Source organism: Saccopteryx leptura, chromosome 1 (assembly GCF_036850995.1).
Source record: "Saccopteryx leptura isolate mSacLep1 chromosome 1, mSacLep1_pri_phased_curated, whole genome shotgun sequence".
Classification (NCBI taxonomy): Eukaryota; Metazoa; Chordata; class Mammalia; order Chiroptera; family Emballonuridae; genus Saccopteryx; species Saccopteryx leptura.
This window is the reverse complement of record NC_089503.1, coordinates 258,880,823-259,158,026: the sequence shown is the minus strand read 5'-3', so window position 1 is coordinate 259,158,026 and position 277,204 is coordinate 258,880,823. Positions and strand designations below refer to the sequence as shown.

General features: G+C 50.1%; 14 protein-coding genes and 1 pseudogene across 55 annotated transcripts in view; 6 read left to right on the top strand and 9 right to left on the bottom strand.

Moving 5' to 3' along the window:
- Positions 1-5,344, top strand: part of PLVAP (plasmalemma vesicle associated protein) — a 15,798-nt gene extending 10,454 nt beyond the window's left edge. Inside the window, exon 6 of the mRNA XM_066349355.1 lies at positions 3,904-5,344. Coding sequence (XP_066205452.1) covers positions 3,904-3,910 — 7 coding nt within the window. The 3' untranslated portion in view covers positions 3,911-5,344. The remainder of the gene's footprint in view (positions 1-3,903) is intronic.
- A 4,541-nt stretch (positions 5,345-9,885) lies between these two features.
- Positions 9,886-14,575, bottom strand: GTPBP3 (GTP binding protein 3, mitochondrial). Of its 2 annotated transcripts, none has more exons than XM_066349381.1 (9): positions 13,758-14,575; positions 13,174-13,421; positions 12,987-13,073; positions 12,696-12,898; positions 12,447-12,519; positions 12,293-12,352; positions 11,894-12,059; positions 11,349-11,627; positions 9,886-11,211 (listed from the first exon to the last, which is right to left on the bottom strand). In XM_066349381.1, exons 1-9 carry the CDS (start codon positions 13,808-13,810, stop codon positions 10,986-10,988), a joined length of 1,395 nt encoding a protein of 464 aa, XP_066205478.1. In that variant the 5' UTR covers positions 13,811-14,575; the 3' UTR covers positions 9,886-10,985. The 2 variants fall into 2 exon arrangements, with proteins under 2 accessions (XP_066205478.1, XP_066205471.1); XM_066349374.1 differs by having other exon boundaries at positions 12,209-12,352; positions 13,758-14,573.
- A 4,602-nt stretch (positions 14,576-19,177) lies between these two features.
- On the top strand, positions 19,178-29,299 carry ANO8 (anoctamin 8). Of its 7 annotated transcripts, none has more exons than XR_010747008.1 (19): positions 19,178-19,467; positions 20,217-20,327; positions 20,439-20,571; positions 20,752-20,890; positions 20,978-21,074; positions 21,724-21,840; positions 21,928-22,055; positions 22,145-22,306; positions 22,619-22,771; positions 22,885-23,011; positions 23,528-23,583; positions 23,665-23,739; positions 24,527-25,330; positions 25,548-25,739; positions 25,860-25,991; positions 26,079-26,189; positions 27,013-27,700; positions 28,226-28,356; positions 28,486-28,620. XR_010747008.1 is itself a non-coding variant. In XM_066349314.1 (19 exons), the coding sequence occupies exons 1-19, from the start codon at positions 19,362-19,364 to the stop codon at positions 28,836-28,838; spliced, it is 3,591 nt and encodes a 1,196-aa protein (XP_066205411.1). In that variant the 5' UTR covers positions 19,178-19,361; the 3' UTR covers positions 28,839-29,299. The 7 variants fall into 7 exon arrangements, 6 of the variants coding, with proteins under 6 accessions (XP_066205411.1, XP_066205408.1, XP_066205402.1 ...); XM_066349314.1 differs by lacking the exon at positions 28,226-28,356 and having other exon boundaries at positions 27,013-27,210; positions 27,304-27,700; positions 28,486-29,299; XM_066349311.1 differs by lacking the exon at positions 28,226-28,356 and having other exon boundaries at positions 25,560-25,739; positions 28,486-29,299.
- Positions 29,300-31,235: 1,936 nt separating this feature from the next.
- Positions 31,236-39,737, bottom strand: DDA1 (DET1 and DDB1 associated 1). Its single transcript, XM_066349343.1, has 5 exons — positions 39,601-39,737; positions 33,735-33,815; positions 33,460-33,511; positions 32,982-33,043; positions 31,236-31,580 (listed from the first exon to the last, which is right to left on the bottom strand). The coding sequence occupies exons 1-5, from the start codon at positions 39,601-39,603 to the stop codon at positions 31,470-31,472; spliced, it is 309 nt and encodes a 102-aa protein (XP_066205440.1). The 5' UTR covers positions 39,604-39,737; the 3' UTR covers positions 31,236-31,469.
- Positions 39,738-44,835: 5,098 nt separating this feature from the next.
- Positions 44,836-45,590, bottom strand: MRPL34 (mitochondrial ribosomal protein L34). Its single transcript, XM_066361065.1, has 2 exons — positions 45,289-45,590; positions 44,836-45,102 (listed from the first exon to the last, which is right to left on the bottom strand). The coding sequence occupies exons 1-2, from the start codon at positions 45,357-45,359 to the stop codon at positions 44,889-44,891; spliced, it is 285 nt and encodes a 94-aa protein (XP_066217162.1). The 5' UTR covers positions 45,360-45,590; the 3' UTR covers positions 44,836-44,888.
- A 1,566-nt stretch (positions 45,591-47,156) lies between these two features.
- On the top strand, positions 47,157-55,118 carry ABHD8 (abhydrolase domain containing 8). 3 transcript variants are annotated; one of them, XM_066349265.1, is made up of 5 exons: positions 47,157-47,357; positions 48,526-49,273; positions 53,204-53,377; positions 53,502-53,718; positions 54,487-55,118. In XM_066349265.1, exons 2-5 carry the CDS (start codon positions 48,534-48,536, stop codon positions 54,643-54,645), a joined length of 1,290 nt encoding a protein of 429 aa, XP_066205362.1. In that variant the 5' UTR covers positions 47,157-47,357; positions 48,526-48,533; the 3' UTR covers positions 54,646-55,118. The 3 variants fall into 3 exon arrangements, with proteins under 3 accessions (XP_066205362.1, XP_066205381.1, XP_066205371.1); XM_066349284.1 differs by having other exon boundaries at positions 47,159-47,357; positions 53,207-53,377; XM_066349274.1 differs by lacking the exon at positions 47,157-47,357 and adding an exon at positions 47,462-47,632.
- A 122-nt stretch (positions 55,119-55,240) lies between these two features.
- ANKLE1 (ankyrin repeat and LEM domain containing 1) lies at positions 55,241-61,968 on the bottom strand. The gene is given in 11 exon segments (XM_066360228.1): positions 55,241-55,316; positions 59,530-59,707; positions 59,783-60,027; positions 60,029-60,431; positions 60,434-60,598; positions 60,853-60,894; positions 60,897-60,993; positions 61,086-61,150; positions 61,153-61,184; positions 61,579-61,749; positions 61,964-61,968. Coding segments are annotated over 11 exon segments (1,479 nt in total).
- A 6,451-nt stretch (positions 61,969-68,419) lies between these two features.
- BABAM1 (BRISC and BRCA1 A complex member 1) lies at positions 68,420-77,735 on the bottom strand. 4 transcript variants are annotated; one of them, XM_066349401.1, is made up of 9 exons: positions 77,669-77,735; positions 76,434-76,731; positions 74,720-74,778; positions 73,879-73,999; positions 73,703-73,781; positions 72,799-72,823; positions 70,396-70,525; positions 70,136-70,222; positions 68,420-69,112 (listed from the first exon to the last, which is right to left on the bottom strand). In XM_066349401.1, exons 2-9 carry the CDS (start codon positions 76,716-76,718, stop codon positions 68,810-68,812), a joined length of 1,089 nt encoding a protein of 362 aa, XP_066205498.1. In that variant the 5' UTR covers positions 76,719-76,731; positions 77,669-77,735; the 3' UTR covers positions 68,420-68,809. The 4 variants fall into 4 exon arrangements, with proteins under 4 accessions (XP_066205498.1, XP_066205491.1, XP_066205502.1 ...); XM_066349394.1 differs by lacking the exon at positions 77,669-77,735 and adding an exon at positions 77,167-77,285; XM_066349405.1 differs by lacking the exon at positions 77,669-77,735 and adding an exon at positions 77,167-77,285 and having other exon boundaries at positions 68,420-69,013.
- Positions 77,736-86,582: 8,847 nt separating this feature from the next.
- USHBP1 (USH1 protein network component harmonin binding protein 1) lies at positions 86,583-99,124 on the top strand. 6 transcript variants are annotated; one of them, XM_066349238.1, is made up of 12 exons: positions 86,583-87,097; positions 87,176-87,324; positions 87,538-87,976; positions 93,045-93,170; positions 93,340-93,476; positions 93,653-93,793; positions 94,444-94,605; positions 95,146-95,395; positions 97,260-97,466; positions 98,170-98,273; positions 98,491-98,613; positions 98,850-99,124. In XM_066349238.1, exons 1-12 carry the CDS (start codon positions 87,044-87,046, stop codon positions 99,037-99,039), a joined length of 2,082 nt encoding a protein of 693 aa, XP_066205335.1. In that variant the 5' UTR covers positions 86,583-87,043; the 3' UTR covers positions 99,040-99,124. The 6 variants fall into 6 exon arrangements, with proteins under 6 accessions (XP_066205335.1, XP_066205327.1, XP_066205342.1 ...); XM_066349230.1 differs by having other exon boundaries at positions 86,583-87,324; positions 93,373-93,476; XM_066349245.1 differs by having other exon boundaries at positions 86,583-87,324; positions 93,705-93,793; positions 94,494-94,605.
- A 3,391-nt stretch (positions 99,125-102,515) lies between these two features.
- Positions 102,516-113,547, top strand: NR2F6 (nuclear receptor subfamily 2 group F member 6). Its single transcript, XM_066349386.1, has 4 exons — positions 102,516-103,474; positions 106,924-107,018; positions 109,894-110,460; positions 112,802-113,547. Exons 1-4 carry the CDS (start codon positions 103,191-103,193, stop codon positions 113,074-113,076), a joined length of 1,221 nt encoding a protein of 406 aa, XP_066205483.1. The 5' UTR covers positions 102,516-103,190; the 3' UTR covers positions 113,077-113,547.
- A 2,493-nt stretch (positions 113,548-116,040) lies between these two features.
- OCEL1 (occludin/ELL domain containing 1) lies at positions 116,041-118,414 on the bottom strand. Of its 4 annotated transcripts, none has more exons than XM_066361061.1 (6): positions 118,296-118,414; positions 117,790-117,966; positions 117,477-117,667; positions 116,861-117,026; positions 116,559-116,612; positions 116,041-116,384 (listed from the first exon to the last, which is right to left on the bottom strand). In XM_066361061.1, exons 2-6 carry the CDS (start codon positions 117,865-117,867, stop codon positions 116,262-116,264), a joined length of 612 nt encoding a protein of 203 aa, XP_066217158.1. In that variant the 5' UTR covers positions 117,868-117,966; positions 118,296-118,414; the 3' UTR covers positions 116,041-116,261. The 4 variants fall into 4 exon arrangements, with proteins under 4 accessions (XP_066217158.1, XP_066217159.1, XP_066217161.1 ...); XM_066361062.1 differs by having other exon boundaries at positions 117,477-117,619; XM_066361064.1 differs by having other exon boundaries at positions 116,384-116,484.
- A 5,182-nt stretch (positions 118,415-123,596) lies between these two features.
- On the bottom strand, positions 123,597-126,434 carry USE1 (unconventional SNARE in the ER 1). Its single transcript, XM_066349202.1, has 8 exons — positions 126,292-126,434; positions 125,949-125,998; positions 125,713-125,791; positions 125,458-125,610; positions 124,917-124,929; positions 124,469-124,496; positions 124,038-124,212; positions 123,597-123,795 (listed from the first exon to the last, which is right to left on the bottom strand). Exons 1-8 carry the CDS (start codon positions 126,430-126,432, stop codon positions 123,613-123,615), a joined length of 822 nt encoding a protein of 273 aa, XP_066205299.1. The 5' UTR covers positions 126,433-126,434; the 3' UTR covers positions 123,597-123,612.
- Positions 126,435-127,860: 1,426 nt separating this feature from the next.
- MYO9B (myosin IXB) lies at positions 127,861-217,106 on the bottom strand. 19 transcript variants are annotated; one of them, XM_066348953.1, is made up of 42 exons: positions 217,006-217,106; positions 203,045-203,938; positions 175,769-175,863; positions 169,665-169,727; positions 169,096-169,195; positions 168,736-168,836; positions 166,880-167,009; positions 165,469-165,558; positions 164,050-164,166; positions 163,264-163,398; positions 161,929-162,050; positions 158,217-158,358; positions 157,767-157,971; positions 157,155-157,245; positions 156,019-156,108; positions 154,342-154,455; positions 153,104-153,143; positions 152,047-152,169; positions 150,454-150,534; positions 148,332-148,442; positions 146,797-146,919; positions 145,621-145,770; positions 145,371-145,537; positions 143,223-144,080; positions 142,224-142,296; positions 141,927-142,051; positions 137,520-137,653; positions 137,085-137,275; positions 135,726-135,824; positions 135,438-135,611; positions 135,291-135,332; positions 135,039-135,150; positions 133,957-134,030; positions 133,364-133,556; positions 133,111-133,239; positions 132,778-132,883; positions 132,481-132,612; positions 131,353-131,476; positions 130,784-130,846; positions 130,331-130,474; positions 129,320-129,443; positions 127,861-129,204 (listed from the first exon to the last, which is right to left on the bottom strand). In XM_066348953.1, the coding sequence occupies exons 2-42, from the start codon at positions 203,882-203,884 to the stop codon at positions 128,789-128,791; spliced, it is 6,543 nt and encodes a 2,180-aa protein (XP_066205050.1). In that variant the 5' UTR covers positions 203,885-203,938; positions 217,006-217,106; the 3' UTR covers positions 127,861-128,788. The 19 variants fall into 19 exon arrangements, with proteins under 19 accessions (XP_066205050.1, XP_066205176.1, XP_066205079.1 ...); XM_066349079.1 differs by having other exon boundaries at positions 127,861-128,899; XM_066348982.1 differs by having other exon boundaries at positions 130,799-130,846.
- A 194-nt stretch (positions 217,107-217,300) lies between these two features.
- HAUS8 (HAUS augmin like complex subunit 8) lies at positions 217,301-249,176 on the top strand. Of its 4 annotated transcripts, none has more exons than XM_066349135.1 (11): positions 217,305-217,511; positions 222,370-222,434; positions 225,741-225,796; positions 237,819-237,900; positions 241,998-242,114; positions 242,208-242,302; positions 242,846-242,911; positions 243,016-243,174; positions 244,410-244,551; positions 246,652-246,793; positions 248,502-249,176. In XM_066349135.1, exons 1-11 carry the CDS (start codon positions 217,483-217,485, stop codon positions 248,698-248,700), a joined length of 1,152 nt encoding a protein of 383 aa, XP_066205232.1. In that variant the 5' UTR covers positions 217,305-217,482; the 3' UTR covers positions 248,701-249,176. The 4 variants fall into 4 exon arrangements, with proteins under 4 accessions (XP_066205240.1, XP_066205222.1, XP_066205232.1 ...); XM_066349152.1 differs by having other exon boundaries at positions 217,306-217,511; positions 242,010-242,114; XM_066349143.1 differs by lacking the exon at positions 225,741-225,796 and having other exon boundaries at positions 217,301-217,511; positions 242,010-242,114.
- A 5,830-nt stretch (positions 249,177-255,006) lies between these two features.
- On the bottom strand, positions 255,007-255,584 carry LOC136389259 (Fanconi anemia core complex-associated protein 24 pseudogene; annotated as a pseudogene).
- Positions 255,585-277,204: the final 21,620 nt, after the last annotated feature.

Below are 277,204 nucleotides of genomic sequence, written 5' to 3'. Positions count from 1 at the left end.
GGAGAGAGAGATGGATTTGTTATTCTATTTATTTATGCATTCATCGGTTGATTCTTGTATATTCCCTGACTGGGGTTTAAACCCGCAACCCTGGAGTATTGGGATGATGCTCTATCCAACTGAGCTACCCAGCCAGGGTCCAAATTTTATTTTATTATTATTTTTTATTATAAAAGTTATTTTATTGCCTGACCAGGCGGTGGCACAGTGGATAGAGTGTCGGACTGGGATGCGGAAGACCCAGGTTCGAGACCCCCGAGGTCGCTGGCTTGAGCAAGGGGTTACTCAGTCTGCGGTCTGCTGATAGTCCCGTGGTCAAGGCACATGTGGGAGGGCTATCAATGAACAACTAAGGTGTTGCAACCGGCAATGAAAAGCTAATGATTGATGCTTCTCATCTCTCCGTTCCTGTCTATCCTCCTCTCTGACTCTCTGTAAAAAAAAAAAAAAAAAAAAAAGTTATTTTATTTTAACAGAGACAGAGAGAGAGTCAGAGAGAGGGATAGATAGGGACAGACAGGAACAGAGAGAGATGAGAAGCATCAATCATCAGTTTTTCATTGCGACACCTTAGTTCAGGGGTCCCCACACTTTTTACACAGGGGGCCAGCTCTGTGAGGGCCACCACATACCGTGCTCCTCTCACTGACCACCAATGAAAGAGGTGCCCCTTCCAGAAGTGCAGCGGGGGGCTAGATAAATGGCCTCGGGGCCGCATGCGGCCTGCGGGGTGTAGTTTGCGGAAGCCTGCTAGTTGTTCATTGATTGCTTTCTCATATGTGCTTTGACCGTGGGGCTACAGCAGACTGAGTGACCCCTTGTTCGAGCCAGCAACCTTGGGCTCAAGCTGATGAGCCTTGCTCAAACCAGATGAGCCTGCACTCAAGCTGGCAACCTCCGGGTCTCGAACCTGGGTCCTCCACATCCCAGTCTGACACTCTATCCACTGAGCCACCACCTGGTCAGGCTATTGATTGATTTTAGAAAGAGAGGAAGGGAGGGAGGGAGAGAGAGAGAGAGAGAGAGGAACATTGATCTGTTCCTGTATGTGCCCTATCCTAGGATCAAACCAGCAATCTCTGTGCTTTGGATCAATGTTCTAACCAATCAAGCTATCTGGCCAGGGCTAATTTTGTTATTTATCAATTTCAGAGAGAGGAAAGGAGAGACAGAAACACAGTAACACTGATCTGTTCTTGTATGTGCCCTGGCCAGGGATCGAACCTGCAACCTTTGTGTTTCTGGACAACACTTTCAGCAGGACTCTTTCTTTTTGATTAAATTTATTGGGGTAACATTGGTTAATAAGCAGGGTCCAAATTTGAGATGCACCTAATCAGGAGCTGGGTCTGAGGTTCTGAATCAAGTCATGTACCCCACAATCTGGGATTTGATTTCCCTTCCATCCATATTCCTCAGCACTTCAAGAAAGTCTCTGCTAGAGCTAACGCACGCTAAGGCCTCCCGCACATGTGCTGTTCTCCTTTGTTCACAAAGCAAGGGCAGACCAGGGCCCAGTATTACCTGGACTTGAGCACAAGGCCTTGCTTCACTGCACATTTTTAGGTCATTTTCTTTTTTTTTTTTTTTAAATGTATTTTTCTGAAGCTGGAAATGGGGAGAGACAGTCAGACAGACTCCCGCATGCGCCCGACCAGGATCCACCCGGCACGCCCACCAGGGGCGACGCTTTGCCCACCAGGGGGCGATGTTCTGCCCCTCCGGGACATCGCTCTGCCACGACCAGAGCCACTCTAGCGCCTGGGGCAGAGGCCAAGGAGCCATCCCCAGCGCCCGGGCCATCCCTGCTCCAATGGAGCTTCGGCTGCGGGAGGGGAAGAGAGAGACAGAGAGGAAGGGGGGGGTGGAGAAGCAAATGGGCGCTTCTCCTATGTGCCCTGGCCGGGAATTGAACCTGGGTCCCCCGCACGCCAGGCCGACGCTCTACCATTGAGCCAACCGGCCAGGGCCTAGGTCATTTTCTATGAGTGAAAAGTGCATGAGCTTTCCTTTACTTGGTAAGACTGGGTGTCCATTAGAGGTCAATTTAATTAATTTAAAAACACAACACATACACTTGAGATGAAGACAAATATTAAGTAAATACTGATTTAGAAGCTATGTGGCTCGAGCTAGAAAAGTCAGAGAGGTGGAAGGTCAAAGACAGGAGCGCAGCCCTGGTTCTGACAGGGTGCCAAGGACACAGGCAGAAATAAGGCACAGAAACTCATATCCTTGTGGGGCTCACAGTCTTGTGGGTAGACAGATAATAAACCAGGTGAATGAGTTGTTTTAAGGCCCCATGGTGATGGGCAAGACAGAAAAGGGATGAGAGAGTGAGAGAAAATTATAATTTTCCACAGGGCAGGGCAGGCTTCCCTGAGGAGGTGACATTTGAGCAGAGAACTAAAGGAAGTGAGAGAGGAGCCATGGTGGGGAGAATGTTCCTGGAAAGTGTGAACCAGGCAGACAGCACAGTTCATTCAAAGGCCCTGAGGCAGAACCATGCCTGGTGAGTTTAAGTGAGAAGGCTGGTATGGCTGGAGCCAAATGATCAATGGGGGAAAGTGAGAGGAGGGGAAATCAAAGAGACGATAACAGGATAAAGGGCTTTGTGGCTGTGGTGAGGACAGTGGGAGCCCCTGGCAGTCTGTCAGCGAAGGAGGATGTGACCAGACCAGGTGTTGGCACCCTCTGGTTATGGTTGGGGATGCAGGTGAGAGCCAGTGATCAGTAGGAAGACGACTGCACCGGTTCAGGTCAACAATGGGGACTTAGGAGCCTCAGTCTGTGAAAAATAGCAAGGAGTGACCCTCCGTTGCAGACTGGTGGGCAGGAGTGAGTGAAGTATGTATGTCAGACAGAGACTGGAGCCAGGGAGGGTGGACCAGAGCCAGCCAAGGAATGTGAGGCTAGGGCCCCAGGGAAGAGACAGGGAAGGAAGGGAGGGGGCCAGCGGAAGCAGGACTTGGCTGTGGCCCCCACTCCCCCACCAGGAAACAGTCGCTGCGCCAACCCCTGACCCCTCACGAGAACTTCTGCCAGGCCAAGGAGGGGGAGGCCATTCCCACAGCGGAGGAAGGCTCCTGCAAAGGGTGGGGGAGGGGTGGTAGTGGAAGCAAGATACTAGTTCTTTTTTATTTATTTTTAGGTTTTATTTATTCATTTTAGAGAGAGGAGACAGAGAGAGAGAGACAGACAGACAGACAGACAGAAAGAGAGAGAGAGAGAGAGAAGCAGAAAGCATCAACTCTCATATGTACCTTGACCAGGGAAGCCCGGGGTTTCGAACCGGCGACCTCAGTATTCCAGGTCAATGCTTTTACCCACTGCGCCACCGCAGGTCAGGCAATATACTAGTTTTTGAAATTTGGGGAAACTGCGGCAGGGTCTGAGTCTCTGAAGAGACAGACTTGCTGGAGAGAAGAGATTGTAGAACCTTGAATTCCTGATCAACAGGATCTGGCTTTGTCCTGAGGGCGCTGAGGGTCCACAGAGAGCATGTGAATAGGGGCCGGCTCATGAGAAAAACTCTCCTGAGAATGAACGTGTGTGTGGGGTGGGGGTGGGGGGTGGGGGGGTATGCAGGAACTTTGGGGCAAACTTCCAGGATCCCAGAGCCTTAAGGAGCAAAGTTGAGTCAGACTGCAGCAGAGGCCTGGAGCACAGGAGGTGGTCTCTATGAACCTCAGACTTCTCTTTTGTATAATGAGGAGGCACACGTCTCACTCCCCCCTTCCCAAAGCAGTTCAATGATTAGGAGTCCATCGAGGAGGATGAACCCTTAGGGAGCCAGAGTCCTTGGTAGCAACAAGGCGCTGGGGTAGGAGGAGGCAGGACCAGGCGAGGTTTGTCCTTCTGTCTATCTGATAAACTTGTATTCCCATCTCCTTTCTGCCCTAGTGGCTGAGAAGGCTCCAGGCCCTGAGGACTGAGAGGTGGCCCTGACTCACAGGTCTGCAGACCTGTTGCAGCGAGATGCCTACACCAACAGCGTGGGACGCAGCAAGGGCCATGGTCAGGCGACCTGTGTAAACACACCATAGTGGGCGCCCTTGGCCTGTGCCCCATGTTTATCCTTCCCACACCCCAGAGCCCCTAATACTCTCACAGGCTCACACCCACCAAAGCCACGATGACATTCCACAGAATGGCAATGTCACATAGACATGGTGACATGTCATGCACACAAACCTTCGCCCAATATCACACCCCTCTACACACACAGACAAGGCACCCAGGGCATCCTCTCACACCCCTGTGACCCCCCCCCACTACTCTTCCGATCGCCTTATCTTCCCCACGCTTCCTCACCCACAGCCCTTCAGGACTAGGGAAGTGAGAACAGGAAGACATTCACTTCCATCTCTGGGACAATTCCCAGGCCCACCTCGCATGCCAGGGAGCATGTGGTCCAAGGGCAAGCGTAGCCCACTGACCCTTCATAGCCGGCATAGGGTGCTGCTCCTTCACTCCCTCTCCCCCCACACCCAGCCCTGCCTATCGTCCTTATAAAATGTTAGTGTCACTAAATAAATGTTATTGATCCCTTTAAAGACACCAAGAGTTGTGATTTATGCTTTGAAACGGCACCACCCTGCCATGAGCAAGACTAGAAAAAAGATGAAAACTGGAGGACTCCCAGCCCCAACGTCCCTGGTCCAGAAGGCTCTTCCACCCAGAACAAACATGGGGGGATAGTAGCTTCACCCAAAGTCTGGGCAACTCCATGTGGGGAGAGACAGCATTGTTGTCAACTTTGTATTTCTTTAAAACAGCAAATATTCATGATGCAGTTTCTTACAAAGCAGATCATCCATTTGTACCTTTCATTTTTCTAGATTTGCAAAGATTCTCCCAAGTCTTGACAACAATCGCTGAGGTTACCACAGCCTGTCATGAATTGCAGGAACTACTCCTTGCCAAAATTATTCCAGGAACAATATCACAAGTCTCAGGCCATTTGTTTTATTTTGTTGTTTGTGACAAGATGGGTTATCAGAAAGGGCCTCAGTCTACTTTGGGGAGCACTTCAACTCCATGATCACTAACCTAGCAGTTAGCCGGGGAAAAGTGCGTTAGAGGAACACAGGGAAATCCTATTGTACCCAGCAGATTAGAAAAAAGTTTAAAAACCATAATACCTACAGCTGGTGAAGATGTAAAGAAAAGAGCATTTTCCTACAGGACTGGTAGAGATGAAAATCTTGCCATAGCCCTTCTAGAAATTAGTTTGGGGATATTGATAAAAGTAAAGATGCACCAACCCTTTGACTCAGTCACTCCATTCTAAGGGGCTTATCCCTGAAACGTGAAAACTGCAGAGGAAAAAAAAAAAAGGAAATGGCCACAAAAGGAAAAACAACCTAAAAATTGTGATCTATACAATCTGTTTGTACCCCCTACCTTTGACCTTGAGTCCCTCTCAGCCCATCCCTTGGGACCCTGGACAGGGAGGAGGATGAGTCACAAGGAGCCAAGAAGCTGGCAACACACGCTCAGGGCAGGCAAGTCTGGAGGGACAAAGGAGCGATACTTCCTGGATACGGAAATATAGATGAGAGACAGCTGCTGCAGGAAACACTCGGCTGGGGCTCCTGCCAAGTCAGGGCAGGGAGGTTGGGCAGGCCAGGCTGCCGAGACAGATCAGTCTGGAGGCCCCAAGGAAGCAGGGACATCCCTGTGACCCTGAGCCTACTGCAGGAGCAGCCTGATGTCCTAGCTGGCTGCCGCTGGCCAGTCCCAGCAGCCATAGATGCCGCAGTTAGGGGTCTGGAGCCACGCATTCCTGATTCAAATCCTGGCTCAGTCCATCTCAGCCTCCACTTTCTCATCTGAGAAATGAATGATACAATCATTCTCTCCTTTTTATAATTGTATTTTTTTTTATTCATTTTAGAGAGGAGATAGAAAGGAGGGGAGACAGGACGCATCAACTCCCACATGTGCCTTGACCAGGCAAGCTCAGGGTTTCAAAACAGTGACCTCAGAGTTCCAGATCGACACTTTATCCACTGCACCACCACAGGCCAGGCCATAGTCATCCTAAACATTGCGGACACATGGGTACAGATCTGTAACTCTTAGTTGGCCCTCCTATCCAGAGCACCCAAGGATGCCATCCCTCTAACCAGCCCCTAGCCCCAGCTCTGGCTCCATCCTCTAACACTGAGACCTCAGACTCTAGCTCCACTGTGGCCCCCAAGCTGGTCCAGAGGGATCTTTCCATCATGGAATCTGACCACATCCCTCTCCTCACACACCCCGCATGGCTCCCCATTACCCCCAGCACAAAGTCCAGTTCCTCAGCTCTCTTGTGCCCCTTTCTTCACGTGCAGTGAACCCTGGCCTCCAGCTATCCTGTACATTTAATTCTGACTAGACTCACTGACTTTTATTCATTTATTTATTTTTGATGAGAAGGAAAGAAGTTTATTCAAGTGCTGGCAACCTGAGAAGATGGGGGAACTCATCCTCAAAAACCTATCTCAACATCTCAGTGCAGGCAGGGGTTTTTATGAGGAAGAGAGGAAGGCCCAGATGAGCCCCCTAGGCTCACTCATTTCTTTTTTCTAATTGACTTTATTGGGGTGACACTGATTAATAACATTACCCAGGTTTCAAGTGTACCATCCCATAATACAGCTGTACACTGCACTGCCTATTCACCACCCGTCACTGCCTCTTATCATTTGTGCTGTGCCCTTAGACTAGAATATCTTTTCTTGCCTTACAAATTCTGTGTCCCCTGAGGCCCACCCCCAGCAATACCACCTTCAGGGAGACCTCCTGGATGTCCCAGATGTAGCCCTCACTTCCTCTGGGGCCTCCGCATCCCCATCCCTTACTCTTTCCAGCCCTGATCCTGTACCTCTGACTCACCCAGGGTTGGTGAAGCTCTGGGGAGCAGCAGAGACGAAGTACTGTTTGGGAGCAATTGGCAGACCCCCTCCCTGACCCTGTGGTCCAGCTGCCGCCTGAGGTTCTGACTCTGGTGATTTCCTGTGACCTCTATAAATAACCCCCATGATTGCTTCCCACAAACTGCCCCACCCTTCTTGGAAAAAAGGGATTGTAGCCAAGGATCTCAGTCCAGTTGTGTGCCAAGGCCCAGGGGGAGGTGAGGCATGGGGGTCCAGGCATCATGCCCCAAGAGCATCTCCTTCCTCACCTGGACCCTGCTCTCCCCTTCTGGGAGTCCTCCAGACCCTCTCCATGCTGTAACATCTGGACACCCACCCCCACTAGACCCACATTATTGCTTTTCTTCTCTGGGCATCAATACCTTTCCTGCAAAAAGGGTATAATAGTAGTACCCATGGACTCAGTTCTCAGAGTAACCCTTTCCATCTAGGAGCCCCCACATTCAGGGGCAATCCCAACTGCTGAATAAGCAAAGAAATCAACAAATAGTGACATATTGCAATGAAGCCTGTGAGGACATAGGGTTGGGGAGCCCTCTGTTGGGGAGCCCCTTTAATTGGAAGCCTCCTGAAGACCCTCTTATACCCTTTGTGGACCCTGGACACCTCCCAACCTCTGCTCACCTGTCCCCTGGATTCTGAGAGCTTGTATCTTCAACCACTGCAGGTGGAGATCTTTTTCTGATTTTGGAAAAGATCCTGGCCCTATTTGAAACTCAGTTTCCACCTCTGGCAAGGGGAGTCAACCCTTCATAAACCTCCGGATGGGTGTGGAAGCCTGGACCCCTAGGACTCAAGGAGGCTCTGATGGAGGACCTCCGGGTACCTCTTGTTAGAGCAAGGCGCCCTCTGCTGGTTTGTCATCACCATTGCAGGCTCCCAGTAAGTCGCAGAATCAAAGGCCTCACTATCAGGCCCTTCCTCTCCTAGAACTCACCTCCCTTCTCTCTCCCCTTTGCTCACTCTGCTCGAGACTGGTCACCTCACTATTCCTTGAATAGATAGTGATGTACTATTTCAGGCCCTCTGCACATGCTGTGCCCTTTTCCTGGGATATTTTCACAAATTTCCTCGAACTGGTTTCCTTCTCCCCCCCCATTCAGACGTCAGCGCATATACCCCCTCTGCTCCGCAGGGCATCCAGCCCAGAGGTCCCTGGCCCAATCATGTTCCTCACTGTAGGACAGGGGTCGGGAACCTATGGCTCGCGAGCCAGATGTGGCTCTTTTGATGGCTGCAAATGGCTTGCAGACAAATCTTTAATAAAAAAAAAAACGTTAAAAATATAAAACATTCTCAGGCCCTGGCCGGTTTGCTCAGTGGTAGAGCGTCGGCCTGGCGTGCAGAAGTCCTGGGTTCGATTCCCAGCCAGGGCACACAGGAGAAATGTCCATCTGCTTCTCCACCCCTTCCCCTCTCCTTCCTCTGTCTCTCTCTTCCCCTCCCGCAGCGAGGCTCCATTGGAGCAAAGATGGCAGGGCGCTGAGGATGGCTCCTTGGCCTCTGCCCCAGGCGCTAGAGTGGCTCTGGTCGCAAGAGCGACGCCCCGAAGGGGCAGAGCGTCGCCCCCTGGTGGGCGTGCCGGGTGGATCCCGGTCGGGCGCATGTGGGAGTCTGTCTGTCTCTCCCGTTTAAATATATATATATATATATATATATATATATAAATAAAACATTCTCATGTATTACAATCCATTCATTTCCTACCGTTCATGTTCATGGTTGCGGGTGGCCAGAGCCAATCACAGCTGTCCTCTGGGACACCACCAAATTTTTATTGGATAATGCGTAAGGTACACGGGTCATTGTATGGCTCTCACGGAATTACATTTTAAAATATGTGGTGCTCATGGCTCTCTCAGCCAAAAAGGTTCCCGACCCCTGCTGTAGGAGCTATGTCTCTAATGAGAGGAGGGGTAATCCTTGCTTGTTTCTGTCCCTGCTCCCAGCACCCTGCACTCAGCCTGTCACACAGAAGGCCCACAGTGAACTCAAATTAGAGTCAAACAGACCTATATGCAAATCCCAAAGCTGAGACCTCTAATAACCAACTACAACTCTATTTCCTCATCTTTAGAACTTCCCACCGCATTGTTATGAAGATCCAATAAAATGATGTATATAAACCATTGAGGATGCTTGATGAATATTAAGTGAGTAAATGAATGAATCAATCAATTAAAAATAAGTTTGAAAAGAGAGTAGGGCCCCTAGGGTTTCGTAAGCTACTTTTATGATACAAAAGACAGGCCTGTTTGCTCAGTGGATAGTGTCAGCCCAGGTTGGCCTGGCATGCAGATGTCTCAGTTTGATCCCTGGTCAGGGCACACATGAGAAGCAACTATCTGCTTCTCTTTCCCTCCCTCTCCCCCTTCTCTCAGTGGCTCAAATGGTTCAAGCTTCGGCCCAGGATGGGGGTTGCCGGATGGATCCTGGTGGGAGCGCATGCAGGAGTCTGTCTCACTATCTCCCCTCTGTTGAGGACCGAAAAATAATCAGGATATTTTGCGGTCTGGATATCTTGGGGACAGAGGTGTTGGGCCCAACCCCCCACCTCACCTGCCTGGTTGAGTTGCAGGAAGCTGAACTTGATTCTTGCTTGTCCCGCCCACATTCTCAGAATGGGCTGAAAGCTACTTTCTTATTGGTAAAGTTAGATTGACTAGTATTGTGGGGGTTGTCTTTGAGTTGCCTTGGAAACAATTGAATTGCTAATTGCTCACGTTTAGGGAGGAATAAAGACGGGTATTTTTCTTGGGGAGCCATTGTTGCAGCAGCCAGAGAACAGTAGTGACTCCTGGCCGAGGCATCCTCCCAAACCCACTGTATGTTATATATGTTTAAGTCTCTGTCTATCTTTAATTCAATTTCATACCTTGCCCACTAGGGACCCCTGAAGTAGACTGGTCGCGGCTGGTTCGTGACACCCCTCCTCTTTCACATAAAATAAAGATACAGGAGAAAAAGTTTCAAGATTAATACTAAAACAGAAATGACAACTTGTAGAGCAATAAACACATAATGTAGAAAGTACAATATTTTACAGGTGCATCACAAGTATGCAAACACTCAGAAAATTCTAGGACACAAATTATGTTGTGACACCAGTGGGGGGATAGAGATTTTCACGTTTAAACATTTCTAGATCACTTGAGTTTTTTTCCTTTGGTATTTACAAAATAAATTAAAAACTATGAAACAAAGACCCCTGAGACCTCCTGCTACCCCCCTCCCAATTCTCCACTACTATTCCCCAAGGTACCCAAAAGGGACCTTTGTGCAGCCCCACTCCAAGGCCTGAGCCCCAGCAAGTGCCTGTGAAGGAATCTGGCCAGTTAGAGCTTGGTCACTGCCAGCAATAGGGAGCTTACTCATTTTTTTTTTTCTTAAGTGAGAAGTGGGGAGGCAGAGACAGACTCCTGCATGTGCCCTGACCAGGATCCACCCAACAAGCCCACTATGGGGCAATGCTCTGCCCATATGGGACTACTGCTCCGTTGCTCAGCAACTGAGCCATTTTATATATTTTAGCACCTGAGGTGAGGCCATGGGGCTATCCTCAGTGTCTGGGGCCATCCTGCTTCAACCGAGCCATGGCTGCAGGAGAAGAGAGAGATAGAGAGCAAGAAGGGGGAGGGGGTGGAGAAGCAGATGGGCGCCTCTCCTGCGTGCCCAACCCAGGAATTGAACCCAGGACATCCACATGCCGAGCTGATGCTCTATCACCAAGCAAAACAGCTACGGCCTCTTCTTTTAATTGATTTTAGAAAGACAGAGAGGGAGAGAGGCAGATTGAGAAAGAAGGAAGCATTCATTTGTTGTTCAACTTAGTTGTGCATTCATTGGTCACTTCCCATATGTGCTCTGATTAGGAATTGAACCCACATCCTTAGCGTTTTAGGACAATGCTCTAACTGACTGAGCTAACTGGCCAGGGCTTTATTCACTCTTTGTGGTCGTCCTTACCCGAGGAAATGAGAACCTCACTTGGCCTAAACTATTCCCAGATGTCTCAAGGATTCTGGGCATTCATCCTGCCTGGTCCAAGCATGAGCAGTCCCTTCACTTGCCCACGCAGAAGTCCTGGAAGATGATGTCCAGGATCTTCTCAGTGCCGCCTCCACTGGTGAGGCAAGCTAGGTGCCCCCGGGCGACCCTCAGTGCCTCAGCCGCCAGGGCTACATCTTTAGCTTGCTTGTAGTGGCCAAGGGCATCCAGGCAGCCCTGGAGGTGATGCTGGTGCCTTGCCCGCGTCAGAAGTGGTAGGCCTGTGGACGGGTCCCCACATCTGCAAGGGACAAAGGACACTGCAACTCAAAGTGTAGAATCACACCCGTTCTGCAGCTATAAACTGAGCCTGCAGGCAGGGATGTGCCCAGAGCCATTGCTCAATCCCCACTTGAACTTGGTGGAGGGGAGGCTTACATTGTAGCCAGCTCCTTCCTCAGTGTCTCCAGGAGACCATCAAGCCCCTCTCCAGTCAGGCAAGACAGCAGCTGGTGGGGGGGCAAATCAAGACTGAGGTCTGGGCTCCCAGAGGGCAGCAGGTCCAACTTGTTCAGTACCAGCAAGAGGCGCTGACTGTTCCCACTGGGCCTCTGAGCTATCGCGCCGGTGACAACCATGTCCAAGAAGTTGCAGCTGGTCGGAGAGGCCAGGTCAGAGGCATCCAGCACGGCCAGAATGAGGTCAGCCTGTTCCAGCCTGGGGCAGGGGCAGGGAGAACCAACTAAGGAATGCCCCAAGGTAGAACAATTATGGGCATCTGGCCTGGCGGTAGGTGGGGGCAGAGCAGAGCATTGGGGGTGGAGCAGAGTATGAGGGGCGGGGCAGAAGCCAAAATCTAGGGTTGCCCTCCCCAAATCACAGAATCCCCAGTTAAATTTTCTGACTCGGGAAGAAAGAAAAATAAATACAAGGAGAGGAGGGGCCCCCGTTTCCCTCTCCCTCCACCCTGTCTGCCCACCCACCTCTCACAGGCTCGTCGTACACCCTCCTGCTCCACCGGCCCCTCGCCCTCCCGCAACCCTGCCGTGTCGCTCAGAAGAGCTGGGAACCCAGCCAGGTCCACGGGAATCTCCAGCACATCACGAGTGGTCCCTGGCTCTGGGGACACTATGGATACAGGCTTCCGGCCTAGGAAGGGGGTCAGAAAAGGGAGGTAGGTCAGTGAAGGTGAGGTAGCCCCTCTCCCAAGCTCTATGTCCTAACTGGACAGAGCTTTCATCCTCCTTGACCCCTTCCCCAATTCTGACCAGCTCAGGCCCTGCCCACTTGCCACGCACTGAGCAGGTTCACTAGGCTACTCTTGCCCACATTGGGGGGTCCCGTGACCACTACATGAGCCCCTGAGCGGAGCCTTTGCCCACGTCTGGCATCTCGAAGATGTGTGTCCAATGCCACCATCAGCTCCCGCACTTGGCTGTCAGCTGTGGATGAAGGAAAGCAGAGAAGAGGGGATAAAAGGGCTTCTTGGGGCTAAGATGCCAGATGTCCTTACTTCTGATCCCCAGGTGGACACACCTCGCTCCAGGATGCCTTCCTCCAGGTTGTCATCCTCCCCAAAGTCGATATAGGCCTCCACATGGGCCAGAGCCTGGGGGAAGGGAGGTATGTGGTATGATCACCCAGTAACTGACCCACAGACTTTCAATTAGCTCAGATCCAGCTAGGCCTAAAGGGCCAGATTGGAGGCTCACAGACCAGAAACTCATGCAGGAGATGGACATGTGGCAGTATCTGAGGCAGAGAATAGGCAAATTGGGGACTTGCCTTAGTGAGAGTCTTGGCCCAGCCACGGCAGAGGTGACCCAGCTCCCCATCCAGCTGCCTCAGGGCTTGCCGCCTCTGTGCTTCGGTTTCCGCATGAATCAGATCCGCCAGCCCCTCCACCTCAGTTAGGCTCAGCTTCCCATGAGCAAAGGCCCTCCTGGTGAACTCACCTGCCTCCGCAGGCCGCAGCCCTGGCACCCTGCCTGAGGGACATTACAGGGTACTGAGCCACTGATCCCCACCCAGGCCCACTAGCAGGGACAAACCTCGAACCCAAGGCCACAGACTCACCCAGTGCCTGCAGGACTCCACTCACCACTGCCGGGCCTCCATGCACATGGAACTCTGCACAGTCCTCACCCGTGAAACTTCTGGGACCTAGAATGGTGAAGAGGGAGGACACGGCCTGGGCAAACGCCTGACGAGGGTCAACTGGGTCATGGGAGCTACAAAAAATTCAGGATCTGGAGACCCTCACCTGGAAACCATAGAACTAAAGCGCGGTCCAACGGCTCCCCAGAGCGGGGGTCGCTGAGCAGGCGCAGGCAGGCGCTGCGGGCCGGGGGCAAGTCCCGGGTCGCGGTTAAGCTCCGGAGGGCATGCCCGCTGGCGGGGCCGCTGGTCCGAATCACGGCGATGCCGCAGCGGCCTTGGCCAGAGCTCAGCGCAAAAATGGTGGCCCCGGGTCCGGGAGCCGGGGAGCCGCTGCCCTGGCGTGTGCACGATCTAGGAGAGGAGAGGAGAGTCAACGCATCTTGGAGGCTCTGCTGCAGAGTAAGTAGGCAGGTGGATCGAGGGTCGAGAAATGTTCCAAGTGGAGGCAGGCTCTGCAACTGGGGGATGGAGATTGGAGAGCCAATGGCCAGAGGGCGAACGGATTGAGGACTCTGAAACCAGATGCCCTAGATAAGGGTTCTGCAGCTGGGGGATGAATAGGTTGGAGTTTGGAAGAACTCGAAGGGTGGCTCGGCTGCAGGAAACTGAGCTGCCAGGCCCCAGGGAGAGGAATTGGGGCCCAAGCAGGGCTCTGCGCGGTCACACCCCTTCCTTCAGTTATCTCACCTGCAAGGCCCACGAGCCGCCCGGGATACCAGAGTAGAGAACCCCCGCCACATGGATTACCAGCCAGCGACCTGTCTGCCTCCACAGACTCAAGGTTTCGACAGAAGGTTCCGCCTACTGCGCGGCATGACGGTACAGTGGTCAAAGATTCTCAACTACTATTGGGCCCCTTAAAACACGTATCTTCCACCCACTGACAATCTTCTTCTCTATTGGCTGTTGTTGCACGCCGGTGCATCAAAACGGCGTTCCCCCAGGCAACACGAGGCCGAATTTTTACGACCTCAGAGCCCCTGGGATTCAAGATACAGGAAATGAGGGGTGGAAGGAATGCGGTAAAGGGCGGTGGGAATTAGAGGGGAGAGTTGAGTCCCTTATTTTCTAGTAGGTTACTCCTTAGTCTTAAGTGAAGCAAGAACATCTTAGTGGTCGAGGGGGATGAGTTCCGGGGAAATCCACACACTTAGCGCTGGAAAAATGTCCAAACTTGTGGGAAGATGCCTACTTGTTTGCGCGGAACTCTCCAGGTTTTCGCCCCTCCCCAGCTTTCCCTTCCGCGGTTCCCCTAGGCCCCGAATACTCTTCCTCATTTGATAAATTTATCCTCTGGGCCTGGCTCCCAGGTCGCCTCCTGGAACCCCCAGCAGAGCCCTCTTTCTCCCCTGGCCCAGGCCTGCTTCTGCAGAGCTGATAGTTATCTGTCCCCGGAAAGCGGTAAACGTTGAGTCAGTCTCGCTATTTCAGGTTAACCCAAAAGAGCATTGGATCCTGGCTGACTAAAAAACAAAAGGTGGAATTCCTGGCACTGGTTGGGCGGGGTCTCAGGACGCTGTCGTATGGCCAATTCTCTGGTTTTTGGATGGAGCGGGCGGGCAGCCATCCTGCGTTTTGGGAATAGGTCAAACAGGCTAAATTCTCGCCCTCCTCGTCCCCCCCCCCCCAGTCAACCTGATCCCTATAGCCCACTAGTGGGCATTCCAGTTTTCATGGTGGGCGGTAGCGGAGCAACCAAAGTATAAATAAAAAGATTTAACTATAGTAAGTTGTTTTATAAAGATTTATTCTGGCCTGACCAGGCGGTGGCGCAGTGGATAGAGCGTGGACTGGGATGCGGAAGGACCCAGGTTCGAGACCCTGAGGTCGCCAGCTTGAGCGCAGGCTCATCTGGTTTGAGCAAAAGCTCACCAGCATGAGCCCAAGGTCGCTGACTTGAGCAAGGGGTTACTCGGTCTGCTGAAGGCCGGTGGTCAAGGCATATATGAGTAAGCAATCAATGAACAACTAAGGTGTTGCAATGTGCAACAAAAAACTGATTGATGCTTCTCATCTCTCCATTCCTGTCTGTCCGTCCCTGTCTATCCCGCTCTCTCTCTGTCTCAGTAAAAAAAATAAATAAATAAACAGCTAAAATAAAATAAAAGATTTATTCTGCCAAACTTAGTGAAAATTTGACATAAAGTACTTGGTAAGTAATTATTATTATTATTATTATTTATTCATTTTTAGAGAGAAGAGAGAGACAGAGAGGGAGAGAGAGGAGAGAGAGAGACAGAGAGAGAGAAGTGGGGAGGAGCTGGAAGCATCAACTCCCATATGTGCCTAGACCAGGCAAGCCCAGGGTTTTGAACCGGTGACCTCAGCATTTCCAGGTCGACACTTTATCCACTGCGCCACCACAGGTCAGGCAGTAATTATTATTATATGCTTTAACTTGTAACTCAGCTTTATAAATTTTATAGTTACTTCCCTACTTTATAAATCACCATTACTGCCTGACCAGGCGGTGGCGCAGTGGACAGAGCATCGGACTGCGATGCAGAGGACCCAGGTTCGAGACTCCGAGGTCGCCACCTTGAGCATGGGCTCATCTGGTTTGAGCAAAACTCACCAGCTTGGACCCAAGGTCGCTGGCTGGAGCAAGGGGTTACTCGGTCTGCTAAAGGCCCGCAGTCAAGGCACATATGAGAAAGCAATCAATGAACAACTAAGGTGTTACAATGTGCAACGAAAACCTAATGACTGGGCCCTGGCCGGTTGGCTCAGTGGTAGAGTGTCGGCCTGGCATGCAGAAGTCCCGGGTTCGATTCCCAGCCAGGGCACACAGGAGAAGCACCCATTTGCTTCTCCATCCCTCCCCCTCTCCTTCCTCTCTGTCTCTCTCTTCCCCTCCTGCAGCGAGGCTCCATTAGAGCAAGGATGGCCCGGGCGCTGGGGATGGCTCCTTGGCCTCTGCCCCAGGCGCTAGAGTGGCTCTGGTCGCAACAGAGCGACGCCCTGGATAGTCAGAGCATCGCCCCCTGGTGGGCAGAGCGTTGCCCCTGGTGGGTGTGCCCGGTGGATCCCGGTCTGGCGCATGCGGGAGTCTGTCTGACTGTCTCTCCCCGTTTCCAGCTTCAGAAAAAAAACACACACACACACACACAAAAACTAATGATTGCCCTGGCCGGTTGGCTCAGCGGTAGAGCGTCGGCCTGGCGTGCGGGGGACCCGGATTCGATTCCCGGCCAGGGCACATAGGAGAAGCGCCCATTTGCTTCTCCACCCGCCCCCCTCCTTCCTCTCTGTCTCTCTCTTCCCCTGCAGCCAAGGCTCCATTGGAGCAAAGATGGCCCGGGCGCTGGGGATGGCTCCTTGGCCTCTGCCCCAGGCGCTAGAGTGGCTCTGGTCGCGGCAGAGCGACGCCCCGGAGGGGCAGAGCATCGCCCCTGGTGGGCTTGCCGGGTGGATCCCGGTCGGCGCATGCGGGAGTCTGTCTGACTGTCTCTCCCCGTTTCCAGCTTCAGAAAAATACAAAAAAAACAATTAAAAAACAAACAAACAAAAAAACTAATGATTGATGCTTCTCATCTCTCCTTTCCTGTCTGTCTGTCCCTCTCTCTGACTCTCTCTCTGTCTCTGAAATAAATAAATAACTATTACTGTGGAACCAGTGGGTGGTTAGAAAATTTTACTAACAGAGATAAAAAAAAGTGGGCGGTAGGTATAAAAAGGTTGACTACCTCTGCCTGACCAGGCGATGGCACAGTGGATAGAGCATTGGACTGGGATGCGGAAGACCCAGGTTCGAGACACCAAGGCCACCAGCCTGAGTGCGGGCTCATCCGGTTTGAGCAAAGCTCACCAGCTTGGACTCAAGGTTGCTGGCTCAAGCAAGGGGTTACTCTCATTCTGCTGAAGGCCCATAGTCAAGGCACATATGAGAAAGCAATCAATGAACAACTAAGGTGTTGCAACGCAATGAAAAACTGATGATTGATGCTTCTCATCTCTCTGTTCCTGTCTGTCTGTCCCTGTCTATCCCTCTCTCTGACTCTCTCTCTCTGTCTCTGTAAAAGAAAAAAAATATAAAAAGGTTGACTACTCCTGGCACAAGTATGTGTCAAGTGTCTACTGTGTGCATTCTGAGAACCAGCCTCGCTGGGCTCAGTCCGGAGAGGAGGCAATTCAGAATGGGCAGGAGTCAGGATGCCACACAAAACACAGAATGCCCAGTTAAATAGTTAAAATATGACTTTCAGGTAAACAATGAATAATTCGGTGTCCCATGTAATATTTGGGATGTATTAAAAATTTATTCAAGCCTGACCAGGCGGTGGTGCAGTGGATACAGCGTCGGACGGGGATGCAGAGGACCCAAGTTCGAGACCCCGAGGTCACCAGCTTGAGCGCTGGCTCATTTGGTTTGAGGGAAAAGAAAAAAAAAAGCTCACCAGCTTCGACCCAAGGGTTACTCGGTCTGCTGTAGCCCCCCCCCCCCCGCCCCGTCAAGGCACATATGAAAAAGCAACCAATGAACAACTAAAGTGCCACAACGAAAAAAGATGATTGATGCTTCTCATCTCTCTCCATTCCTGTCTGTCTGTTTCTATCTATCCCTCTCTCTGACTCTCTCTGTCTCTGTAAAAATAAAAATAAAAATAAATTTATTCAAGCCTGACCTGTGGTGGTGCAGTAGATAAAGCGTCGACCTAGAACACTGAGTTCGCCAGTTCAAATCCCTGGACTTGCCTGGTCAAGGCACATGGGACAAGCAATAAGTAACTAAACTGAAGCAACTATGAGTTGATACTTCTCACCCCCTGTAATGCTGGTGGCCAAGGCCAGGCAGGTCCACATTGGACTCCAGCAGATGGTACAGAAACTGTGGAGCCAGAAAGAGTCGGGCCATTCTCTTTAATAAGTCTCACAATGGCAGAAAAGCACACAGGCAGGGGAAAATACCTCTCAGGCTAACAAACAGCAAAATAGCCTCTCATAGTGGCCGGCAGGCAATTGACAATCCCCCATCTCATCTCATCTCCCCACCTCAAGCACCCATAGCCTTATATGGGCTATGCACATGTGCCTCTGCCACGTGCTCACACACTAATCAAGCAACGTGCTTGCAGCTGATACACCAGCAAGCAAGCTTAACACAGCTGCCCCACACTCCCCATCTCCTCGCTCTGTAAAATCAATAAATAAAATATTTAAAGTAGAGCGGAGGAGGGACACAAATAAAAAAAAAGATTAAAATTTAAAATAAAATGGAGCTGAAGCTACCATCCTAGAGGAACAGCCTTGCATGTCATGTCTCAGAGCTTTAGAATGTTAAATCAGGACAAAACAACCTCTGGACTGGGCCTAAGCAAACTTGTTTTCCAAAGAACTGTTTGCAAAGATAACAAGCAAGATATTAGGAGTACTAGACTGAAATTTAAAACACTGTTAGAGTTAACATCACTATGTTATATTATCTGCACCAACAGAATTGCCTTTCTACTATTGATGTACTTGATCCCCTTCTCTTTTTCATAAATACTCAATTGCCTGTTTAACTGCAACACTATTTGGGCTTCTGTCCTAACCAGTCCATCCTAAATAGCTATTTTTACTGCTCTCAAATAAATGTTTTTTGCTTCTCACTTTGAAAGGTCTTATATTTTCTAGGTTAACATAATCTAACTACCTGTGAGGACTGTATTTTTATTTTCTAAACTGGCAACTGTATTCGGTCCTTTCTGAGATTACATCGGATGGATGCAGAGGTGGACTAGACTAGAGGAAGAGATAGTGAAGGGTGTCTTGGGCTGTGATCAGCCCTGAGACAGGACCTGCTATAATTACCAACATTCTTGCAGTGGTAATTTACGTTATTGTTACCTGGAATCTCCCTAGACCAGGCTTCCTCAGCTCAACGTCTTCTTGCAGTCAGTCAGATTATGCCCATCTCAGATTCCAAACGCGCCTTTCAGATAGGGTAACTCAGACGGAGAATCCCGGGCGGGCGGAGACGAAACCCAGAATCTGATGCGGGCGGGGAGGGGAATGCATTTAGGGTGCGGGCGGGGACGAGCACCAGAGAGCGATGTGGGCGGGCGAGAACGAAACCCAGAAAACAACCAGGGCGGAGTCGAGAACCCAAGAATGACGTGCGCGGGACCGAGCAGGAGAGTGGAGGTTCGGCGTCGGCGGGGACGAGAATCAGCAGTCGCACGCCGGGACGGCGGCCGGCGCGGGCGGGCGCGGCCTTTGTCTCTTCTGGCGCTCCGCGGCTGCACCAGTTCCATGCGCCCGCGGCCCCCCAGCGCTCCAGCCGCCCGCAGACCCTGACCTGCCCTCGCTATGGCCGAAGCTACCTCCGGCGCTGGGGGCACGTCCCTGGAGGGCGAGCGCGGCAAGAGGCCCCCGCCAGAGGGCGAGCCTGCAGCCCCGGCGTCCGGAGTATTGGGTAGGTGTGCGGCAGCTGGGTCAGTCAGGGTTGCAGGTGCCTGGGTTGCTCGCAGAGGCTGGATGGGGAGGGAAATTGGGGTCAGCTATCTCCGGCCTGGCACAGTCCAGGGGCCGCCTTCTGGCACTGCGGCTGCGGCCGGGCGGGCGCGGATAGGACGGTGCAACGGGTTGGGGGGTCCTAGCGCTGAGACATGGACACGCCCCTCGGAGAGCCCAGACTCCAGGTTGAGCCCTGTCACCTCTTGGGCCACTGGATCGCGGCCGGGCATGGACGCGCTTGAGAGTTCCTCTCCGCAAAGGGTACAGAATCATATAGCTGTGGGTTCGAATCCCAACTCCGCTGTGTGACCTTGGGCGCGTGACTTAAAGGATTTAGACCTCAGTTTCCCCACCTGTGAAATGGGGTAAGAACCACACCCAGCTGTAAGGACTCACTGACATAATATGGTGAAGCGCTCAGGGCTGCGAGTGAGCACCCATCCTTTGTGGTTTTGGAGGAGGAGCTGGGCCTCAAGAATGAGTAAGAGTCGTAAGGAAGGGTCTAGGGGAAGGGCTTTCCTGGAGGAGGGCCCTCTGGCGCAAGGACTTGAAGGCAAGGACACAAGCTAAGGCCAGAGTTCGCAGGGCCTTGAAAGCCAAGCTGAGTGCCTAAAAGCCTTGGCAAATGTGTGACCCAGGACAAGGGCTGGAGGCCAGGCTCCAGGTCTGGAAGTGGCCTGACCCGGGCCTGGCCGGCCTGCCCCTCAGATAAGCTTTTTGGGAAGCGGCTCCTGCAAGCAGGTCGATACCTGGTGTCCCACAAGGCATGGATGAAGACTGTGCCCACGGAGAACTGCGACGTGCTGATGACCTTCCCAGGTACCTGTTCTCAATTGCCCAGTGCCCAGACGGTGCTCCCATGAATGGGAGTCTGTAAAAGACCTCAGATCCTTCCTGGAAAGAGCCATCAGTCCCTGCGCCCCTTGGCAGATACCACTGATGACCACACGCTGCTATGGCTGCTGAACCACATCCGCGTGGGCATCCCCGAGCTCATAGTGCAAGTCCGCCACCACCGCCACACACGTGCCTATGCCTTCTTCGTCACCGCCACATATGAGAGGCGAGTCCTTGTCCCTGGCCTCTCACTCACCCTGCCACCCAGCTTCCTGCTCTTCCAAGCACCATCCACCAGGTCCAGCCAGTCTGTGTTTGACTCAGGCGGCCGCCAGGTGCACCATCCCTAGCTCCAGGATGGTGAGCCAGGATCTCCCCGTGATCCACCTCCCCTGCTCCCCCGCAGCCTACTCCGAGGGGCCGACGAGCTGGGTCTGCGTAAAGCAGTGAAAGCCGAGTTTGGCGGTGGTACCCGCGGCTTCTCCTGTGAGGAGGACTTTATCTACGAAAATGTGGAGAGTGAGCTACGTTTCTTCACTTCCCAGGTGCGCTGGCTCGGCCCCCAGCGCACAAACCGCACACCCCTAGTTCGCAGGCGTTTAGTCATTGTGTTCACTCCCTGTCCCCTGTAGGAGCGCCAGAGCATCATCCGTTTCTGGCTTCAGAACCTGCGTGCTAAGCCCGGTGAGGCACTGCACAATGTGCGTTTCCTGGAAGACCAGCCAATCAGTGAGTGAGGCGGGGCCTAGTCTCCACGTGCGGGGAGTTGGGTGGGCCTCTAATAGGACAGCCTATCACGTCAGGAGGGCGGTGCCTAGACACAATAGTGAAGCGTTGGGTGGGACCTGGGGCCAGGTCAATCAAAGAGCTTAAGGGGCGTGGCCTTAGCAAAGGGTGGAGCTTGTCCCCCTCCCAGAGGCAGAGCCACAAGAACCTTTCCTAGGCTTGGGATGAGGAAGGGGCAGGACCATGGACAGCACTCTTGCGTATTGTACTGTGCGGACCTGGGCCTCAGTTTCCCCTCCAGGAAAGCAGCCGCTTCAAGTTCACCTTCGGATGCCAACTTTGCGCCATTCTTCAGATATTCAGAGCAATGAACTGAGTCCGGTGGCTTTATTTAAGATCATGGTTCCCCAGTGGGACCCCGCTCTTCTAGGTTTCCTGCACCCTTCCCTGCCTGTGCCTGTGCCTGCACCTGCACCTCCCACATTCGGAAGCAGAACCAGATATTTCACCTACCCAGAACTCTACCCCTGGGGAGAGCCTCCGCAGACTTAAGAGCAGGCAGAAAATTGTGACTTGGGTTTCAGCCAAGGGAATATGGCCAGGCCAGGCATAGACAGAAGGGCAAGGGTCACCCATTCTTGTCCCCCAACAGTTCCTGAGCTGGTGGCCCGTGGGATCATCCAGCAAGTGTTCCCAGTCCATGAGCAGCGCATCCTGAACCGTCTCATGAAGTCATGGGTGCAGGCTGTGTGTGAAAACCAGCCTCTAGGTGCGGCCCGGACCAGGGGGTGTGCGGGGGTTCCAGACAGATGGCAGAGCTGACCAGGAACCCGTTCCCACCCACTCACCCCTGCAGATGAGATCTGCGACTATTTTGGCGTGAAGATTGCCATGTACTTTGCCTGGCTGGGCTTCTACACATCGGCGATGGTGTACCCAGCTGTCTTTGGCTCTGTCCTATACACATTCACAGAGGCTGACCAGGTGCTGGGCATGGGCCAGGTGTGGACTGGGGCACCTGAGACCTTGGGCCAGGCATGGACAATAGCTGAACCCTCCTCTGCCACTCCCAGGCAAGCCAAGATGTATCCTGTGTGGTCTTTGCCCTGTTCAACGTGGTTTGGTCAACACTATTCTTGGAGGAGTGGAAACGGAGGGGGGCGGAGCTGGCCTACAAGTGGGGGACACTGGACTCACCAGCGGAAGCCGTGGAGGAGCCACGACCCCAGTTCAGGGTCAGTCAGAGGTTGCTGAGTCCAAGGACTCCAAGAATGGGGGTTGGAGGCAGGGAGCACCATAGGAGCAAAGACAGGAGATGTGAAATCGAGCTACAGCATCATAAGGGGTGTGCCAAGTGGGGGTCCCTGTATACTCAGAGAAGGAGGGTGAGAAATAGGATTTGAGAGAATGGGAAGGGTGCACTGGGTGGGGGCACCAGGAAAGCAAAGGCATGATGGAGGGAAATTGACTTTAGAGGATTAGTAAGGGTTTGGGGACAAGGGCAGCCCCTCTACCTCAAGCTGGGCCTGGCCCCTGCCCTCCACCAGGGCGTGCGGCGCATCAGCCCAGTGACACAGGCTGAGGAATTCTACTATCCACCCTGGAAGCGGCTGTTCTTCCAGCTGTTCGTGAGCGTTCCCCTGTGCTTCACCTGCTTGGCCTGCATGTTCCTGCTCATGCTCGGCTGCTTCCAGTTGCAGGTGATCTCCAGCCCCCAGTCCTGCCCCCAGCCTGGACCTGGTGACCACCTGCCCAGTCCAGCCTAAGCCGAGCCCAGCTACCAGGGTGACCTGTGAACCCCCTGCCCCTGCAGGAGCTGGTGCTGAGTGTGAAGGGGCTGCCCCGACTTGCCCAGTTCCTGCCCAAGGTTATGCTGGCCCTGCTGGTCAGTATAAGCGCAGAGGGCTACAAGAAGCTTGCCATATGGCTCAACGACATGGGTATGTCTTTTTTTATTTTTTGTTGTTGTTTTGTTTTGTTTTTGTACTTTTCTGAAGTGAGAAGTGAGAGGCAGAGAGACAGACTCCCGCATGCGCCCTACTGGGATCCACCTGGCGTGCCCACGAGGGGGCGATGCTCTGCCCATCTGGGGTGTAGCTACGTTGCAACTGGAGTGATTCAAGCACCTGAGGTGTAGGCCATGGAGCCATCCTCAGTACCCGGGCCCACTTTGCTCCAATGGAGCCTTGGCTGCAGGAGGGGAGGAGAGAGCTAGAGAGGAAGGAGAGGGGGAGGGGTGAAGAAGCAAATAGGCGCTTTTCCTGTGTGCCCTGTCTGGGAATCAAACCTGGGACTTCCACACACCAGGCTGATGCTCTACCATTGAGCCAACCGGCCAAGGCCTCATGGGTATACCTTTTGAAGGGAGATTCCTGCTACCCAGCCCCTGGGGAGGAAGGTCCCCAAAGCCCACAGGGAGCCCAGGCCACCCCCTCACTCACCCCCTTGGCCCCCAGAGAATTACCGGCTGGAGAGCGCCTATGAGAAGCACCTCATCATCAAGGTGGTTCTGGTGAGTGGCAGCCAGCAGGTGGGGCATGGCAGGACTCCTGGGGATAGAGGTGGCAGAGTGACCATCCTCTGCTTCCCACAGTTCCAATTTGTCAATTCCTACCTGAGCCTCTTCTACATTGGCTTCTACCTCAAGGACATGGAGCGTCTGAAAGAGGTAAGACCCTGGCCCAAAGCAGTACTCTTACCCCCTTGGTCGCCAGTGGGGGGTCGGGCCTGGCCAAAGGGGTCCACCTGCTCTCCAGCCTCTCCCCCTCCATCCTTTTCTCCTCTCTGTCCGTCCATCCGTCCATCCGTGTGTCCTCTCTGCCTGTCATCCTCCCCATCTGTCTGTCCACCTGTCTGTTGGTCCCTTCACAGCTCCTGCTCATCCTGTCCCTGTCCCAGAGCCTCGAGCGGCAGCTTCAGGCAGTACTGGCCCCGCTCGTGGCCCTGCAGTTTCACCTGCTCCTACTCTCCCTCTGGGGCCTCCTGCATCTGGCCTGGGCCAAAGTATGGGCAGGTGGCGAGCCCAAGACGCCTCACTGGGGCGGCAGTGTGGCTGTGCTGTGGGCCTCACGACGAGCTGAGGGTGCATGGTATGAGGGGGTAAGGCTCCACCAGTGGGATGCAGATGGCAGAGACCCCTCAAGTCCCCAGGCACTGGCTGAGCTTCCAGGTGGTGCTGTTAGCAGAATGGCCCTGCAACCGCAGCAAGGTTGGCGAGAAGCAGTGTGGCTGGTTGGGCTGTAGTTGGTGGCAGGTAAACAGTGGTAGAGGCTTCAGAAGCTGGGGACTCTGTGTCCAGGGTCATCCAAAGGGGGTGGAGTTAGGAACTGAGCTCAAAGTGGGTGTCTGGAAATGTGCTCTGAGAGGGCAGGGGCCCTAGCCCAGTATCTTGTTCTAGTGCCCAGGGCCACGCCTGCTCACCATGTGGCCTCTCTTCACTCCCTTTCTGCCCCCAGATGCTGGCCACTCTGCTGATCACCCGTCAGTTTCTCCAGAACTTGCGCGAGATCCTGCAGCCACACTTGTACCGGCGGCTGGGCCAAGGCGAGCTCAGCTTGAGGGCTGCCTGGGAGCTGGCCCGGGCCCTGCTTGGCCTGCTCAGCCTTCGGCGCCCTGCACCCTACCACCCTGAACCCCAGGCTGAAGAGGGTGGTGGCAGTGGTGGTATAGGGGGCCGCAGATGTCTCAGTGGGGGCTGCGGGGCCCCTGAGGAGGAGGAAGAGGCCACAGTGGAACGGCGGCCTGCAGGGGAAGGCGGGGAGGTGGAGAATGGGTCGAGAGGGGGCAAGGAGGAGGAGGAGGAGGAGGAGGAGGAGGAGGAAGATGAGGACGAGGAAGAGGGTGAGGAGGGTGGCCTTCTGGACTGTGGGCTCCGTCTAAAGAAGGTCAGCTTTGCTGAGCGGGGGGTTGCGCGACATCGACCCAGCCCAAGTCCAGAGGCCTTCCTGGAGGAGGGGAGCCCGACAATGGTAGAGAAGGGGCTGGAGCCAGGCGTGTTCACACTAGCCGAGGAGGATGATGAAGCAGAGGGGGCACCTGGCAGCCCTGAGCGGGAGACCCCGGTGGTTCTGCTTCGCCGGGCTGGGGGCGAGGGCCGGGACCAGGGGCCAGATGGGGGCCCAGAGCTGGAGACTGGCTCAGGTGACTTGGCCCGGAGGCAGCGGCGGCAGAATCGGTCCTCTTGGATCGACCCGCCTGAGGAGGAGCACTCGCCCCAACTTACCCAGGCTGAACTTGAGAGCTGTATGAAGAAGTATGAGGTAAGGCAGGCGTCTGAAGTGGAGGCAGGACCCTCAGGGGCGGGCGCACTGTCTGATGGTGGAGGTGAGGGGAAATAATAGGGCCCTTGATGTAGCCAGAAGCCTGCTACAGGGGGAGGTCTGGGCCTATGTGGGATAATCCAAGGGAGGTGGGCTTAACAGAGCAAGGTAGTCTAAGGGAGGAGGTGTCCTGGTCTGAGCAGGCACCTGCCCACAGGACACATTCCAGGACTACCAGGAAATGTTTGTGCAGTTCGGCTACGTCGTCCTCTTCTCATCTGCCTTCCCCCTGGCTGCGCTGTGTGCCCTGGTCAACAACCTCATTGAGATTCGCAGTGATGCCCTCAAGCTGTGCACAGGGCTGCAGCGGCCCTTTGGGCAGCGGGTCGAGAGCATCGGCCAGTGGCAGGTGTGGGAGGGCCAAGGGCTCCAAACTGAGGCACTCAGGGAGACGGGGTGCACTGGGAAAGGGTACAGGGCCCGTAAAGTAGGGCCGAGCTTGCCTGAGCTCCACTGTGTTCTCTTGCAGAAGGTGATGGAGGCCATGGGTGTCCTGGCAATTGTAGTCAACTGCTATCTCATCGGCCAGTGTGGACAGCTGCAGCGCCTCTTCCCCTGGCTTGGTCCTGAGGCCGCCATCATGTCTGTGGTGGTGCTTGAGGTGAGGCTAGTAGACAGGCAAGGAAGCTGGGCAGCTGGCAGGTATGCCCAATCCTGCAGCCTCCAGCTTCCTCTTTTATTGTCTCAGCACTTCGCTCTGCTTCTCAAGTACCTCATCCATGTGGCCATTCCTGACATCCCAGGGTGGGTGGCCGAGGAAATGGCCAAACTCGAGTACCAGCGCCGGGAGGCCTTCAAGGTACTTGGGATGGGACTGGGCTCTGTTTACCCCCTCTGCTTAGTGGGCCATCTCTTCACCTGGCTTGTGGCCACGGCCTTAGCAGGAAGGCAAGTGTGTAGAGCCTGGTGTAGTAATTAGTGCTCCAAATGTACCTGGTCCCTTCCAGAATACTGGAATGCTGGTGCTGGGGGCATCCAGCACCAGGGCAGCACTCTGAAATTCAGTCATCAGTAGTTTGTCCAGCAGCGTCCTATTCAGAGTCACGGACACAGCTGATTTTTCCTAGAAGCTCACCCTCTGCCACATTACTCAGAAAGCTTTGGTGTAGGTCAGAGAGTTCACGGGCACCAACCCTTAGAGCTCTCCATGGTGATGGAAATGTGTCTATTCTGCCCATGTAGTCCCTCACAACACATGGCCAGCACACATTTGAATGGACAGTGACAAAGCCACATATGGCAACTGGACTGGCCAGTGTGGACTCTGGTCTATGCCAATCATGGCTCTGTCTCTTGCTGGTTTTCCAGAAAATGGAGTACCACTGAGGCCCAATATTTATTTAAACTCTCCCAATTTGAAAGATGGTGTCTGGCACATGGTTAGGGATAGTTAGTGGCCAGTAATGTTTGTGCTTATCTCAATTTTTAGAAAGCACTGGTGTAGATCTAGGGATGCATTTGGTGCCCAGTTAAGTGTTTAGATCTCCTCACTGTTGCAGAGCCTGATGGTGGGTCAAGAGATGCAGTGAGCACCCAATAAGTGTTTGGACCTTTCCCCACTTCTACAAAGATCTCACACACTCTCTTTTCCCAGTCCCCCTAATGGCCCACTCTGCCTGCAGAGACACGAGCGCCAGGCCCAGCACCATTACCAGCAGCAGCAGCGGCGGCGGCGGGAGGAGGAGGAACGCCAGCGTCATGCAGAGTACCACGCCCGGCGGGAACGTGACACAAGTGGCCGGGAGGAGACCCGGGCTGAGGGCACTGGGCTGGACCCCGCTGCCCCTGAGAAGGCCTCAGCCAAAGCCAAGAGCATTGGGGTGGGTGGCCATAGTTCGGAGCGGCCCAAGCGCCCAGGATCCCTGTTGGCGCCTAACAATGTCATGAAGCTGAAGCAGATCATCCCGCTGCAGGGCAAGTTCTTGTCATCAGGGTCTGCATCCTCAATGGCAGGCATGGGGCCTGGCTCTGCCACACGGCCAACCCCTGCCCAGTCGCCCACAGGCAGTGATACCCGCCTGCCAGCCTTCCTTAGCTTCAAGTTCCTCAAGTCACCTGAGACCCGGCGGGACTCTGAGCGCAGCCACTCACCACCCAAGGCCTTCCACGCTGGCAAGCTCTTCCCCTTCGGCGGCGGGTCCCGGGCTGAGGCTGGGGCCAATGGGGCGGGCGGGCAGGTCCGGCCGGCCGGGACCCCTGGCGGTTGCAGTGGCAGTGGCAGCAGTGGTGGCCGGTCCCAGCGCAGTGGGCCGGCAGACGAGGCTGCAGCTGAAGAGCCAGACACCCTCCGGCCTGAAGAGGAAGGCTCAGGTCACAAGCTTTAACTCGGGGGTGGGGACTCTGGGCTGGGATATGGGGGTATGGTGAGGTAGTCAGGCCTGGGGAGAGGGGCTAAAGGGGGCAGAGGAGCCCTACTCTCTGATACCAGTTGGGGACCTGGAACTGTGGTACCTGAAGCCTCTCAGTCAAAACCTGCTCTGGGGCCCTTGAGCACCTGGAGCCCTGTGATTGATCCTCCTCAACCCAGGGAGGGATGCCAAAGCCCCTTGTCCAGTGCCCTCTCAGGGCACCAGGGCCGTTAAGCTCCAGTGCCAGTAGAGATGAGGGAGGCCCCTTTGGCACCTGGCTGAGCCTCTCCTGCCCCAGCTCACTCTAGGGGGGGGACTGACCCCCCCCAGACCTCTATGCAAGTCCCCATCCTGAAGCCTAGTGTTCAAGGGAGGCCTTCCTGGAGGTGGGGGCTGGGGCTGCCCAATCAGGGAGCTTGGTCAGCTTGGCCACAGGCTGAGCAAAAACTCACCCTGGCCTCTCCCACTTCACTTGTCCCAACCCCAGCCAGGGGTCCAGCAGCCAATTACCAGGGAGCCCAAGAGGTGCTAGATGCAGGACTGCGGACTTAAGTCTAAAGTCAGAAGGACTTCCTCAAACTGGCCTCTACCCAGAGGGGGAAAGGCACAGTGCTGCAGGTGGGGGGTGTACCCTGAAACTAATCAGAAGCAATAAGGCCCTGATGTGCCTAGAAGCTGGGAGGGAGCGCAGGCAGGGGTCCAGCAGCAGGGCAGCATCCTCCGGAACAGCCCCTCTCACCCCCGCAGGGACAGCACTGGCCCCCATGAGCACCCCAGCCTTTCACCGGAGCCGGAGCCCAGCGTGGTCGACACCAACACCGCTGCCCCGGCCCCCAACTCCGCCTGTTGGTTGCTGGCAGTGGGATGGGCCTTGGGGCTGTGGGGGCGAAGGCACAGTCCCCCGCCAGGACCCCACCACCAACGCAGAGTGCCCACCCTGTGCCCTGGCTGGACCCCCTTCCACCCCCCAGCCCCTGCCAGGGGACGCCAGCTTCTACAGCCTCGTGCCTCCGCCTCTGCCACCATCCTCCGAGTCCCCTGAGTCTCCTACGGCCTCTCCCAGCCCCCAGGCTCTGTGCTGGCCCAGTGGCTGGCACTAGCCTTGCCAGGAGTCCTGCCTTCCTGTTCTCATGCAATAGCAGTCACTGGTGGGCAGCTACCACCCAGAAAATGCGCTTTGGCCCTCAGTATTGGCCTTCCCCCCCCTGAAGCAAGGGCCCGGCCCCCCACCTGCCGTTTCCCTTTTAACTAGGATGGGGGAAATGAAACCCCCAGAAAACACACAGAACAGGCAATTATTTATTTGTTTTTAATTTATTTTGTCATATTTTTGTAAAACGGCAGAAATGCAATAAAAAGTATATTTCAACAGTGCTCGAGATGGAGCAATAGAAACAGTTTGGGGGCCCAGTGACTTGAGGTTGACACTGACAGGCCTGGTGAGATTCCTCCTATCTTGTAATCTTGGTGCCTACTCCTGAGAACTGGGTCTGGAGGCACATGGAAAACTCCAGACTGTACCACCTCTGAGAAGGCCCACACTTGGGAGCCTACTCCAGGCCCAAGACCCCTGGGAGGAAGCTACCAAGCCTCGAGCCTGCTGTGTCTTCAACCTCAACAAATCTTAAAGTGCTGAAAGGACTCAGCAGTTTGGGTGCCAGGCCTGGGTCCTGAGTTAGCTGTGGCCCTGCAGGGTTACAGGGGCAACACTGGCCTCAGCTGCACTTCCTGGCATACTTTCCCAGGCTACCATCTGAACAGCCAGGGGCAGAGGGAAGAACTTGGGGCATGAAAATCAGAAGGCACCTTGAGCCTAAGTTGAAATGTTGAGGGGATGGTGCATTTCGGAGATCCCTGGACAGTGGCATTGGGGAGTGGCTAGGATTCCCACTGAGGGATGGCTGCCAGACCTAAGTTGCTGAGACTTTCCTGTGTGACCAGGGACAGATGTAGTCTCTCTTCACACCTCAAGCATCTCCACATTCAAAATCTTAAGAGTCTGAATGGGTCCCACCCCAGGGATGGGGGAGCCAGTGAGAGGAAGGGGCACTAGAGGACTGTAAAAGAGAAATCGGGGTTCACTGGGGGCAGGACAGCCTGTGCAAAGGCACAGAGTTTGGTGTTTGGGGGAGCAGAGTGGGTGGAGGCAAACTGAGATGCTTGCACTCAAGAGACCATAGAAATGTCTAGGTAGGGTATGACTGGGACCCCCCCATCATAGATGGCATTGGCATGATACAAAAGGGTACCAAGGCCAGGGAGGTGAGGTTGTGGGTGCCACCTGGTTCTGCCAGCTTCTCAGTCATTATCAGCAATGCCATGTGCCTGCCCAGGGTCAGACCAGCCTCTGGGTCCTGGGGTATTCCTAATTGGTCAGAGACCCTCCAGGGACTCAGCTACCTCCATACAACCACTGTCAGGCTTGCATTTCCTGAGCGCCTGCCTTGTGGAAACAGGCACCCAGCACAGCCCATGCTATGGACATCAATCACCCAGAGCCAGGAGGTGAAACCTCTTTGTCCCACAACACTTGCTGGGTAGCCTACTCGGGAACCTTCTACCCAGGGTGGTGGTGGGCAGCCCAAGTCTGATCTGGCTCAGGAAGGACCCTCAACGAGGATAATCTGGGGCAGGCATCCCCTCCAACTCCATCACTCAATCCCTCACCACCCTCCAGTACTACAGCCCTTATATAGGGCTGGTGGGAGGAGAGGCAGCCTTCCCTCAAGCCCTGGGCCCAGTGCTCAGGGCCTCAAAGCTGCCTGGAGCCCGATGCCCTTTGTGTCCCACTGCACTCCGTGTGCCTTCTCTTGGAGCCAGAGCGCACGAAGCCAGGCCACCTGGGCTGTCTCTACAGTGGCTGTTGGGCATGCCACCTGCTTGTCAATGTCCTGGGTGTGGGGTCCACCACAGCTCTGTCCTTGGTTGCATGGACTGTCTCTCAGGTGTCCTAATCCTTGGAGACACTTGACAGGTGAAGCAGAAGGGTGGGTCCAGGCAGGTCTTGGCTTTGAGCAAGATGGCTGCAGCAGGCCCACAAGAGAATCCAACTGGTCCTGGAGCCCCAATGCATGGGGACCCCTCTTGGCTCCTCTTGGTAATGATGGGACAACTCTCAGTGGCTCCGTCCTCTGGGGCTGAGGCACATGGAGCAAAGACGCGAGATCAAGTAGGAAAGATCCTTTTATTGGGGTGGACATGGAGCACGCACCAGTCCATGATAAAATGACTTAAGAGAAAGATCCAGAAGGGCTGACTTCTCCCCATTGTGCATTCTCACAGCAGGGTCCAGGCACAGAATAGGTCCTGGTGGAACTGGAGTCAAGGCCAAGTCTTTAAGGCCAGACCAGGGAGAAAGGCCCCACCCCGTCAACCAGCTGCAACAGGGCGCATCTCTAGACAGCTGTAGACACACTCTGGTTCTCCAGAGGACTGGGGAGCAGAAGGAGGGGATCTGGGATGGGGTGGTGAATAACAATGTTTTTTTAAGAAGCATCTACCAACATCACACTACTGGGTCTGATGTCCCCTTTAACCATCGCTCAGTACATTTTACAGCATAAATAAAGACTCGAGGAAAATAAATACATCGGCTCCTATGAGGTTGGAAGTGGTGTGCATGGCGGGGTGTGGGCAAGCGGGCCGGCAGGGTGGGCGGGCAGGGTGCTTACAACACAGTAGGTGGGTGAGGAGCAGACAAGACAGGAGGCACCTATGGGGGAGCATAAGTCTTAAGTGTCCTCATGCATGTCTGGGCTGTCGGTCCGTGCGACCTTGCGAGGGGGTGCTGAACTCTCGCCTTCGAGGTCCACTTGCTCCTGGTCTCTCTTCTTGGCAGCGTTCTGGGAGATGGGGGAAGGAGGGCCATTGAGAATTCATCTGGGTACTTCCTCAAATCCTGCTGCAGGGGTCACAAAGCTAGGCCTGGAGCAGGGTGGTAAACCCAGGGGCCCTGGCTGGGCAATCCCTCCTACTACCAGACCGGCCCCACTAAGCCACAGTCCCCTGGGGCTGCAGGCCTGCAGTGGGCACTGCAAGGAGTCACCATGGCTCACAACAACCCATGTACAACCCAAAATGCTCAGTGGAGTGACGCACCCTGCTAAGGACAAAGGAATCTCATGGGCCCAGAGGAGCCCAGGGGAGCCCATGCACTGCCACAGAAGAGGAAAGTGGCCCAGTGTGGAGAAACCTTTCCCCACTGGCAGGAATCAATGACTGAGTAAGGGGCCAGCATGGGCAAGGAGCTTGAGTTTCATAAGCAGTCACTTCATCATGTGGTCCCCCTTCAATCCTGACCAGAGCAGATTGCTATCAGATTCAATGTTAGGAGCAAAAACCAAACTGACCTCATTATAAATAATGAGATTTCCAATAAAGAAAGAGAAAAATGTCCTGCATGTTAAAAAAGGCAATCTTGCTTGACCGGGGGTAGCGCAGTAGACAGAGCATCAACCTGGGGTGCTGATGACCTAGGCTTGAAATCCCAAGGTCACCAGCTTGAATGCAGGCTCATCCAGCTTGAGCGCAGGGTTGCTGGCTTGAGCACAGGATTATAGACATGACCCCACAGTCACTGGCTTGAGCCCAAAGGTTGCTGGCTTAAAGCCTAAGGTCGCTGGCTTGAGTAAGGGATCACTGGCTCAGCTGGAGCCCCCCAGTCAAGGCACATATGAGAAAGCAATCAATGAACAACTAAAGTGCCACAACTACATATTAGCTGATACTTCTCATCTCTCTCCCTTCCTGTCTGTCCTCCCCTCCCTCCCTTGCTCCCTGCCTCCCTCTCTCCCTCCCCTCCCTCTAAAAAAATAAAAATAAAAAGGCAGTATCTTGGGGGGAGGGTAGGAAAGGTAACTTTCACAGCAGCCACACCCTCTTGTATTGCCTGAATTTTAATCGTGTGCACGTTTGCCACTGAACAAAGATTCCAGATAATCACACTAGAGTCGATATACCTCCAGGGCTGTGCTGGCTGCAGGCAGCAGAAGCTAAGCCTTGTAGGTGCCTGAGCCTTGGTACAGCTGACAAGCCTTGCCTATCCTGAGCACCAGAGCTCTGTGGCTTTTGCACAGCCATTCCCTCCTCTGGAACACTCCTCTCTCCTGGATTGCCTACCAAACTCCTATTCAGCCCTCAAGACTCCACTTGAACCCCTGGTCTCCCAGACCCCTGTCCTTCTTATCCTCACTTAGAATCCCTGTTATCCCTGAATCCCAGCACTCAAATCTCACATGCCTTACCTTTTTGTCCCATTGCTGATGCAGGTAGCGCAAAAGGATGTTTGTTTTTTCTGTCACAATGACTGAGGAGGAAAGACAAAGTTTTAGGAAGAGGCAGCAGGGAGATGGCCCAACTTCCATGATGGCTAGCACTGCCCCTCCCAGGATAGTGCTCGTCCCTCCTTGGCCTCCAGGACCATTTCTGCCCTGAGTGGCCTTACTGGAACTCAAGTCAGTATCCCAACATGGGAGATTTCAGGAAGCCTAGCATTTTCTCTCCTGAGCCCACAGCCACTGCCTGGGGCTGGAGCCAGCTGCTCCCCAAGGGGCTGGATGTGGATACCAATGTGCAGAGATGAAGAGGGATCATGCAGAAAGCCACGCTTTCCACAGCTTCCAAGGACTGGGAGCTGACTGGCATCCCATAAGTCACCTCCTGCACCACGCTCCAACCTTTCCCCTCAGCAACCTGGATGAGAGAGAGTGACAGGCCACTTACTCTGTTCAGATGGGTACTCCCGCGTGGGCAGGTAGACTGAGGGGCGTCGATTCTGCAGGAGGGTCCAGAAGAGGTGTGTTAGGAGTGTGAGATAACTAGGATCCCCTCACCCCTTGACTCGGCAACCACCCTCCAACGCAGATCAGAAGATGGACAAAGATCTTTAGGTGGGGCTGGGCCTGAAGACTGGCCTCTATTCACAGCGAAATAATCATGGGGTGGCACACATTATCCCCAGCCCCTTTCCCCGCACAGCTCCGTTCACTTGCACTCACCGAGGCTTTACACACAGAGTCGGCATGAAATCGACTAAAATTGCTTTTGTTGTAGACGGGCAATCCTTTCAAAAAATCTGCCTAAAAAATAGGGAAGACGGTAAGTGAGAAACCCTGCAGGGGCCAGCCCTGGAGCATCTGCAGCAGTGGGTGGGACTTCTAGGTGACTTCATTTCCTTCTTTCTGTCCTTTTGTAAGTTTCCCAGAATGCATGCTTCAGCTAGCCACCTGATGTGTAAGCTGTCATGACCAGAAAAAGTAACCAACCCCAAGGGAAGTATACATTCTATCTTGGGGTCTTCGCTAAATGGGAAAACAGGCTCAGAGAGCACAGACCATTATAAAGTCATACCACAAGTGAGCAGCAGGGTAGAGAGTTGGAACAGGCCTGCCTAACTGCAGATCTGTCCTGTGTGCTTGTTGGATATTAAACTCCCAGTCTCGTCTCCATTTAACTACCTTTAATAGACACCCAGATGGAGAATGGTTTATTCACCCTAAGAAATCCTACAGGCTAGCATGACAATAAACACGGGTGGAAACCAGGAGCCGGGGTGAAGGAGACAGGGAAGCCAGGACACAGGCTGCCACGACATAGAACTGGGAGCCCAGGGTTGACTGGCTTCTGAATTTCAAGAAAGCTCAGAAATCCAACTTAAATGTGTCAGGTTTTTAAAGTTGACTTTTTCCTAAAGCACTGTGCGGACCAAGGTCAGCTCAGGGGCTGCTTCTGGGGTCCCCACATCCAAAGGTTGCCCCACAAAGCAGGATGGCCTCCCAGGGTGAGGCCAGAGACCAAGAAGGAACAGACTGCTCCTCCCTGCCACCTGCTGGCTGGGGCAGAGGCTCAGCACCAGAGGTCTCAGGCCCACAAGGTGCTGGAAAGCCAGCAACAGAATTCATTCACAGCTTGACTCTTGAAAAGTTCTTTGTCCCCTGACATCTGGGGTCAGCTGGACAAGCAAGGGTGAGGGCTCTGGAGCAAGAGGGCCCTGACTCTAGGTGCAGGGCAGGGGAGGAAATGAGACTTAGTTACAGATGGACAAATAAAGGCCAATTGGAGCCATGTCCACCTCAGGAAACTGAGGCATGAGAGCATGGTGATGCAAGGGGAAGGATCAAGGCCAAGAACTGTGGGCAAGGGAGTGACTTCCTAGTAGAACAAGAGTACAATATTGTTGCCTGACCAGGCGGTGGTGCAGTGGATAGAGCATCAGACTGGGACGTGGAGGACCCAGGTTCAAAACCCCGAGATCGCTAGCTTGAGCCCAGGGTTGCTGGCTTGAGCAAGGGGTCACTCACTCTGCTGCAGCCCCCCAGTCAAGGAACATATGAGAAAGCAATCAATAGACAACTAAGGTTCACAACTGTCTCCCTTCCCGTCTGTCTGTCCCTACCTGTCCCTCTCTCTGTCAAAAAAAACAAAAACAAAAAAAAAACTTTGTGATGAATAAAGACACAAAACTTATGAACTGAGTTAAAAAAAATTTTTTTTTCAATGTACAACACTGTTATCATGCTTGGAATGGGACAGCCAGGGAGAGAGAGATTTGCCACATGGCCTGGCCCACAGAGGCTTCCCAATCTGGAATCACTCCGTCATAAGAATAAGGAAACTGCCTGGCCAGGCGGTGGCGCAGTGGATAGAGCGTCGGACTGGGATGCGGAGGACCCAGGTTCGAGACCCCGAGGTTGCCAGCTTGAGCGCGGGCTCATCTGATTTGAGCAAAAGCTCACCAGCTTGGACCCAAGGTCACTGGCTCGAGCAAGGGGTTACTCCGTCTGCTGAAGGCTCACGGTCAAGGCACATATGAGAAAGCAATCAATGAACAACTAAGATGTCTCAACGAAAAACTAATGATTGATGCTTCTCATCTCTCACCGTTCCTGTCTGTCTGTCCCTGTCTATCCCTCTCTCTGACTCTCACTCTCTGTATTAAAAAAAAAAAAAGGCCCTGCCGGTTGGCTCAGTGGTAGAGCGTCGGCCTGGCGTGCGGAAGTCCCGGGTTTGATTCCCGGCCAGGGCACACAGGAGAGGCGCCCATCTGCTTCTCTACCCCTCCCCCTCTCCTTCCTCTCTGTCTCTCTCTTCCCCTCCCGCAGCCAAGGCTCCATTGGAGCAAAAAGATGGCCCGGGCGCTGGGGATGGCTCCTTGGCCTCTGCCCCAGGCGCTAGAGTGGCTCTGGTCACGACAGAGCACCGCCCCGGATGGGCAGAGCATCGCCCCCTGGTGGGCGTGCCGGGTGGATCCCGGTCGGGCGCATGCGGGGAGTCTGTCTGACTGCCTCCCAGTTTCCAGCTTCAGAAAAATATAAAAAAAAAATAAATAAATAAAAATAAAGGGTTTAAAAAAAAAAAAGAATAAGAAAACTGAGGCAGAAAGGTCATATGACACTCATTTGAGATCATCCAACCCCAATAAGAAAATGAGGAAGGTGATTTGAATCCAGGTTTGCCCAACCTCAAAGGCCAAGCTCGTATTATGTGACATGCCAATGGCTCAGCTTCCTCATCTAAAACCTAAAGGCTTGCCCAGGCCAGTTAGCTCAGCTGGTTAAGACCACTGATGGAAAGGTTGTAGGTTCAATACTTTGTCAGGGCACACATAGGAGGCAGGCAATAAAACCCATGACTGAGTGGAACAAATGGTTCTCTTCCTCCTCCCCTCCTCTCCCTTCCTCTCTCTGTCTCTCTAAAAAAGTCCTGGCCGGATAGCTCTGGAGCATCAACCCAGAGCACAGAGGTTGCCAGTTAAATTCCCTGATCAGGGCACATACAGAAGCAACTCAATGTTCCTGTCTCTCTCAAAAAAAAGGAAAGAAGGAAGGAAGGAGGGAGGGAAGGAGGGAGGGAGGGAGGGAGGGAGGGAGGGAGGGAGGGAGGGAGGGAGGGAGGGAGGAAGGAAGGAAAAGAAAAGAAAAATCCAAAGGCTCAGAGCTCCTAGAGGCTATGTTAACCATTCCTTCATGGGGTGGGGGGGTAGGGATCCATCCTCATGCCTGAGCCTAGGTGCTAACTCTTGGGGAGCTGCTGTTCAGATGATCTGCCATCACTCTCTGGGCAGGCAGGAGCAGGTGTCCTCACCTCTAGGGGAGCCCCAGGGAGACCTCAGGAGGACAGGCCAGCCAGGGATGCTGGAATGTGGACAGGCCTCTTGCTCCCACTCAGGAGGTGGTTCTTCCATCTGGTTAACCTACTGTCCAAAGTCCCTCAACCCTGCCTCCCCTGACACAGTTCCCCTGCCCAGGTTGGCCTGAGACTATGGGGCCAGCCTCATCCAGCAAGTCAGTCTTTCTCAGGCCCTTAATATATAGCAAGCCCATGCCAGGCACCGGGGCGCTGGGAAGGCACAACAGACCTATCTGCTCTTAGCCTCAGGAGCACCCAATGCAAAGAACACAGATATGGATCCAACAGCTGCACAGTAAATGCAAAATGACCCTGAGGGCAGGGTACCATGAGAAGCTATATGAGGCCCAGACAGTGGGGAGAAGCTTTTCTGGTCTGGGGTGATCAGAGAGGGCTGCTGAGCAACAATGATACAAGCACTGAGACCTGATGCATGAGGAGGGGTCCTTGTCCCAGCTCAAAGCCCTCCATAGCTCTGGCTGGACTTGGTCCTCACTGGCCTCCTGCTACACACACTTTCAGCCCATGCTGTCCCACCCTCCAGGAGTACTCTTTTCTCCATGTGGGAAACACCTGCCAACCTCTCTACCTAGCTCAACAAACCTCCCTGCCCCTTCCCTCTCCTGCTTCCACACCTCAGAGACCTCTGCCAGAGCCACCCTCATACCCTGAGGTCATCCAATTACATGTCTTCCCTGGACTGGCAGCTCCCTAAGGGCAGAGAGAAAGGCAGGGTTAACTCTACCCTGGGTCTGATGGGACTCACATAGGGCTGGCAGAAGAGTGGTGAGAGATTCAGGAGTCTAGACCTCACTCGATCCTCTCTGGCTGTGTCACCTCCCAGCCTGGTGGCCTCTTTGGTGAATCAGGGAGGATCACAACAGGATCCCCTCCCCGGGTTGTTCTGAGTCTCAATAAGAAAACATAGGGAAAGAGTTTTGCACAGAGATCCCTAGAAGGTAGCTGTTAGCATCGATGCTGAATAAATGTATGAAGACAGGATTCTGCCAGTACTTTCTGTTAGCTAAGCAGGAAAACAAGGCTTCAGACATGGGGAGAAATCTTGACCTCAGCCAGACAAATCCTAGCCACAGCTGGGTCCAGAAGCCATCCAATGCCTCAGCAAACACTCACTGAATATCTGTGTGTCAGTCCCCAAGTGTCCCACCCAAAACAAAACAGTCGTATGCTAAGAGAGAGACACTGAGGCCGCAGTCACAAAGGGGGCCCTCTGAGGTGATGCTCACAGGAGGAAGAGCATTCCAAGCAGGAACAGCATGTGCAAAGGCACAGGAGTGGCAGGGACTTGGAGTGTGAGGAGGTGAAAACAAGGCCAGTGTGGCTGGAGTTCAGGGAGGGAGGAGTATAGAGCCTGGAGATGAGGTCATAGAGGTGGGCAGGAACCGTGGGTGCTAGGGCTTCATCTGGGTTACAAAAGGGAGCTCCTAGAATGTTTGTAAGTTAGAAAGTGTTATGATCTGATTTACACCTTCAAAAACTTCCTCTGGTTTCAGGTGAATTATAAACTGCAAGGAGGGCAGGGTGAAGGCAAGAAGAGCAGGGAGGAGCTTGCGGCAGGCCTCCAGACAGGATATGGCAATGCCTGGACCAGGGTGAGGCACACGGATGGATTCATGATGTGTTCTGGAGGCAGAATCAACAGAGCCCTCTTTTTGGATGGGGTTTGGGTGATGAGGCTGCAGTAATGAATCAAGAACAGCACACAAGGGTGGGTCCCCACACTCTAGAAACCCACTTTCCCATCTCCTTGCTGACCAAGTCTTCTTTTGCCTATTCCCAACACATCTCAAAGGCTGTGACTTGTGGGCTGGGGTTTTGACTTGTCCAGACAAAAGCCTCCCTCACCCCTGTCAGCCCTGATAGGATGCCAAATAGCAGGAGGTGGGGGGAAGGAAGAACTCCATCCCAACACTGAGGCTGGGTTACCATCCCACATTACAGGTTGGGGAACCAAACCCCAAGAATCAGAATACCGAGATCCCAGGATGAGAGAATGGCCCAAAGAGAATTTTAAACTCCCAACTACCAGGTGGCATTACCCCCACTTCAACTACCAGGAAACAGGTGGGAGTGGATGTCTCCAGCGGGAGTCACTAAGCTTGTCCTTATCTGTTAACTTCACTACCTTAAACCCTTTACATCAGTTTCCTAAACTGTCACAACCTTTTAAAGTCTGAACAATTACTAATACCCATTTATCAGGTAAGGGGTCTGGGGATTGGAGAGATAAAGTTGCTCCCTTTTAAGGACAGATCGGGCCCTGAATGATGGGTGTGGGGTCAGGGCTCTGGGGGACCGAGACAGTCACGATGTCAAGCACCCTTCCCCTCCCTGACGCCCAAACCGGCCTGCCAAACCCTCCTAAATAGGAGAGGCCCAGGCACGACGCGCCGAGGACGAGGCCAAAGCTGGGGGTCTCAGGGAAACCCCATCCCCACTCTAGGCGATTTCAAGGGGTACGGCGACCCGGAAATGAATGAGGTATCAGGGCCTAAAATCCTAGGTGGGGGTCAAGGATCGGAGAAGCCCAGGCGGGGTCTGCAGAAAGCTCATAGCAAGATCCAGAGATCTAAGGTCATAGGTCAGAGGGAGGGGCGGGGTCGGGCCTGAGGGTCCAGGCTAGGTGGGGTGGTTCCTGTATTACTGGAGAAGGGTGGGTCCGCGGCGCCATCTTGTCGAGCGAATGGGTAGTACGGGCCTTGCGGCTGTCCTTACCATCTTCTGCTTCCTCCGTCGCCGCCTCAGCTGCCGCCTCAGCCGCCGCCGCCGCCACCACAGCCGCCTTCTTAGCCGCCGCCGCACAGTAACTTCCAGCTACGATACAGCGCACCTTGATGGCGCCGTCGCCCTCCCGTCATTGGTCCGTCCTCTAACCCCGCCCCAGGATATGCAGTAACTGCATGCTCCCATTGGCCAAATACAGATAAATCACTCGCCCATTGGCCGCCATAGCTCCTCTCTTCGTAGTCAAGTTCGGTTGAGGGAGCAAAACCCCGCTCGGGACGTAGAAACGATAGGGCAGAAAAATCCGAAAGTGGGCGGAGGCCCCGCCCACAATGCCTCTTGGGATTTGTAGTCCGCAACTCTAGGAGGTTCGGCAGGTTTCCTTTCTAGTTTCTTTGCCACGCTTTTTTTTTTTCTTAATTTTTTATTCATTGATTATTTGAGAGAGAGAGAGAGAGAGAGCGCGAAAGTGAGAGGAGAAACATCGATTTGTTGTTCAACCTATCCCATTCACTGGTTGATTTTCCTGTTTTGTGCTCAACCAGGGGTGGAACCTGCAACCTTGGTGTATTAGAAGGATGCTCTAATGAACGGAGCTATCCCACTAGGGCTTAAACATTTTCATAGGTCTCATCGGGTTCCCACGGCAGACCCTGAAGACAGGAGCCCACCAACACTTCCAGGCCCCCTAGAGTCCCAACCTTAGGTTCCAGCATATCTAAACAGCTCCTGCGGCCCTGGTGGGGTGGCTAAGTGGAGTAAGCCCGTCCTGGTGCTCCGAGGTTGCAAGTTCCATCCCCATTTAGAGTACCTACGAGAAGAAATCAACGAGTGTACAGCTAAATGGATCAACGAGGTGGAACGAATTGATAATTCTCTCCCTTCCTCTTTCTCACAAATCAATGGGGGGAAATTTTTTTTTTTTTTTTTTTTTACAGAGGCAGAGATGGACAGGGACAGACAGACAGGAAGGAGAGAGATGAGAAGCATCAATCGTTGCAACTTCTTAGTTGTTCATTGATTGCTTTCTCACATGTGCCTTGACCCCGGGCCTTCAGCAGACCGAGTAACCCCCTGCTGGAGCCAGCGACCTTGGGTCTAAGCTGGTGAGCTCTTTGCTCAAACCAGATGAGCCCGCGCTCAATCTGGCGACCTTGGGGTCTCGAACCTGTGTTCTTCCGCATCCCAGTCCGACGCTCTATCCACTGCGCCACCACCTGGTCAGGCGGGAAATTTTTTTAATAAAGAAAATTTAAACAAGCTTCAGCACTAGTTCTTTGGATGTTTTTGAACTAACAGATTAGACTTTCTTGTTCCCATGGCTCCTCAATCCAAGGATCCAGTTCCATCTCCCAGGCTCCAAATTGTGGGCCCCTGCATCCTCCTTCACCACCTTTTATCCTGACCCTGGTCCAATCCCCTCTCCCTTTGGGCCCTCCTTAACCCTGGTACCTCCAGGAATCTTTCTAACTGCATGCTTCCTAAAGCCAAGTCAGGTTCCTTCCCTGAGCTCCCAAAACCCTGACTCCACTGTGTCCACACTGCCTGGGTATAGCACATAGGAAGTACGGAATAAGTTACTAAGTGGAAGCTCCTAAGTATTACTACTCCAACAAGAAATAGCAAAGATTTGCTTGACCAGTGGTGGCACAGTAGATAGAATGAAACTCTGAGGTTGCTGGGGTTGCGTCCAGGTTGAGCACAGACTTGCCAGTTTCAGCATAAGGTCCCTGGCTTGGGTGCGGGAATCATTAACATGATCACAAGGTTGCTGGCTTGAAGCCCAACGTTGCTGGTTTGAACAAGAAGTCACTGGCTCGGCTTGAGCCCCCTGGTCAAGGCATGTATGAGAACAATCAGTGAACAACTAAAGTGACTTAACTATGAGTTGATGGTTCTCATATCTCTCTCCCTTCCTATTTTTCTAGGAAAAAAAAAAAAGAAACAGCAAAGATAAAACACCTTATTTTATAGGAGCCAACTGAGCCTCAGAGAGCTAAGATCTTGCTCAAGGTCACAAGCACATCACCAACAGGCAGGTGGAGGATTCAAACTCCTCTTAACTCTCCACAAGCCTTCCCAAACCTGTAAAAGTTATGAAACATATGACAAGTGAGCCTGACCAGGCGGTGGCACAATGGATAGAGTGTAGGCCTGGGGCATGGACCCAGGTTCAAAACCCCAAGGTGACAGGCTTGAGCACAGGCTCATCTAGCTTGAACATGGGCTCAGCAGCTTTGGTGCGAGATCACTGCCTTGGGCGTGGGATCATATAATTTGTCCCTCACCATATCATGGTTCACTTTTCGCAGTCTCATTGTATCACAGATTTTTAAATTGTATGTATCTAATTTTTTTTTAAAGATTTTATTTTTATTCATTTCAGAGAGAGGAGAGAGAAAGAGAGAGAGAGAGAGAGAGAGAAAACGGGGGGGGGGGGGGAGGAGCAGGAAGCATCAACTCCCATATGTGCCTTGACCAGGCAAGCCCAGGGTCTTGAACTGGCAACTTTAGTGTTTCAGGTCAACATTTTATCCACTGTGCCACCACAGGTCAGGCTGTATCTAATTTTGTATCACAGATTTTTCACTATATTGCGGGATTTTGCGGTATATAGGTATATATTATTATTTTAATTATTTTTGTGGTAAAATAAGCATTTCCTAGCCTAAAAAATTGAAAACAATATAAAAATATTAAATCATATTAAAAGAATATTAAATTGAAATAAAATTTCAATATGGTACTACTGGTACCAATTTCAATGGGTACTACTGTTGAGTACCCATATAGACTTTTATGTTGTTAAAATTACATAGGTTTAAGAGTGTAGAAAGTTTTTAAGAGCATAGGAATTGTTTATAAGTGTGGGAAAGGTTAATAAAAGTGTGGGAAAGGTTTATAAGAGTGTGGGGAGGGTTTATAAGGCCTTAAATATATATAAATAATAAATATAAGGTCGCTTCTTCGCGGACATTTGCCTATAACGGGAGGTTCTGGAACCTAATCCCGCTATAGACAAGGGACCACTGTACATGGTCGCTGGCTTGAGGCCAAAGGTTGTTGGCTTGAGCCCAAGGATGCTGGCTTGAGCAAGGGGTCACTGCTCGCCCCCATCAGGGCACATATGGGAAAGCAATCACTGAACAACTAAAGTGCCTCAACGAAGAATTGATGCTTCTCATCTCACTCCCTTCCTGTCTGTCCCTCTCTCTCTTGCTAAAAAAAAAAAAAAAGGACAAGTGAAAAAAAATTTTTTTTATTTATTCATTTTAGAGAGGAGAGGCAGAGAGAGAGAGAGAGAGAGAGAGAAAGGGGGGAGGAACAGGAAGCATCAACTTCCATATATGCCTTGACCAGACAAGTGTAGGGTTTCGAACCAGCGACCTCAGTTTTCCAGGTTGACTCTTTATTTATTTATTTATTTTTTACAGAGACAGAGACAGAGAGTGAGTCAGAGAGAGGGATAGACAGACAGGAACGGAGAGAGATGAGAAGCATCAATCATTAGTTTTTCATTGCGCATTGCAACACCTTAGTTGTTCATTGATTGCTTTCTCAGATGTGCCTTGACCACGGGCCTTCAGCAGACCGAGTAACCCCTTGCTGGAGCCAGCGATCTTGGGTTCAAGCTGGTGGGCTTTTTGCTCAAACTAGATGAGCCCGTGCTCAAGCTGGCGACCTCGGGGTCACGAACCCGGGTACTCTGCATCCCAGTCTGATACTCTATCCACTGTGCCTAGTCAGGCCCAGGTTGACTCTGTATCTACTGTGCCACCACAGGTTAGGCAAGACAAGTGTAAATTTAGATGTTTGATGATATTAAGAAATTATTGACTTTTTCTAGGTGTTAAATGTTTTGTGATTATGTTTTAAAGGCTTTTACTAGGAGAGATGCATTCTTAAATATGTGCAGAAGAAATAACCGCTCTAGCCAGGTAGTTCAGTTGGTTAGAGCAGTGGTCCCCAACCTTTTTGGGCCACGGACCGGTTTAATGTCAGAAAATATTTTCACAGACTGGCCTTTAGGGTGGGATGGATAAATGTATCATGTGACCAAGACAAGCGTCAAGAGTGAGTCTTAGCCTGACCAGGCGGTGGCACAGTGGATAGAGCGTCGAACTGGGATGCGGAAGACCCAGGTTCGAGACCCCGAGGTCGCCAGCTTGAGCGAGGGCTCATCTAGTTGAGTCCAACATCGCTGGCTCAAGCAAGGGGTTACTTGGTCTGCTGAAGGCCCGCGGTCAAAGCACATAAAACAAACAAAAAGCAATAAATAAAAAGAACCACTCTCTCTTTCCTTTCACTCTCTCTCCTCTCACTAGATCAGTAAATAAAATCTTAAGAAAGAATTAAAAAAAAAAAAAAAAAAGAGTGAGTCTTAGACGGATGTAACAGAGTGAATCTGGTCATTTTTAAAAAATAAAACATTGTTCAAACTTAAATATAAATAAAACAGAAATAATGTTAAGTTATTTATTCTTTCTCTGCGGACCGGTACCAAATGACCCACGGACCGATACCGGTCTGGGAGTTGGGGACCACTGGGTTAGAGCATCATCCAGATATGCCAAGGTTTCATGTTCAATCAAGTCAGAGCACATAAGATAACCAATGAATGCGTAAATAAATGGAACAAATCAATGTCTCTCTCTTCCTCCTCCCTACCTCGCTCTTTCTAAAGTCAATAAATATTTTTTTTTTAAAGAAAAAGAACTGGCAGCCTGATACCTGAGATTTGCTTCAAATAAACACAGGAGGAGGTAACTGGTGGTCAGAAACAGGTATGTATCCAGGTTCACTGTACTTATTCTGTGCACTGTTGCCCTATGGTCGAAATTCTTCCTAATTCAAAAGTGTAAAAAGAGACTTGCAAGCCCTAGCCTGGCAGCTCAGTTGGTTAGATTCTAACATACCTAGCATCCAGCCTACATACCAAGGTTGTGGGTTTGATCCCTGATCAGGGCACATACAAGAATCAACCAATGAATACATAAATAAATGGAACAACGAATTGATGTCTCTCTCTCTCTCTCTCTCTGAAGTCAATTTAAAAAAAAAAATTTAAGGGACTTTACAAGGGTTGACTTCCTACTTCCCCTTCCAATATAAGCGCAGAGACTTCTACCCCGCCAAACCACCACTCTGGGCAAACCCTGTAACTGAAGAAGCGCTCAGGTCTTCGTCACCCAATCTCCCCACAAAAACAGCAGCAAGAGAGGTCGATCCAGGGAAATGATTTAATGGGGGGTTAGGGGGTCCCATTGGCAGTGTCGCGCTCAATGGCTCAGCGATTTGCGGCCCTTGAGCATGCGGCGAAGGATGACCTGGACGCCGGCCGGCGTGCTCAAGCGCTTGATCCAGCCGTGCTTGTGCTTTCGTTTAATGTTGCTTGGCTGGTACTCGTTCCCGCGCGCCTTGCCACGGCACGGCTGCGTGGCGGGGAGTCCCAAGGAGCCGGGTAGCCCCAACAAAGCCTGAGGCTGGAGCCACCTGAAGGGGCAGAGAAGACAGTGAGAAAGGTCAGAGGGAGCGCTGTGTGGCTTCGGCTTGGCGCTCAACTACTGAGCCTGGCTGCATAATGAGCTCAGTAAATGCGTTAGGCACTGGCAAGTCGTCTGGTCGGTAAACAGCTGGCTCCAGCTCCCGACACCGGCCTAATCCCCCCTAAGGACTCACCTGACACCCAGTACCGCCGCCGACCTAATGATTGGAGACACCAGGCAACTCCGGGATCTGCGAAGAGCCATATCTAACCGCGAGTCACGCAGTCCCCGGCGCCAGCAACTCCGAAATTTATAGGCTCAGCCGCTGCGGAACGGAGACTTCTGGGAAATGTAGTTTCTCCTCCAGCGTTTCCCTCATTGCTGCGGGGGCCTCCTGGCGTTGTAAGAAGCAGGTGAACAGCACGCCTTCGGCATGCGCATGCATACAAAGTATTATGTCCCGAGATCTTCTGGGAGTTGTAGTTCTTTCTCCAGTCGACTGGCGAAGGATACCCCCAGGGTGGCGGTGGCGCAGCTGGTGGCCGCTGCAGAAAATAGCTAGTTGATTCTCCCACTTCCATTGGGAGCCGGGCACACAGCTGCCTGGCAGCTTTCCTCTGGCCCCAGCCAAGTATCCGCCCCCTGAAGGAGAGCCCAGAAGGTCTGAGTTCGAGTAGACTGGTTGTCCGTGGAGTGATCCCTACTCCTCTCCTGGATCCAGTGTCTCAATCTGTAAGCTTGCAAGCTTGCCCTTGGCGGTGCCCCCATTCGGGCTTTAGAAGAATTTTTCAGATACTCAGATCTGAGCCCCTTCCCTTCTCACACAACCCTCTACGGTTTCCCATTGTCCCAGGGAAACTATCCAGCTCCTCTGGCAGACATGTGAAGCCATCGACACACAAACACGCTGACTTTCAGCTACGCCCTCCCCTGCTTGGTGCTCTCCTATTCATCTTTTTAAAGCCCTTTCCTCAGATATTCTCTCCCTAAGCGCTGCCCCTCTCTCTGGTCCAACTCTACACCCACATGGCTCTCCCCGCACTCTTCCGGAAGCCCGGGGCTCCCTCAAGAGCCAAATTTGGGGCTGAGTCCCTGCAGTCCCAAGCCAGCATCTCCCAGCTTGGTGAGAGGGTTGTGTTCTGCAAGAATAATCTCCAAGGAGATCTCCGAGTGAGCAGGAGTGGGTGGCTGGACCTAATCCAGTTCTGGCAGCAGATTGTAGAGGAGTTGGGAATGGGCAAGAAATGGTTTACCCCTTGTCCTCTGAAGCCCAGACTAACCCCATCGTCATTCAGTAAACCACTACAATACTACACCAGTACAATGCCAATGAAGTATCAAGCGCTTACCCTGCTGTTTCACCTGCATAGAGAACTCATGAGGGGATTACTATCATAGAGATAAATAAATGAGTCTTGCCCAAGGTCACATATCTGCAAAGGTCAGAGGCTGGATTTGAACCATGGGCTCACTGACCTCAGCTGGGTCCACAGAGTGACTAGTTAAATTGGGCGATCTGGAAAATTCCAATTCCCTAATTGCCCATAGCGCCAAGACTTCTGTTTAAAGATTTAACGAATACATTTTCAGAACTTGGAATCATACAACCGTGGTTCCAAATCCCATCTCTACTCACCCTCCTCCACCTGCCAGGTGATACTGTGCCCTTTATGAGCCTCAGTTTCCCCACCTGAAATTGGAAAGATCTTGTAGTCTCTAAACGGAAACGTCAACACAGAGAGAAGGGCTTGGAGGCTTCGTTTAGGGTTCAGGGCAGTTCAGAGGCAGGGGCTGCCGAGGGGAAACTATTTATAGCAAGGGGGCTCCAAGTGCCTACCCCTTGAGCTCCGCAAACCCCAACTTGCGACCCCTTCTCGGCCCTGGGCCAGATCCAATTCCGTCCTTTACAAACGCTGTAAGCCCCTGTAGCGGGCTAGGCAGTTACTTCCAGAGCCCGCCCCCATCCCGAGACGCAGCTTCTGATTGATAGTCTAACTAGGGCAGGTCAGTTCGCAGCTGCGATTGGCCAAACTGCCCGTCAGTTGGCGTGAGGCTCCGCCCTACCGGGTACAGACTTAAAGGGCCGGCTTGCTCAGCAGCAGCGGTGGCATATCCTATCGCTTATCATTCCTGGCCCGCGCAGTCCCGTGTAGACGCGCCGGGCCCGACTCCGCGCCACCATGTAAACGGCGCCCGCAGGCGCACGCTGGCTTCTCAGCCAGGACCCTTCCGCCCCGCCCCGGGCCTGGGGCCCCCGATGAGGTGAGCGGGGATTGGGCCCTGGGAGGGGGAACATCAACGCCTCCGGGGCTTGCACTTCAAAAGAGGTTGTCCACAAAGCCCGCGCTCGGGCTTTTGGGAAGTCGTGGAGCCCCAGTGGCCTTGACCCTGCCACAGTGCTAATAGGCACTCGGGAAAAACAAAGGCCTGGCACTAGGGAGTAGGACTGGCGTGGCGTATCGGTGTGACCCTCTGCAATCCGGGATTGGGACCCCTCTGGAGGTGGGGGGTGCGGCCTGCTCCTCCTCCGTGAGCAAGTATGGGCCATTGGAAGGTCTTAGGTGGCATCCGTTATCCCCGCGGCCCTAAAGATGGAAATGGGGAGAGGTTGGTCCCATCTCCAGGTCCTAGACAATGAAGGTGCGCTGAGCGGGTATCCCCCTTGAGTTATGTAACTGCCTGTGGTTGCTATGGACACAGAAGGGGTGGCCCTGGGAACAGAAGAGAGACCTGGAGGCCCCCAACCAGAGCACTGCCTTCTCCATCCTCATCTCCATTATTAGGGTTTGTGTATCAGATTACCAGAATCCAGTGCTGGGGCCTCGGCTTGTCTGCCTGTGAAACAGACCCAGCGTCCCATGTTCTTGGAAAGATATGGACAAAGCCTCTGGAGCTCAGTCCTGAATCCTGTCCCCTAGGGCCTCACCTTTCAGGAACCAGGTTTAGAGACTTGAGATTGGGGCATTTTTAGATGCCTTTCAGAGGCCCTCAGAACGTGGGTTTAGTGACAGTGAGTTTATGAAATAGTGCATGTGTGAATGGATGGATGAATGAATGGGCTTAGGAAACCATAACTGCTATAAACCTGAGCTGGGGGGGCTTCCTCAGGACTGGGCCACATTTGACACAATGTTCCCCCACCTCAAAAAGAAGCCCCTCTCCCCCACAACACCACCTTCCCTATGGATGCCTCTTGGGGTTAGCCATAGCCAGGTCCTCTCTAGGATTGACCAAGGTGGCCGACCCCCATGCAGGCACTGACCAGACAGAACATCCCCATGGTTAGCTGGCTCTGGTCCTCCATAAACTGGAGCCTAGAAGGGGCCTCCTAGGATAACTCACCTGATTCAAGTGTGGAAGATGGGTGGTGTGCGGGTGGTGGACTCCCTGCTTTGAGAGCCCCTGAGCTGGCTGTTTTCCTCACTTACAGGACACATCATGCTGACCGGGGTGACCGATGGGATCTTCTGCTGCCTGCTGGGCGCACCACCCAATGCAGTGGGGCCACTGGAGAGCGTTGAGTCCAGTGATGGCTACACCTTCGTGGAGGTCAAGCCTGGCCGTGTGCTGCGGGTGAAGCATGCTGGACCGGCTCCAGTCCCCACCCTACCTCCCCCACTGCCTGACACAGCCCAGGGGGACCAGTCTGGCTTGGTCCGCTGCCAGCGCCGAATCACCGTGTACCGCAACGGGCGGTTACTGGTGGAGAACCTGGGCCAGGCGCCTCGAGCTGATCTCCTGCATGGGCAGAATGGCTCCGGGGAGCCGCCGGCCTCTCTAGAGGTGGAGTTGGTGGACCCGGCGGGCAGCGATGGCCGTTCAGGCCCGGTCAGCACTGGAAGCGGCAGTGCTGGGCGACGGCGGCGAGCACGGCGCCCCAAGAGGACCATCCACATTGACTGTGAGAAGCGCATCACCAGTTGCAAAGGCACCCAGGCCGATGTGGTGCTCTTTTTCATCCATGGTGTTGGCGGTTCCCTGGCCATCTGGAAGGAGCAGCTGGACTTCTTTGTGCGCCTGGGCTATGAGGTGGTGGCACCGGATCTGGCTGGTCATGGGGCCAGCTCAGCACCCCAGGTGGCTGCAGCCTATACCTTCTATGCGTTAGCAGAGGACATGCGCGCCATCTTCAAGCGCTATGCCAAGAAGAGAAATGTGCTCATTGGGCATTCCTACGGGTGAGCCAACACTGGAGTGGGGGTGCGGGTAAGAGGTAGGGGCTAACAGAATCTGGACACCCCATCACAAAACACTGATTTCCCAGCCCTGGCCAGGTAGATTGGTTGGTTGGAGCATCCTCCTGATACATCAAGTTTGAGGGTTCCATCCCCAATCAGGACACATACAGGAAGCAACCAATGAGTGCACAATAGATCGATGTCTCTCTCTCTTTTTCCCTTTCTCTCTATCTCGGAAATCAATGAATAAAAAGAACAAAAACAATTTTAAAAACACTGATTTTTCCCATTATAAAATCTCATTCACATCTGCAACAATACAGGGATTCCCACCACCACTGCTATTAACATTGTTTTTGAGCAATGTTTCTCACTATTGACCTTTTTGATCCAAAATTCTTTTCCGGGGGGGGGGGGGGGGGGGGGCTTTCATGTGCCTTGTAGAATGTTTAGCAGCATCTCTGACCTCTAGATGCCACTAGCACAATGGTCTAGTAATGATTGTGACAATAAAAAATGTCTTTAGGCCCTGGCCGGTTGGCTCAGCGGTAGAGCGTCGGCCTGGCGTGCGGGGGACCTGGGTTCGATTCCTGGCCAGGGCACATGGGAGAAGTGCCCATTTGCTTCTCCACCCCCCCCCCTCCTTCCTCTCTGTCTCTCTCTTCCCCTCCCGCAGCCAAGGCTCCATTGGAGCAAAGATGGCCCGGGCACTGGGGATGGCTCCTTGGCCTCTGCCCCAGGTGCTAGAGTGGCTCTGGTCGCAGCAGAGCGACACCCCGGAGGGGCAGAGCATCGCCCCCTGGTGGGCAGAGCGTTGCCCCTGGTGGGCGTGCCGGGTGAATCCCGGTTGGGCGCATGCGGGAGTCTGTTTGACTGTCTCTCCCCGTTTCCAGCTTCAGAAGAAAAAAAAAATGTCTTTAGCCTGACCTGTGGTGACGCAGTGGATAACGCATCGACCTGGAAATGCTGAGGTCGCTGGTTCAAAACCCTGGGTTTGCCTGGTCAAGGCACATATGGGAGTTGATGCTTCCAGCTCCTCCCCCCTTCTCTCTCTCTCCCTTTCCCTCTCTCTCTCCTCTCTAAAAATGAATAAAGAAAAAAAATGTCTTTAGATGCTGCTAAAGTTTTCCTGGTGGGAAGAATTATGCCTAGCTGAAAACCACTGTCTTCAATTAAGTTAAAAAATTACTTGCCCTTGGCCCTGGCCGGTTGGCTCAGCGGTAGAGCCTCAGCCTGGCGTGCGGGGGACCTGGGTTCGATTCCCGGCCAGGGCACATAGGAGAAGCGCCCATTTGCTTTTCCACCCCCCCCTCCTTCCTCTTTGTCTCTCTCTTCCCCTCTCGCAGCCCGGGGCGCTGGGGATGGCTCCTTGGCCTCTGCCCCAGGCGCTAGAGTGGCTCTGGTCGTGGCAGAGCGACGCCCCAGAGGGGCAGAGCATCGCCCCCTGGTGGGCAGAGCTTTGCCCCTGATGGGCGTGTCAGGTGGATCCTGGTCGGGCCCATGCGGGAGTCTGTCTGACTGTCTCTCCCCGTTTCCAGCTTCAGAAAAAAGAAAAAGAAAAAAACAAACAAACAAAAAAAATTACTTGCCCTTAAGATATCAAGGACTCCAAGGAAGAGCTAGTTGGACTCCCATAAATTATATTTATAAGGCTCAGTTTGCTATAACTCACTCTCCCTCAAAAGGGATAATAGGCCTGATCAGGCGGTGATGCAGTGGATAAAGCATCAACCTGGGATGCTGAGGACCCAAGGTTTGAAACACTGAGATTACCAGCTTGAGCATGGGATCATAGACATGACCCTGTGGTCACTGGCTTGAAGCCCAAGGTCGCTGGCTTGGCTGGAGCTCTCTGGTCAAGGCACATATGAGAAAGCAATCAATGAACAACCAAGGTGCCTCAACTATGAGTTGATGCTTCTCATCTCTTTCTCATGTCTGTCTCTCTTTCTTACTTTAAAAAAGGGGAGAGGGATGATAGATAATACCATATGGCATTTAGATGAGAGTCCACTCTATGAAAGGCTCTGGGCCTGGGCGCCTGATCACCATCAAGCAATACCACTCCTGTTTTTTGTTTTTGTTTTTTAGTTGATCTTAGAGAGAGGGAGGAAAGGAGAGAGAAACATTGATTCATTCTTCCACATATTCATGCATTCACTGGCTAATTCCTGTTTGTGCCCTGACTGAGGATTGAACCTACAACCTTGGTGTATTAGGATGATGCACTAACCAACTGAGCTACCAGGCCAATGCTAGTACTCCCGCCGTTACCTAGGAGGAAAGGCAGACTCCAGTCAGCCAACCAGGTTGAGAATCATTGTTGTAGTGCTTGTAGCTCATGCAACAAGACAAGAAAAAGAAGTGTTACATAAACTTCTGAAAGAAAGGAGGCTCTTATTTGTTTATTTGTTAACAACTCCCAAAGTAGATGCTTATACTAAATAATTCCTCCAATTAAATAAGCACCCATCTGTGCTAGTTCCTGTGACCTCTGTAACAATACTATGAGGTCAACACAGTTACTCTTTCACAGATATGGAGATGGAGGCTCAGAGAAGTTATGCTATCTGCCCAAGAGCACTCAGTGAGTCACTGGGTCTACCCAACTCCTACCTGTCCCATCATCCTTTTTTTTTTTTTGTATTTTTTCTGAAGTTGGAAACGGGGAGGCAGTCACAGACTCCTGCATGCGCCTGACCGGGATCCACCCGGCATGCCCACCAGGGGGCGATGCTCTGCCCATCTGGGGTGCTTCTCTGTTGCAACCAGAGCCATTCTAGCACCTGAGGCAGACGCCATAGAGCCATCCTCAGCGCCCGGGCAAACTTTGCTCCAGTGGAGCCTTGGCTGTGGGAGGGGAAGAGAGAGACAGAGAGGAAGGAGAGGAGGAGGGGTCGAGAAGCAGATGGGCACTTCTCCTGTGTGCCCTGGCCGGGAATCGAACCCAGGACTCCTGCACGCCAGGCCGACACTCTACCACTGAGCCAACCGGCCAGGGCCCATCATCCTTCTTAACAGCAGATATTGGCAAACTTTTTCTTAAAGGGCCAGATAGTAAATAGTTTAGGTTTGTAAATCACACAATATCTGTTGGAACTTCACAACTCTAATATCACAGGAAAGCAGCCATAATTATAAACAAGTAGGGTGACTGTGTCCCAATAAAACTTTATTTATAAAATATTTTACACATTTACAAAACTGTAAACTTAGTTTACAGAAACAAGCAGCTAGCTTTAGAGAATGAGGAGCTGGACTGGGGGGCTTCTAGGCTGAACCCTTCCACCTTGTGTTATAGGCAGGCAGATGTGGCACACCAGAGATCAGTGAGCAATTCTTAAAGGGAAGAGATGCACAGGAAACAGTGACCTTCTTGCCTGACTTGTAGTGGCACAGTGGATAAAGTGTTGACCTGGAATACTGAGGTCGCCAGATTGAAACCCTAGGTTTGCCCAGACAAGGCACATACGGGAAGCAACAACTATGAGTTGATGCTTCCCACTTCTCTCCCCTCTTTCTCTAAAAATCAATTTTGAAATATATAATAATAAATAAATAAATCAGCATCTGCTTTAAAAAAAGGAAACAGTGACCTTCGCTGGACAGCCAAAGGGTTTGTTAAATCAGATTGCTTTTCTGACAATTGACAATAAGTAATGCTTACCCCTTTGGAGGTCATAGTGACTTTGAGAATCTGATGAAGGTTCTAGATTTTGATTCTCAGGAAAAAAAATCCATCCTCAACACACATACAATCTCATAATTTCAGAACATTCAAGATACCCACCCACCCCTCACCCCTACCCAATGGACCCAAGGGGAAGAATCTTGGCCTTCAGGATCTGCATCTGGGGTAAGGGGTATACAAACCCATTCACTGCCTGTAATATGCTGACCACCACTCTTCAACCCCACCCACCCACCAAGCAGTGTCTCTTTCTGCACGTTCCTGGCACATGAGTACCCAGACCTGGTGCACAAGGTGATCATGATCAACGGTGGTGGCCCCACGGCACTGGAGCCCAGCTTCTGCTCCATCTTCAACATGCCCACGTGTGTCCTGCACTGCCTGTCGCCCTGTCTGGCATGGAGCTTCCTCAAGTGAGTGACCCCAGCACCTCTCCAGTTGTGTGGGAGGGGAAGCTTTACAGCTGGGGCTGGTATGGGAGACACCCCTAGTTTGCTGGATGGAACAAGGGCTCCATTGGTGCCTCTCTACATCCAGGGCTGGCTTTGCCCACCAAGGGGCCAAAGAGAAACAGCTACTGAAGGAGGGCAATGCATTCAACGTTTCGTCCTTCGTGTTACGGGCCATGATGAGTGGCCAGTACTGGCCCGAGGGAGATGAGGTCTACCATGCTGAGCTTACTGTGCCTGTCCTGCTCGTCCATGGCATGCATGACAAGTTTGTGCCGGTGGAGGAAGACCAGCGCATGGCTGAGGTAGGGGCTCAGCATCCTGGTCACTGTACCCTCAAACCCCCCTCATTCAGACCAGAGGGCCTTGGCCATGTTCTTCAGCCCCAGGGACATAGGAGCTTAGATCAAAGAATCCAGAAAGTAGAGCTGCCCTGGCCAGCTATTAGGACTGTGCACTGTACCCCTGCACATAAAAAGGTGCTTTTCACAGCTGGAATTTGTATAAGTGACCAGTGAGTGGGGTGGGCTAGAGAATTCTGGGATAGAGTGGGCTAGGAGGTCTTTAGATCAGAGATTGCCATAAAGGGGTCTTAGGATCATTAACATTTGGAATAGCTCTGGATCTGCAGTTCTTAACCAGTGATAATTAACCAGTGATGATTCTGCCTGCTAAAGGAAACTTGGGAATGCCTGCAGATTTTTTTGTTTTAACTGGGTGGAGAGAAAAGATGCTACTGGCCTCTGGTGGTGGAGGCCAGGAATGCTGCTCAACAGCCTGCAACCAACAGGATGGCCCCAAGCAAAGAAGGATCTGACCTCAAATATCAGTAGTGATGAGGTTAAGAAATCCTGCTCTGGTCATATTGTAGGAACATAATAAATGTGGAATGGATGAATATTGAGTTGGGCTCCAGCAGGGCGACAGGCCATCCTCCAGCTCCCCCTTGGGTGGAAGTGGAATAATGAAGGGTAGACTGCAGGAGAGGCTTCCCGATGCTGCAAGCCCTGGGAGGCTGGCGGGGAGTCACAGGGCAGCTAACCATGCATACCCTGAGCCTGTGTCCCCTGCAGATTCTGCTTCTGGCCTTCCTGAAGCTCATCGACGAAGGCAGCCACATGGTGATGCTGGAGTGTCCAGAGACGGTCAATACGTTGCTCCACGAATTTCTGCTTTGGGAGCCTGAGCCCCAACCCAACTCCCTGCCCGCGCCCCCGGAAGAGAAAAAGTAGCCGCTGTGCCAGCGGGACATCGCAGGAGAGCCGCAGGATCTGCAGCTAGGACCGCCTGGGAGGGCCTTTTGCTCTGGTGGGCGGGGTCAGGCCGGGGATACGCCCCCAGGCTGCCGGCGCTGGGCCTGGCACTGGAAGGAGACAGGTTGACAGTCACACTCTGCTTGCTTCTTGAGGAGGCCCATCCGGTTGTAGCAGGTATCCCTGCAAGGATGACCTTGTATAGAAGCTTCCTCCTCACCATGGCCATGGCCGAGGTGGTGCCCACCTCACTCTTATATGTCACCCGTCCTTGATCCAGGGACCGTAGGGGCCCAGTCCCATCGCTGGAAACCCTCTTCCCACCCACTCTCACCCCCATTCCCTGGCGCTGGTAGCTTTTGTTGCCCAAGGGGGTAGGGGAGGGATGGAGGAGCTCGCGCCACAGAACCTAAGCATCTTAACTTGTAACTCAATAAAAAGTGACAATCCAAGCCTCCTGTGTTGGGCGGCCACAGGGCACGGCTTCCCCTGAACCAGTTTCTCCATCTGCAGATTGGGCTGATGCGGGTGTCTCCCCTTCAGGGCCTTCCAGGACTGCTTCCTGAATTTCCCCTCACTCCTCAATTACACAGGGGTGCTTGGGCAGTATTCCCAGAGAAGAGGGCAGATAGGAGGTGAGCTCCTTGTCCCTGGAGGGGACGAAGTCCAACTGAGATCCAGACGAAGGTTGAGGTGAGGATCATTGAGGTGAGGGTATCGCGTGTGATTACAGCAGACATAGTTATGTCAATTGCATACAACGCCCCAGTACTGAGTGCTTGCCATCCATGTGTCACTGAATCCCCTTTAGGGCATATAGCAAGTCAGTGCCTCTTGCTATCATCCCATTTTATCTTTCATCTTGGTTTAGAGTGGCTTTTGCCACGATTTTTTTTTTAATTTTTATTTATTTATTTATTTATTTATTTTACAGAGACAGAGAGAGTCAGAGAGAGGGATAGACAGGGACAGACAGACAAGAACGGAGAGAGTGAGAAGCATCAATCATTAGTTTTTCATTGCGCATTGCAACACCTTAGTTCATTGCTCTCTCATACGTGCCTTGACCGCGGGCCTTCAGCAGACCGAGTAACCCCTTGCTGGAGCCAGCAACCTTGGGTTCAAGCTGGTGGGCTTTTCCTCAAACCAGATGAGCCCGCACTCAAGCTGGCGACCTCGGGGTCTCGAACCTGGGTCCTCTGCATCCCAGTCCAACGCTCTATCCACTGCGCCACCGCCTGGTCAGGCATTGCCACGATTTTTATTTTGAAGTCACCAAGTCTATCTTTTCCCATCTTGCAGAAGGATTTCCTTGCCCTGTAGCCATGCCTGGTCCTCTGTACTTTATCCTAATGTATGTATGTATACCTAGATACATGGGTTTGTGAGAACGGTGGGAAACAACTGTCCCCTCTGGTTGCTGCCTCATGGGTCCTTCCCCCCCTAGTTTATGAGCCCACCTTTCGTTTACTATATAGCTGTCCCTTGGGAAATTCTGGAAACAGTTCTGTCTCACCTGGGAGGTGTGATATCTAGTGGGTGGAGTGCAGGGATGTCTCCTGATACCCTGCAATTAATAGAACAGTCCCCACCCCATCCAAATAATTCGGCCTTAAGTATCAGTAGAGCTGAGGCTGGGAATCTGCTAAACCAGTGGTCCCCAACCCCCGGGCTGCGGACCGGTACCGGGGTTGTAAGAATAAATAACTTACACTTTCCATTTTATTTATATTTAAGTCTGAACGATGTTTTATTTTTTAAAAATGACCAGATTCCCTCTGTTACATCCATCTAAGACTCAGTCTTGATGCTTGTCTTGGTCATGTGATACATTTATCTGTCCCACCCTAAAGGCCCAAAAAAGGTTGGGGACCACTGTGCTAGACAAATCCCATCTCCTTGGGGACTTTAAGGGGTCTCTAGATTCTTTCCTAGTGAGTCGTTTGTGAATTACTGGGCAGATGGCACACTGTTTTAATTGCTGTCACTTTATCAGGAGACTTGGTGTTTCGGAAACTGCCAAGCTCAGAGAGAGGTTTCTTCAGTTCCATTAAAATGGGAAAGCCCGGCCTGATCAGTTGGTGGTGCAGTGGATAGAGCATCAGACTGGGATGTGGAGGACCCAGATTTGAAGCCCCAAGGTCACCGGCTGAGCGTGGGATCATAGACATAACCCCATGGTCGCTGGCTTGAGCAAGGGGTCACTTGCTCTGCTGTAGCCCCCAATCAAGGCACATATGAGAAAGCAATCAATGAACAACTAAGGTGCCACAACAAAGAATTGATGCTTCTCATCTCTCCCCTTCCTGTCTGTCCCTATTTCTGTCAAAAAAAAAAAAAAAAAAAAATCCAGAGGCAGGGTCCCTAATTACAAAACCAGTCATTTCCTCAGGGGAGCCAGGGGCTCTGCAGAGAAAACTAAGCAGGTGAAACTCAGCCAAGGTTAGTCCAATCCCTTTGGGACTTGGTTAATTGATCCACAGTGAGGGGCTGTGGGGAACCCAGGGAGGCAGCAGATCTCCCATGTCTCTAAATGCACTTTGGAGAAACAAATTCTGGAAAACTTATTAAATGATCCTGCAAACACCTCACTAGTGCCACAGCCTGGCATTTTACTGAAAGCCTTTGCCTATGTGAATAGTGTGAAATCAGAACATCACCACAAGTTGGGGGTATTGATCAAATTTTTTTTAAGGTAGGTTCAACTCGACTCTTTTATTATTTTTTTAATATTCTTTTATTTTTTTTCCGAGACAGAGAGAGAGTCAGAGAGAGGGATAGACAGGGACAGACAGACAGGAACGGTGAGAGATGAGAAGCATCAATCATTAGTTTTTCGTTGCATGTTGCGACACCTTAGTTGTTCATTGATTGCTTTCTCATATGTGCCCCTCCCGTGGGCCTTCAGTAGACCGAGTAACCCCCTGCTTGGGCCAGCGACCTTGGGTCCAAGCTGATGAGCTTTGCTCAAACCAGATGAGCCCGCGCTCAAGCTGGTGACCTCAGGGTCTTGAACCTGGGTCCTCTGCATCCCAGTCCGACGCTCCATCCACTGCACCATCGCCTGGTCAGGCAGTATTGATCCAATTTTATGGTGAGAGAAAAAGGTTCAAAGAAGCAATGCCAGGGAGCTTGCGTTGCACAGTGACCCCAAGGACTGGTGTCTTACTTGTGGTGCCCACAAGCTCCCTATCCCTGGCCTATCACCATACACAGTCGGCACCTCTAGAGCCTCAGGGCACTTCCCTTCCTGGGGAGACTTTCCACCAGAGCCACTTCTCATTGCAAGGTTCTGAGCCACACCCTCCAATCCTCACAATGACCTGTGACTACAACTGAGGAAACTAAGGCTCAGACAGACAAATTACTGGTCTGAGTTACTACATCTGGCAAGCAACAAACCCAGCTCTTGAACTGGGTAGATTTCCTTCACATGGCTGAGGAAGCCCCCAAACCACAGGGTGGGTGCCCTGTGTCTGGGAGATAAAAGTGGACTTTGTCAATACAGATAGGACCAAACTGCCGAAGCACTGGCAAGGTCCAAAACACCAAATGTTCCAAAGAATCTTCTTGTCCACTTGTTCTTCCCACATGAGAGGGAACTCACTACTTCTCCAGCAGTTCCATCTATAACAAAGTCCTCCTTTAGCTTGAGTGGGAGATCAACCCTGCTACACCTCCTCCCAGCACCAGCTTTCTAGAACTGGAGATGGAGAGCCACATTCAGCACAGGGCAGCTAGAATATTTAAATCCCCTGATCTCTGGATAGCAATTCTCCAGTGCTCAGCCATGGGCCTCAATATCTTGGGGTTGCAACTCTCGCTCTCTCTCAGCCAGGAACACAAAAAGGGCGCAGTGCAGCAGATATGCCCCCAAGTGGCAGCACTGGGCGGGTGACCACCTTGCCACCACTCCATAGCAGTGTCCTTGTTCTTGGTTGGTCAGTGTTTGGATCCCTGGAGAAATTGGGGGTGAGGTGACAGGGGCAGCCCCAGTGAACTTCCAGTAGAAGTATGTGACAGTGAACCCACCGTGTATTCCGCTTAAGCAGATATAAACCCATGGAACAAAATATATGCATGTGTAGGTACTTAGTCAGTACTCAATAATTACTCAACAAACTGCCCTGAAAGGGAAGGGGTAAGGGAATTGGTCAATTAAATGCCCTTCCTGTGCTATTCACCCCATAACCCAGGCACCCACCTAAAGCATCCACAAGACATGCCTCTCAAGTGTAAGCCTCCACAGCAATTACATGCTGAAAGCAATGCAGGGACACAACACCATGACCACTGCTCCAAATGTCCAAGATCTGGTGTACCTTGGGGCAGGCCTGGGAAGCCAGGGCAGGGTCGGGCTCTGACCCCCAACTCCCTCCTTCCTCTACCTCCCCACAGCCTGGCCACCCTGCCCTGACCTTGGTCCATATCCTCACACCTGTTTTTCTGGCTGACCATGGTAGCCAAGGGCCTCTCAGAGGTGGACATTTGGCTAGGCCTGTGTCCTCTTGCCCACATAGAAGATGGCATGGACAAAAGTCCGAAGGCGTTCAGCTGGGGTTAGTGAGAAGGCTTGGGCAGGCAGGTCCTGTGTCTTCTTGGATGAAAGGGTTTAGCTCAGAGAGAAAAACTGGTAAGAGTAGCCCTAGAGAAAAATCTCTAAGGTCATAGGTCATATTGAACCCATATCCAGTGACCCCCATTTTCCAAGGCAGAGTTGTGGCAACTCCCCACACTCAGCAGCTTGAATTAGGTCCAACTGCCTTTTATAGAGTTTATGACCAGAGAGGCCCAATTCCCTTCCCAAGGGCACAGAGCACAAAGAACCAATCCCAGAATTTTCCAGCTCCCAATTCTGCATACCTAGGGTCCAGCAGCAGATACATGAAACTGGACTTCACTACACCCTCCCACCACCTTTTGCTGGGATCCAGCCGCTCAAACTGCAGGGTAAGTGCATCCTCATCTGCCTGCACATCTGGGATTTGGCCTGTCCTCACGGCTTCAATCAGCTCTGGGCTATAACCTGAAAAATCTGGGCCTGGGAGGGGAAACTGAGTCAAGGGAGACAGAGGAAGGGGTAGTGCCCAGAGAAGAGAGAAGTGGGATTGAGAACTGGGAGTCTCCGGAGACTCCTTGAACTCTGGATTCCCAGAAGGGACCAACCAGGAGCAGCTGGGCTTTGTTTCTCATTGTCGGAGGTATTGTAGCTAGGTGAAGAACATGATGAAGCCTGGGCTCTCACCAAGTGCCAAAAGCCCTTGCAGCAGCTCTAGGTAAGACATGGCCAGGACCGGCAGGCACCAGCAAGAGCAGACTGGATCCCTGCCACCTGTAGAGCTCATCTCATCCTCTGTCAGCTAGAGCAGCCTCCTCACTGTCAAGGTATAACTGGTCATCTGTTAGGAAGTGGAAGTTGAGGGGTTCATGCAGTGGTTCCTGAAGTGGGCTGTGGGCTGGGCTCCCATCTGGGAGGGATGTATGGGAAAGGGAGGCATCTGGCAAGGTTAGAGTTAGGGCCTGTAGACAAGCTGTTAAATCGGCCTCCTTGACCCTCGAGACGGCTCCATATGCCAGCTGTGGGATGTCCAGAGACTTTAACACCCTCTGGGATGGTCAGCTAGCAGAGAGGAGTTGCGGCTTGGTTGGGGACAAAGACCCAGTCCAGTTGGAGGCCGGGTCTTTGGCTCCAGAGGTCTCAACTGCTGTGAGAAAGGAGACATCTGAACTGCAGTCCCAGCACTCTCGGGATGACTCTATGCTGCATCCTTGTCAACAACCTCAGGGTAGGCAAGGAGGCTGAGGGGTCCAGGGTCAGCCTCCAGGTCCATGTCCCTGCTGTCACTTCTGCTCAGTGCTGTGGAGGAGTCCAGCATCACATTGGGAGGTCCAAAAGGACTGGTGTTCAGCCCCTTTCCCTTGAGGCCTGTGCCTGGAGCAGAGGATGAGAATAGGGGGTCAAAGAACAGGGAAGGGGGTAGCCAGAGACAGAGATAGGAGTTAGATCAGACAGAAACAGGTGGCTGGAGTCAAAGTGAGGAGAGAGAAAAAGTGAAGGCAGGCAGAGCTAACCATAGACACTGGACATGAAACAGCCAGAACCAGAGGTAGACAGTGGAAATCAGTGAGACACAGTAAGTTGGTCCATAAGCCAAGCCCCTGTGTCCGCACAGGCCCCACACTCACCGTTGGGCTCAGGTTCTAGCTCTTGGGTCTCTGCTCGGTCCGGATAGGGGTCCTGGTCAGCGTCTGGAGCTCCCTTAGGAGGAGGCACACACAATTCTGGTGCTCCTGCTCTTCCGCCAGGTCTATTGGCGGGAGTCCATCCTGCGACGGCGCGATAAACAGAGGGTGCCCTAAGCCCTCTTCCCTCCTACTCTCCTGGTCTGCGCTTCGGCTCTTTGTGGAGGGCCCCTCACCTGGTGGCGCAGCCCTGGCTCAGCAGCTCCAGGCTGCAGCGATAGCCCTAGGCCGTGGCCACATGCGCCACATGCAACGGTGTTAGCTTCTCGGCTGATCTAGGGCAAGAGAGTAGGAAGGAACTCGATCTCCGTTCTCGAGCCCCAGAGCCTTGGCCCTCGTCCCCCCATCTTCATCCTCCAACCTGAGACACCTCAGAATCTAGATTCTGCACCCTCGGGCTTGGACTGAAACTTCTGCTCTCTTACCCTATATAGATTCCACCCCAGTCCCAAACCTTTGATCCCCACTATGGCTCTAGTGCAACCCCCAACCCTCGGTCTGGGACCCTAGCCCCCCGCCCGCATACCCTCAGAATCCCTCCCCTGGTTCCCCAAGCTCCGCCCTGGGGCATCGAATCCCCACCCTTGGAAGGTGGGAGGCCCTCTCGGGACTCCCAGGCCTTGCCCTCGAACTCAGGGGGTCCCGCCCCGGGACCAGGTCTATCCTCACCGAGCATTGGGGTCCTCGCCTTCACGCGGCACGGCAGCGAGGTATCGGAAAGCGTGCGGATGCCGGGCTCTCACTACCAGGAGGACGGCTGCGGGGCCATCCGCGAGCACCAAGTTGGGGTCAGCGCCGCGGCGATCAGGCGGTCTGAGATGACCGCGACCCCTCGCCCCCCTACCCCGTCCTTAGTGCGGCTCCCCACCCGCAGGGCTGTCCGCAGCAGCTGCGCCAGGTCTTCCGCTGCGCTCATGCTCACGCGGTCCCCCAGTCTTGCAACCCAGGCTGCCAGTTTCAAACTTCCTGCGGCTCCCCGCCCCTTGGCTCTGGTCTCAACACTGGTCTCAGCATCTGAGTGAAGCACAGGGTCCGCAACCAGGCCATCCCGCACCACATCCACGCAGCACACGGTGGAGTTTGAAGGCCTTAGTGCCCTCCCAGGCCCGCGACCTCGAGGGGTCCCCAGGCAGGGCCTGGGATCGCTGGTAAGGCCTGGACGATGGAGGCAGCTGGGTCTGTCATTATCTGATCTCAAAATGGGAGGGGGGGGGGGCTACAACCTGGTGACTCAGAGGTGCCCACTGACGAAGAGGCCTCTATTAGCGCGCAAATTCAATTAAGAACTCCCGCCTCCAACTTTGTGTCTCTGGTTTTCAGTCTCACTGAGACAGGAGTCCCTGACTTTGGGGCGCTGGGCCATAGGAGAAGCCCTTCTAGGTTGGTGTAATGTTGAAGGAACATTTCCTGATAGGGGCCTGACACACAGGTACCTACCTAATAAATGTTATGGGAAACCTGACCAGTGGTGGCACAGTGGATTGGGCATTCATAGGGGACGCTGAGGGCCTCAGTTCAAATCCCCCACCTCCCAGGTCTCAGGCTAGAGTAGGGGCTCATCAGCTTGAGCATGGGCTTCCCAGTTTGAGCGGGGGTGGGGTGTGTGTGTGTGTGTGTGTGTGTGTGTGTGTGTGTGGTGAGCCCAGGATCACTGACATGATTCCAAGGTCACTGGCTTGAGCCAGGGATCACTAGCTCAGCTTGAGCCCTGGGTCAAGGCAGGTATGAGAAGCAATCAATAAAAAAAATAACTACCCTGACCTGTGGTGGCACAGTGAATAAAGCATTGACCTGTAATGCTGGGGTCGTAGGTTTGAACCTGCAGGCTTGCTTGGTCAGGGCACAAAGGAGAAACAGCAACTAAGAGTTATGCTTCCTGTTCCTCCCCCCCTTTCGCCTCTTTCTTTTTTTTTTATTTATTTTTTTATTTTTTTTTATTTTTTTTTCTTTCATTTTTCTGAAGCTGGAAACAGGGAGAGACAGTCAGACAGACTCCCGCATGCGCCCGACCGGAATCCACCCGGCACGCCCACCAGGGGCGCCGCTCTGCCCACCAGGGGGCGATGCTCTGCCCATCCTGGGCGTCGCCATGTTGCGACCAGAGCCACTCTAGTGCCTGAGGCAGAGGCCACAGAGCCATCCCCAGCGCCCGGGCCATCTTTGCTCCAATGGAGCCTTGGCTGCGGGAGGGGAAGAGAGAGACAGAGAGGAAAGTGCGGCGGAGGGGTGGAGAAGCAAATGGGCGCTTCTCCTGTGTGCCCCGGCCGGGAATCGAACCCGGGTCCTCCGCACGCTAGGCCGACGCTCTACCGCTGAGCCAACCGGCCAGGGCCTCGCCTCTTTCTAAAAATCAATAAATAAAAATTTTTATGGCCTGACCTGTGGTGGTGCAGTGGATAAAGCGTCGACCTAGAATGCTGAGGCCGGTTCAAAACCCTGGGCTTGCCTGGTCAAGGCACATATGGGAGTTGATGCTTCCTGCTCCTCCCTCCCCTTCTCTCTCTCTCTCTCTCTCTCACACTCTCTCTCCTCTCTAAAAATTAATAAAAGTAAAAAAAAATTTTTTTTGTTATTTTTTTGTGACAGAGACAGAGAGAGGGACAGATAGGGCCAGACATACTGGAAGGGAGAGAGATGAGAAGCATCAATTCTTCATTGAGGCACCTTAGTTGTTCATTGATTGCTTTCACATATGTGCCTTGACCGTGGACCTTCAGCAGGCTGAGTAACCCCTTGCTCGAGCCAGCGACCTTGGGTCCAAGCAGGTGAGCTTTGCTCAAACCAGATGAGCTCGCACTCAAGCCGGCGACAAAGGGGTCTCGAACCTGGGTCCTCCACATCCCAGTCCGACGCTCTATCCACTGCACCACCACTTGGTCAGGCAATATAAATAAAGTCTTAAAAAAAGTGATGCAACTACAACTTGATGCTTCTCATCCCCCTCCCCCACGTTCCTTTTTCTTTCTCTAAAAAAAAAAAATGTTGTGTGAAGGAAAAGCTGTTGCTCAATATAGTTATTTTAATTTTAGCCTGACTAGGCAGTGCACAGTAGATAGAGCGTTGGCATGGGACACAGAGGACCCAGGTTCGAAACCCCGAGGTTGCCTGCTTGAGCATTGGGCTCACCAGCTTGAGCACAGTGTTGCTGGTTTGAGCGTGGGGTCATAGACATGACCCCATGGTCGCTGGCTTGAACCCAAAGATTGCTGGCTTGAAGCCCAAGGTCACTGGCTTGGCTATAGCCCTCCTGGGTCAAAGGACTTATGAGAAAGCAATCAATGAACAATGAAGAACTGATGCTTCTCATCTATCTCCCTTCCTGTCTGTCCCACTGTCTCTCAGTAAAAAAAAAAAAAAAAAAAAAAAAAATTATATGGAACTAAGAATCTATCTGGTAAACTTTTTCCACAATTGTTCATTATCCAGACAGATAGTTGAATGATAGACCTATTGTTCCTGTATTGTCTCCCTTCTAGGGAGCCCCCAAACTACTTCCTGGGAACTCTAATTCTCCCCCTTTTTTGTGTATGACAGAGAGACAGAGGGGCAGATAGGAACAGACAGGAAGGAAGCGAGTGACCCCTTGCTCAAGCCAGAGACTTTGAGCTCAAGCTAGCAACCTTGGGCTTCAAGCCATCGACCTTTGGGCTCAAGCCAAATGAGCCCGTGCTGAAGCTGGTGACCTTGGGATTTCTAACTTGGGTCCTCTGCATCCTAGTCTGATACTCTATACACTGTGCCACCACCTGGTCAGGCTGTAATTCTCCTTTTTTTAGGAGAGGCTTTATCCAGGCCTGAACAATCAGAACATCCCATAACTCTGGCCCATGAGCCAGGCAAGGCCAACCATAAGGGGGGTGCTGACAGCCTTCACTTCACCTTGGCTGGGGTATGGTTAATAGTCACAACTGTCAACCAATGGTCATGATGCCAATTCAATGCCAACAGGAACCCCTAATTTGGGGTGCAGTGAAAGAGGAAACTACTCAAAGCAAGCACCTCAACATAGAACAATAAAGCCCTTTTTAGCAAATTGTTTCAGCTCCAGCAAAGGTATCAGTCTTTTTTAAAATTTAGAGACAAAGGGAGAGACAGAAACATCGCTCAGTTCCTGTATGTACCCTGACTGGAGATCAACTCCACAACCTCCGCTTACTAGGACAACGCTCTAACCAAATGAGCTATCCCACAAGGCCTCGGTCTTTTTTTTACTTGTTTTTTAAGGAATCAGTCTTTGGTGTACTCCAAATCCTGTTTGATTAGCCCAAAAAGCTCTGTCCTGACTGGCCAAAGTGGAGAATTCTTATTCATCAAAAATGCTAATGAGGCCCTGGCCGGTTGGCTCAGTGGTAGAGCGTCGGCCTGGCGTGCAGAAGTCCCAGGTTCAATTCCCAGCCAGGGCACACAGAAGCGCCCATCTGCTTCTCCACCCCTCCCCCTCTCCTTCCTCTCTGTCTCTCTCTTCCCCCTCCCGCAGCCGAGGCTCCATTGGAGCAAAGTTGGCCCAGACGCTGAGGATGGCTCTATGGCCTCTGCCTTGGGCGCTAGAATAGCCCTGGTTGCAACAGAGCAACGCCCCAGATAGGCAGAGCATCGCCCCCTGGTGGGCGTGCCGGGTGGATCCCGGTTGGGCGCATGCGGGAATTTGTCTGACTGTCTCCCTGTTTCCAGCTTCAGAAAAATACAAAAAAAAAAAAAATGCTAATGAGGTACCCTGGCTGAGTAGTTCAGTAGGTTAGAGTATCCTCTTAATAGGCCAGGGTTACAGGTTCAATCCCAGGTGAGGGCACATACAAGAACAAATGGATGTTCCTCTCTCCCAAATCAATAATAATAATAATAAAAGGCCCTGGTCCTGGACTGGATAGTTCAGTTGGTTAGAGCATCATCCCAAAGAACAGAGGTTGCCTGGGTTCAATTCCCGGCCAGGGCACACAGGAGAAGTGCTCATCTGCTTCTCCACCCTTTCCCTTCTCCTGTCTCTCTATCTTCTCCACCCTCCCCCTTCTCCTGTCTCTCTATCTCTCTGTTCCCCTACTGCAGCCAAGGCTCCACTGGAGCAAAGTTGAGCCTCGGCGCTGAGGATGGCTCCATGGCCTCCACCTCAGGCGCTAGAATGGCTCCGGTTGCAATGGAGCAATGCCCTAGATGGGCAGAGCATCACCCCCTGGTGGGTATGCCAGGTGGATCCTGGCCAGGCACATGCGGGAGTCTGTCTCTTTGCCTCCCGCTTCTCACTTCAGAAAAATACAAAAAATATAAAAATAAAAAGGCCCTCACCAAGTGGCTCAGTTGGTTAGAGGTCATCCTGACATGCCAAGGTTGTGGGTTTGATACCCAGTCAGAGCACATACCAGAATCAATCAATGACAGCATGAATGAGTAGCAAAACAAATCAATATGTTTTTTCTCTCCCTCCCTTCTGCTCTTTAAAAATAAATTAAAAATTTTCATATGAAATCAATTTATGGCCCTGGCTGGCTCTCTCAGTCAGAGCATTGTCCCAAAATGATAAGATTGCGAATTTCCTCCGTTAGGGCACACACGGGTAGCAACCAATGAATGTGTGACTGAGTGGAACAACAAATGAACACTTCCTTTCTCCCTCCCCTCTCTCTAAAAATCAATCAATAAAAAATTAAGCCCTGGCCTGACCAGGTGGTGGCACAGTGGATAGAACGTCGAACTGGGATGTGGAGGATCCAGGTTTGAGACCCCAAGGTCACCAGATTGAGGGCTCACCAGCTTGGACCCAAGGTCGCTGGCTCGAGCAAGGGATCACTCAGTCTGCTGTGGCCCCCCTAACCCCCAGTCTAGGCACATATGAGAAATCAATCAATGAACAACTAAGGAGCCACAACGAAGAATTGATATTTCTCATCTCTCCCCCTTCCTGTCTGTCCCTCTCTGTCTGCCACCAAAAAAACAAACAAACAAACAAAAAAACCCCAAAAAACAACAAAAAATTAAGCCCTGGCTGGATAGCTTGGTTAGAGTGTTGTCCCAAAGCACAGAGGTTTTTGGTTCGATCCCCAGTCAGGACACATACAGGAACAGCTTGATGTTCCTGTTTCTCTCTCCCTGCCTCTCTCTAAATTAAAAAAAAAAAGAAAAAAAGATCAATTTAAAAAAATTTAAGTCCCACTAGGCTTTTCCCTCTTTCTTTAAAGAAATCGCTTCTTTTTTTTTTTAGACTTTATTCATTTTAGTTATTTAGGCTTTTTATTTTTTATATTTTATTTTTCCAAAGTCAGAAGCAGGGAGGCAGTCAGACTCCTGCGTGTGCCAATAGGGATCCACCCAGCATACCCACCAGGGGGCGTTGCTCTGTTGCAGTCAGAGCCATTTTAGGGCCTGAGGATGAGGTCATGGAGCCCTCCTCAGCGCCCGGGGCTAACTTTGCTCCAATGGAGCCTTGACTGCAGGAGAAGAAGAGAGAGAGAGGAAGGAGAGGGGGAAGGGTGGAGCAGATGGGTGCTTCTCCTGTGTGCCCTGACTAGGAATCAAACCCGGGACTTCCACACACTGGGCCAATACTCTACTGCTGAGCCAACTGGCCAGGGCTCTATTTTGTTAGGTTTTTTTAATTGTTGATTTTTAGAGAGGGAGAAGTGGGAAGTATCAACTCGTAGTAGTTGCTTTCTGTATGCGCCTTGACCAGGCAAGCCTGGGGTTTTGAACCAGCTACCTCAGCATTCCAGGTCGATGGTTTATCCTCACTGTGTCACCGCAGGCCAGGCACCAGGCACCACTAGGCTTTTCTTTAAAAAAAAAAAAAAAAGGCGCTGCCTGACCTGTGGTGGCGCGGTGGGTAAAAAGCGTCCACCTGGAACGCTGAGGTAGCCAGTTTGAAATCTCAGGCTTGCCTGGTCAAGGCGCATATAGAAAGCAACTACTCCGAGTTGATGCTTCCCTCTCCTCCTCTACCTCTCTTTCTCCTCTCTAAAATAAATGAATAAAATCAAATCTTTTTTAAAATGCTAATGAAACTATAGCTACACAGCTCTGACGGGACAAGGGGGTTTATCTCTGTCCTGCTGGTTGAACTAGGATTCCAGGAACTCCTTTATAAGGGCTGGCTCAGCCAGCAGGAGCACAGTGCAGGCAGGCAGTCATTTCAGTACAAAAGGGAGATGATATTTTCCCCGAAACGCTCGACTCATGTGAAAGGTCTCTGTTCAGCAATGGCTCCTGGGCTTTTTTGTTTTTTAATTTGAGACCAATTAGCCACCAAGAACTCCTCTTGGTAAGTATTTTCTTTGTGGGGGTCAATACAACCATTTCACACCTTTCCAGAGGTCAGAAGGAAAACAGGGAACACTGAACACCAACCATCGAGTATTTCAGCCCACTTCAATAACAATGTCAGAACAGCTGCAAATAGTCAAGTCTGAAGTTGCACCCTGGCTTCTCATCCACAAGAACCAAGCCATTTCCCTGTTCAGTGGGTGGGTTTCTGTCACTTGCAACCAAAAAGATCTCAATTAACACAAAGTGACTGGTACGGATCTGGGTTAGAAATTCCTTAAATTTTTATTCTGATGACAAAAACCACAGGTCAATCAACTGTTCAAATGCTATAGAAATGTTTACCTGAAACCTATGTACTCTTATTGATCAATGCCACCCCATTAAATTTAATTTCTAAATTAAAAACAAAAATCAAACAGGGAAGAACAAATTACAACTGACAAACTGGGGAATGAGATGTGGGCTGGGAAACATGGGGAATGGAGGCCCACAGCACTGAGCCTTCCTGGAACTTCAGGTTTCCTTCCAGGGTTCCCAAGTAACCTGAGTGCAACCTTGAAGTCCCCCAGGAGTCCTGTGGAGCGGCGTCTAAGAACCAACAATCTAGGCAAAAGCTTTCATTGTACAAGGCTGGATGCACAGGGATGGTTCAGACAGTGGCCTCAACCTCAGTGGCTTCATCTTCCTCCTCCAGGAGGCTGTAGGAGGCATGGCTCTGGCAGGGCCGCTGCAGTGGGTGAGCCAGCAGCTTGGCCATACAGTTGTGCAGCTCAAGGGCTGGCCCGGCCAGTGCCACTTCATACTTGTAGCTGGTGCCCTTGGTATCCAGGCTGCCCATGAAGGCAAACATATCCTGTGGGGCCAGGGAGGGGCTCTTCAGGTAAAGGTTCCCCTGACAGGCCTTCCTTGCCCCTGGCGGGTTTTCCAGAGGACTGGGCACCAGGGTTGGGTTCTGAAGGGTGAAGAGGAGTTTGCCAGGCAGAACACATTCCTGCATTCAGCAAACATTCCTTACCACCCACCCAGGGTTAGGGATAACACAAGGTCTGTCCTGGAGGCCCCAGTCTGGATATAGTTAGATGAAGTCTACCCCCCAGCCCCCACGCTGATCTTCCTTGAGGTGCAGGGAGGGCTTCCTACAATAGAGACTTTTGGTTTAAATATTGAGGTATAAGGCCCTGGCTGGGTAGCTCGGTGTTTTTCAACACTCAGTCAACAGACCAATGCAGGTATGCCAGAAATTTCATGCCAGTCCACAAAAGAATTAACCAGCCTAATGTGGATTATAGACCCAGTGATCTTGGTTGAATTTGTTTATGCTCAAGGTGATTTCTGCCTTAGTGGTGTCTGAAATAATTCTCCTATTTTCATTGGTGTGTGAAAGGGTTGAAAACCACAGGGTTAAAGCACTGTCCCGATACACAAGGTTGTGGGTTCAATCCTCAGGGTACATATAAGAATCAACCAATGAATGCATAAATTATAAAACAACAAATTAATGTTTCTCTCTCCCTTACTGTCTTTCTAAAAATCAATAAATAAAATGTTTTAATTTTTAAATATTGAGGTCTGAGTAGGATCTGGTCTCAACTCCTGTTCACAGTTGGGTAAACTGAGACTCAGGGAGGTAAGTGGCCCATTTGAGGTCCCACAACTAGTGCAGGGCTGGGACGTGAAATGACCAGCAGAACCTGGGGAGGCAGGGAGGGAAGGATGCTCCAAGCAGAATGCACAGCCAGGACAAAGACAGGAAGAGAGAAGCAGGAAGTGTTGGGATAAGGTGGGCAAGCCCTATTTGCTCCCACCAGGCCACCGTCCCAAAAGCCTCACTGAGCTCCCAGCAGATGTGTGGAAATGGTTGTTGAATGACTAACTAATCAGGATCCAGGAAGTGGGATCCCCTAGGCTCAGGGTAGGTAGGTTCTGAGAAATCCCATCTCTGCCCATCTGCCACCCACACTTGCCAAGGCCTCACCTTCCAACTCATCTCCTCCTCCTTCTCGTCGGCGCCATTGTGGATGTAAACAACATCGAAGAAAAAATACGGACACTGGAACATTTTCTGCAGGGGAAGAACACCAGCCTTTAGGACTATGGTAACCCTGTGCCCACAATTCCCCAGCTTCTGCCTTAGACTCTGAAAACCTGTCAGGAGGTGCCCCAGCTCTTGTGCTAGTCCTCCTAGTATCTCCCCACCCTCCTGTATCTCACCACCCTATCCCAGGCCTCAGTCACCTTCATGGGCTCTGTCAGGGAGAACTGGGGCTGACAGGGCGAGCGGCTGTAGACAAGGATGGTACGAACCACATATGGGGGTGGGATCGTCTGCACGTTCTCTGTGACTGGCAGCTCGGTCTTCTGCTGGCTGCACATCAAGAGGACAGGTCAGAGCACACTCTGAGGGCCCTCCCATCATCATCTTTGGATAATCAAGCTCCTTGATGCACACACAAGGCCCCACCAGACCCCTCCCCAACTCACTGCTGCCTGTGAGCCTTCCCACATGCTGTTCCCTTTGTCCAGAACACCTCTCCAGCCTCCCTCTCTGCCTGACCTCTCCTGCTCCAACAGAGAGGCTTTGCTAAACCCAAAGCTGAAGCCTGGTCCTGCTGCTGCGTGTCTCCCATCACCTGGCCAGGAGACTCTTAAGCAAGGACCTAACTTTTTGTTGTTTGTTTTTTTGGGACCTAATCTTATATGCTAAATCAAGACACATTTCCCTCCTCAGCCACAACTGGATCGCATGTTGGGCAGAGGCACTAGGCAGAGGGCTAAGGTCCTTATTATGTAAAAAGCAAATCTGATCAGCTACAAGAAAAAAAGCCAACATCCTCAGAAAAATAGGTAAACAGGACAGTAGACAAATCACTGAGGGAATATCAGAGGGCTTAAAAACAAATGAATGGAGGAAGGTGGAGGAGGGTAGAGGGGGAATAGACGGTAACAGAGGGGGACTTGACTTGGGGTGGTGAACACAGTGCAGTGTACACATGATGTGTTATGGAGTTGTACACCTGAAATCTGTATTTCATTAACTGATATCACGCCAATAAATTCAATAAATTTTTTTTAGTGAATTAAAAAAGGCTCAAAGAAAAGTACTATCACAGAGGCAAAGCTTTCAGCAGTATGATCAATCCTGGTGCCAGGGGAGATAATCAGGGTTCCTTTCTGGGACAGTACTTTGGCAATGTCTAGCAAAATAACACTCCATCTTTTGATCCAGCATGTCCTCCATTGTGAATTTACCCCATGGGTTAACTTGCAAAATGTACTGAGGTCTATACCAAGTAAATTATGATGGTAAAGCCAACACAAGGTCTGTGCCCATCATCAAGAACTGGTGAGCCTGGCCTGACCAGGCGGTGGCGCAGTGGATAGAGCATCAGACTGGGATGCAGGGGACCCAGGTTCGAGACCCCAAGGTTGCCAGCTTGAGCGTGGGCTCATCTGGTTTGAGCAAAAAGCTCACCGGCTTGGACCCAAGGTCGCTGGCTCGAGCAAGGGGTTACTCAGTCTGCTGAAGGCCCATGGTCAAGGCACATATGAGAAAGCAATCAATGAACAACTAAGGTGTCGCAATGAAAAACTGATGGTTGATGCTTCTCATCTCTCTTTGTTCCTGTCGGTCTGTCCCTCTCTATCCCTCTCTCTCTGTCCCTGTAAAAAAAAAAAAAAAAAAAAAAGAAAGAAAAAAAAAAGACCCCCCAAGGTTGCCAGCTTGAGTGTGGGCTCATCTGGTTTGAGCAAGGCTCACCAGCTTGAGCCCAAGATCTCAAGCTGGCTCAGTCTGCTGTAGTCCCCTCCCCCCCCCCCCCCCCCCACTGTCAAGGCACATATGAGAAAACAATCAATGAACTAAAGTGCTGCAATGATAAGATGCTTCTCATCTCTCTCCCTTCCTGTCTATCAGTCCCTATCTGTCCCTCTGACTCTGTCACAAAAAAACAAAACAAAACAAAAAATACTGGTTAAAACAGGGGTTGAAATAAAGGTTTTATATTTTTAAATAATTACGGGGGAAAATCAAAAGAATATTTTATGACATGTGGAAATGATATGAAATTCAAATTTCAGTGCTCATCAATAAAGTTTTATTGGCATACAGCCATGCCCACTGTGTCCATATGGTGTGGCTGCTTTTGGATTACAATGGCAGAGTGCAGTTGTTGTGACAGAGACCACAGAGTCTGCAAAACCAAAAGTATGCCACCTTCATGAAGGACCCAGGTTCAAAACCCCAAGGTTTCCAGCTTGAGCATGGGCCCACCACCAGCTTGAGCACAGGGTCACTGGCTTGAGTACAGGATCATAGATATGACCCCATTGTCGCTTCTTGAGCCCAAGGTCACTGGCTTGAGCAAGAGGTCACTAGCTTTGCTAGAGCCCCCTCCCCCGGTGAAGGCACATATGGGAAAGCAATCAATGAACAACTAAGGTGCGGCAACAAAGGATTGATACTTCTCATCTCTCCCTTCCTGTCTGTCTGTCCCTATCAGTCCTTCTCTCTGACTCTCTGTTAAAAAAAAAGAAAAGTAAAATGTATGCGGCCCCATGTATTAAAACAATGGCCTGGAGGACCACAGGGCCACCACATGACTAACACAGAAGGCAAGACGTGGGGAAGGGAGGACTTACATGAGGCTGAAGAGACCTTCCATATCTGGCAGGGATGCTAAGGAGAATGTTGGTAGCAAAGCACAAGTGGATAACTTCCCTCATCCTGATGTCAAGGGACCCCAGGTGCCTCCGAACCTGGTGCCAGGTATCACTGCGTGGGAAATCCTGGCCTCATCGCCTCTCTAAGCCTGTTCCTCCTCAGCACAGATCACAAAATATGGGGGCTGGCATCAGATGTACCTAAGACCGTTGGTGATTCAAAATGTCCCTTTCCCTCAGGGTGGGGCCACTCTCCTTATATGCAAGGAGCCATGGGTGTTATTCTCCTCCTAACACTCACAAGTTTTCTAACTCACAGGAATGACATTCTATTTAAGTTCTGGGCTGCATGTGAACCTTTCATGTTCAAATTAGCATAAAGTGTGATGTAGTGATGACTGATTTTTCAGTCACATACTGCCATTTATTGGTCCTGTATGAAGTGCTCCCCCTGTGAGTGCAGTTCTGACAACCAGAGTCCAAATCAGCTGATTTTGCTTCAGTGTTATGCTTTGACCTCCACAGTGACCCATGGTGTAACATTCATATGGTAGGAGATTCTCTGCCTCCCATTATACAGAAGAAGCTGAGAGCCTGGGAAGCATTTGAGATCTTGCTTCCCAGCAATGTCATCAGTCTGGCTCAAATAAACCTTATAAAAATTTGCAAAAAAAAAAAAAAAGAAAGAAAGAAAAAGAAACTGAGAGCCAGAGAGGTGAGTGAGCTCTGCCCACTGTGGCAGAGCTGGGCTCTGGACCTGAGCCAGTCTGAGCTGGCCCCTTCCACTACTCAAGGTTCCTGGGTTTTGAGGATGACAGGACAAGCCAGGCCCCTACCCCCATTCCCACCCCCACCCTTGGGGAGCCTCTGCCTGGAAGGATATTAAAGGTGGAGCAAGAAGCCGTCTCAAGGTCATAGAGGCAGCTGCAGAGCTCCCGGGGGTCGGAGGTCAGGCCAGACAACTGTGGAGAAGCAAATGCCTCAGTAAGGTGCTCCCTGCCCCCAGGGGACCAAATAGGGCCCAGCCTCATTCCTACCCCCAGGGGATCCCAGCCTCACCCAGGCAGTGTCATCATTCACCACCACTAGAGCAAATTCATGGCTTTTGTCAATCTTGTGTTTAGTCCGCACGAACATCTCAATCATCTTCTGTGAGACATTGAGTGCGTTGGTTTTGGAGCTAGGGCAGGACAGAAAGTGAAGGACATGGTTAAGGAGAGGTCTCCAGGCCTGGAGGCGGGGCATGTCTCTTCACCTGTCCACTGTCCATCCTGGGGAATCTTCCACCAGCCCTACAATGAGGCCCTGGCCCAGATCACATACTAGGGGGTGGCAAAACCCAGATGCAAATCTAACCCAGCTGACCCACCCCTCCAGCTCTCACCCTCTCCAAATGGCCCCTCTGGCTAGCCTGGGTCCCACAGCTGACACTTGTGAGGTCCCCCGAGACCCTTGCGCAGCCATGTGTATAGACAGAGGTGCCAGTGAGGGGAAGGCAGGCTTGTCCTCAGCATCTCCCAGAGCCCCTCAGGCCCTCTACAGGCCCTGTGGCTCTACCCTCAACAAAAGTCCTCTGCTTAAGGCAAAGGGTTTTAGGTTAGCCAAGCCTGAGGCAAAGTCTGGCTTTGCCTATTTGCTGTGAGGTTTTGGGCAAGTCACTTTACTTCTCTGAGTTTCCAAGTCATTGCTTTGACATGAGTGACCGTGATAGCTCTCACATGCTTGGAACAGAGCCTGCTGGGCCATGACAATATCATTACCAGTTACTGTTGCTACACTCTGATACTGCCCCCAAGCCAGACCACGGTGATGTGAGTCTAAGAGAGAGAGAGCGCTGTTTTTCAGGCTGGACCCCTCCCAGCCATGGCTTCACATTTAATCCCTAGGATGTCCCTCTCACCCATTGAACGACTCCAATTTTGGCAATGACATTTCCTCCGACAGGTCCAGGCAGATGATCTGCAATGGAGTTGGAGGGTGGTGAGGGCAGGGTGACTGGTAGCACCTGGGCCTGGATATTAATGCCAGCTCCCACATGGTTGGCCCTCTTTAAGCAGATCTGTTGAAAAGGTGGTAAGATGGACCCCAGGTTCCCAGCCAAGCCATTCACTTTTGAAGGGAAAAGAACACTGGGCTAGGAGCCTAGGTTAATGAGTGAATAAGTAAACAAGAGAATATGTGACACTGAATCAAGGAAAATAAGGATACAGTGGGTTGAATTGTGGCCTCCAAAAGATATATTTGCCTAGTCTCAGATGCAACTTTATTAGGAATTAGGGTCCTTAATGATGTAATTAAAGAAAAAACACTGAGATAAGATAATCTGACCCAGATCCTCTTCTGATAAACAGAAGAGGAGGCATAGAGACAGAGAGGGGAAGGCCATGTGAAGACAGAGACAGAGACTGAAGTGATGCACCCACAACCCAAAGATGCTGGAGCCACCCAAGCTGAAAGAGTAAGGAAGGATTCTCCCCTAGAGCCTCTGGAGGGAATGGGGCCCTGCCAAAACCTTGATTTCAGCCTGACCAGGAGGTGGCGCAGTGGATAGAGCGTCGGACTGGGATGCAGAGGACTCAGGTTCGAGACCCCAAGGTCACCAGCTTGAGCGAGGGCTTATCTGGTCTGAGCTAAAGCTTACCAGCTTGAGCCCAAGGTTGCTGACTTGAGCAAGGGGTTACTCGGTCTGCTGAAGGCCCGTGGTCAAGGCACGTATGAGAAGGCAATCAATGAACAATTAAGGTGTTGCAATGCGCAACAAAAAACTAATGATTGATGCTTCTCATCTCTCCGTTCCTGTCTGTCTGTCCCTGTCTATCCCTCTCTCTGACTCTCTCTCTGTCTCTGAAAAACAAAAAACCAAAAACCTTGATTTCAGACTTCTGGTTTCCAGGACTGTTGAAGAATAAGTTTTATTTTTTTTAAACTTCATTGGTTTTTAGAGAGAGAGAGAGATGGAGAGACAGAGACAGAGAGAGCGAGACAAACATCAATTTGTTGTTTCACTTACTCATGATGTCACTGATTGTTCTTTGTATGTGACCTGACTTGGGATCAAACCCACAACCTCAGGATGTTGGGGCAATGTTCTAACCAACTGAGCTACCCAGCCAGGGCCAAACTGCTGGGGTTTTTTTTGTTGTTGTTTTTTACAGAGACAGAGAAAGAGTCAGAGAGAGGAATAGACAGACAGGAACAGAGAGATGAGAAGCATCAATCATAACTTTCTCGTTGCGACACCTTAGTTGTTCATTGATTGCTTTCTCATATGTGCCTTGACCACAGGCCTTCAGCAGACCGAGTGACCCCTTGCTTAAGCCAGCGACCTTGGGTCTAAGCTGGTGAGCTTTGCTCAAACCAAATGAGCCCGCACTCAATCCGGCGACCTTGGGGTCTCGAACCTGGGTCTTCCGCATCCCAGTCCGACGCTCTATCCTCTGCGCACCGCCTGGTCAGGGCAAACTGCTGTTTTTTTAAGCCATCTAGTTTGCAATAATTTGTGTCAACCCCAGGAAACTCTTACAAAAGTGCTGTTTGCAGAGTGAATCCCAAAAGGGAAGAATGTTAACCCAAGGTTCCCTAAAGTCTGAGCTGATAACTGAATTCCCACTTACCACCTTCTCTGGACAGTTGACCCTTGGTGTCCGCACCTGGACCTCAGGGACTGGCGGGGGCACCTGCCAGGGTTTGGGGGCAGCTCCCAGAGGGTTGGGGGTCCCATCATCAGCACTGGCTGCCTCACCCTCACCCTCACTGCGGTTGCCCACATTGGGTTGGGCCCCTGGTGCCCGGTCCTCGGCCCCCTCAGGGTTGGAGCGTGTGCGGGGCCTTGGCTCCACTGACTGCTCCTCCTCTTCCTCCTCTTCTTCGGTGGGGCTGCTGGGCTCTGCCACCTCCATGGCTCCTGAGTGGCTAGATGAAGCAGGGATGGGGGTAGTCAGAATCGTGCCCTTAGGAGTCTCACAAACATCTGGTTATCTGGCAGGATAAGGCACTAGCCACTTACTATGACTCACTCCTTTCAGGCCTCAGGTTCCTCTCCTGTAGAATAGGTGCCTTTACACTTATCAGCTAAACACCCACTCTGACTTAAGGTAATAGCCTCACATTTTTTTCTGTAGAACTACCCCCACCCCCAACCACTAAACACAACTGGCCACTGTGAACGGCTCAGAGATGGGGACATGGCTCAATATAGGCCAGTGAGAATCACCTCCGGGACTTCCAATAGCACCATTAAGGGAGAGGGGCTCCTTAGAGTTGCAGAGCTGGGAACATACAAGTCGAATGTTGCTAGAAGCCTCTTTAGCCTCCAAAGAGGAAAGAGCCTACCTGGGTGATGCTCACCCAGAGAACAGCACAGAGACTTCTGAGCGCCTGGATCCAGTTACGCCTGAATTTGTCTATAAGCCACTAACTCCTCTTTGCTTAAGACAGGTTGAGTTGGGTTTTCTGTTACCTGAAACTGAAAATGTTTTAATGAATAAAGAAATAATAACGCTGGGGTTTTCCCTAATGGGCGCTGAGCTGCCTATGAGGTGTCTGTTCATGGGTATGTCTGAACAAAGGAGGGGCGCGGATCTCGGTGTTACAGGTCTCCCTGAGGGAAGACAGGACGACAATGGAACAGCCTATTTGGGGAGTGGATGCGGGCTGCCCAGGATGGTCTCTGAGCGCCTTGCAGTCCCCACAACCTCTAAGGAAAACAAAGCTGTTAGCTGTAGCAATAGGGATGAAGGCTAGACTGCAGGAGAAACCAGAGATGGAAGCTTCAAGAATGGCAAGGGGCTGGATCCCTGGGGCTACCAAAGCTAGGCCTAAAGGGACGTAATACCCAACTTCTGCTCACCATAGCCTAATCCTTCTTCTGACTCGGACGCCGAACCGCTATAAAGCCGCCATCTTCACAGCCCGACGTGGCGTGCGGCGCGGTTGCGACGCCTCCTGGGAAATGTAGTTCAGCAGGCCGCAAGGTGAGCGGAACGAAAAACAGGACGAGGCTGAAGAGCATTGAAAGCTAATAGGCTGGGACTCTGCTAGGAGTCGGGGTTTGGAGGTGATGGACCGGAGTGGGGGCGGAGTGGGGCGGGATCTGGAGTGTGATTGGCTAAAAGCAAAATGAGGCGGAGTTTTTGTTTCTTTTTTTTTTTTTTTTTTTTGGAGTGTTTGTTTCTAATGGAGTCAAACCACGCTGGTCAACTCTGTCCTGGTAGGCTGGAATTAGACAGAGTGGAGTGGGGCTCTCCTTGGACGAGGCCCAGGAGGTTGGAGAAGGCCTGATTTGCAATGTGAAAGGCTGAGTGAGACAGGATTGGGCAGGATTTAGAAGAGGCGTAGCTGATTGGTGGATGAGGGATGGGATTTTGGGACTAAGGTGGGTACGGCCTCCCAGTTAGGCAATTCTGCTTATTTTACATATATTTGCAACAATCAAAAATTCTAAGCCTTGACCAGGCGGTGGCGCAGTGAATAGAACGTGGGCCTGAGACGCCGAGGACCCACGTGGGTTGGATACCTAGAGGTCACCAGCTTGAGCGCGGGCTCACCAGCTTGAGCTGGGGTTGCGGGCTTGGGATCATCGACATGACCCGTGATCGCAGGCTTGACCCCAAAGGTCGCTCGCTTGAGCCTGGGGTCACTGGCTTGAGCAAGGGGTCACTGGCTGAGCTGGAGCCCACCGTGCTCCTGTCAAGGCACGTATAAGAAAGCAATCGATGAACAGCTAAGATGTTGCAACTATGAGTTTATGCTTATCATCTCTCTCTTCCTTCGTCTGTCCCTGTCTGTCCTCTCTGTCTCTCTCTTTCTCGCTAAAAAAAAAAAAGAAAAATACTAAGCCAGAAGACTTGCCATGGTGAACATACATTACAATATATAGATGTATTATAGGTTGTACACCTGAAACCTATGTAATTTTATTTAATTTCAATAAATTCAATAATTTTTTTCTTTTTTTTATAAAATTTTATTTACTGATTTTTAGATAGAGGAGAGAGAGAAAGAGAGAGAAAGGAAGAGAAGCAGGAAGCATCAACTTGTAGTAGTTGCTTCCCGATGTGCCTTGACCAGGCAAGCCCAGGGTTTTGAACCGGCAACCTCAGCGTTCCCAGGTGAAGCTTTATCCGCTGCACCACCACAGGTTAGGCACAATAATTTTTTTGTTAAAACACTCTATGGCCAGAAGCCACAGCCACCATCACAACTGCCTGGTCCATGCAGGTTCGCATTAGATTTGGACAGACGGTAATGAAACAACGGAGCCAAGAACTGGTGGGCCATTACCTTTAATCCTAGTTTATACCCGGCGGGCAAGTAAAAACACACACTGGTGCCTGACCAGGCGGTGGCGCAGTGGATAGAGCGTCGGACTGGGATGCCAAGGACCCAGGTTCGAGACCCTGAGGTCACCAGCTTGAGCGCGAGCTCATCTGGTTTGAGCAAAAGCTCACCAGCTTGGACCCAAGGTCACTGGCTCAAGCAAGGGGTTACTCGGTCTGCTGAAGGCCCACGGTCAAGGCACATATGAGAAAGCAATCAATGAATAACTAAGGTGTCGCAATGAAAAACTAATGATTGATGCTTCTCATCTCTCTCCGTTCCTGTCTGTCTGTCCCTGTCTATTCCTCTCTCTGACTCTCTCTCTGTCTCTGCAAAACAAAAAAACAAAAACAAACAAACAAAAAAACCCACACACACTCTGGGCTCCAAAATCAACTCATTCAGCGCTCACAAAGCTACTGACTTATCTGAGTTTCCTAGAATCAAAGGTTTCTAGCTCACTAGCCTTATTCACCTCTGTTCCCCATCTCCTTCTTTCTGCACAAACTCTGCACAAACTGGCTTCTCTCTCAGCACCCTGCCATCTTGGCTGTCTCTCCTCTCCTCCATGTGGCCTTTCTCTGCTCTCTCCTCTAATGCTAATCTCGAACCGAGAGAGAGCAAGCTCCTGGTCTGCCCCATTTTATAGTGTAGAAATCAAAACCTTTAATCCAATATACAAACAAGGAAGTCTCTGATACAAAGTCACTTATCTGAGGTATATGGGAGTCCTCATGAGTGCACCACCCCAAATTATGTAACCAGTCAAGGGTTTGGGGAAAAGCTCAGTCTTAAAACTAAGCCTTAGGCTATAACGACCGGGCCTGCTTACAGCCTGTCCCCCACACTCAGTACAAACTATGAGCGAGCAAACATATATATCATATTTACAAACTTATTTGACCAACAGTTACCAATGTGCCAAGGTTGTGGGTTCTATCCCTGGTCAAGGCACAGTCAAGAAGCAACCAATGGGCCCTGGTGGGTGGTTCAAGGTGCATGGAGGTTGCGGGTTCAATCCCCTGGCACTAAGAAGAAGCAATCAATGAGTGCACAACTAAGTGGAACAAGGAGTTGATGCTTCTCTCTCTCTGCCTTCCTCTCTCTCTCTTTCCCAAATCAATGGAAAAATTTTAAAAAAGAATCAACCAATGTATGCATAAACAAGTGGAACAACAGATTGATGTTTCTCTCTCTTTCTCTCTCTCACTAAAGTCAATAAATTAAAAAACACTTCTTTGGCCCTGGCCAGTTGGCTCCGTGGTAGAGTGTCCACCTGGCATGTGGCTGTCCTGGGTTTGATTCCCGGTCGGGGTACACAGAAGAAGCAATCATCTGCTTCTCCATCCCCTCCTTTTTCTCCTCCCCCTTCTTTCTCTCTCTCTCTTCCTCTCCCACAGCCATGGCCGAATTGGTTCGAGCCCATTGGCCCTGGGCACTGAGGATGGGTCCATGGAGCCTCCATCTCAGGTGCTAAAAATAGCTCAGTTGCAAGCATGGCTACAGATGGGAAGAGCATTGGCCCCAGACATGTATTGCCAGGTGGATCTCAGTCAGGGCACATGTAGGAGTCTATTTCCCCTCCTCTCACTTGGAAAAGAAGAAAAAAAAACCCACTTTTTTAATCTCTACAATTTTAAAATATTGAGAAGGCTACTGAGATAGAAAAGGGCTCCTTCATGTATGACTGGGTCTTGGATAAATAAACTGAAAGCTGAACATGAGAGTGGTATCACCATTGATACTTCTCTGTGGAAATTTAAGACCAGCAAGCATTATGTGACCATCACTGATGTCCTAGGACACATGGACTTTTATCTCAAACATGATTACAGGCAAATATCAGGCTGACTGTGCTGTCCTGATTGTTGTTGCTAATGTTCGTGAATTTAAAGTAGATATCTTCACAAATGGACAAACCTGTGAGCATACCTTTCTGAGTCACACACCGGGTGTGAAACAAGTAGTTGTTGGTGTTAATAAAGTGGATTCCGCCTGACCTGTGGTGGCGCAGTGGATAAAGCGTCGACCTGGAAATGCTGAGGTCACCGGTTCGAAACCCTGGGCTTGCCTGGTCAAGGAACATATGGGAATTGATGCTTCCAGCTCCTCCCCCCTTCTCTGTTTCTGTCTCTCCTCTATAAAATGAATAAATAAAAATAAATAAATAAAGTGGATTCCACTGAACCGTCCTACAACCAGAAGAGATATGAGGAAATCCTAAATAGAGTCAGCATTAAGAAAATTGGCTACAACCCTGATACAGTAGTATTTGTGCCATTTTCTGGTTGTAACGGTGACAAAATGCTGGAGCCAAGTGCTAACATGCCCTGCTTCAAGGGATAGAAAGTCACCAGTAAAAATGGCAGTGCCAGTGGAATCATGCTTGAAGCTCTGGATTGCATCCTGCCACCAACTCATTTAACTGACAAGCCCCTGCATCTGCCCTTTCAGGATATCTACAAAATTGGGGGTATTGATACTGTCCCTATAAATCGAGTAGGAGTAGAGACCAGTGTTCTCAAATCTGGCCTGCCTTATGGTCACCTTTGCTCCAGTCAATGTTACAACCGAAGTAGTCTGTTGTAATGCACCATGAAGCATTGCATGAAACTCTTTCTGGCAACAATGTGGACTTCAGTGTCAAGAAAGTATCTGCCTGACCAGGCGATGGCACAGTGGATAGAGCGTCGGACTAGGATGCAGAGGACCTAGGTTCGAGATCGCGAGGTTGCCAGCTTGAGCCCAAGGTCACTGGCTCGAGCAAGGGGTCACTCAGTCTGCTGAAGGCCCATGGTCAAGGCACATATGAGAAAGCAATCAATGAACAACTAAGACTAAGGTGTTGAAAAAAAAAACTGATGATTGATGCTTCTCATCTCTCCGTTCCTGTCTGTCTGTCCCTGTCTATCCCTCTCTCTGACTCTCTCTCTGTCTCTGTAAAAAAAAAAAAAAAAAAAGACTTTTAATGATTACAATGCACTGTAAGACCTTCAAAAGGAAAGGAAAATGCTTTGTGGATCATATGAGTTCTTTTGAGTGGCAATTACTAAGTTAGTAATTTTTATTTTATTCTATTCATTATATATATTTTTTAAAGTTTTACTGATTTAAGAGAAAGAAACACTGATTTGTTGTTCCACTTATTTATGCATTATTGGTTGATTCTTTTTCTTTTTTTTTTCTTTCTTTTTTTGACAGAGACAGAATCAGAAAGAGGGACAGACAGGAAGGGAGAGAAATGAGAAATATCAATTCTTCGTTGCACCACCTTAGTTATTCATTGATTGCTTTCTCATATGTGCCTTGACCAGGGGCAACAGCAGAGCGAGTAACCTCTTACTCAAGCCAGCAACCCTGGGCTCAAGCCAGCGACCTTGGGCTTCAAGCCAGCGACCATGGGGTCATGTCTATGATCCCACACTCAAGCCAGAGACCCCATGCTTAAGCTAGTGATCCCACGCTCAAGCCAGCAACCTCAGGGCCTCAAACCTGGGTCCTCCATGTCCCAGTCCAATGCTCTATCTACTGTGCAACTGCCTGGTCAGGCTGGTTGGTTCTTGTATGTGCCCTGACCAGCAGTTGAACCCACAACCTTGGCATATTGAGACAATGTTCTAACCAACTGAGCTAATCGGCCAGAGCTAAGTTATTAGATTTTAATTCGTGCTTTTTAATGGAAAGGACTTGACCAAAAATCTGTCACAGAATTTTTAGGACCATTAAAACAAAGTTTAATGGTCCAAAACTCCACTGTATAACTCAGTTTCTCGTGTATGTGTGTGTGTGTGTGTGTGTGTGTGTGTGTGTGTGTGTTCTTTTAATTTTTGTTTACTGATTTCAGTAAGAGAGGAAGGGAGAGAGACAGGAACATCAAGCTTTTCCTGCATGTGTCCTGATCAGGGATCGAACTAGCAACTTCTGCGCTTTGGGACAACACTCCACCCAACCAAGCTATCTGGCCAGAGCAGATTTGGTTAAACCTGCCCGCATCAGCCAGGCTCTGGTTTAATGACAGCCAGGAGGAGCTGTGTAGGCTGAGCCTGGAAAGATGGAGAATATGCTGGAAAAACAGAGTGGGAAAGGCACTTCCGGCAGAAGAAACTACCTTAACAAAAGTCTGTAGGCTTGAGAGAGCCTTGGTGTGGAGAGCCTCTTCCAGGTTACCATGGCTGGAGCAATGCTTAGGAGTTAGGGTTTCAGTGCTCCTGCGTACCTCCAAGTCAAAGAAGTACAATTTCTCTCTATAAGCAGGAAGAGTCAGCCTCCTAGGGTCTGTCAGTGGGACCCGGAAGATTCAGGCTACTCCAGTCTTTGCACAGTTAATCCCAGTGCAGAAGAAAGGACAGGTACTTCAGGCAGAGGTTACAGCCTGGCCAAAGGCCTTAGCATGTAAGAGAATTGAGACCCCTCAGCTGTTCATGGAGGGGAACGTGATGGCTATAGTATGGAGTATAATTTTTTTTTTTTAGATTTTTAAAATTCATATTAGACAGGCAAGAGAGAGAGAGAGAAGGGGGGGAGGACCAGGAAACATCAGGGAGCATCAACTCCCATATGTGCCTTGACCAGGCAAGCCCAGGGTTTTGGATTAGTGACCTCAGCATTCCAGGTTGACACTTTATGCACTGCGCCATCACAGATCAGGCAACTGTATAATATATATATTTTTAAAGCCAATCAATGCTGACCTTTATCTTTTTTTTGAAGACTTTATTTATTCATTTTAGAGAGGAGAGAGAGAGAGAGAGGAAGGGGGGGGTACAGGAAGCATCAATTCCCATATGTGCCTTCACTAGACAAGCCCACGTTTTTGAACAGGTGACTTCTGTGTTCCAGGTTGACGCTGTATCCACTGTGCCACCACAGATCAGGCCACAAGTAGTATAATTTTTTAGAGAGATTGAGAGAGAACAGGAAGGGAGAGAGAGGGTGAGGAGCATTAACTCATAGTTGCTTTCACTTTAGTTGTACATTGAGCTTCTCGTATGTGCCTTGACCAGGGCTATGCCAGTGTCTTCTTGCTTAGGCAGTGACTTTGGCCAGCGACCTTTGAGCTCAAGCTGGAGAGCATTAGGATTGTATGGACAATTCCCCACTCAAGCTAGTGACACCACACTTATGAGCCCATGCTCACAGCCAGCAACCCCGGGGCTTCAAACTGTGACCTCAGCATTCTGGGCAGCATGTTATCCACTGCCTCACCACAGTCAAGCAACAAGTATAATTTTTATTTTATAAAGATTTTATTTATTCATTATAGAGAGGGGAGAGAGAGAGAGAGAGAAGGGGGGAGGAGCAGAAAGCATCAACTCCCATATGTGCCTTGACCAGGCAAGCCCAGGGTTTTGAACCGGCAACCTCAGTGTTTCCAGGTTGACACTTTATCCACTGTGCCTCCACAGGTCAGGCAACACGTATAATTTTTAATGGCTTTGGATGCCAGGTTGAAGAGTTTGAAATGTTTCCCAAGGGCAATGGGGAGCCACGGAGGGTGTGTAAGCAAGGGAAGCAAATAATCAGATTTCTGTCTCTGGGGCTTGTGGGGAAGGGAGTGAATGGTGGAGCGGGGGTTAGAGGGGTCTGGGCTAATACCCAGGAAGGACAAGAGAGGATTGGGCTGCGACTATGGGTGAAGACAAGAAAGTCCATTAGAGGTGGATGCAGGAAAAATGGGCAGGGTGTAAGGACCATGTAGGCTCTTAGGAATTAAGCATTTATGTAGGAGAAACAGCAGCTGGCAGAGGAAGCAGAGATAGGACTGATAATAGAGAAGAAGGAGTGCGTGTTGTGATTCATTTCCCGGATGGTGCCTGGCCATGTGTAAATTGCTTGTGGAAACTCCATGTGCCCTAGCAGGGTAGCTCAGTTGGTTAGAGCATCATCCCGATATGCCAAGGTTGTGTGGATTTAATTCCGTCAGGATACATACAAGAATCAACCAATGGCCTGTCCTGTGGTGGTGCAGTGGATAAAGTGTCAACCTGGAAATGCTGAGATCGCCGGTTCGAAACCCTGGGCTTGCCTGGTCAAGGCACATAAGGAGTTGATGCTTCCTGCTCCTCCCCCTTCTCTCTCTCTGTCTCTCTCTCTCTTCTCTCTCTCTTTCTCCTTCTCTCTCTCCTTTCTAAATGAATAAATAAAATTAAAAAAAAAAAGAATCAACCAATGAATGCATAAATAAGTGGAACAACAAATCAATATTTCTTTCTCTCTCTCAAATCAATAAATAAAAAATTTAGCCTTGCCTGACCAGACGGTAGTGCAGTGGATAGTGTGTCAAACTGGGATGTGGAGGACCCAGGTTCGAAACCCCGAGGTTTGAGCCCTGGCCAGTTAGCTCAGTGGTAGAGCGTCGGCCTGGTGTGCAGGAGTCCTGGGTTCGATTCCTGGCCAGGGCACACAGGAGAAGCGCCCATCTGCTTCTCCACCCTTCCCCCTCTCCTTCCTCTCTGTCTCTCTCTTCCCCTCCCGCAGCCAAGGCTCCATTGGAGCAAAGTTTGCCCGGGCGCTGAGGATGGCTCTGTGGCCTCTGCCTCAGGCGCTAGAATGGCTCTGATTGTGGCAGAGCGACGCCCCAAGATGGGCAGAGCATCGCCCCCTGGTGGGCATGCCGGGTAGATCCCGGTCGGGTGCATGCGGGAGTCTGTCTGACTGCCTCCCGTTTCCAGCTTCGGAAAAATACAAAAAAATAAAAAATTAAAAATAAATAAATAAATAAAAGAAACCCCGAGGTCGCCAGCTTGAGCGTGGGCTAATCTGATTTGAGCAAGGTTCATCAGCTTGAGCCCAAGGTCACTGGCTTGAGCAAGGGGTCACTCGGTCTGCTGTAGCCCCCCACCCCATATGAGAAAGCAATCAATGAACAACTAAGGTGCCACAACAAAAAATGGATGCTTCTCATCTCTCTCCCTTCCTGTCTGTCTGCCCCTGTCTGTCTCTGTCTCAATCAATCAATCAATTTAGCCTGACCTGTGGTGGCGCAGTGGATAAAGCATTGACCTGGAATGCTAAGGTCGCTGGTTTAAAACCCCAAGCTTACCCAGTCAAAGCACATATGGGAAACAACTAGAAGTTGATGCTTCCTACTCCCCCCCCGCCATCCTTTCTCTCTCTCTTTCCTCTCTCTAAAATGAGTAAATACAAATCTTAAAAACAAAACAAAAAAAACCTTCCATGACATTGTAGGAAAATGTTATATTTACAGATAAGGAAATTAAAGCTTAGAGGTAAAAGAGCCATGGCCTTGGAGGCTGAGGTGAGGAAGGACAGACATCTCGAAAGTTGGTTGGACACATGTCCTCTGCTGGGACTGGAGGAAGGCGCTGTCCTTGAGAAGGAAACTACACAATAACAAATCATGTGACTGGTGGGGGTGCTTCCTGTTTCCGGGCCTCTCCCAGGCCAGCCTGGGCCAGCCCAGGACTGAGCAGGCAGTAGGCAGAGTGACCCCCAAGAGTGTCCAGGGACTCAAGCTTCTGAGGAAGGTGCTTGCAGAGGAACAGAGAAGTAGAGTGGACTGAGGGGACCCAACCCCAGGATTGGGTCCTCTGGTTAAGGATGGCACTGGGGAAGAGAGAGGACTCTTGAAGTCCTCGTCCGTGGCCCAGATAGCGGAGGAAAAGGAGTACTAAGGCAGTGAAAGATAAAGGAGGCAGAAGAGAAGGGGGAGATCAGGGAAACCTCGGTAGGTAGCGAGCTCTCTGTCAACAGAAGAATTTAAATGTGCCAAATCAACATTAATGATTTAAGACCCCTTTTGGAGTGGAGAAAATCAATGCCCATCCCACTAAAGAAGAAATTGAAGCTGTCATTTGCCAGGACAACAAAGGCAAGAGCTCACAGCAGGCTGTAGTTTTAGGGGCAACAAAGAGGGCGATTCAGAGACACTGGTTTCTGGACAGCAATGAGTGCCCGGGCCACACAGCCTCGAAGCCGGCGAGGGAGGCATGCTCCACCTGTAAGTGTCCCCCTCCCTTCCAGAGCCAGCTCGGAGGGACTGCCTTGCTCAGAGTTCAGCTCTGGTGGTCATTTGCAGGGTGAGCTGGACCCTGTGGCAGAGAGTTCAGAGGAGGCTGAGGCAGCCAGCAGAAGCTCGGAGCTGGGCCCTGTGCCATCTCCGGAAGGCTGCAAGCCTGAGATGCTGGGCCCCGAGGCGGAGGAGAGTGGGCACGGCCTGGGCAGCAGGTAAGGCCGCTTGATCTGTGTCTCCCACTCCAGCTCTTTCCCACCCGTAGCTCTGCCTGGCTCCCCTACCACCAGCCCTGCTCGCATACACACTATGGCTCCCTATTGCCTGCTTCAGCCTAATTGTTAAGGCCCTGCATGATGCAGCCCCAGTGTGCCAGCCACCCCAGATGTCCCCATTTACAGAACATTGCATCGCTCACTTCTTCACAGAACCAACAAAGAGGCCGAGGGGCACTCTAGCAGGGGACTGGCCCCAGCTCTCAGTGGGCCCCATGAGCCTTCTGAAGAAGCCCACCAGGCCCCAGAGGCAGCCCCTTGGGAAGAGGAGATTGCCCCCTCTGGACCTGGGGCCCCCGATGTGTTTCAGACTCTCAAGCATGCTCTGAGCTCACTGGAGGCTGCAGTGGCTGCCTGGCGCTGCCAGCCCCTGAGCACTCCTGGATCAACAGAGACAGAGGGCAAAATCAAGGGGAAACCAAGGCCCTGCCTGGGACAGGAGGCGGCAGGAAGCTGCCCGCGGGAGGTAGCCGGTCTGGCAGAGAGGAATGCCTGGCTGCGTTTGGCACTGGGCAGCCGTGAGGTTGAGCTGACCCATGTGCAGGCCTCCCTAGAGGCCATTCAGGCAGAGAAGGAGATGCTACAAAGAGAGGTGAGTGGGGCATCCCTGCCTCCCAGGGCTTACTGTCAGAAGGAGGAGGCAGTTTGGCATAGGCAATGTTCAATGGTTTGTTCATTTGAAAAACTTTTATGTAGCATTGACTTCTGAGCACCCAAACACACAGGCCCCTTGTGATCCTAATTAAAGCTAGTGGGGAGGCTTACAGAGGAGGTGACACCTGAACGGGGACCCATACAAAGATCTGGGAAAATCATTCCAGGCAAAGGAAGAGCATATGCAAAGGCCCTAAGGTGGGAGTGTGATTGGCAGGTTTGAAGAACTGTGAGGAGGCCAGTGTGGAGATTAGTGAGAGGCGATGAGGGCAGAGAGGTGACAGGGAAGTTTCTGCAGGGCCTTCTGAGCTGTAGTAAGGATTTAAGCTTTTGCGCTCAGTGAAATGGGAGTCATGAAGGGTTCTGAGCAGGTGAGGGTAGCCACCTGATACAGGTGTTCATGGGCGCCCCCGTGGCTGCAGTGGGAGAAACAGCATGGAGAGGGTGAGGTGGAATCCTGAAGATTCAGGAGGAGGTGAGGTAGAATCCTGAAGATTCTAGTCAAGACACCAGATGGTGGAAGTTGTGGAGGTGGCGAGAAGTGGGCAAATTATGGGTGATGTTGAAGGTGGAGCTGGAGCTGGCAGGTTTGGGCATGAAGGCTAGAGGCCTCCTCAGCATGTGAATTAAAGCCATGTGGCTCACAGCAGTCACGGGAGCAGGCCACATCTACAGGTGGGCAAGACTGAAGCTGTGGGAGCCCAGAGCAAGGGATGGAGTCCATTCCCCTATGGAGTGGGGTCCATTTCCCACTGGGGAAGAGTAGTTTATCTGTTTTTATTATTATTATTATTATTTTAGAGAGAGAGACAGACATACAGACAGACAGGAAGAGAGAGAGATGAGAAGCATCAACTCATAGTTCGGCACTTTAGTTGTTCATTGATTGCTTCTCATATGTGCCTTGACTGGAGAGCTCCAGCCAAACCAGTGACCCCTTGCTCAAACCAGCGACCTTTGGGCTCAAGCCAGTGACCATGACGTCATGTCTATGATCCCACACTCAAGCCCCATGCTTAAGCTGGTGAGCCTGTGCTCAAGCCTGGAACCTAGGGGGTTCGAGCCTGGGTCCTCAATGTTCCAGATCAACACTCTAGCCATGGTGCCACCGCTGGTCAGGCTCTGTTTATTTTTATTTCATCCCCACTCCACATCTCTGGCAACCTCCAATCTGTTCTCTGTATCCATGAGTTCAGTGTTTTGTTTTGTTTTTAGATTCCACATATAAGTGAGACCATACGGTAGTTGTCTTTCTCTTTCTGATTTATCACAGCATAAGGCTGTCAAAGTCCATCCGTGTTGCAAATGGCAGGATTTCATTCCTTTTTAAGGCTGAGTAATGTTTTATCGTACCACATCTTTATCCATTACATCTATTGGTGGACATGTATGTTGTCTCCACATCTTGCTATTGTAGATAATGCTGCAGTGAACATAGGGATACATATATCTTTAAAAAAAAAATTTTGGGGCCCTGGCCGGTTGGCTCAGCGGTAGAGCGTCGGCCTGGCATGCGGGGGACCCGGGTTCGATTCCCGGCCAGGGCACATAGGAGAAGCGTCCATTTGCTTCTCCACCCCTCCCCCCCCCTTCCTCTCTGTCTCTCTCTTCCCCTCCTGCAGCCAAGGCTCCATTGGAGCAAAGATGGCCCGGGCGCTGGGGATGGCTCCTTGGCCTCTGCCCCAGGCGCTGGAGTGGCTCTGGTCGCCGCAGAGCGATGCCCCGGAGGGGCAGAGCATCGCCCCCTGGTGGGCAGAGCATCGCCCCTGGTGGGCGTGCTGGGTGGATCCCGGTCGGGCGCATGCGGGAGTCTGTCTGACTGTCTCTCCCCGTTTCCAGCTTCTGAAAAATACAAAAAAAAAAAAAAAAAAAAAAAAAAAATGCCCTGGCCGGTTGGCTCAGCGGTAGAGCGTCGGCCTAGCGTGCGGAGGATCCGGGTTCGATTCCCGGCCAGGGAACACAGGAGAAGCGCCCATTTGCTTCTCCACCCCTCCGCCGCACTTTCCTCTCTGTCTCTCTCTTCCCCTCCCGCAGCCAAGGCTCCATTGGAGCAAAGATGGCCCGGGCGCTGGGGATGGCTCTGTGGCCTCTGCCTCAGGCGCTAGAGTGGCTCTGGTCGCAATATGGCGACGCCCAGGATGGGCAGAGCATCGCCCCCTGGTGGGCAGAGCGTCGCCCCTGGTGGGCGTGCCGGGTGGATCCCGGTCGGGCGCATGCGGGAGTCTGTCTGACTGTCTCTCCCCGTTTCCAGCTTCAGAAAAATGAAAAAAAAAAAAAAAAAAATTTGTTTTAGCCCTGGCTGGTTGGCTCAGTGGTAGAGCGTCGGCCTGGTGTGCAGGAGTCCCAGGTTTGATTCCCGGCCAGGGCACACAGGAGAAGTGCCCTTCTGCTTCTCCACCCCTCCCCCTCTCCTTCCTCTCTGTCTTTCTCTTCCCCTCCCGCAGCCGAAGCTCCATTGGAGCAAAGATGGCACGGGCGCTGAGGATGGCATTGTAGCCTCTGCCTCAGGCGCTAGAATGGCTCTGGTTGCAACAGAGCAACGCCCCAGATGGGCAGAGCATCGCCCCCTCGTGGGCATGCCGGGTGGGTCCCAGTCAGGCGCATGCGGGAGTCTGTCTGACTGTCTCTCCCCGTTTCCAGCTTCAGAAAAATACAAAAAAATTTTTTTTTTTGTTTTAGAGACAGACAAACAGAATGGGAGAGAGATGAGAAGCATCAACTTGTAGTTGTGGCACTTTAATTATTCATTGATTGCTTCTCATATGTGCCTTGACTGGGGGTCTTCAGTTGAGCCAGTGACCTCTTCTTGCTCAAGCCAGTGACCTTGAGCTCAAGCCAGCAACCCCATGCTCAAGCTGGATGAGCCTGCACTGAAGCAGGTAACCTTGAGATTTCAAACCTGGGTACTCAGCATCCCAGGTCAACGCTCTATCCATTATGCCACCACCTGGTTAGGCTAAAAATATTTTTTTCCATTGATTTGAAAGGAAAGGAGAGAGAGAGTGAAGGAGAAGGGAGAGAGGTGAGAAAGAGGAGGGGAAAGATTGAGAAAGAAGCATCAACTCATTGTTCACTTGGTTGTTCCATTTAGTTGTACACTCATTGGTTGCTTCTTGTATGTGCCCTGACCAGAGATCAAACCCGCAACCCGGCACACAGGATGGTGCTGTACCCACTGATCCACCTGGCCAGGGTTACATATATCTTTTTGAATTAGTGTTCTTGTTTCTTTTGGGTTTTTTTTGTATTATTTTTTCTTTTGTTTTTTTTTTAAATTTTTTATTTATTCATTTTAGAGAGAGAGAGGAGAGACAGAGAGAGAGAAGGGGGGGAGGAGCTGGAAGCATCAACTCCCATATGTGCCTTGACCAGGCAAGCCCAGGGTTTCGAACCGGCGACCTCAGCATTTCCAGGTTGACGCTTTATCCACTGCGCCACCACAGGTCAGGCTGGTTTTTTATTTTTATTTATTTATTCATTTTAAGTGAAAGGAAGGGAGATAGACAGACTTCTGCATATGCCCTGACTGGGCTCCAACTTGCAGCCCCCACCTTGGGTCGATGCTTGAATCAACCTAGCTATCATCAGCACCTAATGCTGATGCTTGGACCAACCGAGCTATCTTCAGCACCTGGGGCTGACGCTCAAACCGATTGAGCCACTTGCTGTGGTAGAGAAAGAGGGAGAGAAGGGGGAGAGAGAAGCAGCTGGCTGCTCCTCATGTGTGGCCAGACCAGGAATCGAACCCGGGATGCCCACACTCTAGGACGATGCTCTATTCCCTGAACCAACTGGCCAGGGCCACTTCCAAATATTTATCCAAAGGAAACAAGGCCAGGGCCATTTCCGGATATTTATCCAAAGGAAACAAGGCCAGGATCATTTCCGGATATTTATCCAAAGGAAACAAGGCCCTGGTCAGTTGGCTCAGGGGATAGAGCATTGGCCTGGAGTACAGGCATCCCAGGTTCGATTTCCCGTCCAGCCCCACATGAGGAGCAGCCAGCTGCTTCTCTCTCCCCCTTCTCTCCCTCTTTCCCTCCCACAGCAAGTGGCTCGATTGGTTCGAGTGTCAGCCCTGGGTGACAATTGTTGGCTGGTTTCTGGTCAGGGCGCATGTGGGATTCTGTCTCACTATTTCCCTTTCTCTCACTTAAAACCAAAAAAAAAAAAAAAACCCAAAAAACCAATCCAGAATTGCTGGACCCTACGGTAGTTTTATTCTTTTTTTTTTTTAATTTAATTTTTTATTTATTATTTTTTTTGTGTGTGTGTGTGGCAGAGACAGAGAGAGTCAGAGAGAGGTACAGATAGGGACAGACAGACAGGAAGGGAGAGAGATGAGAAACATCAATTCTTCGTTGCGGTTCCTTAGTTGTTCTTTGATTGCTTTCTCATATGTGCCTTGACTGGAGGGCTACAAAAGACCAAGTGACTCCTTGCTTGAGCCAGCGACCTTGGGGCCCAGCTGGTGAGCCTTGCTCAAACCAGATGAGCCGGTGCTCAAGCTGGCGACCTCGGAGTCTTGAACCTGGGTCCTCCACATTCCAGTCTGACGCTCTATCCACTGCGCCACCGCCTGGTCAGGCAGTAGTTCTATTCTTAATTTTCTGGGGAACCTCCACACAGTTTATATTCCCAACAGTGCACGAGGATTCCCTTTCCTTCACATTCTCATCAGCACTTGGTATTTCCTGTCTTTTTGATAATAGGCATACTAACAGGTGTGAGATGACATCTCACTGTGGTTTTGTTACGTATTCTCCTGATGATTAGTGAGGTTGAGCACTTTTTCATGTACCTTTTGGCTATCTGTATTTCTAAAGAAAGAGAAGTCTCGACTGGCTGAGTAACTTGTCCAAGGTTACACAGTGAGGGACTTGGTGCAGTATCTGGGGCCCCTGCCTTCCAGCTGGGGCTCTTGGCATTGCTCCAAGAACAGGTCTTAAGGATAATTGATGTGTATTTGGAGCCCCAGGCCTGACATCTCCCATACCTCCCCCTAGGTCCAGGAGCTTCAGAATTCCCTGCTGAGGCTGGAGCCCTTCCCACCTCCTTCCCATGGCCAAGTAAATGGCTTGGGCAGTGGTTCCAGCAACTCTGTGGGTGCTGGGGAGCCCTGGGCCACTCGGGTGAGTGTGGGAAGGTCAAAACCACTAATCTGAGATCCTTAAGTTTTGGGCCAGTGAGACCCAAATTTTGGTCATCTGATCCAACAGCTTCTGGGATTGGAAAAGCCTAAGCCCACACTATTGGGCTCTTGATGACAATCTGGATGAATTAAGTCTCTCTTACTGGCAGGATCCCTTCTCCCCGTCTCACCCCCTGCTCCAGCGCCTCCAGAGTGATTCCAGCATCCAGACCCTTAGACTTCTCCCCAACCAGCTCCTTGTCCCTGAGATGCACATCATGGAAGCTCAGCTGGAGCAGTTCCGGGGGTAAGAGACACAAATGTTGAGCTTGTAAGGGCACCAGCACCTCCTCAGCTAGGATATAAACCCAAGAGTCTGGAGCTGAAGTGGGGGTGAGGGTGGGGGAGGAGAGTGGAAATCTGTCGGGTCCTGACTGCCCTGTGAGGCCTCTCACTTTTCCTCTTCCCCATCCTCGGAGGCAGGAGCATGGATAAGCTCAAATGCTTTAACCGTCTGCTGTCTGCTGTGCTCCAGGGATACAAGAACCAGTGTGAGGACCTCAGCATGCAACTGGGCCAGTGGGAGGCTGAGACCACAGCACTACATCTGGCCTTGCAGTACAGGTCAGTGCACTCACCTATGATGTCACTGGCTGGGAAAAGAATGGGCACACTCAGAGGATGGCCCTGACCTACAAAGAAAGGCAGGGCCATTGCAGAAAAAGCATTTTCCCCCACCATGGAAATGAATTCAAGTCAAATTTAGTCTAAGGATGCTGAAAAGGTTTGCATGCCCTCCAGGGGTGGGGGTGGAGGAGAAGGGAGGGATCTGCCTGACCTGTGGTGGCACCCTGGATAAAGCATAGACCTGGAATGCTAAGGTCACCAGTTTGAAACTCCAGGCTTGCCCAGTCAAGGCACATACAAGAATCAACTACTATGAATTTATGCTTCCCACTCTTCCCCACCTTCTCTCTCTCTCCTCTCCAAAATCAATAAACAAAATCTTAAGGCCCTGGCTGGATAGTTCCGTTGGTTAGAGCATTATCCCAATATGCAAAGGTTGCAGGTTTGATCCCCGGTCCGGGTACATACAGGAACAGATTGAAGTTTCTGTCTCTATCACTCCCTTCCTTTCTAAAATCAATAATTAAAATTAAAGAAAAAGTTGAAAAAAGAAAAAGAAGTGAGGAACCCCCAGAGCAAGTAGAAACATCACTTACACAGAAAGATGGGGCTGGGTGTCTGGAGCACTCAGAACCACTGTCTCACAGCGAGCATTGTGAGGAAGTGTATGGGGTCCTGCTCACTCTCTGGGAGGCAGACTCAGGAGCAGAAGTCCCCAAGAGTGACCTGGAGGCAACTGAGAAGGAGGCTCAACGGCTGCTAACCCAAGCTGCCATGGATGGAGAGACACTGTGGGATCCCCAGCCAAGGTACCCCTGGGGACCCCTGCAACTGGGTGGGCCAGTGAACAGGGTCCTGACTGGAGGATGGGGCTCCCAGAACTGACCCTGCGGAGACCTGACTAGAGTTGGCTGGTTGCTACTCAACAAACTTGTCACTGTAGTTGATGGCCATTGGGGTTGGTATAGGACCCATCAGGGTTGGCATAGATGATGGTGCCCACTGATAATTGTCATGGCAGTGTTTAATAAAGTTGGCATGATGCTACCAAACAGGGATGCAAGCTGAGTAATGATACCCATTGTGTTGGTGTGATGGTGATCACCATGTTGGCATGAGCAATGGTGCCCACTAGTGTGATGGTGTTCGCTATGTTGTCTTGATGGGTAATGGTGTCAGTTGAGGTTTACATTATGGTGCCCATCATATTGGTATGACAATAGCCACCACAGATGGCATAGGATCCATCATGGACAGTAAGATGGAAGATGATGGAGCCCACCTGGCTTGGCATGAAGTTAGCACAACTATGCCAGTGTTGACACAGGCCCTTCTTCTGTTTTCTATAGTTCTGAAGGCAGCAGTGTGGATAGGCCCACACCACAGGAGGTAGCTACCCAGCTCCAGGGCTATGTCAGGTGTCTCCAGGACCGCCGTGCTCTGGTGAAGATCCCCCCAGAGCCTGGCCCAACCTTGGCACCCATGCCCCCGATGCCTCATGCAGAAGCCCTGGTGGAGGCTGTTCTGGAGACTCAACCTGGCCCAGCCCTACCCCGGTTGGAGAAGATGCAGATCCAGCAGAATCTGGATGCCACACGGGTACACTTGGGAGGTGGTCACTATATCCGTCTTTCCTAGCAGGACAAAACCTTTTAATGAGACTGAGAGGAATGTAACTGGATGACCAAATAGCAATGGAAAGTTCTGTTGGGCTAGAGGCAGGCTTTCTGAAGGGAGGAGAACTGGGGCTGGGGTTTTGAGGGATGAATAGGAGTTTGTCCTTTGGAATTCAGTTTCTCATAAGACTTTGAATCTCACTTTCCAAAATGCCCTTCCTATGGAAAAGAAATGGGACAGTGGACTGAGCTTTGTAGCCTGGCATGAAGGACCTAAGATTCTGACCTTGGAGAAACTCTAGACCCTTCCATTGAGTTGCTACTTGATCTTGGCTAAAATATTTGCCCTCTGCCTGACTGGTGGTGGTGCATGGATAAAGCGTGTACTTGGGACACTGAGGTCCCAGGTTCGAAACCCCAAGGTTGCCAGCTTGACCATGGGCTCATCTGGCTTGAATGCAGGCTCATCAGCTTTTGTGCGGGGTCACCAGCTTGAGTGTGGGATCATAGACATGATCCCATGGTCACTGGCTTGAAGCCCAAGGTCACTGGCTTGGCTGGAGGCCCCCTGCTCCCCACAGTTAAGGCATGTCTGAGAAGCAATCAATGAACAAGTAAGTGCCGCAACTACAAGTTGATGCTTTTCATCTCTCCCCCTTCCTGTCTGTCTCTCTCGCATAGAAAAAAAAAGGGGGGGGCCCTGGCCGGTTGGCTCAGTGGTAGAGCGTCGGCCTGGCATGCAGAAGTACTGGGTTCGATTCCCGGCCAGGGCACACAGGAGAAGCGCCCATCTGCTTCTCCACCCCCCCCTCCTTCCTCTCTGTCTCTCACTTCCCCTCCCGCAGCCAAGGCTCCATTGGAGCAAAGATGGCCCGGGCGCTGGGGATGGCTCCTTGGCCTCTGCCCCAGGCGCTAGAGTGGTTCTGGTCGCGACAGAGCCACGCCCCGGAGGGGCAGAGCATCGTCCCCTGGTGGGCAGAGCGTTGCCCCCTGGTGGGCGTGCTGGGTGGATCCCGGCCAGGCGCATGCAGGAGTCTGTCTGACTGTCTCCCCGTTTCCAGCTTCAGAAAAATACAAAAAAAAAAAAAAAAAAGGCACAGTGAATAGAGTGTTAACCTGGAATGCTAAGGTCACTGGTTTTTTGTTTCTTGTTTTGTTTTTTGTTTTTTAATTTTTATTTATTATTTTTTTTACAGGGACAGAAAGAGAGTCAGAGAGAGGGATAGATAGGGACAGACAGACAGGAACGGAGAGAGATGAGAAGCATCAATCATCAGTTTTTTGTTGGGACTCCTTAGTTGTTCATTGATTGCTTTCTCATATGTGCCTTGACTGCGGGCCTTCAGCAGACCACCAAGTAACCCCTTCCTTGAGCCAGCAACCTTGGGTCTAAGCTGGTGAGCTTTTTTTTTGGCTCAAGGCATATGAGCCCGCGCTCAAGCTGGCAACCTCGGGGTCTCGAACCTGGGTCCTTCCGCATCCCAGTCCGATGCTCTATTCACTGCACCACCACCTGGTCAGGCAAGGTCACTGGTTTGAAACTCCAGGCTTGCCAGGTCAAGGCACATACCAGCAAGTTGATGCTCCCCTAACCCCACCTTCTCTCTCTCTAAAATTAATAAAGAAAATCTTTACAAAAAATAAAAATAAAATAATTGCCCTCTCTAAACTGCCATATCTACAGCTGTAGTTTTTATGGGAGGATGATATGTATTTCTCACCACACAGAATCATGGTGAGGTTTGAGTTCTTGCTTGACCAGCCCTCACTGGGTGCCTCTTGAGGCCTATTTCCCCAGAAGTTGACCCTAGAGGCACAAAGTCTTCGCCCTCTCCTTGATTTCTCAGGAGACACTGGAGGACCTGATGCTGAGGCTACAGCTGGTGCGGTGGGAGAAACGGGGTCTGGAGCTGCAGGAGGCTGCCCTCCGAGCCCAGAGCCCAGTCCACATGCTCCTGTTGGAGCAGTTGCGGTGGGAGCGGGCACAGCTCCAGACTTGTGGAGCCAACAGCAGTGGTGGTGACAGCAGTGGAGATGAGGAGGTATGGCCCCAGGTGAGCAGCCCTGTCTGGACATAGGGATAGCAGTGTACTACTATTGGCTAGTGTCTCTAGCCAAGACTCAGTTTCCATTTCTGCACAAACTAAGGAGTCTAACGCAGGTTAATGTTTATACTTTGTACTATGAAGTTTCTTTCTTCAAGGGTATTGAGCCCAATAAGACCCAAGGAATTTAGTGTCTTCCACTCAAACCTATACCTCTTCCTTCCCATCACCTAGGCCCCCTTCCACTCCAATACCCCTAGCCCATGCTTCCTTTCTCAATTTTGGTTCTACCTCCCTTCCTGAGTCCTTCCTTTTTGCTCCTTGCTGTCTAATCATGTCTGCCCTCTGCTTAGAGCTTTCAGGGGTTTATAGGACCCTCCTTTGAATCGTATGTCCAACTTCCAAGCCTTTGTACCTGCTGTGCCCCTGCCAAGAACATGGGTCACTTCCTTCTTTATCTAGTTAACTCCTTGACCTCCTGCAAGTCTGAGCTCAGACATCAGGAAGTCCTCCTGTACTGCTTCAGATGAGATCACCTGTTATTTGTTTACTTTGATAGGGAGCAATTTTACCCTTATGGGACATCTCATGAGACTGGGGGCTCTGTGAGGGCAAGGACTGGCTGCCATAGTCTGGACATTAATATCCAGCTTGAGCTGAGCACACACTTGACTAAGGCCAATGTCACTTCCCTCCCGTCTGCCTCCTTCAGGGCCCTGCTATCCCCGGTGGCAGCAGGGGCATCAATGGAGGCCAGGTGAGCAAAGCGCAGGATCCAGAGAAGCTAGCTCAGGAACTGTCAGCCTCACTCACCCGGTATGTGCCTAGGTCCTGGGCTGGGGGATAGTTGGCCTGAGAGGTTGGTGGTGGTCTGTTTAAGAACCCGCGGGGGTGTTGTGTACAGTAGTGACAAACTGGGTGTGCACCTGTGTACAGGTATGTTTCCATAGAAAGACTATCGGTGGGTGGGCGGGTAGAAGGTAGACAGGATTGGATAAGGTTGTGAGCCCTCCTCTCCTCACTCCTGAACCAGGGCACTGGGCCTGTGGGAGCAGCTGCAGTTTCTTCGGGAGGAACTGGAACGGGTGGCTCAGAAGGGGAGAGCCAGATGTGCTCAGAGTGACAAGCTGAACAGCGATTTATGCAAGGCTCACAGGTGGGTCCCCTTCCCCTGGTGACCTCAGAAGCATTCCTGGCTCTGTCTGGGTTTCAGCTTCCCTTCTATAAGGTAGGTAGGCTGCAATTTTAACCCATCCCATATCTCCCCTAGTGCCTGATGTGTGTCAGCTCCTGATGAGTGACACTGGGACCCCAAGACCCAATCAGGGAGTACATAGAATTGCCTTGGGTTGGGGGGCGCTATTTCCTGGCTCAGTCCTCTTACCCTTCCAGAGCCCTGGTCCTGGCCTTCCGAGGGGCCCAACGGAAGCAAGAAGAGCAATGCCGGAAGCTGGAACAGCAGGTGATGGTAATGGAGGCCAGACACGCAGAGGCATTGGAGGCACTAGAAGCTACTGCAAGAGTCCTGGGGAAGCCCAGACCACCCTGCCCACCTCCCCGGCCAGGGGCAACCTTTCTGTAGGCCCCATTCTTGGCTGTGTCTAAACAACATACCAGAAAAAAATAAGCATACCAGACAGTGGTGGCAGACCATATCATAAAATGTCCTGGAGTGAGATCATGTGGTTTGACTTTGCATGTTGAGGCGTGTTTGGCTTGGTGTGACAGGGCTAATATACCTGACTGTCTGGGGCCTGATGGGCTGTTGCCTGACATTTGAGAAAGATTTGGTGTCTTTCACCTGGCACCATGTGAATAGAGTCAGTGGGATTATGCCAGAGGCAGCCTTGTCTGTGGGGACAGGTTCCCCAGTGCTGGCTGGGGGAATTCAGGGGCCAGTGAGGTTACATAGCCAGAGTTGAAATCGCAACTCTCACCTGTCTCCAGAAACCCAGGGAGGGGTCCACGGTGGGGGGGGGTCGGGGCACACCTTCCCCTGCCCACCCCCTTGGGAGATGCTGGGTTCAGCAGATGCTCCCAAGAGGAAGATGCCCAAATTCCAGAAGAAAAATTGAGGCCTCCACGGTTCAGGGTGTGGGACATTTTGGTAGAAGGGCGTGTGCTCTGGTGCATGTCCGGGGAGGAAGAATCAGAGGCAGCTTTGGAACTTGCATGCAAAGAATGTGGAGCAAAGGTAAAGGGTTTAAAAAAACCCTGCAAGCAGAAAAGCGGGTGTCTATACTGCAGGTGCTGAGGGGCTGAATGAGTGTGCGCTGATGGTGAACCTGTGGCACATTGGGCCCTGGAGGGCCTGGACGACCCTGGTGAGGCTCAAGTCTGCTTTCACTATCAGGCCAGGGAGTTGTGGGAGGTGTTAGTGTCAGGTTAATAGCAGGCATCTGATTACCATGTTATTGGCATAGGCCACACTTCCTCCATCCTTCTAATCTGCCTTGGTGGGATGGGTCGCAAAAGGAGGGCTGGGCGCGACCCAGGTGGCCCAGATTAGTGGCCAGCTGCCCCCTCCTGGGCGGTTGCTGAAACCCAAGCTGGGGATTAATAAGGTTTTCCTTCCCAGCCAGGTGGTGGGGGTGTTTCCCAGGCTGTACCTGTGCAGGTGTGGGTGGGGTGGCTGCCTCTCCCTGGGGATGGCAAGACTGGCTTGAGGTCAGCATCAGTCAGCGATCTGGCCTCAACCCGGTCCTCCTGATCCACAGATGCCTCAGGCAAGCACTGGGGTGGTGACCTCAGGACCCCAAGTATTCTCTTTAAACTGAGACAGGCTTGGAAGACAGCAGGGAAACTGAGGCGGGCAGTATCGCCCATGCGATGGACAGAGCCCTCTCCCCCTCCCAAGAATCCAAGAATGAGCTTAGCCCCCAGTCCCACCAGGTAGCTTGTAGGGAGAGAGGCAAAAAAATACAAGGTCACCTGTTGAGGATGGGGAAGGAGTTCGTGCTGGAGGAAGGGGTGAGGGCTGATTCCCAGGCTTCCAGGATCTGGCTGTTCCCACGGCTGCACCCTCAGCAGATGGGCCCAGGCCTCTTTGTCCCTGGTCAGCTGCCGCTGCAAGGTCAAATGTCACCGCGGGGCCGCGGGCAGGGGTCAGGGAGGTGGACCTCAACTCCCCTCTCACAGGCGGGCCCCACAGTGGTGGTGGTGGGGGTGCAGGGTCATCAGAGCTACTGGGAGGGGCAGGGCAGACGCCAGAGGTTGGACCTACTTAAGGGTCTGGGATCTTCAAGTGGCCCTTCTTTCCCTAGTCTTCAACCTGGCCCCACCAGTCACTTCTGAGCCCCCTGCCCCAGATTTGTGTCCCTCAAACCTCAGTTCTCTGCCTCCTCTCTTCCCCAGCCCCACTCTAACTCCATTCCCTGAAACTTCTCTCCCTTCTAAGTCTCCTTTTCTGAGACACCTCCTTTCCTCTACCAAGGATCTTGGAAGATCCAGGCCAGGGACCTAGGACCCCTGTCCTCACCTCAAATAACCAGCCAGCATCCCCAGGCAGCCCAAGACCAAAGGGTCCTCTCTAACCACCAAGGCTTACAAGGCAGAAGTCCATTCTAGTCAGAACCGGAGAAAGTCCTTGCTCATGTCTAACCCTAGTTCTTCTTGTGCTTTGTATCTGCTAAAACCTTCCCTACTTCCCATCCAGCCAGACCCTCCCTGGGAGGCCTTGAGTCCCAGAGCTGTGGTGGGTTGTGCCAGCTTTCCCAGAACCTTGGTATCCTCTTATGTGTTGCATGATTTAAGTGTTGTATTTCCCCCACAACCCCAGCACCCCTCTCTTATCTGGGGGGGTGCCTTTTCCTAAGGCCCCTTTCTGAGAAAGAAGGGCATTGGACCCTCGGGGGCACAGGGTACTACTGCTCTCCTGCCCCTACAGCCCTCAAAGGCCCAGCCACGTGCCTCGAGTCTGGCTCTGAGCAGGGTAGGGCAGGGCATGGCAGGAGATAAGGCTGGGCAACTGGACCTGTGGAACTCCAAGGTGAAAGGTGAAAGGAAGGGTTTTTCCAGCCAGTTAAACGTTAACAAGTCCAGACTGAGGGGCTCCTGTTTCTCCTGCCAGAAGTGGCCTGGGAGCATTCAATAGGTGCTTAATAAATTTTGGTCTGGGTGGGGTTGTGGGTGTGGGAAGGTTTTGCAGGCGGGTGGCAGCTGAGAGGAGAGCTCCGGGAGCCTGGAAGAGACATCTGCAGTACAGCCGGCCAACCCCTTTCTATAAAGCACAGGGGTAAAAAAGGAAATTAAAGGGGAAGGAGAAGAACCCGGTAGGGGTAGTGGGCATTTCTGTCGTCTCCAACTTGCCAGGCGGATGGACGACCTGTCCCCAGAGGCCTGAAAGTCTGGTGAGGGACCACCTGACCTCGCACCCCCGCCAGCGGCAGACACCATATCTCTTCCTCCCGGATATTTCGAGCACCAGGTGCTCGCCCAAGCAGAGGCTGGGTTGGTGGGGGTCGGACGCGGTGACTTACTGGAAGAGGAAGCAAACACAATCCATCTTGCAACAGTGCAATACCCCAGGGTGTGCGCTGTTGCGCGCGCGCGTATATTGCACATGGGCATACCCCCCCCCCGGGTGCAACTGGACCCCCGTTATTGCTCTGCCAGGAATGGTGGCTTCCGAGGGGCGCCTTGAGGGCGGTGGAGTCAGGCAACGTCCAAAGGCAGGAGATGGAAGGGAGGGCCTTGAAGAGGTATCTTGGCGAGGCTGCAGAAGGGCAGAGGGCAGCGGCTGCCCTCGTTCCCGCCCCGGCCCCGCAGGGGTTAAAGTTGGAGCAGGCTAGGACCGGGACCGGGGCAGGAATAAGGAGAGGGAGGAGGAGGGAGAATTGGAGGGTCAGCCGGAGCTGTCCTGCGCTCCGCCCTCGCCCCTCCCGCCGGCCTCAGCGCCGGGCGCCGCGCAAGGCCACCCATGCCCTTATAAGGGTGGCTGTCGCCGGGGCAACGAGCGCCCGCCCCCAGCCCGCGGCGCGCGCCCCTGCCCCCGCCCCCGCCTCCGCCCCCGCGCCTGCCCCGCGAATGGAACGTTGTGTGTCAAACCGGCCGCAGCGCGAGGCCGGCGCACGGGGTCGGCAGCAGCGGCGAGAGCGAGGCTCGGGCCCAAGCTCAGGCCCAGGCCTGGCGTGCGCGGCCACAGCAGGGGCAGTAGCTTGGGAAGCGCCGGCCCGCGGCCCTGCAGGCCCCGAGCGGCCGCCGGGGGGCCCCGGGAAACCGGGGGGCGCGGCGACCGGTCCCGGCGCCCGCCCGCCGCCCCTCCCCCTAGCCGCGGGCGGCCGCGCAACTTGCGGCCAAACTTTCACCCCGGCCTCCAGCACCCGGATGGCGGCTCGCTAAGTTGGCCGCAGCACCCGACCGAGCGGCGGCCAGGCCAGAGAGCGCCCCCTGCGCAACCCGGGCTGGGCCATGGCCCGCGCGCCCCCGCCGGGGCCCCAGGGCGGCGGGGCGCGAGTCCCCGGGCTCCCCGGCCTGCGCCTCTAACGCGCCCCCCCCAGTCTCGGGCCCGGCCCCGCGCACACGTGGGGAAGTTGACCTGGAACCGGCCCGACCAGTTCCGCCCGGACGCCCGGACTGGCCTCAGGAAGTTGCTGCAAAACTTTTTTGGGGGGTGCAGCCTGTGCCCCCCGCGCGCTGGGGGCGGATGTGCACCGGGTAGAGTCCCCCGGGCTGACAGGGGGGCCCGGCGAGAGGAGCGCGGAGGGGGCGCCCTGGCGCCGCTGCCCTGGGGCTATGGCCATGGTGACCGGCGGCTGGGGCGGCCCCGGCAGCGGCGGCGACACGAACGGTGTGGACAAGGCGGGCAGCTACCCGCGCACCGCCGAGGAAGACTCGGCCTCACCCCCTGGCGCCGCCAGCGACGTGGAGCCAGGCGACGAGGAGCGGCCAGGGCTGCAGGTGGACTGCGTGGTATGCGGGGACAAGTCGAGCGGCAAGCACTACGGCGTCTTCACCTGCGAGGGCTGCAAGAGCTTCTTCAAGCGGAGCATCCGCCGCAACCTCAGCTACACCTGCCGGTGAGTCCCCCATCCGCGTCCTGCCGCCGGCCCGGCCTGGACCGGGCCCTGACCTGCTCGGTCACCTTGGGCCTCTCGCTGACCTTCCTGGGCACCCCCATTACCCCTCTGATATAGGGGCACAGTCCCCTGTCTCCCTCTCCAGTGCATTCGTGGGATTGTGCAAACAGTTGGCGCTGTATGCTTGCAGTTCTCCCCATCAGGTGGTCCCTTGAGCCTTCCGCCCCAGTTTCTCGCTCTTCCTCCCTCCCTCGCTTTTCTCCGGAGAGAGGTTATCTCCACGTGAAGAAGGATTGGGGTGCTGTCAGGGGTGGGACTCTAACCGCAGGCACCCCTTTTCTTGGGAACGTCGTTGTGCGGGGGCTCCACTGGAGTCGAACGTGGAACTTGGACTGTGCAGCTCGCAGCGTCCAGGGGCCATTGTCTGCGGCCGCGGGGATCAATACGGCGCGCCCTTGGGGTCAAATATCACTTCCAAAGTCGCCCTAGTCACGGAGGCATTGGCGAAAGCGAGGCAGAGGTGGCACAGGACAGCCTCCTTTGCATGGGGGACTCTATTGTGGGAGAGCTGGGTCTGCTCATCGGGGTAACCTCTCCCCCCTCTCACCCTGGGCCTTGGGTCACCGGAAACTGCTGCTGGAGGGCGGGGAGGATGGGGAGGACAGGGAGGACGGCTGGATTTGATCACACCTTTGCTGCTTCACCCCGGGGAGCCAGGAATGGGATGAGACCTGGGGCTCCTGGAAAATCCCAGAAACTTAGGTGGTTCCACTTAGGGTGACATGAATGTTTCCAAGAAGGTCTGGGCTGTCGTCCCCGTTGACAGGGTGGGCCTTTGCTAGCTTCTCAGGTTGGAGCTGGGATTGGGTGTCCAGCCCAGGCCCCCTTTCCCACCCTTGGGTGAGCATCTTTTCACTCCATTAACAAGCCCCTACACTGTGATTTCCATGAACATGCCTGGGCTCTGCAGAGCCAGTATGGGGAGTCCCTTTTTCGGTATGCATGAAACAGGCCCAGCGAGGTCCTGGTGTCTGTTCAGGGTCAATCAGGGAGAGAACCTGCCCCAGTTGGAGCTTAGCAAGGGGAAATGTGGGGTGGGGAAAAAGGGGTGGCTAAGTTGGGGTCAGTGCCCTCCCCAGGAAGGAAGGGCTTGTTGGTGAGGCTACTGGGCTGGTCCCTGGGCACCTGGAGTTTGGCCCTAGGTTCCGGGGTCAGGGCCTCTCTGGGATGGCCATGTGTATGTATAAGGTGGCTTCCTTCCTCCTCCAGCGCAAACTGGGCCACCAGACTGGCCTCATTCTTGCTGCTGATATGACTGCCTGCTATCTGGCCAGGTCTTTGGGGAGGGCAAAGGAAGGGCTCAGGTGATTTTGGGGTTCCAGAGGCTCCCTGAGGGCGGTAGCACCAAGACGAGGTAAAGGAGGCATTGTTAGGAGCTGGCAAGTTCTTCACAAGCTCAGCGCTGTGTCACCAGGTGAAGTCACTGCCCATCTCTGAGTGTCAGATTGATTCAGCAAAGTTCCCTCAGGTCCCTCCTGGGTGGTGTGATGCCAGCCCTTCAGAGAGATACTAGCTTCCAGCCCAGCCCTCTCGCAGTCTGGTAGTGACACAGTGAGATGCAGATGCTACCAGCCTGTGGGGTCTGGGCTGAGCCAGAGGAAGGGATAGGTTTGAGTCCCCGGTGGAAATGAAAGGTTCTGCCTGAGGGTCAGGGAGCGCTGCCTGGAGGAGGGCAATGGGAGGTGGGTCTTAAAGCATAAGGGGTTTGGTCCAGCAGATGCCCAGTGGCAGGCTGGGGAAACAGTGGTGTAAGATGAGACTGCCCACCATGAAAGAAGTTAGAGCTGAGGGGGCCTGAAATGCTGGACTGAGGGCCACAGGGAGCCATGGAGGGTGTGTGAGCAAGGGAGAGCTCTAATCAAATTGAACTGGAAGCCAGAAGCCCTAGGAGGAAGCTTAGTTGGGTCCTGGTGTTGGGCCAAGCATGTACTTACTTGTTAGGTGGGATAAGAGAACTTTGTTTCCCCATTTGGAGAACCAGGAGAGAGAGCAATCCCGACTCCAGAGCCGGGGAAGTTGAGGCAGAAGGTTCTGGGCCTTCCTGGAGGCCAGGGGGCCCTGAGAAAGGCCCTGCCTGCCCTCCCACCCGCCCACTCTCGGCCTGGCTGTTTCCAGCTGGCTGCCCCCAGCCCGCTGCCCAGGACCCTCCCACCGCTGCCTGCTGGGCTTTGTTCTGGTTCTGCCTGAGCTCCCTCCGCCTTAGCAGGGCCTCCTTCTGGGGGCTGGGGCTGTTTAGAGACAGAGGCCTGGGCTCTGAGGCTGCCACATGAAGGACCCAGGTACTCGGAGGCCCTCCAGTGTCTCAGCTCTCCTAAAGCTGCCATTGGCACTCCTTGCTGGGGCCTGACACCTTCTCCCAGAGCCCCTCAGATTTCCCCAGACCAATCACGTTTCATATGGAGTTGGCCTCTGGCCTCCCATTTCCAAATGAAGAAACTGAGGCTTGGTGGAGAAATCACTGCCAGAGGGTCAGGGCACTGCCTGTCCAGCTGAGAGAACTTCTTTGTGTTCCCTTGGAAGTCCAGGGGTGTCTGCCCCAGGTTTGGGCCTTAGGGAGCCCTGAGCTCAGGGTGGAGAAAGTTATGGAGGAGCAAGGGGAAGAGGTGCTGGGACATTTGAACAGTTTTCTGAATTTTCTTGCTTGGGGTTGACTCTAGACAAAGCTCACTCACTGCTTCACAGGGTCGGGGTGCATGTACCATCCCTGGGAGAGGCAAAATGATCCCTAAGGATCACCAGAAGAAAGGTTCTTGGACTCAGGAGTTGGAACATCTTCCCAGAGAAGGGACTTAGGTGTGGGGTCTTAAAGTAGGGACAGGAGTTCGTTTGTTCATTCATTCATTGGTGGCAACCTTGTACAGGATGATAATGCTGGGACCCCACACTGCTGCGACCCCATAGAGGACTGATCCTGGTTTGGCCTGTTCTTTACTCTCTTAGTCAACTCATAAAGCCCAGCTCTCTGACCACGTACCTTCTTTGCTCTCACCTTGCCCTTGAGACAAAAGTGTCATCCCTTAGCCTGACAGCGATAGCCTAAAATAAAGCTGTTTAGGCCTCCGTATTTTCACATTTCCTTGCATTCTCTGCCTTTCCATTCACCTGGGGAACTGTTCATCTTTCAAAACCCAGTTCCAACATACCCTCCCTGGTGTGCTAATCTACTTTGTAACAGACTCCTATTCATCCATCACCACCCACCCCCAATTGTCTTTTCCTCTTTGTTGACCTGCAGGCTTAGCTTCTGTGCCGCTTTGGGGCCACCTGCCCAGCCTGGGGTGATGGGGGCACCAGTATTTCCCAGGTGCAGCCTTCAGAGTTGGCTCATAGGGTGGCTTGGGAAGCAGGATGTCATAGTGATCCACATGGTAACCTCTGTATGCCCACAGGTCCAATCGTGACTGCCAGATTGACCAGCATCATCGGAACCAGTGCCAATACTGCCGCCTCAAGAAGTGCTTCCGGGTGGGCATGAGGAAAGAAGGTGAGTGTCTGTTGGGATAGGGCAGATGGGATAGACAAACGGCCTGTCCTTCACTTTCTCTCTCAGGACCTGATGTCTGCGAACCTGGTTACTACTAATCTTAGATCCCACGGTCCTCCGTCTGGCCCAGGGCTAGAGGAATCTAATTATTTGTGGCTGCCTGGTGGCTGTGCTGGAGCTGGGGCCACAAGGAATGCACTGACTTAGGGCCATGTTAGAACTACTCTCTGGTTCCCCTAGCTTCAGAGGCAGGTGCCCTGGCCTTGACACCTTGGTGACATTCCCCCCCCTCCCAGCCAGGTTACTGCTTTCTAAACAAGGACATATTTTTTTATTTGACTTGCTCTCCCTCTCCCCTCCACCCCTGCTTTATGTTTGCCCAAGGAAGGAACTTGCCCAATTAAGTCAAAGGGCAGCCTGTCCTTCTGCCTGACCCCTGGCCTTGGGAGCCAGAGGGAGGCCCAGCCTCTAGTCTTTGCCCTGAGGACTTGGGCGGACATGTGCTGGCAGCTGGGCCTAGAACTCCACCCTTAGAATTGAAGTAGAACCCAGAGACTTCCACCAGGAGCCTGGCGGCTCTAGAGCAGAATCTGGCCCCCATGCTGGGGTTCAGGTCTCTGTCTGGACTCTCATGGGACAGGCTGCAAGTTCTTCCCTGATTAAAGTTTTTTTTCCCTCTGTTGGGCCTCTAGAAGAAGCTAGCAACATGTGCTCAGACTCTGTCTCTTAAAAGCCATTTGATCTTTCTTTTTGGTCCTTTAAAGTTTGAGGTGACTCTCCTGCCCCCCCCTAGATTTGCATCCACATGTCCATTTGACCTAAAATCCTTATGTACTTCAAATCAGGGCTTCAGGGCTTCAGATTACCTGTCTCAGGGGTAGATACCATCATAATTGCAGCTCATGCCCCAAGAACAGTTCTATCTCAGGACCTTTGCATGGGCTGTTTCCACTGCCTGGCATGCTCTTCCCCCAGACACCTGCGTACTTTCCTCCCTCACTTCCTTTTTTTTTTTTTTCCCCTCCCTCACTTCCTTTTAAGGCAGCGGTTCTCAACCTGTGGGTATTTTCCGATGGCTTTAGGCGATCCCTGTGTTTTGGTTGTTCGACCCCCGCCGGGGTTGCGACCCACAGGTTGAGAACCGTTGTTTTAAGGTTTGCTAAACAGCACCTCCTCAGAGAAGCCCTCCTGATTGCTCTTCATTATCTTCCTTGATTTTTGCACCATTTACTTGCTCCCTCATCAGAATGTCCACTCTCTGAGGACAGGGACTTCTGTCTTGTTTTCTTACATACCCCAGTGCCTATAGACTGGGCCCTAGAACACAGAAGGTGCTCAGTAAATGTTTCTTGGCTTGACTCACTGTCCATTTAGCCCTTACTGTGTGCCAAGTGCTATTCTAAGCAAATTAGATAGATTCTTATGTAATTCATTGATTGCTGTCATCATTTTTATTGTTATCTCCTAAATCTTATAGATGGGGAAACTGAGCACAGAGCACAAAGTCAAAGACCCATTTGCCAGGGTCTAAGAGTAGTGGTTGGGGCTTGAAGCCCCACATTCTGGGCTAAATGAGGAAGAGCTAGGGAAAGGATGCTCAGGAAATGGAACAGAAAGTCCAAAGGCCCTGAGGTGGGAACCTGGCCAGGGGATAGAGGAATAGTACGGGGGGGTGGGGTTAGAATTGAGTGAGTAAAGGGGGAAGGAGAAGACCCTTCAAACCCCCTGAGAGCAAAGCTCAACCTAAGCCCCTGCTTCTGTTCCTGGCTCCCACCTGTGTTCCCTTCCCCATCTGCTCCAGGCAGGTTGACCAGGAGTTCATAGAGATGGCGAGACAGGGCCTGCCAACTCATTAAAACTCTTTAATTAGTCTCTGCCTGACCCCACCTACTTCTGCCCTTCTTTCCACCTACGGGGTCACTGGGGATACTAACTAAAGCCAGCAGTGGGTCCTTCTCCTCATAGTCAAGGCTATTGATGGCAGCTAGTGTTTATTGAGCACCTACTACTACTGTTCAGGACTTCATTCTCAGCACTGGGGCTACTGCAGGGACCCAGACAGATCCTCTTGGGGGCCATGACCTGGGGGGGAGGGCTGGGAGCTAAAGAAATTATCTCATCTCTATAGGAGAGATCACTTGCTTTAGGGACAGGCTGGTCAGGGGCCCCAAGTCCTAGGAAGGTACCCCTTCCCTGGCCACATTTTCAGCTTTGGGACTATCATAATTAACAGATAGGGACCTGATTGATAGGTCAAACCTCCCTGGATGCTGAATGGAGCTCACACAGTCCAGTGGGAGAGGGCCAGGCTTGCATGAAATTTACCCTCATCCAGTAGTCCCATTTCCACCCAGGAAGGTCTCTGCCACTCTGTGGTCCTTCTCTAGGAAGTGAGGTGGGATTTGGGTCTGGACAAGGGCTCAGGCTGGAGGCACATGGCAGAGCAGGGAGGGGCCTGCAGGACCCTGGCCTCTGGTTTCCCAACAAGCTGTGTTCTCATGGGTGGAGTTGGGGGCTTCAGGGAAAAGCTGGATGTGGTGGGCTTTAGAGCGGAGTGGCTGAGTGATAGTCTGATGACTTTGTCTTCCCCCTTTATTCCTCCCTACCTGCCCCCCGTGATTTTCTGGATATCCACTTTTCCCCTATTCTTTCCCTCCTCTTCCCTCTTTCTGCCACCTTTCTCCCCCTTTCTCTGCCCTCCCCATGCTCCTCCATCTCCCTGTTACCCATTTTCCACATTGCTCTCTACCTCCTAACCCCTTATCCCTCTCCCCTCTCCTGTTTCCCCATCTCCTGTCTCCACCATCTCCTTGTCCCCATCCCCTCCCTTCTGCCTCCTTCCCCTTTCTCCTGCCCCTTCTATCTCTGTTCACAGCGGTCCAACGTGGCCGCATCCCACACTCGCTACCAGGCACTGTGGCTGCCTCCTCTGGCAGTCCCCCAGGCTCGGTGTTGGCTGCAGCATTGGCTGGCGGGGACCTCTTCTCGGGGCAACCTGTGTCGGAGCTGATTGTGCAGCTGCTGCGTGCGGAGCCCTACCCCGCAGCAGCCGGGCGCTTTGGTGCGGGCGGCGGTTCATCAGGAGCAGTGCTGGGAATCGACAATGTGTGTGAGCTGGCAGCACGCCTGCTGTTCAGCACAGTGGAATGGGCTCGCCACGCGCCCTTCTTCCCTGACCTGCCAGTGGCCGACCAGGTGGCGCTGCTGCGTCTGAGCTGGAGTGAGCTGTTTGTGTTGAACGCAGCACAGGCAGCACTGCCCCTGCACACGGCACCGCTGCTGGCCGCAGCTGGTCTGCATGCCGCACCCATGGCCGCTGAGCGTGCCGTGGCCTTCATGGATCAGGTGCGCGCCTTCCAGGAGCAGGTAGACAAGCTGGGCCGCCTGCAGGTCGACTCAGCTGAGTATGGCTGCCTCAAGGCCATCGCATTATTCACACCTGGTAAGATGCCCTCCAAAGAGGGGACTAGGGAACTCTTGGGGGGGGCAGGGATCCCATTGCCCTTCGCTTCCTGACCCCCTGCCTGCTAGACCAGCCCTGCCCCTGCCTGCTGTGAGTGCTAATGGGGCAGTAGGGAGGTGATATAGGAGGTGTGACACTCTCGTGCCCCCACCCCAGATCCTAGGTTTCCCTAAGAACTCTGACTCTGGCCCAACCCCAGGCTGGGTTTGGACTGGTGACTCAGTTCCCGTATCCTCTCTGCCTGATTTCTGGGCTCCCTGAGGCTCCCCCTCTATACCCTCATCAGAGTGCTCTTTGTGCTCAGTGATCACTGTAAGCAGAGAGGCAAGGGCACAGATGGAAGGTCCCTGACACCTAATCAGGCCCTCTCTGTCCCCAGTCCCTGTCCCCAGCACCCCAAATCCTCCAATGCTATCCTCCATATTAGGGTGCTCTTCCTAGTTACTGATTATGAGGGTTGCCAGGCAGGGGTGCCCTGACATCTGGTTCTGGGCCCCTGATGTCCTCTGACCCAAAGCCCTTAACTTGCTCCTAAGGTCATCTCCAGGCCTCCAGGGCTGTATTGGATTGAGAAGGGGTGTGGCTTTAAGAGCTTTCCCATTGAGGAAGGGTGAGGCTGTCCTAATACCCTTTGCCAGTTTTTTTTTTTTTTTTACAGAGACAGAGAGTGAGTCAGAGAGAGGGATAGATAGGGACAGACAGACAGGAACGGAGAGATGAGAAGCATCAGTCATTAGTTTTTCTTTTTTTTTGTTTTGTTTTGTTTTTGTATTTTTCCGAAGCTGGAAACGGGGAGAGACAGTCAGACAGACTCCCGCATGCGCCCGACCGGGATCCACCCGGCACGCCCACCAGGGGCGATGCTCTGCCCACCAGGGGGCGATGCTCTGCCCCTCCGGGGCGTCACTCTGCCGCGACCAGAGCCACTCTAGCGCCTGGGGCAGAGGCCAAGGAGCCATCCCCAGCGCCCGGGCCATCTTTTGCTCCAATGGAGCCCTGGCTGCAGGAGGGGAAGAGAGAGACAGAGAGGAAGGAGGGGGTGGGGGTGGAGAAGCAAATGGGCGCTTCTCCTATGTGCCCTGGCCGGGAATCGAACCCGGGTCCCCCGCATGCCAGGCCGACGCTCTACCGCTGAGCCAACCGGCCAAGGCCTCAGTCATTAGTTTTTCATTGTGCGTTGCAACACCTTAGTTGTTCATCGATTGCTTTCTCATATGTGCCTTGACCGCGGGCCTTCAGCAGACTGAATAACCCCTTGCTTGAGCCAGTGACCTTGAGTCCAAGCTGGTGAGCTTTTGCTCAAACCAGATGAGCCTGCGCTCAAGCTGGCAACCTCGGGGTCTCGAACCTGGGTCCTCGACATCCTAGTCCGACTCTATCCACTGCACCACCACCTGGTCAGGCTCCTTTGCCAGTTTTATCCATCCAGCTTCCAAAGCCTTACCTAATTCTAGGGACTGGTGGCATAGCTAGCTCTGTGTGCTAGAAGGTCCCAGACCCTGCTAGGTGTCTTTTTGAGGCCAGGGGTGCAGGAACCAGACCAAAGCCATTCTGGGAAATAGTTTTCATACCTTACTTCTCAGTCCCTCAACTTCAAAGGGCCCCATCGAAACATCTTCATGTTCACTAATGCCATAGGCCCATCTGGGCCTTGCCTTCTTCCCCAAGTCCCCTCCCTCCCCAGCCCCTTCTTTCCCTTGAGCTTGATTAGAACTTGTCCCCATCCACCCTTGTATCACTGTCTGAACCCTTGTGTTATTGTCCTGAGATGAGGCCACCTCCACATCTCTTTTTTTTTTGGACAGAGACAGAGAGTCAGAGAGAGGGACAGATAGGGACAGACAGGAACGGAGAGAAATGAGAAGCACCAATTCTTTGCTGCAGCTCCTTAGTTCATTGATTGCATTCTCATATGTGCCTTGACTGGGGGGCTACAGCAGAGTGAGTGACCACTTGCTTAAGGCCAGCGACCTTTGGGCTCAAGTGTGATCCCACGCTCAAGCCAGTGACCCCTTGCTCAAGCTGGTAAGCCCATGCTTAAACCGGCTGAGCCGGCGACCTTGAGGTCTCCAACCTGGGTCCTCCACGTCCCAGTCTGACACTCTATCCACTGCGCCACTGCCTGGTCAGGCCACCTCCATATCTCAAGGACCAACATTGCCATAGATACCCTCATTTGTGCCCCAGGCCCCTATTTCCCACCTCCTGAGTGTCCCCCTCCCTCTGTACCCACAACCCCAGTGGTGTCCCCAATCACCCCTTGTATCGCGTGTCCTCATTTCATATCCTACCCCATCTGACCTTGTCCTTGTTCTCCCAGATGCCTGTGGCCTTTCAGACCCAGCACACGTGGAGAGCCTACAGGAAAAGGCGCAGGTGGCCCTCACTGAGTATGTGCGGGCCCAGTACCCGTCCCAGCCCCAGCGCTTTGGGCGCCTGCTGCTACGCCTCCCTGCCCTGCGTGCCGTCCCTGCCTCCCTTATCTCCCAGCTGTTCTTCATGCGCCTGGTGGGCAAGACACCCATCGAGACGCTGATCCGAGACATGCTACTGTCTGGAAGTACCTTCAACTGGCCCTATGGCTCAGGCCAGTGACTGGACAGGACCCGGGACACCATGGCCGGGTCTGCAGACCTCAAGGGATGCGACTGCTCAAGCCTCAGGGGGGATCCCCAGAGGACCCCAGCCTCTCTCCTCAACTCCTATTTTTTAAAGACTCTGAAATGTTTGTCTTTTCTGTTTTTTAAATGATCATGAAACCAAAAAGTAACTGATTGTCTAGGCTCCAGCCTTGTCCTTCCCATAACCCTCCGGCCAAGATGGGAAAAAGGACTGAGGTTGCAATCCTGGGACATCTTGTCCCTCAGTGCTTCAGGCATGAACCTGTGGGATGAGGGGGGTTTCTCACTGGTGTGATGGACAGAGGCCTGGTGTCTGGACTGTAGGGGCAGCCACAGCCAGGCAGGAGTCACCTGTACCAAGTGGCTGCTTTTGGACACATGATCCATGTTGGACACTACATTGTGAATGAATCAAGGCCGATAATAAAGGTGTCTTCTACCTGTAGTCTCCATCATCCTTTGAGGGGGTAGGGCAGTTAACCACAGGGACCCAGTCCTGCCACCTGGAAAACCCACAACCTAACAACAACCCTACTTGCTGTTTTTGTTGGATAGTGTTGTGGGGAAACTCAGGCTGGGGTGGGGGGTGGGGTGCTGAGGTCAGCCAGTAAGTCTGTAGGAAAGAAGTGTAGCAGATGGCTCAGGTTCAAAATCAGGCTCCGGCTTCAGAAAGTGAGCCTCATAGATTCACTCATGCTCTGAACCAAACACCTCACTGTTTTCTTTGGTCAGCCTTTAATTATGGTGTCTGGGCCCCAGCATCCTCAGGAAAAACACCTGGGCCTAGTTCTGTTACATGATAGTTCAGACAGAGCCTTATTCCCCTGGCCACAGTGATTGGTTCAGGGAGGGCATATGGCCTAGAGCTGCCAGTGAGGTTGGATGGCAGGATTTGGAACTAGGAGGATATAATCAAAGCAGAACCAAAAGCAGTCAATTTCCCAGGATACTTTAGGAGCCCCTGGATCAAGCCATCTGTGGAAACCTTGGGTTGTTTCTGTTCCATAAGACCTGACTTCCCCCTTTTAGGCCTGAGCCAGTGCAAGTCCGTATGTAAATAAAAAACTGGTTCCAGAGACTGGCATTTGGAAGGTGGGAACCTTTAAGGACAGACTTTGAAATGTGGACTTAGCTGATGTGAGATGATGCAGGTCACCAGGCAACTTGCCATCCTGGCCTCAAGTGTACAGCCCCACTCGGTGGTTTGAAGGGCGCCTATGGGACTTATTGCTGGACTGTGGCTCTAGGGGGATCTAGGTGGTGGTAAGGGTGGCACATTGGCCCTGACTGAGGTCTTGCCAGGCAGAGACAAGCCCTCCATCAAAGATGCCCCTTTGAAAATCGTGAGGGAAGAACTGGGGTCTTACCCTGTAGGGTGGGCCAGTGCTTAGCTTCCCATTAGCACCCCAGCCTCCTCCATGTCTATCTTGGAGGCCTGGGAAGATGAGGGAGGGGGGAGGGGGAGGCCATTCCCTGTGGAACTGAATGAGGCTCTTGTGAGTAAGCCCTGCCCCAAGAAGGGGACTGAAGAGAGAGTGGGATGGAGAGGCTACTGGGAACCCACTGGTGGCTGGACAGATTCCTGCCCTGGGTCAGCATCTTTGGAGATGTCCTGTGGGTAAGTGAATGTACATCCACTCCAGTTGAACTCAACAGCAATGCAACATTTCTCAGATTCACAGGACATTTGAGGACCAAGCAAGACCAGTACTCCAGACTAGAGACTCGGGTATCTGTCCAGGCCCGACTGCTGAACTACAAAACCTATCTATATGGCCCTTCCTGTAAGAAGTTATCTTGAGACTCCCTGGTTAAGATCACCATAAGGCCCTCCATTATTGTTTGTTCTCTTACACTAGGTCCAGGGCTATCTTCCCTGGAGACAGGGGCTCCATGAGGATCAATCCAGGGACTGAGGTCTCTCTGTGACCCAGTGGCTGATACTGCCTTCCTTGCCCACAGTCTGCTGCTTTGATTGTCCCAGTCCCTTGTGGCTCCCCTGAAAGGCCAAGATGCAGAAAGGGCAGATGCTGGGCTACTGTCCCACAAGGAGCCTGGCCCTATCAGTGTCCCATGCACCCTAGCCCAGGGCCAGACATGTGAACTTAAGGCCATCAATCGATACCCAGTGTCAATTACTATTCAACTTGTAGTGTCCAGAAGTGGGAAATTGCAGGTACCCATTTCTCTGGTTGGCAACAGGGCCTCCTGTAGGATCTGGGCTGTGTCTGCCCCCTTCAGGTAGTCCCCAGCATCGCACCATGTGAATTCTCTAGAAGGCTACCCCAGCAAGACCCTAGGGTTCTCTGCCTCTATTACTGGATGGGTGGAAACTCCTGGCCCCTGGGGCTCCCTTATCACCTGGCTGAGGAGGTGATGCCACATGTTGGTCCCTCAGCTTCCCACCTAAAAGGCCACTTGAGACTCTTAGAAGAGAAGTAGCCCCTTGGACAGACAAGAGTTCATACTATGTCTAGAAACTGTGGACCAGACCATTATCTCGGAACCTTGATTTTTTTCCTCAGGAAATTGAAAAATTTTTTTATGACAACTGAGTGTTAAGCAGCTATATACATTGTGTGTGCGTGTGTGTGTGTGTTTCAAGTGAGAGGAGGGGAGATAGACTCCCACATGCGCCCCAACCAGGGTCCACCCCGCAACCCTTGTCTGGGGCCAATGCTCAAATCAGCAGAGCTATTCTCAGCACTTGAGACCAACTTTTGGACTAACTGAGCTATCCTCAGCGCCCTGGGCCACTGTTTGAACCAGGGGAGCCACTGGCTACAAGAGGGGAAGAGAGAGAGAGTAGGGGGAGAGAGAGGGGAATAGAAGCAGATGGTCACTTCTTATGTGTGACCTGACCAGGGATCGAACCTGGGACATCTGCACACAGGCTGATGCTCTATCCACTGAGCAAACCAGCCAAGACTGCATAGTATATATTTAAGAAATGTTTATTCCTGGAGTAGGGGTCATCAGAACTAAGCCTCCAAGGCTGGTGAGGCATTTGCAATTAGGGAAAGCTACCATAGGTGGGGTGGGGGGCAGGGAGCAAGAGCTAAGGCTGGAAGATAGAAAGGAAAGTGAGGGCAAGATGGGACACACACACCCCCGCCGCCCCCCAGCCCAATGTGTCCCTCTGCCTGTCTGCCAGGATGCTCAGAAGTACACAGAGCCCTCGCTGTCTCCTCGGTTGTCGAATTTCTGGATCTCTGCCTTGAGGTGTTTTAGTTTGCTCTTCAGGTAGTGGCAGCGAGCCTGCTTGTCCAGAAAGCTGGGGTCCTGGGCAGGGTGAGAGCCAGCGAAATCCTTGGGCAGTCCAGCCTATGGCTCTCAAGCTGCTTGACCCTTTGCTTTTCCTCTATGAGCCTTACTTTTCTTTCTGTGAAATTGGGCACTACAGGAGTGTCAGGGGTGCAAAGACCAGGCTGTGGGATTCAGGAGGCCATCACTTACCATTCTCTTCTTCTCAAATTCCCTCCAGACACGGGTGGCTACTTGAGCCTCCTTCTGCAAGGGGAGAAGGAGGATAGAGACTCAGGGAGTGTTGGACCCATGCAGAGATGGGGAAACAGGCTCAGAGAGATATAGTGATTCATCTAGGGAGGACTTTAAGCTGATGTTGGCTCATGTGCTGTGGTCGCCACTCAGTCTGGAGGAAGAAGAGTTTGGAGATCTGGACCCATTGGATGCGCAGGAGGCCAAGATCTGGCCCGCCGGAAAGGCTGTGGGGCAAGGATTTCCACCAGGGGGCTCACCTGGCTTCGGGGCAGGGGCAGTGAGGTCAGCAGGGCCTCCAGCTGCTGGAGCTTTGCCTGTGCAGAACTCAACTCCTGCTGGAGCTCCAAGAACTCTGCATACTGGTCCTGGAACACTGCAACATAGCAGCTCCGCTCCCTCTCACTGCTCACCGCTGGGTACTTACTGGGGGGAGGGGGCATTGAAAACAGGGCAGAGTGTGAATGTAAAGAACCCCTGCCTTTCCCCCAATCAGTGTAATTTGTTTTGCTGTGCTCATGCTGGGCTCTCTGCTCAAAATGCTCCTTTTCCATTATTCACTTTTCAACTCTTTCTTATTTTATTTTTTATTTTTATTTATTCATTTTTAGAGAGGAGAGAGAGAGGGAGAGAGAGAGGGAGAGAGAGACAGAGAAGAGAGAAGGGGGAGGAGCAGGAAGCATCAACTCCCATATGTGCCTTGACCAAACAAGCCCAGGGTTTCGAACCGGCAACCTCATCATTTCCAGGTCGATGCTTTATCCACTGCGCCACCACAGGTCAGGCCACTTTTCAAGTCTTATTCATGGTTCAAAGCCCTAGATTCAGTGCCCCTCTCTGTACCCAGTCATCAGCAACCACATGAGGGATACTCACAGCTCATAGTCGGGCACTGGTTGGGGCCTAGGCATATGCCCCCTAGGGATGTATCCAACAGGCTTCTTGGTGCCCAGGATGGTCTGGTAGGGCAGTTCATCCTCAAATACAATCTTTTTGGGCCTTGTACTGTGATCTCCAGGCTGCGGTTGGTACAAAGGTTGGAGGACGCTGGTTTTAAAGCCTATATGCTACAGACGCCTGAATGACGGTTTGGAGTTAAGGAGGGTATCGGGAAGCAGGGGTCCTTTAAACTGAGGGAATGAATCCTTCGCCTAGGCTCGGCCTGGAGACTTCTCCGGTTCAGACTCACCGGGGGCCCCAGGCCAGGGGGGTGGGTCCGCAAGTCCACCTGGGAGCCGTGGGTGTGCGTGGGGGCCCGGGTGGGCATCGACCTCGGAAAGGAGCCGTTTGGGCGTATCGGGGCCGACGGGCGGGTCCTACGGGGGGCGTCGTGGCCCACGCGTGGCGGGGGTGGTCGGTGGGCGGCCTGTGGACACGGAAGAATGACGCACCTGACGGAGGGCACCGCGAGAGAAGCAAACCTTGTGACAGTCAACTCTCCGGCCGCTGGCACGTTTCCCCAGGCCTGTGTATTTGCACGCGATTGGTCCTCAGAGCCCGGCTTCGTAACCCGGAAAGGCGCTGTGGAAATGATCGTGACGACACCGCGCACCCCGGGCCTGGCTCGCCTTAACCCCAGAGAGGCTGCAGCCTCGCCGGCTGCAGCGCGCAGAGCCTACGGACACCGCCCCTGAGAGGCTTCAAGAAACCCCCGCCCGGGTTGCGCGCCGCACGACCGCTCCCGCCCGGGGTCACCTGTCCCAGCGTCCGGGGCTCCGTGCCCGAGTCCACTGTCTGCGCAGCCTGAGTCCGAACTGTGTCTTAACTCGGAGCTGGACCCGACTGGCAGAGGCGCTCCGAAAAGCGGGGGCGGGGCTGACGGGAGGAGAGGGGTTGGTGGCAAGGGGGCGGGGCCTGTCGTGGGAAGTGGACTCACGTCCTGCAAACTCAGGTTTAAGAGCTACGGAGAACCTCGACCTGCTGTGTGTTTGGGGCCGGTGACTTATGCCCTTCTCGGCCTGTTTGTCTGGAAAACCTAATGTTTTTGGCGAACTCGCATTTACCTTATTTACAAGGAAATCATTAAAAAATATATTTATTGTCTTGGCCGGATAGCTCGGTTGGTAGGAGTATCCTCTCTATACGCAAAGGTTCGGGGTTCCATCGCCGGTCAGAGCATATATAGGAACAGATAGATGTTTCTGTCTGTCTTCCTTCTTCTCTCTAAAATCAATCAATCAATAAAAAAATTTCTCTAAATAGCCTGACCTGTGGTGGCGCAGTGGATAAAGCTTCAAGCTAGAACACTGAGGTTGCCAGTTTGAAACCCGGGGCTTACCTGTTCAAGGCACATATGGGAGTTAGTACTTTCTGCTTCTCCCCCCCTTCTCTCTCTCTCTCTCTCTCTCTCTCTCTCCCCTCTCTAAAATAAATAAAATATTTAAAAAGTTTTTTCTCTAAATAACTATAGGTATGTTTAGAAAGTTCGAACAATAGAAAAGATGCATAGGCCAAAGTGATTTTCTCATTCACTCATCTCCAAAAGCAGTACTTAATTGTGCCTCCTGGAGAGATCTCCTCCCTTCCACCCTCCCTCCCTCCCTCCCTTCCATGCTCCTTCCCTCCCTCCTTCTCACCCTTCCTCCCTCCTTCCCTCCCTTCTTCCCTCCCTTCTTCCCTCCCTCCTTACCTTCCTTCTCTCAAGGGGATAGAGAGACAGACTCCAGAGGGGACAGAGAGATAGACTCTTACATACACCTGACCAAGATCCACTAGGCAACCCCCCAGGGCGAGGCTTGAACCAATCTGAGCCACTGGCTACTGGAGAGAAGGGGGAGAAAGAGGGGAAGAGAAGCAGATGGTCGTTTCTCTTGTATGCCCCGACTGGGGATGGAATCCGGGAAGTCTGCACACTGGGCAGATGCTCTATCCACTGAGTCCACCTGCCAGGGCCAAGAGATCTTATTTCAATGACAAACAAATATAAATGTTTTCCTCACTACACACAATACTACTAAAAATATACACATGCAAGTTGATGCTTCCTGTACCTCCCCCCTTCTCTCTCTCCCTTTCTCCCTGTCTCTCCCCTCCCTAAAAATGAATCATTAAAAAAAATATAAACATGCAAATTTCTTTTTTCTTTTGTGACAGAGAGAGGGACAGATAGGGACAGTCAGGAAAGGAGAGAGATGAGATGAGAAGCGTCAATTCTTTGTTGTGGCTCCTTAGTTGTTCATTGATTTCTTTCTCATATGTGCCTTGACTAGAGGGGGCTACAGCAGAACGAGTGACCCCTTGCTCAAGCCAGTGACCTTTGGGCTCAAGTCAGTGACCATTGGGTTATGTCTATGATCCCATGCTCAAGCCAGCAACCCCACCAGCTCAAGCTGGTGAGCCTATGCTCAAGCTGGCAATCTCAAGGTTTCAAACTTGGGTCCTCTGTGTCCCAGTCTGACTCTGTCCACTGCACCACTGCCTGGTCAGGCTACACATGCAAATTTCTTTGGCCATAGGTGGGAGGATTATCTGTGGGATAAGTCCCTAGAAGTGGAATTGCCCAGGCAAAGGGATCTATTTCTTTTAGTTGTTCATTAATTGCTTCTCAGACTTGCCTTGACTAGGGTTGGAGAAGGGGCACTCCAGCCCAGCCAGTGACCCTCCCACCACCCAAACCAGTGACCTTGGGCTCAAGCCAGTGACCCTGGGCTTCAAGCCAGCGACCATGAAATCATGTTGATGAGCCTGTGCTGAAGCCAGCGACTTTGGGGTCTTGAACTCAGGACTTCAGTGTCCCATGTCTAGACTCTACCAACTATGCCACCACTGGCCAGGTGGGACCTATTTCTTTTAATTTGGAAAGATACTGCCAAGTTGTTCTTGATCTTGTGCTATTGATGATCTGACCAGCAGTGAAATAAACACTGGTTTTCTCAAAAACCTCTGCAACCTCAATTTTTAATTTATTTTATTTTTGAATTTTTCTGAAATTAGAAGCAGGGAGGCAGAGAGACAGACTCCTGCATGCGCCCGACCAGGATCCACCGGGCATGTCCACCAGGGGGTGATGCTCTGCCTATCTGGGGCATTTCTACCTTGTGGCTGGAGCCATTCTAGCGCCTGAGGTGGAGGCCATGGAGCCATCCTCAGTGCCCGGGCCAACTTTGCTCCAATGGAGCCTTGGCTGTGGGAGGGGAAGAGAGAGACAGAGAGGAAGGAGAGGGGGGAAGGGTGGAGAAGCAGATGGGCGCTTCTCCTGTGTGCCCTGGCCGGGAATCAAACCCAGGACTTCCACATGCCGGGCATACGCTCTACTGCTGAGCCAACTGGCCAGGGCCTGCAACCTTGATTTTATCACAGTTTTTCCACAAATTTATTTTCAGGTTTTTTTTGTTGTTTTTTTTTTTTTGTTTGTTTGTTTTTTAGCTGGAAATGGGGAGAGACAGTCAGACAGACTCCCGCATGCGCCTGACCAGGATCCACCCGGCACGCCCACCAGGGGCGAAGCTCTGCCCACCAGGGGGCGATGCTCTGCCCCTCCGGGGCGTCGCTCTGCCACGACCAGAGCCACTCTAGCGCCTGGGGCACAGGCCAAGGAGCCATCCCCAGCGCCCGGGCCATCTTTGCTCCAATGGAGCCTTGGCTGCAGGAGGGGAAGAGAGAGACAGAGGGGAAGGAGGGGGGGGGTGGAGAAGCAAATGGGCGCTTCTCCTGTGTGCCCTGGCCGGAAATCGAACCCGGGTCCCCCACACGCCAGGCCGACGCTCTACTGCTGAGCCAACCGGCCAGGGCCAATTTATTTTCAGTTTTAAATCTTGCTCAACCTGATGAGTGAAAAAATTTAAAAACATTTGTATAGCCTGACCAGGGTGGCACAGTGGATAGAGCGTCGGACTGGGATGCAGAGGACCCAGGTTCAAGACCCTGAGGTCACCAGCTTGAGCGCGGGCTCATCTGGTTTGAGCAAAGCTCACCAGCTTGGACTCAATGTTGCTGGCTTGAGCAAGGGGTTCTTCGGTCTGCTGTAGCCTCACGGTCAAGGCACACATGAGAAAGCAACCAATGAACAACTAAAGTGCCATAATGAAAAACTAATAATTGATGCTTCTCATCTCTCTCCGTTCCTGTCTGTTCCTATCTATCCCTCTTTCTGTCTCTGTAAAAAATAAATAAATAAAATAAAAACATTTGTATATCTTTATTTCCTGCAAATCATTTTTGTCTTAATTTTTAGCAGTTTAAAAAAAAACATTGCTTTTAGTCTATGTAGTAAATGCTTCATTTATTTATTTATTTATTTATTTTTACAGAGATAGAGAGTGAGTCAGAGAGAGGGATAGACAGGGACAGACAGGAACAGAGAGAGATGAGAAGCATCAATTATTAGATTTTCATTGCACGTTGCAACACCTTAGTTGTTTATTGATTGCTTTCTCATATGTGCCTTGACCGAGGGCCTTCAGCAGACCGAGTAGCTCCTTGTTGGAGCCAGCGACCTTGGGTTCAAGCTAGTGGGCTTTTGCTCAAACCAGATAAGCCCGCGCTCAAGCTGGCGACTTCGGGGTCTCGAACCTGGGTCCTCTGCATCCCAGATCGACGCTCTATCCACTGCGCCACTGCCTGGTCAGGCTAGCAGCTTTCTATAGGAGGAAATTAGTTTAACCAGATAGTGATCTTCTTTGTTGCTATTATAAATGGGATCTTTCAACAGATTTTGCAGCTTTTTAAAGTGTTCTTTGTCTTATTTATTTGAGAGACAGGAAGGGAGATGAGAAACATCAACTCAGTTCCTCACTTTAGTTGTTTATTGATTGCTTCTTACACATACCGTGATGGGCACTCAAGCTGAGCCAGTCCCTTGCTCAAGCTGGAGACCCCATGCTCAAACTGGTGAGCTTGCACTCTGCCAGCAACCTCAGCATCCCAGGTTGCTGCTCTATCCACTGCGCCACCGCCTGGTCAGGCTGGTTTTGTTTTCTGATGCATTTCTGTGGTTATTGAGTCTTCCTAATATTGAACCTGGGTCTCAGGCATGAACCTTCTTTTCATGATCTAATTTTAAAAAGCTGCCACAGCCTGACCTGTGGTGGCACAGTGGATAAAGCGTCGACCTGGAAGGCTGAGGTTGCTGGTTTGAAATCCTGGGCTTGCCTGGTCAAGGCACATCTGGAAGTTGATGCTTCCTGGTCCTCCCCCATCCTCTCTCTCTCACTTCTCTAAAATTAATAAATAGTATCTTTAAAAAAAAAGTCACCACTAGAACTTCTAAATAGTTCTACCTGTTGGTTTTGCATCTGTGTCAATGGGGGTCCATGAAGTTACCTCCATGCGTGTCCCAAGGTGCCTGCTCATGCTCCCAAGGGTCTGAAACAGATACTTCCTGTGGACCTGTCCACCCTCCCTCACTGAGCTGCCCTGGTCATCACCCTTCCAGGTTTTGCCCTCAAAGTCTGATGTTGGGGTGGGCAGAGGCCAGGACCCACCATTATCCTGGACTCCCATTCATAATCTCTTCCAGGGTCCAAATACATACCCTTCAGTTCTCATGTGAAATGATCAGACTATGGCCTAGGCAGGGCAGGGACTCCACTGACTCGCCTGTGTTTGCTGAATGACTGTGTGAAGCATCTGCACTGTCCTGAGAGCTTAGGCTGTGCTGAGCACTGTCCCAAATTACCACCTTTAATCATGAGGAAGACCTAACATTAATGCCCCTTCCTCCAGGATGACCTCTAGGCACTGCCCCCTTCCTACTCTAACTCCAGGCCTCACCCTTACTCTACATGGCTGAAGGCACCATGTTCAGTTCTGACTCTACCAGGCTGGGGGTTCCTGGGGCTTCTAGGGATCTCCCCTTGAACAGTGTGGGGTAGGTTACAGGGGCAAATGGGTGGGGCGGTGCCGAGTCACCACCCTTGCCCTCAGCCTGATCTTCTTCCTCCCTTACTCATGTAGTCTTTGTGGCTCTCAGAAGCTTCCAAAGGCCTTCCCATCTTGTTATCTACCCTCAAGGGTTTCTGTGGACAGGGGTGGAGGGCAGATAGAGGACAGATGGGGTGGGCCAGTTAGGTCTTTATTTGAGTTTTGGCATGATACGGATGAAGAGAATCATGCTGATGAAAATGAAGCAGACAATGATAAGCATGGCCCAAAGCAGCCAGTTGACTGATTTCTGCGTGTGCTGCTCCAGTCGCTCTGATTCCGTCTTCAGCTTCTCCAGGTTCTGGTCAGCCATCTTGAGTGAGTGCGACAGGGTCTATGCATGAGGTGGGAAGAATATCAACAGAACTGAGGCCAAGTGCAGCTTCTCCCTACTGCCCTGGGACAAGTCAACTCCTCTTGGCCCTTGCTGGTACTGTTTCCTCTGCTAGGAATGCCATTTTTGCCTTCTACCAAACTCCTATTTACCTAGTCAAGTCCCAGCCACAATGTCTCTCTATTGGGAAATCTTTTCTGATGCCCAGGGCAGAAGCTGCAGAGTTCCCGTAGTCCTCATACCTGGTTGTCCTTCTTGATGACACTCTGGGCAGCCAGTGTGTTGGTCTTAAGGCTCCGGGCCAGGCCTAGCATTTCTTCTGCTAACTTCTCCTGGAGGTTCTGGTGTTGTTGCAGGACAACGTCTAGCTCAGCTGCCGACTGCTTCTCATCCCCTGTCCTGGGCCCTGCCACCCCACTGACCTCACATATGAGATGGGATGGGGGGTAAGGAAAGACACATACGTGTTCCCAGGGAACCCAGAGGTTATGGCTGCACACACTTGCCCTACTTGGGGCTCAGTTTCCCCTTCTTTGCTTTGGCTTCTGGGTAAAGCATTCCCAGAAGTGGCATCTGATGGGTGATGTAGATGCTTGTGGTAGTTCTTCAGTGTTCCCAGGTTTGTCCAGCCCTCCTCCCCCCATAGTGCTGCCCAAGGGCTGAAGACACTCACGTTCTCTTCCTCATGTCCAGCTTGGGCTCTGGAAGAGGAACAGGTCAAAGAACAGGCAGAAAGGAGAGTATTGGTTTTCTGTTGTAGCTTCTTGACCATTACCTGGGATGGGTCAGCTACGCATTGGCCCTTTCCCAAGTTGTCTGCTGCCCAGCAGTCTTCTGATCACGTCTCAAAGCTCTAGCTCAAATGCCCTCATTGGGATGTTTTCCTCACCCCCGCCAGGCTTCCCCTGGCCCAGGTCCTTCCCTCCTGTTTACTCTGGGGAACAACTCCTTTGACCCAGCTTCCCCCTTCAGACATGGCTTGGTGATGCCCTCAGGGATACTCCCTGGGCTGTGGAGGACCTTGTGGGAGTCAGACGAGACAGAAGGGATAAAGAACATCAAGGACACATGTCAACCCAGGCAGCTGGGACTTGAGTCCTGTTCTGCTCAGCGTGACTCACCTCCAGTAGAGTCCTGTGGGGAAAAAGGGCCAGGCAGAAAGTCACCCACCTTGTCATGCCCCTAAAACTGTCCTTGCTGCTCTCAGAACCTCTCCACCCTTATTCATGTGCCTGGGCAAGTCCTGTGACCTCTGAACCTCAGTTTCCTCATTTATAAACTGGTAATAACAACAGCATATATTTTGAACAGGTTAGCTGATCTATATAAAGTACTCAGAAAGGCACCTGACACCCTATTTTACAGATGAAAAAAATCTCGTCTTTGTGGCCCATGCCAAGTGCAAGCCAGGAACCAAACCTTGCACTGGGCCAATTCTGTGGCTTAACCAAACATGTGCCACTTTTGCCTTGTACCAAACAAACTGCTACTCCTCTAGCAGAGCCCTGGCTAGAATGCCCCTCTATTGGGAAGCCTTGTTTTATGGCCTGGGGAGAGGCCCCCAAGATTCCTGCACATGACAATTATTGTTCTGGACACCCCCAGGCCCTGAACTCCTGTCCCTGACCAAAGCATTTCCAATGACCAGGGAGGGAGACGTACCATGCCTAGCAGCTCACTCCTCATCTCGCTGGTGTACCGGGCCCGCGACTGCAGATGTACCGTCTTGGTGGCGGGCACCCGCTCCCTGGCTGTGGTTGGTACTCGGCCGGGGGCCAGGAACTGGTTGGCTAGTGCCTTCTCTGAGGAGGAGGTCTATAGTAGAGGGAAGAGGGTCACCACAGGGGCAGGTCTTGGGGACTCAGGAGAGCCCGATGAAGGCTGAGGAAGCTGAGGAAGACAGACTCTTGTGCTTACCAGCTTCTCCGCCTGCAGCATCCCCTTCAGAAAGTCAACCTTGCGGGAATACTCATTGATCACCTCTGAGGCTGGTTTGCTGAAGGTAAGAAGTGGGAAAAGCATACCTGCCCGCTGTCCCCAGTTCAAGGAAGGGATCCAGCAAGAACTGGCACCTAGCGGTCCCAAAACAGAACCTGCCCCAGTGGCCTACACTCCCACCCGGATTTGAAGCCCCCTTGGCTGCTTACACTCACCTTGCCTGGGCTTTCAGAGCCTGCAGCATGTCATCGAGGGCTCCCACGTACTGGGGAGGAAAAGCAGGTGTCGGCCGGGTACCCCCATTTCTCCCCTTCTTGTTCGAAGGAGGCAGAGACCAAGAGGGTTTGGGGCTAGGACGCGGGGAGGGGGGCGGAAAGCGGGAGGGTTCAGTGTCAAGGAAGCTGGATCAGCTGAGCTCCAGGGTCTAAAGCGGACGTGGAGAACCACACCGGAAGGGGCGTGGCCATTCTGGCTAATGGGGTTTGGGAAGTCCGGCTACTAACCCCCGGCACCACCCTACGGGATTGGAGCTCTGAGCGGTAATGCAGGCTTCCCCACCTTTTCCAGACGCCACTCGTCCGGGTCTCGCTTCTCAGCTGCCATCGCCTCGCAGCGGCACAACAGCCGCACCAGGTTCAGTTCCAGCCTCGACGCAGCCATCGCTAACCGGCCGTACCCCACCCCTTCCGCCGGCGCCATCTTAAGGGAGGGCGGAAGTGCCTCATTCGTTTCTTGTACCACTTGTAGGGCGGGAGATGTCTCGTTTGAAGGAGGGGCCTCTCTGTCCTTATTTTACTCAGGGCCCAATCTCTAGCTGTTCTAGTGAGCATCTTAACCCTTCAGAGTTGAGAGGACCAGATCCTTCCGTGTCAGGCCCACTTGCAACGCGCCCTGTACTCATTCCTTTCCCCTGCTCAGAATTCCTCCACCACACTCACTCCTGAGTGGGTTCTTCTCACACTTCTCCCATACCAGGCAGCTTTCCCCGATTTCTTTCCTGGGGGTGGTGGGGGAGGGAGGTGTAAGTCATGGCCTTGGACTTAGGAATCCAGGGTTTGGAGGGCCGTCCAAACTTAAGCGGTTATGAGTTTATGGGTCTCAGCTCTGACTCAACCCTCCTGCCGTTTTTTTAGCGTTTCCTCCCTTGGGAAATGGACAGTGGGCAGAGCAGTGTCTGTCTCAAGGAGGTCAGTTTAGCTGTTGGAGTGAGAGAGGGGGCTGGGTCACCCCTAAGGTTTAGACCCCCATTTAAAGAACCAGTTCCAGCTCACCGGGCCCCCAGGGAACCAAGGCCCATCCTGCAAGCCCCTCCTGGAGTGGACAGGGATGGAGACTTCCCAGGACCGACCCTAGAATGCAACCCTTTTATATTCCCAGACCTCAGGTCACCTGTGTTCCGATTAGACAAGTAAGCCTGGTGTCCTAACAGCATACAATGGAGACCAAACCCAGAATGGATAAAAGGAGGCTCTAGAGGCAGACTCAGTAGGTTTTGAATCCCAGCCACCCCCAATCCCAGGATATGACCTTGGACAAGCCACCCCTCATCCCACCCCATCTCTTCTGCATGTGGAGTTCTTCACCCTCCCCCACCTGCATCTCTTCTGCATGTGGAGTTCTTCACCTTCCCCAACCTGCATCTCTTCTGCATGTGGAGTTCTTCACCCTCCCCAACCTGCATCTCTTCTGCATGCGGAGTTCTTCACCCTCCCCCACCTGCTAGCCAGGTCTTACTGGCTGCTCACCCTCATGGGCCCCACCAGCCAGCTGATTGCCACAACTGCCTTTGTATTTGCAGCCTGGGAGCTTGTCTGTGGGGAGATTGCTCCTGGCTCTCTGAGGCCCACCAATAACTGCCCCTATCCCTCAGGATGGATGGTCCTGGTTGGGGTAGGCTGGGTGCTGAAACAGGGCAACAAGAGGCAGCTCCCATGACAGCAGGCTCTTCTCAGTGAATGCAGCTCTAGCAACTCTATGCTCCCTCTGGTGTCCGGACCAATGTACATGCACCTCCAGCAGGTCCAACTCCCTCAAGTGAGGAGTAGGTGTGAGATTCCGTGTTTGCTGGAGAATCAAGGCAAGTGCTCCCTGCTCCTCCAACCCACAGCAGGTATTACATGCACGCACTTCTTGGGCACTTTTTATTTCACATGGTTTTTAGGACAATGCCTCTAGTCCCAGACCCAGGGTCATTTGTCCAGGTGTTCAGGGAGTGAGTGGAGCCTGAGAGCGAGCCCCGCTCCAGAGATCCCCAGGCTGCCACTGTAGGGACACGCAAACCCGGGCCTTGCTCTCCTAGCCCATGAGCAGTCCTGAGTTCCTGTTATGCCACATGGGGCAGGCAGCACTAAAGGTGGCCTCCTCCATTCAGTAAACAGTGGAGTGATAGCCACAGTTGAGTCTCCCTGGATGTCAGGTCTGTGGTACCCCAGGTGGAGGCTGTCTGTCCCTCACCTCATGTCCTCACTTCAAACAACAGCCTGGATCACCAAGGAAGGCTCTACTGCTCCTTTGAATCCATATGGGCCAGGTGGCTTCTGGCCGGGCCCGAGGACGATACCCAGACTGGGGGCAGTCAGGTGCCCCAATTGTTCAAATCCCTTGTTCAAGCTGCTCTCAGTGTGAGGTGAGCCTCCGAGATGAGGTGGCCATGTGGGCCCCACTCTGAATTTTGTGTCCAGGTTATAAAGGCGAGGCAGGGCATTAATATAAAAGTTTGTACATACACATATAAAAAACAATTTGGTCTTCTGTTAGGCTGTTACAATTTGAAGTTATGTAAACAGGCACAAAGTAACAGTTAAATGTAAAACCGTACAAAAGGGGGGGCAAAAGGCCAGGTACCCGCTGGGGTTTGGGGTTCTGGGCAGTACATTTGTGTGACACTGGGGCTCGGCCCCAGGCACTGCCCCAGCATGGACTCTGCAGTTGAAGCCGGTGTCAACCTCACATCGCTCGAGCTTTTCATTCCAGCCCCTTCTCGGAGAGTTGAACGTTGGCTCTGGAGCTCTGGCACAGGGCCATCCTCAGATGTTCACTCTGGCACTGTGGGCCCTCAGCCATTGTCCTGGCCTGAGGTGGGGGGCAGGTAGTAGGTAGGGGGGTCTGAGTACCTCCGCTTGGCCCCAGGTGGCTGGTCGTCCTTGTCTGGGGGTTCCCGAATGTCCTGCACAGGCAGGTGTGCACCCGGTGTGATATACACAGAGTGTACTTGGTCCGGGCGGCGGGCAGGTGGCTCCCGACGCCTCACTGGGGCGGCAGTCTCCTGGGCACCTGGTGCCTGGCCAGGGAGGTAGGAGGGCAGGCCAGGTGGGAGCTTGATGTTGGCCGTGGGCATGATGGGGGTCCGCCGGGGGGTCTTCACTCTGACCGTCATGAAGGACGACGGCCTTCGTCTTGGGAGGGCAGCCACCTCAGGGAGGGGGCTTGGGGCGGGTGTGCTGGGGCAAGGGAGAGCAGGTGCGGGGGGCCCTTTTGAGAGACAGATGGCAGGGTTACTGCAGCTTCAGGGCTAGCAGACAGACCCTCACTCGGGGCCTGGGGGTGGACATGGGAGGAAAAAAGCAGACGCTACCTTAATACTGACCTTCCGAGGTCCCCCGCCCGGTCCGCTCCTCCAATAGGCTCTCGGTGCTGGCTGATGTCTCTGAGTCCAGGTTCTCCTCATCAGAGCCTCGAGGGTCCAGCTCTGGCAGCCGGTAGGTGATGTCCTCCCTGGGTATGAGGGGTGTGTGTCACACATCCAAGGCTGTTCCCATGGTGAAAGACCACCATCTCACGGAAAGTGCCAGGATGGTAGGGGATAGAGCAGGCCATCCTGGTCCTGGATGGGGCTCCATGCGCCCAGCGACCCCTAGCCCAGTGGTCGGCAAACCATGGCTCACGGGCCACATGCAGCTCTTTGGCCCCTTGAGTGTTTAGCAAAGGCCAGCTTAGGAGTACCTTAATTAAGTTAATAACAGTGTACCTACCTATATAGTTTAAGTTTAAAAAATTAGGTTCTCAAAAGAAATTTCAATCGTTGTACCGTTGATATTTGGCTCTGCTGACTAATGAGTTTGCCGACCACTGCCCTAGCCCCAATGCATACCTGGTTCATAATGCCCCTGGACCTCCAAGCTCACTGTAGGAAGGTGTCAGGTTGCTGAGGGAAGCCAGGCATCTGGCCCAATAGTGAGCAAGTGAGGAGCTCTTGCCTTTGCATATGTTGTTTCCTCTGCCTGGAGCACCCTACTCTGCAAGACTAGGGTGGCCTGGTACCCTGGCTCACATCTGTTCCTCTGGCATGACTTCTGAGTAGTACTCCCTTTCACACTCACATCTTGACTGGACATAAATTAGTTACCCTAGTTAAGGCCACCTTTAAGACAAAGTCTGAACATCACTCATGTTGTCCTTTTTTTCTTGTGGGCCACCATGGTTCCCTGTGGTCAAGCACAGGGTTTAAATAGAGCCCCAGGCCGTGTTTTAGTACAGCAGCACCCCATAAGGTGGGTACATTGGCCCCCTAATGGCCAGTTTCCCTATGCACAGTGGAGAGACCAGTGGATGGGGGCCAGATGGTGCACACGACGGTGGGAAGGGGGCAGAGGGACACTTGCTTCTCCTCCTTGATGGACTGGATCTGCTCGATGAGGATCTCCTTTTCCCGGTCCTTGTCATGGCTGGCTGCTGGCTCCTCCGGCAGTACCCCCAGCTCCTCTGGGCCACTGCTGCTTCCCTGGGCTGTGGGGCTCTTGTTCTGCAACAGAGAAGCAGCAGATTGGCCAGCCCCTCCAGGGGGGTGGAGAGAGGGTGGCAAGCATAGTTCTGGGGGAGGTTAGTTCTGCTGTGGATGGCTGGGCTTAGGCTTCTCCAGGGACCACTCAGAGACTGAGGGGCCCAAGCACAGCTGATTAGTTGTCCTCAGCACAGGTGGTCAGCAGGCAGCAGGCCTCCCCCAGCATGCACTTCCAGAGATTAGGACATGCTGGGCCTATTCTATGAGGACCCTGGGGGCAGAGGGGAACCCCAGCATGCACTGCACCAAAGACATGCAGGGTGGGCTCACCAATTGCATACATACCAGGACCCCCTCATAAGGAGACGAAAACCCCAGTTTGAGAGGCCATGGCTGGGGGGAGAGGTAAACAGAGGGGGACCACATGGAACCACAACCAAGATGCTGGTTGTGTCACGGACACTGAGCCATATCTGACTGTGGGGACAAGGACAGGGTGCTCCCATGGAAGCCCAGGACCTGTCCTCTTAAATCCTAACCCCCCCTTACTCTTGTGACACTTCTGTGGGATTGGTCCCCTATGGATGAGGCCCAAGTCAGCAAGACCAGGGCTGGAAAATGAAACACCACCAAATAGGTGACAGGTCTCCCATTAACCTGAGAGGGAAAGTTGGTTTAAGATAGAAAGGGTGCTGGTCATTTGGTTGAGGGAGAAACTGGCCCCTAATCAAGCTGCCACAGGCCCCTGGCCAGGCTGCCTGTGGCCAGGGGTGTATATGGTAAGGGAAGTGAGACCCCGCCCTGATGCCCATCCTCCACTCACACTCACACAGGGCCATTCCCACCTAGGCCAGATTCTGATCACAGCTCTGCCAAGGCCTCACCCCACATATGCTCACAGTGTTCTGTCGCAGGAGGGAGAGCCTACGGAAGGCGATGCTCTCAGCAGCCTCCAGCTGGCTGATCTCCTCCATTTTCACCTTGTACTTCCTCATCTGTTCCTTAATCAGCATCTCCACGCACCTGTGGAGAAGGCCCACCAACAGGGCAACTCAGTTATAGCCCCAGAGATGGCTGGCCTAGGGACTTCGTAGTCAGATAGGTGCTGGCTGGAGATGGCACCGTGGCCAAGGAAGAGACCCATCCAGAAACCAGGCAGGGCCAGTGACATGGCTGAAGCTCCCATCTTGAACCCAGCTCACTTGCTGTGTGATCTGAGACAACTCATTTCACCTCTCTGAGCCTGAGTTTCCATCTCATCAAGTCTCCTTATTTGAAGGAGAAAGTAATGTACAGAAGGCTGGAATGAACTGACCTCTCAGCCTGCAGGGTGGGGATGACTGCATCTCACAGAGAAGTATGAAGTGTAGGGAGCTGGGCAACTTGTCCTAAGGGTTGCAGGCAGCTGACTCCAAGGACTCCAGAACACTCTAACCAGCAGCTCATCTGCTCAGTCATCAGGGTCAGCCTGAGTGGTCAGTACTGGGGTGAGTGGAGGTGGGAACTCAGCCCAGAGAGGTCAGTACTAGAGATACTCAGCCTGGAGCAGTCAATACCAGAGAGACTCAACCTGGAGTATGCAGTGCAGGGGGAGCTCAGCCTGTATGGAGAAGCAGTCACAACTGAACTTTCCCATCTCCACAAGCACATAGGCAAGGAGCAAAGACTGCTGAAAGAGGCTGGAAGCAAATCTGTCAGGCCAGCCTCTCCTTGTTGCCTGTCAGGCCTTCTTCCTGTGTTTGTCTCGTGAAACCACCTCGTGACAGGTTCTTGTTTGCTTAAGTCGCCTAAACAATGTCCTTTTAGTGACATGTCTGACAACCTTCTGAGTTTTTTTGAGGGACTCTGGAGAACTTTTGCAGATGGCTCAAGGGAGAAAAAACCTAGAGACCAGGCTTCTGTTTGCTGCCAGAGGCTGGGAGCATTGATTTCATGTCTGCCCCTCACTCTGTGACAAGGGGTGAGGGCTTTCCCTCCTTTCTAGCTCTTCAGCCTCAAAAGAACTCAGAGGGGTCCCTGGCACTCACGCGGTGATCTTGAGGACGTCCTTCATGCTGGTCAATGGGTCTGAGTTGTCAGGACAGCGCAGGAGGCAGGGTGCAAAGATGATAGCCAGTGCACTGGGTGACATGCGGTTCACATCCTCAAGCAGGGCCACCCTACGCAGTGAGTGGCAGTTAGGCGGTGGCTGGGGGATCCTCCCAGACCTCTCAACATGGGCCCATTTCCTGGTGCAGAACCAGCAGAGAACACTGCCCGGGGTTGGGCGGTGGGGACTCCTGACAGGAACCTCCATCCCACCAAGAGCAGCAGTAGGCACTTGCTTGACCAGGTGGAAGATGAGCCGCTCCAAGGAGTTGTGATTGGCTTCTGGCAGGTGCTCCAGGATGCCATAGATGGCGGCCAGTTGCTCCTGTGTCTCTGGCAGCTCTAGGAAGGCCAAGGTATCAGCTCTCCATGGGCCCTACCTCGACACAATACAGAGCAGGAGAGCCTCCCACCATGTGGGGCAAGAATGCAGGGTCACAGAAGGGTGCCAGGCCTTGGTTGCTCAGCTGTGACTGGGTGGTTCTGCCTCACTGGCTGGTCACAGTGTGCTTGTGGCTATGACCCGTCATTAACCACCTGCTTGCCCTTGCCACCATCATGGAACTTACCCACGGCTCGGAGGAAGTCGCCGTACTGGGCAAAGGTCATGAGGGGTTCGGGCAGCTCCCTCAGCCACTGCTTGAGAACCCCAGTGATGGCATGGATGGGGAAGTCCTCCAGCTTGACTGCTGAGGGGTCTGCAGGGAGAGTGGGCAGAGCTGGTGAGTAGAGCGCGGGCAGGAACCCTGCATAGTGCCTGCTTGCCTCCCACCTGCCCTGAATACCTGCCTGTTCAGAGGCCCCACCTACTGTAGCACCCACCTGTCTGCAGTGCCTGCCGGAGCTCTCGTGTGCGGTTGGCGGCACCTGACTTGCGGTACAGGCCCTCGGTGTACAGGCCATGCATCTCTACGTGTTCCAGAAGCTTCTCCAGTACAATGGGCACTGAGACCTTGTCACTGGTCAGGCTGTCCACGTACACGCCAAAGTGGCCCAGTTCGGTACCTGGCTCACTCTGCAATGCCAGGAGTGAGTGAAGCCTGGGTTAGCTGTCCTTCCTGAGGTCTCCTCTGTAGGCTCTCCCCCTCTGCCCCTCACCCCCCTCTGTCCCTCGCCCCCCACTGCAGGTAGCTGAGTGCACTGGGTTGCAGAGGACAGCTTGATGGCTGCTGGGTCTATGAGGAGCACCCATGGCTCTCTCAGAGCAGTCAGTCCCAGTTCCTGCTACCACCCTAGTGCTCAGGACCCCGCCTTCCATGTGGGCACAGTTGAGGGGATTCCCTCCACCACCTGGAGCGGGTAAGAGTAGGGACAGAGTCTGAGATGCAACAGAAGCCTGGTGCCGGCCTCAGGGGCTCAGGCAGGACCGGCTATGAACCTAGTGTTCTGGAAGCTCCCGGCCACGGTGGGCTCACCTTCCTCCCACATGGATAGGAGCAGTAGGTCTGAATCTTGTGCATGCACTTCTTGTGGCAGGTCATCTTGCACACTAGGAAGTCATGGTGGGGCAGGGGTGAGGGGGAAGGGTGGTCACAGGCGGAGCACCAGGGACTCCAGGCTCCCATGGCTGCCTACCCCGAGGACCCAGGGTGGGGATGGGGAACCCGTCAACTGCATTCTGAACTTGCACCGCACAAATCTCTGCCCTGATTCCTGGACTGTGGGAGCAGGTGCCCATAATTGGTGATTTTCAGTGGCCTCAAAGCCAGCCTGGCCAGTGAACACAGGAGCAAGGGTTTACGGGGCCTAGGCCTCAGTCCTGCCAGGAGGCGGCCCTGGGGATTCAACCTGTGACAGTGGCATGAGTGATGTCACTTTTGTTTCTCCCAAGCACACCAAACCCCAGACTACGGGATGTCATGCATAGAAAGAAGAAATCAGAGCCAATAAAACAGTGGCGTCTGGGTGTATCTTTATAAAAAGGAGGTAGCGGATGGGTGTACCCTTATCTCAGCACAGTGACAAAACTGCTGAAGGATTTATGACAGATGTGGGATGGAAGACTGCTCCTCACACATGGCCCAAAGGGAGGAGACCCTGTGTTGAAAAGAAAGCCAGGTCTGGCTGGTCCTGGCAGGAAAATGCAGTGCTAGAGGCCTGTTAGACTTCACCAGGCCTGCAAAGGCCAACTGGGCCATTCTGGACTGTGCCCATCTCTCAGGGTCTGCTAATGGGGACTGATGGTCTCCCCTGGAACATGCAGGAGGGACCAGTAGCTCAGGTACTGTGTACAAAGGCCTAGAGGTAGATCACGGGTGACCTGCTCTAGTGGGAGTTTGAGTGGGTGAGATATAGAAGGGGCAGTGCTCTGGAAAGGTCCATCTTGTGGTTGGGGTGAAGACCCTGGTGCTCAGCAAGGGGTTGGGAACATGGTGGCAGGGTTAGGGGGCACAGTGAGGAGTCAGAGGGCACATACGGGGTCAGGAGGTACAGTGGGTAATTGGATTTAGTAGAGAGTTGGTGACCTAGTGGGGGGTTGAGGCTCTGGGACACTCACCGCTGCAGAACAGAGCCTTGTCCATGAGCCAGATGTAGGAGAGGCACTGCTCACACGACTGTGGGATGCTAACCTGGTAGCTGGCGAACACATGCCCATTATGCTGTTGGACCTGGGGACCGAGGAGGGTGCTGAGTGGCATCGCAGGGCCAGGGGCTGCTCATTAATGACTAGGTTTCTTTAGAGCTGGGCGGGAAAACACACGCTCACCTGTGCACACTCACACACTTGCACATGCACACTCATACTCACAGCACGTTCCTGCTTCCGCTTCTTCTTTTGAGCTTTGCTCTGCTGCAAGGGAGCACAAAGGCAGGTCTGTATGGGCCCTGTGGTACCCCGTTCCCCAGCTGGCTGCCCACGCCATGCTGGCATCCTGCTCAGAGCAACAACACCCACCTTGGGCAGCTCAAAATCATTCTTGGTGTGTCCACGAGTAAATTCGTCTAGCAGTGACTGGAAGAGGTTGAGGACCAAGTTGGTGTCCTTCTCGCCACGCTCAGCTGCCAAGTTGCTCACAACAATCTGGTAGTTCTCCATCAGGTCCTTATAGCCAACGTGGATCTTCCCATTCTGTGGGGATGAAAGGTGTGACCCCCTGGACAGCGTGATAGGGGATGGGCCAAGTGCATCCTGGGGAAGGCTGGGTGACAGCTAGGGCCCCGCTGGGGCGGGGGCTACACATACGGGGACAGAGTACATGGTTTTGAGGTTGCTCCTGAATTTCTCTGTGGCCTCAATAAACAAGCTCTCAATGGGCGTCTTCTGGGAACGCAGGTCGTTTATCTGGAGAGGGAGAGAGGGAGGGACCCACTGACCCTGTGTTTCCTTAGGCTGGGCATCTCAGTCGTCACCACTCTGCCCCGTCCCAAGTCCTTCCCTAGCTCCCTTGGGCTTGTAGGATAAAATCCAGACCCTCTGGCCAACCCTGGTCTCTCTGGTCATTTAGTCCAGGTTCAAACTATTGACATTTGGGGTGGGACCACTCACTGTGGGTTGGGGAGCAGCACACCTGGTCTGTACCCACCAGATGCCCTGACACCCCTCAATTTTGACTAGCAACATACGTAGACGTGGCGTAGTGTCTGGGGGCAGAATTGCCACACAAGCACTTGACTCCTGCCTGCGCCCCAGAACTGGGGCTGCACCCCCAAGGGTCACTGCAATACAACAGATGAAGTGTCTTCTAACTACAGATTTCAAACTTCCTGAGCAGGAACACAAGAAAAAAGCATCTACTGGGTACTCAACCCCCATGTCTGCACACATGCATGCATGAAACAACTCTAGCACAGACTACATCTCCTCGCCATGGCCCTCGGGACAGGCCTGTCCCAGAGTCAGATGCTTTGGATTATAACACAGTTCCACATGCTGTATCCAGCTCCCCAAATAAGACCCACAGACATTCTGCAATGAAATGTAAATACATACTGCTCACAAAAATTAGGGGATATTTCAAAATGAATATGAAGCAATAAAATATCCCCTAATTTTTGTGAGCAGTGTAGTTGGCCCTCCATATCTGTGGGTTTCGCATCAGTAGATTTAACCAATTTTGGGGAAAATAATCCCAGAAAGTTCCAAAAAGCAAATCTTGAATTTGCCACGCTCTAAGCACTACACTGAAGCCACACAAGTGAAGTAATATGTAGGCACACCCTGCTATAGCCTAGAAGCAAAATAAGAAACTCGAGCATCCACTCTTTGGTATCTATAGTGGTCCTGGAACTAATACCCTTCGGATACTGAGGAACGACTGTATCTGAGCTGACCAAGATGAACATAAGTTACAAATGGTCTTACTTGAGAGCCCAGACCAGGTGTTAGAGAAAACGAATTGATGTCAAACTTATCAATAAGCATCACCTTCTAAGTGTTAGAACTGTGCAGCTGAACTTTCTGTTTCCAACCTGCTACAGTAGTTCAGAAAACTGTGCTGGGTGGGGACAGCCTTTCTGAGGAAGCCCAGCTCTGAGCTTGTGCACACAGGCACCCTCCACCCCACGTGTGTCCTCTCATCCCCCCGAAAGCTTGCCAGCCCACCTTGTTGAGCAGGAACTCATCAAGGTACTTGAGCTCGTTGGCATTGGTGATCTTGCGGAACACGGACTCCCGCCACTTCTCTGACACAGTTATTCTGCCAATCTTGAGGTTTCGGTTTTTCTTCCCTTTGCCTCCTGGCTCCTTGGTGTGCTTCTCACCTGTGCTGTGGCGGTGCTGGTGGCTGGATGGGGCTGTTGGGGAGGAGTGGCTGGTGAGGATGGGTTCTGGGGGAGGATACTGGTCAGCCTCCTGGGGCATGGTCACAAACACAGAGAGCCAGAGCCCCATACCACTGGAATGGGTTTACAACCAGAAAGTGCTTCCAGGGGTGGAAATCAGCCCTGAGGCTGTATGCCCAAGGCCCCTCTTGGGGATTGACATTCTCAGGGGTCTCCGTGGCTCTGTCATCCATCCCTGAGGCTGCAGGTGACCAACCTTCTGGGTTCTTCTTCATGGTGGTGGCTTCCAGCACGACTAGCCCAGAGACTGGGCTCTCTGTATCCTCCACGCCCTCTAGGCTGTACTTTTTATCCTTGTTCTTATGCAGGAAAAGTCTCTTAAATGTGGACCTGAAGGAAAAAGTAAAGGGTTCTGTTTAAGCCTTAGGAAATGAAAACAGATGTGAGGCCAAAGAAAGGGTTATCCTACCATAAAGAGGTAAATAACCCTTTCCTTTAAAAAATATATATATTTATTGATTTTAGAGAGAGGAAGAGAAAAAGTAGGAGAGGAATGGGAAGCATCAACTCATACTAGTTGCTTCTCATATGTGCCTTGACTGGGCAAGCCTGGAGTTTTGAACTGGTGACCTCTGTGTTCCAGGTTGATGCTTTACCTCCACTGTGCCAACACAGATCAGGCAACCCTTTTCTTTGTTATCAATGAAACTGGGTGCTACTAAAAATAAAGTCAATTTTCGTGAACTAACAAAGTCAGGTGAAAATCAAGATGCTGAGCAGATGCTGACCCCACTTTTATATAATATAAAAAAAATAAGTAAACCCACCCCTTATTCTCTTCATGTGTTTTTTGTTTGTTTGTTTTTAGAGAGAGAGAGAGACAGAGAGAGGGACAGAGAAACAGGAAGGAGAGAGATGAGAAGCATCAGTTACTCGTTGCAGCACATTAGTTGTTCATGGATTGATTTACTTATTTTTATTTATTTATTCATTTTAGAGAGGAGAGGGAGAGAGAGAGAGAGAGAGAGAGAGAGAGAGGAGAGACAGAGAGAGAGAGAGAGAGAGAGGAGAGAGGAGCTGGAAGCATCAACTCCCATATGTGCCTTGACCAGGTAAGCCCAGAGTTTCGAACTGGTGACCTCAGCATTTCCAGGTCGATGCTTTATCCACTGTGCCACCACAGGTCAGGCGGATTGATTTCTTATATGTGCCTTGATCAGGGTCACAGCGAGTGACCCCTTGCTCAAGCCAGTGACCTTTGGGCTCAAGTCAGTGACCATGGGGTCATGTCTATGATCCCACACTCAAGCCAGAGACCTTGGGGTTTCGAACCTAGGTCCTCTGTGTCCCAGTCTGATGCTCTATCCACTGCGCCACCGCTTGGTCAGGCTCTTCATGTGTTTTTATGGCATAAGGTTAGGGAAAAAAATGATAAAAAATAAACATTAAGTTGTGCCATGTGGCTACTGGGTATGTGGGATGGTGAATAATGGCCCCCCAAAAGTTGTGTCTATGTGCTAACACTCAGGGCCTAAGAGCATGATCTTTTTTTTTTTTTTTTAAAGAGGTGAATGCTATTTATTCTCCTAGTTTTTCAGGGATACAGGAGAGCTTTAGGGTTAGGGGACCTATAAGGGTTGAAAGATAGGATTTAGGAGGTTTGCTGATATAGGGTTTCAGATTTTTCTGTTTCACGAGGGCAGGTTCAGGGTGTGTAGGGTTAGGTAGATTTTTCCAATTTTCTGATTTGCGAAGGTCTGCATGCGGTTCTTTCTGGTCCAGCAGGGGTTCAGGACAGGGTTAGACTGCTGGCCAATCAACCTACAATTACACATCCAAACAGAATCAGGGAGTAAGCCCAGGACGAGCTGCCGCTGCCCACTGCTTCCCTGGATGTAAGTTTGGACGGCAAAGAGGGATCGTCGGGCAGTTAGTACCCTGTCCCGGGTTTTGGCACCAAATGTTGGAATCCATGGGAGTCCGAAAGACTTTATTGAAAGGAAGAAAGGAACCCTGCAGGGCACTTCTCCCGGGGAGAAGAGCCGCATGATCTTATTTGGGAAAAGGGTCTTTGCAGATGTGACCAAATGCAATGGACTGAATGTGTGTGTCTGCACAGATTCATATGCTGAAGTTGATGCCATGTGTCTGATCATGTTCTGACCATCAGAGGTGCTGCCTCACAGATCCAGACGGGCTGGGCTTGCGAAAGAATCAACATACCTTTGGCTAGAGACTTACTACATAAAAAGAAATGGCGCCTGACCAGGCAGTGGCACAGTGGGTAGAGTGTCAGCCTGGGACGCAGAGGACCCAGGTTTGAAACCCCGAGATCGCCAGCTTGAGCATGGGCTCATCTGGTTTGAGCATGGGATCATAGACAGGACCCCATGGTTGCTCACTTGAGTAAGAGGTCTCTGGCTTGGCTGTAGCCCCCCCCCCCATCGAGGCACATATGAACAAGCAATCGATGAACAAATAAGGTGCCGCAACAAAGAACTGATGCTTCTCATCTTTCTCCTTTCCAATCTGTCCCTCTCTCTCTCTCTCTAAAAAAAAAAAATAAATAAAAAAAAAAAGAAATGGCTAGTTCAAAGTCTAAATTCTTATTTTATGGATGTAAAATGTCCAGGTTGCTACAAGATCACCACAGTTTTCAGCCATGGTCAGATGGTGGTTCTTTGTGCAGTTGTTTAGCCTGACCTATGGTGGCGCAGTGGACAGTGTTGACCTGGAACGCTGAGGTCGCGGGTTTGAAACCCTGCACTTGTCTGGTCAAGGCACATATGGGAGTTGATGCTTCCTGCTCTTCCTCCCTTCCCCCCACTCTCATTCTCTCTCCTCTCTAAAATGAATAAATAAAAATAAATAAATAAATAAAGGCAGCTGTGTGTGTAGTTGTTTAGCAGTGTGTGCCAGCTGATGGAGGAAAGGCTAGACTCACAGAAGGATGTTCATTTAGAAGATAGTAACACTAATGAGACACACAACTTCCTGAATTTGTGTTGTATCACTAAGGTGACCAATCGTCCTCCTTTAGGAAGGACAGTCTTTCTTTTGTAAGTTCCGTCCTCCCTCAAAAAGTGTTCTTCTACATGTCCTCCTTTTGATATTGGAAGACTAATCTGTAAATGTCCATATTTGATTGATGCAGAGTCGATCCATTGCATGTGATGTGATGTATTTGTATCTAAATGAGTACTTTTTTCTTACAACTATTAAAAATTAATAGGCATGTAAGCATAATTACAAAATAAAATATTACAAATGTTTTTATTGTGCATTTATCATATTATAGTGTAGTATTGTTGCAATTGAATGTTTCTTTTATTTACGATATTGTTTTCTTCAATTTATTTTTGTTCCCTTTTCATTGTAAAAAAGTTGGTCACCTTAATATTACAGAAAACCTTATCAGTTCACTAATTCTAGTTAATTAGCCAAGATAATATAATTACATTTAACTTGTAAGTTATTTACATTTAAGTGATATACATTTAATTTGTAAACCTATTTTGGTGTCAGGTTTTCAATAAAGTTTTGATTATGGACCAAAAAGAAAAAATTCATATGCTGAAACCTACCCTGATGTGATGGTATTAGGAGGTGGGGCCTTTGGGAGGTGACTCGATTGTGAGGGTGGAGCCCTCATGAATAGAATCAGTGCCCTTGGAAGAGATCCCAAAGAGCTCGCCCTGGCTCCTCCTCCTGCCATGTGAGGACGCAGCAAGAAGATGCTGTCTATGAACCAGCAAGCAGGTTCTCAGACACCAAATCTGCTTGGCACCCTTGACCTTGGAATTCCAGCCTCCAAAACAGTAAGAATTAAATGCCTGTTGTTGAAGCTGCTCAGTCTGTGGTATTTTGTTATAGCAACCTGAATGGACTAAGATACTAAGTGACAGATCCAAGATGAGATCATCTGGATTACCCAGATAGGTCCTAATTCCAGTGATGTATAAGACAGAAAAGGAGAGAGGTCACGTGATGATAGAGGCGGAGACTGAACCAATGCATCCATAAGCAAAGATGCCTGAAGTCCCTGGAAGTTGGAAGAGCAGGAAGGATGCTCTCCTAGAGCCTCCAGAGGCAGTGTGCCCCCGGGACATCTGGATTTTGGACTTCTGGCCTCCAGGACTGTGAGAGGATAAGTTTCTGTTGTTTGAAGCCACCCTACTGGTGGTTCTTTGCTTTGGTGGTGGGATCTCCCTGCAGTGGGGGACTCTCTGCCAGTACAGCCTGTTCTTCACCTTCCTTAGCCTCTTTGGATCCAAGTTCCCCTATTTTGTAGCCCATCTTCTCGCTCTGGAATAGACCCATCTGGAGCACTTGGGCAGGACCTTCTGGGGTCAGGGCTTTGGCTTAGATTTTCCATCTGAGGACCCAAGAGGTGTTGCAGGTAGGGACGGGGCAGCTGGTTCAGATTCCATAAAAAACCTAATAGAACCCATCTATCTAGACCTGGAGTAGGTGACACAGATTGGCTCTAGGCTTCAGGGGGATTTCACCCTGATGCTGCTAGGACCTAGGCTCCATGAGGGTCTCTTGTCATGGAAGCACTACTGAGCAAGCACCTGCCTGACTCAGCTTCGTAAATGCTATCGGTTTAGATCAGATTGCTCCAAAACTGGAGATCTGAACCTATCCCAAACCCCACACTTACTTAGAGTCGGCCTGGGGGCTTGGGGACAGCCCTGAGTCCATGCCAGTAGACATGTCGCCTGACTTCTTCTTCTGGATGGCTGGCTTCTTTGTGCTGGGCTCGCCGTCCACGCTTTCCAACAGAGGCTGTGAGAGAATGGGCCCGGGTAAGCAAAAGCAGGTAGCCTTGCTGGAGGAAAGCAAGGGTTCCCTGCATCATTGTGTGCTCTGCCTACCGGCTCCCCTTCTCTCTTAAGCTCCCTCTGGGGCAGAGGCAAGCCTGGACCCTGAAGGGAGAGACTGCAGCCTGAAGCTTTACCTGAGTCTTGGCCTGGGCCAGGGCCGGGAGGAGCTTGGAGACGTCACTGGTGGATAATGAAATGCGCCTCTCCCTGCAAGATCACAGAAATGTGGCTTTTATTGACAAGAGTTTGGATATGTTTTTGGTTGTTCTAGCTGGAGGGTAATTCCATTGGCATCTGGTGGGTGGAGGCTGGAGACGCTGCTCTGCACCCTGCAGTGCATAGGAGCTTCTCACCCGGAGAAGGAGCTAGCCTTAGGTGCCAGCCCTTGCAGAAGCCTGCGTCCACTTCCACTCTTCTTTCCTCGGACCAAATGAAACTCTGGGACAAGGGTCTGGTACTTGGAGTCACCAATATTTACGTAAGTTAGGGTCAGGCAGGGTGTGTTGAGCTGGGTATTTCTCCTTTAGCTCTTGAGCAGTCGTCCCCAAACTGTGGCCCCCTGCCGCGCTTCTGGAAGGGGCACCTCTTTCATTGGTGGTCAGTGAGAGGAGCACTGTATGTGGCGGCCCTCCAACGGTCTGAGGGACAGTGAACTGGCCCCCTGTGTAAAAAGTTTGGGGACCCCTGCTCTTGAGTGAGTGTGGTCACTCCCACACACTGATGAGGAAACAGGCCCAGCTGTGGTTGGGAGCAGGGCCCTTGACCAGAGGAATCCTTTCCCATGAGGCTAGTGTTTTTTGAGCGAACACAGCTTGTTTCAGTGGGGGACTCCAGGGTTCAGGGTCTGTCAGGCCCCAGCAAGGTGGCCTTCGGCAGGTGCATCATCCTTGCCGGAACCCTGTCCCTCCTTCCTCAGGGTCCCACACACCTGGTGTCAGCTCTTGGACACGGACTTGCTCATGTGTTTTGGGGATGCCTGCAGCACATAGTGCACAGGACAGCCCCACCTACAGTAAGTACAAGGTGGCCCCAGGTGCTGTTGTGTGAAGCCGGTCCTGCTGCCAGGCCTTGGGCTGTGAGTCCCCTGCCCGGACCACCCACTATGCTCAGACAAAGGAGGGCATGAAGCTTACTCTGTGGGTGTGAGGGAAGCCCCCATGGCCCGGTGCCGTGCAGTCAGGTCCAGGGACTGGCTCAGCATAGTGCTGGAACTGGCAGCCGTCAAGTTCTTGCCCCGCCACAGCTCCACAGCACTGGCCAGCCGCTCGGAGACCGGGTCCCGGTACCGCTGAATCTGGGTGGAGCCTCCAGGGCTCTCCTGTGCCCTTGGGCCACCGCTCTGCTTGCTCTTGTCCTGAGGGGTCTCGGGGGTGGTGCCAGGGGCCAGTGCACTGACCCTGCTATCCAGAGCCTGGTGGGTGGGTTGTTCTATGTAGTCTTGGGGGGCCTGTGGGGTTTCTCTAGGGATATGACAGACTGGTGTGGCTTGTGGTGGCCCCTCAGGCTGATCTGCAGGAGTGGAGTTCTCCATCTCTGTCCCTGAGTCTGAGGGGGCTTCATCTTCTCTGTTCTCCTTTTTGTCTTGGGGCAGGTGTTCCTCCTGCTCTGGAGCAACTCCTCTGGAAGGCTCTCTAAGGGTGATCTCATCCTTACAAGACTGGATGTGTTTGTTCTGGAGTTTCACGTGCTCTAGTCCTCTCTGACGCCGAGACTCGCGCTTCTCTCGGCTGCTGGGCACTTTCTCGTGACTTTCAGTGGCATTCTTCTGAAGTAAGGGGATCTCCTCTGGGCTGGGGCCCTGCTTCTCGGGATGGAAGCTCTCTGCTGGTGGCTCCTGTTTTGGCCACACCTCAGGCTCCTCTACTGAATGCTCGCTGTCCTCTGACAGTTCTGGGCCTGGCCCATCTGCTGCAGTTTCTTCCCTTGAGGCTTGCTGGGCTCCCCTTCCCTTCTCTTCTGCCTTCTGCTTCTCTGCAACCATCTGGCAGAAGCTGGTGCAAGGAAGGTAAAGGAGGCAGGTTCAGGAACAAAGGTACCTACAGCCCTCAGAGCCCGCCCAGGCTGTCGGGGCCTCCAAGCCCCGGTCCAGTAGGACACCCATGATGTTTGTGGGCGGGGGTGGGGGCAGGCACAGTCTCTGGCCCTCAGAGATGCTTCTGGGAAGGTGGAACCTCCTCAGCTGGGAAAGGGAGATACAGGAGAGTGGCCCTGTCCTCATGGCCATCTCTGCCCTGTGTCTGCCTAGCTCGTTTAGGGGTACCTTCATTAGGTCTGTTGTGGGAGAGAGCTGTTAGGAAATCCCTGAATTCCTTTGGGGTCCCTGTCCTGGTGGAAAACCGAGCTCCACGTGTGAATGTGGTTGTGGGAGACTGCAAGCTGACAGACTCCTTGCAGTTTAGATTTATGGGTGATAGAGGGGCAAGGGACTGGCAGTAAACTGACAGTCCTCGCTGCCCATCCCCCCACCTCACTTGCCTGCTTTAAGCTGTTAAAGGCTAAACTCTTCCTCACAACCTCTGACTGTTTAAGTTGGTAAAGGCAATTTACATGCCCTTCCCCACACCTCCATGTCAGCTATAATGCTGATGGTTTCTACTCATCCCATCCTCCATGTCCCTCGAAAAGACTGGAGGCAGTTTTCTTTTTACCCTTAGCTTTGTGAAGTTAAGATGTTATGCAGGGTCTGGAGTTTTCTACACTGGGGAGAATTCTTGGTTTGCCTCAGAAATGTGACTGTGTATCTGAGCTCTCTTTGATTTGCAAAATAACTTTGCTCTGCTCTATAAATAAAGTATTTTGGGGGTGGAGACTTTCTTGCAAGCCATCAGCTTGGCAGGAGGCCTCCAGATCCCATCCTTTTTCTTTCTGTGTTTATTTTCTAATCCTCTGCCGTTCCCACTTGAGACCTGCAAAATTACCAGTTGCACTGGTTCACAACATGTGGTGGAAGGGGAACCAACTCTGGGCTGGTTCAGCGTGGCCTGCACCCTTCCCCTCTGAATCCAGGTGGACCCACTAATAGGTGTGGGATGGACAGGTACAAGGGTCCCTGGTGGTGACCAAATGCAGGTGATGGTGACCTGTGGCTTTGCCATAGCACTACCCACCAGCCCCTGGAATGTCTCTCTGAGACTTGTGTGCCCAGATGGCTGGAATTCCACTAGCCCCTCCCAGCCTCCCTAAGTCCAAAGCTGTTTTGACAGCTCTGTCTCAGGCAGCTACTGGGTAAGTAAACTTTCTGGCTCTGGAACATTTGGGGGCCAGGGTCCTGTTCTGCTCACCTCTTGCGCTGCAGGTGCCCTCGGCAGAGGCTCTGCAGGCGAATGATGCTCTGTCTCTGGTGCTGGTAGGCCACCCGATGCCGGTAGCCCCTCCATGCGGCCTGGAGGTACACTGCTGCCTGTGTTCTCTCCAGAGTCCGTCGAATGTGAAAGGACCGCCAGCAGGCCTGAGAGCAGAGGAGATGGTCAGGGACCAGGTATGCGACCCCCTGTCTGCCCTGACACCTGGGCCCTTTGGCCCACATGCTACCTGGATGATGCCAGCTGCCCGCTTCATCTGTAGGAAGTGCCGACGTTCTAGGATCATCCGGAACCAGCTCTGCAGGAGCATGATTTTCCGTACGACCTCCTGGTGCAGTGTTTCCTGTAGGGCCTGCCGCTCCGTCTCCTTCAGAAAAACCTGGGGGTGCGGGCCCAGGAGGGGTCAGCATGGTCCCCAGAACCCAAGTACAGGAGGTTTGTATAGCCAACTTGGGAGCAAGTGCTAACTGACCTGACCAAGGGGATTGTTTTTAGAAATGTATTGAGATGCAATTCACATAACATGAACTCAACCATTTAAATAATTCAGTGGCATTTAAAACATTCACAATGTTGTACAACTATCACCTCTATCTAGTCTAGAACATTTCATTACCCCAAAAGGAGACCCAATGAGCCGTCACTCCCCATCTCCTCTCCCGCAGACCCTGGCAATGCTAATCTGCTTTCTGTCTTTATGGATTTGCTTATTCTAGATATTTCATCTAAACAGAATCACAAACTATGTGGTCTTTTGTGTCTGTTTTCCTTCACTTACTGTAATGTTTTCAAGGTTCATCTTTGACTCAGTGGCTGAGTAACAGTCCACTGTGTGAGTGGGCCACATTTTGTTCACACATGAATACTTGGGTTGTTTCTACCTTTTGGAGACCATGACTAATGATGCTATGAACGTGCATGTACAAGACTATGTTTGAATACCTGTTTCTAGTTCTTTTAAGTCAATATCTAGGAGTGGAATTGCTGGATCACACGTGTTGGGGAACCATGAAGTGATTTTTCACATCAGGTGAAGTTATAACAAGGAGTTGACCTCGGCACTTGTTGGACAAGAAGCAACCAACATACATCCAGAGGTTGGAGATGGTTTCTGGAGGGAAGACGAGCGAAGGAAACCCACCCAATCCCTAAACACCCTGTGGAATGATATGGTTGTCTGCAGCCTACGTGTGGAAAAACTGGGAACAGGCCTCATGTGTGAGCCCCAGCCCCACAGGCACACCCTCTGTCTGCCAGGAAGAAATAATATGCTTGGTCCCAAGAAACCGATTTCCTCAGCAGAGTCCCTTAGATTTCACTGTATGACCCAGGGCTGTGGGAGGGCCCTGGGTATGACATAGGTGGGGTATGGGTTTATAGACACCCCCAATGGGGGAATGCTGACCTTGGTCTTTCCAATCTGGTAGCTCCTCTTGTCTATGTTCATCTTCTCCAGCAGGGTGGAGATGACCTCCCTGCAGGGCTGGGTGTTCTTGGGCAGCAGCACCTGGAACTGCTCTATGAAATCCTGTGTGATTTTGGCCAAGAAAGGAGAATCCGAGTAAGCACCAACAAGGATGGTAATTCCCTCATCAAACCAGTTTCTGAAGTCGAAACTTGGTTTAACGTAAATAGTATTGATGAAGCTAAAATCCTGGACTTCCTGAATAGTCTAAAACTTAAGACTGTTGTAGACACTGAGCACTGGATCTTTCAGTTAGCTAGTGAGTGGCTATTGGGGGCCTGCTGGTGCTGGCATTGTTGGGGAGGGTGCCTGAAGATGGGCCCACACTGGGGGGCTCACAGTCTATGGCTTGTTAGAGGGCTGGACCATAACTCCAGTATATTAAATTTTAAGAGCCAGCCATTAGTAGAACACATTAATATTTTATACATTTTCTGTAACTTTGCCTTTCCTATTTATATAGGATCAGAAATATGATTCCATTCTTTAGATAAGAGGGGCATGAAATGATGAAGTCCCCAAGGCCATATGGGTAAATCTGAACAGGGACCAGGTGTTGCCACCTCTGGCTTTGGGGCCAGTGCTCACTCAAGCACCACGCAGCTGGGACTAGCTAGCATTATGAGCCCAGGGTTCTCAACCTGGGCCATGCTGACCTATGGGGACATTTGGTGATGTCTGGAGACATCCTGAGTTGTTACAACTTGGGGCAGGGGGTTAATGTGCCACTGGCATTAAGTAGGTGGATGCCAGAGATGCTGCTCATTACCCTATGGTGCACATGCAGCCCCATGTGTCAATGATAACATGATTGAGAAACTGCTCTACAATTTGGTCTTCACCAATGTGCAATTACTAATGATTCCTCGTGTTTCAATGATGCCCAGGGAGCCATCTCTGAGGTCATCACTTCCCTGGGACTCTGTTTCTGTATCAGGAAAATAGGACCCAGGTCCCTCTTGCTGCTGGTTGGAAGAATAAAAGAGTTGGATATAAAAGCATCTATCACAGAAGGTGTTCAATGACCCTGGTAGGGTAGCTCAGTTGGTTAGAGCCTAGTCCCAATATGCCAAGGTTGTGGGATCAATCCCTGACCAGGACACATACAGAAATCAATAAATGCCTAAATGGGATAACAAATCGATGTTTCTCTCTCCCTCTTTCTCTAAAATCAATCAATTAATTAAAAAAATGTGCTCAATAAAGGTTTCAACCTCACAGGGATCCACTAGGCTTGGTTTCATATCTCTCTATCCTTTAAGGCTTGGCTTGGGCCCAGTCACATTTTCTGAAAAAACCTGCCTTTCTACAACAGAGAATGATCTGGTACAAATGCCTGTGGTGCGAGTGGAGAAGCCCTGGCATAAAGTAACCTGATGGGTTCATGCTCCAGAGCAGCATTACCTTTGGAGGTGGAAGGTGGCTGGCCCTCAGCCCTCCACAGTGTCATGGGCAACCACATGTGTTCAGCCTACCTGGAACGTGTACTTGGCACTGTAGCCTGACCTCCGGATCCGTACAGTCTCCAGCATGCCTGTGTAGCGCAGCTGCTGTAGCACCAGCTCATCGTCGAAGCACAGCTCTTTCTGAAATGGGATGTGAGTGATCAGGGCAGGTGCCCATGGCCAGACACTGAGGCCTGTAAGCGGCTGGGGATGGGAGCCGTGGGGCAAGCCCCTGAGGTATTCCAGGTACGAATGCAGTCCGGCACACACACAGAACCCGGCTGGTCCCGAGTACAGCAGCCATTGGCACCTAGGGACCCACCTTTCCTTGTTCCAACTATGATTTTTGGAATGAAGAGAGAAGGCCAGTCAGCAGTGGTGCTCAGGGCATGCATTCTTTCTAGAAAAGCTGCTGATCTGTTCTAATCCCTGGTGTCCAAGAGACAGATGTTACGCCTTACTGCCTAATTCTTTTATTTTTAATATTTTTTTTATTTATTCATTTTAGAGAGAAAGAGAGAGAAGGGGGAGGAGCAGGAAGCATCAACTCCCATATGTGCCTTGACCAGGCAAACCCAGGGCTTTGAACCGGCGACCTCAGCGTTTCCATGTCGACACTTTATCCACCACTGCGCCACCACAGGTCAGGCACTGCCTAATTCAAGATAATGTGTTGTAAGGAGTACTTTCTGGCTCTGGCCGGGTTTCTCAGTGGATAGAGCATCATCCCAGTGTGCCTAGATTGTGGGTTCGATCCCTGGTCAGGGCACATATGAGAAACAACAGACGAGTACACAACTAAATGGAACTAAGTGGAACAATGAGTTAATACTTCTGTTTTTCTCTTTCCTCCTCTTTTTCTCAAATCAATAGAAAAATTAAAGAAAAAAAAATAAAGAGAGTTCTTTCTAAAAAGCCCCAACCCCCAACATACTCTATTCCAGGCACCAGTGTAAGTACTGGGGATTCTACAGAAAGAACAGTCTAGGGGTGGGGACCATGGGGAGCCAGACGCATGTGTGCCAGGGCCCCTGTGAGAGGTGGCACAGGAGAATGGACCCTGGGCTGAGTGCTGAGGAGGACGTTAGGGAAAGCTGGATGAGGGCCCAGAGAAGGAGGGGGGAGGCTGAGGGGTTGACAGGGATGTAGGAAGATGTCTGCTGCCATAGAGGTGAAGGAAAGAAGAGGCTGGGGGCTTCAAGCCTGTACCTCAGAGGTGTGGCCTCCATGCCAATGGATGTTATTTTAAGAGGACGGAGGGGAGGGAATGGCATTTGGGGGGTTGTCAGGACTGGGTGCTTCTGGCATCTGGTGGGCTCTCGGAGGGCAGGGATGCTGATTAACACCCCGCAATGCAGAGGACAGCCCCTTCACCTCAAGGAATCATCTACTGGCACAGCCCCTACCCAGAGCACGTTTTGATGGATCATTTCCTGGCTTGCCTAAAGCTGAAGTAAGAATTCCTGATGGAAGAAGGGCTAGATTTTGTTGCCGGAAGAATGGGAGCAAAGATCTTCTCTGAGACACCACTGGGGGAACTGGAAGGCAGGAAGAGAAAGGAGAGGGAGGAAGCCATGGCATCTGGCAGGGAGAAGGGGGCTCTGGACGTTAGCAGAGTGTGCCAAGAGCAGGGAGAGCCTGGGAAACGGGAAGATAGAGATAAAGGGTGTGGGAGAAGAGAGCCACCAGGGTCCCCTGCCAGAGAGGGAGCCTAGGTTCCCACACAGCCCCCAGCAAAGTGGACTCCTGGCATTGAGGTGTGGGCCTTTCATTGGAGCCCCACCAGTGCTCTGTCTTTAAAGAAGCGTCTGGTTGAACAGCAGGCTCTGCGCTCCTGCTGCATGACCTCAGCCCCCACTTCAGTAAAATGTGCAATGGCTGCTTTTGGGGTAGATCTGAAGAGCACCCTAGACCTGTCCCTCCTCAAGCAAACCCTCTGGGGCCCTTCCATGGTGCAGATGACGTCCCTGCTTGTGGTTGCCCTTGCTGCCTTCCACTGATCCCCAGCCCCCACCGCTGGCCACTGCACTGTTTATAGTTCCCAGAACCTATGTGAACACCGGGTTCCTTGAGACCTTTCCTACCCCGCCCCCTGCAGCCACTAGACCTTACCCTTTACCTCCCTGAGATGCAAGACACGGGAGCCTCTCACCTTCTCAGCGTTGGAGCGAATGCAGCGGATAAAGAAGGGCTCTGCCTTTCCCAGCGTCTCCAGGAGCTTGTTAAGGGATGTCTGGGGAAAGAGAAACAAGGTGCCAAGCTGAGACTTCTGAGGGATACCTTTCAGTGCAGCGATACAGGTCACCTGCCTCTATCAGGGGAGTCTATGCTGATGTGGGACATGGAAAGTTATAGCTGGACATTCTGAGTGGAAGCTGCGCTACCCTGAGGAGCATGAGGGAACTGTGAGGTCCTTGTGACTAAGGTCTACTATCTTTCTAAAGTCATCTAGCTGTTATCTTTGCTTCAGGTAGAAGGTGGGGAGGGGACTACATAAACTCATTCTGGGGATTTAAAATATGTGTCAGCCTCAGAAGGGACCATCTGTATAGTGATTTTGGTCTCTGGCCTTCTGTTTCCAAAAAGGATTTGTAGGAGCTCCTATATGAGGTAACTTCAAAAAATAAAAGGGGAGATGGGACCTAAAGACTCAGATTGAGAAGAGAGAGAAGGAATAAAAAACCTACTGGTGAGGGTCAGCAGCCATTGGACTTCCACAAAAAAATGTTCCCACATTGATCAGACATGATCCCAAGGTTCCTAGCTTGAGCAAGGAGTCACTGGCTCAGCTTGAGCCCCCTGGTCAAGGCACGTATGAGAAAGCAATCAATAAACAACTAAAGTGCCACAATGGCCCTGGCCGGTTGGCTCAGCGGTAGAGCGTCGGCCCAGCATGCAGGAGTCCCGGGTTCAATTCCCGGCCAGGGCACACAGGAGAAGCATCCATCTGCTTCTCCACCCCTCCCCCTCTCCTTCCTCTCTCTCTCTCTCTTCCCCTCTCGCAGCCAAGGCTCCATTGGAGCAAAGATGGCCTGGGCGCTGGGGATGGCTCTGTGGCCTCTGCCTCAGGCGCTAGAATGGCTCTGGATGCAACAGAGCGACGCCCCAGAGGGGCAAAGCATCGCCCCCTGGTGGGCATGCCGGGTGGATCCCAGTCGAGTGCATGTGGGAGTCTGTCTGACTGCCTCCCCGTTTCCAGCTTCGGAAAAATGAAAAAAATAAAATAAAATAAAAATATATATATTTAAAGTGCCACACTGAATTGATGCTTCTCATGTCTCTCCCTTCCTGCCTCCCTCTCCCCCTCTCTACTAAAAAAAATAAAAAGAGTAGAGCCTAAGAGCTTTCATCCCAAGAAAAAAAAGTGTCTCTATATTTCCTGGCAGCCAGACATAAAAAGGGAAAATCTGAGCTGTGGACACAGCTCAGTGGTTACATTAAACCCCCATAATGACTCGTGCATTTTTTTAACTTGGTGTTCTCAACCAGGGCGATTCTCCCTGTGCCACTTGGCAATATCTGGAGACATTTTGTTTGTCATGACTTGAGGATGCTTCTGGCATCTGATGGGTGGAGACCAGTGATGCTGTTCAACATTCTGTAATGCACAGGGTGGCCCCCACCTGTGAGAATGATCCAGCCTCAGATGTCAAGCACTGCCAGGGTCAGGAACCCTGGGATAATGGTCAGCTACCTGTGTTGACTTTTTTTTTTGGCTAAGCCCTGTGAGTGCTGGGCCACCTACCTGGAACTGGGCACTGATGCTCGGTGGCTTCTTCTTCTTGTGCAGGTGCAGCAGTGACCTGGTGGTACGGTCGTGCAGGGTCATACTGATGATAAGCTTCAGGGACTTGGAATCCAACAGGTTCTAGGGCAGACACACAGGGTCTGGCCTGCTCTCCTGAGGCCCCAATGGGCACTGGAAGGCATTGATTCTGGAGCCAGGACAATGCTCCCTGGAGTGGCAGCTCTTATGAGGTCTCATGACTGGACTACTAGAAAGCGAAGGCAGGTAGGCCTGGCAGGACTGGTGGGCTGTGCCTTGCAAATGGCATTGGTGTCAGGAAGGCTGATTACAGCCTCTCTGGTGGCCTGAGCTCCCGGAAGGCAGGGGCCATGGAGCACAGCCTTCACTTTGTGTAGCTCAAGGAGCACTTTCCCTCACTATCAGCTGATGAGAACTTGCACTGTCCCCTCTGCTGACCAGACCAGAGGTTGCTCTTATTCTGCAAACTTCACAATCCGTGCACATACTGCGTGTGGAGGCTGCACTGAGCCCCTGGGTGCACACCATCCACAGCTGCTAGGCTCTCGGCTCTGCCAACTGGTGGGACCGCTTTGGCTGAAGGACCTCCTCTCCCTGGACATGTAGGACACGCTATGTCTCCCGGTAGCTAAAGACCCGATGTGGGGAGGACAGAGGGTCTGTTGCCTCTGAGTAGCATACACTCTGCGGTGCTGGACACGCTCCTGGGGCACAGACCAGGGCGAGCCCACCTCCTTACTTAGCCCTTCCCCAACCCCCTTTCAGGCTATTCCTGGGAGTTCCTCTCTCTGTATCACCTGTGCGAATTCTACTTCTAAGAAACCCAAATAAAGACACCTCCAAATCATCTCAACAGGAGATAAATGGTTTTTTTTTGGGGGGGGGTAGAAGAGGGAGATAAGGGAAAGAGGAAGGAAGGACACCAAAGAAGTTAAAAAGCCACCTCCCCCGCACCCATTTTCCAGAAAATGACTTGAGCCAGGCGCTCTAGACAGACAAAAGCAAGGCAGTGTTAGACGGCATCGTAAGTGTTTACCTTTGGAATGGTCTGCTTTTGTTTGGTACCTTTACTTTTCCTGTCAAAAATATTAAAAATGGTTTTGTGAATAGAAGGAACATGGTGTCTGGATCTGGGTTAGTTCAGCAAGCCACACCTGGCAGGTTAGATGGAGCGAGAGCAGAAGGAAGAGTTCAGAAGCACAAGTGCAACATGGCCACTGCCACCACCTCTCCAAGGACCGGGGTGGGGTGCTTCTACTATGGTCTGTGCACACTGACTTCCCTGGGCAGGCAACAGGAGCGTTTGTTCTGGGGGCCACCAGGAAGCGGGAGAGGCAGGCTGGTAATCTACAAAGCAGAACATGCATCTGTCCAGAGATGGCTATGGGGGAGCTGATGGATCTTACAAAATGATGGGGATACCCCAAGTGGAGCTTTGAGGGACCCTGCAAGGTTCCAATGCATGCCAAGTGTCCCAGATCTATTTGCTACATGTTGGTTGGAGGAGGAGGGGCAGCCCCCACACTGTTGGGACACTTTATGGAAAGAAAAGAAAAACACTGGAAAAAAAATCACAGCTTGGTTCGTTTTTTAGGACCAGCTGAGGAGATGGGGTCCCACAGGTCTGGACAGTGCACGGCTGTGAGGGTCTGTGTGCGTCAGATTTCACCCTAGTCCCTGTGGGGTGGAACAGGCCTAATAAAAATGGATTTGGAAACTGGCTCTCTTGTATGTACAAGCTGTGTTCTCAGCCAGCTCCACTGTCTGGCTGGGTATAAGCTGTGGGTATGAAAATCATCACCCCTGGTTTGCAGACAGAAGCCGAATGCCTGGAGCACTCAGGCCAGGAAGTGAGCTGGACAGCGTCTGGGTATGAACCTAGTTTATGTGTCTTCTGGGTCCTTTCTACCATATTACACTGCCGTCCACACAAAGCAGGGCCACACAATCACACCCCGTTTCTGACAGTTTCTTTATGACCTCAGTGGCAAAGGTGGGGGAAGGAAGCAAGCCTTGTTCTGCATGTCTGGGATTAGATACTTTGCTGCCAAGCTGTGCTGGACACCAGGGAGCTGGTGGGGATTTGGGCCACAGCAGACACTGGGCTGGGCACATTACAAGGGCCACTGAGCTGAGCAACTGCTTGTGTGAGAATGGAACACCAAGACAGAGCACAGCGTCTGCAGCGGCTGGTTCAGCGTTATGGGTTCCAGGAGCGGGGAAGGCAGTCGTTGCACTTGTTGGGGAGGAACCCGCAGTCTTGGGTGGACTCACAGGATGAAGGTACGGGGTTTCTGGAGCCGACTGAGGGACTGGAGGAGCCTACGGGGGTCATCACCCTGCCAGGGCAATCCTTTGATGGTCTTGATGATTTGGTCATGCAAATCGCTGAGAGTGAAGGGGTGGAGGGGCACAGTGACAGAAAGGAGACCAAGTTAGAGCAGTGGGACCCCCACCTCAGGGTCCCTGGCACGGTTGGAACTGTCCCCAGGCCACTGGAGCCAAAACATGCAGCTATGGGAGCCTGATGACCACTGACTCTCCCTCTTGCACCAAGAAGGTGAGGGAGGGTTCAGCCAGGAGCAGCCCCCACCCCAAAGAGACTTCTCCTCCTCTGGGGGAGCCAGGGTTATTTTGGGTCCAATGGATATTGCAACATGGTTCCTCATATCACTGAAAAAAGCCTCATATTGAAGAGCCTTTTGGACTCTGTGAAAAGCATCAAGGGGCTGCTGAAAATGGTAGGGGGGGTTCTCTGAGGGAAGCAGATTAGTTTCTCTTGATGATTCTGTGGCCACATGTCAGCCTCCTTGTCACCTTCAAAAAAGGCCTTGGGGCCCTGGCCAGATAGCTTGGTTGGTTAGAGGATTGTTCTAAAGTGCAAAAGTTGCTGGTTTGATCCCTGGTCAGGTAACATACAAGAACAGATGATGTTCCTGTCTCTCCCTCCCTCTCCTCTCCTCTCTCTATAATCAATAAAATAAACATTAAAAAAAAGAGACATAAATAAACAAAAACAAAATCCTTGGGAAGAATAAACTGAATTTTACATAGGGGTTCTCAACCAGGGTGGTAATGTACCCTGTACTCTCCTCATGAGGGGACATTTGGTTGTCATGATTAGGGTATGTGTGGGGGGCACTACTGGCATCCGGTGGGTAGAGGCTAGGGATGCTGCTCAACCCGCTATGTGCACATGACAGTCCCTGCCCCAGAGAGTGACCGGCACAGAGCAGAGGGTAGGAAACCCTGGCTGAAGATCTTCACCTCAAACAGTTTAATCTTATCAGCTTTGTTTTGTTCAATGACTATGGGTTCAGGTTCAGAACTGAGAGTATGTTCTAGGCCCAAACTCTGGCACTGGTGTGTGACAATGAGAACAGCTTATAAGTGAAAACTGTGTACTCTGAGAAAAGATATTTGTGAAGGACGTGTAGATGACAAATGTCTTTGACAGAACTTCGGAAGTGAGGTAGCAATGAATGCAGAGTGAAGATGGGAGGTTGTTTTTTTGTTTGCTTGATTTGTTTTTCTTTTAAATTCCTTATTCCAGTTATTTCAAATGCATGTTTCAGCTCTGGGCAGTTGGCCTGGAAGGACCCCGACCGGCAGCCCCTCGTGTGCTTCATGCATCATGCCCGGTGGGATGGCCTCACTTACCTCTGTTCCCTTGCCCTCCAGGGAGGCACAGAGGGCAAAGACCACAGAACGGTCACATTCACTTCCACACCCTGAGCAGTCAGTGCAGCAGCAGGGTTCTGGACAAGGCTTCCACCTGTAACCCCCTAACTTGACCAAATATGGTAGGAGCACCCCCTGCAGGACCTGGTGCCTGGTGGCTCACCAATCCAGTCTCCTGACTCTGGCTGGACACTGCACTGAGAGCCTAGGGAACTAGCTCCTCTGTTGTGCCTCCCTGGTCTTGGGTTTGAAGGCCCTTGCTCTACTTACTTCTTGCTTTCATAGAAAGCAAAGATGTCCTCAAAAGCGTTAATATCGAACTCCTCAGAGACGTCAACTGAGAAATCTAGCATTGAGCAGCTGAAAGGGAGAATCTGTATAAACTAAATGTTTCTCCAGGGGCGGGACCCACAGCCTGGGGGCTAAGCCCTGGGGGACTGACTTGTCTTCAGCGGCTTCCTGTCAGGGACCACCCATCTCTTAGTCTTTGCAGGAAAAAAACTCCCCAAAACCCATAAGCAAAGGGGTAAGGGTGTGGTTTTTCACGTATCCTCTTTTGGATGAAAAAGCCAATTTAAAAATGCACCTTTTTAAAAGCGGGAAAACAGCACACTATGATTTCAGATAAATGACATCCTGTCACCCAGGTGCTAGTTCTACCTTTACACACATACTTTTATGCATCTCTTAATGTTATTATAAAGGGCACAACAATAAAATAACTTTTTAATATTCAAAAGTTTAGTGACTCACTCCTTGGGTAACTGTGTCTTGAGAATAAAGCCAGGGTCTCGTTGCCCACGAGCCTTAGCACACACTGCCCGTTCTGCTAGCATACCCTGCCTGCCTTGTCTGACACACTGGTCCCTTCTCTGGCTTTGTCACTGGTTCAGTCATCTGTCCTTTTCTCACCCCACCTTCCTGGGAGCACATGCCTGATCGCTTTTACACTTAATACAAACAAACTAGGGTATGTGAAGAGCCCCTGGTCATTGCTAAGTAGCCACAAAATACCCCACATCATCTCGCGTGCACCAAGGAGGTACTGGTGTTTCTGACTGAAGTGTTTTAGCAGATCTGCTTTTGGGATACTCTGGCCAGGCTGAGGGAGGAATCCAGTGGCTCCTTGGCCCCACACACCAACTGCCACAACCTGACCATGAAAAGGATCCTTTGTAAACTGAGCTGCACCAAATCTTCCTAAAGTAGATGACATACCAAGTGAGGCCTGGGTGCAGAAAAGTGGCAACCAGGTGCTGTTTATTTCTGGGTCTTTTTAGTTTGAGCAGTTGCTGGGCAAGATCAACCCTAGCCTGGGTGCAGGATGTGGGGTTTTTGGCACTGTTCTAAACAATGTGGCTGCCCACCAGCTCCGGCCAGCTAGGACAAATCAAGGTCTTGCTCACCGGTACAGCTTTTCCGAGGGGGTGATGATTCCTCTCTGTAGTTCTCCCAGGTGACTTCGGGCACCAGAGCTGCCCAGACCTGCTGGGGACACTGATAAGATGAAGTTGGGATATGGGGTTGCCTGGAGTTTGAAGGCCTTTGCCTTTTTGAGGAGGCTGTGGTTCTGATGGGAACCTATCTTAAAAAACACATCCTGATACGCAAACGTGAGCAGAGTAGGGAAATGTGAAGTGTCTGATTGCTAATCAGCAACCACTCATTCCTATTTCTCATAAAGGCCTTAATCTTTTGGTACTCCTACTAATCAATGTCCTTTGTAAAATGAGTCCCATGGCTGGTGTCTGGAGCTGAGTGGCCCTAAGGGAGCTACTTAACAATTCTGGGACCCAGGTTGTCACAGAAAAATGGGGATCCACCTTCCTCCCTTATGAGGGTGATGATGTTCAGTTATATACCTGGTAGGGTTTTTGTTTGGTATGACAAAAGAGCTCTGGAACTAGGCAGAGGTGACGGTCTCACATTACTGTGAGGTGCATTTCACTGAAAGGTGCACTTCAAAATGGACTCTGAGTGCCCCCTTCTTGAAGGTGATGTGGGGCCCCCCATCATACCTGCAGCCTTCTCAGCCCTCTCGGCCCGCAGGCGTCCGGCCTCCCGGAGCACAGCCATGGCCCGGATGGCAGCCCGGAGCATGGCCCAGCGGAACACTGCCACTGGGTCCATGCTGATGAGCTCCCGCACATAGGCGCTGTCACTGCCCCGCAGGAGTGCCACGATGTCCGGTCGCATGTAGTCCATGTTCTTCTCCCGGAAGTCCTGATGGGGAAAGAGGCAGGAAGTTAACTCCATGGTGCTAGGACAAGAAGGGCTGGTGACAGGTTGGGACCCATCGTAACAACAGAGAGTGGTTTCTGCCTGCGGAGTTGGAGATCTGGGGCTGGGTCTGAGCACCCTGCCCAGCATGACTGATCTAAAGGGGATGGACTAAGCAAGCACCAGAAGGAAGGGGCCTCAGTGTCACCCATGTGATCCCTTTCCCACCTCCTGGGCCTGACTCCTACCTTAATCTGATATTTCACCTTCCCTGCGAAGTGCTGAATGATGAATGCTGGCTCCATGATGGGAGTGCCGAGGAAGTACCTGTTGTCTTCATGCTGCTGTTTGAACTTGGCCAGCAGGGTCTGGCTTGTGGCATGGGGGAAACTGGGAAGAAGATTCCAAACAGTTAGCTGCAAGAATGGTGGCCCGTTACCCACTCTGCATGGCAGGTTTCAGGTTCTCTGCCACCGAGGCAGGCGGGCAGGCAGGCGGTGCTTAGGCTGCTCTGGGTGACAAGGTGAGGGCAGCATCCTGCTGCTTGATATGAGAGGGCCAAAGGCAAAAGAAAGCACTCAGGGCTGTGGAGTGAGTTCAGATTGGGGTAGAGTAGAATGGTAAGACTGGGACTTAGACCTATGGTGGGCAGCTCCCAGGAACGATCCCCGGACAGGGTGACTCTGGCCTTAGATCCATCTGCATCCGGATGCTGTGTCTTGGAGGGGGTCTTGCCCATTAGAGGGAGGAGAGTGGGGGGAGAATAAGGCACCCACTGTACCTGGCTATTTCTGCCTCCCAAGAAGGATATGCCATAGCTGACTTTGGCATGCCCTGCCTATGCCCACCCAACCTTGCCGAAAACACAGCAGTACAATATGACTCCGAATCCCCAATGCTCACTGCTCACTGTTGTCGAAGGACAAGATCCTATAGCTACAAAGCAAATCATTTCCAGGGTTGAGGAAAGCATGTGGAAAGTGAGGGACCACCTCGTATAGTAATCTTGATAAATAATACTTAAATGTACTATTTTAGAAAATCCAAATCAATGTAAAATAAAAAAATCCCTGATAAAACAAAATGGCCATTTTTTTTTTTTTGAGAGAGAGGGAAAGAGACAGGAAGGGATATAGATGAAAAGCATCAACCTGTAGTCATGGCACTTCAGTTGTTCACTGATTACTTCTCATACATGCCTTAACTGGGGGACTCCAGTTGAGCCCGTGACTCCTTGCTCAAGTCAGTGATTCTGTGCTCAAACTGGATGAGCCTGTGCTCAAGCCGGTGTCCTCGAGGTTTCGAACCTGCAACCTCACCATCCCAGGTCGACACTCTGTCCACTGTGCCACCACCAGTCAGGGCCAAAATGGCCAGATTTTAAACAAAGATCTGACCATGCTGGGTGCCTGGTCTTGCCTCCTATGCTTCCCGCACACGCAGGTCTGGGTGTTTTCCGGAAGTGATGATTTAGCTAGCCACTCCTAGCACCCTGCCCTTTCTCTCATCTGAAGGTTCTCTTTTTGGATTCTGGTGTGAATGAACTATCTGTCCCCATCTTGGAGGGGGACTTGGTGTGAGGCAGGAGGAGGTGAGCTTGATCATTCCAGCCCCACATGGACTCAATCAAGAAGTGTTAATAAAAAGACATGTCCTGATACCTGGAAGTTATGAATGTGACCTTATTTGGAAATTGGGTCTTTGTAGATGTAGTCAAGTTAAAATTAGGTTATAATGGTGGGCACTAATACAATAAATATGACTGGGGTCTTTATAAGAAAAAGAGACAAGGCCCTGGCCAGCTGGCTCAGTGGCAGAGCGTCAGCCAGGTGTGTGGTAGTCCCAGGTTCGATTCCTGACCAGGACACACAGCAGAAGCTCCCATCTGCTTCTCTATCCTTCCTCCTCTCTTTTCTCCCTGTCTCTCTCTTCCCCTCCTGCAGCCAAGGCTCCATTGGAACAAAGTTGGCCTGGGTGCTGAGGATGGCACTATGGCCTTCGCCTCAGGTGCTAGAATGGCTCCAGTTGCAACAAAATAATGCCCCAGATGGGCAGAGCATCGCCCCCCCCCTCCGTTGGCCTGCTCGGTGGATCCCAGTTGGGCACATGTGGAGTCTGTCTCTCTGCCTTCTCACTTCTCACTTCAGAAAAATACAAGGAAAAAAAAAAGAAAAAAATAGGAAAGGAGACAAGGCTCTGGCCAGTTGGCTCAGCAGTAGAGCGTTGGTCCACATGTGGAAGTCCCAGGTTCAGGGCACACAGGAGAAGTGACCATTTGCTTCTCTACCCTGCCCCCTCTCCTTCTCTCTCTCTCTTTTCCTCCCTCTGTCTCTTCCCCTCCTGTAGCCATGGCTCAAATCGTTCAATCAAGTTGGCCTTAGGCACTGAGGATGGCTCCATGGCCTCACTTCAGGCACTAAAATAGCTCGGTTGCCTGAGCAACAAAGTAATGGCCCCAGATGGGCAGAGTATAGTCCTGTAGGGGTTGCCAGGTGGACCCTGGTCTGGGTGCATGCAAGAGTCTATCTGTCTGCCTCCCTGCCTCTCACTTAATTAAAAAGAAAAAAAAGACAGACAGAAGAGATGGTGATGTGACCACAGAAGCAGAGATGGGTGATGCAGCCAAAGCTAAAGATACCTGGGGCCGCTAGGAGCTGGAAAGAGGCAGGAAGGATTCTCCCTTAGAGCCTTTGTAGGGAGTGTGGTCCTGCCAACACCTTGATTTCAGGCCACTGACATTGATTTTGGACTTCTGGCCTCTAGAACCATGACAGAATAAATTTCTATTGTTTAAGCTGCCCCGTTCTATTGTTTATAGCAGTTGCAGAAAATGAATTCAGTAAGTGAATTTTAGTGACTATGATTTCAGTGACTGCCTGGGTGGCTGAGTATGAGGCACCTTAGAAATATCATTCCAGGTCCTGGCTGGTTGCTCAGTGGATAGAGGACTGGCCCAGCATATCGATGCCCTAAATTTAATTCCCAATCAGGGCACACAGGAGAAGTGACCATCTGCTTCTCCCCTCTGGCACCTCTTCTCTCCCTCTCCCCCTCACACAGCCAGTGGCTCGACTGGTTTGAGCATGTCCTGGGTGCTTAGGGTTGCTTGGTTGGTATGAGTGCATCCGCCTCAGATACTAAAAATAGCTTGGTGCTAGAGCATCAGCCTCAGGTGGAAGTTGTTGGGTGGATCCCAGTCAGGGTGCATGTGGGAGTTTGTTTCACTATCTCCCCTCCTCTCACCTAAAAAAAAAAAAAATAAATACTCTTCCAGTTCTCATCAAATCCTGTGGACATGGCCTGACCAGGTGATAGTGCAGTGGATAGAGTGACGGGCTGGGATGTGGAGGACCCAGGTTTGAAACCCTGAAGTCACCAGCTTGAGTGTGGGCTCATTTGGTTTGAGCAAGGCTCATCAGCTTAAGTCCAGGGTCGCTGGCTTGAGCAAAGGGGTCACTCCATTTGTTGTAGCCCCTGGGCAAGGCACATATGAGAAAGCAATCAATGAACAACTAAGATGCCACAACAAAGAATTGATGCTTCTCATCTCTGTCCCTTCCTGTCTGTCCTTATCTGTCCCTCTCTCTGTCTCTGTCAAAAAAAAAAAAATCCTGGGATGCCAGGCTCCACAGACAGTAGGCATCTGGACTCCTGAGTCCACATGCTACCCTTTGCAAGGATGCACCAAACCCTGTTCCCAGTTTCTAGCTACAGATCCCATGAATCCTTTCCCAAGAACTCCTGGGTGGGCGTGTTTCAGAGTTCAGATATTGCACATGTTAAATATTTCCATGGTGAATGGTACGAGTATTTCGCAAATGTGAGGTCAAGATTTGCGGCCAATTGAGTCTGAGAAACTCAGAAGTTTTTGGGATGTCTGGATTTGGAGTAAGTCTCTAGGGGCTGTGAAATTGGACTGAGTGCCCGGGTTTGTGGATGGACCAGGACATGGACACTCACTTGCTCTCTTCATCTAGCAGATAGAAGAGGCCAGTGGGCTTCTTGCTGATGAGATGGATGCAGCCGACATTGTCTGTGTAGTCAATGTTGTGCCATGAGATCCCTTCGCTCTGGTACTCCTCCTGCAGGGTTTGGGTGGGGTATCCAGTAAGTTCATTATCTCATGGCTTTGCTAATGTGTACATAGCACATGTTACACATAAACACAATAGGTTTATAGTTACAGTGACCTTGTTTTGAGTTAATAAAACTGTTCTAATAATTATAAGAGGCATGTCCTTTTCCACATGAACAAATGTAAATCTACTTTTGCCTACCCCTGTATTTACATATGCATGCACATACCTATATACAGATGTGTAACAGAATACATATTATAATTGAAGTGCATTAATAATTATATAAGATTATTATGTCAGTTAATAATTAGCGACATGAAACAGAATGTACAGTTTCAAACATTTATCACAGCAAGGTGCTTAACATCACACTTAAAGTCACACAGGAATCAGCAAACTTTCACTGTAAAAAACCAGACTGTAAATATTTTAGGCTGTAGGAGTTAGATGGTATCTGTCATAATTATTCAGATTTGTTGTTGTATCTTCAAAGCAGCCAGGGATATGTAACTAAATGGGTGTGTCCATGTGCCAATAAAATCTTATTTATAAAATAAAGGCAGTGGGGCTGGATTTGACCCCTGGGCCCCTGCTCTGGGGCTGCAATGTCTACAATAGCCATATAATGTAAGTGACCTACATAACTTCAAATTTACTTAGTCAAATTTTAAAATGTAAAAAGAAATGGGTGAAGATAACTTTAATAATATACTTAATTCAATTTTATATATCCAAATCTTTGCAATTTTGTGCTTTGCTTTTCCCACACAACTCAATTTGGACCAACAAACAGCCAGAAAACATAATAGTAAAATCAGCTAAATAATTACATAACCCCATCAGTTTTTTCCTGTCAAAATCATCAACGTGAAGGGTAATATGTGGGCAAATATGGCTGAGTATTTAGTACTGAAAAGATATAACATAGGTAATCAATATTGTTGACCAAAGTAAACGCTTATAAAGCAACTCCATTTCTTTCCCATTAAAAGACATTCACATTTGAGCAGAAAGAAGGTGAAAAACTGACATGTGGCCAGAAACATCCCCAATGGTTTGCCTCATCTCAGGCTGGGCGGAATTTTTTTGACTTTCTCTTTTTGCAGAGAAAATTCTGGGGTAGGTTTGATGACAAACCAAGCCTCTAGGGAGATCCCAGTTCTAGCTCATCCTGTCCTCCCTTGGGTTTGGTTGGGTGACACTGGCACTTCCTTACCTGCTCTAGTTTGAAAATGTGCTGGTTGAAGTAATACTGGAGCTGCTCATTGGCATAGTTGATGCAGAACTGTTCAAAACTGTTCCTCTCAAAATCCTCAAACCCAAAGATGTCAAGGACCCCGATGGACAAGCACTGGAGGGACAAAGAAAACAGTTGTTATTGGCAGGTCCTCCTTGGGAGCACCAGTTCTGTCATGTTGGGAGGGCCCTGTGCTCCACTGAATACTCTGCTATCGCTGCCCTGGAACCTGTAACTAACACACACACACACACACACACACACACACACACACACACACACACACACACATATTTAGATTTTATTTATTCATTTTAGAGTGGGGAGGAGAGAGAGGGAAGGAGAGGGGAAGAGAAAGAGACAGAGAGAGAAAGACAGAGAGAGAGAGAGAGAAAGAGAGAGAGAGAAAGAAGGGGGGGGAGGAGCAGGAAGCATCAACTCCCATATGAGTCTTGACCAGGCAAGCCCAGGGTTTTGAAGCAGTGACCCCAGAGTTCCAGGTTGATACTTTTATCCACTGTACTACTACAGTTCAGGGCAGAACCTATAATATTTGAACAAGGAGCCCGTGTTTTCATATCATGCTGGGCCCTGAGAATTGCATCCTGTTCTGTTCCCTGGAATGGGAGGAACTGGCTTCTTGGCTGACACTGCCTACAGCAGCCTTGGCATCCAAAGTCACAGGCCATCCACCTGAGTGGCAGAGAGGGTACAGTCTCCCTCAGGCCAGCTTGCTAGGGCAATGGGGTGGGGGTGGGCACTCACTGAGACAGACTCTTCCATGTCTTTCTTATTGAGGAGGGCATGGTTAATGCGCAGCACAATCCAGTCGAACAGGGCGCTGTACAGAGACTTGGCCATGGAGTCGCGGGCGGTGATAGCCTGTGAGCACAGAGAGGGTGTCAAACCTCAGCAAAATGGGCCCCGCAGGCACTACCCCAAGGTCTGCACACAGGGGAAGTTGAGGTAGTGACTTTAAAAAGCCAACTCATCTGACACTCCTGACTTTTCATACCACCCTGTCAGCTCAGACTTCCTTGCACACTGAAGCCTGAACGGAAAAGCCTTGACCCAGCAGCCTGTGTGGTTCGGCTGTCTTTATCATGTGTCAGCTCACTCCTCAGAGCTACTGGGACTGATGAGGTTGGACCGTAGGCTCAAGGAGGGAAAACTAGCCAGGAGGCCCAGCTGGGTTCAAAGCCAGGCCCCTTGCTGTTCTAGGAGCATCACTGGACCAACATCATAAAAGCAGTGATGACTTTAACAACTTTTTAAAGGTCTTATGAAGGTCTAATTTACATACAGGAAATTCCTTTTTTTATGTGTTCAGATATAAATTGTGACAGACATAGTTGGCTGCAATCAAAACCTAGAACACCCCTCTGGTTTTGCCTTTCCTGGGAAGCCGTGGAAAAGGAGGCTTGAGAAATGCAGCCTGGCCCCTCTCACAAGGTGCCTCGGGGGGTAGCCGTGCTGCTGGGGGTCCCGGGGTCCGGTACATTACAGGGTGCCCCTGGTGGCTCAGACTGTCCATGGTGCCCGTCTGAGATGCCCAAGCAGCTTCCACCACCTGCTAAAAATCCTCCCTGTGGCTACTTTCCTGCTGCTGTCCAAGCTGCAAGCACAGTCACACTGCCCTTGAAAAACACACCATAAATACCCAGGCTGGGGCAAGGCCAGAAAGAGGCACCTTGTCAACATTTAGGGACCCACACTAGGTTGGAAAGGTCACGTTGTAGCTCTGGGATCAACAAAAATTTTTTGCAAAGGGCCAGAGAACCAATACTCTCAGTTTCTCAGGCCAGACAGGATCTCTGTTGCAACTCCTTAGCTCTGCGCTGTAGCAGGAAAGCAGCATGTAAATAAATGAGTGTGGCAGCATGCCAATAAAACTTTATTTACAAAAGCTAGTAGTGGGCCGAATTTGGCTGCAGGTCTCACTACCTCAGCTGATGAGAACCAGCATGCACACGAAGGTGGCCCATGCTCTGACTTGTAAGCTACAGTTTGCTGTCTAAGCTAGTTTGTGCTGAGCCTAAGCTGACCTGAGAACCAGAGGCACCACAGGGTTCTCCTCTTTCACTTAAGCAGGAAAAATGTCACCAATGCTGGCTGTTTCGAAAGGACGTCCTCTCCTTTGTGTTTGGTGTCCAGTGCCCTGTGAAAGCCCAGGGCAGTGCTCACCTCATTGAGACTGTAGGGAAGGATGAGCTTGTCATTGGCAGTAACCGTTTTTCTTTTGGTCAGAACCTCCACCAAGATTTCTCGCTTCACCTGTTTTAAGGTCAAGGAGGGAGATAAAGGGGTGTGGAGATGAAGAAGTTGTCCAGTGGATTCTTGTGTCATTGAGACAAGGCCTGAAGCCTGAGGAAGGCCAGAGAAGGACCAGTGGGGTTGTGCTAGGAAGTGGGCCCAAAGCCTACCCTCAGGGCTGCCAACCTACAATGTGCACTATGCTCAGTGTGTTTAAGAATGTCACACCCAGAGGCTTGCTCAACACCCAAGGCTGACAGCCCTGGGTGTGTGGTTGCATAGCTGGGGTGTTACTGCAGGCCTCAGGTTCACGTGCTGCCTGGTGACCTGCACTTATAGCTATTCCAGCCTATGTGCAGGGGCCACCGAGGGGACTGGCCCTCCCTGACTGCTAAGCCAGTCCCCTACACTAGCCAGCAGCAGTCTAGAGCAGGAACAGGGGAAGCTGCCCCGATCCCCCAGTAGGTGGAATATGTACTTAGCAAACAGAACGAATGAGGGCACGGCTTCGCAGCCTTGGCACCAATGACATTTGAGGCTGTATCATTCTTTGCTGTGGGGGTGGCCATTGTATGCATTATATGATGTTAAGCAGCATCCATGGCCCCCACCAACTAGATGCCAGTAGCCCCCTAAATTGTGACAACGAAAAATGCTTCCAGACATTGCCCTTGGGGTTGAGAAACAATAATAAGAAGATGGCAGGTCTGATGAGGAGATGAGCTCGCTGATCAAACTATGGTTTAAAAGCCCTGGTAGAGCATTGGCCTGGTGTGTGGAAGTCCCGGGTTCGATTCCTGGCCAGGGCACACAGGAGAAGCGCCTATCTGCTTCTCCACTCTTCCCTCTGTCCTTTCTCTCTATTTCTCTCTTCCCCTCCCACAGCCAAGGTGCCATGGGAGCAAAGTTGGCCCAGGTGCTGAGGGTGGCTCAATGGCCTCTGCCTCAGGTGCTAGAATGGCTCCAGATTGCAGTGGAGCATCACCCCCTGGTGGGCGAGCATCGCCTCCTGGTCATGCAGGGGGGATCCTGGTCGGGATGCATGCGGAAGTCTGTCTGCTGCCCTCACTTCTCACTTCAGAAAAATACACCCCCAAAACAAACAAACAAACAAAAATACTATGGTTTAAAGTCTTTCTGCATTAGGAGCTGAAGTGGGAGGTGTCCCTGCCCAGGAGGGTGTCCCTCAGAAAGGAGGAAGGGACTTGGTAGAGATGGTGGCAAAGAAGCAGGTATAGGCTCTAGTTTATAGAAAGTTCTGGGTACTCTGAGGCCACAGTGGTTTCAGCTCTCCTGAGGTGGCTCAGCACATCCCATGGTGACCAAGGACAGGGAGTAGTACCTTCAGAAGCTGTGACAGTGTGTCTAGCACCTCGGGGGGTCCAACTTCCAGGCCTTCATCTCGACCTGTGGCCCTCTTCTTGTATGTGACATTGCCCAGGTACAGGATAGCCGAAAGGACAGAAAAAATCCTGGGAGAGAAAAGAAGCTTCGATTGGGGCAGTTTCTACAATTGTGAGATGATAGAGGCTTCTAGCCAACTGGGCTGAATTTGAAACCCTATTAAATTCTAGACAGAACATACAAAGTTTGAAAAACATAGAATCCCATCCTCTGTCGGGGTCTCTCTCTGTGCGAGGTGACTTGGTAGAAAGATATCTCTATTTTTTATTTTTGTAAGAGGGGTGCTAAAAATATTTTTATGGAGGCATAACATGCACATGCAAAAAACTACACAATTCCCAAATGTGGCGATGAATTGTCACCAAATGAATGGATTCTCATTTATTACCACTCAGACCAAGGAATATAACGTTCTAGGCTCTGCACCACCCTGCCCCAGACAGGAACTGTTGTCCTGATATTTAACATCCATGAATTTGATGTCCATGATTTGTCATATGTACTTGTATGTGGCCAGTCACTGAAAACTGTGATGTGGGGACGACGTATGTTACTGCATAGGCTCAGCTGGTTCACTCTCACTGCTACAGACCAGCTTATCACACAGCCTTGGCACTGCTGGCACCTGGGCCTAGATTATTCTTTGCTGGGTGGAAGGGTATACTGGGCACTGTGTGATGCTGACCAGCATCCCATACACGTGCAATGTGACAACCAAAATGTCTCCAGACAAGGTTTCCCCTAGGGACAGAATCGGCATCTTCAGTCACAACTGCTGCTGCTGTGTGTGGCAGTCCAGGAGCTGGCAAACTTGTCCTCGTTTCTGTATAGCCTCGAGAAGTGTTTGGTTTGGTTTCTAAAAGGTCTTTAAAAAGCAAAATGAAATGCAGAGAAGAACATGTAACAGAGACTGTCTGGCTCACAAAGCTGAAAATATTTATAATTTGGCCCTCTCCAGAAAGTCTGCTGACCCCTGCATGGATAAACTGACATTTGTTTATTTATTTAATCTCTAGTTGGTGGGCATGTTAGGGGTGGTTTCCAGGCTTTGGGGCTGTTATGAAAGAGGTTGCTCTGTGCATCTGTGTGCGTGCCTTTCAGTGAGCAAATGTATGTTTCATTGTGTACACACAGCTGTAGTAGAAAGCAGTCAAATGGTTTTCCAAAGTGGTTGGCCCAATCTGCAACCCCAGCAGTGTGTGGGTGTTCTTGCTGGATATACCAGCAGGTGTGCAGCGCACCCCGTGTGTTTTTCAAAAATTAAAAACATTTTTAATGGTGTAACATACACATCATAAAAAATCTACCACAGAAACCATTCAAAACATTTTTGTCCATTGATTTTCAGGAGAGGAAGAGAGGAAGGTAGGGAGGGAGCGAGACAGGGAGAGAGACAAAGAGAGAAGCATCAATTCATTGTTTCACTTAGTTTTTCCATTTAGTTGTGTACTCACTGATTGCTTCTCATAGGTGATCTGACTGGGGATAGAACCTATAAACTCTGGGTGTTGGGTCGATGCTTTAGCCACCAGGCAAGAGCCCCATCTTAACCATTTTTTAAGTACAGTATATAGTTCCATACTGTTAAGTATGTTAACAGTGTAGGGCAAAGCCCCTGTGGTTTTAGTCGGCATCTCCCAATGACTAATGATGAGAGTCCCTTGTGCTTATCATCACTGGGTGATCCTTTTTAGTGCAGCCTCTAATGGGGTGGCACTCAGATCTCAGAGAGTGACCATAAGATCTGGGGGTGCCCACGTAGGAGATGGTGGGATGGCTAGCCAGCCCACTTACTGCTTCTTGGTGGCGGGGAGGAAGCCCACCATCTCCATGGCCTGCTTGAGTCTTTCAAAGTCATGCTTTAGGTCTTCTCCATCTTCAATCTTCAAGTTATGCTAAAAAACAAAGTCAGCGACACTGGGTATTTCTGGGTTGGAGAGGGTGGTGTGTGGGAGTGATTTTGGCTGGAACTAACAGGGCAGAGCCCAGGACATGGGGAATAAATGGGTTCCTTTATGCTGCCTCCTCTGGGCCTCCTTGGAGCCAGTTTGGGGGTTGGAGAGGGCCAAGGCACATGGCCTCTGACCTCCGGGTGGAGCATAAACAGCCCATAGGGAAAAGAGGTGGAATTTGTGGCTAGGGCTCGGTGTTTACCTGGTTGAGGTAGAAATAATCTTCAGGCTGTTTGAGCTGAAATTCTTTTTGCTCTTCCTTGCTGATGCCAAGTAACAAATAATAAAACACGTGGTAGTTTCTGCAGGTCAAAATTAAGGGAAAAAAGTAATTTTTAGAGGCCAAGCAACAGTTATTCTTCAAATCACGATTAATACTGCTTCAGAATCAAACCAGGGAGGAAAATGCACCTCAAATATGTAGCAATTTAAGACAACAAGTCGATTCTTAGTATCACTTAAAAACTCCCCAAACATGAGCTTCTCCAGTGAGATTTCTTGGAGGTGTGGGGGGTTTGGTGGGCGGGTGTATGTCTTCCTCACTGGTCAATCAGAGATGACTAATCTAACCACATGGGTAAAAGTCCTAGGGAGGCAAACAAGCACAAAAAGGTGACTCAGGAAATATAAGCACAAAGCTTGGGGCCACAGAGCAGGCCCTGCTCCCTGGGGAGCTGTGTCACGCCTCCTATGAGAGTTCCGCGATCTCAGAACTTCTGCTTCTCTCTTCCACAGGGAAGGCAAATGCAATTGCTCACGGAGATCTCCTACCTCTCATCCTTCTCCTGAGAGACCAGGCGAGACTTTTCAAGCAGGTATTTTTCAACAACAGCTCTGTCATTAAAGGGAAAAGAAAGAGTAAAATATTATGTTCTAATGTTTCTTTAAAGAACTAATTTGTTATGTAGGTAAAGTCAGCTGCACATTAACTTCCTTAAACACTAAACATATAGAGGTATGTAGTTATAATCATCCTAAATGTAAATATAATCACCTTGAATGTCAACAGAACCAGTCCAAACGCAACCTCGACATTGCAAATACAATTACACTAAATGTTGCCTCACCCTATGGTTACCATCTATAAAAATAAGGAACCTAGGCTGACACTTCTCCCCAGACCAGATGTAGAGAACCCTGATGGCGTTATGGGGGACCTCCCTCCGAGGAGGCGGGAACTGGAGCAACTGTACCCACGTGATCCTGAATGTTATAGGAAAGTCTCCCCTTGCTCCCACTATCTTCCCAGCCAATTAAATGTTTTTCCAATGGACAATTTAGATATAAAATAATATATTCATTTTTCTATTCTTTTTACAGCTTTATTGAATAAACTATGCATACTTAAAGTGACAGTGTGATAAGTTTTAACCAGGTCCTTTCATAATCTCTATCAATTTTAAAATCGGCTTTATTAAGAGTAATTGAATACATAATAAACTTAAAATGTGTGATTTGATGAGTGGTAACACATGCAAACATCCACGAACCCCATCACCATGATCAAGACAGTGAACACATCTACCACCTGGAAAAGCTTCCTTGACTACTATAGCATTCCTCCCCACACCCATTCCCAAGCAGCCACTGATCAGCCCCTTTTAGACTAGTTTGGATATTCTAGAATTTTAAAGAAATAGAATCATTCAGTATGTATCTTTGGTCTGACTTCTTTCACCTCTGCCCAGTGAATCTGAGGTTAAGTCATATTGCATCATGTATCGGAACTTCATTTCTTCTTCTTTTTTTTTGTATGTGTGTCACAAGGACAGAGAGAAAGACAGAGAGAGGGACAGATAGGAACAGACAGACAGAAAGGGACAGAGATGAGAAGCATCAGTTCTTCATTGTGGTACTTTAGTTGTTCATTGATTGCTTTATCATATGTGCCTTAACTGGGGGGCTACAGCAGAGCGAGTGACCCCTTGCTCAAGCCAGTGACCTTGGGTTCAAGCCAGTGACCTTTGGGCTCAAGCCAGAGACCACGGGGTCATGTCTATGATCCCGTGCTCAAGCCAGCGACCTTGGGGTTTCAAACCTGGGTCCTCCGCGGCCCAGTTCGAAGCTCTATCCACTGCGCCACCGCCTAGTCAGGTGTATCATGTATCAGAACTTCATTCATTTTTACGGCTGAATGATATGTTACATATGTGGATATACCATACTTTGTTTATTTGTTCATCAGTTGATAACATTTGATGGACATGGATCTGTGAGGCTGTGCAGGTGTTGAGGCAGGTCCTGGGCACCTCTATAGCCACACTGTCACTAAGAGTAGTGACGGCAAATGTTCCAGGCACTGTTTCATAGGATTCAATACCTTGAATCCTCCCATCCCTCTGCGGTGGGCATAATGAATTCTGTCAATGGATGAGGTACTAAAATTGGAGAGGCTACATACTGTTGGGGACCTCACAGGAGGGAGACAGCCTAGCAGGGACTGGAACCTGGCATTGGGGCCAGAAGGGACTATCTCTCATGGGATCCACTATTACCAAGTGTGGAAGCTGGGCAGGTGTGCAGGCCAACCTCATCTGAACCAATCCTTTTTTTTCTTTTTTTTAGAGAAGAGAGAGAGTCAGAGAGAGGGAAAGATAGGGACAGACAGATAGGAACGGAGAGAGATGAGAAGCATCAATCATTAGTTTTTGTTGCTACACCTTAGTTGTTTGTTCACTGATTGCTTTCTCATATGTGCCTTGAATGTGGGCCTTCAGCAGACCGAGTAACTGGTGACCTCGGGATCTCGAACCTGGGTCCTTCGCATCCCAGTCCAACGCCTCTCCACTGCGCCACCGCCTGGTCAGGCTGAGCCCATCTTATTTTATAGGAGAGACAGCTGGTGTCCTAGCAGGTGGCAGGGCCAGGACACTGATCGAGGACCTGCTGGACACAGGTTGCCTGTTTCTCCCGGATACCTTTCTTTCGTCTGCCGACTTGTACGGGACACATGCACAGACCATGCATAAGTGCATTCCCGAGGGCTTGGCCTGCATTCTCCCTTCTTTCAAACCTATGTTTTCTTCTATTCCTGCCCTGGCTAGTAACTATTTAATTTAGCAACAGTTTGTTTTCCTCGGGAGGGAGGCTGAATCAAGTTCTAGAGTCAGATTCCTGTTGGAATTTCAATGTGTGGCCAATTTCCTGGGCTGTGTCAGCACATGGGGGAGAACGGCAACCACTTGGCAGCACGGAGCTGTCGCATCACTGACAACGGCCTCTTTCCTTTTCTGATCACCTTGGAGACCAGGCCCCAATGGGAGTTAGCAGCAGGTCAGGGATCCCCCAGCACTGAGCCCTTGAACCCACAGGAGGACTAGGCCTTGCAAATTGGGGAACTGGGCAAAGACCTGGACTGCCCTGACCCTTGGTCTCAGCAGGATATGTCATCAAGAAGTATCACCTGCTCAAAAGCAGAACAGAGTCTGGGCCCAATCCTTGAGAGCTGGCTGCAGCCGCTCCCTGTATGGGAAGTGCACCTTCCTCCCCAGAGTGTGGGCAGATCATCATCGTGGGCCAAGAGAGGACTTCCTTTCCTGAATTCAAGGCCACAGATATGACCCTCAAAAGCTGGTCTATGAGATTCGGCTACTCAAGGCCACTGGCCCTAAGCTTGTTAGGTGCCTGTAGTGAGTGGGGCAGGCTGCACCATTTGGCTGATGGCCAACCCTTACTGGTGTACTGAGTCAAAGGTGGTCCCAGCAGATACATGCATGCAGCACTTGGAATCTGTGACTAGAATCTTTTTTAAAGAATTATTTTATTTTATTTATTGATTTTTTAGAGAGAGAGGAGTGAGTGAGAGAGAGAGAGAGAGAGAGAGAGAGAGAAGGGGGAGGAGCAGGAAGCATCAACTCCTATATGTGCCTTGACCAGGCAAGCCCAAGGTTTCGAACCGGTGACCTCAGTGTTTCAGGTCGACGCTTTATCCCACTGCGCCACCACAGGTCAGGCTGTGACTAGAATCTTATTTGGAAAACATCTTTGCAGATGCACTTAAGTGAAGATCTCAAGATAAGATTATCTAGGACTATCTACATAGGTACCAAGTCTAAAGACAAATGTCCTAAAAGAAAAGGAGACACAGAATGAGGGGAAGGCTGTGTGAAGATGGAGGCAGAGATTGGAGTGATATCAGCACAAGCCAATGAACGCCTGGGGCCACCAGAATCTGTAGGAGGCAAGGAAGTTCCTCCTCTAGAGCCGCCAGAGGAAGCACAAACCTGCTGTACCTTGATTTCAGACTTCCAGCCTCTACAACTGTGAGAGAAGAATTCCTGTTGGTTTAAGCCACTGGGTTTGTGGTGCTTTGTTACAGCAACCACAAGACACCAAATGGAGAGCACGTGAAGGAGAGCTGTGGAGAAGAGGAGCAGAGTGGTGCCCACTGAGAGCAAACACTCTGGCATCTAGCCTGAGGATTGTGAAGCCAGCCCTGGACCCAGGAAAACTTGTCAGTCTCTTTGCATTTCTGCTCCCCACAAGGGAACCCCTGAAACTGTAGAATTAGTACGTTTCTGTGTTCTATGCCCAGTCAGATACTCTGGGTGTATCCTGCTGGACCATGGAAGAAAAACAGTATTTTAAATAAGGAGTGGGGTATTTGTGGAGAAAAGGAGAGGTCTGCAGGACAAGTGGGGACCTCCAGGTGTTTGATTAATCGGGGCACATACCCTATCGGTGGATAATAGTGCCCATAAAGGTGCCAAGATGGAGCCCAGCAGTACTTGGGAAGGGAACTTTGGACAGCCTAGAATAGGAGGTGAGGGTGTAGGAGAATCACCTGCTCCCAAGCACCTCAGAGGACTGAGGAGCCAGAATAGACCATGTATTGAGGGATCCCTACCCATACCACTGCCTGTCAGAGCTTGGGCAGCAGGAAAAAGAAAAGCAGAGGTCAATGGATTTGTGAAAACAATATTCCTATTCACATTTTGAATATGAACTGTCAATTGGAATGATCATCAGTCAGGTTTGGATGAACAGGAGAACCCAGAGAGTTTGGAATCTCTTCCCAGTCCCTGTTACATTTGAGGACCCCTCTCCTCCTAAAATGCTGGTGCCTTCTCTCGGCCTCCAGCAGCCTGTTGCTCAGGTCTCGCCACCTCTAACATGCAGGGTTTCTCATCCTGCTGCTCAGAGCATCACCTGAAACATTTACAAGTCCCACCGCCACCACTGGCCTTCACACCCGATTGTAGAGTTGGGGAGGATTCTGGGCAATGGATTGTGCTGAAATGCCTTTCTTTAAATTTGAAATAGTTTTATTGGCTCATGAGACCTTTGCATATAAGGACAACCCCAAAACACTACATTATATTAAATCATAATTTAAAAAAATTTAATGGCCCTGGCCGGTTAATGGCTCAGTGGTAGAATGTTGGCCCAGCGTGTGTAAGTCCCGGGTTTGATTCCCGGTCAGGGCACACATAAGAAGCAACCATCTGCCTCTTCACTCCTCCCCCTTCTCTCTCTCTCTCTCACCCCCTGGTTCGAGCAAAACTGACCCTGGGCGATGAGGATGGCTCTATGGCCTTGCTTCAGGTACTGACATAGCTCGGTTGCCAAGCAATGGAGCAGCGGCTCCAGATAGGCAGAGTATTGCCCCGGTAGGGGACTTGCCAGGTGGATCCTTGTTAGGGTGCATGTGGGAGTCTGTCTCTCTGCCTCCCCACTTCTCACTTTAAAAATAAAACAACAACAAAAACTAGTAATTAAAACTATACAGAATACACATTCCTTTTTTTTTTAAATTTTTATTTATTTATTTATTTTTGACAGATACATAGAGAGTCAGAGAGAGGGACAGATAGGGACAGACAGACAGGGAGGGAGAGAGATGAGAAGCATCAATTCTTCGCTGCAGCTCCCTAGTTGTTCAGTGATTGCTTTCTCATATGTGCCCTGACCAGGGGGCTACAGCAGAGCGAATGACCCCCTGCTCAAGTCAGCGACATTTGGGCTCAAGCCAGCGACCCCTCGCTCAGCCTGGTGAGCCCATGCTCAAGCCGGATGTTCAAGCCGGCAACCTCGAGGTTTCGAACCTAGGTTCTCTGTGTCCTAGTCTGACACTCTATCTACTGCACCATTGCCTGGTCAGACAGAATATACATTTCTTAAAGAAAAAAAGTCCTACAGAACTGAATTCAGAAATGATGGTATGGCTTAAAAACCATAACAAAAGAGGTAATTCCCTATAACATTAATTCATTACGCAAAGCTGCCAGATGTTTCTGTAAGCATAACCACTGCCCACAGTGCAAGTAAACACAATTTCAATGTTACATTTAGTTGAAGTAACTGTGTCTCCACCTAAAGAACTCACATTTCTGGCATAAATGTTGGTCTGTTTTAACTTCCACCAGGCAATCAACTTTATAACCCAGTTACTCCCTACCCAACTACCCATCCATCCATCCATCTACCCACACACCCACCTACCTTTCTGTACTTCCCTGGACAACCACCTCATTCTGCTAACCAGAATCACATATCCTTCTGGCTAAAGAGACACGTGTTTGGCAAGTGCCAGAGTCCACATAACTCTGCCTGAGGCATCCCAGACTGAATGAGGAAGAAACCTCACCAATACCAGGAAACAAATTGGTATGTCCTTGCCTGTTCTTGACAAACCTCATCACACCAGCACTTTCAGCTCATTGTATTTACTCCACTGGTGCCCAAACCCAAGCTCAGTGCCCTGAGGATGGCAGGGTCAGTTACCAAGGTGCCATTCCTCCCCAACCAACACTTCCTACCTTGACCCAGTGCTCAGAGCTTCACATCCAGGATTTAAAACCCACTGGCTCCTCCCTGCAGTGACGCCCAGGACCCAGACTAAAACGAGCGCACAGTGCAGACAGCTGCCAACTCACCCTCTCACGATGCCGCTCTCCAGGTAGTTGACCTGGATGAATTTCCCAAATCGGCTGGAATTGTTATTGTGGGCCGTTTTGGCATTCCCAAAAGCCTGTGAGGAAAACAAATACAGATTTTCAGATGGTGAGGATAAAATTTCTACAGGCCTCAGCATGGAGCCCAGAACTCCTTCTAGGCACTGAGAACACGTGTGTCACTCAGCGACCCAAGTGACCACTGGAGAACACACGGTGTGTAGTCCAGTCGTGCTCCAATGTATTTACTCTTTTTTTTTAATTGTTAAAAAAATTAATATTTAGAGAGAAAGGGAGGAAAGAAAAACATTGATTTGTTGTTCCACTTACTTATGACTTCATTGGTTGATTCTTGTATGTGCCCTGACTGGGGATCGAACCCACAACTTTGGCATGTTGAGATGACACTCTAATCAACTGAACTACCTGGCCATGGCTGTACTCACTTTTTTTTTTTGGACAGAGACAGAGAGAGAGACAGAGAAAGGGACAGATAGAGACAGACAGACAGGAAGGGAAAGAGATGAGAAGCATCAATTCTTTGTTGCGGCTCCTTAGTTGTTCATTGATTACTTTCTCATATGTGCCTTGACCAGGGGGGTGGGGTTACAGCAGAGTGAGTGGACCCCTTGCTTAAGCCAGTGACAATGGGGTCATGTCTATGATTCTATGCTTAAGCCAGCGAGCCCGTGCTTAAGCTGGTGAGCCTGCGCTCAAGCCGGCTATCTCAGAGTTTTGAACCTGGGTACTCCATGTCCCGGTCTGATGCTCTATCCACTGCACTACTGCCTGGTCAGGCTGTACTCACTCTTTTTTTTTTTTTTACAGAGACAGAGAGAGAGTCAGAGAGAGGGATAGATAGGGACAGACAGACAGGAATGGAGAGAGATGAGAAGCATCAATCATCAGTTTCTCGTTGTGACACCTTAGTTGTTCATTGATTGCTTTCTTATATGTGCCTTGACCGTGGGCCTTCAGCAGACCGAGTAACCCCTTGCTTGAACCAGTGACCTTGGGTCCAAATTGGTGAGCTTTGCTCAAACCAGATGAGCCCACGCTCAAGTTGGAGACCTCGGGGTCTCGAACCTGGGTCCTCCGCATCCTAGTCCGATGCTCCATCCACTGCGCCACTGCCTGGTCAGGCTGTACTCTTTATCTCTATGTTTGGTTTGTGGGAGAGACTCAAGTTTTAGAAAGTGTCATTTTTTTTAAAGAAAGAAAATCACACTGTTTTTTAAAATTTATGGATTTTAGAGAGAGAAGGAAGGAGAGAGAGAAAGACACAGGAACATCTGTTCCTGCATGTACCCTGACCAAGGATCGAACCAGCAACATCTGCGCTTCAGGATGGTGCTCTAACCAACCGAGCTATATGGCCAGGGCTTAAGTGTTGGACATTAAAAATACCAATCATCGGAATTCTTTCCTCCGTAACTGTTCATGTAGCATATTATGGTCTGTGGGCTGAATCCAGTCTGCTGCATGTTTTTGTTCTGCCTTATAAGTCAAGAGTGGTTTTCACATTTGTAAATGGCTTAACAACAACAACAACAACAAAGAAGAGTACTATTTCCTGACATGTGAAAATTCTGTTCATGTCTCAATGTCCATAAATGAGGTTTTCCTGGCACAGTCGAGCCTGCTCATTAATGGATTGTCCACGGCTGCTTCTGAGCGACTATGGCAGAGTGGTTAAGATAGAGACCATCTGGCCTACAAAGCCAAAAATATTTATTATCTGGCTCCTTCCAGGAATTTGCCAAGCCCTGGGATGATAAGAGCTCTGAGTTCCAGGAGGGTACCAGGCTGGATATGAAGGAGCAGATGGGGAGACAAGTCCCACCCTTGGAGTCAAGCTGGTGAGCCGTGCTCAAACCAGATGAGCCCACACTCAAGCAGGTGACCTCGGGGTTTCAAACCTGGATCCTTCGCGTTCCAGTTCGATGCTCTATCCACTGCACCACCACCTGGTCAGGCAAACTAACCATTTTAAAGTGAAGAATTCAGTGGCATTTAGTACATACAGGATGTTGTACAACCATCACCTCTACCACGTTCCAGAACATTTCCATCACTCTAAAAGGAGACCTGTCTTCATTAGGAGTCACTTCCCATTCCCCCTCCCCCAGTTCCTGGCAACCACTAATTTGATTTCTGTTCTTATGGATTTGCCTGTTCTGGACATTTCACATAAGTGAGGGCATACACTGTGGTCTTTTTGTATCTGGCTGATTTCACTCAGCATGTGTTTGGGGTTCACCCATGTTGTGGCATGAATCAGGGCTGCACCCCAATATGAAGAGGAAAGTATACATAGTGTACAGAACCTGTACTCTGGTGGTGTCTCCCTGGGGTCTCCCATGGGACCACCATCCAAATTACAAATGAGAACACCCCTGGCCCCCACCTAGGTTCTCAGATTACCCTCTTCCCACATAGGACCCACTTCCCCTGAGGGGTGAACAGATAGGGGGAGGGTATGATGGAGCCTTGGGAGAACGAAGGGCAGGGAAGGTGCTTGAGTGTGGGTTCCTCGTTTCAGGGAGAGGGAAGCTGGCTGAGGTAGGGGTGGCGGGGCTGGGGCAGGGGTGATATGTGTGTGTGGGGGTAATACCCTAGAGTCAAATGGGGGAAGGGAATCTCAGTGGCAGTGAGAAGTCTTCTAGGCTGACAATATTCCCGTTCAGGGAGGCCGAGTTGTGTGGGGAGGCTGGCTGTGGGCAAGAGCAGCAGGGAGGAGGTGGCAGGCCACTGAAAAGGTCTGCTGGTAGGGTAGGGGTGTCAAAGCAGGGTGGGGAGAGGCAGCCAGCCTCACAGGGAAGCCAGCAATGGGAGATGTGCTGACACAGAGAGGAGACTGTATTTTCTTGAAGGCCCTATTTTGCAGGGGATGGATGCAGCCGGTTCATTGGGCAGAGCTCCTTTAGGTGGCAGCTTGAAGGCAGAAGCCCCATAAAAAAGTATCTGTGGGAAGGCCCAGGACATTTCCTTGGAGAATGGCTCCATTTAGCAGAGCTTGAGAGCAGGACCAAAGCTCCGCCTGGGGCCGTGTGCTGGTCACACTCCTGGCTGATGGAGTCACGGGACAAGTGACTTCCTGCCCCATTACTCCAGGGGCTCCAGACCCAGGGAACAGACCTCCTTATAAAACCTGAGCCACTGTAAAGTCACCAAGTGGGAGAGTGATAATGAAAGTGAGGTCCCTGGAGAGGTGATCTAGCTCCATACCACAAAGGGGGGGGTTGCTCAGGAGGCATCACCTAGGTGCTCTGGGGGGCTCCACGTGGCCTTGCGGAAGTACAACCCAATCTGAGGAGGCACTTTGCTGAGTCAGACAGCAGCCACAGAGTGCAAGCCTACTTTACTTCACAAATGCTTCCTCCTCAGGACTCATCACTTGTCAGATTTTGAAAAAGTCTTTGGTGGGATCGATTAAACACTGGAGCATGTCATCAAGTCCTGACAAATGTGAATGAGCAGCAGCCACTGGGGGCCAGGCTTGGGTCTGCCCTTCTCTCCTGAGTGTCTCGGGAACCCAGTGCAGGGCTGCCAGAGCATCTTCTGAGGTGGGATCATCCTGGGTACTATAGGGTGTTGAGCAGTGTCCCTGGTCTCTACCTGCCAGATATTAGTGGATGTGGGACAACCAAAATGTCCCCAGAGGTGGCTGGTGAATTCACTGAGCAACACTGCTATATACAGATGTAAGTACAAGGGTTTGCAGGGCCAGTGGTGTGAGCCTCGCTGAACTTTCTCTTCTCGTTATGAGGACCCCCATGTACGCTGTAGACACTGAAGGCTCCTCTGGGTAATAAAACTATCTTTGTAGGTTTAATCTCCAGTTTTCCCTAAGTTTAGCCTTAGAACTATGTTTGTTGTTTAGGCAAAGCCCATGAGTCCTTAAGGCACTGTCCCTGGAAGCATAGCGAATCCATCTCCTTCCATTCCATGCTTACTGGAGCCTATGGGGTAGCGTCTGAGCTAACAGGCTTAGCTGGTGCTAAAATGAATTCTGAGGGTGAGCCTGCGAAGTCCTGACTATGTATGAGCAGATGGCGAAGTGATACCCAGTCCCGTGTGGGCTCCTTCCTGGAGCAACGGGCCTTTCTCTGTGCCAGGATCCCCACAGCACCCAGGTCCAGGGCCTGCCACAGAGGCAATCCAGAGTTGCACATTCACACCCCAAAGAGCCACAGTGGTCCTTTTTGAACTTGGGACAAGTCATCATGGTGATTTCTAAAAAGAAAAAGTCAAGCCTGGCATCCTAGGGACAAGAGGGAATGTCCTGGGGATGTGGGGCCCACTTGTGCTCTGGTTCTGTGATTACCAGTGCGGGGCCTGGTGACCTCACGCGTCTGGTATGTGGTCTCAGCACACTGCAACTTTTCAAAGCCGATCTAAAAATATCCGGTTGGTGCTATTATACATCCGAGGAGGAGGAAACGCTGGCTTGGTGCTCACTTCGAGGGGAGCTATTGTGTAGCTGCTCCCAGGGCTGGCCAAGGACACTTGCATGGTTCTATGCACAAGGGTCGCTGGGGTGCTAGGTGGATCATGTGAGGCTGGGGGAAAACGGGGGGAGGGGGGAGAAAGCGGGAACCGGGCGCCAGCAATGATGTGATGTTATCTGGCCTTGGGTCTGGGGAGGCCACATGTTAATGCCATCTGCCCACCAGGCCAGAAAACCCAGAGCCATGGCAAAACACTGCGAGAAAGGTCTCTACTTTCTCAGAAATACGTTTTCCCCTTTCATAATATAAAATACACGTTTCTAACATAAGTGTGAACTTTGGAAAAAGGTATATAGAGCCATACTAAAAGTTTACCCAACAGAAGAAAAAAACATAACGAGATGGCCCTATAAGTCAATCCTGCCCCGTCATGGTATCTAGGTAAAAGGAACAAAGAAGCTGCAGCCACTTTCCTTTGACAGAAACAGAGCAGGCCTGGCCCAGGGGGGCGCTGTGTGCCTGCTAGGTGGCCTCCACCCTGCCAGGGATGCTGAAAATGGGGCAGGGGATGTCTGGCCTTCCAACTGCCCTTGTGTTTGAGGTTCTTCTTTTGACCCCAAAACGGTTTTCAAATGGAAGAAATTCAGGGTTGAACATCCTACTTAGCCAGAAATTTCTAGAAGGTGCATATTCTATGTAAACAGGATGGTTCTTCAGTTGGGATGCAGGAAGAATGGTGATGATAACATCGTACACTGACTATGGCATGTACCAGCCCCACATCTGGCCCTCTGTGGGCTTCCCATTCTTCCTTCTCCTTGCAGTCCTCTAAGAAACAAACAGCAGTGCCACCCCCATTTTAGATGAGGAAGCTGGGTGCAGGGGTCAGCTGACCTCCCCAAAGTCTGAGAGCAGGTGGTTGAGGCGGCCCTCCCTACGCTTGAATCCAGCACTCCACACCTAGCCCCACTCCCTGCCTGCTAGGCTCTCAGTCCCTGAAACCTGGGCTCCTTCTTCAGACCCATTCTCAGTGCTTGAAGTCAGGCAAACTGGCCTGGGACTTTTTTGGGTACCTGTCCACACTGGCCCAAGCCCTCTGACTTCACATCATCCAACACGAAACCGAATAAGCCTTGAGACAGGCCGCATTAGGCAAGCAGCGTTTTGCTTCCAGATGTCAGAACCCACAGCCGTGAGGAATGAACTTAAAAGGCAGTCACATTTGCCCATCTTCCATGCCGACAGGTGAGCCTTGGGTCAGAGTACCCTGGAGAGAGGTTGCCCAGCCTTGCCATCCAGGTGGTCACCCTTTCAGCCAGGCTGTAGTGGCCAGACCTAGAATAACATCGCCTTCAGATTTACCTATGTCCATCCTTTCTCGGAGGAAAGTTCCCTGTCATTCCTGTTGCTGAGTCTAGGTTGTGGGATTGGCCTTCTGTTTTTCTGATCTTCTAGCCACAGGGTCCTCACTTCCCAAGTGTTTATGGTTGACATGCAGTCTCACTCATTCATTCATTCACTTGATAACAATTTACTGACCAGATGCTGTGTGCCTGGCACCATTCTAGCCTCAGAGACTCTACCTTCCTTGAGAGGCTCCAACAGGGATGTCCTGCAGGTCCACTTCAGCCAAGACTGGATGTCACTGCCTCTGGGAGCCTCCTCAACCCACCCAGGCAGGGGTGGGGGTTGCCTGCCACTCCCTGTGGCCTTGATGCTACCCCATCATATCTAATGCCACCTTTGGGTGAAGCCTCCATTTCCCCCTCAGACCATGAGCAATGGAGGACTTTAGAATCTCTTGTATCTGTTCAGGACCAGGCACCAAGTTGGAAGAGCGACTGGTGTCGCCAGGAGAGGCTGAGATTGGTAAAGGAACACTGGCAAATATTAGGCCAGTGATGGAGCATAAAGGTGGGGCTGACAGAGGGAGTGATCCATCCACTATTGTCTGTTCCCTGTCCAGCCAGGCGGGGAGAATGAGATACCCCACAGCAACTGGAAGCTGGTGCTGGCATGGTGGCCTTACTGCTTGGAACCCAAGTTATTCTCCCAAGTGTTCTCCATGTTCCTGGGTACCTTTCTACATAAAAGAGTGCTTGGCCCAAGCCCACTGATAGGTGGTGCCCATCTGGGGACATGGACGATAGACCCTGCAGGAGGAGGCCTGAGAGGTGTCCCATGGCTGTGCCAGTTCTGCATGGAGCAAGGAGCTCTGTGGGCAATGGCCCTGTCTAGATGGCCCATGGTCCAAGGAGCCTGGAAGATCTGCTTCACCTTGTCTGCTGAACAAACAGTCTCAGGAGATCGAGTCAGGGCTGGGGCTTTCCTGTGTGGGAATGCCAGGAAATAACCCCTGTCCTTCGTGGGAGGGCTGGAAGCATAAGCCTACTGTCAGCTGTGTTAATTGGGGCTAACTGGTTTCAGATTCCTCTCCTGTAATATTAGGGAGAAAACCCCTGCCTCCCAGAGCTGAGGATGCAATGACTGATTCAGGGGCCAGCAAACTTGTTTTGTGAAATGCCAAGTAATAACATTTGGGCTCTGTTGCGACAGCTCAACTCTGCCGTAGTAGGGTGAAGCAGCCTCAGATATCTATACACAATGAACGTGGCTGCGTGGAGGATGCTCTCCTGATGTGGGGGGCTAGTGGGACAGGGTGAGAGGCAGTCTTAAACATTGACTTTTATGGGGGTTGACAAATGATGGCCAGCTGACTTGTTTCTGTATGGCTATGAGCTAAAAATGGTTTTGACATTTTTAAATGCCTGAAAAAAAATCAAAAGACTATTTCATGACGTGTAAATGATATGAAATTTAGCTTTCAGTGTCCATGAATAATATTTTGTTGGCATACAGCCACGTCTGCTTACATATGGTCTGCGTCTGCTTTTGACTAAACTGCAGAGTTGAGTTGTCGTTGTGTTGGAGACTGGTCCGGCTGAAAATACTGACCCTCAATCAGGCTGTTTATAGAAAAATTACGCCTCCTTCTCCCCATAGGGCCAGGGCAGTGCCGGCGCTGGGAGAAGACACTGACACTCAGACACATGATGGATGAGCATGAGAGGGCCTGAGTGTCACACAGGCCGACTGGTCTCTCCTGGAGCACAGCTGGAACACTGAGGAGGAGATGAGACAGAGAAGCCTGCTCCCTGCAAGCTGGAGAGGGCAGGCGGTGGGGAAGTGAGAAGCACAGCTCATTTGCTTTCTACAGAGCTGGCGTAGAGGGAGCATTAGGTTTTGGAGGGGGCGGCCTGTTCTAGAAAGGGAAGGACAAGGATGCAGGGCAGGAAGTGGAGGAGTCCCCCTCTCCAACCTCAAGGCTCCCCGATTCATAGATGAAGAAATGGAAGATCTCCTAGGCCTGGCTGACACCCAGCTTCTGGCTTAGTTCTGTTTTCTTCTGGTTGCCTGTGGGGTTTGGGGCACCCAGCAGGCTCTTGACAGCCAGCGGCTAGATGGATGGACAGGTGAAAGCATGGACAGACAGATGGGCTGCAGGCATGTGCAGAGAGCCAAGTGATGATGGGAAATGATGCTCACTCACCTAGTGCCCCCAGTTCTTAATAGGATCTGTTACTCTTATCCAGAATGGTACCAACTATCAGACACAGACAGACAGAAACACTGAAAACACAGCAAGTGCTCCTGGGGCAAGGACAAGGCCCTTTGAAAAAGATCCCCACCAAGGGCCAAAGTTTCAAGACAAACTGTGCCAGGGGTGAGGGTTAGGGGGAAGTAGGGCAGGGGAATCTTTTCTTTTTTTGGGGGGGGGGGGGGCGGGAAGGGAATCTTAAAAAAAAAAAAAAGGCGGCCCTGGCCCAGTTAGCTCAGTCAGTTGGAGCATCGTCCTAAGACGCCAAAGGTGCAGGTTCAATTCCTGGCCAGGGCACATATGGGAAGCAACCAGTGAATGCAAAACTCGGTAGAACAACAAACGAGTGCTTCCCTCCCTTCCTCTCTCTCACTCTCTTCCTTTCCTCTGTCTTTCTAGATGCAATCAATTTAAAAAAAGAAAGAAAAAAGAAAGCATATATAAAACAAGTTAATGTAGCTCATATTTCCCTAAATTTTGGTTTATGTTATGATAAAACCACATGCTAGATCACAGAAGGAATAAAAAACAGATCAAGCTTTGAGGAGTGGGTCCTGCTTGGTTCCTACTGCATCAAACATATTTGAGGAATGCATCAAGATCCTTGAGGGCTCACACTGACACCCAAATCATTCTCTTTGGGGTTTGCTTGGTTCTTTTTCTCAAGTTTCTGAGTTGTAAAATTAATATACAACTTTCATTTGTTCATATTTATGGATACTATGGCAATGAAATGTCCTTTCATTACTGTTTTAAATACATTCTGTGGATTCTAATAATAATATTGGTTTTGTCACTGACTTTTAGAAAATCTGTAATTTTGGTCTTTAGATCCCCTTTCATACAAGAATTAAGAGAAGCTTACTTTTTCTTTTTAAAAAATTTTCCATGTGGAAGGGTCTTTAAAAAAATTAATTTTTAGTTTCATCACATTGTTAAGAATGTGGCTTGTATTACTTTTACTTTTAGAAGTTATAGGTGCTTTCTCTGTGACCTTATAAGGAATGAGTTTTGTGAATGTTCTGTGAATACTTAAGGTTTACTCTCATACCAAAGTGGAGGGTTTGCAATACGGCCACATGACCTGCCTCAAGCACACTGTTTAGCCATCTTACATCCTTGCCTTCTGCTGTCCACTCAACCAGCTTTGTGCTGTACAGGGTGGGACAAAAGTAGTTTTATAGTTGTGAGAACATGAAACAGTTTATTCTTGTATTATTACTTACTACTTATTTTTATTTTTCATATGAACTGTAAATCTTTTGCCCCACTTTCTATGTTTGTATCTGTTTCTCCTGGTAACTCTATAATTTTGCCTTTGTCAAGGCAGTGGCTATGTTGTTTGATGCATATATATTGAAACTATTGTACCCTGACTATAAATTGAGGCTTTTGGCATTATGACAAATCTCTTCGTCACGTGTAAAGCTCATCGGCCTAATTTCTACCTTCTCCATGTCAAAATTACAGCTCTGCTTCTCTGTTTCTACCCGCTTGTTCCGTCCGTGCCTATCCTTTTATTTTTAGTTTCTGGAACTACTTCGGCTTAGGTGTGTCTTGTTCATAAGGTGAGATGTTGAACTTTGCTTTCAAGCCAAGCTGAATATTTTCTCCTTTTAATAGGTGGATTGTGCCCATTTAAACTTAGTAGCACATGGACTCATTCCCTCCATCATTAGCTCTCTACCTCACTATTTGTGAGTGTGGCTGAGCGATTGGAGGCTGGAGCAATTTTCCAGGCCATTTTTGATGACTTCTTAAAACCTTGCACCCTTTGCAAGATTTTCAACCTCACTTTGCAACTGATTTGCATTCAGGAGAGAGGACTCACCAATTCTGGTGGACAGAGAGGAATGAGCTGAGTGGGAAATGTGAGTTAAAGGCTCATTCTCTAAGTGGGTGGCTCATTATAAAATCTTTCCTCTTAGGATGACGTTTACTTCCCTACACAATTCCCATATTGCAGGGACTCCAGTGCCAATAATAAGAAGAGCAAGGCCTTCTGGTATATTCTGTGTAGCAAAACCAAGCATTTGCACTCATGAGAAAAGGGAAGCTCCCAGGATGGGCTGCAGAGAGTCTCTGGTATTCAGAGCATCCCTCCACCTTCCTGCAGGTGCTCCAGTTTCTTTCTACTCCTTGGGGAGGGGGTCACCCAGTATACTTAGGATTGGCAAATCTGTCATCCTGGGGCTCCTTGCCCCTTTCTCCTATGACTCACCACTACCGAGTAGCTCTGGTGGTTGGGGTGAAGGAGAGAAAATGTTGAGAACCCAAGTGGGGTCTGTGGGGGTTTGTTAAAGATACAGTCTTGGGTCCCCTCCCAGACTTGTAGAATTTCTGGAAATGCTGAGAAATCTAAATTCTTAAACCAGAGATGGAGGGGTTCTTCTGATTCCTGGAAGGGTGAGAACTGTTGCTATAAGGTTTACTATGGGTGTGAATTATCTTTGGGAAGAAATAAAGCACAAGGATGTCTACTTACACCAATCCCTCTTTCTTGAACATCTGAAGTAGGAGTCAAGACAAACAAAGCATGGACAAAGAGCTTTGTTCTTGGTATACTTATTTAATCAGACTGCTTTCCTAACTCTTAACTCTGAGAGATGGGAAACTTTCATACTCCAGGACCTCACTGAGATCGGCCCCTCCTCACATGCACCCCAACCCCAGGCAGGTCCAATCCCTGTTTGCCTGGCTCTGCCAAGCACAGTAAGGTGGAGGGTTGAAGGAGGAGAAACCAGGACCTGTGATGACACGGAAATAGACACAGGAGAAGAAATTATTGCTGAGAGCTTGCCTCTTGGCTTTGCATCCTCATAGTCCTGTGAAGCAAGGGCTTGTCTGAGCATTAGACAGGTAGAAAAACTGAGCTCAGACGCCTAAGTCAACTTCCTGGCAGGGGACTACTGCACTGCATCCTGATAAGCCCAGCCAGGAAACTAGCGTTCTGGACACTTCTGTGGCTATAGAATACTATTACTTATATATATCAGTGGGGCTGCATGGCCAGAGCCCAGGCGACAGTGAAAAACATTTCAGAGAAAAAAACAACAGCATATGGTGACAGCAAGGAAAGACCAAAGACCACTGGAGATGGTGCTGCTGACTGAAATGGGGAAGCAGGAGAAGGCTGAGGTGCATTAGGTCCAAGTTCAGTTTGCCATGACCTTACCTGCCTGAGATTTGCTTTACATGCCTCACTGAGGTAGTGGAAGCTTGTCTAAGGTGGAGGTCCACAAACCTGCCGACTAAATCTGGCTTGACACCTTTTTAAAAGAAATAAATAAACTTTTTAGATTTACAGGAAAGTTGTAAGAATATTACAGGAAATTCCTGTATATCCAACATTCAGTCTTCTATTGTTAACATGATGGTGATATCAATTCTGATTGATACATTATTATTAACTAACTCTATACTTTATTTATAAGAATGTCCTCAGTTTTTCCCAATGTTCTTACTTTTTGAGGCCTTGACAGTGTTGAGGATGGTTGGGTATTTCATAAAATGTCTGTTAAATTGGGTCCATCTGATGTTTCTTCCTGCTGCCTGCTTTGTAAATAAAGTTTTTTAAAAATGTTTATTTTATTGATTTTAGAGAGAGGAAGGGAAAGAGATAGAGAGAAGGGCAGGAACACTGATCTGTTCCTATACGGGCCCTGACTGGGGATCAAACTGGCAACCTCTACTCTTTGGAATGATGCTCTAACCCAGTGATTTTCAACCTTTTTTGAGCCGCGGCACATTTTTTACATTTACAAAATCCTGGAGCACACCACCTACCAAAATGACACAAAATGACAATCTAACACAGTATATATTATACATATAGTTAATAATATAGTTTCTAAATGTATTTATTTATACTCAGTGTGAAATCTGGGCCTGTTTCGATGAACACAAAAGGGATATCCTGGCAGGAATGGTAGAAAGACACACACGAAGCTCTTCCTCAACAGTTCTCAGTCTCTCTCTGTTTTTAGTTTTTATCTCAGTCAAGCTTGAGAAGCTCAGCTCATATAGATATGTGGTCGAAAACGGGAGCAATGTCAAAATAGCTTTGTTGGCCAGAATGGGGAACTCCTTGGCAACAGATAACCAAAAACTGTCCAAAGGAAGATCAGCAAACTTTACTTTAAAGTTAGATAACATTGTGATGCATTGTATATCACCCTCTGCGGGGGCCTCTTTTAAAAAGAAAAAGGTCAAATATCTATATACACCATCAGGATAGACATAACCAGCTGAGGCTGAGGCTTCATCTAGTGGTGGCAACATTTACCTCCAGTCCTGATCAGGATTAGAAATCAGGACCATGGGGAGAAGTAGCAGCTTCAACTACTCGCTGCGGCCACACAATGACAAGTGTGCGGCAGCCCGAGTGGGGACCTTCCTGGGTGTGGATGAGAGGCGGCCTACTATTGGTTCATCGCTAGTGGTCGGGATGAATCCTAGAAGGTGATTGGTCAGTGAGCGTTCCCTGTGCCTCCACTCTTCCTGTCACTGATAGCTGAAGGGATTGTGAGGGGAATGTTTATGTTCAGATGGAGGCAGCTGGTGGCAGGCCGGATAAATAGCCTCTGTGGGCCGTATCTGGCACACGGGCCGTAGTTTGGAGACCCGTGTTTAATTTCCCCACGGCACACCTGACCATGTCTCACGGCACACTAGTGTGCCGTGGCACACTGGTTGAAAAACACTGCTCTAACCAACTGAGCTATCTGGCTAGGGCTGTAAATGAAGTTTTTGTTTGTTTTTTCAGAGGAAGGGAGATAGTGAGAGACTTGGGCAGGTGCCCCAACTGGGATCCACCCACCAGCAACACCCCTCTGGGGCCAATGCTGGAATCAACCTGCTGAAATCAACCCAGTTATTTATTTATTTATTTTTTAAAAGACCACTTTATTTTTTAATCATTTTTTATTTATTCATTTTTAGAGAGGAGAGAGAGAGAGAGAGAGGGAGAGGAGGGAGGAGCAGGAAGCATCAACTCCCATATATGCCTTGACTAGACAAGTGCAGGGTTTTGAACCAGCGACCTCAGTGTTCCCAGGTCAACGCTTTATCCACTGCGACACCAGAGGTCAGGCCAACCCAGTTATTTTTAGCGCCTGAGGCTGCGGGGTTTGGAACAACCAAGCTATCCTCAGCGCCTGGGGCTGATGCTCAAACCAATACAGCCACTGGCTGGGAGAAGTGAAGAAGGGGAGAAGGGGAAGAGAAGCAGATGGTCACTTCTCTTGTGTTCCCTGACTGGGAATTGAACCCAGGGCATCCATATGTTGGGCCTACACTCTATCCACTAAGCAAACTGGCCAGGGCCATAAATGAAGTTTTAATGGCACACAGCCCTATCCATTCACTATGTACAGTTAGTGGCTGCTTTTGCACTACGGTGAATAGCTGAGTAAGATGGAGAAAGAACTGGGTTGTTGCAACAGAGACTGTATGGTCCTAAAATCCAGAAACACTAATAATGTAGCCCTTTACATAAACAGTTTGCAGATCCCTGGGCTAAGCTACTTTATAAGGGATTCCACTTAAACTGTTAATCCAGGATATGTAGCTCAAGAGTGACCACTGTAAACCACACTAATTTTCTTTCTTTCTTTTTTTTTTTAAGTAAGAGGAGGGGAGATAGAGAAACAGATTCCCACATGCACCCTGACTGGGATCCACCTGGCAACCCGTCTAGGGCCAATTCTCAAATCAACCAAGCTATCCTCAGTGCCTGGGGCTGATGCTCAAACCAACTGAGCCACTGGCTGCCAGAAGGGAAGAGGGAGAGAAGGGGGAGAGGGCAGGGAAGGAAAGCAGATGGTGGCTTCTTATGTGTGCCCTGACTGGGATTGAACCTGAGAGGTTCACACATTAGGCTGACACTCTATCCATTGAGCAAACTGGCCAGGGCCACTCTAGCTAATTTTATCATTCAACCATAAGAGTTTCCTCAAGGAGCATAATGAATGCCTCAAGGGGGCTTCCATTGAAGAAAATAGTGATGTTCAATATACATGGGTTAGATCAAACTTTTTTTTTTTTTTACAGAGTCAGAGAGAGGGATAGATAGGGACAGACCGGAACGAAGAGAGATGAGAAGCATCAATCATCAATTTTTCGTTATGACACCTTAGTTGTTCATTGATTGCTTTCTCATATGTGCCTTGACCGTGAGCCTTCAGCAGACCGAGTAACCCCTTGCTCAAGCCAGAGACCTTGGGTCCAAGCTGGTGAGCTTTGCTCAAATCAGATGAGTCCTTGCTTAAGCTGGTGACCTCGTGTTCTCAAACCTGGGTCCTCCGCATCCCAGTCCGACACTATCCACTGCGCCACCACCTGGTCAGGCAGATCAAACATTTTGAAGACACTTGCCACCTTTGTTGGAGAAATTCCATCTATGGTTTGTTTATTCCTTAGGAGCAGGGCTCAGGTCTGACCCCAAGCTAGTCCCATGTCCCACTGGTAGAGTAGGGGTTCCAGGTGGGCTCCAAGAGATGGTGCTCAGGGGCACTGAAGAGGCAAGAGCGACAGGACCAGCTCTAGAAAAGCTAGGTTTCTGTCTGCTAATACAGCACATCTGACAGAATTTGATTGAAACTTGCATGCTTTATAACCCTCTCTTCTCTAGCTACTGACTGCAGCAAGACACAAGCTCTATGGGAAGGAATCTAAAAGCTAAATATGGTGGGTCCCAACAGGGAGCATTCCAGATGGAGAGCGTTCCAGATGTGTAAAGCCCCCTCTGCATTTGTTTCAAATGTTCTAAAGTTCACATAACATAACATTTATCATTTTAACCATTTTAATGCACAATTTGGTGACATTCAGTACACTCACTATGTTGTGCAACTGTCACCTCTATCTAGTTCCAGAACATTTCATCACCCCAAAAGGAAACCCTGTACCCATAACCAATCACTCCTTGTTCTTCTGTCCAGAGCCCCTGGCAGCCACTAATCTGCTTTCTGTCTCTATGGAATCATAGAACACACAGCCTTTGGTGTCTGGCTTCTCTCATTCAGCATGTTTTCGAGTTTTATCCATATGGCAGCCTGTGTCAGTGCCTCACTCCTTTTCATGGCTGAGTAATCGCCATTGTATTTATTCTGCTTTGAAAATAGAGAATAAGAGCAAAAGTCTGTTTGCCTTGTGGGTCACTCCATCTTCCTTGGGTTAAGGGAGCCAAGGCTGGTGCTGACCATAGCCCAGGAGGACCACTGGACCCAAAGGCCCTGAGATAACCCCAAAGGTTGGGGTAAAGTGCCCCTGGCCCCCTCTGTTTTCAGGTGGATGTAATTCTCTTTCACATTCCATCATGAATCTACTTCAGGCCGTGCTTCTTTGGAGGCCCCTCCCTGGAGTCTACCATTCTCTTTATGGAGCAGCTCTGGAATGGGCATGGAAGCCTACCCACTCACAGGAGGACTGCCCTGGGATCCCCACAAGGTGTGTCCCCCTCCCTTGGTATCACTGTGATCTCATCTCAGCACTCACTCACTCCCTGCTCCTCCACAGCTGCTGAGCTAGGCTAGCTGGCTATAAGAAACAAATGGTCCATGAATACCAAATGGCCCTTCAGAACCTAAGAGTACGGAGTGACAGGAGACACGCTGTGTGCTGGCTTTGCTGGCCACAGGACATTACAGATTTCTCCTAGCAAGGCCTTGGGGCAGGACTTTGCTAGATGATAGTGGTAAGAGTATTTCAGACTAGGGAACAACATATGCACAAAGGTCCTGGGGCAGGAGAGATCAGGAGTTAGAGCACAGAGGTTAACTTGCTACAGATCACACAGACATAGATAGGCAGCTGAGCTGGAATGCTTGGTCCACTCCTGACTTCTAGCAGGGGCAGCTGTTGGCTCTGAGGTCCTGCAGGTGATAAACAATGGTGGGAGGTGCCTGGTCACATGCTGAGGGTCAAGAATCAGTCCAGGTACTTGGCAAAATTGGAGCTCTTCCCTTAGGGGCTGTGTGTCCTTGTCATCTTCTCTCTCCCCTGCCCACAATCTCACCAAGATTCACCAATGACTAGTTATGGGAACTATGTGGTTCCCTGTACTCTGACCAGAGCCCCAGGCCAGATTTTCAACTGCACATCCTAAAAGCACCTAAACTAGAGGAAGTTTCTCAGCCTTGTCACCGCTGGCATTTTTTGGGCTGGATCAACCTTTGCAGAGGGGGCTGCCCTCTGCATTGTAGAATGTTGAGCAGCCCCCCAGCCTCTGCCCACTAAATGCCAGTCTCTAGATGGTGCCAATGTCCCCTGGGGGAAAAATCACCCCTAGATCAGAACTAAGCCTTATATTCAGTTAAAATCAGCTGCCCTGGAGATCCCTGTGTGGCCAGGAAAGGCTAAATGGGACTCCAAATTCTCATGCGTTGCTGTGACTCACTCTGCCATAAAGGGGTGATGATAACATCTAGTCCTTTTTTAGGAGCCCACCTTATGGAAGGCTCTGGGCCTGGGCATCTGAGGAAAAAGGACCCCTTTTCCTGTCCTGGAGCAGCTGGTTAGTAGCCACAAGCCAGGGCCATAGGGCTGGGCAGGTGACTGTGAGCCTCTTAGCCCCTTAGCGTTTCCCAAAGATAAGTCACCTCCAACCAAGGCCTAGGGTACCTAATGTCTTGATGGCTGGCTGACTGACACAGAAGGAAACTTCAGAGGGCAGCCCCAGTGACTCTGGGGACAGGGCACTGGAACCACTTCATCCTGGATAACAGCTAGAAAACAAATGAGCCACCAGAGCCTGTGGTCACTCACTGCCTGGCCTTCTTCCTGCGCCAAACAGTGAGGCAGATGTAGCTGATAAACGAACAGACATCCCTACCCACAGCCCAGCCCTGGTGCAGCAAATATCCAGAACATTTGGAAAGGGCGGTGACTGGGAAAGGGGTGTCCCAGGCCTGAGTGATACTTTGCCTTTTAATCAACTCTTTCTGCAAATTCCAAGGAGGCCTTTCCGGATGCCTAAAATATACACCATAATTTCACTCTTCTCTTAGATGTAGCATTCCCAAAAATATAACTTCCCCCTTTGTCTAAAATAGCCTTAGATCACTGCAGAGCATCAGGGCTCTGTGCTTTCACGCAGCAGGCCAGAAAGGCAGCCTCCAAGCTCTGCAGGGCATAGGAGGGGCAGGAAACGCTGCTGGCCCTGCTGTTTGGATGGCCACCCCTTGCCTGGTACTCCCAGGGGCCTCTTGACATCCAATCCTCTACGTACCCTCCATGAAAACCCTCTCATCCATCTGTATGCCCTCCTGCTCTGGTGTGGCCCCAGTTTTCAGCTAGGCTGTCTGTCACCTGGTCTGTTCCCTACTTCTGATACGGGTGGCTCCTAAAGACGCTCCCTTGGTTTTCTTCATCTTGCGACATCCTTGAGGTAAGAGAAATACCCGTGCCTAGTGGTTTGTCTTAGGCACTGAGGTTGGGAATGCTGCCACCTCCACCTGGGGCCATGAGCAGCTTATCCTCATGCTCCTTTCTCTGGCTGAATAAGCCCCCCACCTGTGAGCTCCAGAACCTCCTCCTGTCCACACATCCAGCACCACAAATGCCAGCTTCTTTGAGGGTGCTGTGACTCTGGGTGTGCCTTCTGGCCTGGTCCTGTCAGCCCCAGCCTCTGCCAGCAGCTCATGGAGGATCCAAAGGTTTGTGGGAGAGGAATCCAAAAGGACTGGAGTCTGGCTTGGTGTCCTCATCCTGTTGTGCCCCTGGCAGACTGTGTTGCCACATAATAAGGATGCAGGTGGCCTCAGGACCCAGGACGCACTCAGAACCCTCAGAGGGCCTTCCGTGAAGGTGCAAGATGTGAAGGAGCCCCCACACAACCCCTGCTGCCCTCAGCCAGAGCTGTAAAAACGCTCCTAGCTGCCTGTGGGACACAGAGCTAGTGAGCCCTACACAGAGCCGAAAGGTGGAGCCCGCCCTGCCAGGATCTCAAGGGACATCTACATTACAGTCCTTCTTTCCAGTGCATCCAAAATTGCTTTAAGACTCTATGACCCTGATACCAATTCCGATGGGTGGTTATTTCCCCCACACCAAGCAGTTCTCTGACACCAGCTGGGTTTCCTACAATTCAACTCAATTCTGATACAATCTATCGATCTACTGGGAGACAGTATCGGATCCCACAGGTTAAGGGCCCAGTTCCATAAGACTGCCCCCCACACCCCCTTCAGATGCCAATTGCATGTCCAAGTTGTAACCTGTGCTTTTGACCAACTGTCTATAAATCAAAGGTTCCCATGACCCTCTCCTTGGGTTCTATTAATTTGTTGAAGCAGCTCACAGAACTCAGGAAACCAGTTTACTTACTAGACCACCAGTTTATTGTAAAAGGATACAACTTAGGAACAGCTAAAAGGAAAAGATACATCGGGCAAGGTATGGGGAAGAGGCAAGGAGCCTCCATGTCCTCTCTGGACTCATCAACCTCCTAACGCCTCTACGTGTTCACCAATACAGAAGTTCTCTGAACTCCCTTCATTTTGGGATTTTCTGGAGGCTTCATTACATAGGCATGAGTATTTAAATCATTGACTGTAGGCTACTGAGTCAAGTTCTAGCCTCTCTACCCTCCCAGCAGGTCAGGGAATGGGATTGAAAATTCCAATCTTCTAATCACATGGTTGGTTCTCCTGAGAACCACACTCCATCTTTAGGTGCTTCCCAAAACATTAACATAACAAAAAACACCTTTCTCACTCTTTCCACTTAGGAAATTCTAAGCATTTTAGGAGCTATGAACCCCCCAAATAGGACCCTGAACCCCCCAAAATATCTATAAGTCACAATATCACAGACCCTTGTGGGTAGATGTTTATGGATATGTGTGTCTATCTGTGGCACACCAGTGCCATATATGCAGAAAGATATGAAGTGGCAATACAGGTCATCTGGAATGAGGATGGGAATCTGCTCTCCTTACATTTAGGAAAGTAGAGCTCAGTAGAAGCTGAGAAGAATGATTGTAGAAACTAACTATGAAATTATCTAGTTCTATGTGTACTTAAAGGTATGAGGGCTTAGCAAACCTTTCCCACAAAGCTGGGTGGTATATATTTTCAGCTTTGTAGGTCATATGGAGTCTGTCACAACTGCTCTGCTTTGCCACTGTGGCCTGAAAGTGACCACAGACAATATGTAATGACGAGTGCCAAAAAACTTTATAGAAACAGGCAGATTTAACTTGTGGGCTGTAATTTGCCAATCCCTGGTATGTACAAAAAGAAATCAGACCTCAAATAAGAAAAAAGACAATAAAAACAAAGGAAACATTATATGAAAAAAAACAACAGCAACAGGAAAAAGCAGAGAAGAGCACGCAGGCGGAACCAAAAGCGATAATAAACTGTGTCACATTTTTGCCGAAGTTCAGTGGATAACCATGTGTGTTCCCCAGCAGCAAAACTACCACAGTGGTCCTGGTTTGTTTCCTGTTGGGGAGATGCTTACAGGAGAGCAGTTGAACCACAGTCAACACCTGGCATTAGGTTCAGAAAGCCATCCCAGGAGGACAGGGGTGGTAGTGATGGGGATACAAAATTCCAGGGCAAAAGAACCAGCACTAACTGCATCAGAAAACCACTAAACTAAATATGCTTTTGTTACATTTGTCTGCAGATAACCTGTAGGAAGGGTGTGACTTTTCAGCTCTGGGGGTCCTCAAATTGGCCACTGTATTTTTGGGTATTGACAAGCAACTATTAAAATACTATTTTAAGAGTAGCTCAGTTCTCCTGGAAGACCAAACTTGAATGGGAAAGCAGGTCTTTGCATGCAAGTGTGCTTCATCAGTGATGGCAAAGACACTGGGTCATTTCTGGTTGTGAGTGGGCAGTGACTATTCTGTTGGCTGTGGCTGGCCCGGGTGTGGGGCTAGGGTACTAGACAACATCAGTCACCTCTTCCAGGGAGTGAATGAGAATATCAGTTGAAACAGCTCCCTGGCCTGCCTGCCATCACAAGATGCAAGGGACAGTACTAAATACAGCTGGAGTGATGTGTAACAACAGCAAGATGTTACCAAAAACCCACTAAGAGTATTTAGGCACAGAACATAGAACACCTGTTAAACTGAAATCAGTCTTTGCATGCAGTTGGCCTGAAACTTATTCTCAAATGGTATAATCTGCCCCTCTAGGGACACTTGCTGATGTCTGGGGACATTTTTGGTTGTTACAACTGGGGAGGGAGGTGCTACTGGCACCTCGCAGGTAGAGGCTAGGGGTGCCAGAGGAAAAATCCATCCATTGATGCCCGGATGTTGGTGGTGTGGAAGCATGGCCTTTGTCTCTGCGTGTTTCTGTCTGTAAGGCCTTAACTTAGGTCAATATGAAACTTTATTCATCCTTCAGTTCTTTGTGCAATTTGCCTGCCACTGTCCCCTTCCTGACCTGAGGCACCCCACACTGCTTGTCAAACATACTGGGAAGGCCACACCGGGGGCTGAAGCAGCCAGAGATTCTATTCTTCACCCAGTGCAGCCATCCGGGTGGGGCCCATCTCCCTCGTGGGCTTTCAATAGCCAGACTCCAGGACACACAGCACTTTCTCCTCCCATCCCTGTACCACCCTATCTCCCCACAGAGTCCATTCTCTTGGAATTTCATCCTAGGTTCTCACTCTCCCTCCCATGTCAATGGGTGATCCTGATGTTCCTATTGCTGAACTTCCAGCCAGCCATCAGGCTTGACCACTGGCCAGGGGCTAGGGGACAATTTCTGAAAGTAGACTGGTGGTTACCAGGGGCTGCAGGGAGAGGAAACAGGGTGAGTGGCTGAGTGGCTTTGCCTGTATGCCCCACAAAACTGGGCAGTGGTTGGCCTATCAGTGCCCTTTGGGAAGGAAGGATATGATCTGGGTAGGTGTCCATGAGGGCATAGGTCAAGGTGGATGACATGGTTCTGGTGATTTGCTTAGGCTGGGGCCCTGGTGCTGATGAAGAGTAGTGTGGGAATAGACCCAGCAGCCTGACAGGTGGAGGGGGTCCAGGGGCAGTGTGGGGTCATGTGAGACTGGGTCTGTGGGGCCCTGGGGGGGACGAGTTGGTGCTCAGATTCCAGTCCCAAGACAGGATCCTCTGGGGCCTCCAAAGGCAGGCTCAAGGCAGCAGCAAGCTCCAGGACCCCCTGGGTCCTATGTCTCACTATCCCAGGTCACCAGACTCCTATGGGTGCGCAGAGCAGCTCAATGCGTCACCCTCAGCCTCCTCTCTGTGTGGGCAGGGGAACAGCAGCTACACGAAGGCCCTGAACTCTAGCACACAGTAGCCTCTGGCCGCTTGGGAAAGCAGCCTACCAGCAAGGATCCTCATTTCATTTCTGCTTTCGAAATTAAAACCCTGTGTGCATTTGTGAATGCTGGTGGCACTTGTTACAGTTCAGGAGAGACAAAGAGAACCCAGGCTTTAAGACCTCCATGCTCAGCCTTGATGCTAAAGTCTGCAGCCAAGTAAGAGGCACATGTCCTGGGAGCATTTTGTTGCCAGTACAGTGGCCAATACCATGGAATGCTGCCTTTGGAGGGGCAAGGTTCTCTAAGGGCACCTGGAATGGGTAATGGACCCCAGTGCCCTATAAGGAAGACTCTGGACTGTTCACTGCTCTTGTGAACCTGCCATCTGCACTTCAAGTGTTTCTGAGCTCAGGCAAGTCCCACATACATGTTGTGTTTGGGGTGGGGGCGGGTCAGAGGGCAGGCTGCAGTGTGCTGAGCACAGCCAAGTGACATCGTGTGAAACTGTGACAGTAGCAGTTAACTGCAGCAGGCAACAAATCAGCTGATTGGAACCAGCTTTCCACAGTGCCCCCTTCCTGTTTTCTGGTTAGAATTGCACAGTGAGGCTGCAACCCACGTCCGGGGGTGGGGGTGGGGGGTGGGGGGGTGGAGCCTGGTGACACCCAAACCTCAAAACTACTCAACTTCTCCTTTCGTGGAGCTGTAAAAAATCCCAGAGACTGCCAGTGGTGCTGATCTTTGGCTGAGGTGAGAGAGGAAATCTTTCACAAAGATGCAGGGAGATACCATGAACTCAAGCTTGTGCTCCAACTGGCTTCCAGTCGTGATCTAGCTGGGGCTGCCTGTAGTGTGGCCTGGAAAACCCAGACTGGAGTGCGTTGACTTGTGCAACCCCCCACAAATATGTCCAATTCCTGATCCCTGGAACCTGTGAATGGGTCCTTATTTGGACATATATCCTTTGCAGATATAATTAGGGTAAGGATCTAGAGGTAAAATCGTCCTGGATTTAGAGTGAGCCCTAAATCCAATGACAGTGTCCTTAAAAGAGACAGGAGAACAGTAACACAGAGACAGATGGGAAGAAGACCGTGTGGAGACAGAGGAAGATACTGAACTAATGCGGCCACGAGCTGAGTAATGCCAAAGGGTTGCTGGAAACTCCCAGAAGCCAAGAGAGAGTCTGGGACCCACTGTTCCTCATAGCCTCCAGAAGGAGCCAACCCTGGCCATGTCTGGATTTCAGACTTCTGGTTCCCTGAACTGTGAGAATAAATTCCTGTTGTTTTAGGCCCCCAGTTTGTGATACTTTCTGACAGCAGCCCCAGGACACTTGAACACCAGTGTGCCTCTCTGCAGCTCTGTTTCCTCATCTTTAAAACAAGTAGAGCTGTTGTGAGGGCTCAGAGAGATGACAGATGGAAACTGGCATGTGAAGCCTGGCACCCAAGTGGGTCCACAGGCCAATAACAAATTATTCTTATTATTAGAAAGTGGCTCTTGGCTTAGCTCAGAAGGGCTGGCACCTGAAACAAACAGTGACTGGGTCTCGTGGGATCACAAGCTGTGACTCTAAGACAGCTGTTCTCACCCAGGGGAGATTCTGCCCCTAGAAGACACTTGGTGATGTCTGAGTACATTTTTGGTTGTCATAACTGGGGGGAGCGGTTTCTACTGGTACTTGATAGGTGGAGGCCAGGGCTGCTGCTCAACACCCTACAGTGCAGAGGACAGTCTCAACACAGAGAATGACCTGGCTCTGGACACCAGTAGTGCCTCAACCAGTAAGTCCAGCTCTAAATTAAAACAACCATCCCTTTCTGAAAGGTCGCCCCAGGAAGCATGTTTATGGCTGTGATGCATTTGGCTCAAGCCAGTTTTGGAAGCTGTCGTAGGCACCGCCCTCCAGCAGATCCTAACCACCAGGAAAATTTGGCCTTGCCGGCTCTTGCTGAGGCTCGAGGGAGGAAGCCAGGCGAGGTCAGAGGCATCTGACTCACAGGGTGCAGAGGCCTGCCATGGAGGATGACTAACAGCCCTCTAAGAATATGCCAGGATCCCTTGGGACAACTGAAGGGGAGGAGTAGGAGGCCGGAGGGAGACACTGAGGGCCTCCAGGATGACTGCTGAGCTAGGGTGGCCCTCAGGGAAGAAGGCACTAGACACTACCAGCTGTCAGAGGAGGCTGTGAGCTGACTTGTGTCCCCAAAAAGACACGTCCACATCCTGACCTAGCACCTATGAACATAGCCTTATTTGGAAATGGGGTCATTGCTGACATAATTAGGATGAGGACATCCTGGATTAGGGTGGGTCCTAATTCTAATGACTGGTGTCTTTATAAGAAAATAAGGCAATGTGATGAAATAGTAAGAGATTGGGGTGATGTGGCCACAAGCCAAAGAATGCCTGGAGCTCCCAGAAACTAGAAGAGAAAAGGAAAGGTCCTCCTAGTGCCTCAGAGGGAGCATGGCCTTGCCAACACCTGGATTTAAGATTTCTGGCCTTCAGAGCTGCGATAAAGTGCAGTTGGCTCCTTGAATCCATGGGGTTTGCATCCATAGATTCAACCGAGGCTCAAAAATATTAGAGAAAAAAATTCTAGAAAGTTACAAAATACAAAACCCGAATTTGCCAGGTTCTGAGTACTATGCTGAATCCACACAAATGAAGTGATATACAGGCATACCTGACTGTAGCCTACGGGCAAAGATAGGTTATTTGCAACTACTATGCCATTTTATATAAGGAACTAAAGAACTAAAGCATCCAGGAATTTTGGTATCCATGGGGGTCCTGGAATCAATCCCCTACGGATACTGAGGGACAACTGTAAACTCCTGTTTTTTTTGTTTATAATTTTATTTTATTTAATTATTTATTTTTACAGGGACAGAGAGAGAGTCAGAGAGAGGAATAGATAGGGACAGACAGACAGGAATGGAGAGAGATGAGAAGCATCAACCATTAGTTTTTTGTTGCGACACCTTAGTTGTTCATTGATTGCTTTCTCATATGTGCCTTGACCATGGGGCTGCAGCAGACCGAGTAACCCCTTGCTTGAGCCAGAGACCTAGGTCCAAGCTGGTGAGCTTTGCTCAAGCCAGATGAGCCCGCGCTCAAGCTGGCGACATTGGGGTCTTGAACCTGGGTCCTCTGCATCCCAGTCCGACGCTCTATCCACTGCGCCAACACAGGTGAGGCTAAACTCCTGTTGTTTGAAGCACCCCTGTCTGTGGTACTTGGTTACAGCAGTCATAGGAACCTCACCCAGGTGCCCTGGATGGTCCTTAGCTAGAAAAGAAAACTATACCAATGCCAATCCTGCCTCCTCACCATGTCCTATTTAGACCTTTGGGCTCAGCGTCCTCACCAAGCATGGCCACACCCACTTGCCTGCCTGGTTCCATGATGGGTGAATGACCACTTGGCAAAATGCTCCACTTGGTAAACACTGGGTCTGTCCTCTCGGTCACATCCTTAATTTCTAATGTCATTGACCGCCTGCACCATTTTATTCAGGACTGTGGTGCCAGGCACCAATGCACTGGCCTAGAATACCTGCCATGGTCCCAGATCCTTTCTGGGAGGACAGTGGGACTACTGGCTTTATTGCAGCTGAGTTTCAGAGCTAGGATGAAGCCAAATAAACCTGGGACACCCTCCTTGGCTCAGTGTCACACAAGGCCTTTCCCATGGCCCACAAAGCCATGAATGATTTGCCTATCATCTCTCTGTCCCCACTGCCTTGTACTCTACCCCTCACTTACCCAACTCTGGCCCTTTCCTATGCCATCCAGAGCCCTTGCCTGTCTTCCAACACAGCAGGCATGGTCTAGCCTCCTGGCCTCTGCACTGGCTGTGCTTCCTCCGGCATGGTTCACCTCTCTTTCCAGGACCCTTCCAGCATTACTTTCTTCCTCAGGCCTGCAGGCTGTTCTTATTGGCTCCCAGCTCTGATACGAGGCCTGTTGTTTATTTCTCTGTCTGCCTTCTTGTCATTGGGATGACAGTTCTGCTCACGCAGGCCTTTGTGTCTGTTTTGGCCACTACATAGCCTAGTGCCTAGAATGGTGTCTGGCACAAGGCATATATGCAGAGTAAATGGGCAATCAAAATAGAGGAGGGAATGTACACAGGGTACATATTATTAAAGAGAAAGTGACCATTCTGTGGCTGGGTTCCTCAATAGTTTTTAAAACATTTACATAAAAACGACAACCTTAACATTACGTATATAGGTGAAGGCAGACACAGGTTACTCATGTCGGCATAGAGTCAGGCCATGTAGCCCCAGTGAATTTCTTGCTGCTGATCTCCGAGATAATCAGGGAGGAAGAGGAACTGAAATGTATTCAGCAGGCGCAGCCTAGATGTGATTTCAGTGAAGGTGCACAGCAGCCCTCCAAGGCAGCTGCATTAGTCCCTCAGCTTGGGGGGACTGGCAGAAGATGGAGATCAACACTCCAAGGTAGGCGAGGCCATATCCCCAAGTAGAGGGTCTGATTCCTGTGGAAGGACAGGCTATGGCACACCAGATAATAAGGTGTTAACTGGCCAATGAGGTCTAAAACAAAAGCACAAAAAGACATAGAGGAATCAATCTTACATGGTATTACTGAGTGAAAGAAACTAATCTTGAAAAGGCAAAAGGATGGAGCAGGAGTTTGCCAGGAGTCTGGGGGAGAGAAGGATGAACAGGGGGAGCTGGGGGATTTTTAAGGCAGGGGAACTCCTCTGTATGATACTGTAACAGCAAATATGTAACACTGTACATTTGTCCAAACTCATAGAGTGTATAAAACAGTGAACCCTAAAATATACTGTGGACTTTAGCTAATAATAATATGTCAATATTAGCTTATCAATTGTAACAAATACAACACACAATGAAAGGAGCAAGTGTGGGGAGGGAAGGGGACGTATGGGAATTCTGTGCTATCTGCTCAAAATTGCTAGAATCCTAAAACTGCTCTAAGAAATACAACAACTTAATTATATTGAATAAAATTAAATACTTAAGATTGAAAATACTTATATATAATTATTATAAAATCTTATTTTAAAAAATGAAGAATCCTCGATGCCAAACCCAGAGTTGCCAACCTCTGGGCCCATACATCGCTCCGGCCCTCACCAGGTGATGATGGTTAGGCTATGTTCTGAAATGTGGATGCCTGTCTTAAGAACCCGAGAATGAAGAACAGTGTGTGGTCATTTCTGCTGCCTCTGCATCCAGAGGGCTTATCCACAGCAACACATCAATGGCTTCCATGAGGTTCGGCCACGGGATACTGGACAGAAGGTGGAGGGTGTTTCTTTCCCAGCTGACTGGACCCCCTCCCCGTGCCGACCAGTTCCACAGCCCCCAAGTCTGCACTATATGCTCACTGGCTTTCTCCCACAGCACAGCCCCACTGGAAACGTGCCATCATGAACTGCTCAGTTTGGACATGCCATCCTTTTCTTTCTGGGGCCGCCAGTACAGACTGCTGCCTTCCAGATGCCAACATTGTATTCATCAGGTCTCTTTGTTTTCTATATTCCAATGCTTTGATATCTGGGGCCTGGCTGCCCCTTCCAAATGCAAATTGACCCAGCCAGAGCCCACACTCTCACTACCTCCTCTATCAAGCTCTCACACTCACGGCCTACTATCCACCTGCCCTAATCACTCCAGGGCCAGGCACCAGACAACCTGGGAAGCCCCTATGCCCAAGAAACCCTGAAATTATTCAAACCAGCCAATCCTAAACCTACTCACCCTGCCTCACCCAGCCCTTCCCATAAAACCACAACAGGGACTCTTGCCCATGGTTTCCCCTCATTCACTGCTCCTGACCAACCCTGGTGCCTCCTCATGTGGTCCTGCACAGCATGCTGATCCTCCTGTTTCTAGGGAACTCTGAGTATAACAAAATATCTTCTTGCGATAATAAAACCCACTGCCCTGCTCACCTCTAGCACGGGGCCAGCACCCAGGATGGTCCTCTCAACGCCACTGGCATAGCCCTTCTGACTCAGGGCGGTGAGGCAGTGGATCAGAAAGTTGGTGGTCTGTGTCTTGCCTGAGCCACTCTCACCCGAGATCACAATGCACTGGTTGACGCGTTTCCGGAGCATGGCGTAGTAGGCCACGTCGGCCAGCGCAAACACGTGTGGCTCTAGCTTGCCCAGCTGCTGGTTCTCGTACATCTTCACGTACTTGGGGTTGTAGATGGGAAGGAACTTGAAGGGATTGACAGCCACAAGGATGCTCCCTGCATACGTGTAGATCTTCTGCTGCAGGAAGCGGTGCTTGAGGTTCTTTAGGAGGTTGGCCTCGGTCAGTTCGGGGAGGTTGCATAGGTCATCAAAGTCCGCCTGCTGCCGGGGCAGGAGGCCACGCTCCACCAGGCGCCGGGTGGCTGTGGCCTGGGCCACCAGTTGCATGTGCACATACTTGATGGCCCCGTCTGAGTCACGCTCCTGCAGCAGGAAGTAGTAACCATCCTCCTGCGGGTGCTCGTCCTGTGCTCGTCGAGGCCACAGCAGCACACGGTGCACGGGGGAGTCGTTGGCATCCAGTACCCACTCCTCCCCGCCTGTCTCCTTGACCTCCACCAGCACATAACGCTTGGTTCCGTCCAGCTGCAGGCTCGTGATAGCATCCTGAATGACGTCGGAAGTGGTACTGTCCTTGGTGGCTGTCACACAACATGAGGTCTGGCTTTCGCTGGTGGCCAGCTGCGGGTAGATGTGCAGGTGGTAGGCCGCCTGCCTCTGGCAGCCAGAGCTGCCTGCCTCGTTCACACTCATCCTGCCAGCTGCCTGGCTTCAGCATGCCTCCCAGGCTCAGGGCACGTTCTGGAGCTGAAAGGGAGAATGGCATGGTCAGAGTGGTGGGGTAGTTGTGGTAGGGAACATTGACGCCCACCCCAAAGAGTCCCAGACTTGGGGCCCAAATACCTTACCCCTAACAGGGCTCTCTCAAAAAGTCAAAGGGTGGGAAGAGCCTGTCTGTCCTTAAATAGCTCTTGCAGAGTGATCGCACCAGATGACCTCCTACCCAAGATCAAACCCTTTTCCTGCAGTTTACTCCATCTCAGTCTCTATTCCTCCCACCCAGGGTCAGCCTATCAACCCGCAAGTCCAATAGTAATGGCCATGTCTCAGCTAAGCCTTTCCCAGTCCATGTCCTTCCTGGCTTCTCCTCTTGGACAAAACCTCCCCTGCCAGCTCTTTAAGCAGATAAAGACTTGGCCCCACAGGCTTTGGTTATGTCTCCACAATATACCAGGGGCAGCAAGAGGTGTGGGGGGATAAGCAAGAATGAACCTGCTCTGAAACAACAGGGTACCTCAAACTCTAATGAGGAGGATGAAGTCAGGGAGAGCCCCCCAAAACTCACTTAAGAAAACTGCTCAGAGTGCATGTGCTTCTAAAACCCACAACCTCAGTATCCAGTGGAGGACATCCGACAGATGCCTAGCCAGTCCTCTTAAGACTGCCACGGTCATGAGCAACGAGAAAGACAGAGACATGTGACTAAAACCAATGGGGTTCCCAGGACGGGGTCCCTGACCAGGGAGACAATGTGAATGGCAGAACTGGTGACATCAGATAATATCAGGAGATTAGTTAAAGGCAGTATACCAATGTCAACTTCTTAGATGTGAAATTTGCCTGATAATATAAGATGGTCATGTTTGGGGAAGGTGGGTGAGGGATACAGAAAACTGTACTATTTTTGTAACTTTTCTGTAACTCTACAATGACTCCAATAGAAAAAGTTTATTTTCAAAAAATGCATTTGTTTATGAAAACATTGTGGGGAGAAAGAGAAAGTCCAGCCAATGTTGGCAACACTGTATAATGTGTCTTGGATCAAGAAATATGTGTGTGTAAGTCAGGTGCAGGCTCCCTCTGTGCCACCCAAGCACGGATAAGGATACAGAGATAGATAAGACCTTGGCCCAAAGCCCCGTGGGAGAAACTGATATGCCATCAAATATAACAGTGTATAAACCACAAAGACACACATATATGAACACATGCTCATATGAATACATCCACACTCGTGCACACAGGCAAGCATGCACACAAACATGGACATATATGTGTGCAGTTTAATGCTCATGCACATGGAGAATATGCATACTAACAAGCACATACATGAAAGTACACAAACGGACATGTGTGCGCAGAGCACTTTCATATGAACACACACACACACACACACACATGCAAAGAGCCAGGGCTCAGGCAGAAAAAGATCTTTCTGTGACTTGCACTCGTGGAGACACGGCTAATGTGCACTACAACTTCCAGAGGCATGATCCAGCTCGGTCTGGGGGCTTTGGACTGTCTCAGGCCCAAGCTGCCTGGATGCAGGAGGTGGAGAGGTCACCTGAATGAGCCTGCTTTCTGCTCCCAGCAGGCACCAACCTAAGTTAGAAGCCATCAGAGCTGAGTGACATGATCCTGCTCCTGCAGCCTCTACCACCTGCCCTGACAAGGCTATACTCAGGGCTGCCCCACATCCTCCAAGGAAAGTTGGTCATTAGGTGTTTCCAGAGCATCTGCAGCTTTGGGCCCCTTGGTGGGGGTAGCAGGAGACCCTGTGCTCAGAGACCAGGGGTTCGTGTGTGTGGGGGACATAACAGGACCAGTTGATGCATGTCCCACCCCAGGCCAGGAGGAAATAGATAAGGCTTGCTCAAGGCAGCTGCTTAGTGTCAGGGCTGCAGGGAATGAGAAAGCCAAAGAAAAGGGGCGGGGACAAACTGCTGGGGCCCCTTATTCACCCCCCGACTGCCCTGCTGCAGCTACCCCTCCAGCCCTTGTCAGAGCCCACCCAGGGCCACCACCTCTGCATCCTGGGAAATTCCTCTGCCAGACCTGTCTGTGTGGCCCTTCCCTGCTTAGCCCTGACTTACCTGGCCCTTCTCCTCAGGGACCCATACTTTGCTACCAGAGCAGCCCCTTTTCTCCACTTTCCCAGGGGTTTCTAGAGGGAGGACCCTTCCATTAAACAGCTCATGTGCCTTAAAGCCAGAAACACTAATAAATTCTTCTCCAGCCTTTTCCATTCCCACCTACCCCTCAATCTACTGCACACCACCCATGCCATGGAAACCACTACCCCCTTCTTCCAGAAGATGCCAAGTTCCCCTAGTCACACTGAGATCTTTAGTTACATCTGCAAAGACCTATTTTCAATCAAGGTCACATTCTGAGATTCTGGGTGGACATGGATTTGGGGGATACTAATCAACTCAGTAAAGAATAGGTTAATGGGGATCCAGATGATTTTCTCCAGAGAGTGAAGAGACTGTTTTAATGTCTTTTATTAAAAAATCCTTCTTCTCCTCACCAGGGAGCCCCTTTTGTTTATTAAATATCATATATTAAGTTATTTGACACAGGTGGGTCTGCGTCTAGGCTGCTGAAGTCTGCATGGTGCCATGACGTTTTGACGATCACAGTTTCAGAGCTGTGATAATTCACTGATATTAAACAATGACACCTCCTTTGGAGGGGCTTGGTCATTTTCTTTGACTTCCAAACATACCTTCCTCATTGAGTCTTAATGGAGTCTGAGACCTGGAAATCAGTCACACTGTGGCTTCAGGTCCTTGTCACCAGTGGATGTGACCTGTGCCTCAAGAATCCCCGGGCTGCCTGGGAATGGAAGGAAGTGGGTCTGGGGCTGAGGAAGTGGGGGTGGAGGTCCTGGGGGTGAAGATGGTGGGGATACATGGCTTGGCCAAATGTCAATCTCAGGCTGCAGCCATGTCAGGGATGGCAGGTCCTAAAATCCTGTGTCCATCTTCATCCAAACCAATCTTACCAATTATTCCAAGGTTAAAATGCCCATTCTACCCAACTAATGCTCACAGAAGCGCATACAGTGGGAACAGAAGCAAAATACATCCCCACACTGATGGGATCCACCTCCGCAGAACTCAAGGGAGAACTATGCCCTTGTCACCAAATGGAAGCCAAGCTGGCAGACTATAAAATTCCTGCTGAGAGAACCAAAAGGTAGAAATGAAACAACCATCAAAGGATAAAGGATAAACAAAATGTGGTCCATCCACACAGTGGACTATTAAAAAGGAATGGAGCACTGACACACTGCAATATGGATGAACTTTGAAAACATGATGCTAAGTGAGAGAAGCCAGACACTAAAGGCCACATAGTATATGACCCCATTTATAGGAAATGTCCAGAACAGGCAAATCCATAGAGACAGAAAGCAGATTGGTGGTTGTCAGGGAGTAGGGGCAGGAGACAGGGAGTGACTGCTAATGGGGATGAGGATTCCCTAGGGGGTGATGAAAATGTCTTAGAACTAGATGGAAGTGATGGTTGTACAACGTTGTGAATGCACCAAATGTTACTAATGGTGAATTTTATGTTCTGTGCATTTTAACACAATAAAAAATTCCTAATGTAAAACATGAAAACTGTGAAAAACTATGCTTTTACAAATGCCACACTGGTATATTTCTGCACTCTGAGAAAACATGAACCTCAATTCAGGGCCTTTCTTTCTTGCTCTTAGAAGATGCAGGGAAGAGGGGGAGGAAACTATAAATTCAGCTCCAAGGGTGGATGAGTGGACAAATGTGAATGAGCAGCTCTCGAGGCCTGGCCTAGGCCTTATGCATAAAAAAGCAAGGTTCTGCCTATAGGTTTGGCAAGCAATTTGGAAGTTACTGGAAAATAAGGAAGATGGGGCCTCCAGAAAGTGTAGTGTAGCTGCTTCGTTTATATAAGGCCACAATTTGCAGCCACATGTTTATCGGATGAAATCATTCTCAACTTAAAAGGAGGAGGCTGGCATGGCTATAGAATCATGTAGGAGGCAGCACTTAGAACAGTGTGTTTCCACATTCCCATGCGCGTGTCCTTGAGCCCACTGGGTTTTTTTAGGAGGAAAGGATCACGTGAGGTTATTGGGAAGATGGATGGTCTGAGAAACAGCTATAAAACAAGTGTGCCTCTCAATCAAACAGCTCAGAGCTGAACAACGCAGGGTTTAGTTTGGGATGATGAGGCCACAGCCATGGGAATGCCTGGAGCCTCCAAAGCCAGAAGAGGCAAGAAAGGGTCCCCCTGGAGGCTTTGGAGGGAGCCATGGCCCTGTGGCCATCTTGATTTTGGACTCTGGCCTCCAGACCTGTGAGAGAATAAATTTCGATTGTTTAAACCACTTGATTTGGGGTACTAGCTTACGGGAGCCCAGGACACAAATTCAGGTTTCCAGCACAGAGAGTACTGGATTCTCCAAGCACAGATACCCTCTCATAACTGTTGCCTGACTGCATCCCTTTCTTCCCTAGACATCCCCCCAGGCCTTCCAGTATGGCCCACCAGTCTGTGTCCTGGAGAAAGCCCCTAACTCCAAGCATGTGCTGGGGCAGCCACCTTCTCCAGCAGTTCCATTCATCTGTCCCTCGAGAACTATCCTTCTCTTGGGAGTTTGTGGCTATATCCTGTCCTGTCAACAAATGTTTCTCCAGTCCCTACCTGGGCCAGGAGAGTTGGGCATAGGAGGGAGTTGAAATGTGAAGGTGTCTTGGTCTTCAGGAAACCTGACCACAAATCAACCCAGGAGCAGACAATTTCTAACCTGGTGTCAAACCCAGGGCCTCCCTCAGTGGACACTAGGAGATGGCTGGAGCCATTTTTGGTTCTCACCATAGGCAGTAGGGGAGGTGCTATGGCCATTTGGTGGGTAGAGGCCAGGAACACTGCTCAACACTCTACAGTGCATGGTATGACCCCCGGTGCAGAGAATGATCCAGCCCCAGACATCAGAAGTGCCTCAGTGAGGATAATAACTAAGCAGACAGGAAAGTTATTTTGGACTGGGAGGCAGGAAAGCACTTAAGAGTGTACAGTTGCTGAGGCCTGTATGGTGAGAAGGGGCAGAAAGGCCGAGTGCTTGGGGATGGCGGCCCAGTGAGGGTGGTGAGCTCCAAGGGCAGGCGTAGCCTCAGAACAAGGGGACCAGTGTGGCTGACAGAATGAAGCTGGAGGGGGAGGGATCTGGGTCGAGAAGGTCAGATCCTATCCAGTAGGGCCTGGCAAATGTGGGATGGAGTTGAAATTTTCATGCAAGTCAGATGGGGAGTTCTGGCTGGTTGAGTGTAAGAAGCACCAGGACATGAATGACACCAAGAAAAGATCAGCCAGCCTGTGTGCAACAGGTGGGCTCTAGCAGGGAGTACCCACTGGATGGCTTCTCCAGGAGTGTGTGTGGTGGGATTGGTGGTGGCTGAGTCAGGCACATGGAATACAGGTGGGTTCTGGTGACGGGCATGACAGACCATTAAGGTCCTATGGGAAGATGGGCTCTGGGCCTTTTCCATGGGACAGATGGGCTCATAAAGAAATGGAAGGCTGCCAGGGAAGAGGGTTTGGATGGCAGAGAAGACCCTTTTGGGATTATCCTCTCCAAATCACACAGTCCACCTGTCATCATGCTCAGGTGGAAAGCCACTCTGAGAACCTCCTGTGGGCAGAAATATAGTGACAAAAGCCCTGTTTGAGATCACGGCTCAGCAGCCCCTGGAGAATGAAGAAGCCCTTCAGAGCTGCTTTCAAGGCAGCTCAGATCATCGAGGACTCCAGGTGGGGCTTGGAGAGGAGGGACTCCTGTGTCAGCCCAGTCGCCCAATATGAGTCAGCCGCTCTGGTCCATAGGAATCCCCATCGCAGGTCTGTAAGTCATCCTGCTTGGGGAGCGGATCTTGCCTCACTTGTTGCAATGTGGGACGTGGGCAACAACCATCATGGAGCTATTAATCTCATGCCTGGAACTACGTAGCGGCTCAATAACACCAGCTGTTTCTGAGCTTTTAGCAGATAAGCTATTATCACAAAAGCCACTGGTTGCCCCACACCAAGAGCCCCTATTCTGGTTTCTTCAGTAAACCCCCCCTGGACTCGATTTTATAACTTTCCCATCATCACAAAGAGACCCTAAACTCTTTAGCCATAGCCCACCATCATAACAAGACACCCATATCCATCCTTGTTTTCCATTCCTGACTTTGCCCACCCTGGCAGCATAGGGTAATCTCTGCCCCAGAGTTTCCCCCTTCTATCCATGTGTGACCCCTAGCTTTGTGATCTTCACATGGGCAAAGCCTCCTCCTCCTGGCTATGAAGAACAACTTCTGCCCAGTTTCTGCCATAGGTCCTGGTTCCACTTTCAGACTCAATGACATGTTCCATCACCTGACTAATGGTCTAGGATTCTGACCTGCCAATAACATCTTTGATTACAGCCATCTACTGACTCCCTCCCAGCCTATCCATGTATTGTCATGGAGGCAAAGAGTAAAGGTAATCCTGTAGGCTGGCCATGGGTTTGGCAATACTGAGGACAGAGACCCCAGTATGCCCAGATTATAAACTTCGGCTGACCTCCTGGTGTGTGCGAGCGCGCAACACACACACACACACACACCCTTCCCTCCTGGGCTTGGCTCTAATTATGCCCCTTGTAGAGTCCCATGGGATCCATTTCTTCCTGAGCTGGATCTTTGCCTCTTTACAGTCACCCTGATTGTAAGGAAGGACATGTGCGAGATTCGGAAAATTCCCTAACAGGGAGCTCCCAAAGTGGATGCGACCAACCTGCCCACCACCCCTAAAATGTTTCCTTAATAAGTGAGACAAAGCAAAATTAACTCACTCTCAATTGGTCTATTTGTCCAAAATCCCATTACTAAATAAAATATAGCCTGACCAGGCAGTGGCACAGTGGATAGAGCGTCGAACTGGGATGCGGAGGACCCAGGTTCGAGACCTCGAGGTCGCCAGCTTGAGCGTGGCCTCATCTGGTTTGAGCAAAGCTCACCAGCTTGGACCCAAGGTCGCTGGCTTGAGCAGGGGGTCACTTGGTCTGCTGAAGGCCCGCGGTAAAGGCACATATGAAAAAGCAATCAATGAACAACTAAGGTGTCACAATGCGCAACGAAAAACTGATGATTGATGCTTCTCATCTCTTCATTCCTGTCTGTCCCTGTCTATCCCTCTCTCTGACTCTCTCTCTGTAAAAAAATAAATAAATAAATAAATAAATAAATTAAATAAATAAAATCTGCCCCTTACCCAGAGTTATGAGGCTGATGTGTGTCTCCATCCCCTCTGTATTTGGAGACAGAGCTTTTAAATAAGGTGATTAAGTTAAAAGAGGGTCATTAGGGTGGACCTTGATCTAATAGGACTGGTGTCCTTAAAAGAGGAATCTGAACCCGGACTTGCACAGAGAGAGGATGGTGTGGAGATCTAGAAAGAAGATGGTCATCTACAAGCCAGGGAGAGAGGCCTCAGAATAAAGCAACCCTGCTGACACCCTGATCTTAGACTTCTGGCCTCCAGAGCTGTGAGATAACTTCGGTCGCTTAAGCCAGTGGTCCCCAACCTTTTTTGGGCCACGGACCGGTTTAATGTCAGAAAATATTTTCATGGACCGGCCTTTAGGGTAGGATGGATAAATGTATCACATGACCGAGACACGTGCCAAGAGTGAGTCTTATAGGGTGAACCATAAGTCATTAAACCATTCTCTACTCATGGGAAAAAAAAAGAGTGAGTCTTAGACGGATGTAACAGAGGGAATCTGGTCATTTTTTGGGTATTTTTCTGAAGTTGGAAATGGGAAGGCAGTCAGACAGACTCTCGCATGCGCCCGACCGGGATCCACCTGGCATGCCCACCAGGGGGCGATGCTCTGCCCATCTGGGGCATTGCTCTGTTGCGACCAGAGCCATTCTAGTGCCTGAGGCAAAGGCCATTGAGCCATCCTCAGCGCCTGGGCCAACTTTGCTCCAATGGAGCCTTGGCTGCGGGAGGGGAAGGGAGAGACAGAGAGGAAGGAGAGGGGGAGGAGTGGAGAAGCAGATGGGCGCTTCTCCTGTGTGCCCTGGCCGGGAATCAAACTCGGGACTCCTGCACGCCAGGCCAACGCTCTATCACTGAGCCAACAGGCCAGGGCCGGAATCTGGTCATTTTTTAAAAATAAAACATCATTCAGACTTAAATATAAATAAAACAAAAATAATGTTATTTATTCTTTCTCTGCGGACTGGTACCAAATGGCCCACAGACCGGTACCAGTCCACGGCCTGGGGGTTAGGACCACTGGCTTAAGCCACCTGGTCTAGGATACTTTTTTTACAGCAGCCCCAGGAAACTCGCACACCCAACAGCGACAGCACTGAAATGCCCATTCTTATACACACAGTCCGTGAAGCAGGGCAGAGCTGGGATATAAATGAATGAGTCAGACCAGGCCAGCTTATTCATCACTCCGACTAATCCACAGGCCAAATGCTTGAATCACTACTTTATTTATCAGCAGGATCCAGCTCAGAAAGCCTCAATGAGGAAATGAGTAGAACCCAAACTCATCCCTGTGTTTCTGAGACATGCCTAATCTCTTAGGACCTTTCTAGGCCAAAATAAAAACTGAAGGGTGAAGTGATGGGGCTCTGTGCAGTGGCTGGCATCAGGCTGGCTCTTCAGGGGCCTGGCAGTGCTCAGACAGAGCCCTTTGTTCTGAGACTCCCTCCATCCAGGAGGAGGGCAGAGAGAAGGGCCTCTCTTGCTCTGCGAGGAGGCCGAGCAGGGGCTGCCTGGCACAGTGGATGGCGACTTGGGGACGCACAAAGGGCTGGTGAGTGGGGAGCAAGAGGAGGAGGGATAGTGCCCACAAGGGGTCAGAAGGCCCCAGAATGTGCATTTTATCCCATGGAGTTACAGCAGTAATGTCACAGTCAGGGAACAAGCAGAGAAGCATGTATGAAGCACAAAAGTTAAATAATCTGTCTCACATTTTTTTTTTGTCTTGAAGATGGACTGGACTCTGGAGCCAAGAGGGCAAACAGGAGATAATGTGGCATTAAGAGCCATGCTGATTGGAGCCAATCTCCAAAGTAGCTTGAGAAGAGAATCAAATACCTCTAAACTCAGAAGAAAAGCAACAATTTGTGCCAAGGCAAGGACGATTCTTGCAGAAATCCAGGTCAGTGATAAGACAAAGAAGAGGAAGACAATGGCCTTGCTGTCCTGGCAAATGCAGACAGCCTCCACCCCCCACTCATCTACTATTCCTCCTCTGCTGTCCATTCTTGAGGTGTGTTGTCCAACTCCCCCTTGGTTTGTTCCCAGTGTGCCTCCTTTTTATCGAGACTCCGGATTAAGAACTGAGTAGATGGCAGAATTCAGGTGCTGGCCTGTTTTCCCCACTCCTGCTCTTGGCAGCAGTTCATGAGGAGCTCAACTTAAACCAGAGACCCACTGAGGTAATGATGGGCCTTGGGCAGAACTCAGACTTTACTACAGAGCAAAGGTTCTTACTGGTGGCAATTCTGCCCCCAAGGGACACATAACCATGTCTGGAGACATTTTTGGTTGCCACAATTTGGGGAGGGGTGCTATTGGCATCTGATGGCTGGAGGCAAGGGATGCTGCTCAACACTCTATAAAATACAGGACCTTCCCTGAAGCCCCAGCAAAGAATGACCCAGTCCCAAATCCGAATGATGTTGCAGTTGAATAACTCTGCTCTAGAGATTTGGTTCTTACCAATTTGAGGTTACTTGTAATCCGTTCAAGTTTCTAGATCACTCAGAGAGCCATTTCTGAGATCATCACTTCTCTGAGCCTCAGTTTCCATATTGGGAAAATAGGAATAGGGACCTCTATGCTGCTGGTTGGCAGAATAAAAGAGTTGGGTATAAGTGTCTATCACAGAAGATGCTCTATAAAGGGTAGAGCTGGACTGGGATCTGCCTGTGCAAATCCCTCTTTCAGGCTTGATTCCACACCTCCATATCCTTCAAGGGTTAGCTTAAGCTCAGCCATGTCTTCTGAGGAAACTTGCAGGAACCCCCAAGCCCTGAAGCTTGCACTGATCATTCTTCCTTCTGTTCTCACAACTTCTTGTGCAAGCTCTGTTGTTGAACTGACCACTCACTAAACTCCATTATTTCTGTGGGGTGGGGTGAACACTAGAATGTTCCTCATCCAGGGCATGAGGGCTCATTTCTGGAACCAGCCCCCATAACAATCAACCCCTGCTTTTCTGAATGCTGGGCCCACCCAAGACACACAACTTCGAGGAGATGAAGAGAGGGAAGTGGCAAATTAACACGCCCCTGTTGGGGCCTGACCAGGCGGTAGCGCAGTGGATAGAGCGTCAGACTGGGATGAAGAGGACCCAGGTTCGAGACCCCGAGGTTGCCAGCTTGAGTGCGGGCTCATCTGGTTTGAGCAAAGCTCACCAGCTTGGACCCAAGGTTGCTGGCTCGAGCAAGGGGTTACTCGGTCTGCTGTAGCCCCATGGTCAAGGCACATATGCGAAGGCAATCAATGAACAACTAAGGTGTCCCAACGAAAAACTGATGATTGATGCTTCTCATATCTCTCCATTCCTGTCTGTCTGTCCCTATCTATCTCTCTCTCTGTCTCTGTAAACCCTCCCTCCCCCCCAAAAAAAACAAGTCCCTGTTGGGGACAGTGAACTAATACTACAGTGGAACAAAAAGGGGAGTTTCTCACATCCCACCTGTTTCTTCGAGTCATAGGTCTAGACCAAGGGTGAGTCTCATTCAGTGATTTCCAACTACAAGATCCAGTTAAAGCTTTGGGAACGTGCAATATGCAAAGCACATTTGGCACTGCAACTTTTCATTAGGAACAGGAAAGTGCAGTAAAAAAAAAAAATCATTTTTGGCTATAAATTGTAGAATGAAAAGTTGAACCAAAGTGGGATCACTGCAGCAGGGAGAGGATCACCAGTTGGGGGGAGGGGGGCTGCATAAAATCCAAGAGGGCTGTGTGCTGAGACACCAAGATTATCAAGAGGGGTTGGGTTTCAAAGTTGGGAAATGTTGGTTGAGGACAATCCATTCATTCTGCAGGTGAAGAAACAACAAAGAGACTTGATGGAGGTCAGAAACCTCAAAACTAGACCCTCTAAGAGAGTCTACCTGGCCATGCTCCTGGTGTAGGAAGAAGAAAACAGCCAGGGCTATGCAATCAGAAGATTCGGGTCCTGTTTATTTGGGGCCATCCTTGTCAGGGCAAGCTGGTGCTCAATGTCTGAGAGGACATAACTGTAGGCTCTGATTGAGTGTCCTGGAACCACCTTCTTCTTCCTCTTCTTTTTTTTTAAGAGATAGGCAGGGAAAGAGATAGGAACATCGAGCTGTTCCTGTATGTGTCCTGACCAGAGATCGAACCAGCAACCTCTGCACTTGGGATGACACTCCAACCAACTGAGCTATCTGGCCAGGGTTTGAAACCACCTACTATGAGGGCCAGAACCTTCTGGAAGTGAAGGGGCTGCCTATCTCTCTGTGGTCCTCTTTACATTCAAACTATCCAGATCCATCTCCTGCATGAGCTATAAACCCAGGTTCCCCAGCCCTCTTGCAGATCCCAGACAAGCTTCCTCAGCTCTGGAGAAGATCCCAGACAAGGTTGCCCAGCCCTCTGGCAAATCCCAGACAAGGTTCCCCACAGTAAGGGAAGAACACAAATTAATGCTGATCAAAACTGCCCTAGGCAAGAACCTTGCCAGAACTGGGCCCATCAGATGGTAAAACACCTTTCCAGCTAGCTGCCTGTGTCACCTTCCACTGTTCCTACACACCTTAAGAGCCTGGAGACTCCTTACACCGTCACACACCTCGGCAAGGTAGGAACTGGGACTCTCCAATTGCAAGGCACAATATCCCAATCAACTACCATGACAAAAAGTGTGGGAAAGGCTTTCCCTTAAGAGACCCTAGGCCTACAGGCACACAGGAGAGAAGGCAGGACACACAGGCAGGACCTCTGGGGCTGAGCTCAGAGCGGCTGGAGACAGATTTCCTGTATGTCGTTTTACCCATTTAAGTCCAAGGATGCAACTCTGAGGAGGTGGTGACAACCTAGCACACACGGGTGCGTGCACATGCACTCCCTCCCCCTTAAAACCCAGTTCCGGTCCCAAGGAGGACCCAGAGTCTGCTTCCTTGCTACCTGAGATCTCCTAGTTTCCAGCCAGCCAGGTCTTAGCAGAAGAGTGGTGTGGTTTCCCAGTTCAGAACCCTAAAATCCCGACTGAGAGGGGACTCACCCAGGGACACTCAGCAGCTGGGGGGTGAACTTGGGAAGATAAATCAAGAAGGGAATCCCTATCCCCCCAATCTCCATGGGCTGCATCCCAACGTCTGAATGGGGCCACTAGAGATAGTCCTGCTCTTCCTTCACCTCCTCCCCAAGCCCTCCCTGGACAGGCCCTCGGCTCTTGCATGGCTTCTACTTTCTTTTTGCCCCCTTCCAACCCTTATTTTCCTTCTTTCCAATTCCGCGGGCGACCACACCAGTGGGTTCAGAACCTCTCACATTTATGAACACCCACTGAACGTCCCAGGAGCCGCCCTGCCTCAGGCACCATTCCTTCATGCCTACAACTGTGGGCAGACGCCCCCAGGCTGTTTTGCACCCCTTCCCCCGATCGCACCCCGGCTGTCCCGCTCCTACCCGCCTTGCCCCTCTCTCCCAGCCTGGGCCTCTCAACACGGCCTCCTTGCCTCAGCCCCTCCCAGACCCGTTTCCTGCGACCCTTCCACTACCACTTTAAGCCACGTCCTCTTCAGAGAAGCTGCTCAAAGCCACAAGACCTACCCCTCTATCCGCCCGCCCCCAAACTCCTTCACAATGCCCATCTCATCAACTTTCTCCTGCTCCGTCCAGCTTGCCCGCAGTCTCCTGCAACCCCTCCACAACCCCCAAGCTCGTTCCCGCCCCCTCACTCTTGCTTTCACACACTCACATTACCCCTCAGCTCCGTCCCCTCACACGGCAGCCTGCCAATGCGCGCTTCAAGATCGAGACTCCTATTCGCAGTCGGAGGCACTTACCTGGGCCTCGGCCGCCGCGCGCTGCCGGTCCCGGGCCAGGTCCCAGTCCAACCCGCTCGCCCGCCAGACAATCCTTCTGGCCGCTCCGCCCCGGTGGGCCCGCCCCTCCCCGCGCGCTCCCACTTCCGGGTACCGGGGGGCGGGGGCGGGGCGTGACACTAGCGCGCCACGGGGAGGGGCGCCACGAAAATCCGCCCCCGACGGCGGCTTCCCTTCTGGTGATATCGGGGCAGAGGGCGTGGCGCCAGAGCTCCACGAAGCCCCGCCCCATAACCGGGCCCCGGCCACCCCTTCCTGCACTGGTGGGCGAAGCTAAGTGTGAGGGGAGGACCGAGAGGCCCGCCCGCTAAGATCGCCGGCTCCTCTTGCATCTACTCTCTCCTGCAGCCAGCGGCCACCCCTCTTGCGGCGCCGCAATATGGCCTTGCCCGGGGCAAGAGAACTTGAAGAGTCTGCCTTTGAGTTGAAGGCGGGAAAATGGCGGATTCTTCGGGGCTCGGCCCTGGGTGAGTTGGGACGCCGCGGGTCTGGATTTTGCGGGTGCCGGCGGGAAGGCCATGGCCGACGGCTCGGGGCTGAGGCATAGCAAAGTTGGGAAACTGGGCACCCGGGGTGAGTCCGGACCTGATCCCTCTAGGAACCACCAAGGTTGAGCAGGCTCTGAGAGACCCCGGGGTGCGACCTCTGCGCTTACTCGGAAGGCGGGCGCTTGAGTTGACTGCCCGAGTCTCAGGTCCGCAGCTTCGATCTGGGTCCGCGGGCTAGTGACTTAAACTCTCTGCCTCACTTTCTCCGCTGCGAAACGGGGCTTATGACGTCGCTGCCCAACCTGTAGGCCTCACGGGACTCTTCCAAGCACTTAGAACGTGTCTGACCTGCAAATGTAATCTATCGCTGTTAGAACAATCAATTGTAGTGAACAAGTGCTGGACCAGTAAAATAGCTCCTTAACCTTTCCACCCGCCTTCTTATATGCTCCCCATTTACAGATGAGACGGTGGAGGCTCAGGGAGGGAAGGTTATTTGCCCAGAGTCACACGGCAAGAACAAGAAAAACGTAGAGAACACTTACCCAGTGCCAGGTGTGATTCCAGGGCTGTGTTTTGCCTTATTGTTCATTTGGCCGATGTTTACTATGCCACTGAGAATGAAAATTAAATAGGCCCCTGAAATCATTTGTGTTTCTTCCAAAACCCTTTACCATTTGCGATTGATATTATTAGCTTCTCTGAGTTCAGTATGGGGGCCCTTACTGAGGCTGACACAGGTATAGTGACCCCCAACCCCAAGCCCAGGTCCTTGCAGGTTTGGCCTGAGTTCATTTTGTTTGGCTCCAGAGCCCTAACTTGGACCCGATGAAATCCTTGCGCTGTCCCTTTCCAGCATGGAGACTCTCTAGTGGTGACCTGTTTAAGCCTTGGGCCCTGCTCTGGAAAATAGGGATAAAGTAGGCCAACAATTAGGTATGTATTTGTAGGATCGGAGGTGGCACCCACCACCGCCTGGGTCTCACCTCGGGGTCCTCCAAACCAGCTACATAGAAGGTTGCGACAGTGAACTGAGCAAGGTGACCATTGCTGCTGTGACTAGTGGAGCCTGTGATGTTAGCAGGAGTCAAAGTGTCCAGGCCTTAGTCTGCTCCTCCTGCATGGCTGGTCTCCCGTTTCTGGTATCCCCTCCTCTTCCCATTTGCCCAGACTGGAAACCTGGGAAGCATTCCAGACTCTCCCACACCCTGCAACTGACTTGTCAGCGATTCCTACCTCACTGTCCCCTTACCTGTTATGTCAGACTTTCTTCTTCCTTTTTTCAAATTGAGGTAAAATGCCCAGGACATCAAATTAACCATTGTTAAGGCGAGCAATTCTGTGGCATAAAGACATTCACAATGTCATGTGACCACCGCCTCTGTTCTAGAACATTTTTTTCAGCCCAGAAGGAAGCCCTGTATCCATAGCTCTCACTCCCCATTCTTCATCCATCCCAGTCTGCTCCTGGCAACCATCAGTCACCTTTCTGCTCTATGGATTTGCCTGTTATGCACATTTCATGGAAATGGAATGATACACTATGTGGCCTTTTGTGTCTGGCTTCTCTCACTCACCATTGTACTTTGAGGTTCATTGTTTTAATGTGCATCAGTATCTCCTTCTAATATTCAGGCTTCATTTCTTTCTCTTTTTAAAATTGAGATATAATTGACATACTAGTTTCAAGTGTACAATCCATTCATTTAATATTTCTGTATATTGCAAAATGATCACAGTCCATCTAACATCTACCACCATAGAAATTTTTTTTCTCATGATGAGAATTTTAAAGATTTACTCTCAGCAACTTTCAAATATGCAATACAGTATTATTACCTGTAATCACCATGTTGTACATATATCCCCAAAACTTATTTATAATTGAAAATTTGCACCTTTTGATGCTCTTTACCTATTTTGTGCCCCTCTCTCCTCCCCTCTGGTAATCACCGTTCTCTTCACTGTATCTATGAGTTAAATATTCTATTTAGTTTTGTTGATTATACATATACTACTCACAAAAATTAGGGGATATTTTATCACTTCATATTCGTTTTGAAATCTCCCCTAATTTTTGTGAGAAGTATAGAAGTGAGGACATACAGTATTTGTCTTTCTTAGTTTGTCTTATTGAAGCATAGGTTTTTAAATGTAAAATTGTTTTTAAAGCCACTCATCTACTGATGGACACGTAGGTTATTTCCATGTCTTCGCTATCATAAATAATGCTGCAATGAACATGGGGTGCAAATCTCTTTTAGAGTTAATGTCTTCATTTGTTTTTGGATAAATACCTAGAAATAGGATCACTGGATCATATGGAAGTTCTGTTTTTATTTTTAATTTAATTTTTAATTATTTTTATTCATTTTAGAGAAGAGAGAGAGAGAGAGACATGGAAGGGGGGAGGAGCAGGAAGTTTCAACTCCCATATGTGCCTTGACCAGGCAAACCCAGGGTTTTAAACCAGCAACCCCAGCATTCCAGGTCGACACTTTATCCACTGTGCCACCACAGGTCAGGCTGGAAGTTCTGTTTTTAGTTTTTTGAGGAACCTCCATATTGTTTTTTATTGTGGATGCACCAATTTACATTCCCACCAAGGGTTCCAACTTCTCCATCCATACCCTCTCCAACATTTGTTATTCGCCCGACCGGGATCCACCGGGCACGCCCACCAGGGGCGATGCTCTGCCCACCAGGGGGCGATGCTCTGCCCCTCCGGGGCGTCGCTCTGCTGCGACCAGAGCCACTCTAGCGCCTGGGGCAGAGGCCAAGGAGCCATCCCCAGCGCCCGGGCCATCTTTGCTCCAATGGAGCCTTGGCTGCAGGAGGGGAAGAGAGAGACAGAGAGGAAGGAGTGGGGGGGTGGAGAAGCAAATGGGCGCTTCTCCTATGTGCCCTGGCTGGGAATCCAACCCGGGTTCCCTGCACGCCAGGCCGACGCTCTACTGCTGAGCCAACCGGCCAGGGCTATTTCTTATCTTTTTCATAGTAGCTATTCTAATAGGTATGGGGTGATGTTTCATTGCACTTCCTTTCGTTATTTTTGGTAGTAGTTCTGCAGTAGCCTTCTAAGTTCTCTGTGTCTTCAGTTTCATGTTCCTGATCACCCATTCATCATTCCAGGGGCTCTCAAGCATGACAGTGTAGACAGCTGGGGCTAGATCTGTGATAAGGGCTGTACTATATCTTCTAGGGTGTTGAACAGCATCTCTGTCCTTGACCCATTATGCCAATAACATCCCCCTCTGTTGTGACAATCACAGATGTCTTCAAATATTACCAAATGTCTCCTAGGAGTCAAAAACCCTTGAGTGAGCATTCCTAAGTTATTTGTATGACAAGTATTTATCAAGTGCCTCCTGTCTGACAGGCTGTTATGGATTAAATGTTTGTAGCCCACCTTCCCACCCCCCAATTCATCTGTTGAAGCCCATGTGGTTGTATTTGGAGATGTACCTTCTATAGAAGTAATTAAGGTTAAATGAGGTCATAAGGGTGGGGCCCTGATCTGAAAGGATTGGTGTCCTTATAAGAAGAAACATGAGAGAGCTTGCTTACATGTTCTAGCTTTCCCTCTTTTCTTTCCTCCCTTCCCTCATCACCCCCCTTCCCAGTGGCCACCTACTTTGCCTGCACTGTGAGCTTGGACTTCCAGCCTGCAAAACAGTGAGAAGTAAATGTCTGCTGTTTAAGCCTCCCAGTCTCATATTTGGTGATGGAAGCCCGAGCAGGTGAACACATAGGTACTGGGGAATGGTGAAGAGCAGATCTGGTGTCTGTCCTTCTAGATCCTTAGAGCCTGTCTTCTTCCCAGTTGCCAGTGTTCTTCATGACACATGGCCCTTTTCTAGAGCCTGTGGGCAAAAGCCAGAAATTCCTCTTTTTTGTACAGCTTGCGAGCTGAGAATAGTTTGTACATTCTTAAATGGTTGTTTAAAAACATCAGTAGAAGAAGACTGTTTTAGACACATGATAATTGTGTGAGATTCAGATGTCACCATGTATGAAGTTTTTATTAGAACATACACACCCATTTCTTTCCATGTCATCCATGGCTGCTTTGTGCTTCATGGCAAGTTTGAGTAATTATGACTACGAACACAGGGTCTACAGAGCTGAAAATATTTACGGTCCGGCCTTTTACAGAGAACGGTTGCCAAGCCCTGGGTTATAGAACCAGATTCAAGCCCTTAGATTGGGCATTCAGAACTGCCAGCCTGGCCCTGTGTGCTCTCCTTCTGATCCCATACCCTGCCCCCGATCGTCACCTAAGCCAGCGGTTCTCAACCTGTGGGTCGTGACCCACAGGTTCAGAACCGCTGAACTAAGCCATAGGGGTGATCAGTTCCTGTTTCCACATTATTCTCTTCTGTCCTCCCTGGTGTCCTTGGTCTTTCGATTCCTGTCCCAGAATATCCTTCCCATGTACCTGAGCAAAAGGTGTTTTATTGCTCATCTCCTCTGACCCCTTTGCCTTTCTGGGGTATCTTTATACTCGTTCAATGGGAACTTAGAGCTGCTCTTCCTTTTCATGGAAGGAGTTCTACCTCTTGTTCACTGTGTATCCCCAAAGGCAAACAGCAGGCATGTAACCACTTGCTGAATTAATGAACCCGTGACTACTCAAGTTGAGATCTTGGAGGCTTGGCAAAAATGCTCGCTCTTCCTGCTTTGTTGACCAACTCTATGTTGTTCCAGGCAATGGGGCTCTGTGTTCGTGTCCCTGTTGAGGTGGCCCAGCTTTGCAGAGATCAGAAGTCTAGGCTCCTTGCTGGCGTCCCTCAGCTTCTTGTCAACTACATTAACAAGACCCCCATCTCTCTTTTAGGAAGCCTTCTGTGGGGGGTCCCAGTACTCCTAGTGGCGCTAAGCCAAAAGGAAGACGGATACAAGGTGAGTCAGGTTAGAGTCTACCTCCTGATCCCATGAGGTAAAAAGTAATTTTGTTTTTCAGTAAGTGCTTTTAGGAAAGAAAAAGAATAGAGCAGAGCAGAGGGTAGCCATGGCTTTACCCTCTGGTCATGTCTTGGGAGGTTTCTAGTCTGGTTACCCAGCCTGCCTGCAGCCAGGGTTGTGGCAAGGCCCAGTGGGAATCGTTTAGGGCTGTGCCCAAGACTTGTCACTGGAAGTATGGGTGAAGAGAGCGTAAGCTGAGTTCATTATCAAACACCACAGTTTCCTAAGTTTTCTGTCTGAAAGCGTGTCCATCCCTCCATGGTTCTCCTGTGTCCCATTTCTACCTGAGGGGTGTGGGGGGGTCACTGTGAACAGCTCCCCATGACTCTTGGTAGTGCCCAGTTGACTTTTTTTTTGGTATTTTTCCAAAGTTAGAAACGGGGAGGCAGTCAGACAGACTCCTGAATACGCCCATCCGGGATCCACCCGGCATGCCCACCGGGGGTTGATGCTCAGCCCCTCTGGGGTGTTGCTCTGTTGCAGCGGAGCCATTCTAGCGCCTGAGGTGGAGGCATGGAGCCGTCCTCAGTGCCTGGACCAACTTTGCTCCAGTGGAGCCTTGGCTGCGGGAGGGGGAAGAGAGAGATAGAGAGGAAGGAGAAGGGGAAGGGTGGAGAAGCAGATGGGCACTTTTCCTATGTGCCCTGACTGGGAATCGAACCCGGGACTTCCGCACGCCAGGCCAATGTTCTACCACTGAGCCAATTGTCCAGGGCTGCCCAGTTGACTCTTAAGGATCTCCCATGTTGGAGCTCATGCCTCTGAAATGTAGTTTCTGAAAGTGTGCTGTGTAGTAGGTAGTACGTGTGTCAGAGAATTTAGAGCTGGATCTTGTCTGTAACAGCTCTTCTATTTATATGCAGTCTTGTTCTTGAACACAAATTATATCCTTCACTATAACATTGCTGCTGTGGAGTACCCACCACTGTTTAAAACAAATAGGTGCATTCTAGTTTTCCGGAAACTTGAAACTGCTTTTAGCTGTCCAGGGAACCCAGAGCCTCAGATTCCCCCTGGATGTGCAACACCCTTTGCTGATGGTATTCAAAAGACCCAATGCCGGATGGTTGTGCCTGCTTGGAACGAGGGGTATCCTTTGCCCCAATCCCTCATGTGTAGTGGTGGACCGTTGGTGGCTTGATTCTCTTTGCTGGACCCTGCCTGGTTCTAGCTTTTACCCGGGGTACCTCCTACTTGATTGTCTGATCTGAGCCCACTTGCCCTGTTGGCACGGTTCTTCCCTGTCTAGAGCATTCTCAGGGCAACCACTGCCTCCATGGCCCGTACCAGGCTCCCCAGTAACTGTGGTTGCACCTCCTTTCCTCTCAGGGTGTCAGCTGCAACCTGAGTCTCCAATGGAAGATGAAAGTCCTGGGGTGAAGATACGGTTGAATTCTGTCCTGCTCAGTTGAACTATTGTGCTGTGTGATGCTGACTGTGTCACTCGTCCTGGGTTGCTTCAGTAAAAAGGGAGACCCTGAGCTTTAGAGGCACCTAGAAAAAGTGCAGAATCCTGCGTTTGATGCATTGTTGAGCACCTATTCCCTGAAGGGTGGTGGAATGTAACAGCAAGCTGAAGAGACACAAGTCCCTGTCCTCAGGGAGCTGGCTGGCTGGGACAGAGGCAGTGCAATGAGTGGAGAAGTAAGGAGACCCAGGGTGCAGAGGACGATGACAGCTGCTCTGGATAAAACAGCAGGATAGGGGTAGCTTATGGGTCCAAGGAAGGTGCTGGGCTAAGCAGAGCTGGGAAGAGGCACAGGAGCAGCCTGCTTGTTGGAGAACAGTGAAAGGGGGTCACGGTCGTAGGAACACGGTGAGTGAGGGGTGTGGGGAGGTGACTGGGTTAGAGGGATGTCCTGAGTTGTGCTAGACATGTAAGGTGTCTGGAGGTGCTCAGGCTTCACCAGCTGGTGTACCTGCAAGATAGCCTGTTGTTGGCCACTGGTGGTGGGGGGGAGCCAGCCTGGAGGCTATAGGATGTTTCAAGGGGTGGGGCATGTGAGCGAGCACTGTGCCTAGCACTGCTGATGGCTCAGGACGAGGACAGAGAATGGCTAATGGGTTTTGGAATAGGGAGCTCTTGATGGTCTTGCTGACGTGAGTTTTCTTCTGTGTAGTGGTGGGTGTGAGAGCCAGGGCTGGGAGGATTCAAGGGAATAGAGGAGGGGAAGAGGAGCCAGCACTGTAAAGGGAAGCAGAGAAGTGGGGGTGAACCCAAGGGGGTGGGTCGGGGGAAATTAACAGTGTGCCCTGTGGAGAGGAGCAGGAGTGTGGTGTGGGGTTGCAGCAAAGAGGGGTTGCCAGGGCAGTTTCCTTACAGGGTGGTGGCTGGGATCTAACAACAAGACTGGGTTCTCTTTACCCAGGAGCAGAGGTCCCTCTACTTGGTGGGGCCAGCATGCTGCCCCGAGGTTGGGAAGTGGCTGGATGCCAAGGAAGGAGGGGCTCCCGGGGCCACTGCTGTCTTCCCAGTAAAGTAGGAGGTGGTCCCAGCTGACCAGAAGGATGGACTGGAGGAGAAGGTGTGTGTGAGGAAGGGTTCAGGAGAGGGCATGGGAGACAGAATAGAGGACTATAGGTAATTACCAGGGCTGCAGTGAGAGCCCCTCCCTGAAGGTTGAGAGGACAGGTGGGGTTTTCTCCATCCATGTTCAATGCCCCAGGGATAGGTGTGGAAAGGCCATGGGGCTGGGCTCTGTCAAGGGATATGCTGTGTCTGAGAAGGGCCTTGGTGCTGAGTGTGTCCAGGGGAGTGGTCCTAAGCTAGGAGAGGTGTGATGAGGGATGTGAAAGGTGGTACCATGAGTGGGTCAGAGACAGTGGGGGAAGGGGCTGTTGGGGTCAAGACCATGAGGATGAGCTGGGGCGAGAGGAAGAGGCAGCAAACAGATAGATAGCTCTTTGTGGAAGATCTGTCCTTTTTTCCCTGTCCTGCCCCTGAGACCCCTTTCTGCTCTTGTGGATCTCTGTGGCTCTGTCCCAAGCCCAGGGACTTGTATACAGTAGGTGTCTCATTCATATTTTTGCATACAGTAGGTGTTTCATACATACTCAAGGATACTGAAGGACAGGATATGAGAGGAGCAAGGGAGAGCACCTTCCTTGTTCCTGCCACTGAGCAGGGAGGGCTGATAACACCTGGCTCTGGGGAAGGTGGTTTGGGTGGGTCTTCAGTGCATGCTGGGTCTTTGCACACCGCTGTTGGAGTATTGTTATAAATCAACAGTGTGTTCCCCACAGGTAGAAAAGTGATTGAGTCCCGATACTTGCAGTATGAGAAGAAAACCATCAAAAAGGTAACACATAATGTTTGAAACAGTTCTGAAGGGAGTTCTAATGAACTTAGAATTCTGACCAGGTGGCTCAGTTGTTTAGAGTATCCTGATACACCAAGGTCACAGGTTCGATCCTTGGTCAGGGCACAAACAAGAATAAACCAGTAAATACCTAAATAAGTGGAACAACAAATTGATATTTCTCTCTTCTTTTCTCTCTTTCTTTATAATAAAGAAAAGAATTCTGACACAAATTGTTTGAGCCAGGCATAACCTGGTGCCGAAGGCAGCATTTTGGAGTGTTTGTGCAGTTGCCTTTGAAGCGATTGTGCCCTTCATGCTGAATCCTATGTCTCTGTCATGAATGGCTGATGACTTTGAAGAATCCCTTTTGCAAAGCCATAATTTCAACCGTCATTCCTTTTCTAGATTCTGTACTGGAAGCAGTTTTGGAGAGTGCCCTGCATATAGCCCCTGGCCTTAGCTGGCATTTAAAAATATATGTGCAGGATCATACAGAGAGCTTCAGGGAAATTAATGTGCCTGAATCACCTGGCAGTAGAGGTGGAGTTTCATGAGTGACTTGTAGTCACATCATGAAAATTATTAAATCATTGAAAACGATGGCATGAAAGACTTAACATAAGAACGTGTTTTATGTGATGTTTAATGAAAACAGGATGTTACACAGTGATATATATTTTGTTTCTGTGTGTAGATACTAAGAATTTGTTGAGGTGAAGGTCGTGTTATCCATCTATTTTCCAAATCATTTTTCATGGTAAATCTTAAATATTCATTTCAACTATTTCTCTTTTTTACTCTGGATAGAGTTCTTAAAAATGTGACTGAAGATCTAGCCTGAATAAAAAGATAGCTTTGCACAACCTGTTTGATATGCATCTTGGAGTGATTTTTTTTTTTAATGGACTTTACTTTTTTTGTGTGTGTGACAGAGAGAGGGACAGATAGGGACAGACAGGAAGGGAGAGAGATGAGAAGCATCAGTTCTTAGTTGCAGCTCCTTAGTTGTTTTGTTTGTTTGTTTGTTTGTTGTTTTTACAGAGAGTGAGTCAGACAGATGGGAACAGAGAGAGATGAGAAGCATCAATCATTAGTTTTTTGTTGCGACACCTTAGTTGTTCATTGATTGCTTTCTCATATGTGCCTTGACCATGGGGCTACAGCAGACCAAGGAACCTCTTGCTTGAGCCAGCGACCTTGGGTCCAAGCTGGTGAGCCTTGCTCAAACCAGATGAGCCTGCATTCAAGCTGGCAACCTTGGGGTTTTGAACCTGGGTATTCCGCATCCCAGTCTGACGCTCTATCCACTGTGCCACCGCCTGGTCAGACTTCTTAGTTGTTCATTGCTTGCTTTCTCATATGTGCCTTGGGGGCAGGAGGGGCGCTACAGCAGAGCGAATGACCCCTTGATCAAGCCAGCAACCTTGGGCTTAAGCCAGTAACCACGCACTCAAGCTGGATGAGCCTGTACTCAAGCTGGTGACCTCGGGGTTTCAAACCTGGGTCCTCTGCATCCCAGTCTGACGCTCCATCCACTACACCACTGCCTGGTCAGGCTGGACTACTTTTTAAAAGCAGTTTTAGGTTCCTAGCAAAATTGAGTGGAAGGTGCAGATATTTCCCGTATACCCCCTCCTTGACATGTATACCCCCTCACTATCAACATCCTGTGTCAGAGTGGCGCATATTTACAATTGGCGAACTTACGTTGACACATCATCACTCAGAATTCGCGGTTTACAGTATTGAAGTGATTTTCAACAAAGGATCAGTCCACACTTCAAAATTTTCATGCTGCTTTGCAAACTAGGTTACAGTGCCCCCATGTGTCTATATGCTGTATGTAGCATTTTATTTTATTTTTTATTTATTTTGGAGACGAGAGAGAAGGGTGGAGGAGCAGGAAGCATCAACTCCCATATGTGCCCCGATCAGACAAGCCTGGGGTTTCGAACCAGCAACCTCAGTACTCCAGGTCAGCGCTTTATCCACTGTGCCACCACAAGTCAGGCTGTATGTAGCATTTTAGCTCTTAAAGAGCTTCCATGGTTTTTGTTTTGTTTTGTTTCATTTTGCATCTTTTAAATTAAGGTGTAGTGAATCCCCACTTATCATCAATAGGTTCTTGGAATTGGTGAAACAACCTGTAACAAAACCAGTTTTACCATAGGCTGGTTGATGTAAATGAGTGAAGTTCCTATGGCATTTCATCAACTATATGTATAATTGAACAATGTTATTTAAGGGCCTGCTGTATAATGTATGTAGAGTAAGTGACATTCTTTTCAGCCCAGTTTTATGAGTTTAGACAAACGTATCCAGTCACGGATCCACTATAATCAAGATGCAGGAAAGTCTGCCATCCCCTAAATCCCCTGTGCTGCTCACATGGAGCCAGCCCCTCCCCACCTCAGGCAACACTGACCTGTTTTCTGTCCCAATAAAAGTGTCACAGGATGGAGGACAAGATGGCGATAGAGTAGGTGGACGTACCAACTTCCGTCTCCCAGAACCAAAGTGGATTACAAACTAATTTTAAGAACCATCACCTGGAAAAACCAACTTTGGACTAAACTAAGAGGACTCTTCAACCAAGGAACACAGAAGAAGGCACACTGAGACTAATAGGAAAAGTGGAAACGTGGAGAGGGTTGCCCAGCTCCCCGAAGCGGAGCAAATGGCAGCCAGGAGAGACTCGCCTGGCGGGAAGTGAGTTTAGCAGAGAGGGGAGGGTCCTCAGCCCCAGGAACAAAGCCCCAGCCTGCAGCCCCAGAGCCTAGAAGAGGCGTATGGACAGTATTTAGCTGGAAACAAGACAGGATACTGTTTGTGAAAAAGAGACTGATTTCTCAGACCCAGGGTTCTTCTTAAAGGGACCGTGCAGAAAACCTCTCTCAAAACTACTCACCCGGGGCTCTGGGGGATGGGCAGAGAGGAAAGGACCGGAGTAGCAGGAAGAGAGTGTAATCTAGGAGGCACAGGGAGAAACATTTTGAGAGACAGCCACCCTAACCTATGGGACGAGTCACTCCCCAAATCTGAAGTGAATATTTCCCCTGGAAACAGCAATACCAGCAAAGGGAAGCAGGAGAGCAGCCAAACAAGCTCTCCCACGGCACTCAGAGCAGAGTCACTTAGAAGGAGGGAGCTGTCGGGACTACAGTAGTGAGTATTAGAGTCTGAGCTGCAGCGCCCCCACCCACACGGCTGAGGGCTCGCCTGAGGGCGGGCGGATGGCAGGATGCAGAAGTGTAGTTCTGTTGGCAAGGGCGGAAGCCGGCTGGCCACCACTGAGGCCCAGGTGTGAGCTCAGTCTTGCCCGGCTGGGAAGGAGGGGACATGCAAAAGTGCTCAAGCCCAGCTGCGGGCTGTCTACAATCCAGCCTGTGGGGGAAGGGCAGGAGCCCCGGAAGGGGTAGAGAACTGCCCTTGAGCAAGGGCGTAGGAGCACAACCTTGCCCCACCTGTGGAACCGAGGCTTGTGGCCTGACTTGGGAGCTGGCTCCATCCGTGGGGGTGGAGCCAAAACCCCAGGAGGCAGTCCCACTACTGAGCATGGGCACGCAGTCCCCCCCCCCCCATGTGGAGCCAAGGCTTGTAGCCATCCCACGAGTGGGCTTCTGCAAGGGCAGGGCAAAAGCCCGGAATCAGGCGGAGACCCGCAGCTGAGCAAAGGTGCTCACCCCTGCCCTCAGGGCCGAGCATAACACCACCCGCAGGGGTGGGGCGAAGGCCAAGGCCACCAAGGCTTGTACACCCGAGCATGTGATCACAGCCATTCCTGTGAAGGAGAGTCGGAAACAATAGCAACAGCCCCAGTGGGCGGGCACTGGCAACGCCCATACCCGAACACCCTAGACAGCAACAGCAGAGGGGGTGGCAGGCCTGCAGCAGACCACACCTAGGGAACATAGAGGCCACACCCTGCGGACTCCAATGGCCAAAACTTTTTACACAGACAATGAGAAGGCACAGAAATGCAACACAAATGAATCAAGACAAATCCCCAGAAAAGGACCTGAATGAGTCAGATATAACCAAATTACCAGATGCAGAGTTTAAAATAATGATTGTTAGGATGCTCAAAGATATTAGAACAACAATAGATGGTCATTACGAACACCTAAATAAAGAGATAGCAAATATAAAAAAGGACATTGAAATAAAAAAAAAGAATCAGTCAGAAATGACAACTACAATATCAGAAATGAAGAACACAATGGAAGGAATTAAAAGCAGATGGATGAAGCTGAGAATCGAATCAGCGAGTTAGAGGACAAGATAAATAAAGGCACGGAAGCAGAGCAGAAAAAAGAAAAGAGACTCAAAAAGTCTGAGGAAACTCTAAGAGAGCTCTGTGACAACATGAAGAAAAATAACATCCGCATTATCGGGGTTCCTGAAGAAGAGAAAGAACAAGGGATAGAGACTTCAAACATATCATAGCTGAAAATTTTCCTCAATAAAGGCAGGAAAACATCTCACAAGTTCAAGAAGCACAGAGAACTCCATTAAAGAGAAACCCAAAGAAATTTACACCAAGACACATCATAATTAAAATACCAATGATAAGTGATAAAGAGAAAATATTAAAAGCTGCTAGAGAAAAAAAGACTATCACCTACAAAGGAGCCCCCATAAGGATGACTTCCGACTTCTCAACAGAAACATTTGAGGCCAGAAGGGAATGGCAAGAAATATTCAAAGTAATGCCGAACAAGAGCCTACAATACTTTATCCAGCAAGGCTATCGTTTAAAATTGAAGGAGAAATAGAAAGCTTTCCAGACAAAAAAAACTCAAGGAATTCACTACAACCAAACCAAGGCTGCAAGAAATGCTAAGGGGCCTGTTGTAAACAGATCAAAGCAGAAAAAGAATATAGCAAAAGAGAAATACAGTTTTAAAGAATAAAATGGCAATAAACAATTACATATCAATAATAACCTTAAATGTAAATGGATTAAATGATCCGATCCAAAGGCATAGGGTACCTGCGTGGATAAGAAAACAGGACCCATACATATGCTGTCTACAAGAGATACACCTTAAAACAAAAGGGGCACATAGACTGAAGATAAAAGGATGGAAAAGAATATTTCACGCAAATGGAAATGAAAAAAAAAGCTGGGGTAGCAATACTTATATCAGACAACATGGACTTTAAAACAAAGGCTATAGTAAGAGATAAAGAAGGTCACTACATAATGATAAAGGGAGCAAGCCAACAGGAAGATATAACTGTTATAAATATCTACATACCTAATATAGGAGCAACTAAATATATAAAGCAGACTTTGATGGATTTAAAGGGCGAAATCAACAGCAATACTATAATAGTAGGGGATTTCAATACCCCACTAACATCACTAGATAGATCCTCAAGAAAGAAAATTAACAAAGAAACAGCAGACTTAAAGGACATACTAGATCACCTTGATTTAATAGATATCTTCAGAACCTTTCACCCTAAAGCAGCAGAATATACATTCTTTTCAAGTGCTCATGGTACATTCTCTAGGATAGACCACATGTTAGGGCACAAAAGCGGTCTCAACAAATTTAAGAAGATTGAAATCATATCGAGCACTTTCTCTGATCACAATGGCATGAAAGTAAAAATCAATCACAACAGAAAAACTGAAAAATACTCAAACACTTGGAAACTAAATAGCATGTTATTAAATAACAAGTGGGTTAACAATGAGATCAAAGAAGAAATAAATAATTCCTAGAAATGAACAATAGCGAGCATACAGTAACTCAAAATTTATGGGACACAGCAAAAGCAGTCCTGAGAGGGAAGTTCATAGCATTACAGGCATACCTTAAGAAGCTAGAAAAAGCTCAAATAAACAACTTGACCCTGCATCTAAAAGAACTAGAGAAAGAACAGCAAGTAAAGCCCAGAGGTAGTAGAAGGAAGGAAATAATAAAGATCAAAGTGGAAATAAGTGATATAGAGGCTAAAGAAACAATACAGAGGATCAATGAAACCAGGAGCTGGTTCTTTGAAAAGATAAACAAGATCGATGAACCTGTAACCAGACTCACCAAGAAAAAAAGAGAGAGGACTCAAATAAATAAAATTAGAAATGAGAGTGGAGAAATAACAACCGACACAACAGAAATACAAAATATTGTAAGAAAATACTATGAAGAACTGTACGCTAAAAAACTGGACAACCTAGATGAAATGGACAAATTCCTTGAAACATATAATCTTCCAAAAATTAATCTGGAAGAATCAGAAAATCTAAACAGACCAATTACAACAAATGTGATTGAAACAGTTAACAAAAAACTCCCCAAAAAGAAAAGTCCTGGGCCTGATGGCTTCACAAGTGAATTCTACCAAATATTCAAAGAACTACCTCCTATCCTTCTCAAGCTATTTCAAAACATTCAAGAGGAAGGAAGACTTCCAAGCTTCTTTTATGAGGCAAGTATAATCCTGATTCCAAAACCAGGCAAAGACAACACTAAAGAAAGAAAATTATAGGCCAATATCCCTGATGAATTGAGATGCTAAAATCCTCAACAAAGTATTAGCAAAGCGGATTTAGCAATATATGAAACAAATCATACATCATGATCAAGTGGGATTTATTCTTGGGAGGCAAGGCTGGTATAATATTCGCAAATCAATCAGTGTGATTCATCACATAAACAAAAGGAAGGAGAAAAACCACATGATAATTTCAATAGATGCAGAAAAAGCATTTGATAAAATCCAGCACCCATTCATGATCAAAACTCTCAGCAAAGTGGGAATATAGGGAACATACCTCAACATGATAAAGGCCATCTATGACTAACCCACAGCCAACATCATAATCAATGGGCAAAAATTAAAAGCAATCCCCTTAAGGTCAGGAACAAGGCAAGGGTGCCCCCTTTCACCACTCTTATTCAACATAGTTCTGGAAGTCCTAGCCACAGCAATCAGACAAGAAAAAGAAATAAAAGGCATCCAAATTGGAAAAGAAGTAGTAAAACTATCATTATTTGCAGATGATATGATATTGTATGTAGAAAAGCCTAAAGTCTCAGTCAGAAAACTACTGGACCTGATAAATGAATTCAGCAAGGTGACAGGATATAAAATTAATACTCAGAAATCAGAAGCATTTTTATACACTAACAATGAACTGTCAGAAAGAGAAATTAAGGAAGCAATCCCTTTCACTATTGCAACCAAAAACATAAAGTACCTAGGAATAAATTTAACCAGGGAGATTAAAGACTTGTACTCGGAAAATGATAAAACATTGATAAAAGAAATCAGGGAAGATACAAGCAAGTGGAAGAATATACTGTGCTCATGGTTAGGAAGAATAAACATCATTAAAATGTCTATATTACCCAAAGCAATTTATAAATACAATGCAATACCGATTAAAATACCAATGACTTACTTCAAAGATATAGAACACATTCCAAAAATTTATATGGAACCAAAAGAGAACACGAATAGCCTCAGCAATCTTGTAAAGGAATAATAAAGTGGAAGGTATCACACTTCCAGATATCAAGTTATACTACAAGGTCATTGTACTCAAAACAGCCTGGTACTGGTATAATATTAGGCATGTAGATCAATGGAACAGAACTGAGAACCCAGAAATAAACCCATACTTTTATGGACAACTGATATTTGACAAAGGAGGTAAGAGCATACATTGGAGTAAAGACAGCCTCTTCATCAAATGGTGTTGAGAAAATTGGACAGATACCTGCAAAAAAATGGAACTAGACCACCACTTACACCATTCACAAAAATAAACTCAAAATGGATAAAAGACTTAAATGTAAGCCATAATACCATAAGCATCTTAGAAGAAAACATAGGCAGTAAGCTCTCTGACATCTTTCGCAGCAATATATTTGCCAATTTATTTCCACGGGCAAGTGAAATAAAGGACAGGATAAACAAATGGGACTATGTCAAACTAAAAAGCTTCTACACAGCTAAAGACAATAAGAACAGAATAAAAAGACAAGCTATACAATGGGAGAATATATTTGACAATACATCTGATAAGGGGTTAACAACCAAAATTTATAAAGAACTTGTAAAACTTAATACCAGGAAGACAAACAATCCAGTCAAAAAATGGGCAAAAGAAATTAATAGACACTTCTCCAAAGAGGACATACAGATGGCCAATAGGCATATGCAAAAATGCTCAACATCACTAATCATTAGAGAAATGGAAATTAAAACCACAATGAGATATCACCTCACACCTGTCAGAATGGTGCTCATCAACAAAACAACACAGAATAAGTGCTGGCGAGGATGTGGAGAAAAGGGAACCCTCCTGCACTGCTGGTGGGAATGCAGACTGGTGCAGCCACTGTGGAAAACAGTATGGAGATTCCTCAAGAAATTAAAAATCGAACTGCCTTTTGACCCAGCCATCCCACTTTTAGGAATATACCCCAAGAACACCATAGCACTGATTCAAAAGAAGAAATGCACCCCCAGGTTTATGGCAGCATTGTTCACAATAGCGAAAATCTGTTAACAGCCCAAGTGTCTGTCAGTGGACGAGTGGATTAAAAAGCTTTGGTACATATACACTATGGAATACTACTCAGCCATAAGAAATGATGACATCGGATCATTTACAACAACATGGATGGATCTTGAGAACATTATACTGTGCGAAATAAGTAAATCAGAAAAAACTAAGAACTATATGATTCCATACATAGGTGGGACATAAAAATGAGTCTCAGAGACATGAACAAGAGTGTGGGTGTTACGAGTGGGGGTGGAGAGGAGAGGGTGGGTGTTGGGGGAGGGGAAGGGCACAAAGAAAACCAGTTAGAAGGTGATGGAAGACAATTGGACTTTGGGTGATGGGAATGCAGCATAATCAAATGTCAAAATAACCTAGAGATGTTTTCTCTGAACATATGTACCCTGATTTTTCAATGTCACCCCATTAAAATTAATTTTAAAAAAAGGTGTCATAGGATACAGCTTCTTGCGTCTGCCTTCTTTTGTGTAAAGAATGCACTGGAGGGCTCTCCCTGTCATTGCCTGTCACAGTGTTGGTTCCTTCTGATTGCTGAAGAATATCCCACTGTGTGGGTGGGCCATGTGTCCTCCGCCAGTGAAGGACATTGGTTTGGTTTCCATTTTTGGCAATTTTGAATAAGGCACCTTATACACTTCTGTGCAGGATTATGTGTGGACATGTTACCATTTCTCCTAGGAGGGAGGTTACTGGGTTATAGTGGAAGCATGTGTGTGACTAAGAAACAGCCCAACTGTTACCAAAGTGACTGCACCTCTTTACTTTCTCCCAGCCTCACAGAGCTCCAGTCAGTACTTTAAGATTGAAGCCTATCTAGTGGGTGTGAAGTGGTATCTCATTGTGGTTTTAATTGCATTTTGATAACAGCTTATGATAATTGAGCATAAGTGCTTAATGTCCATTCTCATACCTGTGATGATGTGTCTATTTGAATTTGGCCCATGTTTTAAATTGGGTTGTTTATTTTCTCATTATGGAGTTTTGAGAGCTCTTTCTATATCTTGTATGCCAACCCTGTATAGTGATTTGCAAATATTTTTCCCACTGCGGCTTGTTTTTTATGGTTTCATTTTCTTTTTTTTCCTTTCTTTTTTTTAGTGAGAGAGACACACACAGACAGGCTGGGAGAAAGATGAGAAGTATCAACTCATAGTTGCGGCAACTTAGTTGTTCATTGATCGCTTTCTCATATATGCCTTGACCAGGGGGCTACAGCCAGAGACCTTGGGATCATGTCCATGATCCCACACTCAAACCTGTGACCTTAACACTCAAGCTGTTGAGCTCATGCTCAAGCTGGCATCCTCGGGGTTTTGAACCTGGGCTCTCAGCATCCTAGTCTGATGCACTGCCTGGTCAGGATGGTTTCTTTTTAATGTGTGTTGTAAAGAGCAGAAGAGTCCAATTTATCGATTTCTTCTTCTATGGCTTGTACTTATGGTATTTTATCTAAGGAATCTTTGCCTAACCCAAGATCAAAAGGATTTTTCTCCCATAAATTTATTTTAGGAGTTTTATAGTTTTGGGTTTTACTTTAAGGTCTGTGGTCCATTTTTTAAAAAATTACTGATTTTAGAGAGAGATGAAGGGTGAGAGTGTGACAAAACATCGATTATTCCCACATGTGCCCTGACTGGGGATCAAACTCACAACCTTTGTGTATGATGATGACACTCTAATCAACTGAGCTATCTGATCAGGGCATAATTAATTTTTGTCTGGTACAATACTGGAGTTGAAGAGAACACTCATAAGTGTGTGAATGTTCTCTTGTTCCAGTACCATTTGTACTTTCCTTTCCCCATTGTATTATCTCGTCACCTCTGTCAAAAACTTATTGCCCATCTATGTATACATCATTTCCATATAAATTTTAGACTTAGCTTGCCCTTTTTTACCAAATCTTGTGCTGGGATTTTGATTGTATTGAATCTGTGCATTAGATTAGGGAGAACAACATCTTAAAAACACTGTCTTTAAATCCATGCACATGGTATACCTCTCCATTTATTTATGTCTTCTTAGATTTGGGGTTTTTTCAACAATATTCTGTAGTTTCCAGTATATGGACCTTCCCTGTGTTTTGTTAGGTTTATATCTAAGTATTTGGGCTTTATTATTATTATTATTATTATTATTATTATTACTACTACTACTGATTTTTAGAGAGCGAGGAAGGGGCAGAGAGAGAGAAACATCAACTTGCTGGACTTATTGTTTCTCTTACTCATGCTGTCTTTGGTTGTCTCATAAGTGTCCTGACGGGATCAAACCTACAACCTTGGTATGTTGGGGCGATGCTCTAACCAGTTGTGCTACCTGGCCAGGGCTAATATTTGGTGTTTTTTTAGTTTTACTGTACATGATACTGACTTTTAATTTCAATTTCCGAAGTTATTTATTACTAGAAATATAATTGATTTTTAAAAATATTGACCGTCTTATTTTGCAACCTTGCTAAACATTAATTTTAGTAGCATTTTTTTTGCATATGTTTTGTAATTTTCTTCATAAAGAATCATGTCTGAAAGAAGAGAGTTTTATTTCTTCCTTTAATACCTATTTGCCTTTTATTTCTTATTCTGGAATCCCCAACACAAGGTTGAATAGGAGTGGTCTCTGTGCATTCAAATATTCTCACTCTTCACAAGGTGTTTTGGTTTTTTTTTTGTATTTTTTTTCTGAAGCTGGAAACGGGGAGAGACAGTCAGACAGACTCCCGCATGCGCCCGACTGGGATCCACCCGGCACGCCCACCAGGGGCGACGCTCTGCCCACCAAGGGGCGATGCTCTGCCCCTCGGGACGTCGCTCTGCCGCGACCAGAGCCACTCTAGCGCCTGTGGCAGAGGCCAAGGAGCCATCCCCAGCGCCCGGGCCATCTTTGCTCCAATGGAGCCTTGGCTGCGGGAGGGGAAGAGAGAGACAGAGAGGAAGGAGGGGATGGGGTGGAGAAGCAAATGGGCGCTTCTCCTGTGTGTCCTGGCCGGGAATCGAACCCGGGTCCCCCGCACGCCAGGCCGACGCTCTACCGCTGAGCCAACCGGCCAGGGCCTTCTTCACAAGGTTTTTATCTTTAGATTATTACATTATAATAGCTTGCTAGCTCCATGCTTTGTTTGCCTTTTTGTAAGTTTTGAAGATTAATACCTGTACAAAAACTTTTGTTTTTCCTGATGATCAAAGTAATAGTCTGACTATAAAACTGACAAGTACTAAAAAGGTATATAGAAAACCAGTCTTGTGTAATCTGCCATGTCAGAGATAATCACTGTCAAACATTTTTGTGGTTTCCTATGTTTTAGGCGTGTGCGGGTATCCTTTTTGACAAAATTAGTTTGCCCTGTAAATATGTAATTAAATGTCAGAACTCCTAAAGTCTGCCCCTTGCCCCAAAATAGAGCAGTTGCAAACCTTGCAGGCCATGAAGGGGAGGTATCTTGTCCCCTGAGTGTCATGTGTTTTCTAACAGGCTTCTGCAACAGATGTTTTAAAGACCAGTGGGAAGGTATCTGAAGGTGGAAGGAAACCTAACCCACTTCAGAAGAGCAAAGGTATGTGACGATGGAGGGAGGGTAGAAAGCAGCGGGGGAGCTTAGGAGGCGTGGTGAGCATGGTGGTGAATTATGTTTTCAAGTATGTGAAGTTTAAAGTTCCTCTTTCTGGGAAGCATCAGAAGAAAGCTGGACCAAGTATATCAGTGTAAGGACAGATTTAGGGCATTTGGGGGAGCTGAAAAGAGATATTAGGGGAGTGAGGGGGAGAGCATTTCCTTCCTGTATCACCTCAGAGAAGAGACCAGTTGCCATCCTTGTGGCACCATTTCTTAGATCATGTGACTCTTTCCCACCAGAGCTCCATGACCAGGAAGGACCAGAAAAGGTATAAGGCCTCATCCTCCTGCCTCTCACTGACTTGGATTGGATCTTCCTTGTGATGGTCTCCCTATATCTTTTCTTCTAAAAGCTGTCACCAAAGTGACATGAAAAGCTTTCAGTTCTTCTGATTACAGATGTGGCATGAGATCATTATTTTTAAAAAAGGAAAATGTAGACCAGAGTGGGAAGCTTCCTTACAGCCTGCCACTCAGACCATTACTGTTGGAGGATTTGGTGTTTAGTTCTAGTCAGTGTGTTCATCTAGAGGTCTGGCAAAACCCCTCCCAATGTAGCAGTTTGTCCAGTGCCTCAGGTGCCCCCCTCTACAGCAAGATCAGGTAGCTCTTTTTTTTTCCTGAGAGCAGTTCATAAAGAGCAAAACTATGTCTCAGCCCTCACCTCTTTGTTGAAAATAGTGACAGTTTTGAGTCTCATAGGAAAATATTAAATATGTTCTACTACAACTTAGATTTCCTGTTCAGATCAAAGGTCAGCAAACCTTTTCTGAGCCAGATGGTAAATGTTTTAGGCTTTCTAGGGCAGATACTGTCTGTCATAAAGACTCAACTCTGCCATTTGCAGCGTGAAAGCAGCCACAGACCATACATACACAAATGGGCATGACTGGATCCCAATAAAACTTTGTTGACAGCCTGGCTGGATGCCTTGGTTGTTAAAGCATCATCCTGAAGTGCAAAGGTTGCCAGTTTGATCCCTGGTCAGCACATACAGGAAAGATTAATGTTCTCGTCTTTCCTTTCTCTCCCTCTCTCTCAAATCAATAAAATAAATGTTAGAAAAAAGCAACTTTGTTGACAAATATAGGAAGTGGGCTGGGTTTGGCTTGCAAGCTGTAAGTTTGCCTATGCTGGTTTAAATGTTTGTCAGCATTTGTGCTGTTCCTTGGTCCAGGCATGATTGGGAAGCTGGCACAACTTTCTAATGTTTTCTCATGCAATTAGTTGAGCACTGTTCATGAAATTGAGGAAACCGGCATTGGCCTAAGGGATCAGAAACTGGGCCTGCCACATTTTAAAATTGTGTTCTTACTTGGGGATAGTTGTGACCCCCAGGGAACACTAGACAATGTCTGGAGACAGTTTTGGTGGTTGCAAATGGACATGGAAGTATGTTACATGTAGTGGGTGGAGGCCAGGGATGCTGCTCACTGTTCTGTGGTGCACAGGATGGCACTGACACAAAGTCATCCAGCCCCAGATGTCTGTAGTGCCAAGGCTGAGAAACCATAATTCAAGCATAACTATGATTTAGAGCAGGGGTCGGGAACCTATGGCTCGCGAGCCAGATGTGGCTCTTTTGATGGCTGCATCTGGCTCGCAGACAAATCTTTAATAAAAAAATAATGTTAAAAATAGAAAACATTCTCATGTATTACAATCCATTCATTTCCTACCGCTCATGTTCATGGTTGTGGGTGGCTGGAGCCAATCACAGCTGTCCTCCGGGACAACACCAAATTTTTATTGGATAATGCATAACGTACACAGGTCGTTGTATGGCTCTCACAGAATTACATTTTAAAATATGTGGCGTTCATGACTCTCTCAGCCAAAAGGTTCCCAACCCCTGATTTAGAGGGACTGTTTTTTAAGTTCCATCATATGGCTTTATTTTCTTTTTTTTACAGAGACAGAGTGAGAGTCAGAGAGAGGGATAGATAGGTTCAGACAGACAGGAACAGAGAGAGAACAGAGAAGCATCAATCATTAGTTTTTCGTTGCGACACCTTAGTTGTTCATTGATTGCTTTCTCATATGTGCCTTGACCATGGGGCTACAGCAGACCGAGTAACCCCTTGCTCAAGCCAGCAACCTTGGGTCCAAGCTGGTGAGCTTTGCTCAAACCAGATGAGCCCGCGCTCAAGCTGGCGACCTCAGGGTCTTGAACCTGGGTCCTCCACATCTCAGTCTGATGCTCTATTCACCGCGCCATTGCCTGGTCAGGCTCCATCATATGGCTTTTAAAAAATTAAATTTCTTAATAGAAATACTATAATGCAGATGATAAAACATTTATCCTGTGCAAAAGCCATAGCAATAAAAAGTTACCATCTCCCACCTCAGGTTCCCTAGCTCCTTACCCAGGTGGCAGATGTATCTAGAATTAAAAAAATAATAATAATTTAACAAATGGTATTGTGTCCTCATGTTATTGTGACTTTTCTCTTTTGTTTCCATGTATTCATTTTCTTTCTTTTGTTTTTTTTCAAGTGAGAGGAGGGGAGATAGAGAGACAGATTCCTGCATGTACCCCGACTGGAATCCACCTGGAACCCCCATCTGTGGCCAGTGCTTGAATCTACCAAGCTATCCTCAGCACCTGAGGCTGATGCTTGAACCAACAAAGCAATTCTCAGTGCTTGGGGCCCACACTCAAACCAGTCGAGCCACTGGCTGTGAGAGGGGAAGAGAGAGAGAAGAGGGAGGGGGAGAGAAGCAGATGGTTGCTTCTCATGTGTGCCCTGACTGGGGGTCGAACCTGGGATGTCTGTACGTTGGGACGATGCTCTATCCACTTAGCCAACTGACCAGGTCCCACATATTCATTTTCTCAACTGCACAGTTGTTCATGAAATCATTCTCTGTTTTAGTTCCTAACGACAGTGTATTTGACATACCATCTATTCATTCTGCAGTTCTCTGGTACCAGTACCCATTTTAGATGGTGTAAAGCATAACTTCACATTTTTAAATAGAGGCTGAAAAATGAAGGGAACTAATGAGGAAGATGAACAGTCCAGAACAGGGGTCAGGAACCTATGGCTTGCGAGCCAGATGTGGCTCTTTTTTTTTTTGTATTTTTCTGAAGCTGGAAATGGGGAGGCGGTCAGACAGACTCCCGCATGCACCCGACTGGGATCCACCCAGCACACCCACCAGGGGGCGACACTCTGCCCATCCAGGGCGTCGCTCCGCCGCAACCAGAGCCACTCTAGCGCCTGAGGCAGAGGCCACGGAGCCATCCCCAGTGCCCGGGCCATCTTGCTCCAATGGAGCCTTGGCTGTGGGAGGGGAAGAGAGAGACAGAGAGGAAGGAGAGGGGGAGGGGTGGAGAAGCAGATGGGCGCTTCTCCTGTGTGCCCTGGCTGGGAATCGAACCCGGGACTTCCGCACGCCAGGCTGACACTCTACCACTGAGCCAACCGGCCAGGGCCCAGATATGGCTCTTTTGATGGCTGGCTCGCAGACAAATCTTTAATAAACAAAATAAGAACGTTAAAAATATAAAACATTCTCATGTATTACAATCCAATCATTTCCTACCACTCATGTTCATGGTTGTGGGTGGCTGGAGCCAATCCCCAGGACAACACCAAATTTTTATTGGATAATGCATAACGTACACGGGTTGTTGTATGGCTCTCACAGAATTACATTTTAAAATATGTGGCGTTCATGGCTCTCTCAGCTAAAAAAGTTCCTGACCCCTGGTCCAGAAGATGGTGGAGAAAAAAGGAGAAAGGGCTGAGGGCCTCACAAGTGTATTGTATGTGTTAGATTCATATTGTGAACACAGCAGCTTTTATTAAACTAAATAGAAAAACTACTTGAATCTTTGGGTTATAAAGAATGTCTCTCTTATCTAGTTCTTTAAAATATATTCAAGTTGATGGTTGGGAATTTTCAAAGGTTTTTCTGCCTTCTGTACTACCTAGCAAGAAGCTTAGTTTTGAAGCAAGTGGTATTGTCCAAAAAGGTTGCCTGCTTCCTGGCTTAGGTGTAGAGCATCTTAGTGACTGTGTTGACTTCTAGGGATTCTTGCAGGACCCACAGAGAGCAGTGGAACCTTCAGCAAAGGTGACCTGCAGTCCACTTTGCTGGAAGGGCATGGCACTGCCCCACCAGATCTGGATCTCTCGGCCATTAATGGTAAATTGTTTGTTTCACCCCTTATTCTCCCAGCTGGGGTTGCAGCACATCTCAACAAGCTTCTCACCTTAAAAATACTTTCCTTGATCTTAGACAAAAGTGTGCTCAGAAAGACTCCACAATTAGAAAAAACAATGTCAAAGAAAACCCAGTCGACGTCATTTTCTGCCTCGCAGAAGAAGAACCCAGTAAGTGTCTGAAACGAGAGGGCAACTGCTGATGGGTTGGATAAATAAATCTGATTTAGCTCCTGCCCTGTGCTACGGCCATGTGAAGCCTGAGGCTCCAAGAACATGCCTTTTAGGACAAAAAACAACACATATTTAGATCATTTGTAGATTTTTTTACAAGCACATGTACAGGAGTAGATACAAATGTGGGGTTGTGACAAATGAGATTGGGACCTTGTCTGTGTGTCATGCAAGAGAAGGTATTAGACCAGGCCCTGTCCCCTTGCAGGAAGATGTCGGGCTGTAGTCTCGCTGGGGTGGGAGGCTAGAGTCCTGGTTCCCGAGTGATCCCGAGGGGGCGGGAGCCATCCAGCTGGCCCTTGACCACCCATCCTTCTCCTCACAGAGCACCCAAAAAGACTAAATGAGATAATAGAAACAGCAGGCTGTTACACAGTAGTGAATTATGAATTACTGAACTAACTAAATAAAATATGTATGGGTTAGAGCTGAATTTATACCAGTTCATTGGGAACCCAACATTTTTTCCTTCTCCTTAAGGATCTCCTTGAATTGACGGAAATGATGGAGTCCCAGACATTACTCTTGACTCTACTGACCATAAAGGTGAAAACGATACTGCATTTATGCATGACGTGGGTAGAAGGGTGGCCTCTGCCAGCCAGGAGATGCAGACCCCTCAGCCTGAGCTCTTGTTCTGCATCCAACAGATGGAGAACAGTCTGGCTGCATTTGAAGAAAAGGCAGAAAGGAATTTATTAACACTGTGCCAGGAGAAGGAGAAGCTCCAGAAAAAGACCCACGAGCTGAAGCGCAGATTTCTCCTCTGTCAGCGGAAGCAGGAGCTGGCAGCTGTCCTTGACGCTCAGGTCAGTTGTGGCCACGATCTTCGAGCTGCATGTCCCTCTGGGTCATCATGGTGATGTTTGGAGGGATCATTTACAGTAGTTGTTGCTCCTCTCCTGGCTCTAAGTTTGGGCTCAGGTTTTGACACCACCGGGTGTTGGTGTGTGACAGTTTAAAAGAGGGTGACCTTGTAATAGTAAGTACCAGCCATCAAGCAGGACCCTTCCCTTGGGCACACACATGCACATGTTCTTCAGGCCCCCACAGCTTGTGCTCAGTAACATGAAGACAGGCTCTGGCCTGCCCAGGGGTCCAGGGTGCTGGTGAGAGGCACAGTCTTGGCACCATATGGTCAGTGCTGGGACAACGTCGTCCACACCAGGGAAGGTCATGGAGAGATGTGGCTTCTCATACAGTGCATATGTGTCCAGGGGCTGTTGTAAACGAAGTCCCACAGACTGGGCAGCTTAAACAACTGAGACTTATTCTTTCTCAGTTCTGGAGGCCCGAAGTCTAAGGTCCAGGCATCAGCAGAGTTTGTGAGGGAAGGATGTGTCCTAGGTCTGTCTCCTTGTCTTACAGATAACTGTCTTCTTCCTGTGTCTCTTCACTGGTGTTCTCCCTGTATGTGTGTTTGTCTCCAAATCTCCCCCTTTTATAAGGACGTCAGGCGTATTGATTAGTGCCCACTCTAATGACCTCACCTTGACTCAGTTCCCTCTGTAAAGGACCTGTCTTCAAATCAGGTCACATTCTAAGGTATTGGTTTGGACATCAATAGAGGAATATGGGGTTAGATGTGTTCGTGCATGTGGCCAGGCCATGGGCTGAGAATGGGGTTGCTGTCCTTGTGGAGTTGAAGGAAAAGAAATGACAAACAATGAATCCTCACAATGTCCTATGAGGACCCAGAGAGCATGTATGAGGGAAGTGGGGTGGGTGGGGATGGCCTTAAGGTGCGGCAGCTGTTTCAGCTAAGAGCTCCAAAGCAGGAAGGCTCAGCCTTCCTGGGTTTACTGTGATTCCAGTTGAGGGCTGGCCCTTGAAGGTGCTGGAAGGTGCATGCATGTTCATGGCAAGGAGAGTGGTCAGGAGCGAGGAGATAGTCCACTGCACCTTGTGAACCACCCGGGGGATTCCCTGGGAGATCCTGAAAGAACAGCCTGTGTCTTAACCTTGCATATGACATACGTGAAACTTCTGGGGTGTGACTGCACAGTCTCGTCTCATAGGCCCAAACTTTCCCTCCTGTCTGCAGATTGAGATGCTCAGCCCCTATCAGGCTGTGTCTGAACGCTTTAAGGAGCAGTATAAGACATTCGCAACAGCCCTGGACACCACAAGGCATGAGCTGCCTGTGAGATCGGTTCACCTACGTGGAGATGGGCAACGGTTTTTAGGTAGGAAATGGGGCATCTGCCAGGCAAGGAACGGGGAACTACCAGTGGGTGTCGGCAGTTACTGTGTGCTGGCAGCTCTGTCCCTTTGTCCTCACAAGCCTCCTCTTAGGTAGATGGTGCATCCTATTTCAAGTGGCTGAGGATGCAGGGTGCCAGCAAGAGTGTGGTTTGTCCAGGGTGGCGCCCCAAGTAAGGACCATGCTGGGATTGTAACTGAGGCCTGTGGTTTCCCTGTTGATTTTCTACCTGGGTGAGGCATTCTTCAGGAGCAGCCTGCGGTCCCCAAGGGAAGGGGCTCTACAAAGGTGCACTGTTGGCTGGGGCAGTGGTAGGGCTGCAGACCCCTACCCTGTCTTGTCTTCTGCAGAGCCGAGGAGTCCCTTGCCTGCACAGGGCTCCTACCTAACCCTGCACTTGAAGAAATTGGCAGGCCTGAAAACTGCTGTGCTCGATCTTAGAATTCTCTTTAGAGTAGCTGTCCTCCCGAAGAAGGTTTTCAGCGGCCCAGCGTTTGGTTATTTCTCAGCAGAGATCTCTTGAGCCTCTAAATATGTTTTGCTTGAGGCTGATGTAGTAAAACGTTGCCACCTAAAATCAGGTGCACTTTACCCTCCAGAATTGGGTGCAAATGCGGTTCAAGATACAAAGGGTGTTGCTGAATTGCCAGTCTCAGAGACTTAAATTTTTTTAATAGCTTCATTGATACCATACAATTTATCTATTTTAAAGTGCACAATTTATTTGTTTTTAGTAAATTCATAAGGATGTGCAGCTATGACTATAATCTAATTTTAGGACATTTTTGTTTTTCCAAAAACTAACTCAGTATCTATTAGCTGTTATTTTCCGTTCTTACCTCTCTCCTAGCCCTAAGCAATGACTGATTAACTTCCAGACAAAGATGATTTTTAATAAAATCAAGTCTTTCCCAGAATGATATAATTAATGTCTGATATAGAATGTTGGAAAGTGAGCCTGTTGAACAATTACTGGTGTCTGGGTTTCAGTTGGGTAGTCATCGCAGTCAGTGGCACATCTGTGACTCTTGGACTCCCTCTCAGAAAAGTTCCATAGATAATTGCCAGGAGTTGGAATTGGGGAATGTATGAGTTTCCTGTGGCTGCTGTAACAAAGTGCCACGAACCAGGTAACTTAAAACAACAGAAACTTATTCCTTCCCAATTTGAGAGGCCAGAAGACTAAATTAACATGTGGGCATGGTTGCTTCCTTTTGGAGGCTCTGAAGGCGAGTCCATTCCAGGCCTCTGGCTTCTGGTGTTGCCAGCAACCCTTGACCTTCCTTGGCTCCTGGCTGCATTGCTCCAGTCTCTGCCTTCATCTTCAATGGCCTTGTCCCTTGAGTGCTTCTGTCTAAATTTCACTCTTCTTAGAAGGGCACCAGTTATTGGAATAGGCCCTACCCTATGTCCTCATTCTAACTCAGTTATATCTATAAAGACTCATTTCCAGTAAGGTCATGTCCACAGGTATTTGAGATTAGGACCTGAACATGTCTTTTTGGAGGATATGATTCAGATCACCTCAGTGGGGAAAGAGGATTTGTATTTGTAAGAATGCTTATTCGTTTCCAGTGTTTGGTTGATGTGTGTATGTGTATAGCTGGTAGATGGGACATGTGCCAGGAGTGGAGAGGTGCTGGTTTTCCTAGAGCAGGTGACACGGCACAGTTGTAGGCAGTTCTCCACTAGGGTGGGAGGCGCAGAGATGCTGGAACAAAGGGAGCTACCAGATTCTTTGTAAATTACACATGACACAAGCTTTTTCCCTTTTGCATTTGTTTCTGTTGGGGACACTGGTATGGCAATACAAGTCTGTTTTGATGACTGCCTGGATGGTGGACATACCTAACCTGTGGTCTCAGGCTGCAGTGATCTCAGGCAGACGGGCCCAAGGGTGGTACAAGGGCTCAGATGTCTTCATCCATGACTCTCTTTGCCTTTGATCTCTTCATAACATGAGAGCATTGCAGTGAAGCAAGTAAAATGTAATCTGCCACCCAGCTCATTCATGGGTTGCTTGGGGCACCTTGAAGTCCATGGCTGATGACCCCTCCCCACTGCCTATCCCTACCTCCCCCAGATGATTTGCAGCAGGAATTGACAACCACGTACCATCTGCTGGGAGAACTTGGGGTCTGCAGTTCAGAAGAAAACGGGAAAATACTAGACCTGCTGGGTGAACTCAAGGAAGTGTCCCAAAAGAAGGATCTGGAGCTCCGAAGGTATTTCAGAAAGTATTTAAAGAAAAAGATAAGGCCCTGGCCGGCTAGCTCAGCGGTAGAATGTCAGCCCGGTATATGGAAGTCCCGGGTTCGAATCCCGGTCAGGGCACACAGGAGAAGCGCCTATCTGTTTCTCCACTCCTCCCCCTCTCCTTCCTCTCTGTCTCTCTCTTCCCCTCCTGCAGCCAAGGCTCCATTGGAGCAAAGTTGGCCCGGGCGCTGAGGACGGCTCTGTGGCCTCTGCCTCAGGCGCTAGAATGACTCCATTTGCAACAGAACAACACCCCAGATGGGCAGAGCATCGCCCCCTTGTGGGCGTGCCTGGTGGATCCCGTTCGGGCTCGTGTGGGAGTCTGTCTCTGCTTCCCTACTTCAGAAAAATACAAAAAAGAAAAAGAAAAAGCCATATATTCACTGTTCACAAAAATTAGGGGATATTTCAAAATGAATATGAAGTGATAAAAAAAAGAAGCATTTGATTTTTTTTATTAAACAAGAACATCAGAAAAGCAAACGACAAATCAAAGAAAGTTGTTTGATTATGCAAATGAGATACAAAACCAACTTTTATTTTATTGGTGAAAATGCACTATACAGAAGGCTGAAAGTATTGGAGTATCTGCATGTTCCCTGATCCCCTAATTTTTGTGAGCAGGGTGTTTGTGTGTGTGTGTGTGTGTGTGTGTGTGTGTGTGTATAAGTGGGTTTCTTGTAGATTGAAAAAAAGAAGAAAAATAGCCCCCTGTCAGGCAGAGATGGGCCTTGGCGGCTGCACTATACAGAGAGCAGGCAGCATTTGCAGAGGCTGAGGCTCCAGGGTCCAGCGAGGCAGGGAGAGGGTAATGGGTAAAAAGCCTTCAGTGCAACAGAAACCCTGAGTGACTTCTCCAGCAGCCAAAACAGAAAGGGGTGATAGCAGCACCCCTTGTTCACTTCCTTAGATCAACACAGCACTGCAGGTACCCTTGGATTGGTCTGTTCATATTTCAAATATTTTTCTAGGGTTAGGGTTTGGGGTGATTTTTTCAGAACTTCTTCCTGAAGTATAAGTTCATAGAGAAAGGTGCAGATTGTAGTGGTACAGCTCAGTGGGTTTCAGCAGCATGTGCTTGCCCTTGTGGAACCAGCCCCAAGTCCAGCGTGGCACAGGGCCAGCCCCCAGAGCTACTCTGGCAGCTCTTCTCCCTCTCCCTCGCCTCAGGGGGATTTCTAACCCTGGGGCTTTCTTCCACATATTTCAAAAATCATCTTATTTTCTTCTTTACAATGCTAAACATACTTCCTGAGATGCCTAAAATATCTGAAAGACACTCATGCCAAACTGGAGTTACTATGTGTGCCCCAGGATGGAACTGGGCATGCTCGTTTAGTACCTGCTTCCCCACCACCACTTACTTCGAGAGCGGGCTGGGATGCTGCCCTGTTCGCAGCTCTTATCACTTGTTCCTGACACGTGTTGATGCTCCCTAAATATTTCTTGAACAAATGAATCTTTTCCTTCACACCTATATGGTCCTGTTCTTGGGGGCTTCCCTGTTTGAGCTCTGTTCAGACAGCTTTTTGACCTGTGCTTTCCCACAGTACATGGGAGGAATCAGCCTGAACCTGCTGCCTCCACACTGCCACCACGCAAGGGCAGAGGCACTTTGGCCTTGGCCCTTTGCCAAAGAGGGTAAAAAAGGCATCATCTTGTCTGTTATTCCCACAGGAGCTTTGCCCAGGTGCTGGAAGTGTCTGCTGGAGTGAGTAAAGAGGCAGCCCTCATCAACCAGGAGGTCTGGGAAGAGGCTCATGGCCCCGTGGCCTCTCGCCAGTGGTATTTCAATGAGGAGGACACCCAGGGGAAAATCTGGGGAGAGGCCAGCAGCCCACTCCTGTCAGGTGCTGATGAGCCACATGCACTGTGATGGCACATGCCGGCCATGGCCCCCACCCAAGTGGGACCTTCCTGCAAACGTTGGGAAGAAAGCACATCCTGCCTGACCAGGTGGTGGTGCAGTGGATAGAACGTTGACCTGGGATGCTGAGGAACCAGGTTTGAAACCCCGAGGTCACAGCTTGAGCACGGGATCATAGACATGACCATATGGTCACTGGCGCCGCTGGAGCTCCCCCCGTCAAGGCACATGTGAGAAGCAATTGATGAACAACTAAAGTGCCGCAACTAAGAGCTGCTGCTTCTCATCTCTCTCCCTTTCTGTCTGAATCTCTGTTTCTCTCTCAAAAAAAGAAAGCATGTCTTGTGCCACTTGTCCAGGGCACACGCGTACCAGGGTGGCATTCTGGAAACTCAAGCACTTTAGTTACTTAGTTCAGCAGTATAGCTATTTTTGTGTGATAATCTTGTTTGATATTTAAAAAATAAAACTGTTTGGCAATTGAACCTTGGTCTCTATGTAAGGGGGGAGCAAAAGGCATGTGTTGTCTTATGTTTTTCTGAACAACTGATTCTGAGCCTCAGGACCCCTGAGACATTATGAATATCTCACTTTCAAGATGATTTCTGTCCTTCAGTCTCAGGGCTGTTTTGTTTAATATCTGACAGCGAGTTAGAGTTGGTCCTCAAATGGAAATTCTCCATCCAGTTCAACATCCTAGTAGTGGTCGCTGGGAGGCTCCTGTGGGCTTTGCCATTGCTACAGCCTACACTCCACCCTGGACTGTGCTGCAGAGAATTGGCCCAGCCAGCTCTTCAGCTCCTGCCTGCACCACATGGGCTCCAGCAGTCCTAGTGGTTCCCATGGATGTGCCTCCTGCATTATGACACCCAGGAGGGGACGTGCTCAGTGCGATGTAGCGTCCATCCCCATCATACATTCTGGGCAGAGAGATGCAGCCACTTGATCTAACAGTTCAAACAGGCCCACTTTCACCCAACCTTCCCCCTTAATCCCACCAACCCTTACATTTTTAACTGGGGCTTTATGGTGACCTTGTCAGCAGGTTTAGGACTTACGGTTGCAGGTCGAGGAAGCAGTCACCAGTCAGACGTAATATCCATTCCCACAAACCATGCAGGTCAAGGAGACAAGCTCTTCCCATTACCATTAGGTGAGTTTAAACCTTCTAGCTTCCACCCACACTATCCAACCCTTTCATTTCCATGTTTCCAAGTCCTAGTAAGGCTTCAACATGGAGCTCCTGTATTAGAGTTCCAGAAACTTCACCTCTGACCTGTCCCCTTCACCACCTATTAGTGTGCAAAAAGCTTTGGGTCCATAGAAGAGGACACCCCAGGGACCCTGGTCCTTTGTCAGTCATCTTAATTAGCCAGATATAATCTCTCCTAGCTTCTAAAATTTCCCCAGACTGAGATAAAAACAGCTGACTTGTTTGGGGTACATGAGTGTTGAGGGACCAGGAGGGTGCTCCCTACCCCACTCTCCCATAGTGCTGAATTCAGACCTTTGCTTCAACCTTGTCAAATGGGCAGCGGCGTGCTGCATGCTGCAGGCCAGCAGGGTCCCCAGAGAGCTGCAGAAGGAGCAGGTGGTGTGTCACACCTGTGCTGAGGACTAAACTGAAAACCATTTAAGGGACAACTCGGCATTATAAAAATGAATCGTGGAAAGATTGCCATTATTTTCTAAAATGAGAATAGGTCAGAATGTGTAGGGTGCAGAATAGTTTGTGTTAAAACTTCTAAAAACCTGGAAAGATAAAAATGTCTCATTGGAGGGAGCTGGGGACCCTGAGGATGCTTGCATTTTGCATTCCTTTAACATTTCAGTTAAATATTTTCTCATCTGTGTATTACATTTTTATTAAATCCATACAACAGGCCCTGGCTGGATGACTCCATGTATAGAGTGTCATCCCAGTGTGCCAAGGTCGCAGGTTTGATCCCCAGGGCACATGTGAGAAGCAGCCAATGAGTGCACAGCTAAGTGGGGCAATGAGCTTCTTTCCCTTCCCCCTCCCCCCCCAAACCTCTTGTCTTTCTCTTAAATCAGTAGAAAGTTAAAAAAAATTTTTTATACAGCAGAACTGGAGCAAGCAGGCTTTCTAAATTGTTATGCTCATGCTCAAGTCACGGTGTCTTGACCTTGGCACTGTTGAGCTTTGGAACCAGACCATTCTTGGCTGTGGGTCCATCCTGTGCATTGGGAGATGTTGAGCTGCATGCCTGGTCTTTACCCTCCAGATGCCAGCAGCTCTCCCCCACTAAAATGTGTCCAGACCTTGTCCGGGAACTGTGGGCGTTAGAATTGACCCCCAGGTGAGAACCCCTGTGATGCTTCAGGCCCATCTCTGGCTCCTGCCTCAGCCCCTCAGCCACTCCATCTTTCTCAGCTTCATTCATTGACTTCAACCCAATTTCTGGAGAAGGGACTAGAATGCAGCTCTGTGTGGCTGCTTTCTCAACCATGCCTGGGCTGAGATTTAGTACCAACTGACAAAGAACCCAGGGTTGGCAAACACAGACCTCAAGCCAAATCCAGCCTGTTTCCTACGTGTGTATATTGGTATACTGCCACACCCAGTCATGTACATGTGTTTGACTTCTTTCATGCTGCAAATGACAGAGTTGAATCTGGAGACTATCTCCTGCAAAGCCTAAAATCCTTACCATCCGGCTCAGAAGAGGTTTGCTAACCCTTGATCTGAACAATGAAGTCAGAAATCTAACTTGTAAGATAATATATTTAATATTTTCTTATGGGACTCAAAGCTGTCATCACTTTGAACAAGGGAGTGTGGGCTGAGAAACAGTTTTGCTCTTTGTGAATTGTACTGACGCCAAAGAAGAGCTGGGGGCAGGCACGTAAGGCTCGGAGGAAGTGCTGCACTGGCAAGAGGCTTCATAGACTTAGAGTGGATCACGGACTAGTAAGGAGCACCAAATACACCAACAGTGGTGGTCTGAATGGCAGTGTGTGGTAGCTTGCTCCCTCCCTTACATTTTCCTTTTTTGGAGAATTTTTATGAGTTTATTTGTGCAAAACTGACAACATATGCTGGGTGCAAGATCTCAAATACTCCCCATTTCTTTTTTTTTTTTTTTTTGTATTTTTCTGAAGCTGGAAACGGGGAGAGACAGTCAGACAGACTCCCCGCATGCGCCCGACCGGGATCCACCCGGCACGCCCACCAGGGGGCGACGCTCTGCCCCTCCGGGGCGTTGCTCTGCCTCGACCAGAGCCACTCTAGCGCCTGGGGCAGAGGCCAAGGAGCCATCCCCAGCGCCCGGGCCATCTTTGCTCCAACGGAGCCTTGGCTGCAGGAGGGGAAGAGAGAGAGAGGAAAGAGAGGGGGGGGGTGGAGAAGCAGATGGGCGCCCCTTCTGTGTGCCCTGGCCGGGAATCGAACCCGGGAACCCTGCACGCCAGGCCGACGCTCTACCACCGAGCCAACCGGCCAGGGCCACCCACTTTCTATTTTTTTTGTACTGAACAAATGTCACATCCACAATCAAAAAACTACTGTTTTCATGTCAGTTTGGTGACAGCTTCCAGGACAGGTTTGGGGAAGGCCATCACACAGGCCTTCCCCAAATGATGAGAAGATGCAACCAAGACTGCTTAGATTCTCCCTGAGATTCAGTGAGGAAACAGTCAAGACAGAACTGACGCCAAAAGGCAGTGCCATCACAGGTGACAGCTCTTGTCTGGAGCATGCGAGGAAGGAAGTTACCTGCTCTGTGTGGGCAGGTATTATAACCTTCTCCCCCTTTCCCACTATCCTCCCTCACACCCTGACACTCAAAATCTGTCATCACACCATGCCTGCCAACTCTCCTAACTCTCCCAATGAGAACGGAGTTGTAACCTCACACACCTGAAACAAAATTTACCACCATATTCATTACTCACGAAATCAGAGCTGTTAGTACCCTCTGTCATTATACCGTTGCAATTCATGACTAAGCATATTCCCAAAAGAATTGAAAACAGGTTGTCCTAGTCTATTCAGACTGCTCTAACCCAATTCCATAGACTGGATGGCTTATGAGAAGCAGAAACTTACTTCTTACAGTTTTGGAGATGGGAAGGCCAAGAGCAAAGCATTGGCAGATTCGGTGTCTGATAAGAGCCTGGTTAATAGATGATCATTTCCCCAGTATTCTCACATGGCAGAAGAGGTGAGGAAGTGGTCTGGGGTCTCTTATATCAGGGCACTAAGCCCATTCATTAGGGCTCCACCATCATGACCTAATCTCCCCAATGGCCCCACTTCCCAGTACATCACCTTGGAGGTTAGGGTTTTAACATGAGTTTTGTGAGGACACAAATGTTCAATTTATAGCCTAGGAACTCAAAAAGTTACATGCAAGTGATTATAGCAGCACTATTTACAGTACACAAAAGGTAGAAACAATCCAAATGTCTATCGACAGAGGAGTAGATAAACAAAATGTGTTGTATCCACACAATGGAATGTTATCGGGCAGTAAATGTTATTGGAATATAAATGGATTGGAATGTAAAGGAAATGTTATTGGGCCACAGCATGGATGAAAAGTGTTGAGTGAAAGAAGCCAGACACTAAAGGACAAGTGTTGACTGTATGCTTCCACTCATATGAGGTCCCTAGGATAGGCGGATTTATGGAGACAGAAAGTAGAATAGAGGTTGCCAGGGGCTGACGGAGGGAAGTTACTGCTTAATGTTTCTGTTTGGGGTGAAGAGAACTTCTGGAACTAGAAAATGGTGATCGTGGCAGAAGGTCATAAATGAATTAAATGTCACTGAACTGTACAGTTAAAAAAAGGTTAAAGTGATAAATGTCACATATTTCTCAACAATACATAAAATATTAAGAGAGGTGTAGCCCTGGCCAGTTTTCTCAGTGGTAGAGCATCAGCCCAGTGTGTGAATGTCCTGGGTCTGATTCCTGGCCAGGGCACACAGGAGAAGCGCTCATCTGCTTCTCCACCTTTCCCCCTCTCCTTTCTCTCTATCTCTCTCTTCCCTTCCTGCAGCTAAGGCTCCACTGGAACAAAGTTGGCCCGGGCACTGAGGATGGCTCCATGGCCTCCGCCTTAGGCACTAGAATGGATCAGGTTGCAACAGAACAACGCCCCAGACGGGCAGAGCATCGCCCCCTAGCGGGTGTGCTGGTTGGATCCTGGTTGGGTGTATGCAGGAGTCTATCTGCCTCCCTGCTTCTCACTTCAGAAAAATACAACAGCCAAAAAAAAGGTGTGAGCAGTTATCAGGGAACCCAGAACAGGCCCTGCAGGGCAGACTCGCGCACAGGGACATGTTGAAAGGGCCGAGAAGCAGAGGGGGAAGGGAGCCAAGTGGAGGTACATAGAGTTGGAGCCCAGCAGCCCTTTCTTGCCGCTGCTGTGCAACCACCGTGCCCTGGAACTCCTGCCACTGCTTTGGAAACACCGATAGGGTTTGCATGTCACCATAGTCTTTGGTTGTCAGCTTTCGCTGGCACCGCTAGCAGAAACAGCAAAGAGTGGCTTCTCTCTCCCTTCTGCCTTCCATTCACCTGCCTGTGCCTCCTGGGATCCTGCTGGAATGGGGGAAGGATCAGAGCTTCCAGACTCCTGCAGTGGGAGGAGCCAGAGGGGAACAGTCGAGAAGGAATGTGGAGGTCAAGGTGAGGAGCCCTGGGCCTTTGCCCCTGGACTCTGCTGTGAGATGCCCATCTCTCCTGCTCTTCTACAAGAAACACAGCTCACCCGCTGTTCAAAGAAACATTTTTTTTTTTAATTTATACAGGCAGCAGGCCTCAAAGCACAGGTTTATTAAGACCAGACCTGAAGAAGAACAGTGGCTCTGCCACCAGGAACAAGGGGTGTATGGTACACAGTGCTTCATTGTAAGTTTGACCTTCCCTTTAGAAGGTCATATCCACCACCTGAAACTTGATATTTCCATGATAGATGCAGGTCAAGGTCACACAGTCAAATCTGCCCAAACTGGCTTTTTGCTGAATCTGGGAGTCCCTAATCGAAGTGACTCTCGGGAAGATAGATCCCTGCTGGCCCTCTTCAGGGTAGCAGAATCAGGGCAGCACCATCGGAGCTACTAACTTCAGTGCCTGCACCCAGAAAGCAGGGCAGGGCAACTGGCACGCTCCACTCAGGCTTCTAGTTGCTGTGAAAGGAAATCTTTCTTCTTGATTCCTAAATGTGAAAAGAAAACAAGATCCTGTAGTTTGTGGTCTAACGGAGAAAACGTAGTAAATGCTGTAAGAGCTGCCATCTGGACCGTGTGAAGAACGCATGGATTTGCTGTGCTCCTGGGCTCCCGTTCTTAGACGGAAGCATTCCTTAGTTGCTGGATACTTGGGAACTTCTGAAGCAGAAGGGGAGCTTTGACTTTCCCAACTCCTGGGATCTGTTGCACAGTTCAAAGTAGGGACACCTCAGAGATCACAGCCTGTTTCTTCCTGAGGAAAAGGTTCTTACTGGGCTTTTTGGTTTGTTCTTGAACTAACTGGATAATGAGGCAGGATGCTTCCACCTGGCTGGCCACTGGTAGCAGCACCATCCCAAGGTCCAGCACAGTAAACTTCTGTATGGCTGGGAAGTACTGTTCACTTCTCTGTGTTTTTTCAACTACTACAATTCCTTGAAGATTCCTGGAATTCTTAACGCAAACAGGCTTCTTTAGGTAGCTATTTCCTGCCACCAAATCAGCTTCCTTGATATAAAGAATGCAGGATCTGACAGACAAGTAAAAATCTATAGGTGCCAGGCCATCCTCAAAACAAGTGTAATTTTCCCTTGCATGCCCTGTGCCAGCAGCGACCCACGCCATTTCCCATTGGCAACAATGCACCCAAAAGGCACGTGCGCAGGGCCTGCGCCACCAGGGGGGTTCCTTTCCATGGTGGCCTAAATCTGCAGAGGGAAATGCAAGACGGCATTTGAGCAGGCTGTTCTTCCTGCACGCGGCCCAACATTCCACTGGAAGCTGGGCTTCTTGGCAGAAGCCGGTCTGCAGTGTCCTCTAAAAGTCTGAATTATTTATCAAAGTCTAAGAATCAGGAGATTTAGTCCTCTCATTTTTGTCACCTGCTGGTTCTGCCCCGTAGCTCCTCCTGTTCAAAGAAACTTATCAGTAAAGTCAAAAGTGGACATCCAGGGCTGACATCAGGGGTTCAGTTAAATAAGTCCACACCCTGAGCTGTGCAGCCTACAAGCTGCTCTTCCTACCCTGTTTCCAGGATGCCAGAAGTCAACTTTCTGTCCTAATCTGAGGCTTTATTGTGGAGCATTTTTCCCTTGAGAAACTGACTCCAAAGTAGTCGTGACATGGGGCACTCTCAATGAGAATACCCATAAGCTCCATCGTGCCAAGCACCATCACCCTGCTTCGTGCCCACACACACTCACATAGTATTTCATGTCTCATTCTCAAATATGGACTAACTGCCTCGGATTTCTGGGCATCTAAAAGTCCCATGAAAGTCAAATAGGGAATGGGAACAAAACTATTCTTAGAGACAGGAATGAATAAATGTTTGCATTTATAAAATAAGAACGAGGTACTATGAAAAAAAATAGGACATCTTGGAAAGTAGAAAAAATATGATCCAAACAAAAAATCCAATAGTAGGGTTGGAAGATAAAACAGTGAAAAATCTTCCAGAAAGCAGAATAAAAAGGACAAATGGAAAATAGAAGAGAGATTTTTTTTTAAATTAAGATTTCATCCAAGAGGTTCCTTATCTGATAAGTGGATGGGAAACAGAGGAGGAAAGTATAAAAGATAATAGTAAATTACAGAGGACTGACCCACTGAGGGCACAGCCCAAGAAGTAAGGAAAGGCCCACATGGGGATGTATTAGCTAGTTATTACCACTTAACAAATTACCCCAAAATGTAGCAGAGCAAAACAATATACATTTATTACAGTCACTGAGTCAGGCATCTGGGTGCAGCTCAGCTGGGTCTTTTTCTTCAGGGTCTCAGGAAGCTGCAGTTAAGAAGCCCACCAGGGTCTTATCCAAAGGCTTGACTGGCATCATCTGTTTCCGAGCTCACCTGACTTCTTGTTGGGATTCAGTTCCTCCTTGAGGGCTGTTCCACTGAGGGCCACTGTCTTGCTGGTTGTTGCCAATGATATCCCTAGCTGGACGTTATCCAAGGTTCTGTGCAAACATCTCCAACACTGAAGCTTATTTAATTAAAGTCAGTAGGAGATGGAGTCATATAGCAAGATGGAGTGACCATCTTTAGAACTCTGGTCACAAAAGTGACATCCCTTCACAAAGTGGCCATATTCTGTTACTTAGAAGACAGGAACTCCAGGAGAGGGGATAACACAAGGGTATGAGAACCAGAAAGTGGAATCAATGGGTGCTGCATTAGAAGCTGCCTGTCCTATGGGACAGATCTGCATACATTTCAGAACACTAGGAATGAAAGATTTTCAAACTTGCTGAAAAAAATAACAGAGGTGTTTGAATTCTCAACAGCGTCATTGGAGCTGGAAGGCGGTGGAACCAAGCTATATGTGGGCAGTGCTCAGGTTTTTCCAAATCATAAAAATATTGTGAGGGTTCCCCAGACAGGTGCTGGAACTGACAGAAACACAAAAAACAACAACAAAATAACAGGACAATTGTCACACACAAACTTATGGTTACTTTTTTAGAAAGGAAGTTTCAGTGAGGGAGCAGCTGATTCCTTAATTTGGGTGGTGGGCATACAATAGTGGGTTTATTATATTGCCTTTTGACCTTTACCTATGTGACAGTCCCAGGGGTCAGAGGGGTCCTCCGGTCTTTTGAGAGGTGAACAAGGGGACCAAAGTGGACGGTGCCTCTAACTGTAGCAGAGGGTGGGGGAGGAAAGGATCGCTGAGAAACGACTGCTGGGCCAGGTCTTCCAGGAGGAGATGAGGAAGGGGGGCTTTTAGAAATCAGGGCACTGCACAGATGAGTCTTACCAGCACTTCTGTCTGGCTTTAAAGGGTCCATCTTCCCATCTCTGGTCCTGGTGCTGGGGATTCTCCTGAAGGCCTGTGGGGGGCAGCAAAGTCCCCCGGCTCAAATTGTTCGTGTCTGCATAATTAAAAAAATAAAGTATCATTACTTATAGATTAAATTAGTGTTTTAATATTTCTTTATTATATCTTGGCTCACTTCTTTTGACCAGTTAATTGTAGAAAATTGAGATAATCACAAAAGAGTTACAAATCATCCGGAACGGTTACCACTGAGCAATTGGTATGATTTGCACTTTGGAGCATTTTAATTCTAATAGAATTTCAGACAAAGTGGACTGGAATTGTACATTTGTAACCTGACTCTTTTTCATCTTCAGTATTGTAGGCATCTTTTTGAGTCAAGTGTCCTAGAATGTCAAAGCTTCTAATGGCGTAACACAATTGGTTTCGTATTTAGGTGCTGCACCAGCATCACCCGGGGCTGGGTGTGAGGCTCAACTCTCTCCAGGAGCTGCTCAGCTCGACACTCTGGACTGCTGCCCAGCCTTGTTAAGAATGCCCAGCTATGTCATGTAGAACATTTAAGCATCTGTTATCTGCGGTGGGGGCTACGATTCTGAGGTTGTTGGTCTTCCAAAAGAATTCCGCATCACCTAGCGTGTGGAGGACCCGGGTTCGATTCCCGGCCAGGGCACACAGGAGAAGCGCCCATTTGCTTCTCCACCCCTCCGCCGCGCTTTCCTCTCTGTCTCTCTCTTCCCCTCCCGCAGCCGAGGCTCCATTGGAGCAAAGATGGCCCGGGCGCTGGGGATGGCTCTGTGGCCTCTGCCCCAGGCGCTAGAGTGGCTCTGGTCGCAATATGGCGACGCCCAGGATGGGCAGAGCATCGCCCCCTGGTGGGCAGAGCGTCGCCCCCTGGTGGGCGTGCCGGGTGGATCCCGGTCGGGTGCATGCGGGAGTCTGTCTGACTGTCTCTCCCTGTTTCCAGCTTCAGAAAAATGAAAAAAAAAAAAAAGAATTCCGCATCATGAGAAGGTTAGGTCTGCTTGGGGCACTATCTGGACAGGAGGTAAAGAGGACATGGTTTGCCCAGAGAACTGACAAGGTTCAGCCCAGCCTTCAAAGAGAATGTGCTTGGGTATTGTACCGGAGTGAATGGTGGCCCCCTCCACACCACACACACAAGTTATAGCCATATGGAACTTGGACCTCTGGAACCTGTGACTGTAACCTTATTTGGAAAAGGGTCTTTGCAGATGTAATTACATAAAGGATTTGAGATGAGCTCATCCTGAGTTATCTGATGGGCTCTAAATCCCATGACAAGTAGTCTTATAAGAGAAAGGCAGAGGAAGATTTGAGACAGAGAAGAGGAAAAGGCCAACTAAAGATAATGGCAGAGATTGGGGTGATGTGGACACAAGTCAAGAAATGCTGGGAGCCCCCAGTAGCCGGAAGAGGCAGACAGGATCCTCCCCTAGAGCCTTCAGAGGGAGTGTGGCACTGTTGACATCTTGACTTCAGACGCCCAGCTTCCAGAACTGAGAGAATAAATTTCTGTTGTTTAAAGCTATTTGTTGCAGTTGCCTTAGGAAACTAATACAGTGTCCAATCAGAGACACAAAGAGACTTCCCTGGGAAAAAGAGGGTGCTATGGCTTTGGTTTCAGGGACCACCCCTGCCTCCTAGATTGATTGCTCACTGCACAGATGGGGAGTTTCTTCTGGCCTAAGATTGTTTAGTAGGTTTGGACAAGAAGCAGCTTTCAAACTCCTCCCAGGCTGCCTTAGTTCTAGGCAGGAGCCATGGCCACCATGTGCAGGTACGAGGACGATTTAGGGAAGACAGGACCCTACGTGTAAGAATGCCTTAACATGACCAGTGGTAGCGGATCGGGCCACCATCAGAACAAGGTAGAAGGGATGATCCGGATCTAGACCATGTCACCTCCCATAAACTCAGGTTCAGACACATCTGGAGCACCTGCCACAGCAAGGGGACCAGGATAGGTACGTGCCAGCAAATCACAGACTCCACTTGACCCTGAGGAATGACTGTGAAGGTGGGTGGTGGTGAAGGACTGCGGCTCAGAACACTCCAGGTGACTGTAGATAAATGGCACAATCTTCCTGGGCTGCACATCCATCACCTACAAACAGGGACAGTGACAACCACTTCCAAAGAAGCTGGTTTCTATACCGAAGTGCCAGTTTGTATTTTCATTTTCTTTTCCATTAAAAAAATGCAATATGGCTCTGGCTGGGTAGCTCACATACAAGAATCAACCAATGAATGCATAAATAGGCAGAAAACAAATCAATGTTTCTTTCTCTCTCTAATCAATAATTTAAAAAAATTTCTTTAAAGACTTTATTTATTGATTTTACAAGGAGAGGAGAAAGAAGGAGGGATGGGGTGTTTCAACTCATAGTTGCTTTACTTTAGTTGCTCATTGTTTGTTGTATGTGCCTTGACTGGGCAAGCCCAAGGTTTCAAACTGGCGACCTTAGCATTAGAGGTTGACCCTTTATCCCACAGGCCAGGCAATAATTAAAATAAAAAAAAAAAAGGATTCAGTATGATAGATTCTATACATAATATCATTCTTACCATTTCTAAGTGTACAATAGGTGGCATTAAATGTATTCACTGTGTTACGTAATGATCACCATCATCTGTACCCAAAGTTTTCACCATTCTCAACATAAACTCTCTACTCCTTAACACTAACTCCCTATTTCTCTCCCCAGACCACAGTAACCTCTGTTCCACTTTCTGTCTCTATGGATTTGCCTATTCTAGGAGCCTCATATGAGTGAAATCATGCAGTATTTGTTCTTCTTTCTCTGTCTGACCTACTGAAACATAGCTTTTGAATGATGCAATTAATTATAAAGGGTGGTGTTGCTAAATCACAGCAGTTCTCACTGACCATGCGGCCGGGGATCCCTCTCTGCCTCCCAGTGCCCTGTTTCCATGGGACAGCCCAGGCTGGGCTTCCTCTCCTCTCCCCTCCCTACTCCAGCCCCAGCTCATATTCCTGCCTTTTAGCTAATTGGAACTGATTGGGTTCTAGGCAGTTCCTGAAGTCTCTCCTTGGTGATTGCAGAGACCCCTGATGTTTGAAGATTAGTTCAGTGAACCCCTGACCCTGAACAATTTAGAGCAGGCGTCCTCAAACTACAGCCTGCGGGCCGGCCACATGCGGCCCCCTGAGGCCATTTATCCGGCAGGGGCACCTCTTTCATTGGTGGTCAGTGAGAGGAGCACTGTATGTGGCGGCCCTCCAACTGTCTGAGGGACAGTGAACTGGCCCCCTGTGTAAAAAGTGTGGGGACCCCTGATTTAGAGCATTTGTGGGCGCCGTGAGCACTGCCACTGTGCCGGAATGCAGGCCTGGGCACCCTTGCTGAGGGGTCAGACTGGATGTGGCTGTGCGTGCAAATGCCTGTGTTCAACTCATTCCATCACGAGACACCCACGCCCACCTTCATCTTTCCTCTCCCTTTGTGATTTTCTCCCCCCCACCCCATTGCCGAATGGCAAGGTTCTGGTGGGAAACCTCTGGGAGAGGGTCGTTTAGTTTTCCTCGCACTGTTAACATTTGGACAAAATAAGACACCTTGAGAATGCCACCTTCTCCCCGACAGCAGCTCCCCGAACAGCATTCTCCCTGCTCCATAGTCTTGCTTTCCGAGGTTTCAGTTTTCCCTGGTGTGATGCCAGTGGCTGAGGCCAGGCAGGGTCACACTGGATTGGGCAGTGGGGGGCAGTTGTGTTAGGCTTGTTTGTGGGGTTACCAGCTGCAAGCACTTTGCTTGATTAGTGCGTGAGCACATGGCAGAGGCACGTGTGCATAACCTGTATAAGGATATGAGTGTTTGTACTCGAGGGAGAGAGATGAGAGACTGGGGATTGCGGATGAGCCGATACGCAGATGCGTGGATTGCCTGCCCGCCACTGAGGGGCCATTTTGCTGCTTGCCTGAGATGCAGTTTCTCCTGCCTGTGTGCTTGTCCGCCATTGTGAGACTTTATTAAATGGAATGGCCCAGCCCTTTCTGGCTCCGCAGTTTTTCTACCGTCTGCCTGAATCCAATGTGAACCTGCCTGGCCTCGGCCACTGGCATTACAGGCAGATGGTAGAAAAACTGCAGAGCTGGAAAGCATTGGGTCATACCCGTTTATTGGAGGCTCACAAGGACAGCTGAGCAAATAAACAAAAGGGAAAGAGCTAATAAACAAAGAAAAACCTGCTACTAGCAGTAAGGGCAAGGGAGCAAGGAGAACCACACCTCATGGTGGCAGGAGAGCGATCTGGGAGAATCAAGCCCAGGGGAAGCACCCATAGCCTTATACAGGCTACGCACACATGCCTCTGCCATGGGCTCATGCACTAATCAAGCACAGTGCTTGCGGCTGGTAACCTGTGAGCAAACCTAACACAGCTGCCCCACATTCCACCCCTTTAGGGTTGCTCGCCTCACAATCTATGCAACAGGCTTCTTCCGCGATGGTCCCTGTGTGAGGAGTGAGGTACAGTACAAAAACCAAAACAGTACAGTCTACAGCAAAGCACAGCTATGGGCGAAATGATAAAGTGGTCAGCGGCACCAAGCTCATCCTGGAGCTTTTGACCTCAGGCTGCCTCTTTCACAGAGCTCTCGGCTTCCTCTCACAGGGCTGTAAAAAACACCCAGCCTATGGCCCCCAAAAAGGACAGCCATGGGAACCACACCCTGGAGAACAGTGACCACTCCTATGTCACCAGCCATCCTTGTCACTTGGCATCTCCAATGGATTTTAGCTCCAGGGGACAGAACTCAGGGGTCACCCCCTGCTTCCTCTACCACTGCTTCCTTTCTTCCTTCTTCTCTCCCTCCCTCCCTCCTTCCCTTCCTTCTTCCTTCCTTCCTTCCTTCCTTCCTTCCTTCCTTCCTTCCTTCCTTCCTTCCCTCCCTCCCTCCCTCCCTCCTTTCCTTCCTTCCTTCCTTCCTTCCTTCCTTCCTTCCTTCCTTCCTTCCTTCCTTCCTCCTTCCTTCCTTCCTTCTTCCTTCCTTCCTTCCTTCCTTCCTTCCTTCCTTCCTTCCTTCCTTCCTTCTTCCTTCCTCCCTTCCCTTCCCTTTCTTTTCCTTCCTTCTTTCCTTCCTTCCCTTTTTTTCAACTTCCTTTCTTTTTTAAAATAATTTTGTCAAGATAAAATTTACTTCCTATGAAGCTCACTCACTTAAAATATACAATTCAACAGTTTTGCAATCATCACCATAACCTAATTCTAGAACATTTCTATCATCCCCAGAGGAGACCCTGTCCCCATTAGCAGTCACTCTCCATCCTCCTCCCCCAGCCCTGGCAACCATTAATCCACTTTCTGTCTCTAAGGATCTGTCTGTGCCTGGCATTTCGTAGAGATGGAATCTTGCATCACGTGGGCTTTGGGGACTGGCTTCTTTCACTCAGCATGACCTTTCAAGGTTCATTCCAGAGGCACCCTTCCCAGCTTATCAAACTTGGTGTAGAAAACCAACCGTGTTTCTGCTGAGGACAGGGGAAGGCCTCAAAGTCCCTGCCTGATGTGAAAAAGACTAACAACAACAGCATCAATAATAATAACAGTTGGCCTTTACAGAGTGAGCACCTTGAGCAAGGACAACTGTTGTCCCCAGTTCTCAGGACACTCACTGGCTACCCAGTGACAGAGCTGTGATCTCATTACCTCCTCACCCTCCCTCCCTCACAACCCCCAGTAACAAGCCTATTTTCTGCCCCTGGCTTTGCACTGTCAGCCTGGAAAGCTATTCCCAGCAGCCTTTGCATGGCCCATTCCTTCCTGATGGGGTTGTGGCTAGCAGCCCCTCTGCACCTGTGGGTGGGAGAAGATTGCCCAAAATGGCAGCTTTGGGACTGGGCACCTGGCAAAGAATTTGGCCCCATCGTAAATGTTCTTATTACCTGTGGAGCAGCTGTGTTAGGCTTGCTCACAGGTTACCAGATGCAAGCACTTTGCCTGATTAGTGCATCAGCACGTGACAGAGGCACGTGTGCACAGCCTATATAAGGCTATAGGTGCTTGTGCTTGAGAAAGATGAGAGATGGGAATTACGGACGTGTAGATTGCCTGCCTGCCACTGAGAGGGGCCATTTTGCTGATTGTTTGCCTGAGAGGTGGTTTTCCCCCTGCCTGTGTATTGTCCACCGTTGTGAGACTTTATTAAATGGAATGGCCCTTTCTGGCTCCACAGTTTTTCTACCATCTACCCAAATCCAATGTGGACCTGCCTGGCCTTGGCCACTAGCATTAATACCACCCTTCTCCTCACCAAAAAAAAAAAAAAAAAAAAAAAAAAAGGAAAAGAAAAATAAGGCATGGTTTTTTCAGTCTGATTAATCTTTTTTTTTAATTGTTTGATTTTAGTGAGAGAGGAAGGAAGAGAAAGAGAGAAATACTGATGTATTTCTGTATGTGCTCTGACCAGGGATCAAACTGCATTTTAGGATGATGCTCTAACCAGCTGACTTATCTGACCAGGGCCTGACATATTAAGCTTTAAAAAAAAAATTTTAATCTTATATTGTTATTATTGCACAAACTAAACTTTGCATTTCATATCATCCACTGACTGTTTATTATGCCAGAATAGTACAACTGAGTTCTCAATTTAAATCTACACCCCTTTAAGAACCAAATCTCTAAGAATAAAAGTCTCTTCTTTACCGTTAAAAAGTCACAAATGATCTGTTTTATAATACTGAGATTAATTTGCTGTTATAAAGAATTTGTCAGTAAAAAATTAAGTGCTGTTAAAATGGGAGGAGGAGAGGTTGGCTTTTGTCATGAGCCGAAGTGTGTCTCTCCTCCCCCCTCAGATTTATGTCCAAGTCTTAATCCCTGTCTTGGAACCTGTGAATGTGACCTTAGTTGGAAATCGAGTCCAGCCCCCCCCCCCCAGGCTTGTGGCTTCCTGGATGACACACTGTCACCGGCAACATGGGAGACGTGAGATGACAGGACACTGGGGGGCGGGGGTGGAGACAGACTGCAGGAAAGAGCTCAGAATGAGCATTCCCAAATATCACCCCCCAGTGTGTCTTCCCCCAGCGACAGGAGCACAGGCACTTAGAAAGCCCCATGTAAAGGTTTGTGTCTCTCTATTGAAGGAACACCATGGCATGTCACAAGTCATTTTGCATAAAACGCCTTCAGAAATCTTTTTTTTTTAAGTCTGCTTCATAATTGCAGAATAACTGTGAAGTGCTTTTGCTCGGCCACTGCCTAGGTCCGCCTCGGAACTGCACCTATCTACCCCCCCACCCTGAAGCCAATCTGTGGACAGTATTCCCTGCAGCCTCGTGTCCCCATGTCCCTTGAGGCAGCTCTGGGAGGGTGGTGCAGATGCTGCTCTGTGACCGCATGAATCGCCGGCCCACAGCCAGGTCAGATCTGGACCCAGAGGCCACAGGCTTCTAACTCTTCAGGGGAAAAGTACGGTGCCGACAGGAAAATATGTGTTTGGTTTGTAAGTTGAGCTAACCCGCTGTGGAAGCGATTGAAGAGACAGTAAAATGGAAACCCATGTGGTCAGGATTTTGGCTATGCTCCTGATTTGGCTTTGCTTGACAGCAAGGCGGGCGCAGTCCTAGGGAGCTCTGCAGAGAGCTGATGGACGAACCTGAGACCCTTTCGCCTTCTAAGATCATCAAGCATCTGCTGAGTGAGCTGTTTAGGAATGGGTCCTGGTCCAAGGTCGTGGAGGGAGCGGGGCATGGAATGGGGGGCAGATAAGGCCCTTAACAACAGAAACACACGAGTCATTTTTAACCAATCAAAAAGAGGGAGACAGACCAAATGCAGTTAATGAACGCTCGCACATCATGCTGTGAGAAACAGTTTTAGAAGTCAGGCTGGGCCACAGTGAAGCCTTAGAGACAACTGAAACATCCATCAGGAGAATGGTCCAGTAAACAAGGTAACCTTGGCATGAGGGACATCAGGCAGCTGACAGTAAAGGTGAAGGAGACACATATGCTGATGTGGAAAGATATATGATAGATTATATATGAAAGAAACTGTTGTAAAAACAGTATTAGTTTCCTCTGGCTGCTGCAATAAATTATCATGAAACTCCTGGCTCAAAACAACAAAAATTATTCTTCTATTTCTGGAAGCCAGAAATATGAAATCAGTATTACTGGGCTAAAATCAAGGTGTCAGCAGGGCTGGTTCCTTCTGGAGGCTCCAGAGGAGAATCCACATCCTTGCCTTTTCCAGCATCTGAGAGGCCTCCTGAGTTCCTTGGCTCGTGACCCCTTCCTTCCTGCATCACTCCAACCTCTTGCTTCCATTGTCACACCTGCAACTTCTGTGGAAAACTGCCCTCTGCTTCCTTCTCATAAAGACACCTGGGATTACATTTAGGACCTACCTGCAAATACAGAATAATCTCCCCATCATATCAAGATCCTGAATATAATGATGTCTGCAAAGTCCCCTTTCCCATAACCATAACATTTGCAAGTCGATCTGATAACTGAGGCAGCTACTAAGTGACTAATGGTCAAGGAGCAGAAACAGTATGGAAACACTGAACTAAGGGACTATTCACATCCCAGGTGGGACAGAGCAGGATGACGCAAGATTTCATCATGCTACTCAGAATGATATGCAATGGGAAACTTATTCGTTGTTTATTTTTTGAATTTTCCATCTAACATTTTCAAACCATGGTTGACCAGGTAGGTATGGGTCAGTTTTGTTATGTTTGCTCACGGGGTTACCAGCTGCAAGCATTTTGCCTGATTGGTGTATGGATGCGTAGCCGTGCCACGTGTGCACAGCCTATGTAAGGCTATGGGTGCTTGAGCTAGAGAGAGATGGGGGATTGCGGATGGCGGATTGCCTGCCCACCGCTGTGAGGGGCCATTCTTGCTGTTTGTTTGCCTGAGAAGCAGTTTTCCCCTGCCTGTGTGCTTGTCTGCTGTTGTGAGACTTTATTACATGGAATGGCCCAGAGCTTTCTGGCTCTGCAGTTTTTCTACCGTCTGCCCGAATCCAATGTGAACCTGCTTGGCCTCGACCGCCAGCATTACACCTGGCGTAGTGGGCAGGGTTCAGAGCAGATGGGTATGGAGCCGCTGACTGCCTTGAAGGGTGGGGCAGAGGAATGGTTGCTGTTCTCCAGTGTGTGGTTCCCTGTGGCTGTCCTTTTGGGGGCCATAGGCTGGGTGTTTTTAAAGCCCTGTGAGAGTAAACTGAGAGCTCTGTGCGAGAGGTGGCCTGAGGTTGGAAACTCTAGGATGACCTATGGGCTGAATGGCAACAACGGCACAAGCTGGAACAGTCACTAGAGAAAGATCTGCAGATCCGAGAACTGCAAGTCAGACTGCAGGCTGAGAACCAGCCACGGTGTGAAATTGAAGCAAGCGCTGAAGAAGGAGGCCAAACGGGTTGGTGAGTTGCAGTTTCCCTGGAAGTTGAACGTTGGTAGTGGCAGCTGTTAGAGGAACAACTGTGGGTTCAACTTCAGGCTGAGAGACAGCAGCCACAGCAGTTGAAGATGGCTGTGCCAGTGGAGTGGCTCTGAGTCGGTGGGAGCAGGTGTTTCCAGCTCCTCTTTTGAGGATGAGGAGGCTCAGGCTGAAGCTGCCAACCACACACTCAGAGCTTGGCCAGAGGTTGTCCAGAAGGTAAAAACCCAGCAGCAAAGAGTACCTACTGAGCCCCTGGTAAGCTTGCTGTGACTGGGACACAAGGGTGGATGGCATCATCCTCTCTGGAGCAGAGTTGGAGAGGTTGGCCACTGTTGCCATGCGCTCCTCCTTGGGGCAGCATCTTCAGAGCTGCCATGATGACAAGGATGAGGGAGGAGGCCTGAGGCCCCATGTGAACCTAGTTGCCTGTAATGGACTGTTACCTTGGTGATTTGCACAGACAGCTGGGGTGTCTATCATGAACTGACTCTTGGATTGAGACCAAGGGGAGCACTGGCTCCCTTACTGGATGGACATGCCACTCATGGACAGTACTCTGGATTTTGAATGAGAGACCTCAACAGGGGTGCCCAGCTTCAGTGGAGGCCCTCCTGCATCAGGCAGCTGCTCCCATCCAGTTGCAGATATGCACCAAGGACTCTGCTCAAGCCAGTCTTTGGGCTGCAGGGCAATGTGCTTTTGCTTACCCCCACAGCCCTCCTTAAAGGCCAACGGCTGCAATGGACATGGCTCCGGACTGTACAAGCCACCCATCTATGATGGGTGGCTTTGTTGGCACCATAGGGTAGGGGGATAGAGATGTACCTTCAGTTAACTCCCTGAACAACCAGCACCTAGCTGCCTAAGGTAGAAGTGTATTATCTCTTGAGTGTTCAGGGAGACAGCATTATGAAGGGCACCTTTGTAATTTCTTTATGGCCCATAATGACTTCTCCCATTTTGCTGCACATTGAACCAGCAGATCCTGGTGTGCAGGCCAATAAGGTTTGGTCTTCCCACCCGAGGTGGCCTCTGGTACCTGCTACTGTGCTGCCTGCAGACAGAACTCTGGCTTGTGTTCTGCCAGAAGGGAAAGATTTGCCTCTTTTGGTGCCAACCAGCCAAATATGCTTTTTGTTTCTGTTGAATCATGGGCACTTGCTGTGAACCAGCGCAGCTAGTAATTCCAGGTCCTGTGGGAGAAGGATGTGGAATGAAGAAAATAGGCTTAAAGAGAATTAGGATGGGCTCAGGAGGCCTTTGCAAGCTGATGGCAAGATGGAACGAAATAGCCCCCAGTTTGCTTTCTTATATAGCCATGTGGCAATAAGGAAGCCTTTGATACAAAGTCACACATCTGAGGCAAAAACAGAAATTCTTTTAAGGCATAAACAGGAATCCATTTAAGGCGTAAACAGCAACCCCCCCCAACATGCATAAGTGAAATCAGCCAACATCTGAACAAACAAAGGGTGAGAGGAAGGGCACGTAAATTGCTTCTAGCAACTTAAGCAAGCAAATGAAGTGGGGGCTATGGGATGAGCGCAAATACTCAGCTTCATAGCCAATATGGAGGAGTTGGGGGAGCACTTAGCCTTTTGCTAAGCCTTGAACTTACAAAGGCTTTTTTGCCACTTGCAGTCTCCCACATATCCCCCTTTTCTTTTTTCTTTTTCATTTGTGTGCTGAGATTTGCACTCATCTGATTTCCTAGTTTCCCAGATTCTAATTCGAAGGAAGACTGAAACAATACAGATTAAACACAAAATTAGTATAGCCAATGCTAACAGATGTCCAAACAAGTATCCTATTAAAGGGATTAAAGCCTTTTAAATTATTAAGCAAATTCTTAGTCAATACAGCAGGGTCTATAATAGAGTCTTTGCTGTTTTGAATGTCCTTAGTATGTTAATGTATTTCACTAGGTCCATGCTGACACCATCACTGTTCCATATTCTCTGTAGATGCAACCCAACCCCATCCACTTCAGTCCCATTGAGAATTGTCACAAAGAGCAGGAAAAGTCCACATGGCACTGGAACTGTTGTCACTCTCTGTAGCCGGTTTCCAAGTTCTATGACCACTGCTTTCAGCACATTAAGCTTTTGCCTTAAGCTTAATGGGCATTCTGGATCTCTGGAACCAGGTTGCTTTCTAGGGGCTTATGTCAATCTATGATGAGGCTTCATGTTCCTTGTTCCTCACTGCCATTCAAAGAGGGCCTATTGATGGAACATACTCTCACCCCTAAGTTAGTAATTTGATTCAATTTTGCCACTTAGGGCCAGTTACTATATTCTGGTATAACATGAGAGACTTAGGCCGTTGCTCGGCTGGTATAAAATGCCTCTCAGTTGCCTCAAATCCTGAGGAGGGAATAATCAAAAAAAGTAATTGCTCTTGTGCAGTGAGTCTCTCCTCTTATTTCTTGCTCTCAAATCGTGTAATAGCCTCCAGTTTCCTGATTTCCTTTAATGACAAATATAGGCATATTCCATGGGCTATTAGAAGCTTCAGTGTGCCCAAGCTGTAGCTGCTCTTGTACCAATCAAGCAGCTGCCTTAAGTTTCTCCTGAGAAAGAGGCCATTGGTCTACCCATACAATATTATCTGATTTCCAAGTAATTGGGTCTGCACAATGCATTATTGGGGTAGCAGGAGCTACCAAGGCCCCTCTTCTAAATTTTGATACCCTAATCTATGCCTTCTGTTATTGGGTGTCACTTCTATGGGGGTGAGAATCCCCCACGGTTCTTTCCCTGATCCCTTAGTGGGCAAAAATCCCTGATCAAGCATTTGAGCACTGACTAAATCATTAGGACTGATAAATAATGCTCCCATATTTTTCAAAACATCTCTACCCCACAAATTAACAGGCAATCCAGGGAGCACATAAGGCTGAAAAAGTCCAGTATGACCTTCTTTCTCTTCCTACTGTAAGAAACTTAAGAGCTTTGTTGGGGGGACTTACTTTTCCCTATGCCTTGCAGCTCAATGACTGCTGCGTATGTGGACCAAGAAGAAGGCCAATGTTGCCTCTGAATTTACACATTTGTATTGTTCCATTTCAGGGTATTAGAGGAGCCAAATTCTTGATTTCTTCAGGGCCTCTTTTGCAGAATGTGGCCTGACAAGTAGCCAACTGCCTGAAGTAGCTTAAGACAAATCCTTGAAATGACTTATCAGGGCCCTGCTTAATTTTGCTTAATTCCTTTGTTTCCTAGATCTGAGTAAAGCTTTACATACAAACAAGACAATTACAGTTCAGAAACACAAGTATAACACATAAATCTGATTAATATTTAAATCTAAATGAGTGCTCCTTACAAGTTCCAATTTTAAAGCAAAAATGTAGGGATGAAACTATTTTATTTTTTCAATATTTAAGCCAGCATTTCCAATTTTTGCATGCAAGAACTTAATTCAGGCCTTAAAAGTCTCATTTTAGACAACATCAAACAAAGACTAAACAGAAACTAGAATTAGACAAACCAGAGAGAAACATGGGATTTCAAAGCACAAACTAGAAAGATGCCTGCTTGATCTCAGTCAGGGCATTTTCTGACAGAGTGACTGATGATGGATGGGACTAAATAAAATTTCCCCAAGAAAATTTTCTTGGCAGCTGCTGGGATATTTTCTATAGTCAGATCCAACACAGGTCCCCTGCCTCAATTTCCAGGCAGAGAATAAGAAACAAAATGGTAATTCGGAAGATTGTAGTTAAAACATTAAAGAAAATCAGACCATAACAGGAAAAGCTGTAATTGTCCTAATACCTGAGTCTCCTATCCATTCTCAAATTCTATAGTTGCTGTAACCGGCAGTTCAGATTGACTATGCTGAGATTCAACTTCAGCTGAGCGGCAGACTAAGCAGCTGGAGAGAATCAGAGGCAGCCACACTGTCCTACGTTCCTCAGCCCTCAAGCCGCAAAGTACAGCTCCAACTGCCAGAGAGACTGCTACTTTTATTCCTCCTACCATAGTCTCCTCACACCACGCCTTCTCAGAACTTGACGTACTTGCTCCCCTGTAGCAGAAATAACCATTCCCTCCTCCAGGAACCAGGGGCACACATCTTGAGCATATCGCAAAAAGCATTCTAGCTGCATAACTATTCTTACAAAAAGGTCCTTAGCTTTTGACCCTAACTGTCCCATAATTTATTACTCCCAACTATACTCTCCCCAAAAACTTTACTTACTGTGCACACTTGGGGAATTCCGTCATCTGCCTTTAGTTTTCTCATACTCAAGTCCCTGTTTGGGCACCACTTTCCATGAACCAGTGTGACTAGTAATTCCAGGTCCTGAGGGAGAATGATGCAGAATGAAGAAAATAGGTTTAAAGAGAAATAGGATGGAATCAGGCGGCCTTTGCAAGCTGATGGCAAGACAGAACAAAATAGCCCCCAGTTTGCTTTATTATATAGCCATGTGGCAATAAGGAAGCCTTTGATACAAAATCACACATCTGAGGCAAAAACAGGAATTCTTTTAAGGCATAAAAAGGAATCCATTTAAGGCATAAACAGGAATCCCCCCACCATGCATAAGTGAAATCAGCCAACATCTGAACAAACAAAGGGTGAGAGGAAGGGCACGTAAATTGCTTCTAGCAACTTAAGCAAGCAAGTGAAGTGGGGGTATGGGTGAGTGCAAATACTCAGCTTCATAGTCAATATGGAGGAGTTGGGGGAGAAGTTAGCCTTTTGCTAAGCCTTGAACTTACAAAGGCTTTTTGCCAATTGTAGTCTGGCACAGGCACTCTTTATATACACTGGATAGTAATCCCTTACTAGATACAGGACTTGCAAATATTTTGTTCCATCCTGTGAGTAGTCTAAAGTCCTATTGTTCAAGCCACCCAATTTATGATAATTTGTTACAGCAGGCACAGGAAATTCATCCTATGCTCTTCTTCCCATGCCCCTACCAGACTGGGAATGCATGTATGGTGTATACATGCGCACACGTGCGTGCGCGCGCACGCACACACACACACACACACACGCACGCACGCACGCACGCAAGATATTACAGCTATTGTTGGAGGAGAGCAAACACCACATGCATCAGTGAGAGTGCTGGGGAGATCCCTGCGTGGATTTTTCTCCATCTGTAAAGGTGCCCTGGAAGGCACTTCTTGCCCCTAGGAGATTCCCAGCAGCCTTTGCACCTTTCTTCTGAGTGACATTTCCTGCTGGCTGTTGCTCTTTTCTGGATACATTGAAGTCCTTGAGAAGACATTGATGCTGGCTCCCTGGACCATTTGGGTTTGGGGAAAACCCAAAGCCTACCTACCTTCCGTGCTCTTTTCTGAGGTCAGGTAAAGCCAGAGGAGGATCCTCTCTCAAAGCCCACCCTGGACCCCAGGCCCTGGGAATGGGCTCATGCTGGCTGTGTGCAGAGGTCTGCTCCTCCATGGAGTCAGCAACCCTGGTCCTCACATGCTGGGCCAAGGGGACACAGCACACAGGAAGACCCCTGCAGTCCCCAGCCACCTGCTCCCTCAGCACCTGGACATGCCCTCAGGCAGAAGGAGGTAGAATCCCTTGGGTCTTGTTTCAAATTACCTCCCTGCATTCTTCTCCCTTCTGTCCACCCTGCTTCCCACCCCCTGCACCTCACTCCCTGCTTTGAGGGGATTACACATGGCATCTGTTTCATCTGTTTGTCCCTTGTCCTGTGGATGGTCATGCAGGCTGCTTCTGGTTATTCACTGCCCCTAATGATGCAGCTGCTTGGCAGTCACCTTGGTTACATCCCTTTCCTTTTGGCTGGCTCAGAGGTCACATAAATTTTTAGCTTCATTAGTGTCACTGCTGATCCCAAGTGATATGGTAGCTGTGCCCTCTTGGGCAGTGAGCATCACACCCCACAGCTGTTTCTGCACACAGGTATGCTCTGTTTCCTGTCTTTGAGGTATCTGGAGGGGCTGGGCTGGGTAGGGCAGATGTGAACTATGAGGGCTTTACTAGAAGATCCTGCTTGGTGACCCTGTGGACCGTGCTTGTAGGCTGGCACTTCTTCCTGGTCTCTCAGCACTGCCTCTGCTGTCCCCACATCTACTCCAGTTCCTGTATTGCCCCTTCAGCATCTGCTATGGCAGATCCTCTGTGTCCTTAAGTCCCTAAAGGCTGATGGAGGACACTGCCTGGAAAGCCCATGTGCCTGGGAGCAGAGAGGGCTCCAGGGAGGCTTCTGGAAGGAGCAGGAGTTGGGCAGGCACAGGAGGAAGGTGGAGGGGCAGAGTTTGAACAAAGGCAGGCACTGGGGTCAGCATGGGGTGCAGGAGGAACTAGGCCGAGGCTGGGCCATCAAGGCAGCCTCAGGGCAGCCCCAAGCTTGGACTTGGTTCCAATAAACACTAAAGAATCTCAGGCCAGTTGACGGGGGTTGATCCTGGAGGAGGACTTGAACATGACATTGTAAAGAGGTGCCCCCCTCAGAGGCAACTACAACAGGGGGACAATCTTTGAGCTGGAGACAGTGGAAGGGGCCGGAGGGGACACCCTGCATTCAGGAAAGAAAGGGGTGTTAGTTCACTCCTGCTGTTTACCAGAGGGGAATGGAGGCTCAGAGAACGGGTACCTGAGGCCAGGCTATCAAGGGCCTGGAGGCGCTGTGGGTCTGAAAGGCTGGCCCACTAGCCAGTCTTAGCTTCTTCACAGGGCTCTGCTATTCAGGCTTCTGCACTGCACCAGTCTCCAGGACGGGGGCCAGGGGGGGGGGGTAGGCACAGCGGGCCCTGCATGGTGGGGAATGAAGAGGACCTGGAGACGCAGCACCCCTGTGCGGGGGAGGGACAGGTCCATGGAGGCGCCGTGGGTGGGCGGCTGGGAGGTGGACAGGCGGGATGGATGGAGGGACAGTACAGGGAGGGGATGGATTTGGAGAGGATAGTGGGCCAGGCTGGGAAAACAGAGGGGGCAGGTCAGGTCGATGTGGGGAAGTGGTTGGGTTGGGCCGAATCTGGGGGTGCATCCGGGCAAGGGGCGAGTCCCGGGAGGGAGTCGATGGAGGGGTTGAGTTCAGTGGCGGAGCACAAGCAGATCCGTGGATGGGGCGGGTCCCGCTGCCCCAATCTGGCCGCATGTGGAGTGGGGCGCACGGTGTGGGGGCTGTGAACAAAGGGCCCCCCGAAAGCGCAGCGAGGACACAGCCTCCGCGTTGGGTGGGACCTAGAATTTCGTCCCCCAATATTTGCGAGTTGGACTGGAAAAGGGGGCACTCTGAGGCTTCAGAAGTGGCCCCGTGGAGGAACGGGGACTCCCAGAGCTCAGGCTGCGAGTCCACCTACCCCAAGTCTCCTTCTTGGGTGACCGGGGCTGTCGTCCTGGCGATGATTTAAAGTTATCCGTGGCATCAAGGTAAGAGGTGTGCGTTTTGGCTGAGAAATGGGAAAGAGTTTGTTTTCCTAGGAAGGAGGTGTGTGTGTTGGGGGGGTGTTTGTTTGTCTTCCACATTTTTCTTGAAGTTTGCTTACAGAACTTCTGTTGGGTTGACAGTGAGAAGGTGAATTAACTAGCTGCTAAGGAGAGTTTCCCGTGAGCTGGCTTCATAGGGAACTTTTCCAGACTTGCCAAGTTCCGGTGAGCCCTGCAAAGCGGTGGGTTCAGCGGGGCTGCCTCCAACTGCCCAGGCTCAGCTGTTCAGTCCCGCTCAGCCTTTATGAGGTTGCTTGTTCACGCAGCCCTTATTTGGAAGTTCCCAGAAAACCAGTGGGACTGGATGGGCAGTGGCTCCTCCAGCCATACCACTCCTTTGGCATTACAACTTGAAAAGTAAGATACCACACTATGTTTTGAGCTATGGGATTTTCCTCCCCTTGGTCTTGTGAAGTTGAAACCCAGAAAACTTGTTCTGATGGGACACCTTTTAGAATATCATTTCTCAGCCAGGGGGCAATTTTTGTCCCCTTGGGGTCATTCAGCAGTGTCCACAGGCGTTTTGGGATTATAATATCCAGGGGGAGGCAATGCTACTGGAATCTGCTGGGTAGAGGCCAGGGATGCTGCTAAACATCCTACCACACACAGATTAGCTCCCAACACACAGTATGACACGACCCTAAATGAGAGACCCTGCCTTATAAGGATCAAGTTCAGAATCCCTTTGTTGAAGAGTTTTAAACAGAGTGTTTGACTATGAAACTACCATGCTGGGAGACGCAATGACTGATTTAGGGTTCAAGATTAGCTGGCCTCCGGTCCTCAGTCCACCAGCCTGAAGGGTCTCATTTTAGGAAAAGCCCTATATTGTACCCCTTGTGGTTTTTCATAAGAAATCCTGGCTGCAGAAAGCAACATGGATTTGCACACTGTTTCAGACCAACATGGTCTACACTTTACCAACACTAACTACCCTTTTCAGGTCCAAAGGATGAGAAGCCAGTGTCAGCCGAAATGCCAGGGTTGACAGTGATTGGCTGGTGAGCCTACCACCAGCTGCAGCTCCTGAACCACGGGGAAAGTTTATCTGGTTCCAATGGGTCCTCTGGGATTTTGGGTGAAGATGCTAACTCAGACGTGGGTAAGGGCTTTAAAGGCAACCAGGGAATGCAAACACATGGATTGTCTATTCCCCAGATGATATTCCTCACTCAGCACATACTAGGTGGGAGGCCTCAGGGACAATTGGGAGCTGGATGGAAAGACTCTCTCCTAAATGAGATCACATTCCAGTGCAGCAACGAGACAGGCCACATAAGAGCTCAGGGTCACCGTACACCCAGGTTGGTACTTGAGTTAGATAGTAACAACACATCCCTAAGGTGACTATGTGCTCTTGACAGAGTACTCAGAATCACTTCTGAGACCAGCACTGCCTGCCCAAGGGAGCTGACGCTACACATCACATATGAAACAAAGTTCTTCTCATGCTCAAGATGGTACATGTACATTCCTAGCATTACTGCACGTTCTGTTGGATGCTGGAGTCAGAGAGGGCACATAGGATCCAGGGTCAGTGTACATTCTGGTCAGTTCTGGATCTGGACATCCACAAAATCCAGGGTCATTGCATGCTCCAGAATGTATAGTTACATTCTCAGTATCAATGAATGCTCTTTGCACGGCTGGGGCCAAACACAGTGCATAGGAACCCAGTTTGTAAGCACTCAGTGCTGACGTCGGAACATGGAACCCCAGGGTCACTACTCGTTCCAGTCATTGTTGGATCTGCCCTGGGCACCTTTGAAATTAGGGTCTTTACTCACTCTCATTAGTGCTGGAGTCATATAGTAGATGGTCAGTCCCCGAGATCTTTGCAGGCTCTGGTCAGTCCACCATTTGGACAGTACACGTAGGAATGCAGGGTGTGTGAACTCTGGTCATTTTGCGTGCCAGACAGAGCACAGTGGACTCCCAGGGTCAGTGCTGCAGCCAGATTGTACTCAACAGAAACCTATTGTATCTTTTGAAATGCCAAACTTTTCATTAAGTTTTAATGAAATCTAGTTTATTAGTGATAAGTATCTTATTCATGGAATCTCTAACAAAAGTTCACAAAGCTTTTCTCCTATGTGCTTTTATAGTTTTACATTTAGATCGCTGACCCACATTGAATTGAGCTGAGTGTTCAATGTACAATAATGGACTGAATTCCACATAAAGTGCCCTGGACCTCCCCACCTGTTGTGGACCATAAATGGCAAAAGGCCATTTTAGATTCGATGTTTAGCAAAAGGTTAAGTTCTCCTCTCTCCATCTCCATATTTGGCTATGATGCTGAGTATTTGCACCCACTCTACTTGCTTCCTTGGGTTGCTGGAAGCAATATACATGCCCTTCCTCTGACTCTTCGTCTGTTTCAGATGTTGGTACATTTCACTAATGTATCTTGTTTTTGTCTTGGGAGAGTTCCTGTCTTAGCCTTGGATGTGCAACTTTGTATCAAGGTCCTTGATTTGCATATGTCTATATAATAAAGCGAACTGGGGCTATGGGGCACTTGGATACTGCCAGGCATTTTGAAGAGTCCTTCCGGTCCCATCGTTTTTGTTTTGGTAAGTGTGTTTCCTTAATTCCGCACCGTTATTAGTAGCCACGCTGGTCCGCGGCAAGTGGTGCCCGAACAGACGAC

Bases quoted from the DNA above. Each gene is read 5' to 3' on its own strand.
- NR2F6 (XM_066349386.1), top strand. From the start codon at position 103,191: ATGGCCATGGTGACCGGCGGCTGGGGCGGCCCCGGCAGCGGCGGCGAC. The intron at 103,475-106,923 runs GTGAGTCCCCCA...GTATGCCCACAG, and splicing joins AACCTCAGCTACACCTGCCG to GTCCAATCGTGACTGCCAGA. The intron at 110,461-112,801 runs GTAAGATGCCCT...TTGTTCTCCCAG, and splicing joins CATCGCATTATTCACACCTG to ATGCCTGTGGCCTTTCAGAC.
- HAUS8 (XM_066349125.1), top strand. From the start codon at position 217,424: ATGGCCTTGCCCGGGGCAAGAGAACTTGAAGAGTCTGCCTTTGAGTTG. The intron at 242,303-242,845 runs GTAAGTGTCTGA...CTTCTCCTTAAG, and splicing joins CCTCGCAGAAGAAGAACCCA to GATCTCCTTGAATTGACGGA. The intron at 242,912-243,015 runs GTGAAAACGATA...TGCATCCAACAG, and splicing joins TGACTCTACTGACCATAAAG to ATGGAGAACAGTCTGGCTGC.
- DDA1 (XM_066349343.1), bottom strand. The intron at 33,044-33,459 runs GTAAGTGGCCTG...TTTCCTCCTCAG, and splicing joins GGAGTACCCATCTGAACAGA to TCATTGTGACAGAAAAAACA. The intron at 31,581-32,981 runs GTAAGGCATGTG...CCCATCTCCCAG, and splicing joins ATCAGCAATGGGACAAAAAG to AACGCTGCCAAGAAGAGAGA.
- BABAM1 (XM_066349401.1), bottom strand. From the start codon at position 76,718: ATGGAGGTGGCAGAGCCCAGCAGCCCCACCGAAGAAGAGGAGGAAGAG. The intron at 74,779-76,433 runs GTAAGTGGGAAT...ACTCCATTGCAG, and splicing joins TCAACTGTCCAGAGAAGGTG to ATCATCTGCCTGGACCTGTC. The intron at 69,113-70,135 runs GTGAGGCCTTGG...TTCACCCTTCAG, and splicing joins AGGAGGAGATGAGTTGGAAG to AACCCAACCCTGGTGCCCAG.
- OCEL1 (XM_066361061.1), bottom strand. From the start codon at position 117,867: ATGCCCACCCGGGCCCCCACGCACACCCACGGCTCCCAGGTGGACTTG. The intron at 117,668-117,789 runs GTGAGTCTGAAC...AGGCGTCTGTAG, and splicing joins CCCCTGGCCTGGGGCCCCCG to CATATAGGCTTTAAAACCAG. The intron at 116,385-116,558 runs GTAAGTGATGGC...CACCCTGCCCAG, and splicing joins AATTTGAGAAGAAGAGAATG to GACCCCAGCTTTCTGGACAA.
- MYO9B (XM_066348953.1), bottom strand. From the start codon at position 203,884: ATGAGTGTGAACGAGGCAGGCAGCTCTGGCTGCCAGAGGCAGGCGGCC. The intron at 167,010-168,735 runs GTAAGTGGGCTG...TTTCTCTCCCAG, and splicing joins CTCCCCGCCACCAAGAAGCA to GATTTTTTCTGTCCTTTCGG. The intron at 135,825-137,084 runs GTGGGCTGGCAA...CTCCCTCTCCAG, and splicing joins ATGAGTTCCTGCTCAACAAG to ATAAACGACCTGCGTTCCCA.
- USHBP1 (XM_066349214.1), top strand. From the start codon at position 87,044: ATGAGTGCCCGGGCCACACAGCCTCGAAGCCGGCGAGGGAGGCATGCT. The intron at 87,325-87,537 runs GTAAGGCCGCTT...ACTTCTTCACAG, and splicing joins GGGCACGGCCTGGGCAGCAG to AACCAACAAAGAGGCCGAGG. The intron at 98,274-98,490 runs GTATGTGCCTAG...CTCCTGAACCAG, and splicing joins CTGTCAGCCTCACTCACCCG to GGCACTGGGCCTGTGGGAGC.
- GTPBP3 (XM_066349374.1), bottom strand. From the start codon at position 13,810: ATGTGGCGGGGGTTCTCTACTCTGGTATCCCGGGCGGCTCGTGGGCCT. The intron at 13,422-13,757 runs GTGAGATAACTG...CTCCTCTCCTAG, and splicing joins GCGGCTCGTGGGCCTTGCAG to ATCGTGCACACGCCAGGGCA. The intron at 12,520-12,695 runs GCAAGTCCCCAA...CCCTTCCCCCAG, and splicing joins GGGCCAAGACTCTCACTAAG to GCTCTGGCCCATGTGGAGGC.
- ABHD8 (XM_066349265.1), top strand. From the start codon at position 48,534: ATGCTGACCGGGGTGACCGATGGGATCTTCTGCTGCCTGCTGGGCGCA. The intron at 49,274-53,203 runs GTGAGCCAACAC...CCACCCACCAAG, and splicing joins CTCATTGGGCATTCCTACGG to CAGTGTCTCTTTCTGCACGT. The intron at 53,378-53,501 runs GTGAGTGACCCC...CTCTACATCCAG, and splicing joins CTGGCATGGAGCTTCCTCAA to GGCTGGCTTTGCCCACCAAG.
- USE1 (XM_066349202.1), bottom strand. From the start codon at position 126,432: ATGGCGCCGGCGGAAGGGGTGGGGTACGGCCGGTTAGCGATGGCTGCG. The intron at 125,999-126,291 runs GTGGGGAAGCCT...TTTCCTCCCCAG, and splicing joins ACGAGTGGCGTCTGGAAAAG to TACGTGGGAGCCCTCGATGA. The intron at 124,213-124,468 runs GTGAGTGTCTTC...ATGTGAGGTCAG, and splicing joins CTGGACATGAGGAAGAGAAC to TGGGGTGGCAGGGCCCAGGA.
- ANO8 (XM_066349296.1), top strand. From the start codon at position 19,362: ATGGCCGAAGCTACCTCCGGCGCTGGGGGCACGTCCCTGGAGGGCGAG. The intron at 25,992-26,078 runs GTGAGGCTAGTA...TTATTGTCTCAG, and splicing joins TGTCTGTGGTGGTGCTTGAG to CACTTCGCTCTGCTTCTCAA. The intron at 26,190-27,012 runs GTACTTGGGATG...CTCTGCCTGCAG, and splicing joins AGCGCCGGGAGGCCTTCAAG to AGACACGAGCGCCAGGCCCA.
- MRPL34 (XM_066361065.1), bottom strand. From the start codon at position 45,359: ATGGCTCTTCGCAGATCCCGGAGTTGCCTGGTGTCTCCAATCATTAGG. The intron at 45,103-45,288 runs GTGAGTCCTTAG...CTGCCCCTTCAG, and splicing joins GCGGCGGTACTGGGTGTCAG to GTGGCTCCAGCCTCAGGCTT.